The 260,046-nt window shown below is 44.5% G+C and overlaps 2 protein-coding genes across 10 annotated transcripts; one reads left to right on the forward strand and one right to left on the reverse strand.

Annotated features, from left to right (window-relative positions):
* Positions 1-86,413: 86,413 nt before the first annotated feature.
* Positions 86,414-132,762, reverse strand: SETDB2 (SET domain bifurcated histone lysine methyltransferase 2). Of its 5 annotated transcripts, XM_073662698.1 has the most exons (16): positions 132,547-132,585; positions 126,970-127,058; positions 126,370-126,431; positions 120,250-120,308; positions 110,688-110,813; positions 109,774-109,842; positions 105,707-105,797; positions 103,073-103,630; positions 99,173-99,292; positions 98,890-99,059; positions 96,089-96,278; positions 94,002-94,110; positions 91,644-91,719; positions 89,134-89,348; positions 87,460-87,548; positions 86,414-86,742 (listed from the first exon to the last, which is right to left on the reverse strand). In XM_073662698.1, exons 3-16 carry the CDS (start codon positions 126,408-126,410, stop codon positions 86,625-86,627), a joined length of 2,031 nt encoding a protein of 676 aa, XP_073518799.1. In that variant the 5' UTR covers positions 126,411-126,431; positions 126,970-127,058; positions 132,547-132,585; the 3' UTR covers positions 86,414-86,624. The 5 variants fall into 5 exon arrangements, with proteins under 5 accessions (XP_073518799.1, XP_073518798.1, XP_073518797.1 ...); XM_073662697.1 differs by lacking the exons at positions 120,250-120,308; positions 126,370-126,431 and having other exon boundaries at positions 126,970-127,055; positions 132,547-132,762; XM_073662696.1 differs by lacking the exons at positions 120,250-120,308; positions 126,370-126,431 and having other exon boundaries at positions 132,547-132,760.
* A 4-nt stretch (positions 132,763-132,766) lies between these two features.
* On the forward strand, positions 132,767-238,633 carry CAB39L (calcium binding protein 39 like). Of its 5 annotated transcripts, none has more exons than XM_073662702.1 (10): positions 132,811-132,911; positions 193,052-193,118; positions 194,200-194,341; positions 195,789-195,953; positions 197,194-197,312; positions 209,664-209,832; positions 219,525-219,584; positions 227,174-227,239; positions 229,939-230,082; positions 232,918-238,633. In XM_073662702.1, exons 3-10 carry the CDS (start codon positions 194,231-194,233, stop codon positions 233,095-233,097), a joined length of 1,014 nt encoding a protein of 337 aa, XP_073518803.1. In that variant the 5' UTR covers positions 132,811-132,911; positions 193,052-193,118; positions 194,200-194,230; the 3' UTR covers positions 233,098-238,633. The 5 variants fall into 5 exon arrangements, with proteins under 5 accessions (XP_073518802.1, XP_073518803.1, XP_073518807.1 ...); XM_073662705.1 differs by lacking the exon at positions 132,811-132,911 and adding an exon at positions 166,052-166,345; XM_073662701.1 differs by lacking the exon at positions 193,052-193,118 and having other exon boundaries at positions 132,767-132,911.
* Positions 238,634-260,046: the final 21,413 nt, after the last annotated feature.

Consider the following 260,046-nt stretch of genomic DNA (forward strand, 5'->3'; position numbering starts at 1 on the left):
TTTTTTCAACCGTATTTACACAAGAAAATCGCATGACAGAAAACATGATTAGTGATAACAAAAATTCTCCATTGAATGTCACTTGCTTAACCCAGCAGGAAGTATGGCGGCGTCTAAAAATTACTAAAGTTGACAAATCCCCGGGCCCGGATGGGATACACCCGCGAGTACTGCAGGAATTAAGTAACGTCATAGATAGACCATTATTTTTAATCTTTAAAGATTCCATAATAACAGGGTCTGTACCACACGACTGGCGTATAGCAAATGTGGTGCCAATATTCAAAAAGGGGACAAAAACTGAACTTGGAAAGTATAGGCCGGTAAGCTTAACCTCTACTGTGGGCAAAATCCTGGAGGGTTTCCTAAGAGATGCTATACTAGAGTATCTGAAGAATAACCTCATGACCCAATATCAACATCGGTTTACGAGGGACCGTTCCTGTCAAACTAATCTGATCAGTTTTTATGAGGAGGCAAGTTCTGGACTGGACCAAGGAAATGCAGTGGGTGTTGTGTATATGGACTTTTCAAAAGCTTTTGATACAGTTCCACACAAAAGGTTGATACATAAATATGTATGTGGGTTAAGAATTGGCTCAGTGATAGGAAACAAAGGGTGGTTATTAATGTAAAACACTCAGACTGGGTCTCAGTTAACAGTGGGGTACCACAGGGGTCAGTATTGGGCCCCCTTCTTTTTAACATATTTATTAATGACCTTGTAGAGGGCATACAGAGTAATATTTCAATATTTGCAGATGACACTAAACTCTGCAGGGTAATCAATACAGAGGAGGACAATTTTATATTACAGGAGGATCTATGTAAACTAGAAGCTTGGGCTGATAAATGGCAAATGAGCTTTAATGGGGATAAATGTAAAATGATGCACTTGGGCAGAGGAAATAAAATGTATAATTATATGCTTAATTGTAAAACACTGGGCAAAACTGTAACTGAAAAAGACCTGGGTGTATTGGTGGACGACAAGCTCCTGTTTAGTGGCCAGTGTCAGGCAGCTGCTGCAAAGGCAAATAAAATAATGGGATGCATTAAAAGAGGCATAGATGCTCATGAGGAGAACATAATTTTACCTCTATACAAGTCATTAGTGCGACCACACTTAGAATACTGTGTACAGTTCTGGTCTCCGGTGTATAAGAAAGACATAGCTGAACTAGAGAGGGTGCAGAGAAGAGCGACCAAGGTTATTAGAGGACTGGAGGGTCTGCAATACCAAGACAGGTTATTACACTTGGGGTTATTTACTGTGGAAAAAAGAAGGCTTAGGGGTGATCTTATTACTATGTACAAGTATATGAGTGGACAGTAAAAAGACCTGTCTACTGATCTTTTTACTCTGAGGCCAGAGACGGGGACAAGTGGGCATCTTCTACGTCTGGAGGAAAGAAGGTTTAATCATAATCACAGACGGGGATTCTTTACTGTAACAGCAGTGAGACTATGGAACTCTCTGCCGCATGATGTTGTAATGAGTGATTCACTATTAAAATTTAAGAAGGGCATGGATGCCTTTCTTGAAAAGTATAATATTACAGGTTATACGAGATTATATATCATATATACTAGATTCCTTGATAGGGCGTTGATCCAGGGAACTAGTCTGATTGTCGTATGCAGTCGGGAAGGAATTTTTTTCCCCAATGTGGAGCTTAGTGTTGCCACATGTTTTTTTTTTGCCTTCCTCTGGATCAACATGTTAGGCTATGTGTTGAAATAGATGGACTTAGTATTCCTTCAACCTTAAAAACTATGTTACTATGTTACTATGGTTGAAACAGGAAGTCACCATCCCAAGGGCCTCCAATCACAAATAGTAGTTTGGCTGGAGTAGGAATACTGTCCTGGTTTGTCCACTGCACAATGTGCATAGGGTTTGTAAAAATTAGCCCTATGGGCTGAGTCATGGTTGATGAAGGAAGGAAAAGGGTTTTTATGGAAAGGGGGTGACGTTAACAGCAGTAGCATGAATCTGCATTTTTGGTGAATTTAGGTTGGATTGCTGTCTGTGAGTAAGTCTGTCTGCATTTTCCGTGGAGAGGTGTGTGCGCCTATCAGTGATGATAGCCCCAGCGGAACTGAAAACACGTTCAGACATCACACTAGCAGCCAAGTAGACCAACACCTCCAAGGCATTTAAGGAGAGGTCGGGCCTAATGTTCCGCTTAGACACCCAATAATTAAAGGAAACAGAAGCTTCAGAAAGGACACACGTATGGTCACTTAAATACTCCTTGACCATGTTCTGCAACTTATCCCTCCTTGGCATTGTTACAGGCACAGATAGCCCTTGCTGTGGTGCTGGTTTGAATTGAAAATTGCCCAATTTGTGCACATTTTCCCCCCACCTCTGTTGGAGCTGGTGTTCATGTCTCTCCTCATTATCTCTTGGTGTTGAAAAGAGCCAGTACCTCTGCCACCAGCATTGTCTGAGGGTGATGTTTTCAGCAATTGATCTACAACAGCCCTCTTGAACGATTCCATTGTAAAACTCTTTAGTGACTCCAAAAGGAGAGAAGGAAATTTCTCCTTGTACTGTGGATCCAGAAAGGTGGCCAACCAGTATAGGTTGTTGGATAAAATGTGTATCACGCGAGGGTCTTGCCACAAACACTTACACATGAACTATGCCATGTGGGCCAAGCTGTAAAAAGGCAAATGTTCTGTGTCCCCAACAGTAGAAAAAGTACCCATCCTCTCCTCACGCTGACTAGCCTCCTCCTCCTCCACCTCCTCTCCAGCCCATCCAGCCTGGACAGACATGAAGCTTGGGTTGGGAGTCCCCTCTGTAGCATTACAAGTCCCCTCGGTAGCACAGAAAAACAAGTCCTCTCCCTCCTCATCTTCCTCCTCATCACCCATTGTTGCCTCAGAATATTGGCTGGGCTGGTTAGTAACACCCATTGTGAATTCTGGCTCCATACCAACATGCTGGGCACTCAAAGCTTCATCTTTGAGATTATGCAGTGATTGTTTCAAGAGACACAGCAGCGGGATAGTTACACTGATAATAGCCTGATCACCGCTCACAAGTAGTGTTGAGCCACCCCCGTAGTGTTCGAGTTCGGTTCGGTTCATCGAACACCCGTGTGTTCGCCGAACTGTTCGTCGAACTGTTCGTCGAACACCTTCGAACACCGTTAAAACCAATGGCAGGCAAGCAAAAACACATAGAAACACATAGAAAACACCTTCAAAGGTGTCCAAAAGCCGACAAACTGCTCAGAAGACACAACTAACACATGGAAAAGTGACAAGTACATATAGTCATGCGAAAAGAAAAAAGGTGGAGGAGTAAAAGGAGGGGGAGACACAAATATAGGCATGTCATGCCCTTCTAAAATCCAAAAAGTGAGAAGCCGACACGTTCAGTCCGCTCCTGCCCGTGCCACCTCCGTGTCGCCGGGTTTGTGCCAGAGCCGCGGTGAACCCTGACGGCCAGCCCCCCTCTCCCAATACTGGTGCCTGCCCGCTGGTGGGTCGAGCGAGCCCCCCTGTGGTGGAGGCAGCTCTAAGCTTTTTAATTTAAATTGTCTCTCTAATTTGAATGAATACACTTTAAATCCATTTACAAGGATCTATTGGAGGGCAAGTCTCATGCCAGCAGCCGCGTAATTCCAGCTCCAGTAGCGTCCACTAAAGCTGCTGCAGTTAAAAAGCTTTTATAAGGATCGAGCTCGGCTGTCCACCGCAAGGCATCCTACTGCCAGTCCCAGCCCCTATGCCTTGGGGTGCCTCCTGATGCTCTTCACTGAGTATCCCGTGGTCCCGAAGCATTTCCTTTAAAAAAATTAAGTGTCCAAACTACAGGTGGTGTAGCTTGCTTAACAGCCGGGATAATCCGCTGACTAGCAGACACTGCTACTAGGCACAAAGTATTTCCTGGGCTAGATGCAGTTAAAAATTTGTAATTAGATACTCTCGTTGGATGCTGAGAAAGCATTCCATAGAGTCTCCTGGCACGCCATATATGATTCTCTTAAAAAGCTTGGGGTAGGGGTCTAGGGGACCCTTTTATAGCCAAAATCACGGCCCTGTATCACAATACGTCACCTAGGCTGAAGATAAATAGAACTGTAGCACCCTGAGGGCTCGGTTGCTACAGAGGTATTGCACCTCACCCAGAGGTGTGATATCTCACTCTCAGGTAAGGATGGAGTGTGGATCAGGACCCGACACCTGCATGCATTACACCACATTGCCGTGGGGCAGGGCGACCAATATGCCTCTGAGATGGGCACGACAGTCCCTGTCCCTGACTGGAGTGGGGGGAGGGAACACTGAGGAAGGGGAACCCTGTAGTGCAGGAGCAGGGAGTAAGCAGTTCCTGGGTGCATTGAGAAGGGAGTATAAAAGGTGGGCACCATCTTAGTTCAGTGCAGAGAAGTCTGAGCAGAAGTGGCAGGGAGCAGGGGCTCTGCATGAGCTCTGCTCCGGAGGCGGGCCTAGTAACAGAGGCCCAGGCCTGGAAGAGGGAGAAGGAAGGAAGAGGAGCGGAGAAGGCTCCAGGAACGAGGAATGAAGGGATCCCAGGGGTGCGGACGGGCGAGTCGCCACCGCACGCCCGAATCCACCTGCGTGGAGGGGTCAGGCCAAAGGGGGAGACCGGTCCCCGAAACTAGTGGAGGCAGGAAACGACCCTCAGCTAGAAACCGGAGGCTCTGACATTTTATGTGGCGCAGCCCCTTGCTACACCCGCTAGGAAGGCACCACATAGGGTCAGGGAAACTGGCGCCAAGTTTACCAAGAGGAGGCCCGAGGCAGCCGGACAGAAGGGTTGGTAAGAAAGGCCAGACAAAGGACACACAAAGGGGGTCCTGTGAAGTGCTCCAAAGTTATCTGGGAGTTGTCTGAGCCCCTCACCTGGTGAGCACAGTACGACGTGGGCAGCCGTTACCTGCAGACGTGGTCTGGATAATAAGAACTGTGAGTAAAGGCCCTGGACTGCATCACTGACTCCGTGTCGTTACTGCTGCTGCCCTGCACCATCACCCCCATCCTCCGCATACACTGCCCTGAGGCTATACTCCTCCCGTGGGGAGTTATGCTACGCTCTGCTGCACCCACAACACCAGCCTCAGCGGTCTGCCCTGCAGCGGCGGTTCACTCTGACCGCAATCCACGAGTGGCGTAGTCGGACATTTAAACATCAAAACCACATAAATAGTTCCGCCACTGGTTTGACCACCCTGAGCCACGGAACCGGGTCGCCGCCACGAAGACTACAACCACCAGCATCCACCAAAAAGGGTCCGGCTCCGGGTGTCCCAAGGCCCAGGGGGTGCATCAGAACATTTTCATCACCTTTCACAATCACCAATGGGACAAGGCAGGGATGTCCTCTGTCCCCTCTCTTATACATCCTAGTGACGGAGCACCTGCTCTCATCAATTCGCCATAACCCCAATATTAGGTGGATTGAGGTGGGAGGCACCGAGTACAAGTGCTCTCTATTTGCTGATGATGTCCTAGTATATATCACTCAATCACATATATCCATCCATGCTGTTATGGCTGAAATAGATCACTTTGTTACATGGTCAAATTTTAAAATCAATGCAGCGAAGTCTGAGGCCCTCGATGTCTCCCTCCCCAAATCCATATAGGATTCCATCCAGTCCAACTTTCCCTTTGCCTGGCCCTCACAGGGTATCAAATACTTAGGAATTCCTATTCATAGAGACCTCTCCCATCTATGTTATCTTAATTTTGGGCCCTTTATTGAACAACTCCATACAGACCACGGTTGGCAAGTTAGAACTGTAAGATTCACTACGTGAACCACTGGTGTTTTGTGGAAAAGCACATGTACACTGTGTTCCAAATTATTATGCAAAAAGTGTTTAGGAGTGATAAGGGAAGAATTTGTTTGTTTGTCAGTTAAACTCATTGATGGTGATGTGTGTCAGGGCTCTTTATATCACTGTAAGCAATTGCAGACACCTGTGCTAATTAGTTTGGCAGGTGTGTCCAATGAAAGGCAAGACTACTTAAGAAGGCTGTCTCACATTATTAAGCAGCCTACATTTTCTGCCAAAATGGGAAAGAAAAAGGATGTGTCGGCTGCTGAGAAGCAACAAATTGTGGAGTGTTTAGGTCAAGGCATGACTACAATCAACATTGTGCGATGATCAGGATGAAGTGTCTTGGCAATCAAGAAGTATGTAGCTGATTCACAGTACACACGTGTGCGTGCTGATAAGGGCAAATTGAGGACTCTTTCCTACAGGCAATTACGTCAGGTTAAAAGAGCAGCGGCAAAAAAGCCTTGTCATAGCAGCAGACAAGTTTTTGAAGCTGCTGGTGCCTCCAACGTCCCCCGAACAACAAGATGCAGGGTCCTTCAGAGGTTTGCAGCTGTGCATACGCCATCCTGTCGACCTCCTCTATCCACTTCACACAAGCAGAAACGGCTCCAGTGGGCTAAACATTACATGAAGACTGATTTCAAAACTGTTTTGTTCACGGATGAGTGCCGTGCAGCGCTCGATGGTCCAGATGGATGGAGTGGAGGATGGCTGGTTGATGGACACCCCACGCAAACACGGCTACAGCGCCAACAAGGAGGAGGTGGAGTAATATTTTGGGCTGGAATCATGGGGAGAGAGATTGTCGGCCCCTTTAGGATCCCTGAAGGCGCTAAAGATGAACTCCATAATGTATGTGGATTTTCTCAAACAGCACTTCCTGCCATGGTTCAAGAAGAAGAACAGTGTATTTCACAGCAAGATCATTTTTTTGCATGATAATGCACCATCTCATGCTGCACATAAAACATCTGCATCTCTGGCTGATATGGGCATAAAAGGGGACAAACTTATGGTGTGACCCCCATGCTTCCCTGACCTCTACCCCATTCAGAACCTCTGGAGCATCATCAAAAGGAGTGTCTATGATGGCGGGAGGCAGTTCACATCTAAGCAACACCTCTGGGAGGGTATTCTGTCCTCATGCAAAACAATTGAAGCAGAAACCATCCAAAACCTGACAAATTCAATGGACGAGAGAGTTCAGAAGCTCCTTTCGAACAAGGGGTCCTATGTGAAAATGTAACATCACCTAGAATAAAGTTTTGAGTTGAAAACTGTTTGATTTCAGTTTCTAATAACCTGCTAATGCTTATAATTTCAAAAATGACCATTTTTTTGGTCTTTGTTAAAATGAAAAGGTTGATCGAAAAGTTTGGGGGATCTAAGAGTGTGGCAACCCAGTAGTCATGATTACTTCGAATTCTGACAATATGAGGGTCGTGTTGCAGGTAGTGCAGCAAGAAGGCACTTATGTGTCTTGCGCATCTCGGAGCCCCAAAATTATTTTCCGGGCTAGATGCAGCTAAAAATTATTATTAATTTTAAATCTGGTGGAGCTTAGTATAGATGGCCTAATAGGATCAGTGCTGCACACTGCTACAAAGCCCAAATTATTTTCCAGCCAAGATACAGATAAACATGATTAGTAATTTTAAATCTGGTGGAGCTTATTATAGATGGCCTAATAGAATCAGTGCTGCACACTGCTACAAAGCCCAAATTATTTTCCAGCCAAGATACAGATAAACATGATTAGTAATTTGAAAGCTTAAAACGGTTGGTAGGGTGATTTTAACCAATCATCAAGCTTTTACTCTCCCCAGGATGACACAGGGGTAGAAAAGTCGTTTCGGATCCATGATTTGTTCATCTTTATGAACGTGAGTCTGTCTACATTATCAGTGGAGAGCCGCGTGCGCTTATCTGTCAGCACACCACCAGCAGCGCTGAACACACGTTCAGACAGAACGCTGGCTGCGGGGCATGACAAGATCTCCAAGGCGTAAGTGGCTAGCTCCGGCCATTTATCCAGATTGGAAGCCCAAAAAGAGCAAGGGTCCAGTGACACAGTCATGGCTTCAATGTTTACTTGGAGATACTCCTGTACCATCGTCTCTAGGCGTTGACTATGTGTCAGACTTCTTGTCTCCTGTGGCCTTGCAAAGGATGGGCTAAAAAAGTGGTGAAATGATTCCGCAAAATTGATGTTACCAGCAGATACTGTGGTTCTGTTACGGTTTGAGTGCTGAACACTTGACGGTCCCACGGTTGGCAAGTTGGAACTGTGAGATTCACTACGTGCACCACTGGTGTTTTGTGGAAAAGCACATGTAAGATTCTGCAACAGTCTCTGCTGATACTCCTGCATGCGTGCATCCCTTTCTATGGCAGGAATAATTTCGGCAAATTTACTTTTGTACCGGGGATCTAACAGTGTGGCAACCCAGTAGTCAGGATTATTTCTAATTCTCACAATTCGAGGGTCATGTTGCAGGTAGTGCAGCAAGAAGGCACTCATGTGTGTTGCGCATCCAGGAGCACCAAGTCCCTGTTGTGTTGGTGGCGAGGTAACAATCATGCTTCCTTCCTCTGTCCTCTCCCCCCAACCTCGCACAACAGAAATGTGATCAAGGTCTCCCTCATCTGATGAGTCTTCCATCAGTTCGTCCTCCACTTCTTCCTGGGCTCCTGCACCTTCCTCACTAGTTTGGCTGCTACCATGCGCCCTGGTAAAACCATCTCCCCCACCCTCACATGCCTGCCGCCTTGGTGCTGCCGACCGTCTGGACCTTGCAGATGTTAGCCCTTCCGCATACAACTCCTCCTCCTCTACTTCCTCCACCTCCTCTTGTGCCACCACCTGACTCCGAATTCTGTTTAACATGTGCTCCAGCATGTAAATCACCGGAATAGTCATGCTGATAATGGCATCGTCAGCACTAAACATCTTCGTCGCCATTTCAAAACTGTGCAGAAGGGTGCATAGGTCCCTGATCTGAGACCACTCCTCCAGCGTGATTTGCCCCACCTCTGGATCTCGTTGGCCCAGGCTATACGTCAGAACGTATTGCACCAGGGCTTGTCGGTGCTGCCACAGTCGCTGCAACATGTGCAGAGTTGAATTCCACCGGGTAGGCACATCGCATTTTAGCCGGTGAAGTGGCAGGCCCAACGACTTCTGTAGAGATGTAAGTCGCTGAGCTGCGGGATGCGAACGGCGGAAGTGAGCACACAGCGACCGTGCCCTCTGCAGAAGGCCATCTAGTCTGGGATAGTGGGCTAAAAATTGCTGGACAACCAGGTTCAACACGTGAGCCATACAAGGCACGTGTGTGACATTGCCCCGGCGAAGGGCCGCACCCAGGTTTGCAGCATTGTCGCACACGGCCTTCCCTGGTTTCAGGTCCAGTGGAGACAACCATTCATGAAATTGGTTCTCCAGAGCTGACCACAACTCCTCAGCTGTGTGACTCACATTTCCCAGACATTTCAAAGTAAAAACCGCCTGATGACGTTGAGCCCTACTGCCAGCATAGTAAGGAGGTGTGCAGGATCCCTTCTGCGCAGTTAGAAAGCTTGTGGCATGACCAGACAGGCTTTGGGTGCAGGTGGAAGACCGAGAGGAGGTTGAGGAGGCAGAAGTAGTGGAGGAACTTTGACATAAAGAGGATTGACGCACAACTCGTGGGGACGGCAAGACTTGGACAGCAGCCCCTTGTCCTGCTGTCACCATAGTTACCCAGTGCCCAGTCAGCGACATGTAACGCCCCTGTCCATGCCTACTCGTCCAAGTGTCTGTGGTGAAATGCACCCTGTCACACACAGAGTTTCTCAAAGAAGCGGTGATGTTGTGTGCGACATGCTGGTGGAGCGCAGGCACACCTTTCTTTGAGAAGTAGTGCCGACTGGGCATCTGGTACTGGGGCACTGCGACGGACATAAGGTCTCGAAAATCCTCTGTGTCCACCAGGCGGAAAGGCAGCATTTCTGTAGCCAAGAGCTTGCAGATGGTGAAATTCAACCTCTTAGCTTTCTCATGGCTAGGAGGAAATGGTCTTTTACTTGTCCACATCTGAGGGACCGAGGGCTGGCTATTGTGCTTAGACGGGGTTGATAAGGGTGTCCCCGGCAAACTGCCGGTCTGTGAGGAAGACGCAGGCAGACATGTTAGGTTGCCTTGATCCAAAGGTGGTGCTATCGATGTCGGACAGCGCTCAACACCAGCTGGTGTTACCACCTCCAAAGAAAATGATGACCTGCCAATCACGCTGGCTGTTGCGGGTAAAGAGGTGGCAGGTCTGCGCCCCAAAACAGGTGTGACTGCTGTCCCCCCAGTCACAGAGGATGAAGAGGCCGCGGATGCACAAGATATGGCAGACGGTGGTTGGCCCGGCCGGCTAGGCCGCATTGTAGCACACTGAGCTTCCCACTGCAACTTATGCTTCATGTCCATGTGCCGGTTCATGCATGAAGTACTCAAACTATGTATTTTTTGGCCTCTACTTAGCTTTTGCTGACAAATGTTACAGATAACACGAGTTGGGTCATCTTTATCGATCTGAAAAAATGCCCAGGCTATGCAAGGCTTAGCACCCATGCGACCTGAAGAGCCACCACGACTTGTGGTGAGAGGCAGAGTTGTGTTTGAGGATGCAGTTGTTGACGTGCTTCCAGTACTACGTCTCTGTCCAGGAAGGCGCAACCTGACCTCGTCGTCACTAGCATCTTCCTCCACCTCCTCTGCTGACCTCATCTCTTGGCTGACTGTGGGTTGACAGTAAGTGGGATCTCCAACCTCATCATCATCACCCTGTGCGTTATCACACCCGTCGTCCTCAGAGCCAACCTGTTCCAGCCCTGACAAAAAACTAAAGTTGTCGCTCCAATCAGGTATTTGAGTCTCATCATCGTCTTCCTCATTGTCTCCACCAACAGGAGTTACTGTTTGGGAATGAGGGTCTACATTATGGTCAGAACCTTCTGCGTCTGGTCCTGGATCCGACTCATAAAGATTCTGGGCATCAGTGCAGATCATTTCCTCGTCTGGATTCACAGAAGCGCTGGAGTCGACCTCTGATTCCCAGGCTATAGTATGAGTAAACAGCTCTGCAGACTCAACCATCTGTTCTACCTCATACTCAGACGGGCAGCTGGAGATTTGGGAGCTGTGAGGAAGCAAGTGCGATTGGGGTGACACCTTTGAGGACTGGAGTATTTGTGATGTTGAAGTTGATGTGGAGGAGAGCCCACTTAAAGGAGCACTTGATATCCGTTGAAGCACCTGCTGTTTTTGTGCCTCATCTGGAATTTATAGCGATTGGCGTGGCCGTAAGATAGGGATCTTATCACATTGTCCGCTAAAAGAAGTAGACATTTTAGTTTGGCTGGAAGATGGTCTTTCTTCTGCAGATGTTACTGTTGCTTTAACACCTACCCCACGGACACAACCTTTTTTCCCCTTCCCAACACGCCTATTCCCCTTTCCACCAGCAGCAGGCCTTTTTCCACTCATTTTGGTGGTTAACTAATTCACAACTCTGGAGTTGTTTTCACAAAAAAAACAATGGATGGGAACCGAGCAGAGCTGAGTGGCCAAACTGTGGTATTAGGCCAAAACTATTGGCTGGGTTAGATGGAGAAAAAAATTATATTCAGTTTGCAACCTGATGGAGGTCAGTATAGATGGACTAATAGAGAAAGTCCCACACACTGCTAGAAGGCCAAATATTTTTTCAGAGCTAGATGCAGACAAAAAATTATTTTGAATTTGCAACCTGATGGAGGTCAGTATAGGTGGACTAATAGAACAAGTCCCACACACTGCTAGAAGGCCAAATATTTTTTCAGAGCTAGATGCAGAAAACAATTATATTCAGTTTGCAACCTGATGGAGGTCAGTATAGATGGACTAATAGAACAAGTCCCACACACAGCTAGAAGCCCAAATATTTTTTCAGAGGTAGATGCAGAAAAAAATTATATTCAGTTTGCAACCTGATGGAGGTCTGTATAGATGGATTAATAGAACAAGTCCCACACACAGCTAGAAGCCCAATATTTTTTCAGAGGTAGATGCAGATAAAAATTATTTTTAATTTGCAACCTGATGGAGGTCAGTATAGATGGACTAATAGAGAAAGTCCCACACACTGCTAGAAGGCCAAATATTTTTTGAGAGCTAGATGCAGATAAAAATTATTTTTAATTTGCAACCTGATGGAGGTCAGTATAGATGGACTAATAGAGAAAGTCCCACACACTGCTAGAAGGCCAAATATTTTTTCAGAGCTAGATGCAGATAAAAATTATTTTTAATTTGCAACCTGATGGAGGTCAGTATAGATGGACTAATAGAGAAAGTCCCACACACTGCTAGAAGGCCAAATATTTTTTCAGAGCTAGATGCAGAAAAAAATTATATTCAGTTTGCAACCTGATGGAGGTCAGTATAGATGGACTAATAGAACAAGTCCCACACACAGCTAGAAGCCCAAATATTTTTTCAGAGGTAGATGCAGATAAAAATTATTTTTAATTTGCAACCTGATGGAGGTCAGTATAGATGGACTAATAGAGAAAGTCCCACATACTGCTAGAAGGCCAAATATTTTTTCAGAGCTAGATGCAGATAAAAATTATTTTTAATTTGCAACCTGATGGAGGTCAGTATAGATGGACTAATAGAGAAAGTCCCACACACTACTAGAAGGCCAAATATTTTTTCAGAGCTAGATGCAGAAAAAAATTATATTCAGTTTGCAACCTGATGGAGGTCAGTATAGATGGACTAATAGAACAAGTCCCACACACAGCTAGAAGCCAAAATATTTTTTCAGAGGTAGATGCAGATAAAAATTATTTTTAATTTGCAACCTGATGGAGGTCAGTATAGATGGACTAATAGAGAAAGTCCTACACACTGCTAGAAGGCCAAATATTTTTTCAGAGCTAGATGCAGATAAAAATTATTTTTAATTTGCAACCTGATGGAGGTCAGTATAGATGGACTAATAGAGAAAGTCCCATACACTACTAGAAGGCCAAATATTTTTTCAGAGCTAGATGCAGAAAAAAATTATATTCAGTTTGCAACCTGATGGAGGTCAGTATAGATGGACTAATAGAACAAGTCCCACACACAGCTAGAAGCCCAAATATTTTTTCAGAGGTAGATGCAGATAAAAATTATTTTTAATTTGCAACCTGATGGAGGTCAGTATAGATGGACTAATAGAGAAAGTCCCACACACTGCTAGAAGGCCAAATATTTTTTCAGAGCTAGATGCAGATAAAAATTATTTTTAATTTGCAACCTGATGGAGGTCAGTATAGATGGACTAATGGAGAAAGTCCCACACACTGCTAGAAGGCCAACTATTTTTTCAGAGCTAGATGCATAAAAAAATTATATTCAGTTTGCAACCTGATGGAGGTCTGTATAGATGGATTAATAGAACAAGTCCCACACACAGCTAGAAGCCCAATATTTTTTCAGAGGTAGATGCAGAAAAAAATATATTCAGTTTGCAACCTGATGGAGGTCTGTATAGATGGATTAATAGAACAAGTCCCACACACAGCTAGAAGCCCAATATTTTTTCAGAGGTAGATGCAGAAAAAAAATATATTCAGTTTGCAACCTGATGGAGGTCAGTATAGATGGACTAATAGAGAAAGTCCCACACACTGCTAGAAGGCCAAATATTTTTTTCAGAGCTAGATGCAGAAAAAAATTATATTCAGTTTGCAACCTGATGGAGGTCAGTATAGATGGACTAATAGAACAAGTCCCACACATAGCTAGAAGCCCAAATATTTTTTCAGAGGTAGATGCAGATAAAAATTATTTTTAATTTGCAACCTGATGGAGGTCAGTATAGATGGACTAATAGAGAAAGTCCCACACACTGCTAGAAGGCCAAATATTTTTTCAGAGCTAGATGTAGAAAAAAATTATATTCAGTTTGCAACCTGATGGAGGTCAGTATAGATGGACTAATAGAACAAGTCCCACACACTGCTAGAAGCCCAAATATTTTTTCAGAGCTAGATGCAGAAAAAATTATATTCAATTTGTAACCTGATGGAGGTCAGTATAGATGGACTAATAGAATGATGCTATGCCCAAAAGATTTTACTTCACTAGGTGCAGTAAAAAAATTGGTATTCTATACACAGGTCAGGGGCGGAACTACCGCCCGTGCAGCCGGTTCATTGAACGGGGGCCCCGAGGGAGAGGGGGCCCCTCCAGCCTCCAGCAGGGCCGCCATCAGGGCAGTCCTGACTCCAGTATGGGGCCCGGCCGGTAGGGGCCCCCTCGGGGGCCCCCCTCTTGTGCGTCTCTCTCCTCATGGGGCCCCCGGCCGCATGCTATGCGCCGGGTCCGGGACTTTTCAGCGCTGAGCTGCGCTGTTGCAGCAGCGCCTTCATGATTCCCCTGACTTCCGGTCATGTGACGGCCGTCACATGGCCGGAAGTCAGGAGAACCTGCTGTCAGCGATTTGGACGAGCGCCAGGATTCTGCAGGGATCGCATGGGGGTAAGTATAACAAGTTTTATTTTTTTTAAAATACAATTAACTAGGAGTGGAGAGATGGGAGATGCACATGTGTGTGTGTGTGGGGGGGAGATGGGAGATGCACATGTGTGTGTGTGTGTGGGGGGGAGATGGGAGATGCACATGTGTGTGTGTGTGGGGGGGAGATGGGAGATGCACATGTGTGTGGGGGGGTGAGATGGGAGATGCACATGTGTGTGGGGGGGGAGATGGGAGATGCACATGTGTGTGGGGGGGATGGGAGATGCACATGTGTGTGTGGGGGGGGATGGGAGATGCACATGTGTGTGTGGGGGGGGGATGGGAGATGCACATGTGTGTGTGGGGGGGAGATGGGAGATGCACATGTGTGTGTGGGGGGGAGATGGGAGATGCACATGTGTGGGGGGGGAGATGGGAGATGCACATGTGTGGGGGGGGAGATGGGAGATGCACATGTGTGTGTGGGGGGGAGATGGGAGATGCACATGTGTGTGTGGGGGGGGGATGGGAGATGCACATGTGTGTGTGGGGGGGAGATGGGAGATGCACATGTGTGGGGGGGGAGATGGGAGATGCACATGTGTGGGGGGGGAGATGGGAGATGCACATGTGTGGGGGGGGGATGGGAGATGCACATGTGGTGGGGGGGAGATGGGAGATGCACATGTGTGGGGGGGGAGATGGGAGATGCACATGTGTGGGGGGGGATGGGAGATGCACATGTGTGGGGGGGAGATGGGAGATGCACATGTGGGGGGGTGAGAGAGGTGCACATGTGGTGGAGGGGGATGAGAGAGGGGCACATGTGGGGGAGGGGGATGAGAGAGGGGCACATGTGGGGGAGGGGGTGAGAGATGTGCACATGGGGGGGGATGAGAGCTGCACATGGGGGGGTTTGAGAGCTGCACATGGGGGAATTGGGAGTAGGGGGATAATGAGCTGCACATAACGAATGTGGGGTGGGGGAGAGTAAATGATAGATGATGATGGGGTGGGGAGAGCACGGACATGATATAATGAATTGGGGCAGGGGGTGCATGTAAATATTGAATGCGGGGAGCAGGAAGTATAGAGTAGGGGGCGTTGCGGATGCAGGAGTGTGACTGGTAACAAATTGGCGGAAAGAGTAGAGGTTCTAATTAAATTATATATTAAGTGCCTATTTACAGTTAATGGGGGCACAGTGGTGGATTACAATTTATATTTGGAATGGTAGGTTGCATAATAACTAACCATATATTGATGGTGGATGCACGTCTGTATTCAGCTGCGTAATGTAGAAGTTGGGGAATGTGCTCTAGATAACTGTGTTATTTTATGCAGAGACGAGTCCTGGCTGGAAGACGTGATGGCGGTCTGTGCTGGATGAAGGAGAAAAGCGAAGATGAAGGACTTCACCTAGAGACGTCACCGGTGAGTCAGTCTATTACATGTACACTGTGTATAATGTCACTGGTGATCACTGTATTACCTGTACACTGACACTATATACAGAGCTCCTGTGTATAATGTCACTGATGATCACTGTATTACCTGTACACTGACACTATATACAGAGCTCCTGTGTATAATTTCACTGGTGATCACTTCATTACCTGTACACTGACACTATATACAGAGCTCCTGTGTATAATGTCACTGGTGATCCCTGTATTACCTGTACACTGACACTATATACAGAGCTCCTGTGTATAATGTCACTGATGATCACTGTATTACCTGTACACTATATACAGAGCTCCTGTGTATAATGTCACTGGTGATCACTGTATTACCTGTACACTGACACTATATACAGAGCTCCTGTGTATAATTTCACTGGTGATCACTAGATTACCTGGACACTTACGTTATACATACCATGTATAGAGCTCCCGTGTATAATGACACTTATGGTAATATTAGTAATGTGGTGGTAATATTAGTAATGTAGTGGTAATATGTGGTCTGGTCATGGTGTGGCAGTTTTTCTCCCTTCTGTGTGGTATTATTCGGTCACTATGTTGTGGTAATATGTGGTCTGGTCATGGTGTGGCGGTATTCCCTGTATGTGGTATTATTGGTCATTTAAAAAAAAAATGTATATGACACATTCCCTTAAAGAAAACTAAATAAAAATATATCTAAAAAGAGTATTGGATATTTTAAGAAAATTATAATAGGTTAGAGTAGGGCCCGCCCAGAAGAGTCTACCTTATCATGGTGGCGGCTTTAAAAATCTTTTGGCCAAAACAAAAGCTGATGGCTATGTATGTGGCGCCGTCACATGGCCGAACGTCAGGAGAACCTGGTGGCAGCGACGTGGACGAGCGCCAGGATTCTGCAGGGATTGCATGGGGGTAAGTATAACAAGTTTTATTTTTTTTAAATACAATTAATTAACTATGAGTGGGGGGAATCAGAGATGCACATGGGGGGGTGAGAGATGCACATGGGGGGGTGAGAGATGCACATGGGGGGGGTGAGAGATGCACATGGGGGGGGTGAGAGATGCACATGGGGGGGTGAGAGATGCACATGGGGGGGGTGAGAGATGCACATGGGGGGGTGAGAGATGCACATGGGGGGGTGAGAGATGCACATGGGGGGGTGAGAGATGCACATGGGGGGGTGAGAGATGCACATGGGGGGGTGAGAGATGCACATGGGGGGTGAGAGATGCACATGGGGGGGTGAGAGATGCACATGGGGGGGATGAGAGATGCACATGGGGGGATGAGAGATGCACATGGGGGGGATGAGAGATGCACATGGGGGGGATGAGAGATGCACATGGGGGGGATGAGAGATGCACATGGGGGGATGAGAGATGCACATGGGGGGGTGAGAGATGCACATGGGGGGGTGAGAGATGCACATGGGGGGGTGAGAGATGCACATGGGGGGGTGAGAGATGCACATGGGGGGGATGAGAGATGCACATGGGGGGGATGAGAGCTGCACATGGGTGGGATGAGAGCTGCACATGGGGGGGTGAGAGATGCACATAGGGGGTTATGTTTACATAACTTTGTTGCCTTATGAAGGGCAGGGGGGGCCCCCCAAAATTTCTTGCACAGGGGCCCACTACAGTCTGTGTCCGCCCCTGACACAGGTGGTATATCTTGCAACACAGATAGGCTACTCCACTGACTAACACACTCTGCAATAGGCCAAAAAGGATTAGCTTTGCTAGATTCAGCCAAATGCTGTGAAAAAAACTTGCACAGCACTGGCACAGACCTGCCTGGCAAAAACTGATAGGAACTGATGTAACCTAGTCCTGAAAAGGACTGCAATTACAATTAGTCTTTACTCCCACAATCTATCTATTTAAGAGCACAGACCTGCCTGATAAAAGTCGTAGGAAATGCTGTAACCTAGTCCTTAAAAGGACTGCAATCACAACTATTCCCTACTCCCAAGCTATCTGTAGATTTGTGCGAAAATTGGCTTGAAATTAACAAGGTATAGCGCACACAGCAACAGCGGTGCCGTCTAACACGCAGCTGCAGCAGTGAGAAAATGGTGGCGACGGGGAAAATGGCTTGGTCTTATAGGGCAAGGACATGTGACATACACTGCCAATGACACATGCCCTTGCTTGTGTGAAAAACAGCAGTTCGCTCCGTGTGTGCGCTGCTGATAGGCTGACAGACTGCACCTCCGCACTGCAAATGCGGGAAAGAGAAAAAAAAATGGAAATCTTCATTATTCCTGCAGAGATCCATCCCCTGCCCCTCCCCCCACCCCGCTGTACACTCAAACTGCGTATTAACATTAATTTTCATCATTACTGAGAAAAAATCCAGTTATGATTTTGGTGCACGAACAGTTATCGAACATAACCTCGAACAGCTGAATTTTTCTCAAATCATTCGGGTTCGCCGAACGGCTCGAACACCGCCCAAAACAGCTCGAATTTGAGATTGGCGAACAGTTCGAGTAGAACAACGCTCATCTCTACTCACAAGGTTGGTGCAGTACTCAAAGTTCTCAAGAACCTCACAAATGTCAGCGATCCACACTCACTCGACAGTTGTTGTGTGGAGGCTGTCTCTCAGTGTGACGGGCATGCTGAAGCTGGTAGTCAGCTACTGCCTTCTGCTGTTCACTAATCCTTGCCAACATACGATAGGTGGAGTTCCACAGCGTGGATAGGTCGCAAATGAGTCGGTGACTTGGCAAATTCAAGCGCTTTTGTAGCGCTGTAACAGCAGCAAAAGCAGTAAAGGAATTGCGGAATTGGGCGCTAATATGGCACCTTCTCAAGTAGGTACAGCAAGTCACGGTAAGTTTTCAGAAACTTGCCGACCTTTAAAGCTGCCACCAGGTTACGTCATTATCGCAGACGACCAGACCGGGTTGGAGGTGCAGCAGGGAGAGCCACTGATCGGTCTGTTGTTTTAAAGCTTGCCACAGCTCTGCTGCAGTGTGTGCTCTCTGACCTAAACAGATCAGCTTCAGCAGAGGGTGTTGCCGCTTTGCTGATGTGCTGCTGCACAGGTCCCATCTTGGCAGTGGTGGGGAGGGTAATTCAGCAGAGGATGAGGAGCAGGAGGAGGGGAGAGAGGAAGTGGAATATGAAGAGGCGGAAACCCTGACAGAAGTTGGGCCCGCTATTCTTGGCGTGGGTAGGATGTGTGATGTTCCAGTTTGCGCCTTTGTCCCACCCTCCACCAGGTTCACCCAGTGTGCGTGACAGAAATGTATCGTCCCTGTCCACAACAACTTGTCCAGGTGTCTGTTGTTAGGTGGACCTTCCTGGTTACCGCATTGGTGAGAGCACAGTTCAGATTGTTTAATACGTGCTTGTGAGATCACGGAAAGACTGTGTTCCCACAAGCCTTAACGGCAACATCTCCACAGTTAGCAATTTGGCAATCTGCGAGTTTAGTATTTGTGCCTGTGGATGCGTGGCTGGGTATTTACGCTTTCTTTCCAAGCTCTCAGGCACGGACAATTGGACACTTTGCTGGGACAAGGAAGTGGATGTGGTTGATGTTTGTTGTGTGTGAGAAACTGCAGCTTGTGGGCAGAAGGTATGAGCGCCTGCTTCCTGAACAGCAGATTCTGAAAGACATAGCCCAGGCGACATGGCATTGGTTTGACCAGCAGACGCAGATTTATTACCCTGGTGTTCTGCCCAGCTACTGGGGTGCTTGGCTGCCATGTGATTTTGCATACTGGTGGTGCTTAACTTGCCTTTTCCCTGGCCTCTGTTCAACTTGGTATGGCAGATGCTACAGACTACAATGTTTTTCTCTGAAGGACTTTCAGAAAAAAATTCCACACAGCAGCTGAACGCCCCCTTGCCCTGACTTGGCACACAGCGGGGGTGCTCTTGGGAACAGTTGACCCAGTTCTCACTCTGGGCAAATCACGACCCCTTGGTGCCTGTGTTGGTGCTATATATCCATCTTCCTCTGTGTTGCTGTCATGGCTATGCGTGCCAACGGTCCAGGTCAGATCAATGGACTCATCATCGACTACCTCGTCTTCCATCTCATCCTCCTTCCCAGTTGACATTGTAGGCTGACCTGATGGCAACTGTGTCTCATCATCATCAGCCTCCACCTCTGAAGACAGTAAATGACGTTCCGCCAAGTGGCTTTCTTTTGGCCGTAGGTCCTCAAATACTTGAGCATCAACGCACGCCACCTCCTCTTGTCCCTCTTCAATGCTGCATGATGATAGGCCAGAGCCAACCAAAGGATACGTACCAGACAGATCCTCACAGTGGCCAAGCTTGGGGTCATATGTCTCCTGTGACTGATAATGGCTGGAGGAAGGAGAACCAGCTTCAGGATTGGATGGGCCAGCCTTCTGTGTATCCACAGTAGACTGTGTGGTCATGGAAGATTTGTTGCTGCGTAGAAGCCTTGTCTGCTATCCAAGATAGAATCTGCTCTCGCTCTTCTGGCTTCCACACACGTTTACGTTCCAGACCAGGAAATTTTTCCAGGAATATAGTGGATGCATCAAGCGTCTTCTGACCTGACACAGACTGAGTGCCTTCTCGCGCACCACTGACAACACCACGTCCACGTTCACGTCCCTTAACAACAGGCTTTTTTGGCATTTTGGGTTTTGTTGACAGATTTTCAGATGTTGATGGCACAAGCCAAGCTAGCTGTCACAGCCAAAATTGTGGGTAAAATGGGCTGATGCGTGCTATGTAGCAAACAGTAGGAAATGTTTGGACTATTGCTTTGTGTAGGGCACTCAATGATTTTTTAAGTGGACTAATGTAATGCACACGCCCGGGCTGAGCGGCGTGTGCGTGTGATTCCACTGGACCGTGCCGGAGAGTGAATGCCTGGAGGGGCGTAACTAGGTATTCACCCGATCCGACCAGGGTCGCACGATGGCATACGACGCCAGTGTAGCATGCATTGCTCCACAAATGCACGACTCTGTCTTGGATCCCCATAGTAACGTGGCGGATCCGCAGGAACGAGTGCAGAAAGATCCATCTGGACGGGTGCGTAATTCACCTGGAACTCAGCTAAGGAAAAAAAATTTTTTATTTATTTATTTTTAATGCACGTATTCGCTGGAAAACGTCTCAGAGAGCGAAGGCCGTGGGGATCAACGGGAACCATGGCCTGAGCATGCTGTAATGCACACGCCCGGGCTGAGCGGCGTGTGCGTGTGATTCCACTGGACCGTGCCGGAGAGTGAATGCCTGGAGGGGCGTAACTAGGTATTCACCCGATCCGACCAGGGTCGCACGACGGCATACGACGCCAGTGTAGCATGCATTGCTCCACAAATGCACGACTCTGTCTTGGATCCCCATAGTAACGTGGCGGATCCGCAGGAACGAGTGCAGAAAGATCCATCTGGACGGGTGCGTAATTCACCTGGAACTCAGCTAAGGAAAAAAAAATTTTTTATTTATTTATTTTTAATGCACGTATTCGCTGGAAAACATCTCAGAGAGCGGAGGCCGTGGGGATCAATGGGAACCATGGCCTGAGCATGCTGTAATGCACACGCCCGGGCTGAGCGGCGTGTGCGTGTGATTCCACTGGACCGTGCCGGAGAGTGAATGCCTGGAGGGGCGTAACTAGGTATTCACCCGATCCGACCAGGGTCGCACGACGGCATACGACGCCAGTGCACCAAGGAGGAACCGAGCAGAGGGACCAGGTGCTACTCCAGGACAGACCCCGGACACGGCTGTTGACCCACACAGGGGAATACAGGAACAGACTGGTAGGCTGGCACACAGACTGGTGGGAATAGGCAGGCACGACTGGTATGCAGGCAGGCGGGTATGCAGGCAGGGGGGTACAGGCAAGCACGGCTAGAGTGCAGACAGGGAGGCACTAGCAGGTAGGAACACAGGGGGGATAGGACCCAGTACACACTGGGACTCAGGAACAGAACCACAGATGTGGCGGACAAACACAGCAGAGTGAGGCCGCCCAGAGAGGTGAGCGAGAGCAGGGCAGGACAAGGCCACCTGGAGCGGTGAGCAAAGGGTCAGAGCTGAGCGAGACTGCCGGAGCAGTGAGCAAGGAGTCAGAGCAGGACGAGGCCGCCTGGAGCGGTGAGCAAGAGTAGAGCAGGACGAGGCCGCCTGGAGCGGTGAGCAAGAGTAGAGCAGGACGAGGCCGCCTGGAGCGGTGAGCAAAGGGTCAGAGCTGAGCGAGACTGCCGGAGCAGTGAGCAAGGAGTCAGAGCAGGACGAGGCCGCCTGGAGCGGTGAGCAAGAGTAGAGCAGGATGAGGCTGCCTGGAGCGGTGAGCAAGAGTAGAGCAGGACGAGGCCGCCTGGAGCGGTGAGCAAAGGGTCAGAGCTGAGCGAGACTGCCGGAGCAGTGAGCAAGGAGTCAGAGCAGGACGAGGCCGCCTGGAGCGGTGAGCAAGAGTAGAGCAGGACGAGGCCGCCTGGAGCGGTGAGCAAAGGGGTCAGAGCGGGCTTGAACCGCCAGAGCGGTGAGCAAAGGAGTCAGAGCAGGCTAGAACCGCCGGAGCGGTGAGCAAAGGAGTCAGAGCAGGCTAGAACCGCCGGAGCGGTGAGCAAGGCAGAGCAGGGGGGACAGGGCTCTGTTCACACAGAACAGACAGGAAGGGAAAGGCAGAGCCAGATACCCACAGGGTACTTGCAGTGAAGTAGCGAGTGGACCACAAACTCACAAACGGGAGTACAGAGACAACAAGCAGGAGTTAGGTACGAGTTCAGACTCTGCAGAAAAAGGAAGGGAACGGACATAGAGGCAAAACAGGTAAAGGATAGGAGAGAGTTCAGACTGGAACTGAGTGTACGGAGGAGACCGACACTGCAGCGGAATACAGGAGCGGGTCTGGGAATACGGCCCCCAGAGAGGCGGGACGAACAGGCAAGGAGCGTGTTCAGACAGGACAGACAAGATACAGGAGCGGGTCTAGGTAATCGGCCCCTAGAAGGCGGGAGGAACAGGCTAGGAGCGTGTTCAAACAGGACAGACAAGATACAGGAGCGGGTCTAGGTAATCGGCCCCTAGAAGGCAGGAGGAACAGGCTAGGAGCGTGTTCAGACAGGCCTGGAAATACAGCCTCCAGGATAGGCAGACAAGAGAACACAGAACGGGACCTGGCACCTTCAGAGTGCAAGCACACACTGAATGAAACAATGCTCAGGCAGGGATTGATTGGAGCAGCTGGGTTATATACCAGGTGACAGACAGCAATAGGCTGAGGACGCACAAGGGGTGTGACCCACAGCAGGTACAAAAAGCAGGAAGTGATCGGGCGCCGCCCTTAAGCAGCAGAAACAGACACAAACAGACAGCAGGGAGGGAAGCCAGAGAGACATTCTGGACTGGAGATCAAGTGCGCGCTCTTGCACAGTGGGAGATGGACCACTATGCAAGGACGCCGCCAGGTATGTTACAGTACCCCCCCCCCTTACGCCCCCTCTTCTTCAGGCCTGCCAGAATCTTCCGCAGGGAATTCGAGGGCCAATCCTTCACTTCAAGGAGATCACTTCCACTGTCCACAGGAAAAACTGATCTCATCTGGTTAGCTAGGATGCTACCTCCTATCCAGCCATCCTCAGCAACAGACGAAACGGGTGGAGTACCAGGAACAGCACACAAGGAAGTCTCTCTCCACATATTTTCAGGTGGCACCCCAGAGGGTACAGGAGACAACTGGAAGTCCTCCACCGGGTTGGAGGGGAGCAGAGACTTGGGGGTAATCTCTGCTTCAAGGTACATCTTGTCAAACTCACAGGAAGAAATAGACGGGTTATCAGGTACAGGATGAGGAAAAGTCACTGTCTCTTTGTTATCTGGTGGTACCCCGGAGGATTCAGGAAACAACTGGAGGTCCTCCGCCGGGTCAGAAGAGTGCAGAGGCTCAGAGAAAACATCTGCTTCAGAGTACACTAGGTCGGACTCACTGGACGAAGCAGGCGAGGTATCGGGTACCGAGTATTGGAAAGTCTCTGTCCATTCACCACCAGGTGGCACCCCGAAGGGTTCTGGAGACAACTGGAGGTCCTCCGCCTGGTCAGAGGGGTGTAGAGACTCATGGGTAACCTCTGCTTCAGAGTACACTAGGTCGGACTCACTGGACGAAGCAAGCGAGGTATCAGATCCAGGATATAGGAAAGTCTCTGTCCATTCACCACCAGGTGGCACCCCGAAGGGTTCTGGAGACAACTGGAGGTCCTCCGCCTGGTCGGAGGGGTGTAGAGACTCGGAAGTAACCTCTGCTTCGGAGTACACTAGGTTGGACTCACTGGACGAAGCGAGCGAGGTATCAGGTACAGAGTATAGGACAGTCTCTGTCCTTTCGCTACCAGGTAGCACCCCGAAGGGTTCTGGAGACAACTGGAGGTCCTCCGCCTGGTCAGAGGGGTGTAGAGACTCGGGGGTAACTAATACTTTGGGGTACCCATTGTCAGGCTCACAGGACGGAGCGGACAAAGTATCGAGTACCGGGTGTAGAGAAGTCTCTCTCCATTTGTCATCGAGTGGTATCCCGGAGGATTCAGGAGGCAACAGGGGGTCCTCCGCCAGGTAGTAGAGGTGCACAGACTCTGAGGTTATCACAGCTTCGGAGCATCCTTGGACATGCACACCGGTTAAAGTGGGTGAAGCATCTGATACTGGGTGCAGGAAGTTCTCCTGTGTGGAGTCTGGATGGGCAGTAGTCTCTTCGGGCAGGAGAACTGGTGCACTACCCACGCACATTACCCGTTGGGGCTTCTCCGGGATACAGGGAGATGAAGCTTCAGTAGGGACTTCAAGGTTGGGGTCAGGAGGTCTCAGGGAGGACAGACCCTGGCGTGATGGCTTGCCTCTACGTCTAGCACGTCTGGACTGCCTCTTGAGGTTGGGAGAAGTATTCCGGAGAGCGTAGTCACCTTGTGAGGATTCTGGGTGGGCAGTAGTCTCATTGGGCTGGAGGACTATTGCGCTACCCACACACATTACCCATCGGGGCTGCTCCAGGATATTGGGAAGTGAAGCTTCAGCAGGAGCCTCCGGGTTAGGATCATCGAAGACCATTAGAAAGGCCACCAGGAAGGCCATTATGTCCAGGACGATAGGATCCTGTGTGTCCCATAGGGGGGTGATCCAATTCAAGGCATCACCCGCTAGGTAAGACATCATGAATCCCACCTTAGCCCGATCTGTGGGAAAACATAGAGGGTAGAACTTGAAGTGTAGCATGCATTGCTCCACAAATGCACGACTCTGTCTTGGATCCCCATAGTAACGTGGCGGATCCGCAGGAACGAGTGCAGAAAGATCCATCTGGACGGGTGCGTAATTCACCTGGAACTCAGCTAAGGAAAAAAATTTTTTTTATTTATTTACCGTATATTCCGGCGTATAAGACGACTTTTGAAGACTGAAAAATCTTCTGTCTAGTCTGGGGTCGTCTTATACGCCGGTAATGCTTTTAAACTTTCAGAAATTGACATGCGGGGATACTCTGGGGGTGTTAATAAGCTGCCGTGGCCGTATCCCTGCCATGTCGGAGTTAATATAAGGTGGAGGGAGTTAAAATACGGCGGCGGTAGGTCCAGACAGTCAGCGCTTCTGTGCTGAAACTGACACATCGCTGCGTATTCCCAGCTCCGGACACAGCGCAGGGCTTCTGTGACAATATATGAAAAGCCGGCAATTCAGCAGCGGCATAAGCCGGCACCCGACAATTTAGAATAGAAAAAATAGAGCTTCACACATAGATTAGATAGATAGAAACATGTCAGTCACATATATATGAAGTACAGTGACAGTATTGCTTACTGTACTTGTCATTTAGTGTAAAGGATTTATTAAAACAAATATTAGTGTTTTCATGCACCGTCTCTTTAAAAAAGCCGGCCTGCAATTCAGCAGCGGTACCCGACAATTTATAACAGACAGAATAGAGCTTCACACATAGATTAGATAGATAGAAACATGTCAGTCACATATATATGAAGTACAGTGACAGTGTTGCTTACTGTACTTGTCATTTAGTATTAAAATAAAGGATTTATTATTAAAAAAATTGGCGTGGGGTTCCCCTTAATTTTAGGCTCTAGCGGAGGTTAAGCAGACGGCTGGGGCAGATGTTTGAAGCCTGGGAAGGGGGTAATACCCACGGAGCTTCCCAGGCTACTAATATCAGCCCCCAGCTGAATACCTAGCCTTTACTAGCTATTAGAATGGGGGACCCCCCCAAAAAATGACGTGGGGTCCCCCCTATTTTAATATGTTTATGAGTGAGTTTTCCTGCTATATACCTGCATGTCATAAGAATTTAAATTAAAAAAGGACCATGTTAAATTCAAATCTGTTTTTTTTTAATTTTTACCGGTGTTTGGTATGCGTTGGAAAAGGGGTAGTCTTATACGGTGAATATATCCTAAACTCTATATTTTAACAGGAAAGTAGGGGGGTCGTCTTATACACCAGGTCGTCTTATACGCCGGAATATACGGTATTTTTAATGCACGTATTCGCTGGAAAACGTCTCAGAGAGCGAAGGCCATGGGGATCAACGGGAACCATGGCCTGAGCATGCTGTAATGCACACGCCCGGGCTGAGCGGCGTGTGCGTGTGATTCCACTGGACCGTGCCGGAGAGTGAATGCCTGGAGGGGCGTAACTAGGTATTCACCCGATCCGACCAGGGTCGCACGACGGCATACGACGCCAGTGCACCAAGGAGGAACCGAGCAGAGGGACCAGGTGCTACTCCAGGACAGACCCCGGACACGGCTGTTGACCCACACAGGGGAATACAGGAACAGACTGGTAGGCTGGCACACAGACTGGTGGGAATAGGCAGGCACGACTGGTATGCAGGCAGGCGGGTATGCAGGCAGGGGGGTATGCAGGCAGGGGGGTACAGGCAAGCACGGCTAGAGTGCAGACAGGGAGGCACTAGCAGGTAGGAACACAGGGGGGATAGGACCCAGTACACACTGGGACTCAGGAACAGAACCACAGATGTGGCGGACAAACACAGCAGAGTGAGGCCGCCCAGAGAGGTGAGCGAGAGCAGGGCAGGACAAGGCCACCTGGAGCGGTGAGCAAAGGGTCAGAGCTGAGCGAGACTGCCAGAGCAGTGAGCAAGGAGTCAGAGCAGGACGAGGCCGCCTGGAGCGGTGAGCAAGAGTAGAGCAGGACGAGGCCGCCTGGAGCGGTGAGCAAAGGGTCAGAGCTGAGCGAGACTGCCGGAGCAGTGAGCAAGGAGTCAGAGCAGGACGAGGCCGCCTGGAGCGGTGAGCAAGAGTAGAGCAGGACGAGGCTGCCTGGAGTGGTGAGCAAGAGTAGAGCAGGACGAGGCCGCCTGGAGCGGTGAGCAAAGGGTCAGAGCTGAGCGAGACTGCCGGAGCAGTGAGCAAAGGAGTCAGAGCAGGACGAGGCCGCCTGAAGCGGTGAGCAAGAGTAGAGCAGGACGAGGCCGCCTGGAGCGGTGAGCAAGAGTAGAGCAGGACGAGGCCGCCTGGAGCGGTGAGCAAGAGTAGAGCAGGACGAGGCCGCCTGGAGCGGTGAGCAAAGGGGTCAGAGTGGGCTAGAACCGCCAGAGCGGTGAGCAAAGGAGTCAGAGCAGGCTAGAACCGCCGGAGCGGTGAGCAAAGGAGTCAGAGCAGGCTAGAACCGCCGGAGCGGTGAGCAAAGGAGTCAGAGCAGGCTAGAACCGCCGGAGCGGTGAGCAAGGCAGAGCAGGGGGGACAGGGCTCTGTTCACACAGAACAGACAGGAAGAGAAAGGCAGAGCCAGATACCCACAGGGTACTTGCAGTGAAGCAGTGAGTGGACCACAAACTCACAAACGGGAGTACAGAGACAACAAGCAGGAGTTAGGTACGAGTTCAGACTCTGCAGAAAAAGGAAGGGAACGGACATAGAGGCAAAACAGGTAAAGGATAGGAGAGAGTTCAGACTGGAACTGAGTGTACGGAGGAGACCGACACTGCAGCGGAATACAGGAGCGGGTCTGGGAATACGGCCCCCAGAGAGGCGGGACGAACAGGCAAGGAGCGTGTTCAGACAGGACAGACAAGATACAGGAGCGGGTCTAGGTAATCGGCCCCTAGAAGGCGGGAGGAACAGGCTAGGAGCGTGTTCAGACAGGACAGACAAGATACAGGAGCGGGTCTAGGTAATCGGCCCCTAGAAGGCAGGAGGAACAGGCTAGGAGCGTGTTCAGACAGGCCTGGAAATACAGCCTCCAGGATAGGCAGACAAGAGAACACAGAACGGGACCTGGCACCTACAGAGTGCAAGCACACACTGAATGAAACACAATACTCAGGCAGGGATTGATTGGAGCAGCTGGGTTATATACCAGGTGACAGACAGCAATAGGCTGAGGACGCACAAGGGTTGTGACCCACAGCAGGTACAAAAAGCAGGAAGTGATCGGGCGCCGCCCTTAAGCAGCAGAAACAGACACAAGCAGACAGCATGGAGGGAAGCCAGAGAGACATTCTGGACTGGAGATCAAGTGCGCGCTCTTGCACAGTGGGAGATGGACCACTATGCAAGGACGCCGCCAGGTATGTTACAACTAATATGGACAGAAGGCAGGCTGACACCCCAAAATAGTGGTTAAAATGGCCTGGTGCGTGCTTGGTAGCAGGCAGTAGGAAATGTTTGGACTACTGCTTTGTGTAGGGCACTCAATGATTTTTTATGTGGACAAATATGGACAGAAGGCAGGCTGACACCCCAAAATAGTGGTTAAAATGGCCTGGTGCATGCTTTGTAACAGGCAGTAAGAAATGTTTGGACTACTGCTTTGTGTAGGGCACTCAATGATTTTGTGGACTAATATGGACAGAAGGCAGGCTCTGACCCCTAAAACACCAGGGAAAATAGACTGGTGCTAAAAAAAAAAATGGCAGCACAAAATGCTACTTCTGTGTGTGTTGGAAAAATATTGCTGTTTTAAGATGGACACTGGAAGAACACTACCTAATATACTTCCTACCTAATACACAATCTCTCCCTCCCTTTACTCTGACTTTGTTGTGGGTCTTCAGCTCTGAAAAGTGCTGTTTTTTTGGTGGTTTTATGGAGCTAGTGAGCGGCTCCTTTAAACACAGAACTAGTATACACTGCAGGTAGCCCTTAAAAGGGCTTTTGTTTTACCAAGAGGCCTAAACACTCTTCCTAGCAGGTCAGCGATTTCTCTCTAGGCTATTACAACGCAGGCTCCGGATGCAATGTGCACAGAATGGCGGCGGCAGGGCTTAAATAAACTCTATGATGCTGAGCAGCCAGCCAGTCACAGTAATGCCACAACCAAGATGTCTGCAGCATTACTGTGATTGGTTAAGAAGCCCAGCATGTTTAGTGGCTGCAAAGGAGTCACCAAAACTGCAGGGCGGGGCATCCAAATATAGCGAGGCTACATACTCGCAGTATAACGAGTAACCCAAATACCGTACTATCCGAGTGAACAGCGAATAGTAACGAATACACTCGCTCATCACTAATTACCATATTTTTTGGACTATAAGTCGCACCGAACCATAAGACGCACCCCAAATTTTGGGGTGGAAAATAGGGAAAAAAATATTTTTATAAGATGGGGGTCCATCTTATAGTTTGAATAGGTATCTTACCTGGGGGCGGTGGAGCAGGGGTCACAGAAGGCAGGGTCCTTCAGGAAGCCAGGCCTGGTGCTGGTGGCCTGGGGCTGGGGGTCTGGTGGAATGGTGGCTGGCGCTGGTGGCCTGGGGCTGGGGGCCTGGTGGTTGGGGGCAAGGGTGCCTGGCTCTGGTGGCCTGGGGCTGGGGGCATGGTGGCTGGCGCTTGGGGCTTGGGTGCCTGGCACTGGTGGCCTGGGGCTGGGGGCCTGGTGGCTGGCACTGGGGGCCTGGCACTGGTGGCTGGTGGTTGGCCTGGTGGCTGGCGCTGGGGGCCTGTGTGCCTGGCACTGGTGGCTGTCGGTGGGGGCCTGGCACTGGTGGGCTGGGGGCCTGGTGGCTGGTGCTGGGGCCTGGTACCGAGGCTGGTGTCTTGCTGGCGTGGAAGAGCAGTGTGAGCATTTTTCAGTGTGCGCGGCCATCTTTTTGAAGCTGTGATCTACAGGAAAATGGCCGTCGGCATGGCAGAGCGCATGTGCCGGCTCCAGTGGCCATTTTCCTGTAGATCACAGCTTTAGAAAGATGGCCGGGCGCACCGGAAGCCGCTCACTCTACTCACAGCAAGACACTGGCCCCGGTACCCGGCAGGGCCCCAGACCCCAGGCAGATTCCGGCCCGCCTCACCTCCTCCTCTTCTGCTGCTGCCTTCTGCTGCCGGCGCCACCACCTTCCTGATGGCCCTGTGATCCCACTCCACCACCAACGGTAAGTTACTTTCAAACCATAGGACGCAGCACCCCCCATTTTGCTCCCAAATTTGGGGGAAAAAAAAAGTGCTTCTTTTTGTCTGAAAAATACGGTGCTTTCAAAGATACATATGCTAGACAGATGTCTGAAGTAGACATTGCAGAGTTGTGTATAACAATCTTCTTTCCTAAATTACAAGCAAATCACTTTGGGTTTTTTTCTGCCAAAATGGTGAAAAACACACCTATATTGGCGATGGAAAGGAGGCTTTGAGGGGATATGGAGGAGGCCTATGTTTTTTAATTTTATTTTTAGGTGTGCAATAATCTGCTGACAATTTTGGAAGAGTAGTTACAAATCAATGAAACTATCATAATTGTTAATTTTAAAGATGTGAAATATGTGAAAATATGTTTGTTTTTTTCTGTAATGTGCTTTATAATAAAGGTTACCATACACAACAGAAGAAAATCAGCCAATTTTGTAAATTTTGCTAAGATCCGACTACCTTGTGATTTGCATTATGAATTTCTCCGACCTTTTACGTCTCAGTGATCTAAAAGATTACTTTCAAAGATACATATGCTAGACAGATGTCTGAAGTAGACATTGTAGAGCTATGTACAACATTCTTGTACTTTTCCTAAATTACGGTTAAATCACTTTTGTTTTCTTTTCTACCAAAATGGTAGAAAACACACCTACAGTGCCTACAAGTAGTATTCAACCCCCTGCAGATTTAGCTGGTTTGATAAGATGCAAATAAGTTAGAGCCTTCAAACTGCAAACGAGAGTAGGTTTTATGAACAGAAGTATAAATCTTACAAACCAAAAAGTTATGTTGCTCAGTTGAATTTTATTACATTTTAAACATAAAAGTGTGGGTCAATTATTATACAACCCCTATGTTTAATATTTTGTGGAATAACCCTTGTTTGCAATTACAGCTAATAATCGTCTTTTATAAGACCTGATCAGGCCGGCACAGGTCTGGGGAGTTATCTTGGCCCACTCCTCCATGCAGATCTTCTCCAAGTTATCTAGGTTCTTTGGGTGTCTCATGTGGACTTTATTCTTGAGCTCCTTCCACAAGTTTTCAATTGGGTTAAGGTCAGGAGACTGACTAGGCCACTCCAACACCTTGACTTTTTCCCTCTTGAACCAGGCCTTGGTTTTCTTGGCTGTGTGCTTTGGGTCGTTGTCTTGTTGGAAGATAAAATTACGACCCATCTTAAGATCCTTGATGGAGGAGCGGAGGTTCTTGGCCAAAGTCTCCAGGTAGGCCGTGCTTTCCATCTTCCCATGGATGCGGACCAGATGGCCAGGCCCCTTGGCTGAGAAACAGCCCCACAGCATGATGCTGCCACCACCATGCTTGACTGTAGGGATGGTATTCTTGGGGTCGTATGCAGTCAGTGCCATTCAGTCTCCAAACGTCACGTGTGTGGTTGGCACCAAAGATCTCGATCTTGGTCTCATCAGACCATAGAACCTTGAACCAGTCTGTCTCAGAGTCCTCCAAGTGATCATGAGCAAACTGTAGACGAGCCTTGACATGACGCTTTGAAAGTAAAGGTACCATACAGGCTCGTCTGGAACGGAGACCATTGCGGTGGAGTACGTTACTTATGGTATTGACTGAAACCAATGTCCCCACTGCCATGAGATCTTCCCGGAGCTCCTTCCTTGTTGTCCTTGGGTTAGCCTTGACTCTTCGGACAAGCCTGGCCTCGGCACGGGAGGACACTTTCAAAGGCTGTCCTGGCCGTGGAAGGCTAACAGTAGTTCCATAAGCCTTCCACTTACGGATGATGCTCCCAACAGTGGAGACAGGTAGGCCCAACTCCTTGGAAAGGGTTTTGTACCCCTTGCCAGCCTTGTGACCCTCCACGATCTTGTCTCTGATGGCCTTGGAATGCTCCTTTGTCTTTCCCATGTTGACCATGTCTGAGTGCTGTTCACAAGTTTGGGGAGGGTCTTAAATAGTCAGAAAAGGCTGGCAAAAGAGATCTTTAATCCACACATGTGAAGCTCATTATTCTTGGTGCCTGAACTACTTCTTAATACTTTAGGGGGACCAAACAGAATTCTTGTGGTTTGAGGGGTTGAATAATAAATGCACTCTGAATTAACTTTTAACGTTTTAAAAAAAAAAATAAAAAAAAAACAAAAACAAAATTTGCTGCAGTGCATTTCCCACTTCCAGGCTGATCTACAGTACAAATGTCACAATGCCAAGTTAATTCCGCATGTGTCAACCATCTAAATCTGCAGGGGGTTGAATACTACTTGTAGGCACTGTATATTGGTGATAGGAAGGAGGCTTTGAGGGGATATGGAGGAGGCCCTTGTTTTTTAACTTTATTTTTAGGTGTGCAATAATCTGTTTGCTGACAATTTTGGAAAAGTAGTTACAAATCATTGAAACTATCATAATTGTTATTTTTAAAGGTGTGGAATGTGTGAAAATATGTTTGTTTTTGTCTATAATATGCTTTATAGTAAAAGTTACCATACACATTTGAAGAAATTCTGCGATTCTGTAAATGTGGATCAGATCCAACTACCTCGTAATTTGCATTATGTGTTTCTCCGACCTTTTACATCTAAGTGATTTAAAAGATTACTTTCAAAGACACATATGCTAGACAGATGCCTGAAGTAGACATTGCAGAGTTCTATACAAAAATTCTTCTACTTTTCCGAAATTATGAGCAAAATCACTTGTATTTTATTTTCTACGAAAATGGTAAAAAACACACCTATTTTGGTGATGGAAAGGAGGCTTTGAGGGGATATGGTGGAGATCTGTGTTTTTTAATTTTATTTTTACGTTTGCAATAATCTGCTGACAATTTTGGAAAAGTAGCTACAAATCAATGAAACTATCATAATTGTTAATTTTAAAGATGTGGAATGTGTGAAAATATGCATTTTTTCTGTAATATGCTTTATAGTAAATGTTACCATACACAATAGAATAAAATCAGCCGATTCTGTAAATATGTGTAAGATCCGACTACCTAATTTGCATTATGTGTTTCTCCGGCCTTTTAGGTCTAAGTGAGCTAAAAGATTACTTTCAAAGATACATATGCTAGACAGATGTCTGAAGTAGACATTGCAGAGCTGTGTACAACTGTCACAGGTGTGTCAGAGGTGTCAGACAGTCGCCCTGCAGTGGGTTGCCGGAGATCTCCATGTTTGGCATTGCAGACAGCTGCTTAGATAGGAGGCTGTCTTTAGGACCGAGTGACTACCTCTCTCTTACTAATTGGCTCTCTGGCCTGCGTGTATATATACCTGATGTGTCTGAGAGGGCGTCGCCGGTTATATTCATTTCTACTTGTGAAGCTTAGCAGGAGCAGTACCTTGTCCTCTCTGGAGCTTGAGCCCAAGTGCACATTTGGAGTTCATCTAAAGCTAAGTAATTTTCCCCTGCTTTGTCTACCCTTGTTGCCTTTAGAGTTTTACTGGAGGTTGACTACTGCTCATGTCCTTCCACTCCTAGCCGTAGCCATATGCCACAGAAAGTAGGGCGTGGCACGCGATTGGCGATAGCTGAGGAGGTTATGTAGGGACATTAGTTGAGACAGGGTGACGCTAGACCAGACTAGGAGGTCTCCACTTCCCCCTTTCCCTAGTGTCTGGGCTCCCTCTCCCTTTTCCCTCTGTGTTGCACTTACACCTGGAATAACATGATAACCAGTCGAGCACATTTAGGGAAAAAAAAAACTGACTTTTTTTTTCCTTTGTGTGTTTTTGGGCATGCACCTTTTTTTTTTCCTTTCTTCCTTGGTATGTGATCAGTTGCAGAGCTCGCAGAGCAGTTCCGCTGTCTGTCACTGGAGGTGAATGACCTCCTCTGTGAGGTTCAGCAGCAGCATCAGCGGTTACAGGCCGCCAATGTAGGGGTCTCTGCAGTTAGGCCTGTCCAGCCTGAACCCAAGGTATCCCTCCCGGACAGGTTTTCGGTAGGTAGGGACTAGTGTTGAGCCACTCCCGTAGTGTTCGAGTTCGGTTCGGTTCGTCGAACACCCGTGTGTTCGCCGAACTGTTCGTCGAACACCTTCGAACACCGTTAAAACCAATGGCAGGCAAACAAAAACACATAGAAACACATAGAAAACACCTTCAAAGGTGTCCAAAAGCTGACAAACTGCTCAGAAGACATAACTAACACATGGAAAAGTGACAAGTACATATAGTCATGCGAAAATAAAAGAGGTGGAGGAGTAAAAGGAGGGGGAGACACAGATATAGGCATGTCATGCCCTTCTAAAATCCAAAAAGTGAGAAGCCGACACGGCCAGTCCGCTCCTGCCCGTGCCACCTCCGTGTCGCCGGGTTTGTGCCAGAGCCGCGGTGAACCCTGACGGCCAGCCCCCCTCTCCCAATACTGGTGCCTGTCCGCTGGTGGGTCGAGCGAGCCCCCCTGTGGTGGAGGCAGCTCTAAGCTTTTTAATTTAAATTGTCTCTCTAATTTGAATGAATACACTTTAAATCCATTTACAAGGATCTATTGGAGGGCAAGTCTCATGCCAGCAGCCGCGGTAATTCCAGCTCCAGTAGCGTCCACTAAAGCTGCTGCAGTTAAAAAGCTTTTATAAGGATCGAGCTCGGCTGTCCACCGCAAGGCATCCTACTGCCAGTCCCAGCCCCTATGCCTTGGGGTGCCTCCTGATGCTCTTCACTAAGTATCCCATGGTCCCGAAGCATTTCCTTTGAAAAAATTAAGTGTCTAAACTACAGGTGGTGCAGCTTGCTTAACAGCCGGGATAATCCGCTGACTAGCAGACACTGCTACTAGGCACAAAGTATTTCCTGGGCTAGATGCAGTTAAAAATTTGTAATTAGATACTCTCGTTGGATGCTGAGAAAGCATTCCATAGAGTCTCCTGGCACGCCATATATGATTCTCTTAAAAAGCTTGGGGTAGGGGTCTAGGGGACCCTTTTATAGCCAAAATCACGGCCCTGTATCACAATACGTCACCTAGGCTGAAGATAAATGGAACTGTAGCACCCTGAGGGCTCGGTTGCTACAGAGGTATTGCACCTCACCCAGAGGTGTGATATCTCACTCTCAGGTAAGGATGGAGTGTGGATCAGGACCCGACACCTGCATGCATTACACCACATTGCCGTGGGGCAGGGCGACCAATATGCCTCTGAGATGGGCACGACAGTCCCTGTCCCTGGCTGGAGTGGGGGGAGGGAACACTGAGGAAGGGGAACCCTGTAGTGCAGGAGCAGGGAGGAAGCAGTTCCTGGGTGCATTGAGAAGGGAGTATAAAAGGTGGGCACCATCTTAGTTCAGTGCAGAGAAGTCTGAGCAGAAGTGGCAGGGAGCAGGGGCTCTGCATGAGCTCTGCTCCGGAGGCGGGCCTAGTAACAGAGGCCCAGGCCTGGAAGAGGGAGAAGGAAGGAAGAGGAGCGGAGAAGGCTCCAGGAACGAGGAATGAAGGGATCCCAGGGGTGCGGACGGGCGAGTCGCCACCGCACGCCCGAATCCACCTGCGTGGAGGGGTCAGGCCAAAGGGGGAGACCGGTCCCCGAACTAGTGGAGGCAGGAAACGACTCTCAGCTAGAAACCGGAGGCTCTGACATTTTATGTGGCGCAGCCCCTCGCTACACCCGCTAGGAAGGCACCACATAGGGTCAGGGAAACTGGCGCCAAGTTTACCAAGAGGAGGCCCGAGGCAGCCAGACAGAAGTGTTGGTAAGAAAGGCCAGACAAAGGACACACAAAGGGGGTCCTGTGAAGTGCTCCAAAGTTATCTGGGAGTTGTCTGAGCCCCTCACCTGGTGAGCACAGTACGACGTGGGCAGCCGTTACCTGCAGACGTGGTCTGGATAATAAGAACTGTGAGTAAAGGCCCTGAACTGCATCACTGACTCCGTGTCGTTACTGCTGCTGCCCTGCACCATCACCCCCATCCTCCGCATACACTGCCCTGAGGCTATACTCCTCCCGTGGGGAGTTATGCTACGCTCTGCTGCACCCACAACACCAGCCTCAGCGGTCTGCTCTGTAGCGGCGGTTCACTCTGACCGCAATCCACGGGTGGCGTAGTCGGACATTTAAACATCAAAACCACATAAATAGTTCCGCCACTGGTTTGACCGCCCTGAGCCACGGAACCGGGTCGCCGCCACGAAGACTACAACCACCAGCATCCACCAAAAAGGGTCCGGCTCCGGGTGTCCCAAGGCCCAGGGGGTGCGTCAGAACATTTTCATCACCTTTCACAATCACCAATGGGACAAGGCAGTGATGTCCTCTGTCCCCTCTCTTATACATCCTAGTGACGGAGCACCTGCTCTCATCAATTCGCCATAACCCCAATATTAGGTGGATTGAGGTGGGAGGCACCGAGTACAAGTGCTCTCTATTTGCTGATGATGTCCTAGTATATATCACTCAATCACATATATCCATCCATGCTGTTATGGCTGAAATAGATCACTTTGTTACATGGTAAAATTTTAAAATCAATGCAGCGAAGTCTGAGGCCCTCGATGTCTCCCTCCCCAAATCCATATAGGATTCCATCCAGTCCAACTTTCCCTTTGCCTGGCCCTCACAGGGTATCAAATACTTAGGAATTCCTATTCATAGAGACCTCTCCCATCTATGTTATCTTAATTTTGGGCCCTTTATTGAACAACTCCATACAGACCACGGTTGGCAAGTTAGAACTGTAAGATTCACTACGTGAACCACTGGTGTTTTGTGGAAAAGCACATGTACACTGTGTTCCAAATTATTATGCAAAAAGTGTTTAGGAGTGATAAGGGAAGAATTTGTTTGTTTGTCAGTTAAACTCATTGATGGTGATGTGTGTCAGGGCTCTTTATATCACTGTAAGCAATTGCAGACACCTGTGCTAATTAGTTTGGCAGGTGTGTCCAATGAAAGGCAAGACTACTTAAGAAGGCTCTCTCACATTATTAAGCAGCCTACATTTTCTGCCAAAATGGGAAAGAAAAAGGATGTGTCGGCTGCTGAGAAGCAACAAATTGTGGAGTGTTTAGGTCAAGGCATGACTACAATCAACATTGTGCGATGATCAGGATGAAGTGTCTTGGCAATCAAGAAGTATGTAGCTGATTCACAGTACACACGTGTGCGTGCTGATAAGGGCAAATTGAGGACTCTTTCCTACAGGCAATTACGTCAGGTTGAAAGAGCAGCGGCAAAATAGCCTTGTCATAGCAGCAGACAAGTTTTTGAAGCTGCTTGTGCCTCCAACGTCCCCCGAACAACAAGATGCAGGGTCCTTCAGAGGTTTGCAGCTGTGCATGCGCCATCCTGTCGACCTCCTCTATCCACTTCACACAAGCAGAAACGGCTCCAGTGGGCCAAACATTACATGAAGACTGATTTCAAAACTGTTTTGTTCACGGATGAGTGCCGTGCAGCGCTCGATGGTCCAGATGGATGGAGTGGAGGATGGCTGGTTGATGGACACCCCACGCAAACACGGCTACAGCGCCAACAAGGAGGAGGTGGAGTAATGTTTTGGGCTGGAATCATGGGGAGAGAGATTGTCGGCCCCTTTAGGATCCCTGAAGGCGCTAAAGATGAACTCCATAATGTATGTGGATTTTCTCAAACAGCACTTCCTGCCATGGTTCAAGAAGAAGAACCGTGTATTTCACAGCAAGATCATTTTTCTGCATGATAATGCACCATCTCATGCTGCACATAAAACATCTGCATCTCTGGCTGATATGGGCATAAAAGGGGACAAACTTATGGTGTGACCCCCATGCTCCCCTGACCTCTACCCCATTCAGAACCTTTGGAGCATCATTAAAAGGAGTGTCTATGATGGCGGGAGGCAGTTCACATCTAAGCAACAGCTCTGGGAGGGTATTCTGTCCTCATGCAAAACAATTGAAGCAGAAACCATCCAAAACCTGACAAATTCAATGGACGAGAGAGTTCAGAAGCTCCTTTCGAACAAGGGGTCCTATGTGAAAATGTAACATCACCTAGAATAAAGTTTTGAGTTGAAAACTGTTTGATTTCAGTTTCTAACAACCTGCTAATGCTTATAATTTCAAAAATGACCATTTTTTTGGTCTTTATTAAAATGAAAAGGTTGATCGAAAAGTTTGGGGGATCTAAGAGTGTGGCAACCCAGTAGTCATGATTACTTCGAATTCTGACAATATGAGGGTCATGCTGCAGGTAGTGCAGCAAGAAGGCACTTATGTGCCTTGCGCATCTCGGAGCCCCAAAATTATTTTCCGGGCTAGATGCAGCTAAAAATTATTTTTAATTTTAAATCTGGTGAAGCTTTAGTATAGATGGCCTAATAGGATCAGTGCTGCACACTCCTACAAAGCCCAAATTATTTTCCAGTCAAGATACAGATAAACATGATTAGTAATTTGAAAGCTTAAAACGGTTGGTAGGGTGATTTTAACCAATCATCAAGCTTTTACTCTCCCCAGGATGACACAGGGGTAGAAAAGTAATTTCGGATCCATGATTTGTTCATCTTTATGAACGTGAGTCTGTCTACATTATCAGTGGAGAGCCGCGTGCGCTTATCTGTCAGCACACCACCAGCAGCGCTGAACACACGTTCAGACAGAACGCTGGCTGCGGGGCATGACAAGATCTCCAAGGCGTAAGTGGCTAGCTCCGGCCATTTATCCAGATTGGAAGCCCAAAAAGAGCAAGGGTCCAGTGACACAGTCGTGGCTTCAATGTTTACTTGGAGATACTCCTGTACCATCGTCTCTAGGCGTTGACTATGTGTCAGACTTCTTGTCTCCTGTGGCCTTGCAAAGGATGGGCTAAAAAAGTGGTGAAATGATTCCGCAAAATTGATGTTACCAGCAGATACTGTGGTTCTGTTACGGTTTGAGTGCTGAACACTTGACGGTCCCACGGTTGGCAAGTTGGAACTGTGAGATTCACTACGTGCACCACTGGTATTTTGTGGAAAAGCACATGTAAGATTCTGCAACAGTCTCTGCTGATACTCCTGCATGCGTGCATCCCTTTCTATGGCAGGAATAATTTCTGCAAATTTACTTTTGTACCGGGGATCTAACAGTGTGGCAACCCAGTAGTCAGGATTATTTCTAATTCTCACAATTCGAGGGTCATGTTGCAGGTAGTGCAGCAAGAAGGCACTCATGTGTGTTGCGCATCCAGGAGCACCAAGTCCCTGTTGTGTTGGTGGCGAGGTAACAATCATGCTTCCTTCCTCTGTCCTCTCCCCCCAACCTCGCACAACAGAAATGTGATCAAGGTCTCCCTCATCTGATGAGTCTTCCATCAGTTCGTCCTCCACTTCTTCCTGGGCTCCTGCACCTTCCTCACTAGTTTGGCTGCTACCATGCGCCCTGGTAAAACCATCTCCCCCACCCTCACATGCCTGCCGCCTTGGTGCTGCCGACCGTCTGGACCTTGCAGATGTTAGCCCTTCCGCATACAACTCCTCCTCCTCTACTTCCTCCACCTCCTCTTGTGCCACCACCTGACTCCGAATTCTGTTTAACATGTGCTCCAGCATGTAAATCACCGGAATAGTCATGCTGATAATGGCATCGTCAGCACTAAACATCTTCGTCGCCATTTCAAAACTGTGCAGAAGGGTGCATAGGTCCCTGATCTGAGACCACTCCTCCAGCGTGATTTGCCCCACCTCTGAATCTCGTTGGCCCAGGCTATATGTCAGAACGTATTGCACCAGGGCTTGTCGGTGCTGCCACAGTCGCTGCAACATGTGCAGAGTTGAATTCCACCGGGTAGGCACATTGCATTTTAGCCGGTGAAGTGGCAGGCCCAACGACTTCTGTAGAGATGTAAGTCGCTGAGCTGCGGGATGCGAACGGCGGAAGTGAGCACACAGCGACCGTGCCCTCTGCAGAAGGCCATCTAGTCTGGGATAGTGGGCTAAAAATTGCTGGACAACCAGGTTCAACACGTGAGCCATACAAGGCACGTGTGTGACATTGCCCCGGCGAAGGGCCGCACCCAGGTTTGCAGCATTGTCGCACACGGCCTTCCCTGGTTTCAGGTCCAGTGGAGACAACCATTCATGACATTGGTTCTCCAGAGCTGACGACAACTCCTCAGCTGTGTGACTCACATTTCCCAGACATTTCAATGTAAAAACCGCCTGATGACGTTGAGCCCTACTGCCAGCATAGTAAGGAGGTGTGCAGGATCCCTTCTGTGCAGTTAGAAAGCTTGTGGCATGACCAGACAGGCTTTGGGTGCAGGTGGAAGACCGAGAGGAGGTTGAGGAGGCAGAAGCAGTGGAGGAACTTTGACATAAAGAGGATTGACGCACAACTCGTGGGGACGGCAAGACTTGGACAGCAGCCCCTTGTCCTGCTGTCACCATAGTTACCCAGTGCCCAGTCAGCGACATGTAACGCCCCTGTCCATGCCTACTCGTCCAAGTGTCTGTGGTGAAATGCACCCTGTCACACACAGAGTTTCTCAAAGAAGCGGTGATGTTATGTGCGACATGCTGGTGGAGCGCAGGCACACCTTTCTTTGAGAAGTAGTGCCGACTGGGCATCTGGTACTGGGGCACTGCGACGGACATAAGGTCTCGAAAATCCTCTGTGTCCACCAGGCGGAAAGGCAGCATTTCTGTAGCCAAGAGCTTGCAGATGGTGAAATTCAACCTCTTAGCTTTCTCATGGCTAGGAGGAAATGGTCTTTTACTTGTCCACATCTGAGGGACCGAGGGCTGGCTATTGTGCTTAGACGGGGTTGATAAGGGTGTCCCCGGCAAACTGCCGGTCTGTGAGGAAGATGCAGGCGGACATGTTAGGTTGCCTTGATCCAAAGGTGGTGCTATCGATGTCGGACAGCGCTCAACACCAGCTGGTGTTACCACCTCCAAAGAAAATGATGACCTGCCAATCACGCTGGCTGTTGCGGGTAAAGAGGTGGCAGGTCTGCGCCCCAAAACAGGTGTGACTGCTGTCCCCCCAGTCACAGAGGATGAAGAGGCCGCGGATGCACAAGATATGGCAGACGGTGGTTGGCCCGGCCGGCTAGGCCGCATTGTAGCACACTGAGCTTCCCACTGCAACTTATGCTTCATGTCCATGTGCCGGTTCATGCATGAAGTACTCAAACTATGTATTTTTTGGCCTCTACTTAGCTTTTGCTGACAAATGTTACAGATAACACGAGTTGGGTCATCTTTATCGATCTGAAAAAATGCCCAGGCTATGCAAGGCTTAGCACCCATGCGACCTGAAGAGCCACCACGACTTGTGGTGAGAGGCAGAGTTGTGTTTGAGGATGCAGTTGTTGACGTGCTTCCAGTACTACGTCTCTGTCCAGGAAGGCGCAACCTGACCTCGTCGTCACTAGCATCTTCCTCCACCTCCTCTGCTGACCTCATCTCTTGGCTGACTGTGGGTTGACAGTAAGTGGGATCTCCGACCTCATCATCATCACCCTGTGCGTTATCACACCCGTCGTCCTCAGAGCCAACCTGTTCCTGCCCTGACAAAAAACTAAAGTTGTCGCTCCAATCAGGTATTTGAGTCTCATCATCGTCTTCCTCATTGTCTCCACCAACAGGAGTTACAGTTTGGGAATGAGGGTCTACATTATGGTCAGAACCTTCTGCGTCTGGTCCTGGATCCGACTCATAAAGATTCTGGGCATCAGTGCAGATCATTTCCTCGTCTGGATTCACAGAAGCGCTGGAGTCGACCTCTGATTCCCAGGCTATAGTATGAGTAAACAGCTCTGCAGACTCAACCATCTGTTCTACCTCATACTCAGACGGGCAGCTGGAGATTTGGGAGCTGTGAGGAAGCAAGTGCGATTTGGGTGACACCTTTGAGGACTGGAGTATTTGTGATGTTGAAGTTGATGTGGAGGAGAGCCCACTTAAAGGAGCACTTGATATCCGTTGAAGCACCTGCTGTTTTTGTGCCTCATCTGGAATTTGTAGCGATTGGCGTGGCCGTAAGAAAGGGATCTTATCACATTGTCCGCTAAAAGAAGTAGACATTTTAGTTTGGCTGGAAGATGGTCTTTCTTCTGCAGATGTTACTGTTGCTTTAACACCTACCCCACGGACACAACCTTTTTTCCCCTTCCCAACACGCCTATTCCCCTTTCCACCAGCAGCAGGCCTTTTTCCACTCATTTTGGTGGTTAACTAATTCACAACTCTGGAGTTGTTTGCACAAAAAAACAATGGATGGTAACCGAGCAGAGCTGAGTGGCCAAACTGTGGTATTAGGCCAAAACTATTGGCTGGGTTAGATGCAGAAAAAAAATATTTTGAATTTGCAACCTGATGGAGGTCAGTATAGATGGATTAATAGAACAAGACCCACACACAGCTAGAAGCCCAATATTTTTTCAGAGGTAGATGCAGGAAAAAAATATATTCAGTTTGCAACCTGATGGAGATCAGTATAGATGGACTAATACAACAAGTCCCACACACAGCTAGAAGCCCAAATATTTTTTCAGAGGTACTGTAGATGCAGATAAAAATTAGTTTTAATTTGCAACCTGATGGAGGTCAGTATAGATGGACTAATAGAGAAAGTCAGACACACTACTAGAAGGCCAAATATTTTTTCAGAGGTAGATGCAGAAAAAAATTATATTCAGTTTGCAACCTGATGGAGGTCAGTATAGATGGACTAATAGAGAAAGTCCGACACACTACTAGAAGGCCAAATATTTTTTCAGAGCTAGATGCAGAAAAAAATTATATTCAGTTTGCAACCTGATGGAGGTCAGTATAGATGGATTAATAGAACAAGACCCACACACAGCTAGAAGCCCAATATTTTTTCAGAGGTAGATGCAGAAAAAAATATATTCAGTTTGCAACCTGATGGAGGTCAGTATAGATGGACTAATACAACAAGTCTCACACACAGCTAGAAGCCCAAATATTTTTTCAGAGGTACTGTAGATGCAGATAAAAATTAGTTTTAATTTGCAACCTGATGGAGGTCAGTATAGATGGACTAATAGAGAAAGTCCGACACACTACTAGAAGGCCAAATATTTTTTCAGAGCTAGATGCAGAAAAAAATTATATTCAGTTTGCAACCTGATGGAGGTCAGTATAGATGGATTAATAGAACAAGACCCACACACAGCTAGAAGCCCAATATTTTTTCAGAGGTAGATGCAGAAAAAAATATATTCAGTTTGCAACCTGATGGAGGTCAGTATAGATGGACTAATACAACAAGTCCCACACACAGCTAGAAGCCCAATATTTTTTCAGAGGTAGATGCAGAAAAAAATATATTCAGTTTGCAACCTGATGGAGGTCAGTATAGATGGACTAATACAACAAGTCCCACACACAGCTAGAAGCCCAAATATTTTTTCAGAGGTACTGTAGATGCAGATAAAAATTAGTTTTAATTTGCAACCTGATGGAGGTCAGTATAGATGGACTAATAGAGAAAGTCCGACACACTACTAGAAGGCCAAATATTTTTTCAGAGCTAGATGCAGAAAAAAATTATATTCAGTTTGCAACCTGATGGAGGTCAGTATAGATGGACTAATAGAGAAAGTCCGACACACTACTAGAAGGCCAAATATTTTTTCAGAGCTAGATGCAGAAAAAAATTATATTCAGTTTGCAACCTGATGGAGGTCAGTATAGATGGACTAATAGAGAAAGTCCGACACACTACTAGAAGGCCAAATATTTTTTCAGAGCTAGATGCAGAAAAAAATTATATTCAGTTTGCAACCTGATGGAGGTCAGTATAGATGGATTAATAGAACAAGACCCACATACAGCTAGAAGCCCAATATTTTTTCAGAGGTAGATGCAGGAAAAAAATATATTCAGTTTGCAACCTGATGGAGGTCAGTATAGATGGACTAATACAACAAGTCCCACACACAGGTAGAAGCCCAAATATTTTTTCAGAGGTACTGTAGATGTAGATAAAAATTAGTTTTAATTTGCAACCTGATGGAGGTCAGTATAGATGGACTAATAGAATGATGCTATGCCCAAAAGATTTTACTTCACTAGGTGCAGTAAAAAAATTGGTATTCTATACACAGGTGGTATATCTTGCAACACAGATAGGCTACTCCACTGACTAACACACTCTTCAATAGGCCAAAAAGGATTAGCTTTGCTAGATTCAGCCAAATGCTGTGAAAAAAACTTGCACAGCACTGGCACAGACCTGCCTGGCAAAAACTGATAGGAACTGATGTAACCTAGTCCTGAAAAGGACTCCAATTACAATTAGTCTTTACTCCCACAACCTATCTATTTAAGAGCACAGACCTCCCTGATAAAAGTCGTAGGAAATGCTGTAACCTAGTCCTTAAAAGGACTGCAATCACAACTATTCCCTACTCCCAAGCTATCTGTATATTTGTGCGAAAATTGGCTTGAAATTAACAAGGTATAGCGCACACAGCAACAGCGGTGCCGTCTAACACGCAGCTGCAGCAGTGAGAAAATGGTGGCGACGGGGAAAATGGCTTGGTCTTATAGGGCAAGGACATGTGACATACACTGCCAATGACACATGCCCTTGCTTGTGTGAAAAAAAGCACTTCGCTCCGTGTGTGCGCTGCTGATAGGCTGACAGATTGCACCTCCCCACTGCAAATGCGGGAAAGAGAAAAAAAATGGAGATCTTCATTGTTCCTGCAGAGATCCATCCCCTGCCCCTCCCCCCACCCCGCTGTACACTCAAACTGCGTATTAACATTAATTTTCATCATTACTGAGAAAAAATCCAGTTATGATTTTGGTGCACGAACAGTTATCGAACATAACCTCGAACAGCCGAATTTTTCTCAAATTGTTTGTGTTCGCCGAACGGCTCGAACACCGCCCAAAACAGCTCGAATTTGAGATTGGCGAACAGTTCGAGTAGAACAACGCTCATCTCTAGTAGGGACAGTTTTTTTGTATTTAAGAAGGCATGCAAATTGTATTTCAAACTTCGTCCCTACTCCTCCGGTAATGAGAAGCAATGGATTGGTATTGTGATCTCTCTATTGCAGGGCGATCCTCAGTCATGGGTGTTTTCGTAACCGCAGGACTCTGTTTGTCTCCAATTTGTGGAGAGGTTTTTTTGAGCTCTGGCCCTCATCTATGATGACCCTGACCGAGTCACCTTCGCTGAGTCTAGGCTACGTCGCCTTCAGCGGGGGATTGGGTCAGTGGAAACATACAGTTCGGAATTCTGTAGATGGGCAATGGATTCCAAATGGAATGACTCAGCCCTTAGAAGTCAATTTTGTGCGGGGCTTACTGAAAGGTTGAAAGATGCCTTGGCTGTATATGAAATCCCTCAGTCCTTGGAGGCTGCCATGTCTTTGTCCATACGTCTGAATAGGTACCTTCGGGATAGATGGGTGCGACCACCTTCTCCGGGACCTTCTGGTCGGGGTTTTGCTGCTGCCTCTACGGAAATATTACCTGCTTTTCTGTCTGGTTTTGAGGACGTTTTTTCTGAGAAGGGGTGTCAGGATTTGCCTCCTCATTGTGCTTATTACTGTCCTATTAACCTGACCCCTGAAGCTAAACTACCGAAGTCCAGACTGTATAATCTTTCTGGCCCTGAGGGACAAGCCATGAAGGATTTCATTGCGGCAAGTCTGGAGAAGGGACATATCAGACTCTCATCTTCGCCTGTGGCGGCAGGGTTCTTCTTTGTGAAGAAAAAAGATGGCGATATACGTCCCTGTTTAGATTTCCGGGAATTAAATAAAATTACCATCCGTGACCCATACCCTCTTCCTCTGATTCCTCATTTGTTCAGCCAGGTTGTGGGAGCTAAGGTATTCTCCAAGTTGGATTTAAGGGGAGCCAACAATCTGGTTAGAATCAGAGAAGGGAATGAATGGAAGACAGCGTTCAATACCCCGGAAGGACATTTCTAGAGTCTGGTTATGCCTTTTGGTTTGACCAATGCACCTGTGGTATTCCAGCATTTCATAAATGATATTTTCCATTATTTGGTGGGGAGGTTTGTGGTGGTCTATCTGGATGATATTTTGGTTTATTCACCTGATTTTGAGACTTATCGGGGGCATGTTAAGCAGGTGCTTAAGATATTAAGGGATAACAAAATTTATGCCAAACTAGAAAAATGTGTTTTTGCTGTTCAGGAGGTGCAGTTTTTGGGGTACTTGTTGTCATCTTCAGGTTTTCGGATGGATCCGGAGAAGATCCATGCAGTCCTTGACTGGGAACGTCCCGAGAACCTGAAGGCCCTACAACGTTTCCTGGGCTTTACTAATGTATACAGGAAATTAATCCAAAATGACTCAGTTCTTCTGAAACACCTTACTGACATGACTAAGAAGGAGTCTGATTTTTCCAAATGGTTCCCCCCAGGCTTTTTCTTCCTTAAAGAATTATTTTGCCACTGCACCTATACTCAGTCAACCCGATGTTTCTCAACCCTTTATTGTGGAGGTCGATGCTTCGGATGTCAGGGTTGGGGCTGTGTTGTCTCAGGGATCATCCCCTGGTAAATGGCGTCCTTTTCTAAAAAATTGTATTCGGCTGAGAGAAATTATGACGTGGGTAATAGGGAACTTTTGGCGATCAAATTGGCATTCGAGGAATGGCTGGAGGGGGCTGTCCATCCTATTACTGTTATTATTGACTATAAGAATCTCATATCTCCAGTCAGCTAAACGTCTAAAACCTAGGCAAGCCAGATGGTCCCAGTTTTTTACTAAGTTCAATTTTGTTGTCACTTTTCCTCCAACGGTCAAAAATATCAAGGCTGATGCTTTGTCCCGGATCTTGCCTGGTGGTGGTGACCATGAGAACTCTGCCCCGATATTACAGAAAGTGGTAGTCATTTCGGCTCTTTAGCTAAAAGATTACTTTCAAAGATACATATGCTAGACAGATATCTGAAGTAGAAATGGCAGAGCTGTGTACAACATTCTTCTACTTTTCCTAAACTACGAGCAAATCACTTTTGTTTTCTTTTCTACCAAAATGGTAGAAAACACACCTATATCGGCGATGGAAAGGAGGCTTTGAGGGAATATGGAGTAGGCTCATGTTTTTTAATTTTATTTTTAGGTGTGCAATAATCTGCTGCCAATTTCGAAAAAGTGGCTACAAATCAATGAAACTATCATAATTGTTAATTTTAAAGATGTGGAATGTGTGAAAATATGTTTGTTTTTGTCTGTAATGTGCTTTATAATAAAGGCTTCCATACATTATAGAAGAAAATCAACCGAATTTGTAAATTTTGGTAAGACCCGACTTCCTTGTAATTTGCATTAAGTGTTTCTCCGACCTTTTGGGTCTAAGTGAGCTAAAAGATTACTTTCAAAGATACATATGCTAGATAGATGTCTGAAGTAGACATTGCAGAGCTGTGTACAACATTCTTCTACTTTTCCTAAATTACTACCAAATCGCTGTTTTTTTACTACCAAAATGGTAGAAAACACACCTATATTGGCGATGGAAAGGAGGCTTTGAGGGGATATAGAGGAGGCCTATGTTTTTTAACTTTATTTTTAGGTGTGCAATAATCTGTTTGCTGACAATTTTGGAAAAGTGGCTACAAATCAATGAAACTATCATAATTGTTAATTTTAAAGATGTGGAATGTGTGAAAATATGTTTTTTTTGTCTGTAATATGTTTTATAGTAAAGGTTACCATGCACAATAGAAGAAATTATGTGGAAAACATTCTTCTACTTTTCCTAAAGTACTAGAAAATCACTTTTGTTTTCTTTTCTGCCGAAATGGTAGAAAACACCTACAGTGGGTACGGAATGTATTCAGACCCTTTTTAAATTTTTCACTCTTTGTTTCATTGCAGCCATTTGGTAAATTCTAAAAAGTTTATTTTTTTTCTCATTAAAGTACACCCTGCACCCCATGTTAACTGAAAAAAAAAACAGAAATGTAGAAATTTTTGCAAACTTATTAAAAAAGAAAAACTGAAATATCACATGGTTATAAGTATTCAGACCCTTTGCTCAGACACTCATATTTAAGTCACATGCTGTCTATTTCCTTGTGATCCTCCTTGAGATGGTTCTATTCCTTCTTTGGAGTCCAGCTGTGTTTAATTAAACTGATAGGACTTGATTTGGAAAGGCACACACCTGTCTATATAAGACCTCACAGCTCACAGTGCATGTCAGACCAAATGAGAATCATGAGCTCAAATGAACTGCCGAAGGAGCTCAGAGGCAGAATTGTGGCAAGGCACAGATCTGGCCAGGGTTAAAAAAGAATTTCTGCATTACTCAAGGTTTCTAATAGCACAGTGGCCTCCATAATCCTTAAATGGAAGAAGTTTGGGATCACCAGAAGTCTTCCTAGACCTGGCCATCCAGCCAAACTTAGCAATTGTGGGAGAAGAGCCTTGGTGAGAGAGGTAAAGAAGAACCCCAAGATCACTGTGGCTGAGCTCCAGAGATGCAGTAGGGAGATGGGAGAAAGTTCCACAAAGTCAACTATCATTGCAGCCCTCCACCAGTCAGGCCTTTATGGCAGAGTGGCCCGACAGAAGCCTCTCCTCAGTGCAAGACATATGAAAGCCCGCATAGAGTTAGCTCAAAAACACATGAAGGACTCCCAGACTATGAGAGATAAGATTCTCTGGTCTGATGAGATGAAGATAGAACTTTTTGGTGATAATTCTAAGCGATATGTGTGGAGAAAACCAAGCACTGCTCATCACCTGCCCAATACAATCCCAACAGTAAAACATGGTGGTGGCAGCATCATGCTATGGGGGTGTTTTTCAGCTGCATGGACAGGCTTACTGGTTGCAATTGAAGGAAACATGAATGCGGCCAAGTACAGAGATATCCTGGATGAAAACTTCTTCCAGAGTGCTCTGGACCTCAGACTTGGCCGAAGGTTCACCTTCCAACAAGACAATGACGCTAAGCACACAGCTAAAATAACAAAGGAGTGGCTTCAGAATAACTCTGTGACCATTCTTAACTGGCCCAGCCAGAGCCCTGACCTAAACTCAATTGAGCATCTCTGGAGAGACCTGAAAATGGCTGTCCACCAACGATCACCATTCAAACTGACGGAACTGGAGAGGATCTGCAAGGAAGAATGGCAGAGGATGCCCAAATCCAGGTGTGAAAAACTTGTTGCATCATTCCTAAGAAAACTCGTGGCTGTACTACCTCAAAAGGGTGCTTTACTCAATACTGAGCAAAGGGTCTGAATACTTATGACCATGTGATATTTCAGTTTTTACTTTTTAATAAATTTGCAAAAATTTCTACATTTGTTTTTTTCCATTCACAGCATCGCCCTCTACTGTCTACCTCAACGCGTTTCACAGTGTTTATGTGTGTGGGCACATCAGGAGTAGTGTTGAGCGAGCACTAAAATGCTCAGGTGCTCGAAGCTCGGGCCGAGCTCACCGTGATACTCGGGTGCTCGACCCGAGCAATGAGCCCAATGTTAGTCTATGGGAGACCCGAGCATTTTTGTGGCGGCACCCCTGGCAGTCTGTAGAAAGCCTAAAAAGTACCCAAAACGATAGTGACAGTGCTCAAATGACATGGGGATATGAGGATCGCCCCAGGAAGCATTTCTGACCCCCAGGTCACTGCTGTCAACAAGGTGGTCAGAGGTATTGAGCAACTTTTATGGGCTCACAATAAAACGTTCAAAAATGAAACTGAAACTGTTTTCCTGTGAAATATGTTAAGGAACATCCTTTCCAGGGTAAAGACTTGTGTATAAGGTAAAATAAATAACCAAAAACAAAAATACTCCTCCACACCTTGGGCTATGTTCACAAGTAGCATTTTTATGCATTTTTGCACTTTTGTATTGCTTTCAACCGTGACAAATGAATTCACCGGGAAATGTCATTTTAACATTTTCCAACCTTATCTGGCCATGTGCTGTGTGACACATGCATACAGTGCTGAAAGGACATGGGAACAGCATGGGGTAGACCCCTGGAAGCATCTCTGACACCCAGGTCACTGCCTAAAAGTGTGCCCATCAGAAGTGATCCTTGCCGCATCAGAAGATGCAGACTTGCTACTATCCCCGTGCAAGTCCTTGTCCCAGGGCAGTGTTCAATTGTACCTCCCCCATTCCTTGCAATGCAAGCGCAAGTATGAAGCCTGCCACCCACCCCCAGGCTGCAATACCATACTGCTTGCTTGCACTTGAAATTGGGCCTTTTAGGCATGTGGAGGCGGAATCTGGCCACCACGTCATGGCTGCGTCGGTGGCCTGGTATCCATACTCAGTCCCCAGCCGCCCGGCGGCCAGGTGTCCACGCTCGGTCCCCAGCCGCCAGGGGGCGGCCGGGTGTCCATACTCGGTCCCCAGCCGCCTCTATTTGTCCTGGTAACCTTCCCCACACTTTTCTTAGCCTGGCCTGCTTTAGGGCAGCATTGGCCGAGCCCACCAGACAACCAGACTCCTCCGGTGGGCCCTGGCTTCTCCATCAGGGGAGTTGAGAGTGCCAAGGTGAGGAGCATGATGATGATGATAGAAGTTAGCATCTGCTTTGTTTTCTTGGATTGCAAGCGTAAGTGTGCAGCCTGCCACCCACCCACCCCCAGGCTGCAATACCATACTGCTAGCTTGCTTGCACTTGAAATGAGGCCTTTTAGGCTTGTGGAGGCAGACGCCAGCCACCATGTCATGGCTGCGTCGGCGGACTGGTATCCATACTCAGTCCCCAGCCGCCCGGCGGCCGGGTGTTCACACTCGGTCCCCAGCCGCCAGGGGGCGGCCGGGTGTCCATAAACGGTCCCCAGCCGCCCCTATTTGTCCCAGTGCGCCTTATACACAAGCGCGCATACCAAAACATTACCTGTGCCCTCCCCAGTGCATTTAGTGGGAAGGACAGCCTAACCACAAACACGTGGACAAGTGAATGTGGCCAGAAATGGTCCATCTCACTGACGCCTTCACATTGGGTTAATATTGTGGAAGCCGGGACACAGTTGCACACTGGGATGCAACACGTCCTCCAGACATAGAGGATTGCGGGTCCTGGGTCAATCATGCTTCAACACAAAGTTCAGAAGGTAGACAGCAGCAGTGGTCGGCCTCCTACGCAACGAGTAAATTATTCATGATCATAAGGCCATCCATCTCCTTACCTTTATGTTCCCTGGAATGCAAGCGCATGTATGTAGTAGCGGCTAGGACTGAGGTGGTCAGCGTTTTGGCGCATATCCTACCTCCTCCGAGGATTGCTGGATGTTTTCCTGCTACTATCCCAGTTCTATGACTCCCGTTAAAACAAAGCTTCAGGTGATGAATGATGGATGAGGTGGTGGCAAAGGAGAAAGAGCAGGAGGAACAGGGACCATTCACATCAATATCAGGCCAGTCAACCACACGTCTTGTAGGATATGTTTCTGTACCAAAAGGAGTGGTTCGGCTACACAGTTATAGGGCATACAGTGAGTGCAATGCCTACCAAAAATTTCAAAGCATTCCAATGCCCCTTGGAAGTGACATGGAGGTCAGAGGGCCTTAACTAAACAGTTTTTTCCATTTATAGCAACTGGGTCTCCTGTACACTATTGGCATAAGCAGTGAATGGAAGGCTTTCCAAAAATTATGAGGAACTGCAATGCCCCTTGAAACAGACGTGGATTACAGCGTACTAAAAACCTTCTACCCATTATTGGGGAGTGGGTCTCCCTTAGTGTTCGCCTATGCATTGAAAAGAAAAAGCTGACTAAAATTAGGAGGAAATGCAATGCCCGTAGGAAGAGTCATGGAAGTTAGAGGTAATTAAAAACAACATTTCAATGCCCCTTGGAAGAGCTGTGGAGCTCAGAGTGGTTTAACAAGACGGTTTTAATGCCCCTTGGAAGAGACGTGGAGGTCACAGTAGATTAACAAGACAGTTTTAATGCCCCTTGGAAGAGACGTGGAGGTCCCAGTGGAATAAAAAGATAATATCAATGTCCCTTGGAAGAGTGGTGGAGGTCCCAGTGAAATAAAAAGACAATATCAATGCCCCTTGGAAGAGTGGTGGAGGTCGCAGTGGAATAAAAAGGCAATATCAATGCCCTTGGAAGAGTGGTGGAGGTCGCAGTGGAATAAAAAGACAATATCAATGCCCGGTGGAAGAGACGTGGAGGTCACAGTAGCTTAACAAGACGGTTTTAATGCCCCGTGGAAGAGACATGGAGGTCACAGTAGCTTAGCAAGACGGTTTTAATGCCCCTTGGAAGAGTGGTGGAGGTCGCAGTGGAATAAAAAGACAATATCAATGCCCCTTGGAAGAGATGTGGAGGTCACACTAGCTTAACAAGACGGTTTTAATGCCCCTTGGAAGAGAAGCGGAGTTCAGAGTGGTTTAACAAGACGGTTTTAATGCATCTTGGAAGAGACGTGGAGTTCAAAGTGGTTTAACAAAATGGTTTTAATGCCCCTTGGAAGAGACGTGGAGGTCACAGTAGCTTAACAAGATGGTTTTAATGCCCCTTGGAAGAGATGTGGAGTTTAGAGTGGTTTAACAAGACGGTTTTAATGCCCCTTGGAAGAGACGTGGAGGTCCCAGTGGAATAAAAAGATAATATCAATGCCCCTTGGAAGAGTAGTGGAGGTCCCAGTGGAATAAAAAGACAATATCAATGCCCCTTGGAAGAGTGGTGTGTAGCATCGGCGTCTCTGCCCCGTACTAGGCAGAGACGCCGTCCCACTCACCTCCCCGCTCCTGGCGCGGCGTCCTCCTGCGCTTCTCTCCCCGCTGCTTCCGGCACGCGCTCCTTCCCCGGCAGTGTGCTTAGGGCGCGCGCGTGCTCCCCCTCTCTTAAAGGGACCGCGCGCGCCGTCCTAAGGAGTCCCCGGCCAATTGCCGGAGGACCTCCCATATTTAAGGCACCTCCTCCAAAATGGAGGTGCCCGAGCAATGTTGTTGCAAAGCCTTCACTCTGCTTCAGCCCTCAGGTCCCGTTACCAGTTACCAGCCAGTCACCTGCCAGATTCCTGCTTGTTACCTGCCAGTCACCTGCCGTATTCCTGCCTGTTACCTGCCAGTTACCTGCCAGATTCCTGCTTGATACCTGCCTGATATCCGTTTACCTGCTTGCAAGCCTGCGGTCCGACGGTCTGCTTTCCGACACCTGTCAGTCTGTCTATGGACCAGCCTGCCCGCTCACCTGGGAGCGCTCACCTGCTACCTGCCTGCTAGCCTACCTGGAGGCTCCGCCGTCACTTGCCGTGACGACCTGCCTGTCCAGAGACTCTTGCCTGCTCACCTGGGAGCGCTCACCTGCTTCCTGCCCGCTAGCCTACCTGGAGGCTCTGCCGTCACTTGCCGTGACCACCTGCCCGTCCAGAGACTCTCGCCCGCTCACCTGGGAGCGCTCACCAGCCACCTGCCTGCTGTCCTTCTACCCAGAGACTGTCCCTGTCACTTGCCGTGAGTACCCGTCCTTTTACCCAGAGACTGTCCCTGTCACTTGCCGTGACTACCTGCCCCTCTACCCAGAGACTGTCCCTGTCACTTGCCGTGACTACCTGCCCCTCTACCCAGAGACTGTCCTGTCACTTGCCGTGACTACCTGCCCATCTTCCCTGGGAGCCACCCGCTTCCTTACAAGGACTGCCCCCTTGTATAGTTGCACAGAGGTTCCACCTCCCAGACCCGTTACATGGTGGAGGTCGCAGTGGAATAAAAAGACAATATCAATGCCCCTTGGAAGAGTGGTGGAGGTCGCAGTGGAATAAAAAGACAATATCAATGCCCCGTGGAAGAGACGTGGAGGTCACAGTAGCTTAACAAGACGATTTTAATGCCCCTTACAAGAGCCATGCAGTACAGCATATTAAAAACATTATTTCCATTATTGGGGAGTGGGTCTCCCATAGTCTTTGCCTATGCCTTCCAAGCAAAAACTGCCAAAAATTAGGACGGAGGAACTTGCAATGCTGGCAACACGGACCATGGTCGCCCAGGTGCTTTAGTGGTGGTGGAGGCTGAGGATAAGGATAAGAGCAAAAAACAGCCAAAATGAGGAAGCGTATACCCATGTGTGGGTGTGAAGCGGTGCATGGGAATACACCTCCCGAAACAACACAGTGGATTTGACTTTATGTTACTCTGCTGTCATTTGGTGGTGATGAGAAGTCTGGCCCAATCCAGCCCTTGTTCATTTTGATAAGGGTCAGCTTGTCAGCATTGTCAGTTGACAGGCGAGTGCGCTTATCAGTTATAATTCCCCCAGCGGCACTAAAAACACGCTCCGATAACACGCTAGTGGCAGGGCAGGCCAGGACCTCCAAGGTGTACAGAGCGAGTTCATTCCAAGTGCCCAGCTTGGATACCCAATAATTAAAAGGCACAGAGGAATCACGGAGGACGCTGGTACGGTCGGCAAGGTACTCCCTCACCATCTTTTGAAACTTTCCACTATTTGTGAGAGTACCCCGCGCCTCAGGGCCTGTAAGCTGGGCAGGTCTCAGAAAACTGTCCTAGAACGTTGACAGTGTTCCCCTGCCTCTGCTGGATTGGAGTTGCGTCTCTCTCGCCTGTACGCCTTGGTTGGTCAATGAACTGTGACCTCTGCCACTAGCGTGTTCAGATGGGAATTTTTTTAACAGTTCTGCAGCAAGGGCCTTCTGGTACTGCCCCATTTTTGTAGACCTCTCCACCTCAGGAATAAGAGAGTGAAAGTTCTCCGTGTAGCGGGGGTTTAAAAGTGTCACCAACCAGTAATGACTGTCACCCAACATTTTGACAATGCGAGGGTCACGGTTAAGGCAGCGTAACATAAAGTCAGCCATGCATGCCAGACTGGTAACAGGCAAGACTTCCGTGTCCTCACCAAGATGACGACTGACCATGCTCTCCTCCTCCTCCTCCCCCCTGTCCTCAGGCCACCCACGCTGAACGACAGTGTGACAGTTGTACAGGTACTACCGTCTACAGCGCATGATACCAGCTCCTGTTCTTCCTCCTCCTCCTCTCCCTCATTGTCTCCCAATGCACGTTGGGATGAGATGAGGCTGGGCTGGGCTACGGCTTCTTGATCCATCTCATCATCATACTCTGGCTGCAATTCCTCTTTAATTCTCTGCAGAGAGCGTTGCAAAAGACAGACAAGTGGGATGCTGACGCTAATGACGGCATCATCGCCACTCACCATATTGGTATACTCCTCAAAGTTTGTCAGGATGGTACATATGTCAGACATCCAGATCCACTCCTGAGGTCTTATGTGTGGAGTCTGACCTGAATATCGACGGCCTTGTTGCAGCAGGTACTCCACAACTGCTCTCTTCTGCTCACAAATCCTTTGCAACATGTGGAGGGTAGAGTTCCAATGTGTGGGGACATCACACACCAGTCGGTGTGCCGGATGATGCAAACGCTGCTGCAACACAGCAAGGGCGGCGGAAGCTGTAGCCGACTTCCGAAAATGAGCTGACAGGCGGCGTACTTTGACGAGCAGATCTGGCAACTCGGGGTACGATTTAAGAAACCGCAGAACCACGAGGTTAAGCACATAAGCCAGGCATGGTACGTGTGTGATCTCGTCTCACCTCAGAGCCGCCACCAGGTTACGGCCATTGTCACACACGACCATGCCTGGATGTAGGTTCAGTGGTCTCAGCCACAGATCTGCCTGCTCTTTCACAGCTGTCCACAACTCACAAGCAGTGTGAGGTTTATCACCTAAGCTTATGAGTTTCAGCACAGCCTGTTGAAGCTTGGCTGAGGCAGTACTGCAGTGCTTCCAGCTTGTAACTGATGTGGTGATATCTGAGATGGAGGCTGAACATGAGGAGGAGGAGGATGCGCAGGAGCTGTACACTGTGAGGGCAACTCTGACTTACATAGGGCCCGCAATCCTCGGCGTGGGGAGGATGTGTTCCGTCCCAAGGTCCGACTGGGTCCCGACTTCCATTATGTTTACCCAGTGTGCCGTCAGGGAGATGTGCCGTCAGGGAGATGTACCGTCCCTGGCCACAAGCACTTGTCCACGTGTCCGTTGTCAAGTGGACTCTCCTAGTAACTGCGTTGTTGAGGGCATGACAGATGTTTTGGGACACGTGCATGTGTAGTGCGGGGATGGCACACCGGGCAAAATAGTGTCGGCTGGGGACCGAGTATCGAGGGACGGCCACCGCCATAAGGTTGCGGAAGGATTCCGTCTCCACCAGCCTAAAAGGCAGCATTTCCAATGCAAGCAGTCGTGAAATGTGCAAATTTAGGACTGTGGCCTCTGGGGCGTAGGTTGCAAATTTGCGCTTTTGTTCAAAGGTCTGGGATATGGACAATTGAACGCTGCGGTGGGACGTGGACGTTGATGCTGTTTTTGAGAAACTGCCATAACAAGTGAAGACTGAGAGGAGGGGGCATCTTTGCATGCAGTATGGACAGGGGATTGCCTTGCACGCACAACAGGGGGTTCTCTTACATGCACAATAGCGGAAGAAGCAGTGGTGACACCCGCTGACACTGGTCGTGGACCCTGGGGTTCGTCCCACAAATTCGGGTGCTTTGCTGACATGAGCCTGATTATGCTGGTGGTGGTCAGGCTGGTAGCTTTGTCACCCCTGCTGATGCTGGCCTGGCAGGTGGTACAAATGGCCCTGCTCTATAACATGATGCCTGCAGATTGGAGAGCATTTTATGGAAACAAGTTCCCTTTAAATTTTAAGTCAGCAGTACAGTGCAGCGATCTTAATACCAGACCAGCAAATCCACAACCCTTTGTCAAAGACTTGAAATATCAGAGAGTTAATATGTAATTTCAAAGGTTTTTTAAAATGGGCAACCATCCAACAACTATAGTGTGGGCCAACTCCTGGATCAGAACTGATAGTGAACTGCTGACCATCCGCATAGAGGTGGGCCTCTTTGTGTTTTTTTTTTGCGAAGCAAAACTTCTTTTCTTCTCTATGTTGAACTCAGACCACTGACTGATCCAAACAGGGTGGAGAAAGCCTTTGTTTTAGGTGGAGGAAGGCTTCATGCAGGTACACAAGAGACAATGCACAAACTATTCAAAGAATTATGCTCTAAAATGCCTAGTGCCCCTCAGCGTTCAAAACCTGAGAATTCAGAACATGACAGGTTCTATGCAAACTTTTCCACTTCCAAAATGATGACATGGAGACATTAGTGTACATTAAACAGCCTGTACAGTCTTATGAATATTCAATCTTCTGATGGTGATAGGCCGGTTTCGCAAGTCCGACATTCACGCAGTGTACAAACTGCGATATCTGGACCAGCAGCAGGTCGTTGGATCAGAACTCACCAGCCCCATAGATATATGAGGCTGATGAGATCAGGTGACCCACGGCTGGTCCAGATTCAGGCCATTAATGTTGGACATGTGAAATTAGCCATCAGTCCCTCTTGAAAAAAAGTAGCCCTCCTTCCCCCTGTTTCAACAGTGAGCATATGTCCAGATAGACCCAACTAATAAACCACGGGAACAGCGCACCATTTGCTTACACATAGAACAGTATAGTAATACTGTTAACCTTGTTTTTCCATATTTCTTTTCAGAAGTAGCCATTATGCCATGCATGAGTAAGATCTAAACAGATTAAGGGGATTTCTCGAATTTAAGGAAAACCTATTTTTTTTCTCCCTGCTGCTTGTGGTTTATGATGAAGCTATGTAGTGCATAGCACTTACAGTAATAATGGCAGAACAACTGCAGTGGGGGAAATGGTAAGGTAATTGTTTGGTAAAAAAAACATATACAGTACAGACCAAAAGTTTGGACACACCTTCTCATTTACAGATTTTTCTGACATTTTTCATGACTTTGAAAATTGTACATTCACTCTGAAGGCATTAAAACTATGAATTAACACATGTGGAATTATATACTTAACAAAAAAGTGTGAAACAACTGAAAATATGCCTTATATTCTAGATTCTTCAAAGTAGCCACCTTTTGCTTTGATGACTGCTTTGCACACTCTTGGCATTCTCTTGATGAGCTTCAAGAGGTAGTCACCGGAAATGGTTTTCACTTCACAGGTGTGCCCTGTCAGGTTTAATAAGTGGGATTTCTTGCCTTATAAGTGGGGTTGGGACCATCAGTTGTGTTGTGCAGAAGTCTTGTGGATACCCAGCTGATAGTCCTACTGAATAGACTGTTAGAATTTGTATTATGACAAGAGAAAAGCAGCTAAGTAAAGAAAAACGAGTGGCCATCATTACTTTAAGAAATGAAGGTCAGTCAGTCCAAAAAATTGGGCAAACTTTGAAAGTGTCCCCAAGTGCAGTTGCAAAAACCATCAAGCGCTACTAAGAAACTGGCTCACATGAGGACCGCCATAGGAAAGGAAGACCAAGAGTCATCTCTGCTTCTGAGGATAGGTTTATGCCACACAGAGTTCTAGCAGCAGACACATCTCTACAACAACTGTTAAGAGGAGACTCTGTGCAGCAGGCCTTCATGGTAAAATAGCTGCTAGGAAACCACTGCTAAGGACAGGCAACAAGCAGAAGAGACTTGTTTGGGCTAAAGAACACAAGGAATGGACATTAGACCAGTGGAAATCTGTGCTTTGGTCTGATGAGTCCAAATTTGAGATCTTTGGTTCCAACCACAGTGTCTTTGTGCCATGCAGAAAAGGCGAACGGATGGACTCTACATGCCTGGTTCCCACCGTGAAGCATGGAAGAGGAGGTGTGATGGTGTGGGGGTGCTTGGCTGGTGACACTGTTGGGGATTTATTCAAAATTGAAGGCATACTGAACCAGCATGGCTACCACAACATCTTGCAGCGGCATGCTATTTCATCTGGTTTGCGTTTAGTTGGACCATCATTTATTTTTCAACAGGACAATGACCCCAAACACACCTCTAGGCTGTGTAAGGGCTATTTGACCAAGAGGGAGAGTGATGGGGTGCTACGCCAGATGACCTGGCCTCCACAGTCACCAGACCTGAACCCAATCGAGATGGTTTGGGGTGAGCTGGACCTCAGAGTGAAGGCAAAAGGGCCAACAAGTGCTAAGCATCTCTGGGAACTCCTTCAAGATTGTTGGAAGACCATTTCCGGTGACTACCTCTCGAAGCTCATCAAGAGAATGCCAAGAGTGTGCAAAGCAGTCATCAAAGCAAAAGGTGGCTACTTTGAAGAACCTAGAATATAAGACATATTTCCAGTTGTTTCACACTTTTTTTGTTAAGCATATAATTCCACATGTGTTAATTCATAGTTTTGATGCCTTCAGTGTGAATGTATAATTTTCATAGTCATGAAAATACAGAAAAATCTTTAAATGAGAAGGTGTGTCCAAACTTTTGGTCTGTACTGTATGTGTCTCCCCTTCACTGCGCCCCTGAATACAGATATGTACCCCACCATTAATATACTATTAGCCACACACCAATCAAAATATATCCATCATTGTCATCTCCCCCACCTCCATCAATGTTCTCCCTCATCCCCATCATTGTCCTCTCTTCCACCTTCATAATTGCTCTCCCCCACCTTCATCATTGTTCTCCCCAACCACCATCATTATTCTCCCCATCATTGCTCTCCACCATCCCCATTATTGCTCTCCCCCCACCTCCGTCATTGCTCTCCCCCACCTCCGTCATTGCTCTCCCTCATCCCCATCATTGTCCTCTCCCCCACCTTCATCATTGCTCTCCCGCACCTCCATCTTTGCTCTCCCCCACCTCCATCTTTTCTCTCCCCCCACCTCCATCATTGCTCTCCCCCACCTTAATCATTGCTCTCATAACCTCCATCATTGCTCTCCCCCACCTCACTCATTGCTCTCTCCCACCTCTCTCATTGCTCTCCCCACCTCAATCATTGTCCTTTCTCTCACATCCATCATTGTCATCTCCCCGACCTCCATCATTGTCATCTCCCCCACCTCCATCATTGTTCTCCCTCACCTCCATCATTGTTCTCCCCCACCTCCATCATTGTTCTCCCCATCATCGTTATCCCTATCATTGTTCTCCCCACCTCCATCATTATTCTCCCCATCCCCATCATTGCTCTCCCCACCTCCATCATTGTTTTCCTTGTCTTCATCTTTGTTCTCCCTCATCCCCATCATTGTCATCTCCCCCACCTCCATCATCATTGTTCTCCCTGATCCCCATCATTATCTCCATCATTGTTCTCCCTCATCCCCATCATTGTCATCTGCCCCATCCCCATCAGTCTCCCCCACTTCCATCATTGTTCTCCCTCACTTCCATCATTATCTCCCCCATCATTGTTCTCCCTCATCCCCATCATTGTCATCTCCTCCATCCCCATCAGTCTCCCCACCTCCATCATTGTCTCCCCCACCTCCATCATCATTGTTCTCCCTTATCACCATCATTATCTCCCCCATCCCCATCATTGTCTCCCCCTCCTCCATCTTTGTCTAACCCACCACCCCTCATTGTCCTGGACCTCTCCCCAGTGCAGTAGTAAAAAACAAACAAAAAAACCCAAGACTTATTTCTCTGCCCATTCCCCCACAGCATCGACGTTGCCGGCAACTTTCTCTCTGACACAGGCCCGCGCTGCATGATGACGTCATCAAGCCATGCGAGCCTGTGTCAGGGAGAAAGCGCCGGGCAGGAATCAGAGGACAGATTCCCTCAGCTCCGCTGCCATTTTCCTCCTGTCAGCAGCGGAGCTGGAGGGATCGCTCCCTGCCTGCCGCGTATGATGAGGGCAATCTGGCCATGGGTCCCCTGGAACCTCGGGCTCCAAGATGCAGGCCAGATCGCCCTCATTATTAGCCGCACTGCAAGGGCCCCCCTCCACCTTCTGGTGCAGCTGCACTAGCGGTATGTCCGCCTCTGGTTCATTGTATGGTAGCCGAAAAAGTAATTACAAAAAAAGCCATTTGTAAAGTGCTAACTAGAATGATGGGTAAGAGGCAGGACGAACAAAAGAATATATACTTACAGTACCAGACAGAAGTTTGGACACGCCTGCTTATGCAATAGTTTTCCTTGTTCTTATTGGAATGTGCAAATTTTTGATTGAGGCTGAAGGCAGCAATACCACAAAAGGATACACACAGGAAATAAATAAATGTGCGAAATAAACCAGAATATGCATTTAGCCTTAGATCCCTCAAAGTACCCCCCCCCACCTTGTACTCTGATGGCAGCTTTACACCCCCTTGACATTCTCTCAAGTAGCTTCATCAGGTCGTTACCTGGAATGACTTTCCAACAGTCCTGAAGGAGTTTCCAGAGGCGCTGAACACTTTTTTGCTCCTTTGCCTTCACTCTGCATCCAGCTCATCCTAAACTATCACAATTGGGCTGAGGTAGGATGATTGTGGAGGCCAGGTCATCTGACGCAGCACTCCATCCTTCTCCTTGGTCATGTAGCCTGGGGATGTGTTTTGGGTCATTGTCCTCTTCCAACACAAATTATGGTTTCACTGGGCACAAACCAAATAGGAAATGCTATGGTAGCCATGCTGAATAAGTGCATCTTGAATTTGGAACAGTGCCACCTGCAAAGCACCATTACACCTCGCCCACCATGCTTCATGGTGGGCATCACACATAGAAACCATCTGCTCTCGTTTTCTGTGTTTTGCAAAGACCTGGTGGTTGGTACCAAAAAAAAATCTTTAATTTTGACTCATCAGACAACACTACAAATTTTTACTGCCTACTGACCAATCTTTGTGTTGCTTGGCCCCAACAAGTCTCTTTTTCTTGTTTGCTGTCCTCAGTATTTTCATCTTTGCAGCAATTTGACCATAAAGGCCCCGTTCTCGCAGTCTTCTCTAAACAGTTGATCTGTCTGCTACCTGATGTATGTGCATCACTTAGCAAAGCCAGGTAGGACTGTGTTAAAATCTAGCACTGCAAGTCTTAATTAAATGTACCTCGCTAGCTTTAACTAAGAACCAGGGCCTGAGTCTAATGCCTACCTGAGAGCGCAAAACCCTACAATGGGTGGGTGAAATGCGGGCCAGAAGTCCCAGAGAGCACAGGCGATTACAGTGTAAAGACTGAAGGTCCTGGGTAAAGGCAGTTACAGCATAGCAAACACAGTTGGAAATCATGGAGGAGCTGTCAGGGTGTCGCTGGTGCGGCCTGGAGCCGTCTTTTTAAGTGGAGTTGTGCAGAGAAGAACCGGGGTCCACAATACTGACAGCGAGGTTCACATAGCTTTTCAATACAAAGAGATGATGGAACTGACAAAGTCCCACAACCAGTGGACTGCAGCATTGGCCATTGCAATGCTTACTTCACCTCATGTTCCTCATGCTGGCGAGCGGCCTCAGGAATGCGAGGTGACTGAAAGGTGTACTAGTGATGGGACTTTCGGGACTCAGGAAGTTTGGTGACCCTGGTAAGGGACACACTTCTGCATGTGCTAGTCCATGGGAAGGAGGTGGGAGTAAGATGTATCCTTGGAGATGCCAAGAAGCTAGTGTCAATGCATTTGTTGCAGAGCTGTGTGTGAGGCTGTGTATCTGCAGAGCAGTATGGTGCTGGTACAAGAGTTGTATGTCAGTCTGCTCAGTGCACCATACAAGTGCTACATAGAAGTGTACAGCTCTGAATTATACTAGAATTGAACCAAAAGGGAACTGAAGGTAACTGGATACTTAGTCACAGTAAACAATGTTTTTGTTTGTTTTCAAAATCACCTCTATAGTTCTTCACTTCCTACTAACACCCCTTAATCCCAACACCTAGTAAGGAACTGGTCTTCTCTCCTTCTATCCTCCCCATCCATCTCACCAACTCCTCAAAACTGTTCCTTAACATACAATCCTTTGTCTCCAAACACAGACAGCCCCCTCATGCTCCCACCTGCTAACATTTTCTCTGCTCCTCCTCACTGCCAGCGATGTCTCTCCAAATCCTGGTCCTCCTCACCACATCCCCACAGTCACTTCTACTACAACTTTACACAACCTATCTAACCTTATACCCATTCACCCAGCCCCAGCTTCCCCAGTCCCTCTAATAGGAGCCCTATGGAACACTCGCCCCGTCTGCCACAATCTTTCCTACATCCATGATCTTATCATCAATAACAAACTTTCCTTCCTCGCCATCTTTGAAACCTGGCTCACCCCCTCTGACACAGCCTCTCCAGCTACAATTTCGTATGGCGGATTCCACCTTTCCCACACTCCAGCGGTAAGCATGTTGAAGGAGTTGGCTTTCTCCTGTGAGATAACTGCTCCTTCTCCCACTGCCGCCCTCCATTACTCTTCCCTCTTTTTGAGGTGCACTGTGCGCGCATCTACTTCCCCTCGAACTGGCTGTCATTTACCACCACCTCCCCCCCCCCAGGGCCAGCCACCACCTTCTTCGACCATTTCACCACCTGGCTACTTCATTTCCTTTCCGCTGACATCCCCACTATCATCATGGGTGACTTCAACAACCCCATCGACACTTCCCACTCAGCTGTCTCTAAGCTTCTATCCCTCACGTCCTCCTTTGGCCTTGCTAAATGGTCTTCCGCAGCCACTCACAAAGATGGCCACACACTGCATCTAATCTTCAACTGCCTCTCTTCCCTATCTAACCTCTCTAACTCACCTCTCCCTCTTCCTTCTCCTTTCCAGGTCCACAATCCCCAGTCCACAAACTTGCACACCCTCTCAGAAATCTCAAACACCCCTACCTACACTCACTTTTTGAATCCCTTCTCCCTCTTATAGACATTAGTTTCTTACATGATGCAGATGCTGCTGCTTTATATAACAACACAACAGCAGCAGCTCTTGAATCGGTCGCCCCCCTCACACATTCCAAAGCTCGCACAATCAACAGGCAACCCTGGCAAACCAGCCTGACTAAAGAACTGAGACTGGCTTCCAGGGTTGCTGAGTGGAGATGGAAAAGGTCCTGCTCCAATGAGCACCTCATCGCTTTCAAAAAGTCCCTCACTACTTTCAAGTCCACATTCACTGCAGCAAAACAAACATACGTCTCATCTCATTCCTATCTCACAACCCTAAACAGCTATTCAGTACTGTCAATTCTCTCCTCCGTCCCCCCAGCTCCCTCTCCTCTTATCTCAGGTGAAGACTTAGCCTCATTCTTCAAGCAGAAAATTGACTACATAAGGCAAACCTTTGGCTTAAAGTCCCCACAGCACCTCCTCATAACTACTCAACTCTCCTCCTCCAAAACCAGCTTCTCCACCATCACAGAGGATCAATTTTCCTCTTTACTCTCCAAATCACATCTCACCACCTGTGAACTTGACCCAATCCTGTCCCACCTCATTCCAAACCTAACCCACCTCTTCAACCTGTCACTAACAACTGGTGTCTTCCCCTCAGGCGTCAAACATGCCTCGATCACACCCGTCCTCAAAAAGCCCTCCCTTGACCCATCCTCTTTGTCTAGCTATCGCCCCATATCACTTCTCCCCTATGCCTCAAAACTACTGGAACAGCACGTCCATCTTGAACTGTCCTCCCACCTCTCCTGCTCCCTCTTTGACCCCCTACAATCTGGTTTCCGACCGCACCATTCCACTGAAACTAAAGTCACCAACGACCTACTAACCGCCAAATCCAAGCGACACTACTCTGTCTACTGCTCCTGGACCTGTCATCTGCCTTCAACACAGTGGACCATTCCATCTTACTACAGTCTCTCATCTCTTGGCATCACAGACTTGGCCTCGTCTTAGAACTCCTTATAACCAACAGACAGGTTATTCAGTGTCTCCCACTCACACACCATCTCCTCATCTCGCCCCCTATCTGTCAGTGTCCCCTAAGGCTCAGTTCTAGCAACCCTGCTCTTCTCCATCTACACCTTCGGCCTCAGACAGCTCCTAGAGTCTGATGACTTCCAGTATCACCTCTATGCTGATGACACACAGATCTACCTCTCTGGACCTGATATCACCTCCTTACTCACTAGAATCCTACAATGTCTGTCCGCTATTTCATTTTTGTTCTGTGCTACATTTCTAAAACTTAACATGGATAAAACCAAATTCATCATCTTTCCACCATCTCATTCACCCCCCAAACTGACCTATCCATCAAAGTTAATGGTTGCCCACTCTCACCAGTCCCGCAAGCTTGCTGCCTTGGGGTAACCCTTGACTCTGATCTCTCCTTCAAACCTCATGTGATGACACAGCTTTTCTCCTTAATTATGCCAGACATACACCTTTATTTTTATTTAAAAACAAAAACGCCAATATGGTGAAAATAATTACATTTATTGGTGCAAAAAATTACACACTCAATCAACAAAACAAGGAAGTAACCAGAGCAATGCTGTTGCATCAGAGACAGCAGAGGGGGATGGAGTTTACATTAATTAAATGGATCAATATAATACACAATGGGGTATAGTAATGTTGTGACACAGGTACTTTAGATGCAGTGACACAGAAAACACAGAGCAGCCAGTACAGGGTTAATAAACAGGGGGGATTTATTGTAACAGGGTCAATCTCCACACAGGGAGTAACGGGAAATATGGGAAAATATGGGGACAAGGGGAGTAGCAGGTAACAGACTATAAACGACAATTCACAGTTTGGCTTGATGTAGCAGAGTCGACACGGTTGTAATCGGCAGTTTTACACTTGTTACAATAACTCTTGTTCCCACAAGGCAGTTGCCGGCTGATGCCGGTGTTGTTTTCTTCTGGCTTCTCCGCCTAAACAATGCTCCATCTTCTGGCGGCAGTGGGCGGTCTCCAGTTTGACCCGCTGAGCCCCTAGTCCATAACACTGCACCTCACTTGCTCGGCTCCACGTCTTCTGGCGGTAGCGGGCGGTCTCCGGTTTGACCCGCTGAGACACTAGTCCATAACACTGCACCTCACTTACTCAGCTCCACGGACCCTGCGTCTCTTCTCCCTCTAGCGGGGCTTGACCCCAACTGTCAACTCCCTGCTTTCCCGCGCAAAACTCCTTTTTCTCCCTCTTCCTAGACACACTTCCAGCTCCCCGGTCACGTGACCCCTGCGCTCTGGACACGCCCCCAGCTTCCCGGTCACCTGACTCCTGTGCTCTGGACACGTCCACAGCTTCCCGGTCACCTGACTCCTGTGCTCGCAGTCTGTCTTCCCCCTGCAACCAGAGGCATGGCCCCGGCAGCTCCGGATCCCTGGTTCTGAAAGTACTTACACCCCTGTCTTCCCCCTTACACTCCCACTCTCCTTTAACTTGCCATTCCACGGGCGAGAGTTCCTTCACCAAACGTTCACATTCTTGGACTTCCTGGACGATACATTGCCATATAAACTGATCTTGTTCGTAATGGAGGAGGCACTCCTGGTGTTGTCTGTTCTGACCGGCGTAACTCAGTTTGACCGATGGGGGGTGCAGGGACACTTGGATTCCCAATCTCCGCCTGCCCGGTGGCTTCAACCGATGGTGTTCCCTCGCCACCTGCACTGGGGACTGCAGGTAATCGAGTGCTGGGGCTTAGAGGCAGAATCAACAATTCTTCATCCACATCGTGGCTTGGGGCAACTGTGAAAGGACCCTCTCTAGAAGCAGGTGATCCTTCTTCATCTTCGTCATCTTTAGACAGACAGGGCCGCAGCATACTACGATGAACCACTCTGGTAGGGGCTCCTTCAGCCCCCTCGGGTTGAACTTCATATACAGGTCCTTCAGTGCCAACCCTGCGCTTCACTTGGTGCGGGGTTCGTTCCCACCGCCTACTCAATTTGCCTTGGGGCCGCCTGTCTCGAACCAACATCCGCTCCCCAGGCCTCAGAGCTGTCCCTTGAAGAGGCAATGTCTCATGATGTTTGAGCTCCCGAAACTTTTGTTGTACCAACCGTCGGAGGGTCTGCAGTTGATGCCGGTGTTCCCAGACCCAGGAAGACATCCCTGTCCGTGGGTAGTCCTCCTCGGTGTCCAGCTCTAACTTGGTAATCTCTCGCCCCTTTCGCCCAAACAGTCAGGTATAAGGAGTGAACCCCGTGATACTATTCACTCGGTTGTTGTAGACCCACACGAGCTCAGCCACAAACTCAGGCCATCGTACCTTCCGATCTTCCTCCAAAGTGCGGAGCATTTGGATCAGTGTCCGATTAAAGCGTTCACAGGCCCCATTTCCTTGAGGGTGGTAAGGAGTAGTCCGTGACTTCTCAATCCTGTACAACCGGTGCAGCTCTTCCATCACCCGGCCCTGGAAGCAGGCGCCTTGATCGGAGTGGATCCTCTTTGGGCAGCCGTACACCCGAATGAAGTCTCGGCAGATGGCCTGTGCAGCAGATTCTCTGGTTGGAGTCACCACTGCATACTTTGTGAACTGGTCTGTCATCACCAGGCAATGTTCATACCCGAGATGCGCCGGTCCAACAGTTAAATAGTCGATCATCAACACCTCCAAGGGGGCAGAAGTCACAATGGTTTGCATGGGGACCCACTGCTCCAGGGGCTTAACCAGCTCACAGCTCCGACATCTTCGACAAGTGTCTTCTATTGTTGCTCGCAGTCGGGGGTTATACACCAGCCTCTGCAACCACTGAAATGTCTTCTCTGATCCGAAGTGAGCTCTCGTTCATGAGCCTCCTTAGCCACTACTCTGACCAACTTCTCTGAGATCACTACTTGCCAAGTGATCCCGAACTCTCGCAGTAGCTGTACCCGTCGGTACAGCAGCCGGTCTCGCAAACAAAGTCTCTCCCATTGTCCCAGCATTTTCAGGGCCCCCGAGGACAGGGTGCTCCTCTCCTTTCGACTGGGGACCTGTCTCAAAGCCACCCATTGACGTAATTGGGCGTCTTCTTTGTCAGTCTGTTGAAGTTGGACCCTGTCGTCTCTTGGCTGCCCTAGCACTTGCTCTTCCGACGTCTCTCCGATCTGTCCCTGCGCCGCGACCATCGCGGTCATGATCAGGCCGTTCATATGTCACTCTGGAGAGGGCGTCGGCGTGAGTATTCTCTGCCTTAGACAGGTAGGCGATCTAATACTGGTACCTGGCCATACGGGCCACCCATCGTTGCTGCAGGGCCCCCAATTTCGCATTCTCCAGGTGAGCCAGCGGGTTGTTATCTGTTCTCACCAGTACTTCGGACCCGGACAAATACTCTGCGAACTTTTCGCTCATTGCCCAAACCATAGCTAGTAACTCTAATTTGAAAGAGCTATAATTATCTGGTTTCCTCTCAGAGTCGTGAAGGGAGCGACTGGCGTATGCAATCACGCGCTCTTTCTCCTCCTGTACTTCGGATAACATGGCTCCCAGACCATGTAGGCTCCCATCAGTGTGGAGTAGGAATGGTTGGGAGAAATCCGCATAGGCAAGTATTGGGGCCTCGGTCAGGGCCATTTTTAGGGCACGAAAGGCCTCTTCCTGGCTGCTTCCCCACCGAATCACCTAATTCTTGGAGCCTGCCGGCACTCCCTTAAGTAGCTCCACCAATGGGTTGGCTATGCGGGTGAAGTTCTTCATGAATCTTCGGTAGTACCTGGCAAGTCCAAGGAAGGCCCGAATGTCCTTCACTGTCTTCGGGGTAGGCCACTCCTGTATGGCGGCCACCTTTTCCTGGGTGGGCCTGACTCCTTCACTGGACACAGTATGACTGAGATATACGACCTGTTTGCGGAACAGGTGGCACTTCTGGGGCTTCACCTTTAAGCCATGACTCTGTAGGCAACTCAGTACTTGCTCCAGTTGCTGGAGGTGCTCCTCGAAGGTGGCGGCATAGACAATTATGTCGTCAAGATAAATCAGAGTCGCCTCGAAGTTCAAATCGCCCAGACACCTCTCCATCAGACGCTGGAACGTCCCGGGGGCGTTAGTCAGGCCGAAGGGCATCCGATTGAACTCGAACAGTCCCATGGGTAATATGAACGCCGTCTTCGCACGGTCATGTTCGGCCACGGGCACTTGCCAATACCCACTGGCCAGATCCAAGGAGGAGAAGTATCTTATCCCTAAGGCCGACAGGGACTCTTCGATTTGGGGTAGTGGGTAAGAGTCTCGTACTGTACAGGCATTCAGTCGTCTATAGTCCACACAGAACCGCAGGGTCCCATCTTTCTTCCTGACCAGGACAATCGGGCTGCCCACGGACTCTGACTCTCCCGTATCACACCATTCTGTAACATATGGGCTAGCATTTCCTTAACCTCTTTATACATCTGGGGAGGTATCGGCCGGTATCTCTCCCGCACTGGGGCAGCGCTCCCCGTGGGAATCTCGTGGGTAATGGCTTCGGTGCAACCAAAATCATCCTCATGGTGAGCAAAGACTTCCTGGTACTGCTCCAGTACCTCTTCAACCTGCTGCACCTGTCGAGGTGAAAGTACCGTCAATTCAGCCCGCATTTGTTCTAGGATTCTTCGTCCCCCCTTCACACTAGCACGGTGGGATTCCGGTGGCATGGTGACCGCCAGAGTCCAGGGGTCTCCTCATACAGCAGACAGCTGTACCACATCAGGTCGCACCAACTACTCTGGCATTCCCAGAATCTGGACTATTTCCGTCCTGGGAGGGAGTGTGAGATCACCTTCGCCCAGATTAACACACCGCACTATAACATTGCCACCCTGGATGGTGGCCAGTGTCCGAGCCACCAGGAGTCCGGGGGGTACTTTGTCCATCGATGTTGGTTCTATCTGAACTTCGACCCCCTCAAGAGGTGTGCAGGCCCATGCGGGTAACGTGAGTACAGTTTGTCCTGGCGGTAAGGTGAGCCCCGTAGCTGCTGGTACTATTATTTTCCCCACGACCTTCCCTTCTCTTGATGTCTCCTGAGCCTGGGTGGCTCGGATTAATTATTGAAAAACCCTCCTTTGGGGGGTTCGTGGGTCCCACCGGTCTAGAGGAATCTCCTTCGGCTCACTAATCAGGATTTGCCCGATCTCTTTCAGCACATTCATTCCGAGGGTCACCGGGGGTCCACTTCTGGTTTCCCCTGCGACCAAGACGACCTCTTTTTTCCCCACATCTTTTCCATACACTCGGATCTTCACCCATACCACCCCTGTGACCGGGATGGGTAATTGATTAGCTGCCGTGAGTCTAATTACTGGTCCCCATTCAGGCCGCGCTATCTCTGGAAATCGCTGTTGAAAGTAGGCTTCTGTCATCGTAGTCACCTGGGATCCCATGTCAATCAGGCAGTGAAGAGCCTGACCGCTTATTTCGGCCCAGACAGTCGGGATGGTGGAAACTAGGTCCTTGGTACTTCCTCTTTTTCTTTCCCCTTCCTTAGGCTCCGGGCTGTGTCCCCCAAACACGGAGCCCATTAGTTTAGCGGCTGCCGCGACAGGGGCCGCCCTCGGCTTGCACAGCCCCTGGCGTAATGTCCTGCGCCTCCGCACTTCCAGCAGTTCGTATCTCTGTCTATGTAGGGCTGCCTCACTTCTCTACGGAACTCTCCTGCAGGGCGGGGTCTGAATTAAATTCTTTCCCTAACTGGGGCAATCAATCCGGGTATCTCTGGTGTCGATGCAGAGGTCTTCTTGAGACTGGACCATTCACCCCGCATCTCCTGTATCTCCTTTAACATCTCTCGAGCCCATTCTGGTTCAGCTGCAGGCGGGGTGGGTACCTCATTACTCCGGACCATCCCTGCCAGGGCCGTCACCCCCATCTCCTGCTCTCTCACACGTGCCTCAGCCCCCACTTCTAGAAAAGTCATACATGGGTTAGTGCGCAGGCGCTCCCCCAAGGCCTGCTTCAGCTGCACATCCCTGAGGCCGGCCACAAATTTGTCCCTTAAGATCATGCCAGGGGGGCCCATTCCCAAATTCCCCATGTCGTCTTTTCTAGTGATATAGGCATGCACCCTCTGTAATGCATTAACATACCTCGTCACAGTCTCCCCCTCCTGCTGCACTTGGTGAAACAGCCGTATCCTCAGCTCTCCTACATTGGTGGGATCCCCATGCATCTCCTCCAATATGCGCACCACTTTTTCTACAGTATCCCGGTCATGAGGGGGGCAGTACATCACGGAGTGCCGGGCCTCGCCGTCCAGGGCCAGTAGGGCTATTTCGGCTTGCATAGCTGGGGTCATCGGATTCATACGTAACATACTCCTAACTCTCTCAACCCAGTCCCACAGCATCATATTGTCCCCGGTGAACTTTGGGAGATTGCTGAGCGGGGCCCCCAGCGGCAAGCTAGATCCAGGGGCTCCCAGGATGGACTGATCTGCAGTGTCTGTGTATAAAGACTGCATCCTGCCGACTACGCCAAATGTGACACAGGTACTTTAGATGCAGTGACACAGAAACACAGAGCAGCCAGTACAGGGTTAATAAACAGGGGGGGATTTATTGTAACAGGGTCAATCTCCACTCAGGGAGTAACGGGAAATATGGGAAAATATGGGGACAACAAGGGGAGTAGCAGGTAACAGACTATAAACGGCAATTCACAGTTTGGCTAGATGTAGCAGTCGACACAGTTGTAATCGGCAGTTTTACACTTAGCTGACTCTTGTTCCCCACAAGGCAGTTGCCAGCTGATGCCGGTGTTGTTTTCTTCTGGCTTCTACGCCTAAACAATGCTCCGTCTTCTGGCGGCAGCGGGCGGTCTCCGGTTTGACCCGCTGAGCCCCTAGTCCATAACACTGCACCTCACTTGCTCGGCTCCATGTCGTCTGGCGGTAGAGGGCGGTCTCCGGTTTGACCCGCTGAGCCCCTAGTCCATAACACTGCACCTCACTTGCTCGGCTCCATGTCGTCTGGCGGTAGAGGACGGTCTCCGGTTTGACCCCCTGAGCCCCTAGTCCATAACACTGCACCTCACTTGCTCGGCTCCACGTCTTCTGGCGGCAGCGGGCAGTCTCCTGTTTGACCCGCTGAGCCCCTAGTCCATAACACTGCACCTCACTTGCTCGGCTCCATGTCGTCTGGCGGTAGAGGGCGGTCTCCGGTTTGACCCCCTGAGCCCCTAGTCCATAACACTGCACCTCACTTGCTCGGCTCCACGTCTTCTGGCGGCAGCGGGCAGTCTCCGGTTTGACCCGCTGAGCCCCTAGTCCATAACACTGCACCTCACTTGCTCGGCTCCACGGACCCTGCGTCTCTTCTCCCTCTAGCGGGGCTTGACCCCAACTGTCAACTCACCGCTTTCCCGCGCAAAACTCCATTTTCTCCCTCTTCCTAGACAATCTTCCAGCTCCCCGGTCACCTGACCCCTGAGCTCTGGACACGCCCCCAGCTTCCCAGTCGCCTGACTCCTTTGCTCTGGCCACGCCCCCAGGTTCCCCCGTCACCTGACTCCTGTGCTCGCAGTCTGTCTTCCCCCTGCAACCAGAGGCATGGCCCCAGCAGTTCCGGATCCCTGGTTCTGAAAGTACTTCCAGCCCGGTCTTCCCCCTTACAATGTCATTAATAGTGCTATATACAGAGTGGTTTGTGCACTAATATCCTAATAAATCCCCAGTTAGAATTAACCAGCCAGATTGAGAAAAAGCAACATACCTGTAGCCATCCCCTCCTGCTGCACCAACGCCAAGTCCCTACACGTGTTTTGGCAACACGGCATTCATCAGGGGGTGTGGCGTTCGATCAGCAGGAGGCGCTTTATATATTAGCCCCATCGAATCAAGTGCCACCACGTCAGGGAAGGAACGCCTTTAATCGGCGCAGATAATGTCACGGAGTCCACAAGACCCCGCCCTCTGCCGGCGTCATCTGACGGAACAGGCTGGGTGACGTGAGCAAGGGCCGACCATGTGACCAGTCACATGATCGCAGCTCGGTCACGTGACACGGTCCTGAATCAGATAAAGACGCAGTGAGCTACAGGACCTGCGGGTCCGGACTACGTCTGTGCACAGGCACGGTAATCGATTCCCTAGAGGGCAGGGGCATAAAACAGAAAACCTCTCACTAAATCACAAAGCAAATGAAAACAGCAGGGATAGATAAATAAATAAATTGGATAATTATGCACAACAATGTAAGGACAATATCTAATTGTACACTCAAAAGCTGTATAAATATAACTATAAATTCAGATATACAATCATATAAATATACACAAAACAATTTCAATATCATACAATGTTAAATATTTATTAAAGTGACCGCAGCAGTATACACTGGAGAATATATAATATATACTATAAATAAATATGTATATTTTCCATATAAGGGACTATAATGAATTAAATACATATATATTATTGCAATTTAATTATAAAATAAAGTGCCAAGTGCATTCCTCCCCACACCATGTAGGGTATAAGGTCTATGTATTCGGTCCAGACATCAGTGCCAGAACTGCTCATGAAGTGCATGGATGCATAATTCTTTCCAGGATTCATGAACCCCTTTAAACTGGAACAAACAAAGATTAAGTGAATAAAAAACAATAAAACAAGACAAGAAAAAAGTGCCAAAAACTAATCTAAGAATAAAAATTAATATCAAAAATGTCGAGGGCCAGGGATTTAAAACAGAAATATATTAACATAAATGTTTTAAAAAACCAATTGCTGAACAAGACCATATTAAATTAACTAGAATTATATTACAGAAATGGCGCAAAGCTGCAGATCTCATTCAAGCCCACAGGGTGGACAGTATTAAGTGTCCAAACCCATTTGAATTCTAATTGCGATAAGCGTTTTGCAACATTGCCTCCACGTACATTGGAGAGAATGCAATCAATTCCTCTTACATTAAGCTTCTTAGCGTCACAATTATGGTGGATTTTAAAATGTTTCGGCAGTGTCTTCAATTGGTCAATACAGACCTCATCTTTAGCCGTCAAGATGTCACGAACATGTTCGCAGACACGAACCTTTAGTTCGCAAGTTGTTAACCCTACGTAAATCTTAGGGCATGGGCATCTAGCATAGTAAACGACGGCTTTCGTAGAGCAAGTTATACTGTGGGTAATGGTATAGGTGTTTGTCCCTTCTGAATTTGAAAAACTCGATGCCATCTCTATATTGGGGCACGCAATGAAATTACCACATGCTCTACATCCCCATTTGGATCGTGGAATAGATGACATGAGACAGTTAACTGAAGGCTGATAGTGACTAGACACTAAAATATCTTTGAGGTTTTTCCCTCGTCTAGCTGTAACGCTAACATTGGATGAGACGTATTGTTTAACAATAGAATCCGTGTGAAGAATTGGCCAGAATTTTTCCAGAATTCTTTTCATAGCGGGCCAATGAGAATGGTATCGTGTGATGAATCTCACCTGACTAACCACAGTCCGTGTTCTGCTGAACATATTTATTAATGACCTTGTAGGGGGCATACAGAGTAATATTTCAATATTTGCAGATGACACTAAACTCTGCAGGGTAATCAATACAGAGGAGGGCAATTTTATATTACAGGAGGATCTATGTAAACTAGAAGCTTGGGCTGATAAATGGCAAATGAGCTTTAATGGGGATAAATGTAAGGTAATGCACTTGGGCAGAGGAAATAAAATGTATAATTATATGCTTAATTGTAAAACACTGGGCAAAACTGTAACTGAAAAAGACCTGGGTGTATTGGTGGACGACAAGCTCACGTTTAGTGGCCAGTGTCAGGCTGCTGCTGCAAAGGCAAATAAAATAATGGGATGCATTAAAAGAGGCATAGATGCTCATGAGGAGAACATAATTTTACCTCTATACAAGTCACTAGTGCGACCACACTTAGAATACTGTGTACAGTTCTGGTCTCCGGTGTATAAGAAAGACATAGCTGAACTAGAGCGGGTGCAGAGAAGAGCGACCAAGGTTATTAGAGGACTGGGGGGTCTGCAATACCAAGACAGGTTATTACACTTGGGGCTATTTACTGTGGAAAAAAGAAGGCTTAGGGGTGATCTTATTACTATGTACAAGTATATGAGGGGACAGTACAAAGACTTGTCTACTGATCTTTTTACTCTGAGGCCTGAGACGGGGACAAGGGGGCATCTTCTACGTCTGGAGGAAAGAAGGTTTAATCATAATCACAGACGGGGATTCTTTACTGTAAGAGCAGTGAGACTATGGAACTCTCTGCCGCATGATGTTGTAATGAGTGATTCACTATTCAAATTTAAGAAGGGCATGGATGTCTTTCTTGAAAAGTATAATATTACAGGTTATATATACTAGATTCCTTGATAGGGCGTTGATCCAGGGAACGAGTCTGATTGTCTTATGGAGTCGGGAAGGAATTTTTTTCCCCAATGTGGAGCTTAGTGTTGCCGCATGGTTTTTTTTTGCCTTCCTCTGGATCAACATGTTAGGCTATGGGTTGAACTAGATGGAATTAGTCTTCCTTCAACCTTAAAAACTATGTTACTATGTAACTGTTGTGGATTCGACTGTTTTGCCCACAAATATGCTTGATCTATTTTCTTCTGACTGTATCCACGTGTAGAAAACCTTTTCTTTGATTGTGATGCCTGATTCTCAAAGCTGACGTCTTCAGAGCAAATTCTTCTAGCACAAAGGAATTGCCCGGTCGGTATGCCACTAAACATCTGTAAAGAAGATTTAGCGTGCAAAAACGCATTAAGTGCCGTATTTTTTCTGAATATGTCAGTCTGAAGAGCATTGTTTATATCTCTTTTGACCAACACATCCAAAAAATCTATTTGATGGTGGTCGTATCTATATGTAAGTCGAAGATTCAATTGATTTTTGTTTAATTCCTCAAAAAAATTTTTTAGTACACGCACCGTTCCCTTCCAGATTAAAAAAACATCATCAATGTAGCTTGTCCAAAAAATGAATAGCTCCCTCTCCCACAGCCCGAGGAACAAGTTTACATATGAGGGGGAACAAGCTGCCCCCATTGCTGTCCCCTGGAGCTGTAGGTAGAAGGAGTCATTGAATGTAAAAAGTTCTGAAATAAAACAAATTCAAGTAAATCCATGATGAAATTATTATGATCCCTTGCATAGTCACTCATCTGGAGGAAAAAGGCAGTGGCACGCAAAAAGTCACTGTGCCGAGTGCTTGTAAAAAGCAATTCAATATCGCATGTAACTAGAATCATGTCATCGTCAATATACAGCCCATCAATTTTACGAAGTAGATCAAGAGGTATCTTGTAGAAAAGATGGTAAATTTTCCACCAATTTTTTCAAGGAATCATCGACATACTTACAGACATTCTCAACAAGTCCCCCAACCCCTGAAACTATAGGCCTACCTGGGGGATTGACTGCGTTCTTGTGTACTTTTGGCAGAAAGTCTAGGATAGGAACCACAGAGTCAAGAATAGTGAGTGCCTGAAGAAGATTTTTAGAAATCCGACCATCCGTCAGGGCCTTCTGTAGAATCTTATTAAGGGCAGCCTTAAATGATAAAAGAGGGTTATAGGTCAATTTGTTATAACACGAAGTATCTCTAAGATGACAAAGGGCTTCTGCCTCATACATTTTTTAGGTCATACCACGATATTCCCTACCTTGTCGGCCTGTTTAACCCCTTCATTACCGGAGCAATTTCCGATTTTGCAATTTCGTTTTTTGCTCCCCTTCTTCCCAGAGCCAGAATTTTTTTATTTTTCATTCAATATGGCCATGTGAGGGCTTATTTTTTGCGGGACGAGTTGTACTTTTAAATGCCATCACTGGTTTTACCATATCGTGCACTGGAAAATGGTAAAAAAATTCCGAGTGCGGTGAAATTGCAAAAAAAAAATGCAATTCCACAGGTTTTTTTTTTACTTTGTTCACTGAATGCTAAAACTGACCGGCCAATATTATTCTGCGGGTCATTACGAGTTTGTAGACACCAAACATGTATAGGTTCTTTTTTTATTTAAGTAGTGAAAAAAAAATCCAAAGTTTGCTAAAGAAAAAAAAATGGCGGCATATTCCGAGACCTTTAGCGTCTCCATTTTTCATGGTCTGGGGCCGGGTGAAGGCTTATTTTTTGCACGCCGGGCTGACGTTTTTATTGATACCATCATGGGATAAATCCGATGTTTTGATCGCCCATTATTGCATTTTACTGCAATGTTGCGGCGACCAAAAAAACTTAATTTTGGTGTTTAGAATTTTTTTATCGCTACGGCGTTTACCGATCGGGTTAATTCTTTTTTATTTTGATAGTCGGGCGATTCTGAAGGCAGTGATACCAAATATGTGTATGTGGGCTTTTTTTTATAATTTTATTTTGAATGGGGCAAAAGGGGGGTGATTTAAACTTTTATATTTTTTTTATATTTTTAAAAACATTTTTTTTTTACGCTTCCTGCATGCTTCAATAGTCTCCATAGGAGACTAGAAGCAGCACTTGTCTGATTGCTTCTACTGCATTCAGGTGATGAGCAGATTGCATTTCGTGCCCCAATATAGAGATGGCAACATGTTCGTGACATCTTGACGGCTAAAGATGAGGTCCGTATTGACCAACTGAAGACACTGCCGAAACATTTTAAAATCCACCATAATTGTGACGCTAAGAAGCTTAATGTAAGAGGAATTGATTGCATTCTCTCCAATGTACGTGGAGGCAATGTTGCAAAACGCTTATCGCAATTAGAATTCAAATGGATTTGGACACTTAATACTGTCCACCCTGTGGGCTTGAATGAGATATGCAGCTTTGCACTATTTCTGTAATATAATTCTAGTTAATTTAATATGGTCTTGCTCAGCAATTGTTTTTTTAAAACATTTATGTTAATATATTTCTGTTTTAAATCCCTGGCCCTCGACGTTTTTAATATTAATTTATATTCTTAGATTAGTTTTTGCAACTTTTTTCTTGTCTTGTTTTATTATTTTTTTTTATTCACTTAATCTTTGTTTGTTCCAGTTTAAAGGGGTTCATGAATCCTGGAAAGAATTATGCATCCATGCACTTCATGAGCAGTTCTGGCACTGATGTCTGGACCGAATACATAGACCTTATACCCTACACGGTGTGGGGAGGAATGCACTTGGCACTTTATTTTATAATTAAATTATAATAATATATATGTATTTAATTCATTATAGTCCCTTATATGGAAAATATATATTTTTTATAGTATATTATTATTATTATTATTATTTATTATTATAGCGCCATTTATTCCATGGCGCTTTACATGTGATAGGGATATACATAACAAAAGCATTTACATAATCTTAACAAAACGAGTCAGCGACTGGTACAGGAGGAGCGAGGACCCTGCCCGCGAGGGCTCACAGTCTACGAGGGATGGGTGAGGATACAGTAGGTGAGGGTAGAGCTGGTCGTGCAGTGGTGTTTACTGCAGGTTGTAGGCTTGTCGGAAGAGGTGGGTCTTCAGGTTCCTTTTGAAGGTTTCCACGGTCGGCGAGAGTCTGATATGTTGGGGTAGAGAGTTCCAGAGTAGGGGGGAAGCACGGGAGAAATCTTGTATACGAGTGTGGGAGGAGGAGATAAGAGGGGAGTAGAGCAGGAGATCTTGTGAGGATCGGAGGTTGCGTGCAGGTAAGTACCGGGAGACTAGGTCACAGATGTATGGGGGAGACAGGTTGTGGATGGCTTTGTATGCCATGGTTAGAGTTTTGAACTGAATTCTCTGGGCAATAGGGAGCCAGTGAAGGGATTGACAGAGAGGAGAGGCCGGGGAATAGCGGGGGGACAGGTGGATTAGTCGAGCAGCAGAGTTTAGGATAGATTGGAGAGGTGCAAGAGTGTTGGAAGGGATGCCACGGAGCAGGAGGTTGCAGTAGTCGAGGCGGGATATGATGAGGGCATGCACTAGTGTTTTTGCAGAGTCTTTGCTGAGGAATGCACGGATCCGGGAGATGTTTTTGAGTTGGAGTCGGCAGGAGGTGGAAAGGGCTTGAATATGTGGTTTGAAGGAGAGATCAGAGTCCAGGGTTACCCCAAGGCAGCGAGCTTGTGGGACTGGGGAGAGTGAACAGCCATTGACGTTGATGGATAGGTCGGATGGGGGATGTGAATGAGAGGGTGGAAAGATGATGAACTCTGTTTTATCCATGTTGAGTTTTAGAAACCTGTCGGAGAAGAAGGATGAGATGGCGGACAGACATTGTGGGATTCTGGTTAGTAGGGAGGAGATATCGGGTCCAGAGAGGTAGATCTGTGTGTCGTCAGCATAGAGGTGATACTGAAAGCCGTGAGACTCTATGAGCTGTCCCAGGCCGAAGGTGTAGATGGAGAAGAGCAGGGGTCCTAGAACTGAACCTTGGGGGACACCGACAGATAGGGGGCGAGATGAGGAGGTGGTGCGTGAGTGGGAGACGCTGAATGTCCTGTCTGTTAAGTATGAGGAGATCCAAGATAGAGCCAAGTCCGTGATGCCGAGAGATGAGAGAATCTGGAGTAAGAGGGAATGGTCCACTGTGTCAAAGGCAGATGACAGGTCCAGAAGGAGGAGGATGGAGTAGTGTCGCTTGGATTTGGCATTTAGTAGGTCGTTTGTGACTTTGGTCAGGGCAGTTTCAGTCGAGTGATGCGGTCGGAAGCCAGATTGTAGACGGTCGAAGAGGGAGCAGGAGGAGAGGTGGGAGGACAGTTCAAGGTGGACATGTTGTTCTAGAAGTTTTGAGGCAAAGGGGAGAAGTGATATGGGGCGGTAGCTGGTCAGAGAGGAAGGGTCAAGGGAGGGATTTTTGAGGATGGGTGTGATTGCGGCATGTTTGAAACATGAGGGGAAGACTCCGGTTGTTAGTGATAGATTGAAGAGGTGGGTTAGGGTTGGGATGAAGACTGAGGTGAGGTTAGTGATGAGGTGGGATGGGATTGGGTCAAGTTCGCAGGTGGTGAGGTGTGATTTGGAGAGTAAAGAGGAGACTTGACCTTCTGTAATGGTGGAGAAGTGGGGTTTGGAGGAGGATGGTTGAGTAGATATGAGGAGGGGTTGTGTGGACTTTAGGCCAAAGTTTTGTCTGATGGTGTCAATCTTCTGTTTGAAGAATGAGGCAAAGTCGTCGGCTGAGATGAGAGAAGAGGGAGGAGGTGCTGGGGGACGAAGGAGAGAGTTGAAAGTGTTAAATAGCTGTTTAGGGTTGTGAGATAGGGAGGATATGAGAGATGAGAAGTAGGTTTGTTTTGCTGTAGTGAGTGCGGACTTGAAATTAGTGAGGGATTGCTTGAATGCGATGAAGTGCTCGATGGAGTGAGACCTTTTCCATCTCCGCTCCGCAACCCTGGAGGCCCGGCGCAGTTCTTTGGTAAGTTTAGTGTGCCAGGGTTGCCTGTTGAATGTGCGAGGTGTGGTGTATGTGAGAGGGGCGATCGAGTCTAGAGCTGCAGCTATTGTGGTGTTATATGAAGCAGCAGCAACGTCTGCATCGTGCAAGGAATTTATGTCTGTGAGAGGAAGGAGGGATTCAGAGAGAGAGTGTAGGTCAAGGTGTTTGAGATTTCTGCGAGGGTGTGTGTTTGTGGAGTGGGGATTGTGCACCCGGAGAGGAGAGGGTAGAGAATGTGAGGAGGTTATGGTCAGAGAGAGGGAGTGGTGAGTTAGAGAGGTTAGATAGGGAACAGAGGCGGGTGAAGATGAGGTCCAGTGTGTGGCCATCTTTGTGGGTGGGTGTGGAAGACCATTGAGTGAGTCCAAAGGAGGAGGTGAGGGATAGGAGCTTAGAGACAGACGAGTGGGGAGTGTCAATGGGGATGTTGAAGTCACCCATTATGATAGTGGGGATGTCAGTGGAAAGGAAGTGAAGCAGCCAGGTAGTGAAATGGTCTAAGAAGGTGGTGGCTTGCCCTGGGGGTCGGTAAACGACGGCCAGTTGGAGGTTGGAGGGGGAATAGATGCGCACACAGTGCACCTCAAAAGAGGGGAGTGTAACGGAGGGTGGCAGTGGGATTTTGGTGAAAGCGCAGAGTTCCGATAGGAGGAAACCTACGCCTCCACCATGTTTGCCATTGGGGCGGGGGGTGTGGGAAAGGTGGAATCCGCCATATGAAAGGGCAGCTGGGGAGGCTGTGTCAGAGGGGGTGAGCCAGGTTTCGGTGATGGCGAGGAAGGAGAGTTTGTTTGTAATGAAAAGATCGTGGATGAAGGAAAGTTTGTTGCAGACAGAGCGAGCGTTCCATAGAGCTCCTGTTAGTATAGCTGAGGAGGTGGGTATTAGTTGGATGGGTATGAGGTTAGAAGGGTTGCGACAGTTTGAGGAAGGTATATATTATATATTTTCCAGTGTATACTGCTGCGGTCACTTTAATAAATATTTAACATTATATGATATTGAAATTGTTTTGTGTATATTTATATGATTGTATATCTCAATTTATGGTTATATTTAATATGCAAATTGCCTCTTCAGAGAAAAAGAGGACTTGTACTCTATAGCGCCACCTATTGCCAGAGCTGGTGTGTCACTCTCCATAAGGAGAAACGCTACGCCTTAGACCTCAGTCCAGAGCCTCTCACCTAGCCAAATCAGTTCTCATACTTTGCACTGACGAGGGCCAACAGCCCGAAACACCGTGTCTGCAAATTGAGATTCTGATTGGGCTTTTATACTAAGCCATATTGCACGACTCGTTAAAGGGTTGATTGTGACTTGTAGGATTGCTACTTCCAATAGGTGGCGCTATAGAGTACAAGTCCACTTTTTCTCTGAAGAGGCAATTTGCATATTAAATTTCCCAGAGGAGCATTGCACAGCGAATAAGCGTCCTTACCTTGACGTGCCAGAGCTGGTGTGTCACTCTCCATAAGGAGAAATGCTATGCCTTAGACCTTAGTTATATTTATACAGCTTTTGAGTGTACAATTAGATATTGTCCTTACATTGTTGTGCATAATTATCCAATTTATTTATTTCTCTATCCCTGCTGTTTTTATTTGCTTTGTGATGTAGTGAGAGGTTTTATTCTGTTTTACGCCCCTGCCCTCTAGGGAAGCAATTATCGTGCCTGTGTGCAGACGTAGTCCGGACCCGCAGATCCTGTAGCTCACTGTGTCTTTATCTGATTCAGGACCGTGTCATGTGACCGAGCTGCGATCATGTGACTGGTCACGTGGTCGGCCCTTGCTCACGTCACCCGGCCTGATCCGTCAGATGACGCCGGCAGAGGGCGGGATCTTGTGGACTCCGTGACACGACCTGCGCCGATTAAAGGCGTTCCTTCCCTGACGTGGTGGCACTTGATTCAATGGGGCTAATATATAAAGCGCCTCCTGCTGATCGAACGCCACTCCCCCTGATGAATGCCGTGTTGCCAAAACACGTGTAGGGACTTGGCGTTGGTGCAGCAGGAGGGGATGGCTACAGGTATGTTGCTTTTTCTCAATCTGGCTGGTTAATTATAACTGGGGATTTATTAGTATATTAGTGCACAAACCACTCTGTGTATAGCACTATTAATGACATTACTATACCCCATTGTGTATTATATTTGAGACTAGCCATGATCCATTTAATTAATGTAAACTCCATCCCCCTCTGCTGTCTCTGACGCAACAGCATTGCTCTGGTTACTTCCTTGTTTGGTTGATTGTGTAATTTTTTTTGCACCAATAAATTTAATTATTTTCACCAAATTGGCGTTTTTGTCTTTGGTTTAAATTCTATATATTTCAGCCATGGTTAAAAAATATTTTGCTAGCCTGCCTACTTAAAAATTTCTTATACATCGCCTTTGGCATATATGTTAGGCATAAATTGGTATTACCTTTATCTTTACTTTTAAGTTTGTGTTCTTCTTGGTAGATCAACACAACCTATTCGCATAAATCTGAAAGTTGATCACTTGAGTTGGTGTTTGGTAATTGATGAATGGCTGCTATTTACATATTATATCAGCTCCTACAATGTATCGTCTGCCAGTTTCACAATGCAGGGACTCTAAACAATGGATGTTTGCTAGATACGTTAAATGCCATTGCAGGGTGTTTGCCAATCAACATTGGGGGATGAGCTGTGGATACTAGAGCACTGTGAATTAATATCATGATCCTGACCCTTGACCTGTGAATGATGGCTTGAAAGGACAAATGTGAACTATAAAAAGGGGGTCTCTGGGTCTGTTCTGAGAGACTTTACAGGATGTCAGCCTAAGAGACCACTGCCCTGGCTGGAAAAATAAAGATCTGCTCCATTGACAATTGCTGAACTCTCAGAAACTATTTGAAGAAACCAGGTTGGGATAATCAGGGCACCTGGCCACATATCTCACTGCCCTAATCCCAGCGAGCCAGCGGAAGGGTGAGACTCTTTAATTTGCACCATCTTGTGTATGTGCTGGGACTGTTCTATATGTTATCGATTGCTGGTGGTTCAATAAATTATTGCCACACTGTTTACCATCACCCTGTGTTGTCTGAGTAGTGTTCTGCCCACGGTAAAAGAGAGCGAGCATTCAGTTGTATAATCCTTGGTCCATGTGGTCCTTCTAAAGACAGCATACAAGATCACCCACTGACCCCCGTATGTTCACACCTCTTATCTAAGCTCTTACCACTTCCTGCCATCTCCCAACTCAAAAATATCTCCCGAATCCACACATGCCTCGACTACTGCAACCTCCTGCTCTGTGGCCTCCCTTGCTTATAGTATAGTATTAGAATAATTGCATGTTGTAGGCAGAGCCCGTGTGTGGGACGCGCACGCATTGCAGTACTTTGCACAACCTTCAAAAGGGGAGAACGAAGTACGCCTGCAGAGGATTGGGGGATACTGTGTGGATGAAGTAGGACATGTCATCCATATGAAGCAAGCAGGAGAACAGCAATGGTGATGAAGAGGAGGAGCCGAACAAGGCCAGTGACGCCCATCGGCTTGGACAGCACCGTGGAGGGGGGGGGGGGGGGGGGGGGAGGGGAATGCAATAAAAGGTCTTTTTTGTTCTATGCCGAAGGGATTGGGAACTTGCATGCAGCTTCCTAGAATACCGTAAAAAAAAAGCCTTAAAAGTGGGGGCTGTATTTTATATTGGGAAAACGTAGGCAAAAGTTCTCTTTAAACTGGATAAGGCTATGTGCGCACATTGAGTATTTAATTGCAGAAATTTCTGCAAAGGTTTCTGCATGTCTCAGCAGCAAAATGCTACATCAAAACACACGTTTTTTTACAGCAATAAATGCTTTTTCTAGCTAAATAAAGATATTTGAAAAAAGAAATGTGGGGCATCACTTTAAACCTCTGATTACCATCGGACCTGGGATGAGTATATTGGGTTAATTTAAATGATTAAAGAATGTGTCTGTTTTATTTCAAAAAAAGTGTTTTATTCTAGGAGTGTGTGTTTATTTAACTACTTACAGGTTTAATAATGAAGGTGTCTGGCTGACACCTCTTCATTACTAAAGCAAGGGCTTGGTGTCAGCAATACCTAATCCCATTACTCTGCTCCACCGCTACAGAAATTGACATGCTGTGGGTGAGTTTATGAAATAAAATGAATTAAATAAAAACAATAGCGTTAGCTCCCGCAACATTTTCATAACCAGCAGAGGGAAAGCAAAACACTGGGGGCTGATATTACTAGCCGGGAAAGGGGCCATTAGCCAGAAATGTTCCCTGGCTATTAATAACAGCCCACAGCTGTTTGCTTAGCGTTTACTGGCTAGATTACAGAAGGACCCCTGAAAAAGATTGGTGTAGGGTCCCCCTATAAAATCTAACCAGCAAAGGCTAAACAGACAGCTGTGAGCTTATATTAATAGCCAGGGAAGGGGCCCCCTCCTAGGCTAATAATGTCAGCCCTCAGTAGCCCCAAAAATGACACATCCATAAGCTGCACCAAATGTGGCACTTAGCCTCACTCTTCCCACTTGTCCTGGTGCATTGGCAAGTGGGGTAATAAGGTTGGGGTTCACATGAAGCCCAGGTTAGTAATGGAAGGGAGTCTATAAGACGCCCCTGTTACAAACCCCATAGTAAAGGTTTTTAAACAAACACACAGATTGAAAAACATCCTTTATTTGAAATAAAAGTTCACATGGTTTTAATCATTTATGTAACAATAAAAAAAAAAAAAAAACACTGTATACTCACCTAATGCCTAATCCGCTGAAGTCATTTTCACCAGTAAAAAAAACAAAAACAACAACCATATCCCTCACCTGTTTGACGTGATGACATAATCCACAGTGTCCCATGAAGATCTGGGTCAGTTCTAGAGCAGTCACATCAGCAATCACTGATGTGACTGTTCTAGAGGACAGCAGGCTATACACTGACAGGAGTGTAATCATTCCTGTGTTAGTGTATAGCGCTGAGCTGCTGGGACAGAGGTCACATGAGTTCATCAGTTGATGAGCTCCGATGACCTCACTTACTACACCACAGCGTGAGAATATTCTCACTCATCAGTGGTGCAGTAAGTGAGGTCACCAGAGCTCATCAGCTGATGAACTCATGTGACCTCTGTCCCAGCAGCTCAGTGCTATACACTGCCAGGAGCGATCATTCTCCTGTCAGTGTATAGCCTGCTGCTGGGTGATCAGATTGACGTGGGACACTCGGGAATGCGGCAGATAGATATTAAAATAAACACATTATACTATTTATTTTAACTTTTTTTTTTTTTTTTTAACATTGTGAGCACAGGTGGCGGCTGATGAGACTGCTTCTCCCATCAGCGCCGCCTGCTCTCGCTGTTATCAGCGGCAGCAGCAATTAGCTGATGGGAGAAGTAGTCTCATCAGCCGACACCTGTGACCCGCGGTCAATTCTTTGCAGCAAATACGCAAATATTTTTATACCTGCGTTTTTTTCTGCGTATTTGACTGACTCAATTGAAGTCAATGGGTGAAAAACGCAGCAAAAACACACAAAGAATTGACATGCTGCAGATTTAAACGCAATGACAATCCAGACAGGAAAATTCCTGATCATTTGCACAGCACTTCAGGATTGCATTAGCTGACAGAAGAATTCACTAGCATTTTTGGTCCATTTCAGCGCGAAGAAAAAACTCATCAAAAAAAGCACAGTGTGAACACAGCCTAAGCGTTTTGCTTTTTATCCCCAAAACTGATCCATTGTCAGCGTTACCGGAGTATGGCCTCACCTATGGTCACACAAGCCCTAAATGAACATGGCGAGCAATTAGCTGATCTTATTTTTTTATGCTTTTAATGCCTTGCAGCCCAAACCCAACCATTCTCAGTCCACTCGTGCCATCTGACATATTAGGATTAATTTTTATTTCCCCATAGGTGTCCACTGCCTCAGTCTTTGTTGAAAGGCTGCAGTAGTGACTTCAGTAATACAGTACACATGACTGCTGCTGCCAATCACTGGGCTCAGCGGTGATATCGATGTAAACAGCAAGAGCAGCTGTGCCCAGTGACTGGCTGCAGCAGTCATGCGCACTATAGCTGTGCAGTCACCACTGCAGCTTGCCAATAAAAATGGACACTGCAAGAAGGCAGCGCTGGACCTGGGGAGGAGGAGTGTAGCTGTGTTTGTTGTTTTCTAAGTCTGCAAGCCAATGGGGAAATGAAAATTAATCCAGGAAATACCCTTTAAAAAAGTCCTGCAAAAAGTTGATATACAATAAGAATCAGAATTTTATGAAAGTAATAAATGTACATGAAACTTAAAAAAAGTACAGTCTTCACTACAATAAATTAGCCAAATTATTTCATATCCCCCTTAAAAAAGAAACAGCATAGTTCATACGGTCCACAAAAACATAAGGAAAAAAAAAAAAAGAGAATTACATTTCCAATTCTTGCTACTTTGAGATATGTAGAATATATACTATATTATTTTATTTTTGCACTTTTTATGTCCACATAAACAAGAAATCTCCATCTCTGGAACAGTTCCGATATCATAGTTGTATTCCCAAGTCAATTCTGTCCCGGCTTTTATGAAACTGAAAAAAATAAAATAAGAATGATTATTCCGAGTAGAATACGGATTGTGTAATTATTTGCATTTCAAGACATGATTCTCTTACTACGTTTAGTTCACCTTCTTTTCTGCAAATGGACTTGGCAGTGTATTTTATCCAAAGAATGAAATCAGCACAAAAATCAGTGAGCAGGTTCCAATTTGTATGCAGATTTTTTTTTGTTTTAACATCATCCATGTTTATTATACTGTAAAGTTTCAAAGTTTATCAATGCAGATTCCAAACAGTGAAGAAATTCTTCCATAGCCAAACAACACTATGGTCCTAAGGGTATGTGCACACGGTGGCCCGGATTAATCATTTGCAAGGGGGATTATTAAGTCATTTTTCCTTTTTTGTCTTGTGATATTAGTTGCCGTTTTTAGCAACAAATTTATGCAAAAAAAAAAAAAAAAAAAAAAATATGGGCTCTGTTACTGTCTTGAACTATTTTTATTTTTATTTTTTTTACAACTTTTGCATTTTTTACAATCAGGACCAGAATCATTTTGGAGAGGAAACGCCAAGATTTTGAGAAGGATATGGAGAGTTTTTTGGAGAGCTCCAAAAACTCAGTGTGCACATGCTCTAATAGTTTCACTCTCACTTCCAGGCTTGCATTCGCCAGAATATTTCACTGTTCTCTCAATGGCCACATGTCTCTTACATGAACAAGTACTTGGTAGTATAATTACTTACCTTTTTGTGAAAAAGGCCACCCATGGAAAATTTTTGGAATGCGTTTCTACAAAAACGTGCTGCACAAAAAGGTTTGGAGAACAACTGTGCTGTAAAATAAGAAGAGAAAGGTAAGGAAAATGGTTTGGTAATGGGATATAACTAACAGGTAAAGTTTATTTGAGTGATGGTAACTGTAGGTCAGTTTAAAGCACCCCGACCAGAGAAGAGATTTTTGGCCAGAAGAAGCACAGAATAGTGCGAAACGGTCGGTCTATACTGCTTTCTATGCCTCCACTGTCTGTATTGCACTTTATGAAGAAAATAAAAGCTACTGTTTTATTTGGTGAGAGCCATCCAATTTCCTCTACATTTGGATTTAACATTGATCCTTGATGGAGGTGATTGGAGCACCATCCCTTCGGCTTTATTATTATGCTCCTACATTGAGGTTACCCAGCTGATATACAATCACAAAAAGTCTAGTCGCACTGGTGCTCGCCCACTTTTTCCAATTTTGTACTGATAACGCAAGTATATTCAAGATATACAGTACAAAAATAGAGGAAAAGCTTAAAAAAAAGTTTTACCCGGAGTGGTGCTTTAACCTCTTACTGCCAAAGCCAGTTTTAACCTTCCCGACAGACCAATTTTTCAACTCGAATTATGTGGTAATAACTCTGGGATCCTTCTACCGATCCCAGTGATTCTCAGATTGTTTTTCGTGACACATTCTACTTTGTTACTGGTAAATTTAATGATAAATGAACACAACACTTATGAAAATTTCAAAATATTCCCAAATTTCACACTTTGACTATCTGTTTTAAAAAAATAAAAATTCAAAAGCACACAATCACCACTATATATTATTAAACATATGCTTACATTACATTGGCATTTTTGTTAAGATGTTAGAGGGATTAAGAATTCAGCCACTTTTTTTAAGGAAATTCACAAATCCTATTTTTCTATAGGAAACACTTCACTTTTTAAGTGACCTATATGTAAAAAAAATAAATAAAAAAAATAAGTGAACCCCTCAAACTATTGAAAATTGCATTTAGGAAATTTGTTAACCTTTTAGTTGCTTCACAGAAATTAATGAAAAACGAAATTTAATCTAAAAAAAAAAAAGTTACTGTAACTGCAAAGTTTTTTCTTTTACACTAGGGAAACAGGAGAAACACCATGTCTCATTTGAAGAGCACCTGAGGTGCCAGAACAGCAGAAACTTTCCGCCAATGACCCCATTTTGAAAAGTATACCCCTCAAAGATGTAATTTAAGTGTCTTGTGAGCGTTTGGAACGCAGAGGTTCTTCACTGTTTTGTAACAGGACTGTGAAAATGAAAAAAAAAAAATGTGTTTTTTTTTCACTAAAACATTGATTTAGCTCCCAAGTTTTCAGTTTCACAATGCTGTTTCGTTTCAAGGGGGCACAGTGTATGATTTTCCTTTATATTCAGGGGGCACACTGTGTATTAATTTTTATATTCTGGAGGCACAGTAAAGGGTGCTAATTGTGATTTAGAGCTATAGCATTGTGTTTTTTGACGCAATTTTTGCTTATTTGTAAATTATTATTTAGTAGTGGTGCCCAAGAGTAAATAGGGGACAGAATGAGGAGCACCTCTATGTCCTAGGTTTAAACCTAATTATTTTATTCTTACATTTTAGGAAATTCACTACTTACATTCAAAAATCGTCCAACATTTCCTTCAGTGGAAGCATCCAAGAAGAAGACATTTTCTCCAGTCTTTGAATCTGGCAGATCGGACTTCTCTTCAGCACCGCCCTGGACAGATGAGCTGCTCTCATCGGATACATAGCCGGCCTCATTGTTCAGTACAGAATTACCCATAGGTGCACATCGCACCTTGACGGTCTCATCGTCATTCTCACAGGGACCTAAATCGTAGGATGGTTTCTGTCATCATAAATAACATACCAGTATAGCTATTGCATAATGGATCAGACTTTCATGTGACAGATCATATTAGGCGAATTTGGTCTCCTAGATATAATCAGAGTCCGCTGCAACCAGTAAAGAAAAAATGGCTGGCAGCACTCACTGTGAGAGACGCACATCCAAAATCCCCAAGGGACCCACTTGAAGGTGTAATGGCATATAGAAAAAGAAGGCGGCGTCCATTCCAGGGTGTTCAATTGCAAAAGTAGTGTTTATTCTGCCATCTCAAACAATGCTTCGACCCAGTGTCGAAACATTGTTGTTTATGGGATGGCGGAATAAACACTACTTCTGCAATTGAACACTCTAGAAAAAGAAGACCGCATCCGTTCCATATTCCAACACAAGCAGTGACATTCAGAGATCACCCAAACACTGTGTTATGTACTTAACTTGTTTTCACCAGACAGCCCCTTTATCTCCAATCCACAACATAGGTGAGAACTTGTTGGTCAGTGGAGGTCTGACCAATCGGCAGAATGGGGCACTTTTATAGCCCTTCGAATTGAGCGGCAGTGTGCATGCTCGACCCCACCACATCCAACCCCTATGGGGCTGCCAAGCTTTTCCAGCAGCCACATAAAGAATGAATGTCCCAGCAGTTGCGAGTCCGACCTGCTGCACCGTTTCGTAATGGGTCTAAAAGTTCTACTGATCGGTGCACCGACAATCACCCACCAATCACCTTTCCATTGGATAGGTGATAACTCATTTTTCACTGGCCTTAACTTCTTGCATTTCAGGCAATTCCCATGCTCATTAGTTTTACAAACAATACCAGGTATCTGCAATATTCCTTTAGAACAATATTATTGATGTCTATGGTGAATTAATAGCTGATACGGACAAAACATAATAATCTACTAGTCCTTGCAAATGAGGGGACATGAGAAGATTGTATTCTTACATGGAAGAACACAATGGTTGTATCCATGTGGCCATGTTCCTAAGGCTTGAGCTACATTTAATTGTCTGCTACATTTTAGGAACAAACAAATGGAATTCTTGTACAAAGGTAAAGCACAGCTTCAGTTATGTATATGGGGCAGGAGGGTCCCACTCATGATGGGGCCCGTATGGGTTTCCGGTTTGGTGTCCGTTGTTTAGATGGGAAGAAAGTTCTGCATACAGGACTTTTTCCTTTTCTAAAAAAACACACCAATCGTAAACCCAGACAGACCCCATAATAATGAGTGGGGTCCCCCTGCTGCTATTTCCATCACGGATGCCAGGGATCACTTTTACGCAGGAGTTCCTCAGCTTTGTTGCTTAAATGGAGCAGACAAACAATGTCTGATCGGACATGGAAACAGACCCCAAGTTTGCAAACCTGGTTGTAAAGTAGACAGATTTTTAGAATCGGGGTATATCATCCATACGTGTTTTCTGCTATACAACTACCAAATCAGAGAAAAGTGTGAAGCCGTTCTAGGAAGTGTTCACAGAACTGATATTACAGCAGCTAACAGTGCGGGATTAATCTGTGAACAATCTGCTAAAATGAAGCAAAAGTAAGTCATAAACCACTACATTAAAGGGTAACTCCCCCCAAAAATCAAGTTACACCCTTTCCATTGGATCCTGAGATATGGAACCCTGCCCCGTCCTGAAGTGGAGGTGTGTATGCTCGACCTCTGCTCCATTCACTCTCTACAGGACACGGCAGTCCTATAGACAATGAATGGAGAACAGACCGAGCATGCACATCACCACTCCTTACAGGATGGGGCTGGAGAGCCCCCTTCTTGGAGATCCTAGCAAGCGGACACCTAGCGATCAGCTATCACTAATCTACTTCTATACTTATTGATTTCTGGGGAACAACTCTTTAAAAGGCCACAATGCAAATTATTTTTTTTTAATTTTTTTCATTCCACTATACCTTCCTCCTTACCCATACCTCTGTTCATTGATGTGGCCCCTAATGTGTCTAGCACCCATATAACCGCTGCCACTGTTCACAGTGCCCATTTATGTGTGTGTCATGTTCACAGGATGAAACGTCACAAGTACAAAACATTTGAAGTTTTTCATCCCATTACCATTTTACATACCAAAGTAATCATATGGAAATCTGCAGAAAGCCTTTCCTATAGTAATCAACCTCAAGTTATTGTCTTCCTAACAAAAATTTCTACTATTCCGTGTGTATCTGGACATTTTTATCAACTGGTATAAAGCCATGGATGGAAACCATGCATTGTTCATGTTCCCATTACTGTGTTCTCACTTACCAGGGAGCAGCTTCTTAGGAGAAGCAGGAGGAGTGAAAAGCTCTTCATCTGAACTGTGCTGTACGGTCATGGTCCCCTGGGGTTAATTAGAGGATATAATATACAGTGATTGATGAGGTTACTGAACAGCTTCGTAGCAAGGAAATAAAGCATATTGGTCCATGACTTCAGTCTTCAAGGGGCTTGGTCTGTAGTGCCCCCATGTTAACTGAACACAATGCTCCGGATATCACTGCAAGAAAGGCGCAGGAAAGCCACACATTCCATCTTTTGCTTTGCATGTGCTGCAATTCTCCAACATGCAGCTCGTAAATTCACTTTGCGGATATTTTTTGCAGCATGTGATATCTAAAAATCTCACTCTATGCTGGCACACAGAAATCGGATACATTTTTTCGCTGAGTGAGGACATAGCCTAATCCAAAAACTAAATAAAAGGGCCTATAAATCTGTGCAGCTATGGACTACAACATTTCAAAAATGTCATATAATGCGCCAAGGAAAGCTGGCTGCCCCCCAGAAAGCCACAATGAACATGTGTGAAAAACGCAGTGAAAGCCACTCTCCTCCTCAGTTATATGTGTGCTGCTTAAAGGGGTTGTCTATTTATCTAACAATCCCTTCTTAAATGTTGTGGTCCTCTGCATAAAATTTAAAAAAAAACAAACAAAAAAAAAACCACCATACTCCCCTTCCTCACTGATACATTTCCCCTGCTGGATCTCCTGGTGCTCGTGTGACCTTGTTATGCTTGGTGAACGCTGCAGCCCATCATAGACCACAGATGGACTTCTTAGGTTACACTAGAAGTCCAAATTTCGCCCGAGGAACCATAGTTCTGAAGTGACATAAGGTCATACGCGCCAGGAGATCCGGCTCCATTATCACTGGAACGGCACCAGTGAGCGTGAAGAGGGGAGTATCTGTTATTTTTATTTTACATGGGGGACTACAGAATTTAAGAAGGGGTTGTCTAAGAAGTAGACAGCCCATTTAATACATAAGGCTGATATGAGTATTTCACCGATATTTGCATTCATATTTTACATCACTAGATGGCGCTGTAGTCCTACACATTTACATTCTCACTATTCAGGTGAGAAGTGATGATGTCATATTTATAGGACATGTCCTGGGGTCGCATTCTAGGGTCCCGCTTGTGGCAGGGTCACTTATGTGATCATTTTGTAACTGGTCTTTTTGCGTCAGTACATCTTCGATTGTTTTTTTTTTTTGTTTTTTTTACACTTTTCTAATAATTAGCTACATACAGTATATTTTTAGAAAACTTATTTAATGTCTAAAGAGCAAATGAAAATGTGTTGACACTTCACAGACCTGCCAGAAAACATTTGGGGACCACATTTTTTAAAAGTAGAAAGTCCCTTTAAAAGGCTTTCCTGCTAATATCTTGCTAACAAATGCCACAGGACACCTTCGGGGTCTTATAAAGTCCATAACTCGGTGAACCCCTGCAGTAATGGGGGCACGAGTGGAACAGAAATGTTGGACAGGTGGTTTGATTAGTGTAAATTTTACTTCTGTTCAGCTCTTCACATAAATCCTTCAGATACTGACAGATCTCAAATTCGGGTTCTTTTCACATGCTTAAAGGGTTTTCCCACGAACAAAGTAGATTTTAATCAATAGATCTTAAAATAATACATTTTCACAATTGGATGTGTTTAAATAAAATGTTCCTGTGCTGAGATAATCTTATAAATGTGCCCCTGCTGTGTACTGTGTAATGGCTGTGTCTGACCGTACAGGAACATGGTCTGATCATACCACATCTCCTGGGCAGGGGAGGAAGCAAAAGAGTATACAGACATTACAGCACGGGATCACAGCTGATTCTTTCTGTGAGGTAAAACATTTCCCTGCCTGTTTTAAAAACAAATGTTTTACTTCACAGAAAGAATCAGCTGTGATCTCGTGCTGTAATGTCCGTATAATTTTTTTTCTCCCCCCTGCCCTGCAGATGTGGTATGATTATTTTGTACATCAAGTGGATCTGTCACCAGAACTTATGATTAGATAGGCGTCTTAGACCTGATGAAACTGGTCTACTTACTTAGATAATCCATGGCTGTATAATCCTTTATGAAAGTTTACAATAAATCTCCACCCACAGATTGGTTGTGCTTCTGTGTCCCGCCTCCCAGCTGCTGCTGGGATTTCACAGGGATTAGAAAATACTGCCATTTAAAAAGGATTTTTTTAAAAAGTACAACAATGTCACCAGGTTCAAGATCCAGCTAATAATGTATGCAGCTTGTATTGTGAAATCTGGCGGCAGATCGCCTTTATAAACAGGCCCATTTGGTGCAATTCTACACATAGTAGGTTCCATCCTACCTGTTCTATGAGCTGCCGTCTGCGTTTTTGAAGAATAGAAGTCTTGGTCTTTGGTCTTTTCAAACCTGTGTAATTTAATTTTCCTTCGTTGGCTCGGCAAAAACCTTTTCTGTAGAAGAAATTGTGATCTTTCAAATAAAATTATGAAAATCATGACCACAGTATAAAATTCTTCTGAAACGATGGTCCTAACAAGATGCAATTTGGTGATAAATGTTATTGGGCAGATACAGTAGAGAAGATCTGTCAGTCTATTTCAGTAAATACTTCTATTTCCCATAAAATTACAATACTGGACCACAGTTTTTAATTTTACATTGTGCCATTCTTCTGTTGTTCCTACTGGAAATGTTGACAAGTGCATGTTACAATTACCCTCATCAATGAAGTATGACACAATTAGATCTGACTGCACAGTATAATAGCATGTAAAGACAGCACACATGGGGAATGGAAACACCCAGTTGTCAGTTTATTCAAGCATTTCTGGTAGGAATAACAGAGCAACAGGAAATTATTTACAGTACTAGTCAAAAGTTTGGACTCCAGTTCATGCAATGATTTTCCTTGTTCTTATTAGAATGTGCACATTGCAGATTCAGGCTGAAGGCAGCAAACCCATGAAGGAGCACATGTGGAGACAAGGAGTAAAGAAAAATGTGTAAAACAAACCAGAGTGTTTAATGTTTGAGGAATCTAAAGGCCTCCATTTTACTCTGAGAACAGCTTTACGTCCCCCACTGCAGCTTAATCAGGTCATCACCTTGAATGGCTTCAAAGAGTCTTGAAGGAGCTATTAGAGGTGCTGAATATTTGTTGGCTGCTTTGCCTTCACTCTGAGATCCAACTTGTCCCAAACCATCTCAATTGGGCGATTATGGAAGCCATGATATCTGACACCGCTCTCCATCGACCTCCTCCCTTGGGTAACAAAGCCCTTCCCTAGCCTAGAGAACTTTGGGTCATTGTCCTGTTGCAACACAAATGATGGTTCCGCTTGGTACACACCAGATAGGATGGCATGGCATAATGCTGTGATAACCATGCTGGGTAAATGTGCCTTGAATTTGGAAAATGACCAACAGTAACATCAGAAAAGTACCCCCACACCAACACATCACCCTTCCATGCTTCACGGTGGGCACCACACATGAAGAAACCATCCACTCACCCTTTCTGCATCTCAAAGCATGGTGGTTGCTACCAAAAGTCTAAAATGTTGACTAAGACCACAGCACTGATCTAATGCCCGGTCCTACTGCTGTTTGGCCCAAATTAGTCTCTTCTTGTTGTCCTCAGTCGTGGCTTTTTTGAAGCAATTTGACCCTAAAGACCTGCTTCTTGCAGTCTCCTCAGTTGAGGGCTGTTATCTGAGGTGCTGTCAATTTGCGTTTTATGAGGCTTGTAACTGTAAACTTCTCTTCTGCAGCAAAGGTAATTTTTGGTCTTCCTTTCATGAGACGATCCTCAGAAGAACCAGTCTTCTCATAGAAATTGATGGTTTTCACCACTTCACCAAGGTTCTAGCAATTTTGTGCATTGACTGGCTTTCATAAGTAATTGATGGATTGTGGTTTCTCTTTACTTAGTTAAGTTGTTCTTGCCATAATCTGACTTTAAGCACTTGTGGAATAAGGGTCAGCACTGTATGGACCTGTGTAACAACACTACCTCCACAAAAAAAATTTGATGGACGCAAACACTTTCTGAAGACCGATGATTCCACAAATGAACACTTGAGGAGACGTACCTGTTCCCTGGAAGCCATTCCAGGTGGCTATATGTTTCAGCTGCTTGAGAGAATGCATATGGTGTGTAAAGTTGTCATCAGGATACTTTGAGGAACCTAAGGTTTAACATATATTCAGGTTTGTGTCACAAGCGTTTCTTTACTCCTCATTCCCATGTGTTTCTTCATTGTTTTGCTGCCTTCAGTCTTAATCTACAATGTCAACATTCCAACAAGAACAAGGAAAACCATTGTATGAACATGTGTCAAAACTTTTGACTGGTACTGTATACATGGTAAAATATTTCACTAAAGAACAGAGGCACCTGCACCCCCATAAAATAGATTACACAAGTACCTTACGTGTAGTGGAGTAAGCCGAAACTTCTGGGTGATGCTTGAAATTGAAGGAGAAGTAGTAATCTCTGAGTCTGAATGAGAAACACCTCTCTTCTTTCCAGCACAAATGGTTGTGGTCTTCTTTGCATGAGTTTGCTTCGTAGTATCCTGGCCTGTGTTCATACCAACTGTTTTCATTAATATCCGTCCTAGGAGAGAAAAAGCAAAACAAAAACCACAGTTGAATATATTAAAACTTAAAATGGTTCAAAAACAAAAAAGGAGGTTGATCACCAGTGTCAATTAGTACAACCCCTGGCAAAAATTATGCCATTACCGGGCTCGGAGGATGTTCATTCAGTTGTTTAATGTTGAAAAAAAGCAGATCACAGACATCGTACAAAACTAAAGTCATTTCAAATGCCAACTTTATGCTTTTAATAAACAATAAAAGAAATCAAGAAAAAAAAAAAAAAAAAGGGGTACTCAGTAAAGGTAATTTTTTTCAGACCAAGCAGAGGGAAAAAAAAAAAAAAAAACTATGGAGTCACTCAGTTCTGAGGAAAAAATTATGGAATCACCCTGTAAATTTTCATTTCCAAAACTAACACCTGCATCAAATTAGATCTGCTCGTTAGTCTGCATCTAAAAAGGAGTGATCACACCTTGGAGAGCTGTTGCACCAAGTGGACTGACATGAATCATGGCTCCAACAGGAGAGATGTCAATTGAAACAAAGGAGAGGATTATCAAACTCTTAAAAGAAGGTAAATCATCACACAATGTTGCAAAAGATGTTGGTTGTTCACAGTCAGCTGTGTCTAAAATCTGGACCAAATACAAACATGGGAAGGTTGTGAAAGGCAAACATACTGGTAGACCAAGGAAGACATCAAAGCGTCAAGACCGGAAACAAAGCAATGTCTCCAAAACAGGAAATGCACAACAAAACAAATGAGGAACGAATGGGAGGAAACTGGAGTCAATGTCTGTGACCGAACTGTAAGAAACCACCTAAAGGAAATGAGATTTACATACAGAAAAGCTAAACAAAAGCCATCATTAACACCTAAACAGAAAAAAACAAGGTTACAAGGGGCTAAGGAAAAGCAATCGTTGACTGTGGATGACTGGATGAAAGTCATAGTCCGTGATGAATCGCGAATCTGCATTGGGCAAGGTGATGTTGGATATTTTGATTGGTGCCGTTCCAATGAGATTTATAAAGATGACTGCATGAAGAGAACATGCAAATTTCCACAGTCATTGATGATATGGGGCTGCATGTCAGGTGAAGGCACTGGGGAGATGGCTGTCATTACATCTTCAATAAATGCCCAAGTTTACATTGATATTTTGGACAGTTTTCTTATCCCATCAATTGAAAGGATGTTTGGGGATGATGACATCATTTTTCAAGATGATAATGCATCCTGCCATAGAGCAAAAACTGAAAACATTGCTTGAAAGAAGACACATAAGGTCAACCTCATGGCCTGCAAATAGTCCGGATCTCAATCCAATTGAAAATTTTTGGTGGAAGTTGAAGAAAATGGTCCATGACAAGGCTCCAACCTCCAAAGCTGATCTGGCAACAGCAATCAGAGAAAGTTGGAGCCAGATTGATGAAGAGTACTGTTTGTCACTCACTAAGTCCATGCCTCAGAGACTGCAAGCTGTTATTAAAGCCAGAGGTGGTGCAACAAAATACTAGTGATGTATTGGAGTGTTCTTTTGTGTGTTTGTTTTTCATGATTCCATAATTTTTTCCTCCGAATTGAGTGATTCCATAATTTTTTCCCTCTGCTTGGTCTGAAAAAAAATTACCTTTACTGAGTACCACATTTTTTACCTTGATTTCTTTTAGTGTTTCTTAAAGCCATAAAGTTGCCATTTGAAATGACTTTAGTTTTGTGCCATGTCTGATCTGTTTTTTTCCAACAACATTAAACAACTGAATGAACATCCTCCGAGCCCTGTGATTCCATAATTTTTGCTAGGGGTTGTATATATCAGAATGAATGTATTCTGCTCTTAGAGTGATGGTACATCCTAGCAATCACTCTCCATGGTCAGTCCTGGTCTGACCTCTGCGATGCTGACTGATGCCAACAAGGAACACTGAGCCCCCTTCAAAGTTTTCCTGACAAGGTAGCGCTCCCAACCAACCGGCTTGTAGAAAACTAACTGGTTTAAAATGCTACAAGGCAAGGAAAAAAAAGGACGCAGCACTAAAACAGCCCAGTGACCCCTGCATTCTTAGAGTTGGTGTAAAGATCGGCCCCCAGATGGGCATACCCTAGCAACATGCCATCACTTTGAGAAATTAAAACATCCTTTTAATCTCTAGAAAATACTCTCTATGGAAATTAAACGTACTGAAAGTGGTTGATCACCCCTGAATTACTGTGTGCCATAAGTTTTCGATGACAACGTAACCTTATGGCACGTCTGGAAGCCTGGTCTATTGTGAAGAGGGCTGAGATGTGACAGCAGAAAGAATAGGACGGAAAGGCGATCAGAGAGGTGAGTATATTAGGGTTTTGTTTTGTTTTTTTTAAATAGCAGACGTTCCTAACTAGGGATCGTACGCAAGTTGGGCGTTTGTAAGTCAGGGATTCTCTGTACTTACCTTATCAAACCCCTGCCAATTCTCTTTCAGTGCTTCACAGGTTCTCTGCTGAACTCCGCACGCTCTCCAATAATTAGGAAAAGCGGCAATGGGTCGGTAAGGTGAGTACATATATAATTTTTTTTTTTATTTTACACCATGGTGGGTGATTTAGATAAAAAACCAGGGTGGACAGCCCCTTCAATTACCTGCATAGATGCACACGAACGTTCCTTTGTCGAGATCGTCCATGCAGCGCACTCCCCAGCCCTTTCCTTTGGTCTTGAACACTTGGAGTCGCACCTGGAGGCCGTGCTGCACAACCCGGTTCTGGCACATCTTGCGGTCGCATTTACATGATACATTACATTCATACAGTCTGCATCAAAAAGCAAACACTCACATTACTGCAATGTTATATTAGAAGCAATCCATAAAAACACAAGGAAATGCTGTTTGGAGACTTTACGTAGTCATGGGTCTAATACTCACCCAGTTGGCACAGGAGTCTGCAATTGCTTGTACTTATAACCTGCCGCTATTCCTCTTTCTGGTAATGTAACATCTGTACCAAGGTCTTTGGTAGTAAGTTGCAGACAAACACATTTAGACCTACAGAGAGGATTATATGGCACAATATAAAACCCCCCCCAAAACAAATACTAATATACAGTGTGTACACAATCCAGTCATGGTGCATGAAGGTTTTGTTGCATTTGCAATAAAAAAAAATTACAACACTTTTCAATAAAACATACATAAAGTGAAGCTCTGCCGGTTTTTGAAATTTTATACACACACACGGTATTGATAAAAATGTGTTTTTGCAGCCTTTCACTATATTTCTGGTGAAGAACCTGTGAAAGTTTTTGCGTTGCGAACGGTTTTTTATTGGTACAATTTTTGAGGCATTTTCGACAATTTTTTTTTTTTTTGAGGGAGTTGTCGTTACAAAAAATAAAAATGGCAATTCGGGCATTTCAATATTTTTTTTCTTTACGCCATTTTATATTTTTAGAAATCTGACTTTTACAGACACGGCAAGACAAAATATATTTTTAGATTGGTTAAATGGTTCTAGTTTTAAAGTTATTAGATTTTTTTTTTTAACTTTTTACTTATTTTGTTGCCTCTTTGGGGACTTGACCTTACAATCATTTCTATGCTTGTACTATATGCTGAAGTATTGCAGTATAAAGTACAAGGTACATCATTAGGCTAGGCTTCATGGAAGTACAAAGATGGTGGTGACGGGAACCTTCAGTAGGTACAGACACCCCTCTGGTGCCACACCACTCAAATGCCACTGTCAGATTAACAGATGTATTTATGTGGTTAAACAGAAGCAATCAGAGCCAGCTGTAAGGAAACACAGGGAGTCTGTCCTGTACGAAGCAGGCGCAGCTCCTGAGCCTGCACCACACACCCACACTGGAAATAGGATGTACATGTAAGTATTTTGTTAGGAGGGAGGGAGATAAATCGGTATTTCAAATAAAAATTATTTATTGTATAATGAAAAGTGATAAAACGTAACAATTCGGCTTGTTTTTACTATCCCTACTATGTGAGATTCAGCAGGAATTACTTATGTCTATTGGATGAAAAGCTCTGCAGACTAATCTATGTATGATCGGTCAGGATGAGGACAGAATTTCACATCCTCTTTCTCTCTACCGTCCATACGGTGCTCCTGTCCATGGGATGGCGGATGCTGAGGCATATGGACAGACGTGTCATTCAGTCTCCTCCGCTGCACCTACTGATTTAATGTGCACAGTGTTACTACGGAAGATGCTGGATGACTTGCCGAGTTACATGCCCCTAAAACAGTAGCCATTTTATGGATGGGAGTACCATCTGGAAAGCAACATAAGGTAGGCCAAGCAAAGGGTTATGAAAACAGTCATAGAAGCATTGATCAGTAAGCAGGGAAGTTCCATAAAACTCCTACATTATGATCACTTGGGGTGGCAATGGATTGCATTGTTAAAAGGGTTAAACATCTATGATCCGAGTTTCCTCCAAATCCAGGCATTAGTTTTGGAGGGTGTCCATGAATCAGGTTCTCAGGGTACGCTCACAAATTTACGTGCAGAAATTCCCAAGGATAGCAGAATACCGGCATAAAGGATATTTCATCTACACGTTGTTAAGTTTTGCTGAGAAAATTGACATTGAATGTGGATTTTAAGGGGAATCTGTCAGACGAATTTCATTAATCAAAATGTTTGAACTGATATGCAAATAAGGCTGAAGGGCTATGGTAGATCTGAAGCCTCTGTCACTCCAGTTCTATTCCCCACCCAGAGAAGCCTCTTACTGCTTGCCGTGTGACTTCAAGAAGTTGTCCACTACTTGGACAACTCCTTGTCATCCCAAACGCTTGGCCTCGATAAAATAAAAAAGCTTATACTCCCCTCCCGTGTCAGCGCCGTTCACGCGGTGTTGGCATTCTCTCCCCAGGACTCCTGTGCGGTTGTTGTGACACGTGACGCCGGCCCCCAATCAGCCCTGGTGTCACTGTCCCTGCCTCCTGTCGAATTGAACTTGAAGAGGAAATCAGATCAGCTGATACCGGACTTCCTCTTCATGTTCAATTTGTCCAAAGGCGGGGACAGTGACTCCAGCGCTGATTGGGTGCCGACATCACGTGTCACAACAACCGCAAGGCAGCCCCGGGACCACGAGTGCTGACACCGCTGGAACCGCACCAGCACGGAAGGGGAGTATAGGCTTTTTTATGTCATTGGGGCCAAACATTTAGTTCAAGAAAGGGTTGTCCAAGTAGTGGACACCTTTCAGGCCAAAGAGCAGACAAACAAGCAGGAGGCGGTGACACTGGACAGGGAATAGAGCTGGAGTGACAGGAGCTTCAGATCTACCATAGCTCTTTAGTCTCATTTGCATATCAAATCAAATGTTGATTTCTCAGTAAACAGAGGAGGTGACTGACCAGGTAAAGTTATTGCTGGATTGGTCTTTGAAAGAGCTACATGCACATATAAATACACTTTAAAGGGGGATCAGAAGGATTTTACAGCCTTTACAGTGTCAATACTTTGTGTGGAATTCACTGCGGATTCCACCTTGCAATGCAAAAAGGGAAATCAGCAAAAATCCCAACACATGCAACACATGGAGATTTTGCTGCAGATATTTCTGCAGCGTATTTGCTATATGTGAACATTTTCTTATTATGTATATATACTTACAAGCTTTTTTCAAAACACATTCAGGAGTATCAAAAAAAGAAAGAAAACTAGTTCACTAGATTGAAAGAAAAAATAATAATTCTGCTTCCCAGAAATCGTGCCAATCTTGTCCAAAGATAGTCAGGGGTGTTTTGTACAGTGATTAGGAGAGCCCATCATCATTTTGACGGTGCTGCAAACGATGTAGATACCGTTGAATAAAATGGTAAGGAATATGTAGACTTCAGCACCGAAGAATGAATGAGATCAAAACGATTGTTTCAAATGTATTTACGAAATCCAACCATAGATTTAGTACCCAGCGTTTCAACCTTTTGTGGTCTTTGTCAAGGCTACACGTAGTAGGGGAATATCATTGAGGTCAGTGTAAATGTTGAACGGGTCGAGCCGTGGAACAGCTGACTCCCTGCTGCACCATTCTGCCTGTGCGAATGAGGCTCAGCGCAGCAGTTGCAATGACGTCACTAAATTGTGCCTGCTGCACGGAGACTCCGTCCACACGCAGAGCGAATGCAGCTAGGTGAGTGGTATTCATTTTAATTTTTTTTTTAAAGGTCAGTACTTGTGTGGCGCTGTGGTGGCCATTATACTGTGTGAGAAAATCATACTACATTGGGGGCACTGTGGCAGCATATTAGTGTGTGTGTGGGGGGGGGCACTGAGGGGGGGCTTTATACTTTTGCTGGAGGAGCTGTGGGATCATCATGCTTTGCGTGTGGGGGAGGCAACTGAGGGTGTATCATACTGTGGGGGGGGGAATTTTGGGGGGCAACATACTCTACAAGAGCCAGTAATAAGGTATCGTAGTGGGTGAAAAAAAGGGCTTCAGAATGGGCATAGTTACTGTGTACATGCCACAATACATATCCCTCCCTGTTTTATACATTTTAGGAGGTTGAGGTGCCTGCTCTGATTTTTTTTGTGGGTTTGGGTACAATTAAGAGTTTTGACATGAGGCCCCTTGATTTCTATGTGCGCCTCTTCAGGTAGTGTCTGGTATTGCATTCCAGTTCTCTTCACTTGAACAGGGTTGAGTTGTAAAACCACACACATGCATGCCATGGACACGAGTGGCCCTGTTTCTCACCCTTTAAATGTCAGGCAGAGAAAGAGTACTTTATCAGCTGAATTACATTTGTAATTTTTATCATTTTGGCCTTTAGTTCTAAATACCTACACATCCAAGCAGCCATCAGTACAGTCACAGCATCCTCTGAACAGGTCAGTGAAGTTATTGATGGAGTATCCACGTGGCCAAGGGGACTTTCTGTACGTAAAAGGAGCCGGTCTGGTTTTATCGATTTCATTGCAGAGTGGAACTGGCACCAACTCTGTATCTTTGCTGATATCAGCTTCCTGAAAAACTACCTGGTTCTTGACAAGGTTTCTATCTAGCTGGAGATAGGTATTGAACGAGAAATGATCTACAGATAAAAAGCGGCATTTAGTATGATTGAGGTAAGAACGCACGTCATCGAAGTTCTGAAGACCCTTTCCACATGGGGTTTTGTAAATCACATCCAGCTGTCTTGAGATGAGACTTGACTTTGCATGTCGCCTTTGGAAATGACACAGAACTGGAAATTTGAGTGGATTTTCTCTTTTGCTGAAGTACGGACTCACACTGGAGAGACATATTGGCCCACAGCGGTGCTTCTGATAAAGGACATGTTTTGTGGTCAAAGATGGCGCGGCTTCACTGGACTCAGATTCAGAAGACGGTAAATTCTTCTCTCTGTTAAGAAAAGAACAGAAGTAAGACAAATCTTAGTCACATTTAAAAGACAGACGCTTCTGGCTTCAAAACTCGCAAGCAGTGGCAGCAGCTGCAGAATGAGGCAGGGAAGTCTGGGTTCTGCAGAGGTGGCCTTGGCCATTCACAAATATGGTTCTCTCTGCAACTGTATAGCCCTGTCTAAGGCCTCTTTCACACGGCCAGATATTTCCGGTACTGGAAAACACAGTACCAGAGATATCGGTGTCCATATGTACCTGTGTGGCGCATCAGTATCACATGGACGCCTGGGAATCAGCGGTACACTTTGCGCTGCTCCCAACCGCCGGGTGCTGAAGAAATATCTCATCATTGTCCCCTGCTTGCGCTGTGTTCAAAGCCAGCAGGGGACAATGTTGAGAGTAGTATTCTGCTCCCGCCGTCTCCTAGTGTAAAAATATGAATAAAATAAAAAAAATTATACTCTCTTGGCTGGAGGCGACCATATACGCTGAGGAGAATGACTCGTAGCAGCGAGCGGGCCCCTGAAGAGCGCTGTGGTCCTCAGCGTGTGCTGTCACCTCAAACCTGGTGAGTATAATGATTTTTTTATTTTATTCTTATTTTTACACTAGGAGACATCGGGAGCAGAATACAACTCTCAACATTGTCCCCTGCTGGCGCTGATCGCAGCACAAGCAGGAGACAATGATGAGAGATTCCTTCAGCGTCAGGTGCATGGGAACAGAGCGAACTGTACCGCTGATTCCCAGGCACTGGTACATGTCACACTGATGATACACGGATGTCATCCATTTGTCATCAGTGTGCACGTGTGCTGTCCTATTTTTGCACGGGCCACAAAACGTCCATGTCGGCGTGTTTTGCCCACGGACACACGGTCCATGGAAAAACACTGACATGTGCACAGACCCTTTCATTTCAATGGGTCTGTGTGTGTTTGTGTCTCCGGTACATGTGGAAACTGTCACCACACCTAATGGAAACACTAACGTGTGAAAGAGCCCTAATACTGCATCTTCCGCCATCACTTCCAAATTTTAGATACGGATTGTTGTTTATTATAGCAACTGTAGAATTAATATCACTGAAATTGCTTCTTTTCATTTACAGCTACAATTCCAAAAAAGTTGGGACGCCATGTAAAGAAAACAAGAAAACAGTGATTTGGAAACCTCTTATAGACATATTTTATTCAGAACATAAAACACAGATTAGAAGGTGAAAGTTATATATTTCAAATGAAATGGAAAAATGTCTTAACGTTCACCTTCTGATCAGTGTTCAGTTCTGAATAAAATATAGCTATAAGATTGCCAAATCATCGCATTCTTGTTTTCTTTATATTAAAACAGAGTCCTAAATTTTTTTGGAATTAAGGTTGTATGAAGCCGCCAGTTTTCATTTTTTGTACAATATATCAAAAAAAATATTATATAGATAGATATAGTTTGTTTTTTTTTCAAAGAGCATTGAACTGTTTAAGTATTGCCAAATATTTGGCTTCTTTGTAACTACAAATTAATCTCTGTTGTTGTTGCATGGGACCACTTGTGGGGTCTAAGCAAATGATGATGTGGGACTTTGATCAAAGATCTTTTGGGTGTACAAATTTGTCGGGGTTATTTTATTGCATCACTGCTTTCTGAGAGCAATAACAATTTAATTTTTCCATTAACAAGTCTGTATGAAGGTGTATTGTGGAGTAAGTTGGAGTTTTTTTCAATGGCACTAGTTCGGAGTACATATAATGTATGAAAAGGATTTTCTGACTTTTGATAACCCCTATCCCCAGTCTGTTTAAAAAGCAAAAATACCCTGTGCCTTATTCACCCTTACAGGGTCCAGTGCCAAGTATCCATCCCTGCACCTGGACACTAGAATTGACTGCAGTGATGACATCATATCGACAGCGCTGCAATCAATAACGGAGCTCAGTAGATCTGCCCGAGTTGATGGCACAAGCTGCTGAGCTCAGTTAATGGCTACAGCTCTGTTGTAGTGGATTTCCAACATTATGTATATGGCACAGCTTTTTTCTTGAAAAAAAGAAAAAGATGATATAGCTATACGTACAAATTACTGTTGATGGGAGATGGTAAAGGCTCTTCTGCCCTTACTGGTAGACAATCCTCATCTTCCGGCAGCTCTTCTGCAGAATTTTGATCTGTAGCAAGAAAAAGATGCATTGACGTAATCAGATAATATTTAAAGAAAATGGCTATCAGCTTGTCCTGCAACAATGATAACTGACCATACCTTCAAGACCTTGTTGCAGACATATGCCACACTGTACGACCAATGCCTTCACTCTGTTCTGTCCTGAGTGTGACTCAAAATGCAGTTACCCTACTCATATACACACACTTAACATAAAAAGAATGTCTTATAGACGGTTTGAGAAATATTCAAAAAGTTTGCGGTACAGAGTTCCGACCTGTGCTCTGGGTCTTTACCGGACTTCACTTCTGTGACCGTCACGGCATCCGGAGTGCAACTGTCGCTTCCTCGGCCCCACAACATAGTGGCGTGAAGTCTAGTGACTCGGCCTCACACCACGTCATAACTTTGCGAGGCCTTGGAAGAGACAGAGGTGCCCAGGAAAACCAGCGTTGAAGATGCCAACCACAGAACTGAAGTCCAGCTGCAACATAGAACAGAACCAGAGGTCGGAACTGGGTACCACAAATGTTTTTGCTCATCTCTTGGTCATTGTATTTACCACAACTTTTTTTTTTTTTTTTTAAATGGTTCCTTAAACAAATGTGAAGAATATTAAAGCAAAGCTCCATATTAGTCTGCAAGCTGCTCTAATGAGCATTTTGGTAGAAATATGCCAATATTCCAAAGAAATTATAATTATTTACTACCTCGCTCTGCAGAAGCAAGCCTTAAAGAGTACTCATCACCAGTCTGGGGCTTCCCTTTATATTTAATAAAAGAGTGGGCAGCCTCAGAAGAGTGATTATACTGAACATAAGGTATTGTCAGAAGTACTCAGGAGTAACCCTATTAACCTGACTTTCTAGCAAATCTCGGGACTGAACTTCTGGGTGGTGGGATCCCAGCATGCAGGGCTGGATCCCACAACCCTCCATGACTGCTCATGAAAGAGCAAGTTATCCCTCACTTTTTCACACAGAGCCCTGTAGGTTTGGACTTCTTTTTCCCTAAATAAAGATCCTTAATTTAAAAACTGCATTTTGTGTTTACTTGTGATCTGACACATTTAAGTATGACAAACATGCAAAAGAATAAGAAATCAGGAAGGGGGAAACACTTTCACACCACTGTATACACACAAACACACACACACACACACACACACACACACACACACACACACACACACACACACACACACACACACACACACACACATATGAGAGCTCACCGATAAAAACCTAAGGCTGGGGTCACACAAGCATATCAAGAAATTGGTCTGAATTTTCATGCAGAAAAGTGGGACAATTTTTTCCCTCACTTGTTATCCATGTACAATCCGTTTTTTTTTAATCATTAGTTATTAAATCACTTATAAGACCATTTACAGTTTCTCATGCTACAGAACTGCAACGTATAAGTAAAAATCGGATGTCATACTGATGGTCCATACTTCATGCAATTTTGTTCTTGCACCAATTTTATTTCGGAGTGAAATCGCAGCATGCTGTGATTTTTTTTCTCATGCAGAATACAGCTGAGAAAAATACGCAGATCTGCACTGCCTCCTGGAATAACGTGTCCAAGTGCTGATTTTTTATCGGATTGCACTCGTCTGAATTATACGCTGGTGTGAGCGAGCCCTAAGACAGATGCAAGTTACCAGTAGATAATACCCAACTCTTAAGAGGTCAATGCAACAATTGAGGCACATGGCATAAAGCATGCTCAATATTCCAGCTATCATTCCCTTTTCAAAGGATTAGGGAGTGCTACCAGCAGACAAAACAAAAAAAACGTCGCTTCAGTGTGTGAACACAGCCTTAGGCTGCGTTCACACAATGCGTATTTTCGTGCGCTTTTTTGCGTGCGCTTTTTGAAAATACGCAATGTGCTTTGTGTCTGTCAGCAAAGTGAATGGGAAATTCACTTTGCCGTTCAGACACTGTAATTTTACGCAGCGGGAAAGGGCAGCTGCGTAAAGAATTGGCATGTCAATTCTTTAAGCAGCTGCGTCCTGCGCTTTCTCTCTATTTTGCCCATTATAAGCGATGGAATTACGCAGCGGTGTTCACACACTGCGTAATTACATCGCTTTTTTACGGAGGCGCAGGATGGATACTCACCTACCCAATGTCAGGGGAGAGACGTCCGGTCCGCTCCAATCCCGCGCTTCCAGCATCTGCCGGTGAGCCGATCAGCTGTTAGCTAACCGGCTTGTAACCGGCCGGTCAGCTGATTACAAGCCGGTCAGCTGACAGTCTGCTGATCGCTTCACGGCAGATGCCGCAAGCGCGGGACGGAGCAGACGCGTCTCTCATCCATCGGGTAGGTGAGTATCCATAGTCTGTACATACACTGCTAGGGACACACACACGACACACAGACAGTACACATGTCACCCTTCATTTCACACTGCGTTTTTTGCTGCGTTTTTTCACGCAGTGTGTGAATGGAGGTGCTTTTTTACCTGCGTAAAAAAACGCAGGTAAAAAAAAGCAGGAAAATACGCAATGTGTGAACGCAGCCTTAGAGTGTGCACATGGGTCAGATTTGAAACAGATATTTCAGCAGATTATAATAAATTCCATGACTGATTCAGTTGTTTCCGGCGAATGTAGCGGACACAGACATTTCTGCTTCAACTGATCACATTATTCAGTGAGGATGTACAGAATTGGAAAAATGCAGGTTTCTTCTATGTGTTGTGTCTGGTAAGGCAGCAGCTCCGTTCCACTGAAGTGAAGGATGTGGAGCTGCAATACCAGACACAACCTGTGGACAAGCGGGTCTCTATTTTGGGAAAAAAAGCAGCCATGGCTCTTTTACAGGTGCATCTCACTAAATTAGAATATCATCAAAAAGTTAATTTATACGAGTTCTTCAATGCAAAAAGTGAAACTCATTATATAGAGTCATTACAAACAGAGGGATCTATTTCAAGTGTTTATTTCTGCTAATGTTGATGATTATGGTTTACAGCCAATGAAAACACAAAAGTCATTATCTCAGTAAATTAGAATACTTTATAACAGCTTGAAAAATGTTTTTAAAATCTGAAATGCATGTTCAGTAAATGCACTCAATACTGGGTCGGGGCTCCTTTTGCATCAATTACAGCCTGTGGCACTGCTGAGGTGTTATGGAAGCCCACATTACTTTGATAGCAGCCTTCAGCTCGTCTGCATTGTTGGGTCTCTCATCTTCCTCTTGACAATACCCCATAGATTCTCTATGGGGTTAAGGTCAGGTGAGTTTGCTGGCCAATCAGGCACAGTGATACTGTTGTGTTTAAACCAGGTATTGGTACTTTTGGCAGTGTGGACAGGGGCCAAGTCCTGCTGGAGAATGAAATTTCCATCTCCAAAAAGCTTGTCGGCAGAGGGAAGCATGAAGTGCTCTAAAATGTCCTGATAGAAGGCTGTGCTGACTTGATAAAACACAGTGGACCTACACCAGCAGATGACATGGCTCCCCAGACCATCACTGATTGTGGAAACTTCACACTAGACCTCAAGCAGCTTGGATTGTGGCTTCTCCACTCTTCCTCCAGACTCTGGGACCTTGATTTCCAAATCAAAATTGGAACTCTGGGACCTTGTGGAGTGTGTCAATGACTGCCTTCTGGACATCTGTTAATTCAGCAGTCTTCCCCATGATTGTGGAGCCTACTGAAACAGACTAAGGAACCTTTTTAAACGCTTACGAAGCCTTTTCAGGTGTTTTTGTTAATTATTGTAACTTACTGAGATAATGACTTTTGTGTTTTCATTGGCTGTAAGCCATAATCATCAACATTACCAGAAATAAACACATGAAATAGATCACTCTGTTTGTAATGACTCTAGATAATATAGGAGTTTCACTTTTTGTATTGAAGAACTGAAATAAATTAGCTTTTTGATGATATTCTAATTCAGTGAGATGAACAAGTAGATTCTGTGAGACAAGCCAGTACCCCAGCTTAGTACAGCACTTACCGGAGTGGGAGGTTTCAGAGTCCTCTAGATCGGACACATTATTCACCAACATCAGAGCTCTCATGTAATCTAAAAGAGAACATACAGTCATGGTAAAGTAAAGAAAATGCAAAAGAAAAAAACATTTCTAAAGAAATATTTTCGGAGATTTCTCACACCTAACTTTCGCAATTAATCCTGAATTTACAACCTAGGAGCCGATAGGCACAGGCAGACACTTTAAAGGGGTTGGCCCGTGTTAGTTCCTGAAGAGTTAACTACTCCCCAATCCTCCCGGCATCCTGCTTTCTGGGGGTGGTGGTGTGCTCCTGCTGGACAGGCAGTTCAGATCTGCGGTACCATCTCACCGCTGGCCCAAGCAATGGGCAATAAACTATAGAATTAAAAATCCCTCCGTTCTAAAGAATGCAGAGGATTTTTAATAAAAAATGAATTTGCCAAGTTCCTTGTTTTTGCAAGCACCTTGAAATTTGATTCATTAAAGAATGTGGGATTAACCATTTAAAGGGGTTGTTGAAAGTTTAAAAGTTATCTCCTATCCACGGCATAGGGAATAACTTCCTGATCGCTTGGGGTCCAACCTTGCGGGTGGAGAGGTGGTCAATCATGTGAACTTCCGCTCCATTCATTCTCTAGGTGACCACCAGAGTTCGGCTAGTCATTAGCACTCCCGTAAAGAATGAAAGGAGCGGATATGCACATGACTGACCACCGGGTTTTCAGAGCCCCAATTCTCGGGATCGGTGCGAGCACTAACAGTTGGACCCCCAGTGATCGGGAAGTTATACCCTATCCTATGGATAGCAATATTGAAAATTGAAATTATTTTTGAAAAAAAATACTTTAAACAATAGGTCACTTTCCCTTTAAGCCATAGTAAAGTAACACTGCAGAAGAGTATTCATCATGCCAACCTTGGTTTGTGGCAGCCCCAGCTTTGATTTTCTGACATAGAAGTTGCAGCTTGCTCTGAACCTTCTTGAACATGACATCTACGGTTCCTTCTTTGCGCTGATTTTGCCAAAATGTTTTTGCTTCATCTGAAAAAGCAAAAGTCCCCATTACTGTGAATCGATAAGTGCAGCTCGTTAGTATTTTCGACTAGGTCTCACTGAAGGAGCTCCTGTAGGGAATGCACTTGTGCCTTTGTTATAAATTGCAATTTGGTGCTAAAATAACAAAGATCAGTCAACTAAACCGAGCACAAGAAATACCTAGATTATCTGACAGCATGTGTCCTCAGCCTGTAATTTTCTCTACGGATCCATGGTATGGCCAGGACACAGCAGATCACAAAGATCATAGATTGTATGCGCTTATATTATTGGAAAAGCGCACGGATTCCTTTTTTCCGACATGTCACTAAAAAGAAGATAGGAGATGATATTTGTATAAAGGTCTAAGTACCAAAACCAGAAGAAGCCGCAGAGCCCAGAGCTGTGGCATTCTTTAGAGCCCTTTATCTCTCATCGGCAGATACTGGGAATTAATCAAATTTTCCAGGGTAGTGCATTCCAGAAAACTGGTGCAGCATGCGAGAAGTCTTGGAGACGAGAGTGAGAGGTTTGGATTATTGAGGATGTTAGTCATTGTCGCTCTTATTCATTCTCGTCTGGACTACTGCAACTCTCTACTTATCAGGCTCCCTCTTACTAAACTCTCCCCTCTCCAATCCGTCCTTAACGCAGCAGTCAGGATCATATTCCTCGCCAACCGCTACACCGATGCCTCTTCCCTGTGCCAGTCATTGCATTGGTTACCCATCCAATATAGAGTTCAATTTAAACTTATTATGCTTGCCCACAAAGCGCTCCATGCTTCAATACCCCCCTACATCTCCTCCCTTGTCTCAGTCTACCACCCTACACGTGCCCTCCCTTTGCCAGCGACTTAAAACTTAAATCCTCCATAATCCAAACTTCCCACTCCCGTCTCCAAGATATCTCGCATGCTGCGCCAATTCTTTGGAATGCATTACCCAGGACAGTTCGATAAATTCCCAATACCCACAGTTTCAAGCGGACCCTAAAAACCCATTTCTTTAGACTGGAATATCGCCTCCACACACTATCTGTCCATCCCAGTTTTCCCCTCATATTAAAATCTTCTTCAATTTCAGGTTCATACCAACCATGCACATAATAGCCTCGGTCTGGACTGTACACATACTGGCAGGCGACCAGTCCATGTATTATTTATCCTATATAGTATATCAAGGCTGCATTATACAATATATGTACATTCTACCTTTTGTGTCTCCCCCATTTCCTCATAGACTGTAAGCTTGCGAGCAGGGCCCTCACTCCTTTCGATATGAGTTAAGTTTATTCTGTATTGTTGTATAAGTCCCCCCTAATATTTGTAAAGTGCTGCGGAATATGTTGGTGCTATAAAAATAAAAATTATTATTATCAGAACTGAGGGCATGGCCAGGGTGATAGACAGTGATGAGGGAGATGTCTGGTGGCGCAGAACTGGAGAGCTGTGTGTGTGTAAGATAAGTTTATATTGAACCCTATAGCAGATGGGCAACCAGTGCAATGACTGGCACAGGACAGAGGCATCGGTGTAGCGGTTGGAGAGGAATGTAATCCTGGCAGCAGCATTTAGGACGGATTGGAGAGGAAAGAGTTTGGTAAGAGGGAGACCGATTAGTAGAGAGTTGCAGTAGTCCAGACGAGAATGAATAACAGCGACAGTAAGAATTTTTGCAGAGTTAAAAGGTAACAAAAGGTCAAATTCTAGAGATGTTTTTGATGTGTAGGTGACATGAGCAGATGAGTGATCGGATGTTGAGAGTGAAGGAAAGATCTGAATGAAAGAAGACTTCATGACAGCGGGCTTGTTGCTGGGGAGTAATGGCGGAGCCACACACGGAAATTGGCAATATCGGGCATGGGTAGATTAGTAGAGGGAGGAAAAGCAAAGAGTTCAGTTTTTGAAGGGTTCAGTTTTAGATAGAGGGAGGACATGATGTTACAGACAGCGGAAAGAATCGTTGGTATTTTGTAGTAACGCAGGGTTAATGTCAGGAGACGATGTGTATAATTGGGTGTCATCAGCATAGAGATGGTACTGAAAACTGAATCTACTGATGGTTTTTCCAATAGGGGGCCTAGGACTGAGCCTTGGGGAACCCCGACTGTAAGGGGAAGATGAGCCAGCAAATTATATAATGAAAGAGCAGTTAGAAAAAAGGAGATTTTTGTGTACTCACCGTAAAATCTCTTTCTCTTAGCCTCTAATTGGGGGACACAGCACCATGGGAGACAGGACCATGGGTGTTATGCTGCTGTCCACTAGGAGGCGACACTATGCATAATCTGAAAAAGATTAACATTGGCTCCTCCTCTGCAGTATACACCCCTGGACGACATCAGCCATCTTCAGTTTTGTGCAAAAGCATTAGGAGGAACGTAACATGGGTAACATACCATGCCTATAAGAAGGCAACTATGTACGAGCTCAAGAAAAAAAATCAATATGAGAACTCAAAAACAACGGCCCGGAACAGGCAACAGGGTGTGAGCTGTGTCCCCCAATTAGAGGCTAAGAGAAAGAGATTTTACGGTGAGTACACAAAAATCTCCTTTACTCTGTCGCCTCATTGGGGGACATAGGACCATGGGACGTCCCAAAGCAGTCCCTAGGTGGGAAGCAATGGACGAATATTGTATAGACAGGCCCCTATAATTGGGGCACTGCTGCCTGCAGGATACGTCTACCTAGGCTCGCATCTGCTGAGGATTGGGTATGAACCCTGTAGTGTTTGGTAAAAATGTGTAGGCTAGTCCAAGTGGCTGCCTTACACACTAGTTGCACCGAGGCCTGGAACCGAATGGCCCAGGAGGCCCCTACCGCACGTGTAGAGTGTGCCGTAATACCTGCTGGAAGAGGAGAATTTTTGAGGTGGTAGGCCTCTTGTATGGTGGATTTGATCCACCTGGCAAGGGTAGCTTTGGAAGCTGGTAGACCCTTGCGGCCACCTTCCAGAAGAAGGAAAAGAGAATCAGACTTCCGGAAGGGCGCAGTCCTAGACACATAGATACGTAATGCCCTGACAAGGTCAAGCGTATGCAGAGCCTTCTCTACTCTATGAACTGGGACCGGACAGAGGGATGGCAGTGAAATTTCCTCATTGAGGTGGAAGTTGGACACAACCTTAGTAAGGAAGGATGGAACCGTACGGAGAACTACCTTGTCCTGGTAAAAAGGAGGGTTGTCTGCAGGAGAGTGCTGCGAGTTCAGACACCCTGCGTAGCGAGGTGATTGCCACTAGGAAAACCACTTTCTGGGATAGAAGGCGAAGTGAGACTTCCCTAAGAGGTTCAAAAGTAGTTTCCTGCAATGCTGTCAGCACCAAGTTGAGATCCCACGTTTCTAGTGGTCGCCTGTAGGGTGGAGCCAAATCGGGAAACCCCCTGAAGAAATGTCCTTACTTGCGGCTTGTTAGCAATGCGCGTCTGAAAAAGCACAGAGAGCTGACACCTGGCTCTTAAGAGAGCCCAGAGACAGTTTGGCCTCCAGACCCGATTGGAGAAACCCAAGTACCCTGGGGAGAGAATAAGGGAATGGGGTCTGTTCACGAGAATCGCACCAGGAAAAGAAAGCTTTCCAGGTACGGTAATAAATCTTTGCAGAGTTTGGCTTTTGTGCTCTGATCATGGGTGCGATGACGTCAGGCGAGAACCCCGACTGGGTTAAAACCCAGGTCTCAATGGCCATGCCGTCAAATTGAGGGCCCCTGAGTTCTGGTGGTAGAACGGGCCTTGTGACACAAGATCTGGGCGGTCGGGGAGACGCCAGGGGACGTCTGCTGTAAGAGGCACGATGTCGGCATAACACGTACGTCTGGGCCAGTCTGGTGCGATGAGGATGGTTGGAACTCCCTCACCACTCTGGGTATCAGGGGGAAGAGGTGGAAAGATGTACAGGACCTGGAACTGAGTCCAGTCTTGAACCAGGGCTCCGCTCCCAGCGACCGCGGGTCGTGAGTTCTGGCCATGAAGTTGGAGACCTTGGCATTGAAGTGGGATGCCATTAGGTCCACGTCCGGAGTCCCCCAGCGATGGCAGATCTGGTGAAAAACTTCGGGATGGAGAGACCACTCTCCAGAGTCCATTCCTTGCCGGCTGAGGAAGTCTGCTTCCCAGTTGTCCACACCCGGAATGTGGACCGCAGAGAGAACTGAACCTGTGTCTTCCGCCCAGTGGAGAATGTGTGTCACTTCTCGCGTTGCCTGGGCACTGCGGGTCCCCCCTTGGTGATTTACATATGCCACAGCCGTGGCATTGTCCGACTGTACTCTGATGTGAGAGGCTGCCAGTAAGTGATGGAAGGCTCTCAACGCCAGGAGAATGGCACGAATTTCCAAGATGTTGATGGGCATGGTCGCTTCTTTTGGGGACCACTTGCCCTGTGCTCTGTGGTGTAGGTATACCACACCCCAACCAGTCAGGCTCGCGTTGGTGGTCAGAACTTTCCATTGACCCGTGAGAAAGGATTTCCCCTTTGTTAGAGAGGTTAGCTTGAGCCACCAGTGCAGGGACCTCCTGGTTGACGACGTCAACTGAAACTCCCTGTCGAGAGAAAAAGGATTACTGTCCCATGACTTGAGGATGGCTAGTTGGAGAGGCCTGAGGTGAAGCTGGGCAAAAGGGACCGCTTCTATTGCCGCCACCATCCTGCCAAGGACTCATGGCAAACCGGAGAGACCGAGGGGGGTTTGCGAAGTAGGGTGCAGACTCCTATATGGAGAGGCAGTGCTTTGCCCTTGGGGAGGAGTACTAGACCCTTGAGGGTGTTGAATAACATTCCCAAGAAGGTCAGAGACTGACTCGAAGTTGGTGATGACCTTTTTAAGTTGACTAACCAGCCCAGGCAACTCAGAATGTCGATTGTAATTGAGACGCTGATTTTGCAGTCCTTGAAGGTGGGAGCCTTGATGAGGAGATCGTCCAGATATGGACTATTATGCCTCTGGAGTGCAGGATGTCCATGACTTTGGTAAACACTCTGGGAACCGTGGCGAGTCCGAACGGGAGAGCCACGAACTGGTAGTGTTCCTGGTCGATTGCGAACCTGAGAAATCTCTGATGAGCAGGCACAATTGGTATATGTAGGTATGCGTCTTGAATGTCTATGGAGGTGAGAAATTCTCTCTTCTCCATGGACGCAATGATGGACCGAAGGGACTCCATGCGAAAATAACGTACCCGTACATATTTGTTGAGCTGTTTTAGGTCCAATATGGGCCGCACGCTGCCTCCTTTTTTTGGGACTACGAATAAATTCGAGTAGAACCCTTGGAAGCGCTCGGCCGTGGGGACTGATACTATGACTCCTGCTTGAAGAAGCGAGGAGACCGCGTGGTGGAAGGCAAGAGCCTTGGCTGGCGGTTTTGGGGGAACAGACAGAAAGAATCTGTTTGGCGGGTTGGAAATGAACTCTATCCTGTATCCTGAAGACACTAGTTCCTTGACCCACCTGTCCTCTGTAATAGGCAGCCAGACTTGGTGAAAGAGCGAAAGACGGCCGCCTGCAGGTGGGGTGTCTTCCGGAGTTCGCGAGTCATGATGAGGAGGTGGAAATGTGATATTTTCCTCCTTTAAATTTTGACTGGCCTGCCCTTGATTGCCAGGTCTTGTCCGACTTTTGCGTCGACCTCGAATTGTCCCTGCGTGGAGCACGGTTGTTATTCTGTGCTGGTCGCGAGACGGACCAGCCGGAAGAGTTTCGAAAGGATCGGAATCGTGCTTGATTGCGCTTTTTGTAAGTGTGTTTGGGCTTCAGTTGGGGGGAGAGAGGTACTCTTACCCCCAGTGGCGTTGGATATCATTGTGTCCAACTGTTCACCGAAAAGCCGACCACTGAGGTACCGGAGGTGTGTGAGGGACTTCTTTGCATCTGCTTTCCATTCCCGCAGCCAGAGGATACGCCGAATCATGACGGTGTTTGATGCTATCCCCGCTGCACCCCTTGCAGAATCCAGAGCTGCATGGAGCATGTAATCTGCCACAACTGCTATTTGGGCCGCTTGGTCCGACAGTTCAGGGGTAGATGCTTGTAGGCCAGTTTGTAAATTTTGGGCCCCGGCCAAAATTGCCTTGGCAGCCCAAACTGAGGCGAATGCGGGAGCCAGGGAGGCCCCTGCGGCCTCGAAAACTGAAGGAGCCATGCGTTCCACCTGCCGGTCTGCTGCGTCTCTGAGGGTTGAGCTATCTGGCAGTGAAAGCAGTGTCTGTGCTGCTAGTCTGGAGACTGGGGGATCCACTTCAGGTGGATCGGTCCACTGTTTGGTGACCTCCTGTGGAAAGGGGTACCGCACCTCCAGACATTTGCGATTAGCAAACTTTTTCTCAGATTGTGAGAACTGCTTTTTAAGGATCGCATTAAACTGTGGGTGGTCAAAGAAGACCTTAGGCGGTTTCAGGACTCCTTCAAAGGAAATCTTATGTCCTGGTGTCTCCAGGGGTGGATCGGAGATGTCCAGCACCCGATGGATGGATGAGATTAAATCATCAACTAGCACTGTATTGCCACGGGGGATAGGGATTAGGGACCCTTCGGTTTCCTTGTCTGAGTCGGAATCACAGATGTCTTCCGAATCCTGTGTATCACTAAGGCGTCTCCTGCTGGGAGAACAGGAGCGGAGGCCTTCTCTGGTCAGGGATGGCTGTGGGGATCTACATTGTCTGTCCCTGTCAGGGGACGGTCTAGATGAGCTGGGAGTATGGTGTCTCTCACTAGAAGGGGATGACCGTGTGGTATGGGATGACACAGATGAACGTGACCTGTGGGTCCGCTTGCGTCCTGACCTAGACGTGGATGTGCCCGTGCCATCATGTCCCCAAGTGGAACTCTCCCTTTGCTGAGTAGTGTTCATAGCCGAGGCATGACTCTGCAGAGCCTGAAGCAATGTGGATGTGAGGTTATCTATAGACTGCGTCATAGATTGCGACATCTGAGTGACCCATTCCGGTGTGGTATTAGGCACCGAAGTATTGGCAAGTGCTTCATGGGGCTCTGGCACAGCCGTCTGCATGCAGTCCTGGCAATGTGAATACGTGCTGCCACTAGGGAGAGTATTACTGCAGGCTGTACAGAGTGCATAATAGCAGTCATGCCTGGTTCTCTTGGACCTTGAGCCCGGCATAGTATACAGGGGAGGCTATGCAGAGGGGGCCAGCAATGCAGAGAAGCTTATAGAATTCACAGCTGAGTGAGAGACTCCAGCTGTGATCTTACCCCACCAATGTGCCTCTTAAGTCCAGCGCCGTAGATCCAAGGTCCTGTGCCCCCCAGAGACTGGCTGCCGACCGGTATCTGAAGGGTTAACGATCCTTCAGCAGATAATGGCCGCAGGAGTGCGGAGAAGGTGGGCAGAGAGCTGAAAAGGGCGGCAGTATGCTGGAAAGCGTGCCCTTTCAGTTAGTCTCCGCCCCTTCTAGGACACTGTATAGTGTCATATTTGTCATCCGGGGGGCGGGCCGGTGGCGGAGAATGGGCGGCAGCTTCGGCTAGGCTGGAGCCGCGGTGTAAATTTATGGCCTATGCCCAAAAGGGCTCCAGGCCGGCGCGGTAGTCCGGGGGGGGGGGGGGTGCCGGATCTGAAGCGGACCTCCCCGGTTTTAACGGCAGGGAAGGCGGTGGGGATATCAGCGTAAGGGGGGGCCCTTAAAGGGTCCCCCTGAGGCACCATAGCGCTGGTGCCAGCAGAGAGACAGAGCTGGGAAGGCCTGTGTCTCTGTATGTCTTGTCTGCCTGCACTGTCCCCCGGCCCCAACAGGAGTCTGCAGCAGGGCTGGGATTCCTGGAAGTTGGTTCAGAGTGCCAGCTACTAGGAGCTGCAGATTGTTGTCTGCACAGGCCCTACCTGAGGAGTCTCAACCTAATACCCCCAGAGGGGGATTCAGGAGGGTGCTGCTGTCACCATCAGGGGGCTGTAATCCTCGCCTCGACCTCAACCCAGAGACCAAAAGGAATTGAGAAAGGAAGGGGGGGGGGGGGGTCTCGACTTCGGATCAACACCCGAGGGGGCAGAGGAAGGAGAGCCATGCCGGGAGTCTCGCCGGAGCCCCCTTATCTTCATCCATAATTCCGTCGGAAAAAATAAAAGAAAATAATCTGAAAAAATGGGAGTAAAAATCTTTAGGTGTGCCTCCTTGCGACACTAAGCAAAAACTGAAGATGGCTGACGCCGTCCAGGGATGTATACTGCAGAGGAGGAGCCAATGTTAATCTTTTTCAGATTATGCATAGTGTCGCCTCCTAGTGGACAGCAGCATAACACCCATGGTCCTGTGTCCCCCAATGAGGCGACAGAGTAATAGGAGAACCAAGAGAGAACAATGTCCTTGAGCCCCATAGAGCAGAGCATAGTGAGGAGGAGCTGGTGATCCAGTTTCGAATGCTACAGAGAGATCCAGGAGAATCAGCAGGGAGCAGTGACCATTAGATTTAGCTGTTAGTAGATCATTAGAGACTTTAGTGAGGGCAGTTTCAGTTGAGTGTAAGGAGCGGAAACCGAATTGTAAAGGGTCAAGAAGAGAGTTATCTGAGAGAAAGCGGATTAGACCAAGTATTCTAGGAGTTTACAGATGAAAGGAAGATTACAGCCAAGTCTGTAGTTAGCAGTGCACTTCTAGTCGAGGGATGTTTTTGAAAAGTAATGAATGTATGCTGGCGTATTTAAAACAGGAAGGAAAGATACCAGATGATAGAGATTAAATATTTTAGTTAGGCGAGTGGTGATAGCCATGGAAAGGGACTGAAGGAGATGTGAGGGAATATTGTCACTGGTGCAGATAGTAGGGCGTGAAGATGCGAAGAGCCTGGACACTTTTGTGACCGGTTCAAAGATAGAAAGTGAGCTAGATGCAGCGAGGGAAGGAAGAGAATGCATGATATCAGGGAACTGGGATAAAATTTCCTGTCGGATATGATCAATTTTTTCTTTGAAATAATTGGCCAGAAATAATTGGCCAGAACATCAGCGTTTAGGTCGGTGGTGGGGGCCTGTACTCTTGGACTGAGGAGCGAATGAAAAGTGTCAAAGAGTCGTTTAGGATTGGTGGAAAGTGCGGTGATAAGAGGGGTGAAGTCGGTTTCTTTGGAGAGATGAAGAGCAGAGTTGTACATTTTAAGCCTACATTTATAATGGATGAAATCTTCGGCCACACTGGATTTTCTCCACAGACGTTCGGAGCACTACTGTAGGAGACGTGTTTGCATCGTGTTAGCATATCATACAATTTTGTGGGCTTTTGAGCTTTTAGAGTGCCAAGTTCCACGGCTAGGTTGGGCTCAGAGCAGAGGGTAAATGGGTTGATATCCTTTGTTAACCCTTTCGCCGAGTATGCTTGGGCGAGCACCGAGTAGTTACAGCTGCTCGGTGTTATGTTTGAATCACTCCCGTGTGCATGATTTGCAACTGTTTGACAGCTTTAACACATGTGAGGAATGAGTAAGTCTTACTGGTAATGATGTTTCCAGGAGTCCACATGACAGCACCATAGGAGGAGTAATTCCATATCCTGTGTAGGGACAGGAAGCACAAGAGGTTAAAAGCCCTCCCACCCCCAACCTCCTCAGTGATTTTCCAAGAACCACATTGGCTGGGTACAACAAAATTTTATTTTACACTGCTTAGACATATGTTAGAGTCACATATAGTAGTAATATAGGGAGGGAAATAAGGGTGCTGTCATGTGGACTCCTGGAAACATCATTACCGGTAAGACTAATTCCGGTTTTCCAGTAAGTCCCCGTGAGAGCACCGTAGGAGTATACCCAAGAACTCATAGCTTAGAGTGGGATAACTACCTGAAGTACCTTCCTACCAAAAGCAGATCTCTGCTGTGAGAGAACATCTAGCTTGTAGTCTTTGCAGGAAGTAGTATGTCCTGACCATGTGGCTGCGGTACATATCTGTTCAATGGTAGCCCCTGCTCTAGTTGCCCATGAGGTGGAAATTGCTCTGAAGGAATGGGCTTTGATAATTTCAGGGGGAGGCGGTCCTTCTGAAAGATATGCTAGATTAATCATGGATGTGACCCATCTAGCTAAGGATGGTTTTGAAGCCTTCCTGCCTCTATTTTTCCCCCCAAATTGTATAAAAAGGTTAGAGTCTAATCTCCAGTTCCGAGTGGCTTCCAAATAGGCCAACACTGCTCTGCGGACATCAAGATGGTGGAACTCTTCCTCCCTCTGATTCCTAGGGTTTTCGCAGAATGATGGAAGAACCACTTCTTGGTTTAAGGTCATCGGTGACACCACCTTCGGGGAGAAACTTGGATCCAGTTTCAGTATGATGCAATCATCCCGAATCTGCATACAAGGCTCGACGACAGGTAGAGCCTGGATTTCACCCAACCGTTTAGCTGTGGTGATTGTTTTCAGTCAAGTTCTTTATTCCCAAATCATTAACTGGGCCAAAGGCAGGTTTGCAAAGGACTCTCAGGACAAGATTCAGATCCCACGGAGGGGAAGAAATGCTCTGTGTAGGCCTAAGTCTCTGCATTGCCTTGACAAACCTGATTATCCAGGGATGCGAGGACAATGATGTGTCAAAGAAAGCACCTAGTGCCGCAATCTGCACCTTCAAGGTACTTGGTCTAAAACCTGCATCAAATCCTGCCTCGCAGGGATGTCTGGCTGGGAGGTGTCTACCGTCCTGTGGAAATGACAAAAGGTCCTCCAGACCCAATCATTTTACCTTTTCAGGAAGATCTTCTGACGCAAGGTCCACCGTTTCATCAGAATCTTCAACAGCTCCAGCTTGGCTTCTGAAGGGGATATCCTGAAGAACAAGGGCTTATCTGCCAGAGTGATATATATATATATACACACACACACTGATGAAACGGTGGACCTTGCGTCAGAAGATCTTCCTGAAAAGGTAAAATGATTGGGTCTTCCAATGCTAGATGACGTAGAAGGGAGAACCAACTTCTCCTTGGCCAGAACGGGACAATTGCTATGACTGTCGCCCGATCTTCCTGAATTTTCCGCAGCATTCTTGGAATTAGAGGAGCAGGTGGGAAGGCATATGTTAGTCCCTCTCCCCAATATTGTGAGTGCGTCCACAGCCAGAGGATGATCTTCTGGGTTCTAGAGAGAAGAAAGAGGTCTTCTTCGTATTTGTTCTGGATGCAAAAAGGTCTAGGTGCGGCTGACCCCATCTGCGGGTTAATTGCTGGAACACCTATTCCTTCAGTTCCCATTCTGAAGCCTTCATCTGAAGCCTGCTGAGGTAATCTGCCTCCTTATTGTCGGATCCCCGAAGGTGAACTGCTGAAGTGGAGCTCACTATCTTCTCTATACCTAAGAATATCCTGTTGGCAAGGGACTGGAGAAGTGGATGTCTTGATCCACCCTGATGTCTGATGAAAGAGACTGCCGTGATCTTGTCCGACAAAATTTTTACATGTCTGTCTTTTAGGACCGCCCGGCTTCTCTGGCGGGCTTTCCAGATTGCCTGCAGTTCCCGAAAATTCGATGATCGGGTCTGAATCTCTGTGGACCATGTTCCTTGGAGATAAGAATCTCCCACTCGAGCTCCCCATCCTGAGAGACTTGCGTCCGTGGTCACTAAAAGACAAGGTTCCAGAATCCACTGCACTCCCTTCTGTAGATTCTTCTGGTCGAGCCACCAGTGTAGAGAGTCCTGGGCGTCTCTGGACAAAGACATCTTCCTGTCTAGGTAATTCTGATGTCCGTCTGTTACTTCCAGGATGCATTTCGGTAGAGGCCTGGAATGGAACTGGCTCCATCTGACGCAGGTGATACATGACGTCATGATTCCCAAAATACTCATTGCCTTACGGATTGAAGGTTTTTTCTCTCTTGCAAAAGAACGAATCCTTTGTGGAATTGAGAGCATCTTGTCTTCCGGGAGACAAGACATTCGTATTTGGGAGTCGAGATGGACTCCCAGGAAGATGTGTGATGTACTTGGGACAAGATTGGATTTTTCTTTGTTCACAATCAAACCAAGGCTGGTTAATGTCCGTAGGACAAATTCCAGATGTTGCGTCATATCTAAAGGAGATCCTGCTACCAACAGGAAGTCGTCCAAGTACGGAATGATGGTAATATCCCCGAGTCGGATATAGGCCACCACCTCTGCCATTATCTTTGTAAAGATTCTGGGAGCAGATGACAGGCCAAAGGGAAAACATCGGAACTGGTAGTGTAGAATCTGACTGCCTGATGGTCGTGCAAACCTCAGATATTGCTGACTTGAGGAATGTATTAGCAGGTGGTAGTATGCATCCCTGAGGTCCAGGGTGCACATTACCGCATCCATGTCTATTAGAGGGATGGCTGATCTTACAGATTCCATGCGGAATTTCTTGTAGCGGACCCATCGGTTTAGGGGTTTCAAGTTGATTATTGTACGGAACTCCCCTGACGGTTTCTTTATTGAAAACAGAGAGGAGTAATGGCCCTGATGTTGTTCATGTTCTGGAACTGGCACAATAACCCTCTGATGTAGCAGCTTCTCTATGTCTGCCTGCAGACGGAGAGAGGTAGGGGAACCTCTCACCAGGTGGAATTTTTGAGGGGGGGGGGGGGTGTTTGAGAAAATTCTATCCTGTAACCCTGCGCTATAGTTGTTAGTATCCAGGGATTTTGAGTTATCCGATGCCAACTGTTTCTGAAAAACTTTAAATCGCCCCCCTACTCTGACATAGTCATTGTCGTTTTGGACGGGAACTAGTACTGGGCTGGTATCTTATCTTTGTTCCCCTAATTAAAACTCCAGCTTGTGGACCCCCCTTTTTTCTGCGTGTTATATTTACGGGAGGGGAACGGTTTACGAAAGGGCTGCTCCTTCTTTTTCTCCTCAGGGAAGCCCTTCTTTTTATCGGACGCTTTTTCTAGAATGTCATCTAGTACAGGTCCGAATACTCTGAGCCCTGAAAATGGAATGGAGCACAGTTCGTTCTTTGAAGCTGTATCTCCAGACCATGTTTTTAACCGAACAGCTCTACGGGCTGAGTTGGAAAGCGCGTTATTTCTCGCCGCAAATCTGACCGATTCCGCTGAAGAGTCGGCCATAAAATTTGTTGCCATTTTTAATAGGGGCAATGATTGAAGGAGAGATTCCCTCGGGGTGCCATCTCGTAGGTGACTCTCTAGCTCTTCTAGCCAGCTTCTCATGGATCTAGCAATAGATGTAGCAGCGACATTAGATTTAATAATCGCCACTGAAGCTTCCCAGGCTTTTTTCAAAAGTCCATCCGCCTTCCTATCCATAGGATCTTTAAGTCCTGACGAGTCTTCAAAGGGGATAGAGGTTTTCTTGACAACCTTAGCCACCGGGACGTCAATTTTAGGAATAGTGTCCCACACATTGGTGTCTTCTGGGTTAAAAGATAGTCGGGCACGGAAGTCTTGTGGTATAGAGAGTCTCTTTTCCGCATCCTCCCATTCCTCTAGTATCATGTCCTTCACATGGGGATTAACAGGAAAAACCATGGATCTCTGGGTTTTAAGACCACCAAACATCTCATCCTGAATGTTACTGCTCTTCTCCGTTTCTTCTACCTGCATCGTGTTTCGGACTGCTCGTAGAAGAATGTCCATAAAATCTGAGTGGAACATGTATCTTTTCCGCTCCCCGCCCTGAGGTGGACTAATTGTCTCACTGTCAGAGTCGCCAGATGGGTCGATTTCACCCTCAGAAGATGGCGCTATATCTTCTCTGGGTCTTTTGGGACCCGGGACATCCTGAACTCCTAAACCTGGGGGCTGCAGAGACGTGATAGAAGCCTGAACTTCTTCTTTAATTATACTGCGCATCTCATTGAATAAAGCCCCGTGCTCCTCCTTCAGCATGGAGGCTCTACATTCAGCACATAGACGTTTTGTATACGAGTCAGGAAGTCTGATGTTACAATCCAGGCACCTCTTGGATTTTACTGTGGCCTTTTTCCCTCGTATACTTCTTTTTTTCAGAAGGAGGTGGTAATTGCCCAGAGACATCCTATAAAAAATATGGAGGGCCTGGTAAGCGTAAGCCCCATTAGCCATATAAAAAGGGGTAATGGTACACTTACCCTCCCTGGATCACCCCACAGTCATGTATCAGGGTGTGACATATCTGCCATTATACTGCCAGGGGTGCCAAAGCTGTAAGCCTGCCTTTGCTGCTCCCCAGCCCCCCTTCTTATACCTTACCTGGTCGTCCTGTCATTTTCTCCTGCTCCCTGGCGTCTGGTCTAACCGCGGTTTGAATTTCCCGCGCGACCGCCACCGTAAGTCGTCATCTCCGGACTTCCGGTTTCGACGCCGGGCAGTCCTGGAGCCAGGAGAAGCCGGACCCGCCCAGAGCAGGACGCCGAGAGCCCCGCGATGGGGAAGCGGCACCTGGAGGCTCGAGCGACTCCCGACAGGGAGTGTCGGCCCAGGACCCGCTTGGCGGCGGGAAGGAGAGAGCCGTGGCCCCCCCGATCACCCCGGGGTCCCCTGAGGCATCTTTTCCTTCACACCAGTGCTCCGGCACCAGCGCTCCTCCTGTACTCCCTGTCCTGTGTAGGGACAGGAAAAACACTGAGGCAGCTGGGAGTGGGAGGGCTTTTAACCTCTTGTGCTTCCTGTCCCTACACAGGATATGGGATTACTCCTCCTATGGTGCTGTCATGGGGACGTACTGGAAATAGACATTCCTCACATGTATTAAAGCTGTCAAACAGTCGCAAGTCATGCACAAGAAGTGACTCAAACATAACACCGAGCAGCTGTAACTACTCGGTGCTCGCCAGAGCATACTCGGCGAAAGGGTTAACAAAACATACTCGCTCATCACTACTTGTAATCAGTGTGTGTGCATAAAAGCTGAGCGAGTTTCTGGGATCCAGACAGACCCTTGCATCTTTCATCCAGCCACTGACGTTTCTGGATTGTGAGTCATGCTGAAAGCAAAAGACTTGTCAATGGATCTACGGGAAAGGGTAGTTGAACTGTATAACACAGGAAAGGGATACAAAAAAAATATCCAAGGAATTGATAATGCCAGTCAGCAGCGATCAAACTGATTAACAAATGGAAAATCAGGGGGTAGTGATGGGAGGTAGGTCATAGAATAGCAATGAAACTGGAGGGTGAGGGAGAAGCAGGATATGTAATAGTACACAGGGAACTTGTACTGAATTGGGGGGGGGGGCACAGAAGCTAAATAATTTATATTTTTTATTGTCAGGGGAAAAGTGGCTAATTATAGCTAATGGGGGGCACAGTGTTGGTTTATCAGTTTATATTTTGAATGGCGAATTGCACCGTACATTAATGGTGTGGTGCATATCTGTGTTCAGGAGCGCGGTGTGGAGGACTTTGTCTGTGTTGCTACCAGTCATCGTGTAGCCCCAGCCTAAGGCCTCATTCAGACATCAGGTTTTTTGACACATGAGAAAAAGGCACCAATTTTCATCAGTGTTTGGTCAAATTTTCATTAGTTTTTTTTTTTTTTTTTTTAAAACTGATAGATAAGAGAAGGTGGAGGAACTTATTTTTCAAGTCAGTAAAGAACAAACAGCACACAGATGGCATCAGAATGCTGTCAGAATTTTTTTCACTGCTCCATAGACTTACATTGCTGATTTTGATCCGACACTTGGATCAACATCGGACATATCTCTGTGATTCAGTATGTGCTAAATGTGAAAAAAAGAGGAAAGTATTCATACGTGAAAAACTGATGTGTGACTGAGGCCTAAATTTAACAACACAGCCTATTTATTTTACTCACTTATATAGCGCCATTAATTCAACGGCGCTTTACACAGACATTTTCAGCACTGTCCCCATTGGGGCTCACAATCTAAATTCCCTATCAGTATGTCTTTGGAGTCTAAGAGCTATGACCTAATGTGATTTTTCTAAGTGGCCCCAGACCACCTCTTAGTTTGAGACCCCTGGTCTATTTACACCCCCCCCCCCCAAAAAAAAAAAAGTCTTTTGAGGGGCACAATTAGTAAAATAAAAATAGATAAAAAAGCCACCTCTATTCCCAGCTGCAGTTTTTTAGCTGTGCTCAAACAAACTAACAAAAAAAACCACTATACAGGGTTTCTAAAAACTTCACGTACAGAGAATACCCAAATGTGCCCGGTCATGAATCGGAACAAATGGCCTGGTCTACAGATGATTAACAATAAAATACTGAATAAAAAAAATGAACACCCCACTTACGAACAGAAATATTTCTGGGAATTCGTACTGAAGAGATGGTAGATGGATTGGTTACTCCTGCAGTCGTCTCTCTCCGCTTCATTTTTCTGCTAAAAACACAACATAAACCCAACGTAAAACAAAGAATGAAGCATCGGAAGATTCCTACTACCAAGGCCCTATTAGGACATATGAGGAGGGGGACAATACTTTTAAAGGGAATGTGTCATCAGAAAGTTACCTATTGTTTTAATCAGGTTTTTGAGTTGTGTATTTTTTTTTTTTTTTTTTATTATTTTTTTTTTAAATTAGTGATTTTTTTATCTTCATATCATGATCTTTATAAAAAAAAAAAAAAAAAAAAAAAAAAATTGTCTTGCAATTTTCACATTGACCAAATTAGTCAATATATTAATTCATTAATTTATAAAGTAGACACTGTGCATTTAAAAAAAAAAACGCCAGAATTGCAGGTTTGCAATAATTGCATGCGACTTTATGATCACTTTTTTTTTCACCCGAAAATGATACCACTAAAAACTTTTCCCCTAAAAATCAAGCTCTCGCACAGCTCCATCCTTGGGCAAATTAAGAAGTTATGAGTCTGAAAATGCATTGGATTCAACATAACGTTCCCGCACACCTCGGATTACGTTGTCTGCAGACACACGGCTCGTTTACCCCACGTGTCGTCGGCAACCAATCAATCAATGGGCTCAGGGGTAAATGTCCCGACACATCTGCGGATTAGCTGTAGATGTCAGGTGGGTTATAGAAGCTGTGACATCTCCAGCAAAAAATGACGACGAGAGAACAATATTTTGGATCCAATGAATACAAAATATTAAAAAAAAAAAAAAAAAGTCAAAATTTTTCTCCCCTCTCTATAAAAAAAAAAAAAAAAAAAAAAAAAAAAAAATGTATTAAGAAATTATGTGTTCCTCAGAAGACAAAAAATCTACAACTCATGCACCAAGAAACAAGCTTTCATGCAGCTTTATTGAATGGAAAAAAAAAAAAAAAAATTTATAGCTCTTGGAAGAAAAAAATAATTGCTCAGCACTGAAGGCCCATATAGGGCGAGGTGATTCTCATGAGTACACCCTACCGTCTCCCAGCTTCCTACTTACTGGGGGCAGTGGTGCATTCCTGAGTGATTGACAGTTTGTACCAGAGACAATGTTGTGCTGCCGGCCGACCGGTGCACTCGCCGATGCGGATATACAGTGGAGAAAATAAGTATTTGATACAATGCCGATTATGCAAGTTTCCCCACCTACAAGGAATGGAGAGGTCTGTAATTTTTATCGTAGGTACACTTCACCTGTGGGAGACAGAATCTAAAAATAAAAACCAGAAAATCACATTGTATGATTTTAAAATAATTAAATTGTATTTTATTGCATAAAATAAGTATTTGATCACCTACCAACCAGCAAGAATTCTGTCTCTCACAGACCTGTTAGTTTTTGTTTAAGAAGCCCTCCTACTCTGCACTCATTATCTGTATTAATTGTACCTGTTTGAACTCATTACCTATCCACACAATCAATCACACTCCAACCTCTCCATCATGGCCAAGACCAAAGAGCTGTCCAAGAACACCGGGGACAAAATTGTAGACCTGCACAAGGCTGGGATGGGCTACAAGACAATAGGCAAGCAGCGGGTTAGAAATAAGATAAAGAGATGGAGAGAGGGTAGAGACACCATTTTGTTTAGAACGGTACAGGCTTTAACTTGTTATGTCACAAGATTATGTTTGTTGATATTTTGTTTTTGTAGAGTCAAATTCAAAATTTTGATGCACAATTTTGAAAAAACAATATGTTATAAAATTTCCCAAAAAGGCATGTGTTACTTGAGTTTTTGGTTACATTTGTACAAGGATCTCCTTGGGGTCATATTTTTAAGTGTGATTTTCTAAATACAGTCTTAGGCTATGTGCCCACGATGCAGAAATGAAGCAGAAAATTTCTGCAGCATTTCTGCATCTCCCTGGCAGAAAAAAACGCATGCAGATTCTGCAGGAAAAACGCATGCACAATACATGCGGATCCACATGCGTTTCCGCATGCAGATTGACAAGCGCTTTCCAGGCGATAGCATCACTTGGAAAGTGCTTGACAACTAGGTCACACTGTATAAATCCATGCAAACAGCATGGATTTATACAGTGTGAACCGTAAAAATGAAAACAAATAAAGCTATACTCACCCCCGATGCCCCGGCGTGGCTGCAGCGCTCGTTCCTGTCTGGTTCCCGGCTGCCGGCATATCGCGAGACAGAGCGGTGAAGGGCCTGCGGTCACATGACTGTGACGTCACCGAAGGTCCTTCAGCGCTGCTGGCATTCAGAGAGAAGACGCCGGACAGGTGAGTATAAACTTTATTTGTTATTTTATTCTTTTTTACAGGTACAATGGTACCCAGGTCTGGATGAGAGTCTTCTCTCCTCCAGAACTGGGTACCATCCGCACATAGAGACGCATAGAAGCCGCTTGTAAAAATGTACAGTCGCGGTTTCTATGCGTCTCAATGCAAGTCAATGGCGGGAGTTCCGCTGCACTTCCGCAAAATTAAATGACATGCTGCGGATTTTTGTACGTAGCATAAACGCTGCGGAAAAATCCGCAGCATGTGCATAGAACATGCGGAATCCCCTTGGGGACCATCGGGTGCGGATTACCTAGCGTTTCACAAGCGTTTCCGCTGCGGAAATTCCGCAGCATAAACGCTTGAAAAACGCTACGTGGGCACCCAGCCTTATCCTATCCTGTTTAATACTAAAATAAAAGAAGCAATATTAAATATACATGTATCAAATGTTTTTATTACAACACTAGACGTGTCCTTTTTCAAGTTTTTAAACAGAGTATGGTAGTTAACTCATCAAGCTTTAAAATAAAACAAAATGAGCAAGTCTGAACAATTATTAGTAAGTGTACTGGGCGAGATTTAATCTTGTCCACAATCTCTTACTAACAATGGCCGTTTCCTTTTGTGTCTCAGTATGTCCGGCTGTTATGGTGTTTGGGTCCACCTGAATTAGATCTGATTTTTGTTTACTTTTTGTGACTGGATTGGTGGAGAGCAGTCTGAGAGGGAGGATTTGAGTGTTTTAAAGCTCATCTCATGGTCCGGTCAGCTGTTCGTTGTGTGAAGATGCAGCTGAAGCATCCCCCTCACCCACCCAAAGTCTAAAAAAAAAAAAAAGTTTTTTTTATTTGGAAAACAGACCCTACACTTTTAGACCACAAGCTGAACAAATCGGAATTCAAGATTTTTAAATTGACACTGTTTATATAGGGTTTTTTTTGTTTGTTTTTTTTAGGTATAATCCCATTGAGAGCCCAACTTGAATTTTGGAACAGATGTGGCTAGGAGCATAGGAGGCACATGTGATTTTTTTGCAAACTTAATATCATATTGATTTTCTGCGTTTGATTCCGCATGGGTACAATATAGTGACATATCTGTTGAAAGCCTGTACTGTTCTGAGTTGAATGATGTTTTTTTTTCCATTTCTCTATCTTGTTTCTTGCCTGAGTTATGAGGAGAAACGTAAAGGCGTGCAACACAGAAATTCACGTTTTTCCACACCTTTGAAAATTAATTAACCCCAAAGGTGGTTTGCACGTTAATGACCAGGCCAATTTTTACAATTCTGACCACTGTCACTTTAGGAAGTAATTACTCTGGAACGCTTCAACGGATCCCCCTGATTCTGAGATTGTTTTTTTGTGACATATTGTACTTTATGACAGTGATAAAATTGTCGATATGACTTGCGTTACTTTGTGAAAAAAAAATAGTAAGTTTGCCAAAAATTTCGCAATTTTCAAAATTTTAATTTTCATGCCCTTAAATCAGAGAGATGTGTCACATAAAATAGTTAATAAATAACATTTCCCACATGTCTACTTTACAGCAGCACAATTTTGGAACCAAAATGTTTTTTTGCTAGGGAGCTATAAGGGTTAAAAATTGACCAGTGATTTTCCATTTTTCCAACAAAATTTTACAAAACCATTTTTTTTTTTTTTGGGACCACATCACATTTGAAGTGACTTTGAGGGGCCTTTATGACAGAAAACACCGAAAAGTGACACCATTCTAAAAACTGCACCCCTCAAGGTGCTCAAAAACACATTCAAGAAGGTTATTAACCCTTCAGGTGCTTGACAGGAATTTTTGGAATGTGGAAGAAAACAATGAACATTTAACTTTTTTTTTCACAAAAATGTTGTTACTTTAGATCCCAATTTTTTTTATTTTCGCAGGGGTAACAGGAAAAAAATGGACTCCAAAATTTGTTGTGCAATTTCTCCTGAGCACGCTGATACCCCTTATGTGGGGGAAAACCACTGTTTGGGCGCATGGCAGGGTTCGGAAGGGAAGGAGTGCCATTTGACTTTTTGAATTTAAAATTTGCTTGAATAATTAGCGGACGCTATGTTGCGTTTGGAGAGCCCCTGATGTGCCTAAACAGTGGAAACCCCCACAAGTGACCCCATTTTGGAAGCTAGACCCTTCAAGGATTTTATCAAGGGGTATAAGTGAACATTTTGAACCCAGAGGTACAGCACAGAATTTGATAACATTAGGTCATCATCTTGAATAAATTGTCATTAGTCTTGAGCACAAGTGCTGACTACTCGAGTTTGCATCGGGTACTCGGGTATGCACCAAGTATCGCGGGTGCTCAAGTGACATGCTCGAGGCCCCGCCCTGCATGTTTCACGGTTATTAGACACCCAAACAAAAAACATGTGGCGATCGCTCGTGCATTGCAGGCAATCCCTGCGAGGTTTTATTGACTGATTTTTTTTTTTAGATTCTGTCTCTCACAGTTGAAGTGTACCTATGATAAAAATTACAGACCTCTCCATTCTTTGTTGGTGGGAAAACTTGCAAAATCGGCAGTGTATCAAATACTTATTTTCCCCACTGTATGTGAATCTACAGCATGGGAGGAGCACAGGGACACTGAAGCTTATCTATAGCAAAGAGCTTGTAAGTGCGGTGCACGTTCAGCCACTAGACTGCAGTGGTGGTTGGTAACCCAGGCAACCAGCAATAAACAATACATTTAAAAACCCTCGTTTCTCAAGAAAAGTTTTAAGAATAAGTAAATTGCAACATTGCCCGTTTTCACAAGAACTTTACAATTTATCTTGTATAAGAACATGGGAATAATCCATTAATCAGGGACTGTAGATCAGTCATGTGACCACTGCTGCCAGTTACAGGCCGCAGGGGCGATGTCAGCATACAAGGCACATTATCGCTGAGGCCAGTGATTAGCTGCAGACGTCACAGGGATAATGTATGGCACATAATCACTAAAACCAGTGATTGGCTGCAGCACGCACATGATCGCTGAGGCCAGTGATTGGCTGCACAGGTAAACAGGAATGATATACAACACGATTTCTGCAACAAGCCAGCAGAAACTAGGACATTGCAATATTATTCCCAGACTGAACATTGCTGCCATCCATTGGGTAAGTGCTATACCTGTGAAAAACACTAACAGAACACATAAATGAAACAGGGAAATGTGAACAAAGCCCACAAGAGCGAAACTTCAACTTACAGTGCCGCATATGGCGAAGGCCGCACCATAAGCCGTTCACACACTCACTGCCCAGACACCACACGTAGAAGCGCTCCCCGCCATTTTAAGTGAGGCAGATAACACCGCTGTGACTATCATATCCGGAAGAGCCGCTGAGAGGTCACGTGACCTGGCCATTCGCCTTCTGTATGAGCTCACGTGTGTCAATAAAGTTTTCGGTGTTCTGTGTTTACAAACGCCATGGCCCCGCCCCTTCCCTCCTGTCACTCATTGCTGTTGCTATGGTAGCGGCGCAGTGTCATTCTCTGGGCAGCCCAGTACGGAAGCGCCGGCTCTTCCTGACACAAGAGGTGGGATCTCGGAGTCTGCAGCGCCGCGGAGAGGTCTGTCGCCCTTATGTATGTGCTTGGCTGCCATGTGTCTTGTCCGTCCCTGCGCCGCCCGGGACTCCCTGAGCAGGTGGCGGCCTGGCTGCTGCTGGCCTCGGGCCTCCCGGACACGGCTTATGGAGCGGAATGCAGAACCGCGCAGCTGTGAAAGACTTCCGTGGAACTACAACTCCCAGGGGGGTGGGTGGTTTATTTCCTCTGTGCATTCAGGGAGCTGTAGTTCCACAGCAGCTGGGGGCCGTCCTAGTCACCTGTGCAGTGTACAGGGTGTCCGGCAGGGGGCGCGCCCCCAGACTGCTGCCCTCACTTCTGGGGCGTGTCACAGGTCAGGGGCCACGGGGGCACCTGGCAGAAAGTGTGGGGGCCACGGGGGCACCTGGCAGAAAGTGTGGGGGCCACGGGGGGAGCCTGTGTAAGCAGACTATTGCACATCCGCCAATCTGCACCGTTTACTGGTCGACGGCCTTTTAGTGCCGTCAGTCTGTCTGTGGGGACGGATTCTTAGTGCACTAGAGCATAGAAATAAGTCATTTTTAGCCAGCAAAAAATAACAAGTTTTCCCCCATATGCAGTCTGTACACGATCTATAGGTCCATTATTTACTTTTACTCATCAGCTGTAAATAACATTTAAACGACCAAATCTAGTTTTCTATGTACAGAATTACAATGTGTATTTATAATCGGATGCTGTACAGATGATCTGTATGGAATCTGACTTTTCTTGTATGTTTTTGCACACCCATAGACTTGAATTGGTGACTCTTATGCAAATTGCAAAGTATTGAAGAGGCCAGTGCATGCTGCACTTTTTGTATTTTTTCACTTAGGCACTTGATCCTTGATTAAAAAAAACATACAAACAAAAACAAATGTTTATCTGATCAGCCTTATTGAATAAGGTTGGTCCTTGTGTTGTCCATATGAGGACAGCACTCGAACCAAAAATATGGTAATCAGTCATTGCTCAGTACACAGTGAGCAACGGCTACAAGCACACCCGGCAGTTTGATTGATAGCTGGCTCTACAGTGCATCTGTGAAGAGCGAGCTGTCAATCAAAGTCTCGGAGTGCGCTTACAGCCTCAGCTCACTGAGTGATGACTGAAGTCGTTCCTTACCTCCATGACTGAAAGCCAGCAGCTCCCGGGAGGAATAAAGTTCATTTTCTCCTGGTAGTCGCACTTTCAGTAATGCGTCCAGGCACCATTGTAACATTATTAACTTGCAGACTAAAGGGACTCTGTCAGCACAGGGTGACTATTCAATCCAAGTAAAGGCGCATGGAGCATCATGGCGTGGCCACTCATTTCAATACTCCTTCCCATCTGCTTGTTTTCCATCTGTCTCTACCTCTCTCTTTCTCTATGAAGCCAGAGCTGTCAATCAAAGATGGAGATAGAGGGACAACAGGCAGAAGGGAAGGTGTATATAAATATTTGGCCCCTCCATCATGCGCTGAGTGCCTGTACTTGGCTTGAACAGTCATTCTGTGCTGACAGTCCCTTTAACCAGGGCTGTGGAGTCGGTAAGCCAAACCTCCGACTCCTCAATTTCCATGACACAGACTCCGGCTCCCTCACACACGGCTCATGTTTAAGTGATAAATTTACTGTAGCACAGATTAATCTCGCCTAAAATTCTAGACCCTTAGATCAGGAATAGGACAGACATTTATAGGACATTTCATAACTTTCCCAAATTATTATAAAAATATTCCCCACAAACTGCATTGAACTACTCTACCCAATTTATCATATATTTTAGGAGTCGTAGTTGGTCCATTTTATACTGACTCCTCCAAAATGGACTCTGACTCCACAGCCCTGCCTTTAACCCTATATCTGCAGGTTAATAGCTTTGGGGGGCATGACAGATTCCCTTCAAAGGGGTTGTCTGACACTGGGGAAAAAAAGCATATTTTAAGGCATGGATGTTTTTAAAACATTTGAGAGCAGCGCCCTCACCTTCCAGCCGGCAGCTTCAGAATTGGTGTCTGTTCTATTTGGAAGTCAACAGGAACCCTATAGCATGCGATTGGCTGCAGCAGTCAAGTGACTGGAAGATTGCGTCATTGGATGTTTCTTTGATGATGCGCTTTTAGCCATCTGACCACTGCAGCCAATCCAAGCTTCAGCAGTCCTGTTGTCTTCCATGTGGCACGCACATCGTTTCCAGAGCTGGCGCAGACCTAAATCCACATGGGTTAAGGAGAGTAAGTGTGTTCCCTTTATTGTTTTAAAAACATCCATGCCTAAAAGAAAATGACTTTACTTCATTACTGATAGAGATGTTCCCACTCCAGGACCTCAGCAATCACCTGCTCACTGTGACTGGACTTAGGAGCAAGTGTTTAATCTGTATCTATACTGCACAGATGTGCTGCGTCCTCCGGAGACAATCTGGATAATAAATGAGGGGCAGGACCCTTCCTGCAATAACTCAGGATTCACTTAAATTAGTTTCCAAAATCAGCCAATGGGTTTTCTAAATAATTAAAAAATGAAACAAAGTTGGGTGAATTTGCCCTGCAGGTCTTTCCAGCTATAGTGATGTCCTCTACTAGTGGGGTACAACACGGTGCAGTAATGACATCCCCGGTACATCGCTGAGGCCGGTGATTGGCTGCTGGGTAGAGCGGTGGTACGGTAATGGTGGCTGGTTTATCAGGTAGCTAGTGAGTCTGTTATTTTATCCATCCCCCCCACCACCACCTTTGGTCTAATTATTGAATAAGCCAGAAACCCTCTTGTAAAGGCCATACGTCACGTCCATACTGTGTGGATTCGAGACATGTGAATACAACATTTTCTGCTCCAATTTTACAACCCAGTGTTGAGTATGTGTATTTACATAGAGCGGCATGTGATGTTTCTAATGATAGGGTTACTAAGCTTTGGTCTTTCCTGTGCTCTACACAATGTTATCTGGGCATCCGGCCAAGTGACACCATTGTGTTATGCAGCAAGGCTTACACACACTGCATGTTGTGTGGAGTGCAGATTGCACAATATGCCGGCCGTGCTCTCGTCACATACGTGTCCATCATCCCAACGCTCAGCATACCTAATATTTTATGTAACCTGAGTGCATGGAAACTTCATAGACTAATGTTGTACAAGGGCTTCTGTCGCTTGGACATGACTTGGAGTTTCCTCTCTATAGTAAAGTGGATATGTCACCAGATTTTACATTACAAAATGCATACTTTATTAAAGGGTTATTCCAATCCAAAGGTTAGAGGACAACATAATGATCACTGGACTCCCCGCAATCCCCAAATCAGGGCTCAGGATCCTGGAGAAAGCCAAGTACAGCTGTATGTATGGGGATAATGGATCTCATGAAACTAGTGTACTGACTCTTAAAATGCATGACTATGTAATCCTTTGTGAAAGTCCCCCCCTTAACTACTGTATATCAAAGGAGAATTTTATGAGTTCTGCTCTAGCTTGATGAAAACTAAATTTCTTTTAGGGGGCTTTCACGCTGCGTTCTGGCACCCGTTTGTTGCCAGACGGGGCTTGGTTCCGAACCCACTTAAAAACCGGATTCAGGCATATGCACCGACAGAGCGAACGTGCTCTCTGATGTGCATCATTTTCGGGCGTGTATGGCTACTGGAGGCGGACACTCAGACGTCGTATATGGGTGCCAGAACGCAGTGTGAAAGAACCTTTATACAGCCATTTTAACCTGGATTTTCAAAGGAAATACACCGGCCTCCTCAAGTTTAAGATCTAATTAATAATGCATGCAGTCTGTTCACTGTATTTAATAATGTATGCAGACCCTCAGTGACAGTATATGATGCCCATGTGTAGTAGGTGGTGTGCCAGCTATATGTCGGCATGTGCCCATGATGACACGCAGCAGTGCTTTCTCATGGTGTGGTACCTGTACATTGCACTGTCCCTATGACACACCAGTGTATTGGGTTCATGACACCTCTCTGAGTTATTTCAGCTTTATTGTCCTCGCAGCGTTCGCTTTGGCTTTCTCCACACCCGGTGACTCACATCAGGCTTTGAATTGCATTTGATTGAGGAAACTTTTGTCCAGCCGCCCGTTCACACAATAGTGGACTAAACTGCTGTACTATTAATCAGTATTGTCACATTTATCCATACACATGCGTTTAGCTATTGATCAGTCCGGCCCATGTGTGCTGTAGACCTATATCTGTATATGGATTATCCCATCCGCAGTGTATACCAACTCTCCAGCTGATATACAGCTTTCAAGAATAGAGTGTCATTATTTTTTACACAAAGTATACATTGATAATACCGCCGTGTTTTTATGCAGTAGGGTCCATTGATTGACGTCCCTGACCGCTGTATTCAGGATCCATGTGCGACTGATAATAGGATTGTGTGCTTGAAGCCTTTCAATGCTTGTTCCCGACCGGAGAGTCTTGTTCCAGTATAGCTCCCACCTTCAGGGCGCATGCACACGACCGATTATATCAGATGAGTGTTATCCGTAGTTTTCACACATAGCACTCATACCCATGATATTGTATGGGGCTGTGCACATGTCCGATTCTTTTTTTTTTTTTCCTGGACCGGGGACATTTCTGATTTTGATCCCAGTGTCCATGCAAGTTTATGGGTCAGTGAAAAAGCATCGGACAGCACTCAGATGACATGCAAGTGCGGTCCGATTTTCACAGACTGCCTTAATGGAAAAGGTGGAGAAACATTTTTATTTTTTTCTCTGTCCACCTCTGAGAAAAACTGATCCCTTTCTAATTAAACTCTGATCAGTAAGAAACGGATCATTTTTCTTGGATCAAGAGGAAACGGTCATGTGACCGTACCCATGGGGTGAATATGCAGTTAGACAGGACTTTTCTAATGAAGCAGGGTGCTGAGTGCCTGATTGATGATTTTTTTCCTCTTATTTTATAGCAGCACGCCACCTTATACCCGGTCCTGCTGCAAGAAATACATTTTCAGCAATAATTTGCAAATAGAAGAGAGAAATTTGCAGAACTGATAACCATGGACCTTCCCAGCCTATTAATATCTGGCCTTCCCTGCCTGATAATATCAGCCCACGGCTGTCTGTTTTCCCTTAGCTGGTTAATAAAAATAGGGGCGACCCCACATTATATTTTTTTAATTATTTAATAGGTTTAATAAGGCTAAACACCTTTTGGTGCAAGTTTATTATATGTAGGGTACTTGTGTCATTAAATTTCTTCATGACATCTATCTATTCTTTATCTCTATTCTATGTATTCTACATATCCATCTATCTATCTTTTCTATTCTGACGGTTCTGGCTGTGAATTTACTGTACTTGGCTGATGAAATGTCAGGTTTCCTTTTGAGATTTGTGCGTAAAAGTCAGTCGGCACACGCATGGTCCATGCGCCATGCTATTTTCTTCTCGCCCCCCATTGACTTGCATTGGCGAGTGCAACCCAATTCTTGCATCCACCCGCAGCACGCTGCGATTCTTTTTCCTCAGTCCGGTCCGAGCTGAGAAAAAACTGGCAGCTGAGTACTGACTCAGTCACCAACATTTGGTCAGAGTGCAATGAGATGTTTCCTCGCATTGCACTCATCTGATTTAGTGTGAGCGAGCCCTAAGTCTAAGTAAAAGTTGCCAATTGATTAATACATTTCCAGGAGGAGTAACAGAGGACCACATAGGGCCCAGACCAGGTCAGACAGAAGATATGTTCCCTGATAACTCTAGGCAGGTCTGCGTACACAGGCTTTTTTCACATCTGTTAGAAAAATGGCTGCGGTAACAATAAAAGTAATATGCTGTTATCCAGATGATCGTGTTAAGCATAAGGCTATGTTCACACATCATGTTTTTTGGGCGTCAATTTTCTGCAGCAAAACCTGATCCTCAAGGGCATTTTGTTCAGGATTTTTCTTGCAGTTTTGGTGCGTTTGTTCAGTGTATTTTTTCACTATCCTTCTGTCTCTTTTTATGCATGTACATAAAGTTCTGTGAAAAATAACAACCCCATTCTATTTTGGCATCAAAAACGCTGATACAAATTTTGATGCATTTTTTTATGCGTCTTTTTTCACCACGCATTACTTCCTATGGGTGAAAAAAAAACGCTGAAAGAAGTGACATGCTGTATTTTCCAAAAAAAACATGCAAAGCACAAAGTCTTGAATGAAAAAAAACCATGATGTGTGAACAGAGAATTCTGGTTTCTCATAGACTTTGCTGGTACTTCAAAAGTCAGCTGAAAATTTGCATAAAAAACTGCATCAAAAAGGCTTAAAAAAACATGATGTGTGAACATAGCCTAAGGTGGTCCCGCTCGCCTCATGCGGTTGTGTGAGACACAATGCTGAAGGAGCGTTGTACGGGATTCCCAGCTGCCGCAGCCCCACAGGTTGGCAGATGAAGCGTAGTATTTAGGCAGCTTGGAGGTAGCGAGTAATCTGCGCTGCGCGTAACCAATAAAGGAGTCCAATTCAAGAGAGGGTCTCATTGCAGTTTATTCTCGATAAAAAAGAAATTAATCTCTGTGGTCTCCTAAAGAAATGTGAATACTTCAAAATGCATCAAGAATAACCCACAATGATCCCCTCTCTTGAATTGGACTCCTTTATTGGGTACAGTACCAGCAGCACAGGGCACCCGCTACCTCCAAAATGCCCCTTTACATCCATAGCAGAACGAGGCCTACCTGACAAGTAGCTGTCACTGTCTAGCCCAGAGTCTCTACAAGCAGGATGGCAAACACCAGTGTCCTCGCTCCTGATGGGGAGCCGACAGATGAGGCGCTGTCAGCACCTTCTGCGGTGGCATTAAGGTGGGTGAGGAAGGACGCAACGAATACCGGTGGAGGTGGTTAGCATCAGCCTTTAAATTGGGATCTGGAGACGCGAGACGCGAGGCGCAAATGTGCGCAGTCTCCCCAGACAAATGGCACATCTCCACGGTGTGGCACCGCATGCTTCATTGTGCATCTGCCGGGAACAGTCCCATTTCGGGAGTAAGGTCTTGAGCTGGATTCACACATTTGTGTATCACGGTCCGAGTACGGACCACTATTGATGAACTGCTCTTGGGTTGTGACAGCTTCATATATGCACGACGTGCCTGGTAAATCACGGATGAGTGAATGCAGCGTGATTCACAGAGCCCTGAGGTGGTGGGGCCACATCCCTACTCACCATCATCTAGTAACCCCATGAGATCCGGAAGCCATATAAAGGCTTGATGAGAGTGGCGCAGCCATGTCTTACCATTTTCTGCGACCCGTTTGCAAGAACTATATGACTTTTGGCAACTACAATGACTTCCAAGTTGTATCGCTCTGTTCTCTTATTATATCTGCCTGGGCATTTTAGCAGGAACGCCAGACCTGCTTCCTTAAGCACCTGCCATGCCAGCATTGTAAGGCTGGATAGAGTGCCAAGAATTGGAGCTGGGCTTGGTAATAAGTCACAAGCATTGACCAGTTAACGCAGCAATTATAATAACTGAGCACTTTATTCTGACACCACCATAACCTGCGGTAGGCTCTACAGGCTCCCACAGAAGTCGTCCTGTTGACCTACGTTTTCACTGAGGGCATCCCGCTGGCGTACATTTGCACTGAGGGGCGTCCCGCTGGCATGCGTTTGCACTGAGGGGCGTCCCGCAGGCGCACGTTTGCACTGAGGGGCGTCCCGCAGGCGCACGTTTGCACTGAGGGGCGTCCCGCAGGCGCACGTTTGCACTGAGGGGCGTCCCGCAGGCGCACGTTTGCACTGAGGGGCGTCCCGCAGGCGCACGTTTGCACTGAGGGGCGTCCCGCAGGCGCACGTTTGCACTGAGGGGCGTCCCGCAGGCGCACGTTTGCACTGAGGGGCGTCCCGCAGGCGCACGTTTGCACTGAGGGGCGTCCCGCAGGCGCACGTCTGCACTGAGGGGCGTCCCGCAGGCGCACGTCTGCACTGAGGGGCGTCCCGCAGGCGCACGTCTGCACTGAGGGGCGTCCCGCAGGCGCACGTCTGCACTGAGGGGCGTCCCGCAGGCGCACGTCTGCACTGAGGGGCGTCCCGCAGGCGCACGTCTGCACTGAGGGGCGTCCCGCAGGCGCACGTCTGCACTGAGGGGCGTCCCGCAGGCGCACGTCTGCACTGAGGGGCGTCCCGCAGGCGCACGTCTGCACTGAGGGGCGTCCCGCTGGCGCACGTCTGCACTGAGGGGCGTCCCGCTGGCGCACGTTTGCACTGACGTTCACCATTGATGCAGTTTGTCTGGGTGACAGGTTCACTGTATTTAGGAGTATAAAGCTCTTCATTATTTATCCTTCTAAATTTATTGCTGGGACCAGTCTACAATAATATGACATTGTGTTTCCTGCCCCGTTTAATGACGGAGATGAGGATTTCCAGACAAAGACACAGTGTTTTCATATTTTACTTCAAAAGGTAGAGAGAATATTAATGTACCTGATGAAGATTAGGAAGTTGTGAATAGATTGTGCTCAGCGAGGGAATAAGGAGGGAGATCTGTCTCAGAAAGACTTAGTTTAATGGGCGTCCGTTCTGCTTTATTATATAAGACACATCATATCTGGATGTATGATATTAGGAAGCCTTTTTGGCTTCGGTTTATTATTGCTGCACCACTTACGTTCCTCCCACTGCACCTTCATGTAATTGCCACTAAGATCTTCCCATGATCATTAAAGAGAGTCGATTCAGAGTCCTGGTTTATGTCTACTGACCCATCTACTGTGCTGAGTAGAGTAAGGCCTGTTCAGACTCATCTGTGTGGTCACTGATCTATTGAAGAATGTAAATAAAATAAACATTCATTATATAAATGACCTGGCAAGTGACCCAAATTCCATCCCAGGCCTTCCAGTTCTCTGATTCTCCTTTAAAGGGGTTGTCCCATTTCAGTCATTATTTCCCCATAGGCCCAACAACCAATAAACTGAGCGCTTATTCACTTTCTATTTCTCACCACTGCTCCGTTCTTTGTTCATCAGCTGTAGTCGTGACATCATTTTGACAGCACTGTAACCAATCATTGAGCTCAGCAGCTCGTACCGTCTGCATTAGCAGAACTTCTGAGCTCAGTGATTGGCTGCAGCACTATCAATGTGGTGTAACACGTGCTGCCTAATATCAAAGACCAAATCATTGGTGGGAAACAGCACTGGATCTTGGGAGGGTGAGTAAAAGCTCAGTTTGTTTGTTTTTTTTTGTATCCCTGAGCCTGCGGAGGAGTGATCTTTGAAATAGGGCAACACCTTTAAACCCCTCCTAATGCCACTCCCTTGGTCTGCACCGTTGTGACATGTACATCAGTGAGCCCGTTGTCCATAGCAAGGAAAGTACCTACAATAGGCTGGGAACACATGGCGCAAGCACAAGATCTCTGTACAAAACATGGCAGATCTGAGCACATGCTATTTTTTTCTACATTAATCAACCCATGGCCACAGAGATATGTTATATGCTACTTGGTGCTATAGATGGCTTATTAATCATAAATCAGCTGACAAACTCTTTCCAAGAGCAGAGAAATGCCACTCACATTACTGTGTATTACAACAGCGTGTTGCACATTAGTTGGATTTAACCTCCTGAGCCGCTCCTTAAGAACATATCAGCCTCTGCATGAAAGTGGGAAGGGGCATAATTAGAATAAAAGTCATCTGAGCTCGCCCATATCAGCAGGATTAGCCAAGAGTCTATGTGTATGGGGGCCTCCGAATCCTCACCGACAGTGATGTCAGGGGAGAGGAGGCTCAGGCAGCCCAACCCTTTTGTTAGGCATGACGGTAGTGGCCTTCTCCGCTCTCCTTTTCTCCCTTTTGTTAGGCATGACGGTAGTGGTCTCTGCTCTCCCTTTTGTTAGGTATGACGGTAGTGGTCTCTGCTCTCCCTTTTGTTAGTCATGACTGTAGTGGCCTTCTCCTCTCTCCCTTTTCTTAGGTATGACGGTAGTGGCCTCTGCTCTCCCTTTTGTTAAGGAATGACGGTAGTGGCCTTCTCTGCTCTCCCTTTTGTTAAGGAATGACGGTAGTGGCCTTCTCTGCTCTCCCTTTTGTTAGGCATGACGGTAGTGGCCTTCTCTGCTCTCCCTTTTGTTAGGCATGACGGTAGTGGCCTTCTCTGCTCTCCCTTTTGTTAGGCATGACGGTAGTGGCCTTCTCTGCTCTCCCTTTTGTTAGGCATGACGGTAGTGGCCTTCTCTGCTCTCCCTTTTGTTAGGCATGACGGTAGTGGCCTTCTCTGCTCTCCCTTTTGTTAGGCATGACGGTAGTGGCCTTCTCTGCTCTCCCTTTTGTTAGGCAAGACGGTAGTGGCCTTCTCTGCTCTCCCTTTTGTTAGGCATGACTGTAGTGGCCTTCTCCGCTCTCCCTTTTGTTAGGCATGACTGTAGTGGCGCTCTCCCTTTCGTCCTTTTGTTAGGCATGACGGTAGTGGTCTTCTCTGCTCTTCTTTTTGTTAGGCATGACTGTAGTGGCCTTCTCAGCTCTCCTTTTTGTTAGGCATGACGGTAGTGGCGCTCTCCCTTTTTCCCTTTTGTTAGGTATGACGGTAGTGGTCTTCTCCGCTCTCCCTTTTGTTAGGCATGACGGTAGTGGTCTTCTCCGTTCTCCCTTTTGTTAGGTATGACGGTAGTGGTCTTCTCCGCTCTCCCTTTTGTTAGGTATGACGGTAGTGGTCTTCTCCGCTCTCCGTTTTGTTAGGCATGACGGTAGTGGCGCTCTCCCTTTCTCCCTTTTGTTAGGTATGACAGTAGTAACCTTCTCAGCTCTCCCTTTTATTAGGGGTGGCGGTAGTGGTCTTCTCCACTCTCCCTTTTGTTAGGCATGACGGTAGTGGCGCTCTCCCTTTCTCCCTTTTGTTAGGTATGACAGTAGTAACCTTCTCTGCTCTCCCTTTTGTTAGGCATGACTGTAGTGGCCTTCTCCGCTCTCCCTTTGGTTAGGCATGATGATAGTTGCGCTCTCCCTTTCGTCCTTTTGTTAGGCATGACGGTAGTGGTCTTCTCTGCTCTCCTTTTTATTAGGCATGACTGTAGTGGCCTTCTCAGCTCTCCTTTTTGTTAGGCATGACGGTAGTGGCGCTCTCCCTTTTTCCCTTTTGTTAGGCACGACGGTAGTGGTCTTCTCCGCTCTCCCTTTTGTTAGGCATGACGGTAGTGGTCTTCTCCGTTCTCCCTTTTGTTAGGTATAACAGTAGTGGTCTTCTCCGCTCTCCCTTTTGTTAGGCATGATGGTAGTGGCGCTCTCCCTTTCTCCCTTTTGTTAGGTATGACAGTAGTAACCTTCTCAGCTCTCCCTTTTGTTAGGCGTGGCGGTAGTGGTCTTCTCCACTCTCCCTTTTGTTAGCCATGACGGTAGTGGCGCTCTCCCTTTCTCCCTTTTGTTAGGTATGACAGTAGTAACCTCAGCTCTCCCTTTTGTTAGGCATGACGGTAGTGGTCTTCTCCTCTCTCCCTTTTGTTAGGTATGACTGTAGTGGTCTTCTCCGCTTTCCCTTTTGTTAGGTATGACGGTAGCGGTCTTCTCCGCTCTCCCTTTTGTTAGGCATGATGGTAGTGGCGCTTTCCCTTTCTCCCTTTTGTTAGGTATGACGGTAGTAACCTTCTCAGCTCTTCCTTTTGTTAGGAATGACGGTAGTGGTCTTCTCCTCTCTCCCTTTTGTTAGGTATGACGGTAGTGGTCTTCTCCGCTCTCCCTTTTGTTAGGCATGACGGTAGTGGTCTTCTCCGCTCTCCCTTTTGTTAGGTATAACGGTAGTGTTCTTCTCCGCTCTCCCTTTTGTTAGGCATGACGGTAGTGGCGCTCTCCCTTTCTCCCTTTTGTTAGGTATGACAGTAGTAACCTTCTTAGCTCTCCCTTTTGTTAGGCATGACAGTAGTGGTCTTCTCCGCTCTCCCTTTTTGTTAGGTATGACGGTAGTGGTCTTCTCCGCTCTCCCTTTTGTTAGGTATAACAGTAGTAACCTTCTCAGCTCTCCCTTTTGTTAGGCATGGCGGTAGTGGTATTCTCCGCTCTCGCTTTTGAAAACACATGGATGTTCGTCTTTTGGGGGCTTTTGGTCTTCTATACTAGTAACTGTATTATTCACATAAATCCACTGACTTGTTTATGTGTAATGTATATTAGTAAAAATTCAAGAGGTTTCCTGACCTTCTCAGAAATAGAGAAAAATACAGGCAGCACAGTGGCTCAGTGGTTAGCACTGTTGCTTTCCAGCGCTGGGGTCCTAGGTTTAAATACCACCAAAAACAACATCTGCAAGAAGTTTGTTCTCCCTGTGTTGCGTGGGTTTCCTCCTACAACAAAGATTGATAGGGAATTTTGATTGTGAGCCCCTATGGGGACAGTGATGATCATGTCGGTAAAGTGCTGTGGAATTAATGACAATATAAGTAAAATAAATACCTAATATTTGTCTGCTTACCAGATGATGCCAGCATAGTTGAGCAGTGGTAGCCTAGGCATGCGCCAACACTCAGGAGGTAAGCGGCACACAGTGGTGGCCACAGTCAGGATGGATGCCAAGACATCCGTTCACATTTCTTTGAAGTGCCCTCTGTATAGAAAACCACAGGATGCTGCACTTTCCTATATATTACATTAAACGGTATGCAGCCTCCTACTTACCAGACAGAGGCCGAAAGAACACGCTCTTGGTCTCCACCTAGTGAATGGGGGAATATGGAGACGTTACAGTAGACATCAGGAGAAGAGCTTGACGCAAAGTGCACAAGCGCAGTGTGTATTTGGCCTTATTCATTGTCAGTATCTTGTCCAGCTCGATGCTGCTCTTTAGCTTTGATACTGCTAGGCTGTGTGCCCACTATGCGTTTGTTAAGCGTTTCTGCAGCTGCAATTCTGCTGCAGAAACGCTTAAAAAACGCTTGGTAGAAGGTCCGCCATGTTCCCCAATGATAATCCGTATGTGCTGTGCACATGCTGCGGAAATTTCCGCTGCAGATTATCATTGTGGAAAAATCCGCAGCACTAGCAATTATTTTGCGTAAACGCGGCATTTTCGCCGACATTGACTTGCATTGGAACGCATGGAATCCGCATCCCTGCATCTGTACATGCGGAATCCATGCGTTTCAATGTGCGGATGGTACCCGGGTTTGAAGAAGAGGAGACTCTCCTCCGGACCCGGGTACCATAGAACCTGTAAAAAAAAGAATAAAATAAAAAATATACATTATACTTACCTTCTGATGGCCCCCGGTCTCCTTAGCGATGCGTGTCCGCTTGCCGGCAACTCACGATGGTCTGAAAAGGACCTGCCATGATGTCATTTAGTCATGTGACGGGTCATGTGACCGCTGACGTCTTCAGGTCCTTTATTCCACCGTGAGCTGCCGGCAAGCTGAGACGCATCGGATAAAGACACCGGGGGCCATCAGAAGGTAAGTATATATTTATTTTTTTACCATTCTTTACGGTCACACTATATAAATCCATGCCGGTTTCATGGATTTATATAGTGTGACCAAGTTGTCAAGCACTTTCCAAGAGATGCTAAAATCGCTTGGAAAGCGCTTGTCAACCCGCATGCGGAAATGCATGTGAAGAACGCTTCACATCCGCATGTCCCTGGCAGGAAAACGCATGTACAATCTGCATGCGTTTTTTCTGCCAGGGAGATGCAGAAATGCTCAGGAAAAATCCGGAGCATTTCTGCATCGTGGGCACATATCCTTACTATAAACCCTCTAGTTTCTGTGACGTCCAGCACTACAGGAAGGGGACTGGGAAAATAAGATCAAGCCGGAGATTTGGTTATGTAGCTGTATGTGAGACTGGTTTACAGCAGCATTTTGGGTACAGACAGTGTATTAGCAAGTGATGCACTATAACATTTACACGTAAAACCTATTTTAGGTAATTTCTTAGGGCAGAAAATGTGCTAAAAATAACCTGTTAAATCTCATGACACTTCAGCAGCATTCCTGCAAGGCTGTGTTCACACATCATAGTTTTTTTGGCATCACAAATCTGCAGCAAACCTTGATCTCTGGCAGGAAAGAAGCTGTCTCAAAAACGCAGGTTTTGCTGTGTTTTTTTTGGTGCGTTTTTTCAGCAAATTTATTTTTTTTTTTTCTTCTTTCACTGTCCTTTTGTGTCTGTTCTGCATGTACATAAAGTTCAGTGAAAAAAAAAAATCTCATTCTCGTTAAGGCACAAAAAACGCTGAAAGAAGTGACCTGCTCTATTTTCCCAAAAAAAAAGACTGCAAGGCACAGAATACGCAACAATAAAAAAAAAAACATGATGTGTGAACAGAAAATTCTGGTTTCTCATAGACCTTGCTGGTACTGCAAAAGGCAGCTGAAAATCTGCATAAAAATCTGCAGCAAAAAAACACTGAAAAAAACATGTGTGAACATAGCCTTAAGCTCATTCAGACATCCCTGCAAATTGATCCGAGCACAGACTGGCCTCAGTTCTCCCAACCGGAGCATGAAAACTTAATTTATTTCTATTAAGGAAAGAATTTGGCACTCTTGATATTCCAAGAAAATGTGATTTTTTTTTTTTTTTTTTTTTTTTTTTTTTTTTGCGAATCGCAATCCAAAAAGACAAAATGATGTCTCCGTCAACATGACCTTCTTCAGACGGATTGCACTATGGATACTGTGTTATAAAGGTGAAATAGCGCTGTGCACTTTTTCATAGGCTAGTTTAAAATATCTGCTTGGGCCACATAACTATCTTCATGCTGATGACTAATCAGCAGCTGCAGGATGTGAACATGTCCTTATTAATCTACTTTACTAATGGAGCCCTAATGACGTTTATAGCAATGGCTCCAGCTTGACAAGCCAGTCATGCAGAGCTGCTCTTTGTTCTGATGCTTCTTACACAACTCCATTGACGGAAACGTTAAAAAGTTCTTCTTCTCATAACATAGCGACTCCAACGACATAATGTATACTGCCCTCAGAGTGAGCAGCGAAAACCTGGTGACAGATTCCCAATCCTCATATGTTAGTAACTAAAGTGTGACACTGACAGCAACATTGTCACTTCTCAGCAGCCGATGGTAAAACTGTTATGTTGTGATCACTTGTTAATACTGTTGAGCGATACCTTCCGATATCAGGAAATATCGTATCGGATTGGATCGGACCGATACTCAAAAAGTATCGGATATCGCCGATTCCGATACCGGAAACCAATGCAAGTCAATGGGACACTAATATCGGAATGAAAATAAACCCTTTCTTTCCTTGTAGGTTAATTCTACATGAAGTAAAACAACTAAGAATAATGTAGAATGTATTATGCGAAAAGCCGGCAATTCATCAGCGGCATACACCGGTACCCGACAATTTACAACAGAAAGAATAGAGCACCACACATAGATTAGATAGATAGAAACATGTCAGTCACATATATATGAAGTACAGTGACAGTGTTGCTTACTGTACTTGTCATTTAGTGTAAAGGATTTATTTAAAAATATAATAGTGTTTTCATGCACCGTCTCTTTAAAAAAGCCGGCCGGCAATTCAGCATCTGTACCCGACAATTTAGAATAGAAGGAATAGAGAATCATACATATATTAGATAGATAGAAACATGTCAGTCACATATATATGAAGTACAGTGACAGTGTTGATTACTGTACTTGTCATTTAATGTTAAAATAAAGGATTTATTTAAAAAAAATTGGCGTGGGGTTCCCCTTAATTTTAGTCTCTAGCGGAGGTTAAGCAGACAGCTGGGGCAGATGTTTGAAGCCTGGGAAGGGGGTAATACCCACGGAGCTCCCCAGGCTACTAATATGAGCCCCCAGCTGAATACATAGCCTTTACTAGCTATTAAAATGGGGGACCCCCCCCAAAAAAATGACGTGGGGTCCCCCCTAATTTAATAGCTAGCACAGGCTAGGCAGACAGCTGGGGGCTGATATTAATAGCCCAGGAAGGGAGCCATGAATATTGGCCCCCTCCCAGGCTAGAAACACCAGCCGTCAGCCGCCCCAGAAATGGCGCATCCATAGGATGCGCCAATTCTGGCACTTAGCCTCGCTCTTCCCACTGCCCTGTAGCGGTGGCAGTGGGGTAATAGGGCTGGGGTTGATGTCAGCTTATAATGCCAGATGACATCAAGCCCAGGTTAGTAATGGAGAGGCGTCTATAAGACACCCCCATTACTAACCCCATAGTCAAAGTTAAAAAAAAACACAAACACCTAGAATAAAGTCCTTTAATTGAAATAAACACACAATTCTTTATTGTTCTAAATTAAACCATACTTACCATCACGCCCATTCCAGCTGAAGCCAACGATCTCCTGCAATAAAAGTAAAATAATAAAGCAACCTCATCCTTACCTTTCCATGGTTCCCACGATGGCTCCAGCTCTGCTACATCGAGATGACAGGCTGGACCGCAGCAGAACGCTGCCATCCAGCCTGTCATCCCGCGGACACTGAGAAGCGCAGGCATGCTTGCGCTCCTCAGTGTCTCTCTGTGACGGCATCCAGATGAGCCGACAATGAACTCGGCTCACCTCATGCACGTCACTGACAGCGTGGGAGAATTCTCCTGCACTCAGCGCTTCAGCGTGAGAATTTTCCCACGCTGTCAGTGACGTGCATGAGGTGAGCCGAGTTCATTGGACATGACCTCGGCTCATCTGGATGCCGTCACAGAGAGACACTGAGGAGCGCAAGCATGCCTGCGCTTCTCAGTGTTTGCGGGATGACAGGCTGGATGGTAGCGTTCTGCTGTGGTCCAGCCTGTCATCTCGATGTAGCAGAGCTGAAGCTGTCGTGACAACCATGGAAAGGTAAGGATGAGGTTGGTTTATTATTTTTCTTTTATTGCAGGAGATCGTTGGCTTCAGCTGGAATGGGCGTGATGGTAAGTATAGTTTAATTTAGAACAATAAAGAATTGTGGCTTTATTTCAATTAAAGGACTTTTTTCTGGGTGTTTGTGTTTTTTTTAAATACTTTACTAGAAATTCATGGTGGTCATGTCTAATATTGGCGTGACCCCATGAATTTCGAGCTTAGGGCCAGCTGATAATGCCAAGCTGGCCTTAACCCCTTTATTACCCAGTGAGCCACCGCACCAGGGCCCTGGATGAGTTGGGTACAGCGCCAGAAGATGGCGCTTCTATGAACGCGCCATTTTCCGGGGCGGCTGCGGACTGCAATTTGCAGCGGGTGGGGCCCAGAAAGCTTGGGTCTCCCTGCGCTGCAGATTCCAGCCCCCAGCTGCCTAGTTGTACCTGGCTGGACACAAAAATAGGGCGAAGCTCCACATCAATTTTTTTTAAATTATTTCATGAAATAATTTTTTTAAAAAAGGGCTTCCCTATATTGTTGTGTCCGGCCAGGTACAAATAGGCAGCTGGTGGTTGGGGGCAGCCCGTTCCTGCCTGCTGTACCTGGCTGGACACAAATATAGGGCGAAGCCCCACATCAATTTTTTTTTAATTATTTCATGAATTTCCTGAAATAATTTAAAAAAAATTGACGTGGGGCTTCGCACTATATTTGGGTCCAGCCAGGTACAGCAGGCAGGAACGGGCTGCCCCCAACCACCAGCTGCCTATTTGTACCTGGCTGGACACAACAATATAGGGAAGCCCTTTTTTTCTTTATTATTTCATGAATTTCATGAAATAATTAAAAAAAAAAATACGTGGGGCTTCTCCCTATTTTTGTGTCCAGCCAGGTACAACTAGGCAGCTGGGGGCTGGAATCTGCAGCACAGGGAGGCCCAAGCTTTCTGCCCCCCCCCGCTGCAAATTGCAGTCCGCAGCCACCCCGGAAAATGGCGCGTTCATAGAAGCTGGATGCTGTACCTGGCTGGCATACAAAAATATAGCAAAGCCCACGTCAAAATTTTTGGGAAAAATTAATTCAAAAATAAATAATAATTTAGGGACTGCATCTTTATTAACTCCTCAAATGTTATTTAGTGTTAAAATAAAGGATTTATTTAAAAAAAAAATTTGCGTGGGATCCCCCATAATTTTAGTCTCTAGCGGAGGTTAAGCAGACAGCTGGGGCAGATGTTTGAAGCCTGGGAAGGGGGTAATACCCACGGAGCTTCCCAGACTACTAATATCAGCCCCCAGCTGAATACCTAGCCTTTACTAGCTATTAAAATGGGGGACCCCCCCAAAAAAATGACGTGGGGTCCCCCCTATTTTAATAGCTAGCAAAGGCTAGGCAGACAGCTGGGGGCTGATATTAATAGCCCAGGAAGGGTGCCATGAATATTGGCCCCCTCCCAGGCTAGAAACACCAGCCGTCAGCCGCCCCAGAAATGGCGCATCCATAGGATGCGCCAACTCTGGCACTTAGCCTCGCTCTTCCACGCTGCCCTGGTGCGGTGGCAGAGGGTAATAGGGCTGGGGTTCATGTCAGCGCCAGCTGCCATGAAGCCCAGGTTAGTAATGATGGGCGTCTATAAGACACCCCCATTACTAACCTACAAAGTGTTAAAAAGAAAAAACACACACTACACCCAGAAAAAAATAATTTATTTGAAATAAAACACACCATTTTATTTAATTCTTAGTTTACTTAAAAAAAAAAATAGTTACCTGTCCACGTTCCTGCGCTGATCTCCCATGCACAGCTGTCACATCTGGAGCTGGTGACAGCTGTGCATGGCTGCTGTAAGCTCACGCTGCCGGGAACACGTCCTCTCCCGGCATCGGGAGCCACTGACTGAGGTCACCGGAGTGCATTCAGTCAGCGCAGCTCCGGAGACCTCCTTTACGGCACTGCTGTACCGTGGGAATTTCTCACGATACAGCAGGGCCGTAAAGGAGCTGACCGGAGCAGCGCTGCCTGAACTCCGGTGAACCCGCTTATGCAATGACGGGGCTGCTTTACGGCCCCGTCATTCTAGCGGCGGCAGCAGTTCAGAGCGGTCACATTCTATGTGGCTGCTCTGAACTGGAGATCTTCGTGGGACACTCGTGGACTACTACGGAGGGGTAAGGATAAGGTTGTGGTTTATTATTTTATATTTTATTACAGGAGATCGATGGCTTCGGGGAATTAGGTGTCTAGGTGAGTATAGGTGTAGTTTCTTATTTTTTACTTTATTTTAGGTGGCGATCGGCGGGGACAGGTAATGTATAAACTAATTTATTGTAGGCAACCACTGGCCACCAATGACATGTATTTAAAATTTATTGGGGACACAGTAGGACAATTTAAATAGCAGGATCAGGCTGATGGGAACTACTGCTCCCATCGAGCTGATCCTGCTGGCACGAGTGGACGGGGGACAGACATAGGCCGATGGGAGTAGTAGTGTCACATCGGCCTATGTCTGCCTGGACGCACACACCCGCACACATCGCACAGACACAGCGCACACCCGCACACACTCGCAGACATCGCACAGACACCCCGCACACATCGCACAGACATCGCGCACACACCAATCATGACGGGCTGATGGTCTGGGAGGTGAGGCTGACCTGTGTGGCCGTGGGAAAGTTCATGTGAGTTCATGCAATGCAGTCAAGCATGAACTCACATGAACCCTCTGAGGGCACCACGGCTACTTCAAATGAACAGCTGATCGGCATCACTTGATACCTCAGCTGTTCATTTGAAATAACCGGCGGGAAAGCGCAGCACAGAACGGGAAAGCCGGCGGTGAAGTCTTTTCACTGCTGGCTTCCCCGCCCGGGTCCTTCGCTCCCCGCTCCTTGGTGCTGTGCTCCCCGCCCGGTCCTAACTTACGATTGGGATGGGAGGTGGCGAGGGGAGCGGAGGATCGGAGTGGGAGGCTGCGGGGAAGCAGTATGGGGCCGTGTGATTGTTTAAAAGCCGGCGGCTTTTTACCGCCCGCCGGCTTTTAAACAATCAGGAGAATTCTCCCACGCTGGGATGGCATTCTGATGACAGGCTGGATCTCAGCTGAGCGCTGCCACCCAGCTTGTCATCCTTCAGAGACACTGCAGAGCGCAGGCATTATGGGAACTTCCGATTCCGGTATTCGATATTGTAAAAGTATCGGAATTAAGTATCGGAATTCCGATACCGCGAATATCGGCCGATACCTGATATTTCAGTATCGGAATGCTCAACACTACTTGTTAATGAACATGCTGGCGAAATTACATTGTATCAACAGTTAGCGTTAGCAATGGTGTTAATTGAGACTACTATGTCTTTATTTCCCCCAAAAAATGGTACAAAATTGTTTAATTTTTTAATGTCTTAGCTGGATCCTTCTCCCAAAACTGCAGAAACCATATATATGTGCAGTGTGCACATGTCACACAAGGCAACGCTTTATTATTTTCATATGACTCATTCTATGTATGAGATCATGCAGCAAAAAGCGTATCATGGAAATCATAATTGGCATTTATGACCTTGAGTCATTGTGGAAGATAATCAGATATACATTACATACCCGTTCTCCACTTTTTAGCTTCAATCCGTTCTATCCACCAGTGTTCATCTTCTATTTTTTTTTTTTTTCTTAACCCTCGGATTCCCAAGTGCGGTATTTTTAGTATCAGTTGGTACTAAAAATACCCCACTTGGGAGTCTGAGGGTTAGCTAAGGTATTTACCAGTATTCTTGGTGAATTATTCATTAGAACTGATATACCCTCACTCTTTTATAGCTATTTAAAGGGCCAATAAGCCATCAGCCTGTGTTCTCTCTATTTAATCTGCAGCTGATTATGATCTATAGCCCCATCTATTTGGGGCTCAGGAGACCCTGACTTTAGTGTATACTTTCTGGGATTAATGATAGGAAGTTGTCTGTCCTATTGGTCACTACTATACTTAGCGCATGTCCAGTTCTTAGAGTTTCCAGAAGCAGTCATATATATTTGGTTCCTTGGTGCTTACGGACGATCATTTTGCTGATAGGTCTGTTTTAGTTAGTCTTTATATTCCCCATAAAATATCAACCCTTTGTAAGAACTGTGTTGTTCTTCTTCTTTTACTCCTTTTATAAACCCATGAGGAAATTGACCATTAAAGTGTTAGCTTTCTCCTTGTCACAGCACATGACTACAATGTGTAGGACTTTTTATGCTGTCTGAACCGCGGGCAGCATGAACTCCAGAGGCTTTGTCATTACAGGAAACAATATTTTAATTTCAAACACTGGTGTTAATGAGAAAATGTGTTTTGAAAGCCAAGTTGGGCATGGAGCGAGGAGTCTGCTCCCTCTGTCTTCTCCCTGCTGCAGTCATTTTACAGCATTTTATGCTGCTCATGCTTCAGACAGTATGAAATGACAGGTTCCTTGTAATGGAAGTAGTCCAGTTCATTAATTCTGTTTTTATATGGAATTGCATGAGTTTTAGTTTAAATTAAACTTACCATGGTTATAATTTGTCTTCAAGGGCAAAACAATTGTTGTTCTGAATTAACAAGGACCTGTTACTGGGTTAAAACTGGCCAGTTTTTGATCTTCTCTTCTTTTATTCCTTCTGCTCCCCTGAGTATTATTTTTTTAAATCCACCATACGGTTCCAGAGATTTTTTTAATTGGTGCTGATTTTTATGGTCTTTACAAGGGGATGTTGCTCACATGGCAATATGCAACCTTAAAGAGAACCTGTCAGGACAATTTTGTAATGTACAGTAAAGACATGGCTGTAATGGCGCTGTAATAATTATCACATTGATACTTTTGGTGAGGAAATCCGCTTTGTGTCTTTTTTCTTTAATCACCATTTGAAGTTTCCTGGTAATTAGATTTGGGTGCACAGGGGCCGGACTGTACAGGGGGTCTCCTCATCCCTGTCTGTGATCCCGGCCCCTCTGCTTCCTCCTGACTGTGAATGACTGGAGGCAGCGGAGGGGCCATGATCACAGACCAGGAGGAGAAGACCCAATGTACAATTTTTTGATACAGCACACTGATGAAAATTGCGTACGAGAAAAATATGGACGTCTGAATGAGGCTTTGGAAAACAAATGATTATGGCCAGGCGGTTGTGCAGCACGTTTACCACTTCCAATGAAGCTGCTTCTTTTTTGCAGTCACTTTGAAAATCACATCCATGTCAATGTCATTACAGATTTGGTGGCACTGCAAGCACACCTCTGCCACTGCGATCCCATGCTGTCCTGTCTGTATACTCTTTTGCTTCTTTCCCTGCCCAGGAGATGTTGTATGATCACACCATGTTTTTGCACGGTCAGACACAGCCATTACACAGTACACAGCAGGGGCACATTTATAAGATTATCTAGATTTTAAAGAGGTTGTGCACTACTTTTACATTGATGACCTATCCTTAGGATAGGTCATTAATGTCTGATCACCCGGTGTCCAACACCCGGCAACCCTGCCGACTCCCTTTGCCCGAGCTGCTCTGTCTACTTGTAGTGGCCGAGGCTTGGTACTACACATCTGCCTCCTATTCAAATCAATAGGAGGTGGATGTGCAGTACCCGGTTTCTACCACTACCAGAAGACGGCCACCTCAGCAAGTGAGTACTTCTGGCGTGTCGGACCCCGGCCGATCAGACATTGATGACCTATCCTAAGCATGGGGCATCAATGTATAAGTAGTGGATAACCTCTTTAAATAAATCCAATTGTGGAACTTATTTTTATTCCATTATCTATTAATTAAAATGAATTTTATTCGTGGGAAAACCCCTTTTAAAGCTCTGAGCAAGTCTGAGCTTTATAAACCAATTCGATTTTATGACTTGTTACTCTGTGTAATGAAATTTCTGATTAGGGCCACACCTGTTGTAAAGCTGTCATCTAGTATATATGACGACTACCTGACCCCGAGGCTCGGTGTTTCAGGGTGATTTGCATGGGAAATATTACTCATTATGGCTGATATCTCTGGCACTTTAACAAGTTGTCAAAAGGGATGTGTAATCTGATAATAGCTTACTTTAAATCAAGTTGTTCTAGAGATTATGCATTTAAATATGAAAATACCTATGCTTGCCTGGTAAGTGCCCACCCTCCCCGCACACACTTTTGTGGTCCCAGGGTTCTATGTGAGCTCCTGCACTGATAATGGGCGGTGAAGGCCATACTCCCATCACAGCAGGACAGTAATTATCTGCAGGGGTCACCTGCCCTTCACATCATCACTGCATGGAAATTCACACAGGACCCCTGGGGTGGTGGGTTGAGTCCTTTATTATTTGACTGCATTCCCTATTTGAAGTGTGGTGACTTCTTTTTAGATGTATTTTTTTCAACAATTTTGGGTAATTTTATTTTTATTTTTACTTGTGTCACTATCAATAATAATGGGGGAATTTTTTTTTGAAATGATGCAGTTGCAACACAAGCCACTAACTAAACCCCGTCATGAACGGACAATTCTTGTTCTGTAGAGATCACTTCTTGGCCGTCACCTCGGCACATACGTGCCAACATTTACATTGCAAAAATCCAGACATTTTAGCCCTGTCGCCAAGTACCCAGTTTTTTGTAAACTACTCCCGTTTTTAGGTGTAGATCGCAAAAAAAGCTGGAGTGTTGACAAGTATGTTTTCATGATACAAGAAGTAACCAGCGCTGGAGAGGGGCGAGTGTTCAACCTCTACATTCACACATGGAGCAGATCCTGACAATCCGATTTGTCTTTATATCTTAGCAGCAGAAAAAGAAATAGCGAGACCTGCTCCTCGTAGTGTAGTACTCATGCAACTGGGAAGTAGTAAAAAACTGCATGTAAAAATACCATAAATCTCATCGCATTATCACCACAGGCAGGATTACAATAAAACATGTCACCTATGTGTAGATAACACAGGATCGCATTCACAAGATGTGATGGTCACAACTCACCTCCTCCCCCTCTCTGCGCAATGACCTCTCCACAGGTCACAGGGCATACCAGGAAACTCTTTTCATAGAAATCAATGAGATTCTCCAGCCATTTGATGTCTACGTGACTGCTATAAAGCATATCTATAAATGCTGGTAATAGCTCAGGCTATAAGAATGCCCCTCATAATCATGGACATAAAATCAAATAAATAAATCTACTGTCAGAAAATAGAAAAAAAAGATTAGAAAAAAAGAATACAAATCATTACCTCATTTCATTAGTGAAAACCCTGATATTAAGAACTTGTCTGCTCTTCTAGCCGGGTCTTTTCTTAGTCCCTAATCACACCTTGTCTGAGCCTTCCATCACACCTATACATCAGGAGTAGGATCATACAGCCCGATGGCCCAACAAGCTCTCTAGGCTTTGTCCGCTAAATGGATCATAGGCCTAGAAGTCTACAGAGCCCTGTTGGTTTTCTGTGACTCCCAAGATGTATGAATAAATTATCGACTGGATGTTATCATTCCCCTTATTAATGGGGAGCGTCTGTACACCGTGTGATATTGTCCATAAAGTGTTTCTTTGTGGAGACACAACCCCACACCCTTTGCACTTGGGGAGTGGAACGCACAGTTGTACAATTATTAATACATCTCCAGTTACTGTAACAGAAACAGCCCAATGCTGAGTTGTAAGAAATGATCCAGAATTGTTATTTCATGGGGAATTTGAAATATGAACTAAAACAGACATGTCAGGAGAGCAGGAGGTCATCGTTAATGCTCGATCTACTAAATTTTCCGAGTATACAGGGCTCAATCATGAGTTATCCCAAAAGCAAACTTACAAAAATGTGTGTGTGTACGTACACATATATATATATATATATATATATATATATCACATCACAATACTATACACAGATATATATATATATAATGTTTGTGCAAGTATGGCGGGTGCAACAATTTGTTACTTTTCCTAGTTACATATAGGTATGGAAAAAAAAAAAAAAAAAGGCCCATCAAATTCAGCCTTTCTCCACCAGATATACATTCTCTGTTGCTAGATTATTTCTTAGATTATTTCTTGTGAAAAGCATCCAACGTTCCACAGTCTGACTGCTCTAACTGTAAAGAACCCTTTCCTATTTAGCTGCCAGAATCACCTTTCTCCCACACGTGAGTGCCCCCTGGTCCTTTATAAGGTCTTTATAAGGAATAAGTCATGTGCCAGTCATTTGTATGTCCACACATTTCTACATATAAATGAGATCCCCTCTGAGGCTTTTTTTTCCACGCTAAGCAAGCCCAACTTTTCCAACCTCTTACCATATGAGGCCTTCCATCCCTTGTAATAATCTAGTTGCCGCCTTTGAACTGACTCTGACTTCTGAATATCCTCTAAAATAAGGAGCCCAAATCTGGATCCCATGTCCTAGATGTGGCCTCACCAGTGTTTTATAGAGGATTAATAATACATTTGTATTCCAGGAATTTATCTCTGTGCCCGAGTTATGCCGTCGATGTTTCCACCGCAGCTGAGGTGACACATGGTGCTCGGCAGTAGAGTAGCTCGCGTCTGAGGGACGTCTGCTGAGAAGCCGATGTCTAAACTTTGCAACTGTTGTCTTACCATGCGAGCAGTAAGAGTTGGCAAGTAGTTTTCAATTGCAGTCATTTCTAATGATGCAGCGAAAAGCCGCTGCAACATTAACGGGACAAGTTCTTAGCCGATGCCACTCCGGCTCATGCTGCCCATGTACCAAGCATCATTTGTTGCCGCAGCCGGAGGATCAGATGCCGCTACTTATTTTGTTAGGCTCTGATTCATAAAGAACAACTCCACGTTTGAAATTCATGTAGAAAAAAAAAAACAAAACTTTGTGCTGAACTTGAAATAGACCAGCATTCCTAGAAAATAATGTATAAAGAATCATGTGTGGAATGTGTCGGGTGAAAGGTCCACGCTGTGATATGTTGGTTATTAATTGATCATACAACTTAAAGGAACTCACACCCAGGCCGGTCATAGGGGAACTTAATCAGTCCTGTAGAAGGAAAACCATTTGGACTTTGGGAGCACACAAAAAAAAACTTCAATTTGAGCTCGGCTTATCTGAGTTTTTACGGTTTTTTTTTCTTTTCTTTTTTTGCGAAAACTAAGCCACTTGAGGACTTTTTTTTTTCCAGGACAAGTTGTACTTTTTCTCTGTACTATATTGGGGTGTGTTTCATTAGCTCTTTCTTTCTCTTTATTAAATGTTCTAGCACATTTTGTTGCTGTTTAGAAGGAATGTAGTTCTGTCCGTTTTACGTCGTGTGATTTACACTTTCTTACACACGTGTGTAGAAAATTGGGCGCAAGCACCTGTCGGGGACGCCACCTTTGTCTCCACGGTGCTGCCAGCCACTAGTAGAAGGGGTTGTCCACAATCCAGTGCTATCTAGGTCCTAGCGACAGTGCATGTCTTACACACTGGCACCTTTTACGTTTATGTGCTAGTTTCTAAAATATGGTTGTAAATTGTGCACTATTTTCACCAACGGTAAATGCAATAGATTGACTTTTTTTCTCCTGGATCTTACACATGCTTGAACTCTATAAAGAGCCCATCTGGAAGGACAATACGTGCTCCCTGAAATTTCCCTGTAGTCACATGCCTTTTGTAGACCACCCCTCTTCCATATCTCCTCCAAGGAAAAAACATTCTGAATTCTGAAAAAGTGGATTTTCAGTAGGATTTGGCACTTCCCAGTAGTTTTACTAATTATTCAAGGTGTTTAGAAGGTCTCCACTTTTATTTCAGCCTTTTGGAAGGCCCAGAAGAGTTGGCAAATATGATCTTTCTAGACTTCTTTCAGGTACTGCATTTCTTCCCAAAAGACTTTTCCGTAGGTCAGATTGATTCCTAAATATGTAATAGGCTGCTTTCGCCCATGTGTGTTGCACGGACCAGCCGCGGGTCTCCCAATCTGAACTCGGCAGTCTTCATAGGCGTATATGTGGCTGACAAGTGCGTGCCATGAGACCTGCGGCCAGTTTGTACATCGAGGTCCGTACTCGTACACACGGATGTGTGAGTTCAGCCTTAAGGTATGTGTGGCCATTTCAGATTGAGAACTAATAGGGATTGTTTGAGCATTATACCTTGAAGTATGTATGTAAAGTAGTTCATCACCTACTATATAATGTATTCGTATTCTTAGCATATATGTATAAAAGTGGCCTCTCCGACACATTCCTCGCTGTGTAGCAAGTCTCTGGAGAAGCCCAATGAATGGTCCTCGTGTGCTGTACAGAACACTTGTTACATTATACCATGGAAACACTGAATCATGTTACACACATTTCCAGATAGACTGGTATCATTGTAGAAGGTCTGGTCGTTCTTAGCAGTAAAGGCAATATTGGTAGTCTACGGGCAACATGTATGTCATCGGTGATGTCAACTGTATGACTGTGGTCTCTCGTGTGGCAACTATCAGGGCATTCTGATAGTTGTAGTTCAACAGCTGGAAAGTAACAGGTGGGACACTACTTCTGATGGGCTGTGTCCAAAAATCAGCACCTGTTCCCCGGATAGGTGATAATTATTAGATCGGTATTGGCCCTACTACTGTGATCTCCATAACGGAGGACTCAAGTCCTTGTTGGAGTTTTTTTTTTTTTTTTTTATAATTCTGATGATAAAATCACAATTTTATCTGCTGGTTGCAGATCTACCCCCACCCATCCCAATGATTGGCAGCTTTCTGTGTACATTGTGCATAGGCAGAAAGGTGTCAATCATTGGAGGTGGGGCTTATATAGAGCTCATGACTAGTGTTGAGCGATACCTTCCGATATCAGGAAATATCGTATCGGATTGGATCGGACCGATACCCAAAAAGTATCGGATATCGCCGATTCCGATACCGGAAAAAAAAATGCAAGTCAATGGGACACAAATATCGGAATGAAAATAAACCTTTTCTTTCCTTGTAGGTTAATTCTACATGAAGTAAAACAACTAAGAATAATGTAGAATGTATTACGCGAAAAGCCGGCAATTCATCAGCGGCATACACCGGTACCCCACAATTTACAACAGAAAGAATAGAGCTTCACACATAGATTAGATAGATAGAAACATGTCAGTCACATATATATGAAGTACAGTGATAGTGTTGGTTACTGTACTTGTCATTTAGTGTAAAGGATTTATAAAAAAAAAAATAATAGTGTTTTCATGCACCGTCTCTTTAAAAAAGCCGGCCGGCAATTCAGCAGCGGTACCCAACAATTTAAAACAGAAAGACTAGAGCTTCACACATAGATTAGATACAGTTATATGAAAAAGTTTGGGCACCCCTATTAATCTTAAGCTTAATGTTTTATAAAAATTGGTGTTTTTGCAACAGCTATTTCAGTTTGATATATGTAATAACTGTTGGACACAGTAATGTTTCTGCCTTGAAATAAGGTTTATTGTACTAACAGAAAATGTGCAATCTGCATTCAAACAAAATTTGACAGGTGCATAAGTATGGGCACCCCACCAGAAAAGTGACATTAATATTTAGTAGATCCTCCTTTTGCAAAAATAACAGCCTCTAGTCGCTTCCTGTAGCTTTTAGTGAGTTCCTGGATGAAGGTATTTTTGACCATTCCTCTTTACAAAACAATTCCAGTTCAGTTAAGTTTGATGGTCGCCGAGCATGGACACCCCTCTTCAAATGATCCCACAGATGTTCAATGATTTTCAGGTCTGGGGACTGGGATGGCCATTCCAGAACATTGTAATTGTTCCTCTGCATGAATGCCTGAGTAGATTTGGAGCGGTGTTTTGGATCATTGTCTTGCTGAAAGATCCATCCCCTGTGTAACTTCAACTTTATTACTGATTCTTGAACATTATTGTCAAGAATCTGCTGATACTGAGTGGAATCCATGCGTCCCTCAACTTTAACAAGATTCCCGGTGCCGGCATTGGCCACACAGCCCCAAAGCATGATGGAACCTCCACCAAATTTTACGGTGGGTAGCAAGTGTTTTTCTTGGAATGCTGTGTTTTTTTGCCGCCATGCATAACGCCTTTTTGTATGACCAAACAACTCAATCTTGGTTTCATCAGTCCACAGGACCTTCTTCCAAAAAGAAATTGGCTTCTCAAAATGTGCTTTTGCATACCTCAGACGACTCTGTTTGTGGCATGCTTGCAGAAACGGCTTCTTTCGCATCACTCTCCCATACAGCTTCTCCTTGTGCAAAGTGCGTTGTATAGTTGACCGATGCACAGTGACACCATCTGCAGCAAGTTGATGCTGCAGCTCTCTGGAGGTGGTCTGAGGATTGTCCTTGACTGATCTCACCATTCTTATTCTCTGCCTTTTTGATGTTTTTCTTGGCCTGCCACTTCTGGCCTTAACAAGAACTGTTCCTATGTTCTTCCATTTCCTTACTATGTTCCTCACAGTGGAAACTGACAGGTTAAATCTCTGAGACAGCTTTTTGTATTCTTCCCCTGAACAACTATGTTGAATAATCTTTGTTTTCAGATCATTTGACAGTTGTTTTGAGGAGCCCATGATGCCACTCTTCAGAGGAGATTCAAACAGGAGAACAACTTGCAAGTGGCCACTTTAAGTAGCTTTTCTCATGATTGCATACACCTGGCTATGAAGTTCAAAGCTCAATGAGATTACAAAACCAAAAAAAGTGCTTTAGTAAGTCAGTAAAAAGTAGGTAGGAGTATTTAAAACAAGAAAATGATAAGGGTGCCCATACTTATGCAACTGTCAAATTTTGTTTGAATGCAGATTGCACATTTTCTGTTAGTACAATAAACCTCATTTCAAGGCAGAAACATTACTGTGTCCAACAGTTATTACATATATCAAACTGAAATAGCTGTTGCAAAAACACCAATTTTTATAAAACATTAAGCTTAAGATTAATAGGGGTGCCCAAACTTTTTCATATAACTGTAGCTAGAAACATGTCAGTCACATATATATGAAGTACAGTGACAGTGTTGATTACTGTACTTGTCATTTAGTGTAAAGGATTTATAAAAAAAACTAATAGTGTTTTCATGCACCGTCTCTTTAAAAAAGCCGGCCGGCAATTCAGCAGCGGTACCCGACAATTTAGAATAGAAGGAATAGAGAATCACACAAAGATTAGATAGATAGAAACATGTCAGTCACATATATATGAAGTACAGTGACAGTGTTGATTACTGTACTTGTCATTTAGTGTTAAAATAAAGGATTTATTTAAAAAAAAATTGGCGTGGGATCCCCCATAATTTTAGTCTCTAGCGGAGGTTAAGCAGATGGCTGGGGCAGATGTTTGAAGCCTGGGAAGGGGGTAATACCCACGGAGCTTCCCAGGCTACTAATATCAGCCCCCAGCTGAATACCTAGCCTTTACTAGCTATTAAAATGGGGGACCCCCCCCAAAAAAAAAAAATGACGTGGGGTCCCCCCTAATTTAATAGCTAGCAAAGGCTAGGCAGACAGCTGGGGGCTGATATTAATAGCCCAGGAAGGGTGCCATGAATATTGGCCCCCTCCCAGGCTAGAAACACCAGCTGTCAGCCGCCCCAGAAATGGCGCATCCATAGGATGCGCCAATTCTGGCACTTAGCCTCGCTCTTCCACACTGCCCTGGTGCGGTGGCAGGGGGTAATAGTGGTGGGGTTCATGTCAGCGCCAGCTGCCATGAAGCCCAGGTTAGTAATGATGGGCGTCTATAAGACACCCCCATTACTAACCTACAAAATGTTAAAAATAAAAAACACACACTACACCCAGAAAAAAATAATTTATTTGAAATAAAACACACCATTTTATTTAATTCTTAGTTTACTAAAAAAAAATAGTTACCTGTCCACGTTCCTGCGCTGATCTCCCATGCACAGCTGTCACATCTGGAGATGGTGACAGCTGTGCATGGCTGCTGTAAGCTCAAGCTGCCGGGAGCCACTGACTGAGGTCACCGGAGTGCATTCAGGCAGCGCAGCTCCGGAGACCTCCTTTACGGCACTCCTGTACCGTGGGAATTTCTCACGGTACAGCGGGGCCGTAAAGCAGCTAACCGGAGCAGCGCTGCCTGAACTCCGGCGAACCCACTTATGCAATGACGGGGCTGCTTTACGGCCCCATCATTCTAGCGGCGGCAGCGGTTCAGAGCGGTCACATTCTATGTGGCAGCTCTAAACTGGAGATCATCGTGGGACACTCGTGGACTACTACGGAGGGGTAAGGATAAGGTTGTGGTTTATTATTTTATATTTTATTACAGGAGATCAATGGCTTCAGGGAATTAGGTGTCTAGGTGAGTATAGGTGTAGTTTTTTGTTTTTTACTTTATTTTAGGTGCCGATCGGCGGGGACAGGTAATGTATAAACTAATTTATTGTAGGTAACCACTGGCCACCAATGACATGTATTTAAAATTTATTGGGGACCATGGGGCAGTTTAAATAACAGGATCAGGCTGATGGGAACTACTGCTCCCATCAAGCTGATCCTGCTGGCACGAGTGGACGGGTTACAGACATAGGCCGATGGGAGTAGTAGTGTCACATCGGCCTATGTTTGCCTGCACGCAGACATCGCACAGACACCGCGCACACCCGCTGACATCACACAGACACCGCGCACACATCGCACAGACACCCACACACACTAATCATGACGGGTCTGGGAGGTGAGGCTGACCTGTGCGGCCGTGGGAAAGTTCATGTGAGTTTATGCAATGCAGTCAAGCATGAACTCACATGAACCCTCTGAGGGCACCGCGGCTACTTCAAATGAACAGCTGATCGGCATCACCTGATACCTCAGCTGTTCATTTGAAATAACCGGCGGGAAAGCGCAGCACAGAACGGGAAAGCCGGCGGTGAAGTCTTTTCACTGCTGGCTTCCCCGCCCGGGTCCTTCGCTCCCCGCTCCTTGGTGCTGCGCTCCCCGCCCGGTCCTAACTTACGATCGGGATGGGAGGTGGTGAGGGGAGCGGAGGATCGGGGTGGGAGGCTGCGGGGAAGCAGTATGGGGCTGTGTGATTGTTTAAAAGCCGGCAGCTTTTAAACAATCAGGAGAATTCTCCCACGCTGGGATGGCATTCTGATGACAGGCTGGATCGCAGCTGAGCGCTGCCATCCAGCTTGTCCTCCTTCAGAGACACTGCAGAGCGCAGGCATTATGGGAACTTCCGATTCCGGTATTCGATATTCTAAAAGTATCGGAATTAAGTATCGGAATTCCGATACCGCGAATATCGGCCAATACCCGATATTTCAGTATCGGAATGCTCAACACTACTCATGACTATAGAGGATGACATAGCGGCAGCTTTACTAGTCCTCTAGTGATAATTTGCTGATTAAAGCAGTCCTTTTATGAAAACTACAGCAAGCAGCCGAGTAAGTGACGCCTCACTGGAATCGGTGTCTCTGTCTCTGCATAAAGCTGTTCTCAGGTGGCAGAAACCTAGAGACATATTCTCTTTAAAATAGTTTTCTCTAGTCTAGACTTTTCTTTTTAAAGTGGGCTGAGTTTAGTGGGAGGAGGCATGGTCTAGAGCAGCCCGACGAATTCATTATTATTTATGCAAATTAAGTGGCATAAATTATACCAGGAGTGTATCCAGCCCACGACTCGAGTACATTTCTGTCAATGGCTCTCGGCAGCTGAAACATGCAACAAATGAATCTTGTTAATGAATTTGGTGCATCTTACTCCAGCGCATCCTTAATCAATAATGGCACACGAAATACCAGGGCAGCACGGTGGCTCAGTAATTAGTACTGCAGCCTTGCAGCACTGGGGTCCTGGGTTCTAATCCCACCAAGAACAACATCTGCAAGCAGTTTGTATGTTCTCCCCATGTTTGTGTGGGTTTCCTCCGGGTTCTCCGGTTTCCTCCCACACTCCAAAGACATACTGATAGGGAATGTAGATTGTGAGCCCCAATGGGCACAGTGATGATAATGTCTGCAAAGCACTGCGTAATAAGATGACTCTATACAAGAAAAGCATAATAAATAAATAAGTCTTGATGAATGCATCCCTTTGTGTGAATGAAAAATCGGCATCAATATTTCACATGTGGAGGCACCATAACTGCTCACTTCTAAAATAGGAGTGTGCACGCCATGAAAAGTAGTCAGACATGTAACTATACATCTTTTTTCTTGCAACTTTATAACCAAGTTCACAGCAAGAGAGAAGTAGAAATGCTGCAAATAAGTGGGGCGGTGGTGTTCAGGTATTGCTCATCCTCCCTTATATAATGGCTTCAGTATGTTAGGTATTCATTCCCAGGAGAGGTGATCTGTAGCCAGTAAGGCGGACACTTCTGGAGCGCTCTGCGTGCTGACGGGGACTTTAACCTCATAGGATTCTTTTGGCAGAAGCCTTATTTTGTCTTTTGTCTTGCACACATTCCTGTGATGAGCTGCTAAGTTCAGCAGAGAGCTGGTTCAACCAGAAGCAGCACCGCCTATATCCGATGCAACAAGAGAGACTCTGAGCACTGGGAGCCTGGAGTGGAAATTTACTGCTGCAAGCCATCGATTAGGTGCAGGGGATGCCTGCTGCTCTTACATTACCAGGATAGAGACTATGTAATCTGTCTGATCGCTGCTCTATAAAGTGTCCCTCTGACTGCACTGTCCTGGAGGTTTCTCAGTAAGTACTGCTTATGTATAAGCCATGTGTTGTGCTAGAATATAGCATGTGTGAAGTGCTGCGAATATATCTTAGTAAATATTTCCTGACATTTACAGGTACTGTGTGCTATGCAACCAGATATTTAAAGTATTTTCGCAGTGATAGAACGTGAACAGCAGCGTGACAAGGACTAGTCATGGCTGCTTCTTGTGCTCTCCATACCCTCTATGATCAGGGGCTATATAGCTGAATCTACTCCGTGATGATGGCTTATTTGTATCATAGTGATATTATATAAGTTATACGATTGAATGCCTCATGTTATTAATGAAGCTCCAATTTAGTCCACAGCGCAGTACAGAGGTTCTCGTCACTCACAGCATTATTGTGTTCGACACACACATTTGAACCAAGTTCTTAGGAAGCCATTAAAGTGATTCTGTCAGTGAGATCAACCTACATAAGCCATGTGTATTGGCACATGGGTGGTAGGAAGCTGAATAAAATGTTACCTTAATATCTGTGATCCAGTGTTTTATTCCTGGGAAATCCAAGTTTTTACTTAATATTCAAATGAGCAGTTAAGATCTATGGTCCAGACACTGATCTCACTGAGAATCTGCCTACAGAGATTATTTTAGATGAAAGGGGGAGTTACCATTGTGAGACATGTAATAGCTGCTCTCCGGAACTACATGTCTCACACTGGTAACTCCCTCTTTCATATAAAATAATCTCTGTAGACAGCTTCTCGGGGAGATCAGTGTCCGGCCCATTGATCTTATCAGCTCATGTACATGTAAGAAAAACGTGGATTTCTCTGGAAAAGACATCAGATCGCAGATATCAAGGTATCATTTTATTCAGCTTCCTATGACCTACATGCCCATATAGACTGTTTAGAAGGGTTGATCCTACTGACAGATTCCCTTTTAATCTTTGTATGCATTAGAATTTGCTCTTACCTTATACATGAACAAGTAGATTGTTATAACATGTTTAGGATGTTTAGAACCCACTGACTTCACCATTCTGACATCTTAGAAATGTTTGCTAGTTTTAGTTTTTGTTAAATGGTTTTTCACACTAACAAAAATCACTTCTCCATAAGATAAGTGCTAAATGTTTTATGGCCACTTCTGAGCACACTCGGTTGATCCCCACTTTTGCCAACGTTTTTTTGGGAAATTTAAGTCCCGGCCCTGTTCCTCCTTGGAACCCCCCATGCCACCCATCATTTACAGATACCACACCCTTTTTCGGCCCTCGAGGCTCTGGAAATCCAGGACACTGGGCAACTATTCAGTTTGGAGCCGATATGGTAATATTTTTTCCATTTCATGTTCATGTATCCTCAATATGAACAACTTGATGTTGAATCAAGATGGTATCATAATAGTGGTCCACAGAGGGTGGTGCACAAAAAGAGAGAATGACTGTCACAAATGTTGCGTGACTAATTGAAGGCGCTTATTGCCTTTATTAGTTATACCCACAGTGCTCAAATCCCATAGAAATCATTCTTTGCAGGGTGCAGGACCTCATTCTCCATATACAGCTCTGGCAAAAATTAAGAGACCACTGAACAGTTTTCTATTGAAAAGCATGGAAAAACTGGTGGAAAGCAGCCAAGACGCATGAAAGCTGTGATTAAAAATCATGGTTAGTCCACCAAATATTGCCAAATATTGATTTCGCAGTTAAAACATGAGTAATTTGAGGTCTGAAAGCACTGTTTCTTTTTTAGTATTTTTACAAAATTTTTAGCTTTGAATTTCGGAGACATGTTGCCAGTAGTTTATAGACTAAAACAACAATGTACAGTACAGACCAAAAGTTTGGACACACCTTCTCATTTAAAGATTTTTCTGTATTTTCATGACTATGAAAATTGTACATTCACACTGAAGGCATCAAAACTATGAATTAACACATGTGGAATTATATACTTAACAAAAAAGTGGGAAACAACTGAAAATATGTCTTATATTCTAGGTTCTTCAGAGTAGCCACCTTTTGCTTTGATGACTGCTTTGCACACTCTTGGCATTCTCTTGATGAGCTTCTTGAGGTAGTCACCGGAAATGGTTTTCACTTCACAGGTGTGCCCTGTCAGGTTTAATAAGTGGTATTTCTTGCCTTATAAATGGGGTTGTGTTGTGCAGAAGTCTGGTGGATACACAGCTGATAGTCCTACTGAATAGACTGTTAGAATTTGTATTATGGCAAGAAAAACGAGTGGCCATCATTACTTTAAGAAATGAAGGTCAGTCAGTGCAAAAACTTGGGAAAACTTTGAAAGTGTCCCCAAGTGCAGTTGCAAAAACCATCAAGCGCTACAAAGAAACTGGCTCACATGAGGACCGCCCCAGGAAAGGAAGACCAAGAGTCACCTCTGCTTCTGAGGATAAGTTTTTTTCAAGTCACCAGCCTCAGAAATCGCAGCTCAGATTAGAGACCAGGTCAATGCCACACAGAGTTCTAGCAGCAGACACATCTCTTCAACAACTGTTAAGAGGAGACTTTGTGCAGCAGGCCTTCATGGTAAAATAGCTGCTAGGAAACCACTGCTAAGGACAGGCAACAAGCAGAAGAGACTTGTTTGGGCTAAAGAACACAAGGAATGGACATTAGACCAGTGGAAATCTGTGCTTTGGTCTGATGAGTCCAAATCTGAGATCTTTGGTTCCAACCACTGTGTCTTTGTGCGACGCAGAAAAGGTGAACGGATGGACTCTACATGCCTGGTTCCCACCGTGAAGCATGGAGGAGGAGGTGCAATGGTGTGGGGGTGCTTTGCTGGTGACACTGTTGGGGATTTATTCAAAATTGAAGGCATACTGAACCATCATGGCTACCACAGCATCTTGCAGCGGCATGCTATTCCATCCGGTTTGCATTTAGTTGGACCATCATTTATTTTTCAACAGGACAATGACCCCCAAACACACCTCCAGGCTGTGTAAGGGCTATTTGACCAAGAAAGAGAGTGATGGGGTGCTACGCCAGATGACCTGGCCTCCACAGTCACCAGACCTGAACCCAATCGAGATGGTTTGGGGTGAGCTGGACCGCAGAGTGAAGGCAAAAGGGCCAACAAGTGCTAAGCATCTCTGGGAACTCCTTCAAGATTGTTGGAAGACCATTTCCGGTGACTACCTCTTGAAGCTCATCAAGAGAATGCCAAGAGTGTGCAAAGCAGTCATCAAAGCAAAAGGTGGCTACTTTGAAGAACCTAGAATATAAGATATATTTTCAGTTGTTTCACACTTTTTTGTTAAGTATATAATTCCACATGTGTTAATTCATAGTTTTGATGCCTTTAGTGTGAATGTACAATTTTCATAGTCATGAAAACACAGAAAAATCTTTTTAAATGAGAAGGTGTGTCCAAACTTTTGGTCTGTACTGTACATTTTACTCAAAAATATACCTATAAAGAGAAAAATCAGAGAAACTGAAAATTTTGCAGTGGTCTCTTAATTTTTGCCAGAGCTGTAGGTGCAGGTCCTAGAGGTGGGACTCTCATCTTTTAGACATTTATGCAAAATAAATACTTTAGCTATAAAGTTGCAATATTTGTAAAATAATTTCACCATGTCTGGCCTCTATGTAAAGTATTTTATTATAACAGAAACATATCAAAGTTGTTCCCATAAATTTCAATAGTTTTTCCTTCTGTCATATGTTTGGCATCAGTATGACTTTATTATAATTGTAGTAGCGTTCATTTTTCCATTACAGGGGCACCTGCCAAGAAAAAAAAATGTAGGATTTGTTTTTATATTTGTACAGTAAGAATCAGTCCTTTGGATATGTGCAGGTTTTTCTGCACCAAAAAACAGTGTTTGCAGGAAAACCGCTATGTAAAAGCTGTGTGTTTTTGATTGAGTTTTGACTTGCACTTTTTTCCCATTCATTAGAATGTGTGAAAAACGCTGAAGAATTGGCATGCTGCAGACTTGGAAAAAAAACGCTTTGATGGCTCAAATCTGCAAGGAATAAATAAGCAGAAAGTGCATGAGATCTCAGAAATCTCATTCCCTTTGCTGATATGATAAAGTCCGGCATTTTTTACCCTTGAAAAATCTGCTGCAAAAACGTAGCATGAAAACGAGAGTGAATGGCTTCAGTGTCAGTGTGGCCTTATTCTATGCCCAGGTTTTCCCTTGGCCTGCTGCGCTCCTGGCCAGCCGGCAGTTCAGTGAACTATAGCCAGTCCTGCCGCTCAGCTTTAAGCCTATGGCACCCAGAAAGCCACTCTATACAACTGGGTACATTGGGACACCACACCTATCTAACAATTCTCCCCAGCGCAGTTGTTGTAATGTTAAAGTTGACCGGTCATATGTAATTTTTAACACCTGGTGTAAATGGCGCTGCTTTCTTGAACCTGCCATTGTTCTTCTTTTGTTTCTGTGCCTCTCCATCCATGAGATATGACCCACTCTTTTCTGTATATAGATTGCCTTTTTGGCCAAATGGGCGTAGTTCTCAAGAAGACATACATAGAGAAGAGTTGAGAACTGCACCCACTTGGATAATAAGACTTGATTTGCATACAAGGAAGAGGAGGTAATATCTCAGGAATGGAGAGGAACAGGAACAAAGGAAGAACTACGCCAGGTTCAGGAGAACAGCGCTATTTACACCAGGTAAAAAAATCATATTTATGGCAAGCGACACGTCCTTTTTAATATCTGTGAATATTTCTGTCATTTTTTCTATTTTGGACAAGTGATTCTATTTTTTGGTATGTTGTCTGCTATAGCGGAGCTCCATATCTGTTAGACACATGTGAATAGTTTGATGTTCTTGTGGTGCTCACACCGTACTATGAAGAGCAATTACCATTTCACACACGATCTCCTGTGCCCCTTCCCACTCCTTTTCACACCAGCAGAGAAGTACGTCTTGTTACTTCTTGCTTCAAAGCGAGGAAATTGGAGGAAGCATATTAGATTATATGGGTCAAAAGAAAAATCTGTGTTGATTTAAACCCTTTCACTCAGGTCAATTTTTACACTTTTAACCTCCACAAATAAAACCCGTAGTTGTAAAATAAAAATCCCATTTAAGTCCCATATAGCATATTTTGAAAATGCCGTCCATGCATTCAAGTGTTGGGCATCTTTATGCAGTTTTGCATGAAAGTATAACACCTCCAAAAAAGATTACTCGACAGTAGCAGGTTGTGTTAGGCTACGTTCACACAATGAGTTTCTGCGTATTTTTGAAAAAATGCAAGTAACCTATTTTCCTTAATGGGTGCAGAGATGGTCAAAAACTCACCAAAAGCTTATCAGGGGAACAAAGCCTTCTATCTTCCTGATGTCACTTGCTGCTTCCCCTTCCTACCACTCACTGACATCACAGTATCATGCCTAGACTATTGAGTTTAAAGTACTATAGGGGATAACTTCCTGATCGCTGGGGGTCCTGGTCTCTGTGACCCCACTGAGGGGCTGTAAAGAATCCCTTCTGTGTGGAGTGGAGGTTGAGCATGTGCACCTCCACTACTTTCATCTTCTTTGGGATTGCCGAGGATATCCGAGCACTTCGCTCTGCTATATCTGGGAGTCCCATTGACAATGAATGGAGCAGATGTGTGTATGCTCAACCTCCGCTCCATTCAGGCAGGCTGCTCGTGATCAATCAGACTCCAGTGATCAGGAAGTTATTCCTTATCCATAGAGGGAACTTCTTGATCACTGGAGTCCACCCAATCACAAGAGTCTGAATAGGACAGAGGTTGAGCAAGCACACATCCGCTCCATTCATTATCAATGGTGCTGCCAGAGATGGTTGAGCACTTCACCCAGCTATCCCTGGTAATCCCATGGGCCATGAATGTAGCAGATGTGTGCATGCTCAACATTCACTCCATCCAACTAGGCCCGTCGTGATCGGTTGGACCCCCAGCTATCAGGAAGTTATCCTGTGTACTCTAGGCTAGAATTCAAATCTTGGGACCAGCACTTTAGCTGAATTATTAAAGGAAGTTTTAAAGGTTTTACAAATGTTAGGAATGATGGAAAAAAAAAAATCTATAAAGAAAAAACACTAATAACCCTCTGTTTAAAATTGCGTTCCCCCAGAAGTCCCCACTGGTCCATAAAGTGGTTGTTCAAAATTATAAGCACATGGTTGGTTTCTTTAAGAAACTGTGCTGTCCCTGACTATTGGTTGTGTTTGGTAATGCAAAACGGCCTCCTTGAAGTGAATGAAGCTGAGCTGCAATGCCACACACAACCCATGGTAAGGGTGGCGCTGTTTCTGAAAGCAAGCAGAAATGTTTTTATAATCCTTGACAACCCTTTTAAGTGATAACATAACATACATTATTTACATGACCAGTGCATTGTGTGATTGATGGCTGCAATGGTCACATGAATAATGGTCGGGATGATATCATAGTAGTATGAGTTGAGTCGGAAAGCCAAACCACCGACTTGGACTCCACGACTCCGACACTTCCATGACTCCGACTCCACAGCCCTGACTCACTACTGAGCAAGTACATAAAGTGCAGCACAGATTCATCTCAACTAAAAGCTGAGATCCTTAGACCAGAAACAGGACAGACATTTATAGGACATTTCATAACTTTCCCAAATTCTTATGAAAACATTTACAGCACATCCTGCATTGTACTTCTGTACCCAATTTATTATATATTTGAGGAGTCAAACGGTCCATTTTATTCTGACTCCACCAAAAGGGACTCAGACTCCACAGCCCTGATTCAAAGGGGTCTTCAATGAGTAAGTAAGGGCTAGTTCTTTATTTTAGAACATTACCTACTTTTAGGCACGTTTTTGTAAAATCTCTGAAACCCCATTTAAAATTCTGACTATCCACTGCCACCACTAAGGGGAGCTTACTGATATCAAGATTATAAAGCTGTATTAGGGTCATAACTCTGCATTCATTGATGATCTATGTTCGTCTGTTCCTAGACATAGAGATGCTGTAGTTATGAGCCACATGATAGCCGTCCTAGCTCTAATGAATGGAGTTCATGTAATGCTATATGTTGTGGAGTTTTCCCAGGTGCATTACATTTAGAACAAGAAACCACTCACTTGGAACCACTCAGTGTTTCCCCTAAAAATGTCCCTCTTGTCCGAACTAGTAAATGAACACATGTCCCTTCAGATTCCCTGTCCCTGAAGTTCTTCGGTAATGTAACCCTCATCATGCTCACAAGTCATACTTGTTCTACATAGTCTCTGGGGTTCTCATATGTGAGCAAAATAAAAGTCTTGTGCCCTTTTCTGGGGTAGGATGACTACTTAACCACCGTGACGGAGAGGTGAGGGATGGATTTTCAAAAGAGAAATGTTATAGTAAGGTTTGTGAAGAAACATGTATATAATATATATATGGACTAAATGTTTCCACTGCACTAGCACATAGTTGTGAAGAACATAATTGCCTTAAATTGGGGTGCTAGGTGAATCCTTGGTGCGGCCAAGAAGCTCAGTGCACTTTCTCCCATGTTTTTGCATGGCCCTTCCCCATTGATGATTGACACTGCTGATCTGCCTGAGCCTTCGCAGCAGACAGTGCTCGCTCCAGGCAAGCCGCTGCTGTCAATCACGTGCGTGTGTGTGTGTGGGGGGGGGGGGAGGGTTAATGTGGAACTGAAACTCTTTGCCACCCCACAGGCGCACCAAGCACCTTAAATAGTTTTTTTTATTTTTATTAAACTTTAGGTTTTGCAGAACGGTGTAGCAATTAGGACCACCGGTGCCTCTTTTATAGGGCATATATATACCCTACAAGACTATGTGCTTAGTATATACTTTTAGTTTGGGCCTTTTAAAACAGGATCAATTAGTAATTCAAAAACATCTGACCAAGGAAAACTGAATACTCCTCAGATCAGAAAGGGTGAATGTTCTATCTTTACCTTACGGGTCTTTATAATGTTGTGCTGAGCTTATGTATAGGCAAATCAGGTAAATTGTGATATTTATTGCTTAGAAGCTTGAATGTAGAGCTGCTTAGTGCTCCCAGATTCCCATGTTGGGTTATATCAGCATGATTACTAATCTGCCAACTACATATTGAGCCAAAAGAGCCAAAGGCAATGAAACTATTCAGCAGAAGAGAGGCAGATACGGATATTTGTGGATGTTCAGATTAACAGATGTATTAAGTCGTGGTTCCTTATGAGCACTTACGTTTACAGAGAAATGGACAAAAAATTCCTGGAAATTTTTTTCTGACACCCAGAGGTGCCTGTGTGCATTTAGAAGCTAAGTACTTCCAGGGAATCAAATTACAGACAGCATTAAGATCCATCTACCTCTGACAAAAGCGCGGACCGCTCCTCATGGGCGGAGAAAGCACAACACATCTGTTACATTACTACTATGTTTGCTCCTCCTGCTTTGATCTCTTTTTTAGTAACATCTCTTTTGACCTGTCTAAGGTTTGGGAGGGCATGGTTATGCTTGTGAGCCGAGAGGTCGCACCAGAGCAGAGCTCCTATAATCCTGGCTAAAATCTGCCAGAAATCCTGCTTTAATTGGACTCCTCATTGGTGGAAAATCGCCTCAGGGTCAGGAGATCCTGTGGTACAGAGAATTGCTGGAGGTGAAGAAAGATCCAACATCTCCTGGGGGCTTTCTGCCTGCCGCACGGCTGCTGGGAGGACAACTGCCATCTTAGAGATGTGACTTGGCGCAGCATGAGGTGAAGAGGGGCCGTTGTGCGGGCACTTCGCAATACTCACCTGATCCACCGAGAATAAAGCTGTTCCGAACCTTCCGGGCTCTGCGGCTTGGCTGCGAAGTCTGGAAATTTGTCACGAGACCGGAGAATCTGCCGGTTAGGGGAGACACCACTGGGTCCTAGCTCCGTCATATTCTTGCTACTGCAACCAATGAAGTGTCGGTCTGGTGAAGAGGTCTGCCTATGGGAGCAGGAGATTACAGATTGCTGCTGAGGAAATGATTCTCGTCTATCTCGGCTGTGGAAGGCAACGTTGAGTGTGTGGTGGTCACTCTCCACTTTTCCCCCTGGGATGAAGTTTTGGTGCCATTTTAGCACAGCTGCTTACCCCCGTAATACACTGCTCAAAAAAATAAAGGGACCACTCAAATAACACATCCTAGATCTGAATGAATGAAATATTCTCATTGAATACTTTGTTCTGTACAAAGCTGAATGTGCTGACATCAAAATCATACAAAAATCATCAATGGAAATCAAATTTATTAACCAATGGAGGCCTGGATTTGGAGTTACCCCCAAAATTAAAGTGGAAAAACACACTACAGGCTGATCCAACTTTGATGTAATGTCCTTAAAACAAGTCAAAATGAGGCTCAGTATTGTGTGTGGCCTCAACGTGCCTGTATGACCTCCCTACAACGCCTGGGCATGCTCCTGATGAGGTTGCGGATGGTCTCAGTCTTTCTTTGCTAGTTAGAAATTTCTGTACTAGATATGCGGTTCAATTTCTGTGCAGTTTTTGTACTCTTCTCTGTAATAATGTGCGAGCTCTATTTTGGAAACACCAGTACTTGGGAAATGTGCACTACCTTACAGTAAGGCTGTGTGCCCACGATGCGTTTTTTAAGCGTTTTTGCAGCGGCAATTCCGCTGCAGAAACGCTTAAAAAAACTCTTGGTAGAAGGCCTGCCATGTTCCCCAATGATAATCCGTATGTGCTGTGCACATGCTGCGGAAATTTTCGCTGCGGATGATCATTGCGGAAAAAAACGCAGCACTACCAATTATTTTGCGGAAGTGCTGCGTTTTCGCCGCCATTGACTTGCATTGGAACGCTTGGATTCCGCATCACTGCATATGTAGATGCGCATACCATGCGTTTCAATGTGCGGATGGTACCCGGGTCTGGAGGAGAGGAGACTCTCCTCCGGACACGGGTACCATAGAACCTGTGAAAAAAAAAAAAAAAGAATAAAATAAAAAATAAATATTATATTTACCTTCTGATGGCCCGCGGTGTGCTTGTCTTCGCTTGCTGGCAGATCGGGGTGGACTGAAGGACCTGCGCTGATGTCATTTAGTCATGTGACGGTAGGTCCTTCAGTGCAACGCAAGCTGCCAGCAAGCCGAGACGCATCGAATCAAGACTCCAGGGGCCATCAGAAGGTAAGTATAGATTTTTTTATTATTATTTTTTACCATTCTTTACGGTCACACTATATAAATCCATGTCGTTTGCATGGATTTATATAGTGTGACCAAGTTGTCAAGCACTTTCCAAGTGATGCTAAAATCGCCTGGAAAGCGCTTGTCAATCCGCATGCGGAAATGCATGTGAAGAACGCTTGACATCCGCATGTCCCTGGCAGGAAAACACATGTACAATCCGCATGTACAATCCGCATGTGTTTTTTCTGCCAGGGAGATGCAGAAACGCTCAGGAAAAAATCCAGAGCATTTCCGCGTCATGGGCACATAGACTAAGAGAGCATAACAGATGGTACTATATGTTCTGGTACCCCATCCCTTATGAGTAAGTTCAGGTTTACGTCAGTTTGGGAAGGGAGAGTGTTGTTCTTGGGGTGGGAATAGGGGAGGGGTTCTCTTGGTGTACACAGGTAGTAGTTTTAGGTTTATTGTAAAGGAACTTACCCTGCTATTTGCAGTATTGTCTAGAATTCTGATAATGATCTCTAATATGAGAAAATGGATCTAACAGTAAAATTCTTGTCATGTAATATCGATAGCTTAAAAGATAGTTCCAAAAGATATTTTAATATCTTCAGAAACGTAACCCTGCAATTATAGGGCTGTAGGAAATGCATATCACCAGAGAATCCTTCAATTTACTACACAGGTCTTGGATGGGATATAGTGTACATTCTGTGTATTCTAATTATGCCTCATGACTTAGTCTTTTCTTGCATAAAAATATTCCCTTTAAATGCACAGACTCTTCTAGAGATGGCGATTGCAGGTTTGTGGGGGTTAAGTGTACATGTATATTCTTCCCCTTATTCAAATATCCCGCTAAAACAAATCCTTGTAAAACTTGCAAATTGGCCAGATACAGTGGGTACGGAAAGTATTCAGGCCCCTTTAAATTTTTCACTTTGTTTCATTGCAGTCATTTGGTAAATTCTAAAAAGTTCATTTTTTATTTCTAATTAAAGTACACTCTGCACCCCATCTTGACTGAAAAAAAAACAGAAATGTAAAATTTTTTGCAAATTTATTAAAATATAAAAACTGAAATATCACATGGTCATAAGTATTCAGACCCTTTCCTCAGACACTCATATTTAAGTCACATGCTGTCCATTTCCTTGTGATCCTCCTTGAGATGGTTCTACTCCTTCATTGGAGTCCAGCTGTGTTTAATTAAACTGATAGGACTTGATTTGGAAAGGCACACACCTGTCTATATAAGACCTCACCGCTCACAGTGCATGTCAGACCAAATGAGAATCATGAGCTCAAAGGAACTGCCGAAGGAGCTCAGAGACAGAATTGTGACAGGGCACAGATCTGGCCAAGGTTACAAAACAACTTCTGCAGTACTCAAGGTTCCTAAGAGCACAATGGCCTCCATAATCCTTAAATGGGAGAAGTTTGGGACCACCAGAAGTCTTCCTAGACCTGCCTGTCCAGCCAAACTGAGCAATTTTGGGAGAAGAGTCTTGGTGAGAGAGGTAAAGAAGAACCCAAAGATCACTGCGGCTGAGCTCCAGAGATGCAGTAGAGAGGTGGGAGAAAGTTCCACAAAGTCAACTATCACTGCAGCCCTCCACCAGTCGGGCCTTTATGGCAGAGTGGCCCGACAGAAGCCTCTCCTCAGTGCAAGACATATGAAAGCCCGCATAGAGTTTGCTCATAAACACATGAAGGACTCCCAGAATATGAGAAATAAGATTCCCTGGTCTCATGAGACAAAGATAAAACTTTTTGGAGCTAATTCTAAGCGGTATGTGTGGAGAAAACCAGGCACTGCTCATCACCTGCCCAATACAATCCCAACAGTGAAACGTGGTGACAGCATCATGTTATGGGTTGTTTTTTTTCAGCTCCAGGGATAGGACAACTGGTTGCAATTGAAGGAACATGAATGCTACCAAGTACAGAGATATCCTGGATGAAAACCTCTTCCAGAGTGCTGGACCTCAGACTTGGCCGAAGGTTCACCTTCCAACAAGACAATGACCCTAAACACACAGCTAAAATAACAAAGGAGTGGCTTCAGAACAACTCTGTGACCATTCTTGACTGGCCCAGCCAGAGCCCTGACCTAAACCTAATTGAACATCTCTGGAGAGACCTGAAAATGGCTGTCCACCAACATTCACCATCCAACCTGACGGAACTGGAGAGGATCTGCAAGGAAGAATGGCAGAGGATCCCCAAATCCAGGTGTGAAAAACTTGTTACATCATTCCCAACAAGACTCATGGATGTACTAGCTCAAAAGGGTGCTTCTGCTCAATACTGAGCAAAGGGTCTGAATACTTATGACCATGTGATATTTCAGTTTTTCTTTTTAATAAATTTGCAAAAATTTCTACATCTGTTTTTTCAGTCAACATGGGGTGCAGAGTGTACATTAATGAGAAAAAAATGAACTTTTTAGAATTTACCAAATGACTGCAATGAAAGAAAGAGTGAAAAATCTAAAGGGGTCTGAATACTTAACGCACCCACTGTATACCACTCATACTTATGGGTGACTATGACAATGTCTGCAACCCTTTCAAGGATAAGTACCCGGCGGGAGATAACAATTTATCTTCTTTTGGCCGCCTTATGAATGAGCTGGGCTGGATAGATATCTGGAGGAAAAGAGCCCCTGACCTAAGGGCTTTCTCCTGTGCCTCCTCAATATATTAATCTCTGTCACAAATTGATTTGATCCTTTGTAATTCCCTTATGGCCCCATTTTTAACAAATATTGAATATGCCCCATCGGATCACTCTCCTTTTTTGTTTCCAGTACCAGTGGAACCAATGAGGTCTAAGTATCCTTTAGGCTGGAAACGAAACACCTTCTGGCTCAAACTTATTAAAACTGCGTTGTCTGAATAATACCGTGCTTTGGCCTTGTTTTGTATTTTCTTGATTCAGGATTTTATCCACGGCTTTTCACTATGATTTATTGTGATTGTTTTCTCCTATTCATGAGGAAGTTGTAAATTGCATCTTTTCGCATTCAAGGACTATGGACTAAAACTACAGTTGTGTTATCAGTGCATACACTCCCTACTTGGCACTCGTAGAAGTGAAAGGAGAGATGAACTGGGAAATAATCGTGTTATTCAATGTTATCCGGCGACAATATCCAGTATCTCATATAAATATTCCAAGCACAGTTGGCTGGGAAAATAATTATATTAATTTAGGCATTTGTGGAGCCTTCAGGCTTTGTTGCAGGATTTCTCGCACTGTGCTGGGGGTTACTTCTCCTACACTGCTTAATCCTGGAGATGACAACAGAACTTTATAATGTCTTCATAGTGCAACTAGTAATATCAGTGAGACATTACTAATGAACTGTTTACAGACCACAGAGCAGCAAAACTCTCCTGCACATGGTAGGTGCAACATCGGCACGGCATTGTTACTACTTAATAGTCACTAAGTGAACTATTTGTATGGGCAACGTATGTTGTTATCTGGACAAATATTTGGGCATTTATCCAGGTACTGTATGTGACTATAAGCATATACAACCCCTGGCAAAAATTATGAAATCTCCGGGCTCGGGAGGATGTTCATTCAGTTGTTTAGTTTTGTGCCATGTCTGTAATCTGCTTTTTTTCAACAACATTAAAGTCATTTAAAATGGCAACTTTAGGGCTTTAAGAAACACTAAAAGAAATCAAGATTAAAAATGTGGTACTCAGTAAGGGTAATTTTTTTCAGACCAAGCAGAGAGAAAAAATTATGGAATCACTCAATTCTGAGGAAAAAATTATGGAATCATGAAAAACAAACACACAAAAGAACACTCCAATACATCACTAGTATTTTGTTGCACCACCTCTGGCTTTAATAACAGCTTGCAGTCTCTGATGCATGGACTTAATGAGTGACAAACAGTAGTCTTCATCAACCTGGCTCCAACTTTCTCTGATTGCTGTTGCCAGATCAGCTTTGCAGGTTGGAGCCTTGTCATGGACCATTTTCTTCAACTTCCACCAAAGATTTTCAATTGGATTGAGATCCGGACTATTTGCAGGCCATGACATTGACCTTATGTGTCTTCTTTCAAGGAATGTTTTCACAGTTTTTGCTCTATGGCAGGATGCATTATCATCTTAAAAAATGTCATCATCCCCAAACATACTTTCAATTGATGATTGATGGGATAAGAAAACTGTCCAAAATATCAATGTAAACTTGGGCATTTATTGAAGATGTAATGACATCCATCTCCCCAGTGCCTTTACCTGACATGCGGCCCCATATTATCAATGTCTGTGGAAATTTGCATGTTCTCTTCATGCAGTCATCTTTATAAATCTCATTGGAACGGCACCAAACAAAAGTTCTAGCATCATCACCTTGCCCAATGCAGATTCGCGATTCATCACTGAATATGACTTTCATCCAGTCATCCACAGTCCACGATTGCTTTTCCTTAGCCCATTGTAACCTTGTTTTTTTCTGTGTAGGTGTTAATGATGGCTTATGTTTAGCTTTTCTGTATGTAAATCCCATTTCCTTTAGGCGGTTTCTTACAGTTTGGTCACAGACATTGACTCCAGTTTCCTCCCATTCGTTCATTTGTTTTGTTGTGCATTTCCTGTTTTGGAGACATATTGCTTTAAGTTTCCGGTCTTGACTCTTTGATGTCTTCCTTGGTCTACCAGTATGTTTGCCTTTAACAACCTTCCCATGTTGTTTGTATTTGGTCCAGATTTTAGACACAGCTGACTGTTAACAACCAACATCTTTTGCAACATTGTGTGATGATTTACCTTCTTTTAAGAGTTTGATAATCCTCTCCTTTGTTTCAATTGACATCTCTCCTGTTGGAGCCATGATTCATGTCAGTCCACTTGGTGCAACAGCTCTCCAAGGTGTGATCACTCCTTTTTAGATGCAGACTAACGAGCAGATCTAATTTGATGCAGGTGTTAGTTTTGGAAATGAAAATTTACAGGGTGATTCCATAATTTTTTTCCTCAGAATTGAGTGATTCCATAATTTTTTCCCTCTGCTTGGTCTGAAAAAAATTATTGTTACTGAGTACCACATTTTTAATCTTAATTTCTTTTAGTGTGTCTTAAAGCCCTAAAGTTGCCATTTGAAATGACTTTAGTTTTGTGCCATGTCTGTGATCTGCTTTTTTTTCAACAATATTAAACAACTGAATGAACATCCTTCGAGCTCGGTGATTCCATAATTTTTGCCAGGGGTTGTACATCTATAAATATGACCATAAATAGAATTTTTTAAACTTTTGCAGCAGTGCAGTAAAGTGGTATTCCCATCCTAAGCTGTTTTATAATGATACATATACTGTCTGCAGTGCCCAGTCTGGCAGTGGGTCTTCCAAATCAGTGGAATGTTCTTTAAATGTTTGTATTTTTTTGCATTTCCATCTTTAGGTTATATTACTGCCTTGTATGTGTCTGAGGCTGTAAGTTTGGGTCACGAGACACGCGGTCAGTACGGGCATTGCTTTCCTTATATGGGCCATGAAATATACACTGGTGTGAACCTGGCCTTACAGTGTTGCCCTGCATGTTTGTAGGATTTACCATTCCCTATTGAACGGTGGCATCCGACCTCTGGGATCCCCAATGGTCTTGACAATGAATTGAAAACTCCATCAGCTGAGCATGCATTGTGAATGAATGAGCATTTGTCTGGTAGCTATATAATATGTATGGCCAAAATTGTGCTAATCCCTCAAGGATGCCCTATGTACTTGCTTTCTGCATACGTATTTGTTAATCAGGCCGGGCGGACATACACTGGAAGCCTTTGTGGGCAGCAAGAATAGCATAGTTTGCAGATCATGCTATTGGTATGCTGAGAGCTTTGTTTTCCAGTCTATGAGAACATTTGGCATAGACTGGACATGAATAATGCCTAGGGCACGATATTTAAAGGGAACCGGAATAGACCCCAAAGTCTGAATGTGTGAAATGTCCCTCAAGATCTAGACAGGTGAGCACATTTCAGGCTACGTTGCTGCCAATTTATATGACTGTCATACACCCCGCACTCGCCCTCGCTCACTGAGTGCAGCTTTCGGTAACACTCAGACATTCTAGGTAATTTCTTATAATGTGCCTTATAGAAATTCGTGACAGTGGCATTTTAATTTTAACATTGCCTTTAAGAGAACAACTATTATTAGTAAAACATTAGAATATAATATCTCTGTTTCCTGTAGTATCTGAGCATACTGATCCAGTCCACCGCAGCTGAAAAATGTCGACTTGTCATAACAAGATGTCAGTGATTTCCTGTGGCTGCAATGGATGCTATGTTTATGCACCTAAGTGAACAGTAAAGCATAAAAAGCACGCAAAAAAGGAAACTAAATATCTCAGAGATTCCTCCTCATCTTTGATCCTATTTTTCTTTTTGTTTGTTTCATGAAATCATCTCTGCTTGTCTCAGAAGTTCAGCCTTGTCCTCCTGCTCCTCATTGTACAGTGTATAGCTGTAAGACAACTGGCTACAGCAGAAACCTCCCTGCTGTGCGATGTATGGCAGGACAAGCGATTGTTTAGTGCCGGGAGTCAGGGCTTCATCCTGTCACTGCCCAAAGATGGGACTGATTAGCAGGATATTAAAGTGGTTGGCCTCCACTTTCACTCTTCTGCAGCCCGTTTGCCCCACCAATACCAGTCAAGGGATCACACCTTTCTGGTTTCTTCTGGCTTTCTGTGATGTTGCATCTCAGGGTTTCCATTGAAGTGGAGCAATGGTTGTCAGGGGCAAATGCAGGACTGTTAAAAGGAAGTTTCAATGAGGTACCACATCGGAGGCTTCACAATTGCAGTGATTGTACTGACATGGCCAGCTTTTGTCCATGACTGAAATGACACATTTTTACATAAGGTGGTCTACCTTCTGGGGCTCTAAAGTTTTTTAGCGGTTACTGTCTTATATGTTGATATGCAGTACTGTAAAAATTTTAAGCAGGTGTAGAAAAAATGCTGCAAAGTAAAAATGCTTTAAAAATGTGTTTTTTTAATTTTATAGTGTACAGCTCATTGCCTAGCTTACCAGCCACCCTGCGCTCTCAGAGTGGCCAGCTACTTCTGTAAGAAGGAAAGCTAATTGTTAGCAAGTTCTATGTTTTGGAGCTTGCTGGCGCCGCTCTGAAGTTGGCGTCATCACTGGATCTGTCCGGCTTCAGTCCACCTACACCTCACTGCTGCGGAGGTAAAGCTGCCTCTACAACCGCCTGGGAGAGCGCTCGGTTCAGACCAGCAGGTGTGACAATGCTTCTGGCCTAAACTGTCAATGTTCAAGAGTGCATCACCCCCTGCAAATTGGAAGTTGAGAAGCAGAGGAGTGGTGCGCGCCTGAAGATCAGCTGTTATAACCTCCTACAGTAGCCAGATGTAAACGGAGTGGCGGTGTAGTGCACTGAGCGGCGATGTGCCTATTAAAATAATAGGAGCAGATCTGCAGTTTTCGGCAGCAGTCAATAAGACCGTGTGATGGAGTGGTGGTGTTCCATTCCATATGTTTACATCCAGTCTCTACTGATGCTGCAAACATCTGTTCAGTCAGGGTGCCATGACTCGGACCCCCAATCGATCTGATATTGATGAACTATGGACAGGTCATCTATGTTAATGTGGATGTGCAAAACTGAAAAAAAAAATGACTTGTTATTAAGGCCTTTCCAGATTTGGTCATTAAAGGGAATCTGTCAGCAGATTTTTGCTACCTCATCTGAGAGCACTGTAATGTAGAAAAGAGATGCTGATTCTAGCGATGTGTCACTTAGTTTACTGTGTGCAGTAGCTGTGACACAATCCGAATTCTTAGATGTAGCATGTAGGAGAGCCCAGAAAGCTAATTCTGCCCATACCACAGCTCTGTATGTACGTTGTCTATTGACAACAATCTGCTTATCACAGAAGTGGACGTGATCGAACAACTGCTCACGGGGGCAACGATTAATCTCCTGGTTATAAAACCTTCATTCTATAGAAACAGCACACAGCCTAATAAATGACACATTGCTGAAATCTGTGTCTCAGCTGCCACATTAAGCTGTCCTCGGATTACATAGCAAAAACCTGCTGACGGATTCCCTTTAAGGGGCTAAACATGTAAAGCAGATAGACCCATGTGTTTTGTGGTCTGGCCTCTAAAGACTACTTTTGCATTTTTATGACTGTGCTTATCATTCGACAAACGTTTGGGTAATGAAACACCATATATAAACACAGATGTGAAAAGCTCTGTGCACCCAGGCATCTGATGATGGTGTCTCGATGCCAGGGTGAGAGCTGGGCAGACATATTGTTTTGGGCTGTGTTTGCCAACTCAAGCTGTGATTATCACATCCTCTGTTTGCATTTAATGTGTCGTGTATTTTCTCTGTTGCCATGTCGCCATTTAGCTGGGCATTATTTATTAAGCATACAGATGATTTCATTAGAGAAGAATTTGCTCTTCAGATGAATAATTGCGCTCCACTGTGTGGCTGACTGTATTATAGGCACAATGCTCATGTGAAGGCTTTGCCGTCTCTGCTCTCCATATGTAACTGTATGTTTATCTATTGCATATCACATGGATGAGAAGAGGGCAGAAATGATCAGAAACCGCGATGGATATTTCCCTAATATTTACCCCCTTGTCGGTACTTAGACTTGGCTCACATGTAGAATATAAGGAATATGAGCTGCATCTTTTAGGCAGCTGCCTATGATATAGGTATAATGCTAATAATAAACATAAAAGAGCTGTGGGTTCCCATACCCAAACTTTGTAGATACAATTCTAATGTCTATGTCCAATTTACATGGTCCCAAATTATCACTGCCTGGACTCCACGCTCTTCTTTACACTGAAGATGGTTCTTCATTACATTGGCTGTATGTTTGGGGTCATTGACCAACTGCAGAATATATTTAGAGCCAATCAGACGCCTCATTGATTGTTCATTGCATAATGGATAAGTATCTGCCTGCATTTCTCATCATTGAGCACAGCAAAAATTGGGCAGCGTTGAGGACCATACTCGCAGTGGTCTACCAAGCAAACATTGCAGCAGATGAAATGCACATTGGGTTTAATTCTCTTTGAAATCTGAAGATGTCCAGCAATGTCATCAGCTTAGAACTGGCAGCAACATCCAGCTACATCCATCTACTATTCGGAGAAGTCTGGCCAGAAGTGGTCTTCATCAAAAAATTGAGGTCAACAGCATAGAAACAACCAAGTGACTCCACTATCCACATAAAAAATAGGGTTTGGGGTGCAGAAAAATTGCCGCAGCTGTTCTGGACTAATGAGTGAAAATGAAAAATATTTGGCTTTAACATAAGGCATTTTGTTTGCCAAAGTTCTGGTGAGCGGTACAATGAGTGTCTGCAGGCAAGAGGAAAGCATGGTGGAGGCTCCTTGCAAGTTTGGAGCTGCATTTCAGCAAGTGGAGTAGGGGATTTGGTAAAGAAATAATGGTATCCTCAATGCTGAGTAATGCAGGCAGGTGCAATAAACCATCAGAGAGGCATGTGATTGTCTCCAAATTTATTCTGCAGCAGGCCAAATCCCCAGACGTACAGCCAATGTTATTAAGAATTATCTTCAGTGTAAAGAAGAGCAAGGAGTCCTGGAAATGATTATATGGCACCTACAGAGCCCTGATCTCTTCATCATCAAATCTGTTTGGGGAGAGACAGTAAGATTTGCATAAGCCCACAACAGGAGAGCTGTGGTTAGTTTTCCAAGATGTTTTTAACAACCTCCCTGTCGAGTTCCTTTAAAAACTGTGCGCAAGTGTACTTAGAAGAATTAATGCTTTGCTGCTGTTTTGAAGACAAAGGGTGGTCTTGCCAAATATTTATTTAGAGTTCTCACTTTGCATTTTGTTAATTGATAAAAAGAAACTTCTATTTTTAATAAAATATGTGACATTTCAAAGTGCTTGTTTTGCAAGGAACTTTGCAATTTGAACTTGGGACAACCCTTTTAAGCATGATCACAGAAAACAGACTGACATTTCTTACAGCTGACATTAGCTTTGCCATGCAGACCAGGACATGGTTAGCAGAGACACATGGTCTCTTAAAGGGAACCTGTGAGCTGATACATGCACCCCAAACTGTAGGCAGCATAGGTCAGCCACTGGTTGTGTGATCACAGCCATATATGTTTGTCTCAGAAACACTGCAGCGTTTCAAAGAAAAACATGCTTTTAATAGCCGCCGGGGACCAAGCCGCACAATTGACTAGCCGTACAAGCGGGTCCCCGGCTGCTTCTTCCCCCTGACTGTGAGTGGCAAGCCTCTGCCTACATGCGCGTATAGGCAGAGGCTTGCCAGTCATTGTCAGTGCGGGGGGGGGGGGGAGAATCTGCCTGGGACCTGACTGTACTACTAGAGCAAAGTGCAGCTCGGTCTCTGGCTGCTATTGAAAGCCTATTTTTCTCTGAAACGACACTGCATTTCAGAGACATACATATATGGTTGTGATCACACAACCAGTGGCTGATACTGTAGGCAGCATTATCAGCTGACAAGTTCCCTTCAAGGCCCAATTAGAAAAGCCGATAATCGTGAACAAGTGTTACTGAGAGCAAAACACACATTTGTCTGGTGAGATGATTTTTAAGTTTAAAAACCATCATTCTTAGAGCATCTTGCTCAGGACATGTGCTGCCGCTAACATGATGTTCTTCACGCACAGAACGATCTGAATTGAAATCGAATGTTACTTTTATATGTGCTATATACCGTATTTTTCGGACTATAAGACGCACCGGACCATAAGACGCACCTCAAATTTTGGGGTGGAATATAGGAAAAAAATATTTTTTATAAGATTGGGGTCCGTCTTATAGTCTGAATAGGTACGGTATCTTACCCGGGGGGCGGTGGAGCGAGGGTCACAGGAGGTAGGGTCCTTCAGGAAACCGGTGCTCCAGCAGCGGGGAGTTGCTTTTGTGGTGGAGCAGGATCACAGAGCCCCCCGTTCCCTCCCTCAGGAACCTGGTAGCTGCAGCAGAAGTGGTGAGATGGCTGAGGCCCAGTTTCTGGCTGTGGGGGCCTTGGGCCTGGCGGAGGCCCAGTGTCTGGCTGTAGGGGCCTTAGGCCTGGCTGAGGCCCTGGGCCTGGCTGGGGGGCCTGGCTGGGGCCCCTGGGCCCAGTGTCGGGGGCTGGTGTCTGGATGGAGGCCGATGTCTGGCTTCGTGCCAGGGCCTGACTGAGGGCCGGTGTCTGGATGGGGGCCGGCGTCTGTCTGCGTGCCGAGGCCTGGCTGGGGTCCGAGGCCAGTGTCTGGCTGCGGACCAGTGACCGGCGTGGCAGAACTGCGTGTGTGGCTTTCCGGTGTGCGCTGCAATCTTCCTGAAGCTGTGATCTACAGAAAATGGCCGCCCAAGCTACAAGTCTGCGCATGATCCAGCTCGGTCGGCCATTTTCTTGTAGATCACAGCTTCAGGAAGATCGCCACGCACACCGGCCCCCAGCCAGACACCAGCCCACAGCATCTCACCTCTTCTGCTGCCGCCACTGCCGAGTTCCTGAAGGAGGGAGGGAACAGAGGGACCTGCGATCCCGCTCCACCACCACCGCAACTATCAGGTAGACAACTATCTACATTTGGACCTAAGATGCACCCCCATTTTCCTCCCAAATTTGGGGGGGGGGGGGGGAGTGCGTCTTATAGGCCGATAAATACAGTACATAATTTTTTTCCCCCATCAGTCATTGGACAAAACCACAAAAAATCTTCATGAAGACGACAAAACACATTCCAATCACTCATTGAGTGGTTTGAAAAAATGCAGCATAACCTGACAACTGAAGAGCAGTACAGGAAAAGGCATAGTAGAGGGTGTACAACGTGACCTGTACAACAGCATTTGTGTCCATAGCGGTGTGGAAACCAGGGCTGTAGAATCGGTATGCCAAACCTGTGACTCCGACTCCTCAATTTCCCTTACACCGACTCAGACTCCACGACTCCGACTCCCACATATATTGCTTATATTTAAGTGAAAAATGTATTGTAGTACAATGTGAACATCAGACATTTAATCATTTTTATGATACAATAATCAAGATATTTAGATAGAACATATTTATTGGCATACAATTTTAGAACACAAAAAACTATAATAAAATGTAAATATGTAATACACTATGTAATATCGATTACATATATATTGTGTGTAGCCGTAACCACATGGGCAACATCTCTAACAATATCCGGGTATAAAGGAATTGCCTCATGCACAGTCAATTTTGATGAACGGTTGAATTTTTCTATTTCTTTGAGAGCAAGTGAAACATTTTGCTGAAATATGGTCAATCTGCTTGCTATAGAAGACGGAGTGAAATCTTTTTCCTTGCGGCAACGCTTTGCCTGCTCCATGTCATCCAAATACTTGTCAAAGTCAAACTCCTCATCTGATGAGGATGAAGATATGGCAGCAGTAGCACTGTCAAGACCCAAGTCCTCTTGCTCCTGGCAGTCCTCCTGTAGGCCACTCATCCTAACTGCTACCTCAGTCAGAGCTTCATTCTTTTTGGTACAGATAAGATATTGATAGACAGATATGGATAAATGGATGGATAGATAGTCATGGAGAGACGGATAGATAGATAGTGGGATAGATGGAGGAATAAATAGATTAATAGAGGGATGGATAGGTAAATAGAGGGATGGAGAGAGAGATAGATACAGGGATGGATGGATGGATGGATAAATATATGGATAGATAAATGATAGATAGCCATATGGATGGATAGATGAAGGGATCAATGAAAGGATGGATAGATAGATGGATAGATGGAGGAATAGATAGATTAATAGAGCGATGGAGAGATAGATAGATAGATACAGGGATGGATGGATGGATAAATATATGGATAGATAGATGATAGATAGCCATATAGATGGATAGCTGGAGGGATAGATGAAAGGATGGATAGATAGAGGGATGGATGGATAGATAGAGGGATAAATGAAAGGATAGATGGATGGATAGATAGAGGGATGGATAGATAGATGAATACATGGAGGGATAGATAGTGTGATAGACAGATGACAGCTACAGACAGCAAATAGCACATTGCACATATTGCTCATATAGTTCACACATTGTACAGAGAGCACATAATAATCACCTACAATATTAGCATTAGTTACCTTCCTGTGACGGAGATGAGCAGTAGTACTTTCACTTTCTCCAGCTCGGGGCCCAGGAATCAGATCCTGTGCAGGGCAGGCACCCCTCCCCCTCCTCTCTCTGGTGAAGACAGCAGAAGACAGTACAGAGAAGGGGAGATTGCCCCCTGCAGTCTGGAGCCGGTGCAGGACGGAAGCACTGCAGCATACAAGTGAGTTTTTATAGGTGCGTGCCCCTGCCTCTAGGGGGGGCAGCTGCCCCCCCTGCCCCTCGCTGGCTACGGCAATGATTCACACACAGTGTTTTTGCGGATCCGTTTTTTGCAGTAAAATGCAGTGACTCTGGGCATCCCAGCAAAGTCAATGGGTTTCAAGTTATGACATTCAGACACATCGTTTTGTGAGGATCCGTTTTTGGGCTCAAAAACTGATCCTCACAAAGAATGAGCATGTCAGTTTGTGCGGCGTTTTTCTAATCTGCTTTTGCTATTGAAAACATTTTCTATGATTTCAAAAACCTTTCAGGTGATGCGGTTTTTTGAAAAGCTGATCTGCTTTTGCAGCTGAAAAACGTATCCTCAAAAAACGCAGCAAAAACGCTGTGTGTGAATGTAGCCTTAGATCAGGAATAGAACAGCCATTTATAGGACATTTCAAACTTTCCCAAATTCCTATGAAAAAATATTCAGCACATTCTGCATTGAACTACTGTACCCAATTTACTATATATTTTAGGAGTCGGAGTCGGTCCATTTTATACAGACTCTGACTCCACCAAAATGAGCACCGACTCCACGACTCCGACTCCACAGCCCTGGTGGAAACCTAAGCTAGAAGATGTAAATGTTACTCATTGGAAATATCTTATGGTGCTCATAAATTATTAATTTAAATTATCTGAATTTGCCACTTTAATTGGGACCAGGCACCTATGTATGTGTACAGGGATGTGCCAACTCAACAGCAGATGTCTGACAAAAGAGCGATCAGGCATGTTTAATTTGGACATGGCTAATTCTTTGTACCAGAGAATCAGACTGATAACTGCCTGTTAACAGCTATCTAAATAATATGGTTACCTTCATCTCCAGGAAAGATGCAGTACACTGGAGCAGTCAGTGATCACATGAAAACATTGCAGGCATCAATAATACATGGGAAGCTATAGTGAATATATAAATTGTAGCAAACCTGGTAGGACATGGTTAAATTTTAGCACTGCAGGTCTTGATTAGATGCAACTTCCCAATTTTGACTATGAACCAGGGCCTGTGGTCACTAGGTGTGTCAGTCTGCTGAATGTTGAGAAGAGTCGAGTGTGCTGCTTGTGAGTGACCTGCCAAAATGTGAGCTGTAGCTGTGAGAGAGACGTGCAGAGTCTCTCTGAATGGAGACTGCATGGGTCAGCTAGGAAAGCAGAGCAGTCTGTGTGTTGGAACTGCAGAGAACTGGGAGGAAGTTACAGCCTTTTCAGTGTGAACTGTGTACGGAGTTGAATACTTCCTTTTAGCTCTTGGAGCAGTTGGAGCTCAGGCTGAAGGGGATACCGCAACTGGTGGGATCATGCCTCTTCTGTGTATGAAGTTTTCTCCAGGAGAAATGACTGTAATCTGTTCGGGATCACCCGAACAAAGATGTGCCTGCTAAATGAACCGTTTATTTGCTGTGATACCTTTGTGCCTAGAAGGGGCTGTTTTTGGTTTTTGAATTCCTTGGAGTTTTATGAAAGCAATAAAACTGCACCTGTTTGGACCAAAACCGCATTGTCTGTGTGAATGTTACCTAATGCCTACGAGTGAGTGAATCCCTACAACATGTATAGTTGTCAAATTACTGCATGATTGAAAAGTTATGTTGTGATCAACCCCTTTAAGGTTTGTAGTATGGGATATAGACATCTGAGTATCTTAGAGATTTTTTATTTATTAATTTTAGCTGATTGTGGCCTTTTTTCTTATATTAGCAATAGGGTTAAGCAAAAAGAAAATAACTGTGCTACCCTGGTTTGGCGTCCTGTCCTCAGTGGCTGCCGAAGCAGGGCAATCTGTGGCTGGCATCCTGGGAGCCTCTGGTGCTTACTAGGCCCTGTGCCATCACGGTATTGTGTGAGTCCCAGCCACTAGGTCTCATGCAACTTTATGATGTGTGTCGCAACGCAGCATCATGATATTGTCTAGTAAGTGCAAGCGCCTTTGACGATGCCGTTATCAAAAGTGATGACTACTCTGTCTGCTTCGGAGGACCAGACTAGACGACGCTGGACTAGAGAAGCACAAATCTTTTTGTTCGACTACAATAATTATCAAAAAGAAGTATTCTTCCGGAGCAGCTCCGATGTTTCCAAGCGTTCCCACTCTTTGTAAAATATGAGACTGCCAGGTTCGGAGAGATAAGACTTGCCTTTGAGTGGGTACAAATGGAAAGTAGAAGTGTTATTGCAAATGCTCATTTTCCATGCACAGCGTGGTACGTCTGGTCATTGCACTACAACAGAAGTGATGCTTATTGCGGGGGCACGTTCTCAGTCTCGTGCCGGGACAGTCACTGTGGCTATACGCCCTGAAAGGGTGATCTGTCGTCAGCCGGAGTGACATGTGTTTGTGGCTTTGGTTTTTGTCATCCATCCCATGTGACTGACTGGGCAGGGTATCAGTTTCTATTGACACTGCATTCATTGTTTTTCCTGGCTTATTTTTATGACTATTCTGTGTATTGATTTTTGTTTTCAGCTGACTGGTAATAAAGCTGACGTTACTTTATAGTCCAGTGCAGCAAAGCCTGAAAACCGCCAGCTGTTTTTTTTTATTTTTTATTTTTATTTTACTTTTAGTTGCATTGTCCGAACAGGATTTTTTTGTACTATATGCTGATAGCTGTCACTTTTTGCTCTTGCTGGAGTATCAGTCCAATTTTTACCTCTTTTCTGTATAGGTAGACATACACAAAGGAAAAGCAGCAGCCTCGGGGCACAAAGATTTATACAAACATGGAATATTTTGATTCTTTTAAATTGCATTGCTACTATACTTGCTATACCTTTTTGGATGTTCTTAGTGCAAATTTAATGTCAATTGTTTGAGCCCATCTGTCACCACAAGGTGACCTCGCTCAGATGGGTCCCTAGACTTCACAATGTACCTGCACAGCAGGAAATGTACTTCTCTCTTCCACCCCAAAAACCACTTCAAATAGTTTTTGACCTCATTTCAATGGGAAAACTCGCTTCTTCTACTGCACACGATGCTGTTTTTTTTTTTTTTAACCACGTGAAAAAAAAGAACCAGCGTGTCAATTCTTCTTAGGTAAAAATACTCCAAATTTGACTACTGAATTAATAGCAGCAGAAAAAAATTACGCCTGATATACAAAGAAAAAAATAAATGTAAAAAAGACCCCAGATTTTTTTTTTTTTTTTTTTTTTTACAGGGATTTTTCAGCCAGAAAAATATATGCCAAATCATACCATTCAAAATCCACATCAAAAAGCCCACAGGTATGTTCACACTGATTTTTTTTTTTTTTTTTTTTTACATTGACTTTGTAGCAGATTCTGCCTCAAATGAAAAAACCTCTTCAAATATTCTCTGAATAAGCTTCCTGTTAGTTTCAACGAAAACACCTATAGTGCACATCGTACTGCTTAATTTTTCCACATGAAGAAAGAAGCAACTTGTTAATTTTTCAGATATTTCTACTTTGGGGGGGGGGGTAAAGGCCAAATTTTGACTTCTGAATTATCTGCAGCAGAAAAAAATGCCACAATATATTAAAAAAAAGTGTCAAAAATTAGTTTGTACAGCGATTTGGTATTTTTTTACATGGATTTTTCAGCAAGAAAAATCTACATAAAAAACTGTGTGACCGTACCCTTACTTAGCTGGAACCTGTGGTACATGACTGTACAACGCAGGCACTTGCTTCATTTTGCCTATTAAGGTTCAATGAGATCAACCCTCCTTTTTTTATCATGGATTGTAAATGTACTGACGGTCATTCCTAATAGTCAGTTTCCCATTGTAAATTAGTCTTTCATAAAAATTGAACCTAATATAAATCCATTAACTGGTTCTGCTGAATAGAGGCAATATTTGGCTATAGAGCTTTTGCAATGGTTCTATAATTGCACCCATGTGACTGTAATCTGCTTCCATTTGGCGTAATGTCATTTATATATTCATGTTACGGAGTACATGGAGCACTTTCCACTTCTTTGCTTCAGTTTTCTTACCATTTACATATTATCAAAATGTCATATGTTATCAGTCCCGAGTGCAGCAAAACTCAGTTATTTTGTTTAATAGTTAGAATATTTGTAATATTCCTGTATTTTTTTCAATGTGTCAGTGTCTATTCTTGGCTGCTTTTCATGCATCTTGTGGTACAGATATAAAAATGTACTTGCCAATATATATTGGTGTAATAGCATTACATTTTACATGTACTTTTTTGACCCCTCTAATGTGGTATATATTTATTGCTACATACAGATATGGGCATATATATTAGTTATTGTATGTAAAACTAGCATTTTTTCCACAGTGTGGCTTAATAATATGTTTTGTCTTCCTTTTAAGGATACTATTACGTTGATACAAAGCACGAAAAATGAAGAAAATGCCATTGTTCAGCAAATCACACAAGAATCCTGCAGAAATTGTGAAAACTCTGAAGGAGAATATGGCCTTATTAGAGAAGCAGGACAAGAAGACAGAGAAAGTAAGATCTAATATGTCATGAGATTTACATTTGTATTTAAAGGGTTATTCCCAAAATAACAAGTTCTTCCCTATCCATGGACATGGGCCCATAGTATAGGGCATAACTTGCTGGTCATTAGAGTTCCTCCGACCACTGGGACACTTACGATCCTAAGATCGGTGGGGTCTTGAACTCCGACAAGTTATCAGCATGTTGTCCCCAATCCTGGGGATATTGAATAACTTTTTCCTTTGGAAGGTTGGTGGGGAATATTGGCACATTGGTTACAAATGTTGGACACTAACAATTCCGGACTGCCCATATGATGATGTCATGTGTTTGGAAGCTTCTGATAGTTTTTTTGGCAACATCTGAGTTAATTAGAGACACACCTGTGGATGTATTTTATTGCACACCTGAAACACACTGCTTCTTTGTGTAGCATCATGGGACATTCTAAAGAAATCAGCCAAGATATCAGGAAGAGAATTGTGGACACAAGTCTGGCTCATCCTTGGGTACAATTTCAAGATACCTGAAGGTGCCTCATTCATCTGTACAAACAATTATACACAAGTACAAACAAGATGGGAATGTCCAGCCATCATACCGCTCAGGAAGGAGACTGGTTCCGTGTCCCAGAGATGAACGTGCTTTGGTCCAACATGTGCATATCAACCCAAGGACAAAAGCTAAAGACCTTGAGAAAAGAAGATTATGTGCAATACTGAAGCAACATCTCAAGACATCAGCCAGGAAGTTAAAGCTTGGGCAGAAATGGGTCTTCCAAATGGACAATGACCCGAAGCATACTGCCAAAATGGTAACAAAGTGGCTTAAGGATAACAAAGTCAATGTTTTGAAGTGGCCATCACAAAGCCCTGATCTCAATCCTATTGAAAATATATGGACAAAGCTGGAAAGACAGGTGCGAGCAAGGCAACCTACAAACCTGGATCAGTTACACCAGTTTTGTCAGGAGGAATGGGCCCAAACTCCAACCAACTATTGTGAGAAGCTTGTGGAAGGATATCCCAAATGTTTGACCCAAGTCATTCAGTTTAAGGGTAATGGTACCAAATACTAATGAAATGTATGTAAACTTTTGACTTTGAAGTAAGTAATAACAATGCCTTAAAACATTTTCTCTCATTATTCTGGCATTTTGCAAATATTAAAAATGATGGTAATCCTAATTGACCTAAGGTGGGAAAGGTTTATTCTGATTTCATGTCCGATATTGAGAAAAACATGCAATCACTGATGGTAAGAACTGGCACATTGACCAAGCACTGATGAAAATCCTATCCAAAACACTGATGTACAAAGGTCCATGTACATTGCGGAAATCCTGGATGTCTGAATGAGGCCTTAGCAACAGTCCAGTTTTTTTATATTTGCCTTGAAATTTTATTTAGTGTTTTTGCTAAATTTGTTTTGTGTTTTTTTTTTTTGTTTCTAACAGGCTTCTGAAGAGGTTTCCAAGTCACTTCAAGCCACAAAAGAAATTTTATGTGGTACGGGAGACAAAGAGCCCCAGACAGAAACCGTGGCTCAGCTAGCACAAGAACTGTACAACAGTGGCCTATTAGTGACATTGATAGCTGATCTGCACCTCATAGACTTTGAGGTAGGTATCATTTATACAACTAATTATTACTTCTTCATACCCAGAGCTCATTGAAAGCTTTTTACTTTACTGTTCACACAGTTTTTGATGGGTTTTTAGAGCCGCTCCACTCCTAAATCCTCCTCCAAAACTTTCTTCAAAACCACGTGAAAAAGTCTTCCTATTCATCTCTTTGGAAATTCCACTTTACTGTTTATATGAGGGGTTATTTGTCCTTTTTGGGTTTTTTTGCTTTTTCTTAAGATGTTTTTGAAAAACGCCTGGTGGGGGAAAAAAAAGTGCCCTTCACTTCCCTGAAATGGATTTTGTTGGAATCCAGTCCAGATTAGGCACTATCAAATCAAAAGGCTGCAAAAAAATGCTTCTCGAAAAAGAAAACCTTCAAGACCACTTTATGAAAAAAAAACCCCCGCAAAAAAAAAGAGGCGTTTCCCAGAGGTTTCTGTTTGAAAATCTCATCATTTTTGGACACCTTTAAAAAAAACTGTGTGAACATAATCTATAAAGGCACAAAAGAACGGAAAAGGGGCAACTTTTAATTTGTGCCAAATTCATCAAATATTGTGCATCATTTTGACAAATTTGGCGCAAAGTCCACAAAAGTTGCTGAACTTTTGTGCAAATTCAGCTAGGGTCAATATTATGCCTTTTATATGTCAGACAATTTGAATAAAGGGAGTAATAAGAATCCGAGACTTTTGTTGAGGGGGCTATGAAGTGCCTCCAGTATGTCCGTTTTTAGTAAGACAGCAAAAGTGCCAACAGCCTGATTTTATTGATTATTTACATAGGACTTCTCCGTTTTATTTCAGCAAAAGTTCTCCAAAAGACCATGTTTGAGAAGAACTGATTTTCTTTTTTTATTTTGTAAATTTACCTTTTCTTTGAGAGGACCCTTTGAAGACCATTTGTGACCCCAGTTTTGAGTGGTGGAGGTTTCACTGTAATTTTCCATAAAATGACAGCGCAAGAGCATCTTTTCTTCAATCTGCTTTGCATCATCCCTCTGGTATTACTCTTGAGTAATTGTCTTGGTGTGACAGCAGGTTGCAGTTACTATGAGCCATTATTATCTCACGTTGTGCAGATTACTATTTAGACCTAGCCTACAGAAAAACGAACAAATCACATTGATGTTTGTGCTTTTGCTATGGTCTTTTTTTCAATGTAAACTTTTCTTCTGCATTTTATATCCCTCCACCTGTCGGTGACATCTAATAATTAATAATACACGTTGCAGGGCAAGAAGGATGTCTCCCAGATATTCAACAATATTTTGAGAAGACAGATTGGCACGCGCTCTCCCACAGTGGAATATATTAGCTCCCATCAACATATCCTCTTTATGCTACTCAAAGGGTGAGTTATAAATCACAGAACCATAACGGTAATGGAGGTGTCACATAACAACCTCCTCTGTAAAAATTACAGCGATATATGAGCAATTAATTTGTCACTGCTTAAAGGGGTTGCTACAAAAAAAAATCTGACCAGCATGACCTAACAGAATGAAGCAAATGTGAACAGGAGCCAGTTGCCATGTGTGTGTATTTTGATGTGCATATATATGAACTGCTCAAAAAAATAAAGGGAACACTTAAACAACAGAATATAACTCCAAGTAAATCAAACTTCTGAGAAATCAAACTGTCCACTTAGGAAGCAACACTGATTGACAATCAATTTCACATGCTGTTGTGCAAATGGAATAGACAATAGATGGAAATTATTGGCAATTATCAAGACACCCTCAATAAAGGAGTGGTTCTGCAGGTGGGGACCACAGACCACATCTCAGTACCAATGCTTTCTGGCTGATGTTTTGGTCACTTTTGAATGTTGGTTGTGCTTTCACACTCGTGGTAGCATGAGACGGACTCAACAAACCCACAGAAGTTGCTCAGATAGTGCAGCTCATCCAGGATGGCACATCAATGCGAGCTGTGGGAAGAAGGTTTGCTGTGTCTGTTAGCGTATTGTCCAGAGGCTGGAGGCGCTACCAGGAGACAGGCCAGTACACCAGGAGACGTGGAGGGGGCCATAGGAGGCCAACAACCCAGCAGCAGGACCGCTACTTACGCCTTTGTGCAAGGAGGAACAGGAGGAGCACTGCTAGAGCCCTGCAAAATGACCTCCAGCAGGCCACAAATGTGCATGTGTGTGCACAAACGGTTAGAAACCGACTCCATGAGGGTGGTATGAGGGCCCGACGTCCACAGATGGGGGTTGTGCTCACAGCCCAACACCATGCAGGACTCTTGGCATTTGCCACAGAACACCAGAATTTGCAAAGTTGCCACTGGCGCCCTGTGCTCTTCACAGATAAAAGCAGGTTCACACTGAGCACATGTGACAGACGTGACAGAGTCTGGAGACGCTGTGGAGAGCAATCTGCTGCCTGCAATATCCTTCAGCATGACCGGTTTGGCAGTGGTTCAGTAATGGTGTGGGGTGGCATTTCTTTGGAGGGCTGCACAGCCCTCCATGTGCTCACCAGAGGTAGCCTGACTGCCATTAGGTACCGAGATGAGAACCTCAGATCCCTTGTGAGACCATATGCTGGTGCGGTTGGCTCTTGGTTCCTCCTAATGCAGGACAATGCCAGACCTCATATGGCTGGAGTGTGTTAGCAGTTCCTGCAAGATGAAGGCATTGAAGCTATGGACTGACCCGCCCGTTCCCCAGACCTGAATCCGATTGAGCACATCTGGGACATCATGTCTCGCTCCATCCACCAACGTCACGTTGCACCACAGACTGTCCAGGAGTTGGCGGATGCTTTAGTCCAGGTCTGGGAGGAGATCCCACAGGAGACCATCTGCAACCTCATCAGGAGCATGCCCAGGCGTTGTAGGGAGGTCATACAGGCACGTGGAGGCCACACACAATACTGAGCCTCATTTTGACTTGTTTTAAGGACATTACATCAAAGTTGGATCAGCCTGTAGTGTGTTTTTCCTCTTTAATTTTGCGGTGACTCCAAATCCAGGCCTCCATTTGTTAATAAATTTCATTTCCATTGATGATTTTTGAGTGATTTTGTTGTCAGCACATTCAACTTTGTACAGAACAAAGTATTCAATGAGAATATTTCATTCATTCAGATCTAGGATGTGTTATTCAGTGTTCCCTTTATTTTTCTGAGCAGTGTATATTATACATATCTCAAAAGGTACAAGTGCAAGCATTGAATACATGAAGTGTAAACTGCTTAATTGCAATGTACAATATACTTGTAAAAAGGTACTTCGCTCACAAGTTGATCAATTTGTGTGTGCCCACTTGCTGCAACAAAGTTTGCTTTTTTGATTTTTTTGATGGACCCTAACCAGCGCAAATTGGCCAAGATGTGCGCTAAGTATCTCAAGTTTTATGAGTATATTCTGTATGGCAGTAACACAGTTTGCATTTCATGTATTCCATGTTTGCAAATATCTTGGTGTACTGTGTGCTACTCCATTTTTTGATATGCTTAAAGGGGGGTGTCCCAAGTTGTCAATCAGGAGCACATTACTCCCCAGCCTCCTGGCTTCCTGCTTGCCTGAGGGCAATGTGCTCCTGATAGTTTGGACCAATGGCATGGATGTGCTGGAGGCCCAAATATCTCTGAAGCATCGAAGGAGCACAGAAGTACTGAAGCTGGCCAGATCCAGAGTTCCAGCCTGCTTCAGGGTAGCGCTTACAATCTCTATTGGAAAGAGCTTGTACACATTGTGCTCCTGGCCCAGGGGACCGACCACTTCTGATAGTATCAGTGGTGACTGTTAACCGAGGCAGCTAGCAGCGAACAATAAAATGTAAAAAATCATTACGATATTTTGAATAATGTAAATTGCAAAGTTGATTGTTTTCACAAGCAGATTGTGATTTTAACCATTTATCATCAGAAGACAAACCCTTTTAATCTTTGAAAGCCGGTTGACACCAACAAAAAAATCTGCATTGGGGACCATATTTTTCTGCAGTTTTCCTAAAAATATTAGCAGCTGAATAGAAGTCAAAACATATTGAAAGAAGAGAACAATTCTAGTAATCGTTTTTATTTTCTACTTCTGATTTTTAATTTTATTTTTTAAAGGGGAAATGTTTATTTCAGAAAACGTTAGGGCTCTAGTTAGACTGTCTGAAATCTAGGTATATTGCTAGTTTAACATGCAACAGCCGTCGGAAGGAAAATTGTAATCCGGTATATGTTTCAGTGCTCTTGTGAGCCAGGGCTATTTAATTGCTAAAGGTAAGTCAAATGCATCCAGTAATTTAATCAAGTAACAGCAGATCAGGGCTGCTGCCCGTGGACGGCTTCCTGAAATAGCCGAGCTGTCACATCTCCGCTGGAGGAAGTCAGAGTGCTGCAGAATACTGAGCCACTTCTCTGTGTCACTTACTTGATGGAAGTAGCTTTGTTAATATTTCATTGGCTTGTTAATCATTCATTATCCCAGTTTCCACTCGGCTTGTGTTGGAATTCCACAGTTTAGGTGTTTTGACCATATGGTCATATACACCGATCAATGGATTAACAAGTGACCTGCAGAGCTTCCAATTAAAGGTCAGACATTGTCATTGCATGCACTCCGACAATAGCAATGTAAATCTAAGGTCACACGTCAGAAGTTGTCATATCCTAACTAATGGAGCTCCTAACACATCATCCTTGTCATCATTTTCTTTTCCATATAACTATCTACATTGTCATTGACAGCTATTTCATATTCTATTTCTTTTTCAAAGCCATATCTTTAATATACATGGTGGTTTCACTCACTGTTTTAATAGCAGGGCTTTTTTGTATGTGTATTTGGCCTTTTTTTTAGGTTTTGAGGTCCCTGCTGTTTTTGTTTTTTTTTCTAAATACAGAATCCTCTAGGCCTGGTAGTGTTCCCATGTATTTTGATATAGGTGTTGTTTATAGAGAAAGATGCACTAAAAATCCATGTACCATATCTATTAAAAAAAGAGCAATTCATAATGGGGTTTTTTTCAAGACCGTAAAATGCTGAAGTTTGTAGCGGCTTTTCAAGAAGCATTGCCATCAAAGTTTTTATTCTCTTAATATACTGCAATTCTCATATTATATAGCCCTGTGTACTTACACTCCCTGACAGAAGTTATGTTTCTTATCCATGTTATGTAAATAAAAGCTTATAACCTGACGTTAAATTCATCCATTGGTTTTATAAATTACTCTTTTGAAAGCTGAAACCCTCCCAAATTTGGTTTAGGTTAAGAAAATAAATTGGCATCAATGCTGAAATATTGATCATTTAATGAACACAGAATGGTCAGATTTTGCCCAGACAAAAGTTTTGTTGCCTGGTCATATAATGCACCCAATCCTAGTTTACATCCTCACCAGTGCTCAGTAAATCATTGGTTAATTAGTGGGTGTGTATAAAAAGAAACCCAGCACCCCAGACCTTCACTTTAACTGCAACTTGAGCTCTGACAACATGCCAAAAATCCACCCTGCGACCAAAGCCTTGATTATCAAGAGGCTGAAGACCAGATCCACTGCAGAGGTGGCTGGCACCTTTAATGTATCTCAGCGTCAAGTACAAAGAATTAAAAAAAAGATTTGAAGAGACTGGAGATGTGTTTGACAAGCCCAGGTCCGGCAGACCCAGCAAGACAACTGCTCAGGAGGAACGTTTGTTGGTTAGAAAATCCAAAACAAGCCCCTCTTCCACTGCATCAGAGCTCTAACAGGCCTGGTCACCTCAAGTCCCTGTGTCAACTAGGACAGTTTGTAGGATTATGTCTCAAAATGGCCTCCATGGTCGAATCAGCGCCCAGAAGCCAGCACTAAACAAAAGGCAAATAAAAAAACGTGCGGCATTTGCAAAGTCCCACAGCCTGCTAAACAGATGGACGCTGGAAAAGTGGCAGAAGGTGGATTTCTCTGATGAATCTTCAGTAGAATTACACCACAGCCGCCGCAAATACTGCAGGAGACCTACTGGAGCCCGTATGGATCCAAAATACACCCAGAAAACAGTTACATTTGGTGGTGGAAAGATCATGGTCTGGGGTTACATTCAGTATGGGGGTGTGCGAAACATTTGCAAGGTGGAAGGCAATATCAATAGCCTAAAATATCAAGTAGTATTAGCTACCTCTTACATTCCAAATCATAAAAGGGGTCAAATACTGCTGCAGGATGGTGCTCCATCTCATACATCCATCTCTACAACAAAGTTCCTCCAGGCAAAAAAGATCAAGGTGCTCAAGGACTGGCCAGCCCAGTCACCAGACATGAACATCATTCAGCATGTTTGGGGTAGGATGAAAGAGGAAGCTTGGAAGACAAAGCCAAAGAATCTAGATGAACTCTGGGAGGCATGTAAGACGGCATTCTCTGCTATTCCTGATGACTTCATTAATAAATTGTATGAATCATTGTTGAACCGCATGGATGCAGTCCTTCAAGCTCATGGAAGTCACACAAAATATTAAATATGACTCTAATAACACCACATCATTCACAAATGTTATGCAACATATATTTGTATTTTAAGATAATTATTTGTTTGAATATCACATTACTTTCTGTGGGCGACAAAACTTTTGTCTTGCCAAAATCTGACCATTCTGTGTTCATTAAATGATCAGTATTTCAGTATTGATGCCAATTTATTTTCTTAACCAAAACCAAATTTGGGAGGGTTTCAGCTTTCAAAAGAATAATTTATAAAACCAATGGATGAATTTAATTTAACGCCCGGTTATAAGCTTTTATTTACATAAAATGGATAAGCGACATAACTTCTGTCAGGTAGTGTACAATTGCTCATTTTGCCTTTCTACCAGCTAATTCTTCTCTTTTCTCTGTAGAAACAGAAAGTCTCTTCTCACTGCATGAGTCATCCCCCTCTTCACCTCCTGACCAGCTGCTCCCCTCCCCCCTGCCAGGGACTTTTGCAGTGACTGATGAGTCATGCAGGGAAAATTGATCTCCTGTTTTTACATAGAAACATAAACTAGTCAGTTTTTAATCACGTGATGTCATAGACCTAATGGAAAAGAGAAGAATTAGTGGGTAGAAAGGCAAAATGAGCAATTGTAAGTGCACAGTGCTATATAATATGATAATTGCAATATATTAAGATGTTAATATTTTTGATGGAAGTGCTTCTTTAAGCAAAAGCCATAAGCTTATTCAAAAGGAATGGGAAATATTTGGAAGGACTTCTACTTTTTCCTCTTGCTGGATCTAATTCTGGCTTTGGCTCCAAAAATAGCATTAAAAACTGCAATGACCTTTTTAAAAAGTGTCCTAAAATTCCCTAAAGGGGTATTCCAAGAAGTCCTTAGATCCTCCACCTTCCTAGTCTTTTCTTTAATTTTTTTGTACAAATTGTAATTGTACAAACTTTCTTTGTTTTTGTTTTTTTTTACTTTTGCGTTTTTTATGCCATTTTAGTTAGGACTAGGCAGATTCAGTAACCGGTTCACCAAATTTATAATAGTGGGCAAATCTTCATGGAAAATGGGGCATGACTGTGCGAGGCTGACCAGTTCATCATAGTTTATGCCAAACAAGTGGCGTAATTACAACAGAAGTACGGTATAATTGAGGCTCCGACCAGAGCACATTTCTTGTGATGGTGCACGGCAGCTGAAAAGATGTGCCAAATTCATCAAGAGGAGCAAGGACCTTTAAGAATTTGGCATATCTTACGCCAATGTACACATTATCAAGAATGGCGTGCAAAATGTAAATCTTGATGAATTGGGGCCATTGAGTTTCTACTTAAATCTTACACCAGTCTCCAAATAGAGCAGCAGTCGGCTCAGCTCACCTGCCTTTCCCTTTAACAACCTGTGGGGATCTCAGTATTCGGACTTTTAAAGATCAGAACGTCTGACTGGTCTCTATGATGTCAGATATTTAGTGAGGACGCAGTTTCTTTTGCACTTGAACTGGTACAGTGATTTGTGTTATTTTTGAGCCCCAGTTCTCACGTTCTCGCTCACCTCTGGGTAACACTGGCCCCTATTTGAATTCTCTTTGCTTCCAGGTGCTGTATAGTCAGGTTACCGGCACAGAACCCAGAACAGGGCATGTTGCTAACGAGCAGCAGCTTAACTGTCTTTTATAATTTGCATAAAGTTTTGTGTTACTGATGTACTTTTCTTGGCGTTAAACGGCGCAGAGCTGCGCTCAATGTTTACATCCAGCCGGAGCTAATAACAGCTGATCGATAGTGGTGTCGGACCCCCACTGTTTGATATCGATGATCAATCCTGAGACTAGGTCATCAGAATAGATATACAGTGCCTACAAGTAGTATTCAACCCCCTGCAGATTTAGCTGGTTTGATAAGATGCAAATAAGTTAGAGCCTTCAAACTGCAAACGAGAGTAGGTTTTATGAACAGAAGCATAAATCTTACAAACCAAAAAGTTATGTTGCTCAGTTGAATTTTATTAAATTTTAAACATAAAAGTGTGGGTCAATTATTATACAACCCCTATGTTTAATATTTTGTGGAATAACCCTTGTTTGCAATTACAGCTAATAATCGTCTTTTATAAGACCTGATCAGGCCGGCACAGGTCTGTGGAGTTATCTTGGCCCACTCCTCCATGCAGATCTTCTCCAAGTTATCTAGGTTCTTTGGGTGTCTCATGTGGACTTTATTCTTGAGCTCCTTCCACAAGTTTTCAATTGGGTTAAGGTCAGGAGACTGACTAGGCCACTCCAACACCTTGACTTTTTCCCTCTTGAACCAGGCCTTGATTTTCTTGGCTGTGTGCTTTGGGTCGCTGTCTTGTTGGAAGATGAAATTACGACCCATCTTAAGATCCTTGATGGAGGAGCAGAGGTTCTTGGCCAAAATCTCCAGGTAGGCCGTGCTATCCATCTTTCCATGTATGCGGATCAGATGGCCAGGCCCCTTGGCTGAGAAACAGCCCCACAGCATGATGCTGCCACCACCATGCTTGACTGTAGGGATGGTATTCTTGAGGTCGTATGCAGTGCCATCCAGTCTCCAAACGTCACGTGTGTGGTTGGCACCAAAGATCTCGATCTTGGTCTCATCAGACCATAGAACCTTGAACCAGTCTGTCTCAGAGTCCTCCAAGTGATCATGAGCAAACTGTAGACGAGCCTTGACATGACGCTTTGAAAGTAAAGGTACCATACAGGCTCGTCTGGAACGGAGACCATTGCGGTGGAGTACGTTACTTATGGTATTGACTGAAACCAATGTCCCCACTGCCATGAGATCTTCCCGGAGCTCCTTCCTTGTTGTCCTTGAGTTAGCCTTGACTCTTCGGACAAGCCTGGCCTCGGCACGGGAGGACACTTTCAAAGGCTGTCCAGGCCGTGGAAGGCTAACAGTAGTTCCATAAGCCTTCCACTTACGGATGATGCTCCCAACAGTGGAGACAGGTAGGCCCAACTCCTTGGAAAGGGTTTTGTACCCCTTGCCAGCCTTGTGACCCTCCACGATCTTGTCTCTGATGGCCTTGGAATGCTCCTTTGTCTTTCCCATGTTGACCATGTCTGAGTGCTATTCACAAGTTTGGGAGGGTCTTAAATAGTCAGAAAAGGCTGGCAAAAGATCTTTAATCCACACATGTGAAGCTCATTATTCTTGGTGCCTGAACTACTTCTTAATACTTTAGGGGGACCAAACAGAATTCTTGTGGTTTGAGGGGTTGAATAATAAATGACACTCTGAATTAACTTTTAACGTTTTAAAAAAAAAAAAAAAATTTACTGCAGTGCATTTCCCACTTCCAGGCTGATCTACAGTACAAATGTCACAATGCCAAGTTAATTCCGCATGTGTCAACCAGCTAAATCTGCAGGGGGTTGAATACTACTTGTAGGCACTGTATGTATTTTTTTATTTTATTTATTTTACTCACTTGTATAGCGCCATTAATTCCACAGCGCTTTACAGATATTATCATCATTGTCCCCATTGGGGCTCACAATCTACATTCCCTATCAGTATGTTTTTGGAGTGTAGGGGAGACCGGAGAACCCGGAGGAAACCCACACAAACACGGGGAGAACATACAAACTCCCTGCAGATGTTGCCCTTGGTGAGATTAAAACCCTGGACCCCAGCACTGCAAAGCAACAGTGCTAACCACTGAGCCACTGTGCTGCCATATCAAGCTCTTTCTGTTAGCTATTATTCCCTTTGACTCCCCATATACATGCACTCTTCGCTTAGCTGAGCGTGCATATGTTTTCAATGAGGAAAGGAAATTAAGCTGTGCCAGGACTCCTGTACCTCTGGATTATCTCCCACAGTAAAAAGGCTCAGCCTTTTTAAACCCATTTATGCCAAATCCTTCTTTTTGCTAACATCTTCCATTGGGGAAGAGTCACCATCATCTGTTTTAGCAGATTCACATCTTTATGCTTTGGACAAAGCTTCCATTGTGGTTGGTGAATGAGATTGAGGCATTAATATAATGACAGCTAACAAATCATCTTGGCCCAAATGCTGTAAGCTCATCATGGACCAGGGAGATACTCACCACTGAACCGGGAACAGTAAGGATTCTCTGGGCAGATTTCGTGTCATCTAGTTTTGGTCTTGCTCCCACAGACATCCCCAGTCGTCAAGCTTACTGATACTTTACCAATGCACCACATACATTACATTTCATCAGTCAGCACGTTGGAATTGCAGCATTATATTTTATATTTGCTGTAGTTTTTCTGTTGCTAAGATTTATTTGGTGTCTGCTTGCCTACATTCCCATAACCTTATTTTTTGAACCTGACCAAAATACCACTTTTAGAAACCTGTAATTCATCAGCAGACTATTAGACCCTGCTGGCCCATCCTGGCCTGCTTCACAATCTGCTTTGTAGTATGATTTATTCACTTTTTTTTGCTTTTATATGAATATATAGGCCAAATACAAGAAAATGGCATCCTTTACTTTACAATCAATTATCTGTCAATCGGTATGTCAGATAAGTTAGATCAATGGCAGTCCTAGAACTAGGGCCACTGTCCGTTTCAGCAAAGTTCTGATGCCTGTGTAATAGTACTTTAAAGGGTTTTTCCTACAATGTCAATCATAGCTCGGGGGTTAAAAATCCTAAAATAAGTTGTCAAATGCAATCAATTTACAAAAGTGCTCGCTGGTCCCCATATCACCCCCTGAACATCTACATGTAGTGTGCTTATTTTGCCAATAAATGTTATTTACTTTTTTGTACTCCCTTATTTAGCACTATTAATTCCACAGCGTTTTACAGACATCATCACTGTCCCCATTGGGGCTCACAGTTTAAATTCCCTATCAGTATGTCTCTGGAGTGTGGGAGGAAATTAGAGAACCTGGAGGAAACCCACACAAACACGGGGAGAACATGCAAACATCTTGCAGATGTTGTCTTTGGTGGGATTTAAGCCCAGGACCCCAGCGCTGCAAGACTACAGTATTAATCACTGAGCCACCGTGCATCTTGTATTTTTTTCATGGCACATGCTCAGTAGATACCTGCTATTCTTTATGATGGGTATCCTCTTGTTACTTTAAATGGATGCTTGAGGCACAGTCTCCTATATGGACAAGCTGCTGTGCTTGTGTAAACAATGACGGGGATACTGCTCTCCAGCGACCATTGCAGCCCCTTCATTCTGTGAAGCAAAGAGGGTTGGACCCTTAGCAATGAGTGTATTACTGAACCCCTTTAAAGGGGTTGTCCAGTCTATATTGATAAGTCTGCAGTCACTTTTTGCGACTGCAGACTTATGCATCCTCCCAGCCCATGCCCTGTGCGCTGCGAGGATTCGTCCGTTTCTGAGCCAGGAAAGGCAGTGATGCATGTGATATACATATTCCCGGGCAAAAGTTGTCTAGTGGGCGTGGCCTCGCTGTCACGGGTGTGTCAGAAGTGACAGACAGTCACCCTTCAGTTGGTTGCAGGAGATCTCTTCCTTTGGCATTACAGAATTCTTAGAAGCTGTATCTCTAGGACCCAGTGGCTACCTTCCTCTGGCTAATTAACATCCTGGCCTGGGTGTATAAATACCTGCTGTGTGCCAGAGGGAGGTGCCGGCGATATTCATTACTCCTTGTGAAGGCTTGAGCAAGAGCAGTACTCCTTCCTCTCTGGTGCTAGAAGACGTGTGCGCATTTGTCTGGAGTTGACTAAAGCTAAGCAATTTTCCCTTGTTTGTTCCCCCTTGTTGTCTTTAGTTAACAGTGGTGATTGACTAGTGCTCATCCCCTCCCTTTCCTAGCCTGAGCCTTACGCCAGGGAAAGACCGGGCGAGGTACACGTGCGGCAATTGGTGAGGAACCAATACAGGGACGTTAGTGGAGACAGGGTGACACTAGATCAGCCTAGGAGCACTTCCCCCCCCGGGCTCCCTTTCCCTCTTCCCTTTGTGTTGTACTTAGTCTTTCCCACACCTTGTGTGACACTCGATCCATACACTTGTATTGAGCGAGGCCGCGGCCTGTCTAGTGACTTGGCTGTCTAGTGGACACGACCTGGCTCAATACAGTGCGTGCACTGGGGGGGGGGGGGGTACAAAAAGTCTGCAGTCACACAGACTACCGAACAACCCCTTTAAGCCTCATTCAAACATCCATGTATCACGGTCCAATCCCAGACTTTATGGACTTGTCTCTGGATTCCAACCTGAACTCAACAGCCTCCTAGTCATATGTAAGGTTGTCAGTTTTGCGTCAGGAGACCCGCAGCCATCCCGTGCATCGCAGTCTGTACTCGGACCATGATGCATGGACGTCTGAATGAGGCTTTAAGTTGTATTTTACACTGTGGCTTTCATACAGTAGAGTGTGACTAATGGCATTGTCTGTCTGTCTGGTCTTGCTGCTCATCAGACCTGGGTTTCTAAGCGATCCATGTCTATTGGTAGACCATGTATATATGTGGTCTTACCTCTAGTGGGAGCTATTGTAGATGCTCCAGTGAAAATCCCAGGACACCGCTATTATTCCCTGGTGGTCATATGATTAAACCCAGATGATCACCTCCTTTTCCTTTTATGAAATTGAAATATCTGTAAAGGAGAGAACATATTCTACTTTTAACGATTTATCACAACATTTTTTTTTAGCCCTGTAATTGTCTTGGAGTAGCACATGCCCAGGGTTTTGGCTTTCGTCTCTGCCAGGGACCCCTCCAGCCATTATATATGTCTGCTGGCACATCCTCTCCTATAATAGGGGACAAGCTTTAGCATTGTTTAGGTGCCTGGTATTCTCATATCTCTCTAGCGCTGCAATAACCTGTATATGATAATATCAGAGCGCACAAACGAGAGAATCAGACGTGAGTCATCTGTGGCCGGGAGGTTGGAGATCTGACCCATGATGTACCTCTGCTTAAGCAATCGTCACACTACATTTTCTCATGTATAAATTACCTTTTCTTCTGCTAATGAAAAAAAAATGTTTGGAAAGTTTCTTAGAAAAATCTACATGGAGGATTAGTATCATTTCAAGCTGGAAAGTAGCGAACAAAACCTCCAACTGTGAGTAGGTCATGTGGAAGAGAGGGGTCTATGTATAGCCAGTGAGACGCGCACTCCGGCTATTATTATAGGTTGCCAGGCAACAATGTCACAATCATGAGCGAGGGAAACATTTGGTTAGTATTTGCATAATATTGGACATTTTATTGTGAGTAAGTGGTGCTAGAGCTAAAAAAAAGGTAAAAATCGAAAAAAAATAAAATGTATACATTTCTTCCAGGTATGAATCTCCTCAAGTGGCTTTACATTGTGGGATAATGTTGCGTGAATGTGTCCGCCATGAGCCGCTTGCCAAAACCATCCTGTACTCGGAGCAATTTGAGGACTTCTTTAAATACGTGGAAATGTCAACATTCGACATAGCTTCCGATGCCTTTGCTACATTTAAGGTAAATTGTTCAATGCTCTGCTCAGTGTTTATGTCGCCTATAATAGATCTCCATACCAAAAGTATTTTCCTTGCTGTGTTATTAGAAGACAGTAATGAAATGCGGCAAACTACACGAAGACAGAGTTTATAGTGACCTGATGCATTATAAAGTAATGCGAATAAAACATTTGCTTCTATTAATTACAGTATATAACTGTTCCTCCTAGCATTTGTTCCATATGCGTTGGGATAAGAGTGTACTATTGTATTTTAAAGGGAATCTGTCCGTAGGATCAACCCTCCTGAGCCGTCTATATGGGTATGCAGGTCATATTCAGGAAGCTGAACAAAATTATACCTTGATATCTGTGATACGATGTCTTATTCCAGAGAAATCCATGTTTTTCTTAAATGAGCCGTTAAGATCTATGGGCTGGACACTGATCTCGCAGAGAATCTGCCTCCAGAGACTATTGTATATGAAAGGGGGAGTTAGCAGTGTGAGACATGTAGATCAGGAAAGCAGACTGTCAGTCATTACATGTCTCACACTGGAAACGCCTGCTTTGATTTAACATAATCTCTGGAGGCAGATTCTTGTGGAGATCTATGTCCGGCCCATAGATCCTAATGGCTCATTTACATATTAAGAAAAACGTGGATTTCTCGGGAATAAAACATCGGCTCCCAGATATGAAGGTATCATTTTATTCAACTTTTCATGTCCTACATGCCCATATAGAAGGCTTAGGAGGGGTGATCCTGCTGACAGATTTCCTTTAAAAGGACACTTTTCATCAAATCTAATATATATAATCGTCTTATCCCATCTGTCTGTCCGTCTGTCCAGGAAATCCCGCATCGCTGATTGGTCCAGCCGCGGCCAATCAGCGACGTGGGATTTCAGAAAAAGATGGCGGCCGTTAGCGGCTCATCTGCCGGACAGAAGTCAGCGGCGATGCAGCCGGGAGATGAGCGGCGCTAGCCTCTCATCTACCGGCTGCTGTCAGCACAAGTACCCCGACGGGCGGCGCCGCTGACCTCCATGCGGCTACCGTCGGGAGATCAGCGGCTTGGCCCGCTGATCTCCCGACGGCAAGTGTGAAGGGAGGATCGGTGAGCGGCGCCGCCAGTCGGGATACTTGAGCTGCGAGCAGCCGACCATCTCCCGGCTCTTCGCAGCGGAAATACCCGCACAGGCAACGCCGCTGCCCGGTCCTCAGAAATACGATTCGCTGATTGGTCGCAGCCGCCGGCCGTGACCAATCAGCGAGATTGGCGCCAAGTTTAAACAGCGCTCTGCACAGAGGTCAGCGGCGACTTCTATCAGCATAAATACCCTGACCTGCAGCGCCGCTGACCCCCATGCGGCTACCATCGGGAGATCAGCGGCTTGGGCCGCTGATCTCCCGACGGCAAGTGTGAAGGGAGGGAAGGCGCCGCTGCCCGGTCTTCAGTAACACTGTTCGCTGATATTGGCGCCTAATTTAAACAACGCTCTGCTGATTGGCCGCGGCCGCTGGCCGCGAACGATCAGCGATTTTGGCGCCAAATTTAAACACGCTCTCCGGTCCTCACTAACACGGTTCGCTGATTGGTTGCGGCCGCGACCAATCCAATATTGGCGCCAAATTTAAACACCGCTTTGCTGATTGCGCCTGGTCGGCCGCATACATGTTCTAGAATACCCGATGCGTTAGAATCGGGCCACCATCTAGTGGTTCATATTGAACTGGAAACAGGATGTGGCTGCAGAACAGAATAAAACGTTTTTGTTTCTGTTGTTTTTTTTTTAATTCTGCCCCTCCGTTGTGGCGATATTAGCAGAGTATTGGCACATGATGAGTTAACTTTAGTTTAGACTAAATGGGTGTCATTAGGAACTTTTCACCAGCAGTCTGTACTTCTTCTCCCTGTATGAGTTACTAAGGAAGGAAGGAGGCTGACATTTTATAAATATATATTACCAAGTTCTGCTGTGAGTATAAAACTTCCTTATGCTATTTGCTAACACTTCTCTATCATTGCTATCAGGGGCTGTCCGGTGCGATGACTATTTACTGATCCATCTTGCCTGCACTTTTAGTGTACTAGTATATCTTCATTACACCCACTTGTCTGAATCGGCCACAAGTCACGTGCCTGCATTATTTGGATCCTGAGCCCTCCGCCGACATCATATTCGGATGGCCCATGAGCCTCTGTGACACCTGACCCTGCGGCATCAGCAATCCTGGTGAAGTTTTCACCCAAAAAAACTGTCATTCATTCATGAATTTTTGACACTTTTTGTGCCTTATCCAATGGGGTGGCGTAGCTTCAATAAAAAGGTCTGAGGTTTAGCAAAATCAGGTGTAGACTAATGTATGACACCTTGTGCCAAGAAATGCGCTAAAATTCTGATGTAAATTGTTGGCATTAAGTAAGTCAACTAATAAGTGGTGTAAACTTAGATTAGACAGTCTAAAAATACAGCTGCTATATCAAACTGCATGGACCATTATGACACATTGGGCCCATTTTAAGACTGTCTAGTCTGAATTTATCTAAGAAGTAGTCAGTACTGATAAATATCACCCCAAATGTTTCATGAAATTGGCATCTTCAGGGGTAATGCCACATTTGACACATTTATAACATTCGCATGTACCAATTAAGATGCATTTTTGATTTGGGAATCTAACTACAATCACTACATGTTATATTTCTTTAACATATTGCTCATCTAGCGCCAACAAGTTCCGCAGCGCTGTACAGATATTGTCCTCGTACATAAATCTGTCTCAGTTACCAATGAAGCTCACATTGGATGTCTCCTATTTCAAACCCAAACGTATAAACTAGGGCAAGTTTCATATGAATTCAATTAATCTTCCATTATGTTTAAAGGGGTTGTCTGACCTTAGGCTACAAGTGTGCAGTCATTCTATGTGACTGCAGACTTGTGAATCCTTACATTGTGCGTGCTGTGAGGATTCTCCGGTGCTGGGATCGGCGGGAGCATGACCGCAAGTATGAGATTTGCAAATATGCGGTCACCTGCCGACTAGATGGACATGGCCTGGCTCAATATAAATATATTGAGTGCGGCCAGACACATCTAGTTGGAATGTGGCCGGGAGTATGCAAATCATGTACCTGAGGTCTCATGACCTCCACCAGCACCAGAGAATCTGCACAGTGCACGTGATGTGAGGATTCACAAGTCTGCAGTCATATAGAGTGACTGCAGGATTGTAGCATAAGGCTATGTGCCCACGATGCAGAAATGCTCCAGATTTTTCCTGAGCGTATATACATCTCCCTGGCAGAAAAACGCATGCGGATTGTACATGCGGATTGTACATGCGTTTTACCTGCCAGAGACAAGCGTAATTGAAGCGTTCTTCACATGCATTTCCGCATGCGGGTTGTCAAGCGCTTTCCAAGCGATTTTAGCATCACTTGGAAAGTGCTTGACAACTTGGTGACACTGTATAAATCCATGCGACCAGCATGGATTTATATAGTGTGACCTTGAAGAATGGAAAAAAATAAATATTATACTTGCCTTCTGGTGGCTCCCGGTGTCTTTAAGGTACGTATAAATGTATTTTTTTGTATTTTAATTCTTTTTTTTTTTTTTTTTTTTTTTTTTCACAGTTTCTATGGTACCCGGGTCTGGAGGAGAGTCTCCTCTTCTCCAAACCCGGGTACCATCCACACATTGAATCGCTTAATATCCGCATGTGCACATGTAGTGATGCGGATATTACGCGATTCAATGCAAGTCAATGGCGGAGAAAACGCCGCGATTCTGCAAAATAATTGGTAGTGCTGCTGACTTTTCCGCAATGATAATCCGCAGCGGATATTTCCGCAGCATGTACACAGCACATGCGGATTATCATTGGGGAACATGGCAGACCTTTTACCAAGCGTTTTTTAAGCGTTTCTGCTACGGAATTGCCGCTGCGGAAACGCTTAAAAAACGCATAGTGGGCACACAGCCTAAGGCTGGACAACCCCTTTAAGGCAGGTTTCGCACATCTGTGAAACACGGACAGTGCTCGGATGGGAAAACCCGGCCCTACCACCGGATCTGCTGATTTGAGCTAACTGCTTAATGTCTGACCATATTTCATTGAATGAAGTCATTTTTTACCGCTTGCTGGTGCATTCTCCCATCAAAAAGCCCTTTAGAAGCAGTGCCTAAAACTGATGAAAAACATTGCCACAGAAAGCTGCAAATCTGTGACTCAACTGCGCGTATCGAAATTGTAGTGTGGTTACATGCAGGACGCTTCCGTGGTGCGGCTTCCTGCTAACACCCGCACAGCTTTTTTAAAGGTGATCCTTATTTGCAACAGCGTATTGTCATGCTATACTGTTTATAGAGAATGTAAAGCGAAGGTGGCATAGCAGTATTCCTGCCTTCCTACTTGCGCTATACACAGCATTTAATGAACACTGTGTATCCAGGTGATGAAGCGGCAATGCCTTGTAGTACTGCGTTCCTGGTGACTCTATGATTTCCAGGTGTCGGGAAGCTGCAGCAGCTCCCGAGTCTTCGCAGTCCCAGATCAGCTCTACACTGCATATTTGGAGCCTCTTTTCCCATCTATCGGCCCCAGATTCAGGGGCTATCGGCAGTAAAAGAAAATTAATATAATGTTAATAGCAAAAAAAAGTGACATGTAACACACACTACAGCCTTGCCTTTGCATCCCCTCATATAAAAAATCACTGTATCAAAAAGTGGGACTCAACTGAAATGTGTATTTTGGTGGCTAATTAAATAAGAAAGGGAAAATATCAAAAACCAAACCGGACGCTCAATAGTGAAATCAAACCGTGTGCCCATTGGCACGTCACTGGTGGGTGGCGCATCAGCTGCGCGGCCAGCCACAACATTTGGGCGCCCAGTAAGGCTGGATGCACACATCCATGTTCCATCATCCAAGTACAGACTGCAGTGCATGGACCGGACCGAGGTCTCCTGAACCGGATTCGACAGCCTCATATATGTCTACGACGCTGTAGAGGTTGGGTCAGGAGGCCTGCAGGCAGTCCGTGCATTGTGGTTGACCATACTCGGACCGCAAAACTTGGATGTGTGAATTCATCCTAAGGCTGCATTTACATGTCTGTGTGTGGACCGTGATCTGTGCTTCTTCTGACCCGAACTCAACAGTGCCTCATGCATATATGAGGCTGTTGGGTTTGGTTCAGATTTACTGCCTGTCTGGAAATTGCGATCCGAACGTGGTTCATAAAACACGGACATGTGAATTTAGCCTAAGGGTGGACATATAATTTAGGTGCTAAATGCTTATGTGACTGACAGCTATTTTTGAGCATGTGTTCTCAATGGGGAGAGCTGCTATTAGTGACTAATATCTTCTGCAAAAGGATCGGGCACATTGAAACTCAATATGTGTGATCCTTTTTTTTACCCCTTACAAAGGCCAAACAAACATTAACTGTACAGTCCATATACACTAGATGGCCATTCAAACCCTGTAGGTCTAGCAGACTTCGGTCTCATGTGTATGGCCATCTTAAGTATCTGAAGGTGTGCGATATGTATATGTGTAATGAAATCTCACAAAGGACAAACATTGTAGATAATTGGTCTTTAAAAGCCTTAAATGGATTTCTGGGCACATATTATGCCATCGTTCAAACGCACAAAATATAGGGTGATCTATAAGATTTGTACACTATGTGGATCTTGTCACTAGCACATCACATCTGTCTACGGGTGCGGTCAGCCGGCCGGCCCTGTCCGCTGCTGTGTAAGAACTGTGCCGTGTGCCAGGAATAGTGAGGCAGATGCTTTTAATTGATTGCATTTGTTTTGCACATCATCTATAATAAAAAAAAGAATATTATGAATCACTCCTATACAACCATCCACTCATCCGTGTAAACATGAGAAGATATATCAGTCGCTAAGAGCGGAGTTTCCATTAAATATGTGTGAATTAATGAGGTGTGAATTACATTGGGACCTTATACAAGGCAGGCCTGACACAGCCCTTTCATTATACTTTTGCATAGCTGCCTCCAAATTACGAAATAAATCTACTTTCTTCCTTTATCTGAAACTGCCAGCTTGTATGTATATATTGGGGACATTGTGTATTTGTTGGGTCAGTAACACTCGCAGAAATGGATGCTGTTATCAGAATCTCTCAACAGTGAAATCCGCAGGGATGGTTGGAAATTTATCTTAACGCTGTCCAAATCATATAAAAAGAGATACCATTGAGAATTGACACTATACACACCGCTTCATTCTGGTGCAGGCCAGTCTGGTGGTCTCCACCTGGACCCGAACTGAGGATGTCCTGTTATGCCGGCCCCTGACCCCTGAGGTTAGTAAGCGGCTGTAGCAGTCCGGTGACAGGTGGATGTTGGCCTCATTGGGTGATCGACTTATGCTGCAGTTTTTTATTTTGGCCATCAGTTGGATTACACCTTAGGTTATGTGCACATTGCATCTTTTTTAGGCAGATTCTGCCAGGAACGTGGAAAAAGCGCTAACCAGAGTGAACATCTGCACAGCAATGTAAAAACAACTTGTTGTGTACATGTTCTAGCATTTGAAGTTTCTTTTAACAGCTTCAGGAATCCAAAGTCGCAAAGTGTGTAAAAGAAGTGACCGGTCTATTCCTCTGACATCACAGAAGATTCTTGAGGAAAAACACCGCTAGGATTTTTCTGAAGCATCTTTTGAAGGAAAAACTCAGCGGTTGTGTCAGTGTCTAAAAGATGACGTGTGCACATACCATTATTGAGTTTTTCTGATGTCAGTAAACATGTCCCCAGGAGCAATATTTTTTTTTCCCTTTCAAAACTGCTTTATTTACCCTCGCCTGTTCCAGGGCTGAATCTCTGCCACTGCTCCTGGTGTCTGCTATTGTCTGCAGCGCTTACACCAGGTTCACAGCACTGCGGCCAATGAGTGAGCTCAGCGGCCATGAGAGGTTTGTGCCGTCAGCAGTTTATCTCCCATGGAAAGAAATGATTGAGCATGTCTACATTCAGCATGCTTCATCCCTCTTTCCACTGACCTGGCCTTGAGGGAGATTTGGGACACCCCTTAGAATTGTCAGATGGGACCAATTTCTTTTTTCTTCTCAAAATCTCATGTATTATGCTGGTGAAAAATCTGCTGCATTTATTGCTAGGTGGGTATGTGGCCTAGAAGATATGTACCTGCTGGACCAGCTAGGCATTCACCTGGGTAAAGGGGTCACATACTGGAACATTTTACCACTGCATCACCAGCTGTTACAGTCAGGCAGACCATTCATTCTTTCAGACTGACTGATGAAGGACATTTATAGGGATTGACTCCAGAGAGCTACAGCACATGGGTGACATTCATGTGAAGCGCTGGCACTACCCCTCTTGGCGTCCCATGCAGAGATGATACTATGCCCACTCTACTGACCACAAGGTTATTTTCTCATTACATGACTCTTTCCACTATAAATTTATCATTTGGGCAAGAAACCGAACACTAGTGAATTGTATGTGTATAGATAGATAGATTGTGTGCGTGTGCGTGTGTGCGTGCGTGCCCACCCACGTGTGCAGAGGTTGTATTTTTCATCTTCAGTTGATTTTTGGCATTTCATAAAACATTTATACTTTTTCAATAGCCCCTTGTTGTCCACTGGTTTGTACATTGAGGTCCACATTATCATATATGTACATTCTCATTACTGCAATACCTAGAATCCACAAAGCTGCTTCTATTTCATACCATTAAAGTTGCATTATGCTAATAACTTAATTACTTCGTGGAATGCATGCTGATTTTGGCCCGGACTGTGTACACGTAGGTGTTAACAGACAAGTCTATAACCTTTGCAGTGGGTTACTGTGCGCCTGCTTCGCAAAGAAGCACAGGGATTTTTGTTTTCTTTAGTGCTGGGATAGTTGATGCTGCTTTATACAATTTGTTACTTTTATACAATTTTACTTTACCTTTGTATTTAGGAGATATTTCCTTTAAAGTACTTATAGAGAGATGAGTACTGTAGCCACTTCTCCTAGATCCTTTCAAATACGACAAAGTGATGATGATTCAAGGATTGTCTCTAACTAATGGAATAACTCTTATATCCTTAAAGAAAACCTGTCAGCAAGTTTTTGCTATGTAATCTGAGGACAGCATGAGGTAGGGGATAAAGCACGGAGTTCAATGATGTGTCACATGTCCGGCTGTGTGCTGTTGTTTACTTAGACTGAAGCTCTAATCACCTGCTGATTATGATTTCCCAGACTACAGCAGTGCGTCCATGCTAGTCTGACTCCGCCCCCTCCTGTGATGAGCAGCTCACTGTCTATAGACAATGTATATACAGAGTCTAGTGTGGGCGGGGTTAGCTTCCTCAGCTCTGCTTCATGCAAAATTGTGTCAGAACTGCTGCACCCAGTAAACTAAGTGATACATTGTTGGATTCAGAGTCTCTTTGCCTACACCACGCTGCTGTCAGATGAAGTTGCAAAAACCTGCTGACAGATTCTCTTTAATAAGCCATTGCCCGCAAATTGCTAAACTGATTCCGCCATGGTTGTCTGTATTTCATACTCTAGTTGGTGAAATTTGGCTTCCTATTCTGTATTGGAAAGAACATCTGGTCCGGCAAGAGATCAAAAAATGTTACAATAAAATTATACAGTATGTGTATCCATAAATACCAGGATACCAGGTTGTGTTTTTTTTTTTTTTTTTTTACTTCATAGGCTATGTTCACACATGTTGGGTTTTTCAGCATTTTATGCAAATTTTCAGCTGCGTATTGCAGTACCAGCAAAGTCTATGAGGAACCAGAATTCTCTGTTCACACATCTTGTTTTGTTTTTTTTGCTTCGTATTTTGCGCCTTGTTGGGTTTTTGGAAAATAGAGCATGTCACTTTTTTCACCCATAGGAAGTAATGGGTGGTGAAAAAAACACATCAAAAACGCACCAAAATTTGCTTCAGCGTTTTTTTCAGTGTTTTTGATGGTGGTTCTTTTTTCACAGAACTTTATGTACATGCATAGAGACAGAAGGACAGTGAAAAAAAAAACGCATCAAAAACACAGCAAAACCTGCGCTTTTGATGCAACTGATTTCCTGCCAGAGATTAGGTTTGCTGCAGATTTTTGACGCTGAGAAACCCAACATGTGTGAACATAGCCATAGACTCCAAAAGGGTGAAAATAACAAACTAAGCATGACTTACCCTCCCGTTGCTCCAGAGCCAGATTTGCACCGCTGTCTCTGGTGATTGTGTACAGATGCATGGGCGACTTCAACAATGCAGCTTGTCCAGAAAGTCCAGAGTCAGCGGCGAGGATCTGGCACTGAAGTAGGGGGAGGGTAATAACCTGCTGCAAAAGGGAGTAATGGCAGATACTGTAACAGAATTTAAAAAAAGGGCTGGGTGCTTTTCTCACAACAGATGGAATTGTGGGTTATAAATTATTTAGCGATAGAAAATGTTTAACTGGTGGAGAAAGGTTCAGCTTGAAGGACCTGTGTCTTCTTATTTTTTCAACCTATACAACTGTAAGTAAAGCCTCGTTTCTTATTTTCACCTAGTTGGGAATATTATATGAAGTTAAAAAAAAAAAAGCATCATTCCTGGAAAACCATATATATATAATTATGCTGCTGTGCTACAATTGGTTACTTATATCTCTATTTGTTGTCGCATTCATTTTTTAGGACTTGCTAACAAGGCACAAGTTGACTGTCGCTGAATTTCTAGAACAGAACTATGATAGAGTAAGTATGGAATTTTTTTTAGATATGTGTGGGTGTATAAAAACTATAAATTAAAACTTGCATATAGACCTCCATTGTGTGCAGAGTTGTTATCATTCATTGCGGATTTATGGTGTTTGCGCATACTCACGGGAAAGTGAAAAGTTTTGAAACTTTCTGTTCATTGAATGAGAACATTAAGATACTGATATCTGCCCCCGTTCTTATACTCGCCCTCTGGCAGCTTCACCTCTTACTTACTCCGGTCCCGCGGCGACATCTTGTGAGTGCAGCTTCTGATTGGCTGGAAGTCAGAAGTTACGTTACAGGAGCTCAATGCAAGTCTATAGGAGCCAGAACGAGGATCTCATAGACGTGTATTGAAAAATGACCTCCGGTGCGCTGCATGAAACACTATAGCTGCCGGCAGGTCACTTTTGGCCGGAGACCAACGAGAGCAGCGCTGGAAAGGATGAAGGCGGCGGCCGGTGAGTATCAGACACAGGGCAGAGAATTACATTTAAAGCACCACTCCAGCCGTGCAATAAAAAAACAACCGCTGGAGTGGTGTTTAGGGCAGGCTTACACTGAGCAATCCAAGGCATTAAATGACTGTCTATAAGCGACATATTTGGCAATCTGTGGTCTTTAGCAGTCTGGTCAGACAGCCCGACCTCATCTCTCATCAGTAAAAGATCATTCTGTGTGCATAGGCTGTCATTGTTCTCAGCAGCAAAATGGCCGATGTTTTTTTAAGCAAAAAGATTATTTTACGTGACAAATGAGCGTTTTGCTCATTTGTCGGGTGACTGCTATCCTGCTTACCTTGTACAATAATTTGGAAACGTGCCTTCTTTGGAACGCTCAACCCTGATAATCATGCAGTGTAAATGCAACCATATGCAATGATACATTGTAGCAAACGATCAGGACAGAATAGAGATTAGTGCTGCTGAAATATCAGATCACAAAGGATTGTCTAGATTCACTGTATTTTTAGAAAACCCTCGGGATCATCTCGGTATAGACATTTGTGGCATATCCCTACTATATATCAGCAATGTGTGACCTCTGCGGACCACTATAAGGATGGTTGCGTCTGTACCCTAGAAGCTAAGCAGAGAGACTAAGGGATGAAAAAGTACATTGCATTTCTTGTAGTACTACCACATTATTCTAGCAGTTGGGCCTCTGACATTGTTGGTTTATCCTAGCTATTTTCAGGTAAGGAAATAAAATACATAGGCTCCGATTCATTATTAGCGGGCTTTTTTAAGTCACTTTCCCTTTTTGTCTTCTGGTATTAGTTGCCATTTTTGAGGCCAAACTCGTCAAAATGCCGCATGCAATTCATGAATTTGGTACAAAGTCAAAAATTGACTTTCTTTTTGTCTTGAACTGTTGTGACAGAAGTTGCAAAAATTGTGCCAAATTTCATCATACTCAAAAATACACCTGGGGGGACTGGAGTGAAGTTGTGCCAAATGCTTTTTAAGAAGTTGCAAATGATGAATCGAGCTAAATTATCTGGCATTGCTAGTCAAAGCGGAAAACCAAAAAAAAAAAACAGGCAAGCACATAAATAACAGATTTCAAATAGTATAGTGAATTGGGTGCAAGCAAAAAAAAAAAAAGCCCAAAACTAGATAAACCGGACAGGCGCAGAGGCAAATGATGAATCTGGGCCCAAGTATCTCATAAATTGCAGTATATTTTCATTATATAGTAATTAATGGAGTTTTCCTAACTGAGTCATATAGTCTTGATCTGCTGGGGTGAGATAGTTGTGATCAGTGCATAAGGTATGTACCTGCACAGTACCGATGTTATTACATTGATCCCACAAGCATTATTTATTACAAATTTCATTACCAGTGTGTAAATATATATTTCCCACATTGTCTAATAATACCATACATAACCTTTCAGAAAACCCCCAGACACACAGAAAAACCCTTGACCTCTGTCTTTCAATATGACAGTTGTCAGGTGGAAAGGAATTCAGTTGCCGCTCATCCTACCTCTTACCTTATTGGTCCTAATGTTCTTAGTTAAAATTATAATTTGACTTATTTCTCATTTCCTTCCTATGGTAGGGTCCATAAACTCCTCCCTCAACTTCATCCCCCAACTTTTTTTTTTTTAATCCTTAAAGGGGTTATTCCCATCTCAAAGATTCTATCCCAATATGTAGTAGGTGTAGTAATAATAATAATAATATTAGCAAATACCTCCAATTAGAAATGCAGCATAGTTTTCCTGATTAGCAATGTCTCTTTTCTCATTGTCAGGCATTGCAGGACCTTAGATATCCATGGTTATGACCACTAGCAACTAACTGTCACTATATCAGTGGTCATAACCATGGATACCTAAGGTCCTGCAATGCACATGAGGAAAGAGACATTGCTAATTAGAAACCCTATACTACATTTCTAATTGAAGGTATTTGCTAATATTATTATAATTACAACTACTACGTAGTGGGATAGGATCTTGGCGATGGGAATACCCCTTCTTAAATCCCTCTGCATAATGGCACTTTAGACAACTACCTACTCTCATGGGAAAGTATGTCATTTCACATACTTCTCATTTTTTCCATCACTATCCCATCCATAAATATGAAGGACTAGTAGGCCACTCTAACTAATATCATTAGTAGGTCCCCAAGCTCCAATCCTGACTTCATCCCTCAATTCCTTTTTGTTAGGTCATTAAATTGGTGGTGCGGTTAAACATAGGATAGGTGATCACTTGTTGATCAGTGGCGGTCCGACTTCTGGAACCTATACCGGTTGTCAGAATGGGGAACGTTTATCCTCATCTATAATATAACGCTACAAGCGTCCCTCTGTCTGAAGCCTCTATAGACTGCGCAAGCGCGACACGCCTGCGCAGTCTGGCTCCAGACAGAAGAACGCATGGAGCAGTTACAGGTAAGAGGAGTGTATGGCACCGGAGATCGCGGTATACGAAGACACTGAACGCATACCGCGATCTCCGGCGCCATACTTACATACTTACCTGACTGAGAGGAGCGTTGCCGCGGCGCCTCTCTTCTCGGCGGAGACTGGGGCAGGAGTGAAGGCATTGGAGTCGGCGCATAGCGCTATCCGGCGCCATTTTACTGAAGACACATTTTCAGTGTGTCTTCAGCAAAATGGCGCCGGACAGCAGGGTATGGGCACGCGCGTACTCGGGTGCCACACTCCTCCCCCGGCCTCCGGCAGAACAGGACACCGCAGCGCTGGAGCACAGTGAAGAAAGGTAAGTGTTTTTTTTTTTTTTTTTGTATGTGTGCAGCGTGAAAGGGATGAGGGGGTCACGCATACCAGGATTGGGGGTTGAGGGGCCCACGAATACCAGGATTGGGGGGGTGAGGGATGCCACGCATACCAGGATTGGGGGGGTGAGGGATGCCACGCATACCAGGATTGGGGGGGTGAGGGATGCCACGCATACCAGGATTGGGGGGGTGAGGGGTGCCACGCATACCAGGATTGGGGGGTGAGGGGTGCCATGCATACCAGGATAGGGATCTGGGGGGGTCATGCATACCAGGATTCGGATGAGGGGCCATGTATACCAGGGTAGGGATGAGGGGTACCATATATCAGGATGAGGGATGGGGTGCCACGCATACCAGGATGAGGGGTACATACATACCAGGATAGGGATGAGGGATGGGGTACCATGCATACCAGGATTGGGTATGAGGGAGCCATGCATACCAGGATGAGGGGTGCCATGCATGCCAGGATTGGGGGTGAGGGGTGCCATGCATGCCATGATTGGGGGTGAGGGGTGCCATGCATACCAGGATTGGGGGTGAGGGGTGCCATGCATTCCAGGATTGGGGGTGAAGGGTGCCATGCATACCAGGATTAGTGGTGAGGAGTGCCATGCATACCAGGATTAGTGGTGAGGGGTACCATGCATACCAGGATTAGTGGTGAGGGGTGCCATGCATACCAGGATAGGGATGAGGGCAGCTCATACCAGGATGGGGGCAGCACAAATACGAGGATGGGAGACCATATACCAATAAAAATGCTCGCCACCCGGGCGTAGAATGGGCTCAGTAGCTAGTTAGAATGTAACGGCAGTACGCATGTTCGACCTGTGCTGCATTCAATCCCTATGGGGCTGTCAAGCACTGCTCTAGGCATTTTTTGGTAGCGGTTGATATAACAATCCTCTGATCGGTGTAGGTCCAGGTGGTGAGACATTCACTAATTAGCATGTCATCACCTATCCTGTGGATTGGTGCTGACTTGCTTTAACTGAACAGCCACTTTAAAGGGAGTCTGCCAACGCCATAATCTGATCTGTATCAAGGTAAGCACAGGTCCTTGTGGGAGACATTGTGCCTTTTAAGAGTAGTAGTTAAAGGAAAGGCAGCAGCACTGGAAATCTGAAAGAGGGTGTGCACGCCTCTAAGGACTTGATCCAACAGTCACCAATAGGCCACGGCCCCACTATCAGTATTCGGTCAGTATTTATTCCCAGGAGTGGGTGATAAATGCAGAATTGGTGACTTGTTTCTATTATACCTTTTCTCTGATTGTTCCTCACCTGGTTTTGGATCCCACTCCTGAGAAAAAATACTGACCGAATACGGATAGTGGGGCCGTGGCCATAGTCAAAAAATCTGGAAAGTGATACATCCAGTGACATGAACCTTTTATTCACCCATGCGACATTTTAGCTCCAATGCTCAAGAAAAGCTCATTGGGGCTGAATCGTTGCATTGATGAATCACAGGATGCGCTGCCTCACTCTCCATGCTAAAAAAGAGCCATTCTTTTAGTTAAAAAGTCTGCTGGAAAGTTTTTGGAGAGCATGCAGTGATTGGAGTGTGTTGTCCTCTGCAGCCTTCCTCCCAGTTCTGCAGCCTAGCTCTGTAATTTATTGCAGCAGACCTGTAGGATGAAGGGTGCTCTGGATGACGCGCCCACCCATGATGCTACCACCACTGCATTTGCCTATGAATAATTTAAAAAAAAAATGCAATAGAGGTTTAATTTGAAGTATGGCTCCTCTGTGCAAAGGTCCTTTACAGGGAACTACTTTAGATCAATTTCAGAGCTAATAAACTCCCATTTCATACCACCTTCTCTGCCTACCCTTCATCCAGGTCTAACCCAGTCCCGTCTCCTTATCTGATTATCTCGCAGTATTGACCTTAGTAAAGGTCTCAAACTAATTAAGTTAAATCAAATTGTGGTGACAAATTGGAAACCGAAATCCTGCTTTGACCTTGCTTTTTTCCACTGCGGTGTCGTGTGCTCCTCTATAGAGGAGGCTGGGTACATGATGGCATCTCCCCTCTGGAAATAGATGGCTACAGTGATACTTGGAGAACATGTTCCTTCAGGGCAGAATCTGGCAGCGGTGAAGCATGTATTTTGTGGTGACGGGATCAGTGATCAGTGGGTTCTTGAGGTCCCAGGTTTAGTAGCTGCTTCTTAGTGGAGTCTAATTCCTGTCCTGACCTTACAGTAGGATCATTAATCATCGCAGTATTTTTTGTTTTTAGCAATTTTTTTTGCTTAATGCTCATGGATGTGATCTGATCTCCACTACGCAGAATATATGGGATCCCTCTTTATAGTGAGGATTGTGGTGAATTGTTAATCTACACTTGTATATTAGGAAATGGTATATAGAGCAATCCCAGTGACGGGGTAAAACCAGTGACCCAGTAGCTCTACAGCGAGCAGAGGTGGTTGTGCTGTGACAGCGAATGTCTGCTGTACCACAGTCCAGTATACAGGCCGGCATCGGCTGCTCCTGTGTGCCAGCTTCCTAAGCCTGTCCTGCTCCGTTATCAGACCAAGTCGTCCTCATAAAGGGAAAATACCGATATTATGGAATTGTATTGCAGAATATACATCTATATACAGTATACATAGGTGCTGTGTGGCCAGGCTCTCAACAGCCTACACCTATCGCACCAACTTGCGGGAGCCATCTGTAACAAAACATTGCAGCATCAGGACCGTCCGATTCATCGTTGCTGCTTTGCTCGTCCATTGACTCAAGTTTATAGCCAATTAAATTATGCTGAAAGGAGAGGAGTAAACGATGTCTGTCCCAAAGCTGCGGACATCTGCTAATGGGAACATGTCTACTGCTGCCCAGTTTGAAAAATGTTTATAGGTAAAAGGTGTATTATAAAATGTCTGTGTATCCAAGCCCTGATATAGAATGGTGATCCTACCCTGAGAAATGCGCCTTCAGCATATAGCGGGGGATTAGTGCATTGGAGCTCTACCGGCGGTATGAAGGAGACTGGGGCTCCAAATCCTAATGTATATTGTATGTACTGATTGAACCAAGAGGGGTTTTTTAGTATTTAAAAATAATCTTTCACTGAGTTTTTGCCCTCTAATCTGAGAACCGCACAATGTAGAGAGATTTCAGTGATCTGTCACTTACTGGGCTGCTTGCTGTAGTTTTGATAAAAGCACTGTTTTATCAGCAGGAGATTATCAGTAGAGGACTAGTAAACCTGCTGCTATGTAGCTCTCCATATTCATAACCTCTGTATAACCCCACGCCATCCACTGATTGGCAGCTTTCTGTGTACACGGTCCATAGTCAGGAAGCTGCCAATCAGTGGTGTGGGTGGGGTTATACAGAGCTCAGCATTCAGAGAACTGCCACAGATGAAACAGGGATTTTACCAAAATGACACCAAGCAGCTCAGTAAGTGACATATCGCTGGAATCAGGATCTCTACCCTTGCATTATGCTGCTTTGAGATAGGGTAGTAAAAACTTGCTGACAGATTCCCTTTAAATAAAGTATTTTTTTATTATATGAGGGTTTTGGGGTTGCCTTTTGTATGAGAAAAATAAAACTTGGCAGCTTTCTGCCAGAAACGGCACCACTTTTGTGTCTAGTGTTTACTCAAAGGGGATGGACTGGTAATACCAGACGAATCCCAAGAATAAAAGTGGCGCTGTTTCTGGAAATAAGCTGTCACCTTTGTAAATGATAAGTGTGATCAGTGTGTAAAAGCACGAGAGGAGGACTACATGGCCCATCATGCTGTTTGCTTCCCATCTGTCCATAGAGAACACGTAGGAGTTCTATATACACAGGGCCTGATACATCAAGACCGGCGTTGTTCATGCTGGAGTCATGCGGCCCTGATTCATGAAAAGGCGTGCGTCTCTTCAAGAATCATGAGCGCTGGAGGAGTGGCGTACACCTCGTCACAAATCCTGCTGGAGTAAGACTTGTGCAGCGAACGCCGCCACGTGTGATTAATGTAATGGCCGGCCATCACCCACGCTCCTGTCCTGCCTCAGCTACACCCACTTTGTCGGAGCTGGATGTAAGTGGTATATGCCAAAAGTCGCATGACGTTAGGGCAGCCGCCAGTTTCACCAAAATTGTGACTTTTCAAAGCTTTTTAAGCCGGAATACTGTGTTGAAAGCTTTCATGAATCGGGTCCACAGTCTTCATACTTGGGCACTTTGGTTGTAAACGGAAGGAAACGCTCTTATTTTTTTTCTCCTATGTGTTATATGTGATTTATTATTTGTCGTAAGTTAATTCTTATTAATAATTTTTTCTTTCATGTTTTGTTTTCTAGATATTTAATGACTATGAAAAGCTTCTACACTCTGAGAACTATGTGACTAAAAGACAGTCATTGAAGGTGAGTGGATGAGACACGCTGGTCTCGGGGGCACAACACCTTGTCATTTGCCTTATTGCTCACTCTACAATACAAGTATTTGTGGTTCTATAAGTAACTATAAAGCAGAGAAGGCTACAGGCTTGTAACGCTTTATGGTGCTGGCCCTGAAATCAGCTCTCTAAGGCAGGAATAGCTGAATATCTCATGTGCCAGGGATGGCACTAATTTTCCCCTACAGTATATTTTCGGAGAAGTAATATCAGGCTGTTAGATTTCAACATGCCCAAACCTTTTGTTCTCATATAAACTGTTGTTTGTGTTCAGCATCATCTCACACTGCACCGCTCCCAAATAAGAACACGTGATCACTTATCCGAGCTGAGCGGATGTGCATGAGCTATATGTCAGCTGAACCAGTCTTCATCTGACCGCTGGCTAAAGTGTGTGGCCACTTAATACACACATAATGATTTCCGTAATAATGTGTTTTGTTTGCAGGGAAACTTTATACCAATTGTTCTTGCCCTTAAAAACTGCACTCATCCCCTGTTGACATTTTTTAATTAGGAGGTCCAAACAATCCTTAAAATTAAATTTTGGAGCTTAATTCTAGTGTTAGCAATAGGTGTGAATACCATTCAACCATCTTGGGGTATACACTATCTCAATTCCTTTTCATGCTGACTACATTTCATAGCGAAACTTACAGTAATTTATAATTTACCATACTTTTTGGCCTATAAAACGCACCCCAAATTTAGATATCAGAAAATAGAAACAATTTCTAACTAATTAAAATTTCTATGATGGAGGGGACAATATCACTAATAATACAATAAGTGGAGGGGACAGTGTCACTCATTTTAATACACTAGGGTAGAATAAGGCCATAATACATCTAAGGTTTCTGTTTCTCTGCAGCATGTGTATTATATACATACAGCTTTACAGCACGCACCATTGTGTACACTCTCTTCAGCGCACACATATACACAACACTGCTTCATGCACACTTAGTTCTGCTGTATATGCACAACAGCTTTGCTACATGTGCACACATAGCCCTGCTACAAGCGTAAGGACACATACAGCTGTCCTACACACACAGCTCTACTACATAAACACACAGCCCTGCTACAAGCGCACACACACACAGTTGTCCTACGCACACAGCTTTGCTACATGTGCACACACAGCCCTGCTACAAGCGCACACACACAGTTGTCCTACGCACACAGCTTTGCTACATGTGCACACACAGCCCTGCTACAAGCGCACACACACAGTTGTCCTACGCACACAGCTTTGCTACATGTGCACACAGCCCTGGTACATGCGCACGGACACATACAGCTGTCCTACACACACAGCTCTGCAACATAAACACACACACACTTTAAATGAAGTGTAAATATTACCACATTTGAAGTTTCTTCCAAACATGTGACTAAACACGTGACCAGAAAAATCCTTCAGGAGTTGATGATTACATTTAACTTTTTCTTTTTCTCTATAGTAAAGAGCAAAAAAAAAAACAGCTGCAAAAGTCATTGTCGAAATTTTAATTTTCTTTCCATTTTGCCTCTGGACAATAAGGCTATGTGACCACGATGCAGAAATGTTCCGGATTTTTCCTGAGCGTTTCTGCATCTCCCTGGCAGAAAAAACGCATGCGCATTTTACATGCGTTTTTTCTACGAGGGATAAGCGTTTTTAGCATGCGATTTCGCATTCTTTTGTCAAGCACTTTTCCAAGCGATTTTAGCATCACTTGGAAAAGTGCTTGAAAGTTGGTCACACAATATAAATCCATGCAACCGGAATGGATTTATATTGTGTGACCAAGTTAATGTTAAAAAAAAAGAATTAGAATGTAAAAAATAACCTTATACTCACCTTTCTGGCGGCCTCGGTCTGCTTCCGGCATCGCTGCCGGCTCTGTGGCGGGTACCGGTAATGTAAAAGGACCTTCCATGACGTCAGCGGTCATGTGACAGGTCACGCAACTGCCAACGTCAGCGGTCGTGTGATCTGTCACATGACCGCTGACGTCATGGAAGGTCCTTTTACATTACCGGTTACCGCCACAGAGCCAGCAGCGACACCGGGAGCAGAGCGGGGGCCATCGGAAGGTCAGTATAAGGTTATTTTTTATTCTAATTCTTTTTTTTTACTTACAAGTACTATGGTACCCGGGTCTCGCGGAGAGTCTCCTCTTCTCCAGACCCGGGTACCATCCGCGCATTAATCGCATAAGATGCGCATGACTACATGTAGTCATGCGGATCTTATGCGGTCCAATGCAAGTCAATGGCGGCGATTTTGCAGCGAAATCGCACTAGAATTGGTCTTGCTGCGGGTTTTACCGCAATGCGAATTCGCAGCGGAAATTTCCACATGATGTGCACAGCACATGCGGATTTGCATTGCAGTAAATGGCAGACCTATTACAAGCGATTTTAATGCAGCAAAAATACGCTGCAAAAACACATTAAAATCGCTTTGTGTGCACATAGCCTAAGACACACACACACTTTTTTAAGCAATATTTTTGTAAGAATATAAACATGCAGGTTAACTTATTTTAGCACTGTATGGCCATAAAAAGACATTGTAATTGTTGCACTTCTTTGGTTACTGAAAAGAGGTATAATTTAGTATTGCTGTCATCAATGTCTTACTTTCAGGAGGTTTAACTCTTCCAATTCCTTCTGTAGCTGCTGGGGGAGCTAATCCTGGATCGGCATAACTTTTCCATCATGACAAAGTACATCAGCAAACCAGAAAATCTGAAGCTGATGATGAATCTGCTGAGAGATAAGAGCCCCAACATCCAGTTTGAAGCGTTTCATGTGTTTAAGGTAAGGTATTCAGCCCCCAATGAGGATCAGGGGGGTCTGTGTTTTGTCAGGCAGCAGAGAAGACATGTGAACAACATTTTATAAGAGCGCTCCAGACAATGTACTTGAGGCGAGTGTCCAAAATCCCATGTACGTCACAGGTAATGGAAACGCGCAACTAGGATCTATTTCTGTGCGGTTCTGTGAGTGTGATAGATGAGAGGATGCTTACGGTGATGGCTGCCACCGAAGAAAATAATGTCTGAGATACGAGTACTGAGTCACATACAAGGGTTTGCTTCAGGTGGGTTACATTTTGTCTAACTACTTGCAATAAATAACCCGTAAGGTCCCTAAAAACCACCAATTTAATATTAAAAAATACATTTTAATGAGACATCATTAAAATATGTTACAGTATACATTTAGTGTAGCAGCACTTGTTTATAGTGGACCCTTTCTTGGTTGTCAGACTTTAAATACTGCTCCGATCATAGTCAGAATGGACGTTTAGATTCTCCTCTTTACATGTGCTTTGTCCTCACACCTTCCCATTACAGGTTTATGGCCCATTGCATAAAGAAAAGTTATTATTTGCAGCAAATGATGTGAAAAAATTGCTGTCTTGCTGCATTACCTCTTTGAAAGCTCATTATTAGTATTAATTTATTAATCTCTTTATTTATATGGCACCAACATATTCCGCAGTGCTTTACAATTCAGACAATTTACAACATTATGGGCACTGTCCCCACTGGGGCTCACAATCTACATTCCCTATCAGTATGTCTTTGGAGTGTGGGAGGAAACCCACACAAACATTGGGAGAACATGCAAACTCCTTGCAGATGTTGTCCTTGGTGGGATTTGAACCCAGGACCCCAGCGCTGCAAGGCTGCAATGCTAACCACTGAGCCATCGTGCTGTCTCTAATAAATTAGATGCACCCCAGAATTACTAGGCCTGCGGAAAACACACACCCCCAGGCTTTATCGATGGTAAAATAAGCCATTACTCACAGAATACAGCATGCAAAGGTCCTAAAACTTACTAAATATGCAGGTTTCTTTATCAGCTTATTCGTACCAAACTGTGCAGCATAGCTAAAGGGAACCTTGCTGGATTTGGGCAGCATGGATCTGACACTGGCTGTTTTGGCACCTGTATATGTTTTACTCTGAAATGCTCCCATATTTTAGAGAAAATATACTTTGAAAAGCCGTCCAGGGACCATACGTGGCGGATGACTAATCCAAGATATATGTCCTTAGATATTTGTCTCTGCCCCCACTCACCTAGATTGGCAGGTCTTTTCCAGAGAATCTTATTTCTCATATTCTGGGAGTCCTTCATGTGTTTTTGAGCAAACTTTATGCGGACTTTCATATGTCTTGCACTGAGGAGAGGCTTCCATCGGGCCACTCTGCCATAAAGGCCTGACTGGTGGAGGGCTGCAGTGATAGTTGACTTTGTGGAACTTTCTCCCATCTCCCTACTGCATCTCTGGAGCTCAGCCACAGTGATCTTGGGGTTCTTCTTTACCTCTCTCACCAAGACTCTTCTCCCACGATTGCTCAGTTTGGCTGGATGGCCAGGTCTAGGAAGACTTCTGGTGGTCCCAAACTTCTTCCATTTAAGGATTATGGAGGCCATTGTGCTCTTAGGAACTTTGAGTAATGCAGAAATTCTTTTGTAACCTTGGCCAGATCTGTGCTTTGCCACAGTTCTGTCTCTGAGCTCCTTGGGCAGTTCCTTTGAGCTCATGATTCTCATTTGGTCTGACATGCACTGTGAGCTGTGAGGTCTTATATAGACAGGTGTGTGCCTTTCCAAATCAAGTCCTATCAGTTTAATTAAACACAGCTGGACTCCAATGAAGGAGTAGAACGATCACAAGGAAATGGACAGCATGTGACTTAAATATGAGTGTCTGAGCAAAGGGTCTCAATACTTATGACCATGTGATATTTCAGTTTTTCTTTTTTAATAAATTTGCAAAAATTTCTACATTTCTGTTTTTTTCAGTCAAGATGGGGTGCAGCGTGTACTTTAATGAGAAAAAAATGAACTTTTTAGAATTTACCAAATGGCTGCAATGAAACAAAGAGTGAAAAATTTAATGGGGTCTGAATACTTTCCACACCCACTCTACACCTGAATATAAGCAACTTTGTAATAAATGTTAAAGAAATTTCTTTACTCCTCCTGGACTGATCATTCCCTCTCAATACATGAGTAAAATCTGGATTCAGTGAAGACAAAATTTCCTGTTTATGGAGATAACCGTTGGTGCTCATCAGACTCTATGGAGGGAGAAGCTGGAGGCAGATATTCTGATACAAGTTTTCCTGTAAGGACAGTTACATTTCTCCATAGAACTCTACGAGCACCAACTGTCATCTCCTATGTCAGTAATGGGAAAATCTGTATTCACTGAAAAATTGAGAATGATCAGTATGGAGGAGAAACAAGCGGTTTTCTCTGATAAGACATATTACTAAGTTTGTGATCTTCATGTGTACTATTGATTTATATAGAACAAATTAAACATTGTTTTCTCTTTAAGTAAAACAAGCATCCTTACCAAACATTGGCCATTAGCCAGAACTTCTCATACACTAATATATGGCACTTTTTATGTTTTGAGTGGTTAATACCATGTAGGAAATTGAATAAGGAAATGCTTCATGTTACAATTCATAGGGCACATGCCGGGGAGCTGGAAGGGGGCTTTTCCATTGTGTGTAATTTCTATCTACAGTAAATGACATTCATTTCTTGTTTGTCAGCTGACACAGTCCATTTGGTATTACAGCCTGAACATCATGTCTTCACTCATCTCCTCTTACATTTTAGGTGTTCGTAGCAAATCCAAACAAGACGCAGCCAATTGTGGACATCCTGTTAAAAAACCAGACCAAGTTAATTGAGTTCCTGAGCAGCTTCCAAAAGGAGAGGACGGATGACGAACAATTCTCAGATGAAAAGAACTACTTGATCAAACAGATCCGAGACTTGAAAAAACCCAGCCCATGATGATCTCCCGCGCTGCACCCACCACCGATCATCTGAATAAGTGTTTTCCGGAATTGTCATGGCATCGTCAGTGCCTACGTTTTTTTTTTGTTTCTATTTAGTTTATTAGCTGCCAAGAGTATAAAGGTTTTATATTAAAACGTAAAAAAAAAATATGTTCTTTATAATCAGTGGGTAAGTGAAATTTGCAGTTGGGTGCGAGAGGAGTCTCATTGTCCTCACAATCACTAGGGAAGGTCACTATGATGATGTGAATCCGACTGATGTAATTATTATTATTTTTAATGTCATTTTCCAAATGTGCAGTACTAGAGCTAAATGTGGCATCCATGCGGAGTGTCTTACAGGTAACAGTGTGGTATGATTGAGGTTACTGCCCGGTCCTCTCTGGCAGCAGTAGTTAGGACCACAGGCTTCTACACCCATTTATCTGTAGGACTTTTCTTCTCTGAATGTCCCCAAAAATCCACTCTCATCATGGTTTCTAGAAATTGGTCATCTGTCCCCTTCTACTTTTTTTTTTTTTTTTTTTTTTAAGGGATCTGTTTCTCCTTGGTGGCCACCTTATAGCAATCCTCCACCCTGCCACTAAAAAGTGTATAGTCATTTTCCACACTATTCTTCACCTGCTGTCGCCTCCTCTGCCTCTGGTCCTCTTCAATCCAACATGGACATATGGTGAGTGTAGTGGCATGGGTAAGGGATAGCTAAATCTAATCCTTGCCTCCCCTGTCTTTCGTGTGCAGAGAGATGGACACAATGCCAATGTCAACAGTGGATGTCCATCCCTCAGCACATGAGACAGAGCAGGCATGGCTTAGACTTGGCTTTGCCCTCTCAAGTTGGATTGAAGAGGACCAGAGGCATAGTAGACTGCAACAGGTGAACAACAGAGGTCAGCAGGGAAAGTGACTTTACATGCAAAATGCATAGTCACCTTTTAGGGTTAGGGGGCAGGTTCACTTTCATTTAATTATCCTCAACCATTCTGAGCTAATTAGTTTCAAACTATACCTATATATAGCCATTTTTCCTGATAACAGCACTTCCAATGTCCTGCATAGTTATAGATTTAAATGATGATATTCTGGCTGCTTTCAGCTGCCACTAGATGGCACCTAGGAGCTTACTATTACTGTACTGCATACACCATATGTAGTACGCTCCTATGCTCCCGCTGGTGGCGGCTGCGGGCAGCAGAATGTTACTTTAAAAACCTATGTCTATAAGGCTATGTGCCCATGATGCAGAAATGCTCCGGATTTTTTCCTGAGCGTTTCTGCATCTTCCTGGCAGAAAAAACGCATGCGTATTGTACATGCGTTTTTCCTGCCAGGGACATGCGGATGTGAAGCGTTCTTCACATACATTTCCGCATGCGGGTTGTCAAGCGCTTTCCAAGCGATTTTACCATCACTTGGAAAGTGCTTGACAACTTGGTCACACTATATAAACCCATGCAACCGGCATGTAAAGTGTGACCGAAAGAATGGTAAAAAATAAATATATACTTACCTTCTGATGGCCCCCGGTGTCTTTATCTGATGCTTCTCAGCTTGCCGGCAGCTCGCGGTACACTGAAGGACCTGCCGACGTCAGCTGTCGCGTGACCCGTCATATGACTAAATGACGTCACCGCAGGTCCTTGAGTCCACCGCGATCTGCTGGCAAGCCGAGACAGACACCGGGGGCCATCAGAAGGTAAGTATAATGTTTATTTTTTATTTTATTTTATTCTTTTTTTTTACATGTTCTATGGTACCCGGGTCCGGAGGAGAGTCTCCTCTTCTTCAAACGCGGGTACCATCCGCACATTGAAAGGCATGGAATCCGCATGTACAGCTGCAGTGATGCGTAATCCATGCGTTCCAATGCAAGTCAATGGCAGCGAAAATGCCGCGCTTCCGCAAAATAATTTGTAGTGCTGCATTTTTTTCCGCAATGATAATCCACAGCGGAAATTTCCACAGTATGTGCACAGCACATGTGGATTATCATTGGGGGACATGGCAGGCCTTCTACCAAGCGTTTTTTAAGCGTTTCTGCAGCGGAATAGTGGGCACACAGCCTAAAGGTAATTTCAAGCTCTATGATGCAGCCTCGACCATGATAAAGGTAGATTATGAGATTAATCTGTAACCCATGTGGCATAAAGAATTGTTTAAGGTAAGAAATTCTCTTTTAACAGCCTATTAGGTGTATTAGACACTTGCAATCTGCAGCACAGGTGACAGCATCAGACCTGCATTTCTAGAATCCATGGTCTTCTATATACATGCATGAATGTCTTGCATTGTCATTGTAAAAGGATTGTAATACATGACAATGGCAGATTATATATACACTAGTAGACAGGGTAGTGGATGTGTTACAGCAGTCGTGTTCTGTACAGCGCTCATTGCACCCATGTATAAATATGTTCCAGTGTAAATGCTCTATTAGAGTGTTGCCCGTCAGTCACTTGTCCGCGAGTAGCGACGTCATTGTGGATGTTAATTTGATCATGCGATGATGGTGCCTGTGCACGTTGCCCAGCTGTGCCTGGGCCATTTTTATCTCGTCTGTCTTCATGTGTTGTCTATTCTGAGACTGCTCGGCATACACCCTGGAGGTGGCCGCCCGCACGCTCTAAGATGCAACATGTTTCTGTGGCGTTCAAGGCATAAGGCTTAAAACAGGTTTTTATATTTTATATCTATGTAGGCAATGGAGTTGGCTTTGTAAAGGAATTCATCTTTATTAATATAATTTTAATATATTATTGGTTTAACCTGATTAAGAATTTTGTCCTTTTTTATTTTAAGAGCTTGCCTTTCAGCAGCGGAGATCCTGCAGCTTTATAGTGCATTGTCCATTCTTGAATTCCATCTTATTCTTGCAATTTAAAATAACTTAAAATTATGTACTGATTTAATTTCTTCAGCAGTTGTAGGTTCTGACACAAAGCTCCAAATCCCCTGCATAGAACTAGATTTAAAATATAGAATTCTGCTGACTGCAGCCACCACTAGGGGGAGCTTACTGCATACTGAACAGAAATTGACCTCAATAATAACAGAGTATGCAGTAAGCTCCCTCTAGTGGCTTCTGCAGGCACAGATGATGCAATAATCTGTGCAATAATATGCACAGTATGTTGGATCTAAAAATTGAAGGGGGTGGCATTCACTTTAAGGCGATCAGCACTTCTGTTCTTTTCTTTTATGACTTATGTTTAATATGGAGTTGGGTGCTGCATGATACATGAATGTCACAAGATTATATGCAAAAGTGTTTTATGTTTTAATGACCTATATTGTGTCACTAATATGAAAGTTTGGGATCATGGAAGCAAATGCCTTAAGTTTCACTCAAAATGAACCATTCTTGGGTATATAAGCTGTGGATAAAGTAATTTCAACGTGGGCCGCACATACTTACCAATATTCATAACCCAAAAATTCAGGACAAAGTAATTAAGAAAAGCCCCCAAGGCTTCTTTTGGTTATGTTATTTTTCTCTTTGCTCAACTGCCCCTTGAATTTTGGACTGTTAGCAAGTATGGCGGTATATCTCGTGTGCGGTAACACAATACCGCTACTATTATGCCCATATATTTCCATACTGGATAAAGTACAGGCAGTCGTAGAGGTTGCTGAGCCTTAGTTCAGTCCGAGTCAGGCTCTAGACGATAGAAGGAAGACGATAAGCTGTCGCACAGAAGAAGAAAGAGCTGAAGTTAAGGCCATGTTCACACAGTTTATGTGGATTTTGGAGCAGATCTACTTCAAAATCCTCCTCCAAAACCTCTGAACCTGCTTAATATCATATTTATTCTCAGTAATAAGCTTTACACATAAAGGCCCTCATTCATTAACCATTGTGGTGTAAACTGAGCCCCGAAATGTTCATATTAACTTTCTGCATTAAAATGCAGCACATTTATTAAGAGCTGTGCGCTTTATTAATACATTTTATGCAAATCACTCCTCTGTTTTGTTCTTTTTAAGACTGACGTGTAAAATGCATGACTTGTATGTGGGCCAAAGAGTTTAGTTTGTCCAAGGCACACTTTTATGACATGACATGGCAGTCAGAACAGAGAGTACTGTAAAAAGTGGAGGCAACCCATTCCAGAAAGTGCTGGCTCCTGTAGCAGTCTTCAGGCCCGGTGAAGGTGATACGTAGCTTACATTGGCTCCATAGCCCACAACATCTGTAAGGTTGTTATGCTGGGAGAAGGCTAGACATTAAATCAATGCATGGATCCTCTTTAATAATTGTGGGGGGTCCTGTCTGCCAGTCTGCACTGGTAAAAAGAACCTGACAGCAGATTCATGCTGCTTGAAGCACAGGCAGTGTGAATCGGAGACCAGGTGCGTTATTGCAGCATTGTGGGGTTTCAGAAAAAAAAAACATCATTTTAAAAGCCGACCAGGGACCATGTGTGACTAGTCCAAGAGGCAGGTCCTCAGTGGCTTTTACCTGCCCTTCTTTCCTGGACGGACAGCTTTATCCCTATGTGAGTGTACAGGGAGAGAACTGTCAGTCTACTGGAGCAGTAAGAAGTAGCCGTATCCTGCATCGTGCTAGTCACCTGAGACACATGGTTGCCAGCTGGCTTTTAAAAGGATGTTTTCTCTAATTTAAACAGTTTGTAGTTTGGGCAGCATGAACCTGCTGTCAGGTTCCTCTTAACCCTCATCATCTGTCGTGTGTTATAGATGGCAATACCCTTTCACATAGGAACTCTGCCTGCTGTATGTCAGGATGCATAGGTAACGGGTAAATTAAATGTTTTTGTACAAGCAAATAGCCTCCTCACAGAGGAAGAGAACAGGGACTCAATCTAGTGCCACCTGTTGGAAGTAATCCTCAAAATTCAATATGGACTTCTCTTGCTTTGCACTGATGAGGGGCAAAAACCCTGAAACATCTATCCATCAAATTGAGGTTCAAGTTTGGATGTATAGCCTAGGTAATGTGGCAAGGTTTTTTAAAGAGACGAGATTAACTGTAAGGATTGCTACTTCTAGGTGGCGCTACAGATCATGTTCTCTTCTGTGCAGTACATATTTAATTTCCCAGGGGAGCATTGCACAACCTATAAGTCTCCCTTCTCCAACTTGGTGCTTTCTACAAGGAGAGACTTTAGCCGCATGATATTGTACAGTCATACTATATATCATGATCTGTGCTACTGACTGATACCATTGAAACGGCAATGGATTTGTAATGGCTGTGCTAAATAAAATGCCACATTCACGTTCTTTCTAGCTGAATGCTGCACCGTAACCCATCGCAAGGTAAATCATGCAGAATGATTGCGCTCATGTAAAACCTCGGCACTTTGGTTTGCAAAGAAAAAGTCCTTTCTACAAATGTGAGATGTCTGTACTGCAACCGGATTTCCAATCTGTGCTTTAGAAAAGGGAGTAAACCTAACAAGTAACTAATTGCTTATTTAAACTATTGTGTGTATAAAATAAATGTATATCATCATCAGTTTGTACTTATAAGATTATATTTACAGAGCATTAAAGGCACGGTTACTGATCGCTGGTGTGCGGCTTCTTTCACAGTCTTCTCAGTTTCTTACTTACATAGTAGTTATTCCTCTTTTAGTGAACGGTTTTCTTTCATACAAGTCATTCCGGCACTGAAAACATGGGTACTGCATGGCATTAGAGGAAACATGAGGGTGTACGTAGTGAAGTAGGTAAACTCACCTTTTTTGGTTTGCATAAATAAGCAATAGCATGGGATACTAACTGTAGTTCTGCTATAGGGTCCCCACTGCTTTGAGGACACCTGGAGGATCCTTACATAATTAGGAATTGGAATAACAGTGAATCAAAGTCTTGTGCTGTGCAAAGGTAAGGAAACTAATGTGGATCGCATCACATAAGCTGTAGGGTTTTTTGACATTTGTTTGCACTGATACTAAAAAAGGAAGATTCTTGATTGTAGATAATCTATTGACCACTAGATGTCAGTACAGCCCACATTGATATGAGCAAGAGTAGAGTACGTTTTCAGATGTTTAACCCCTTCACCAAGGGGTAATGTTTCTCCTTGCAGAAAGTGACATGTTAAGCATGTCAAGGTGAGGAGACTTTTTAAGCCGCAATGCTCCTCTGGGAAATATGCAAATTGTCTCTTCAGAGAGGAAGAGAACTAGAACTCTAGTGCCACCTACAGGAAGTAGCAATCCTAAAAGTCAATATTGACCCTTTAACAAGCCTTGTCACATGACTTAGGATAAAAGCCAAATTGTCTGAAGAGAAAATGTGCATATTTCCCAGAGGAGCATTGTGGCTTAAAAAGCCTCCTCACCTTGACATGCTTAACATGTCACTCTCCGCAAGGAGACATGTTACCCCTTGGATACCGGTCTAACGCCTCTCACCCGTCCAAACCAGAACACGCACTTTGCACTGATGAGGGGCAGTACCCCGAAACATAGTGTCTGCAAATTGAGGTTCTTGCATGTATCCTAAGTCATGTGACAAGGCTCGTTAAAGGGTCAATATTAACCTCTTCATAACAACCTCCGTACATGTACGGCGCTGCTAGTTCAGGTCACTGCTCTGGATCGCACGGTGACCGAGGTAAGATGGCTGCTGTAGCTGACAGACCATACCTGCACATCCCACACCCCATGTGTTGGTGATCACTGTGATTGACTGGTCAGAATGGACTGGCCAATCACCGATTTGATAAAAGTAAAAAAAAAAAAAAAAAAATGTGACATGTTGTGATTGGTGCTGTCTGAGACGGCAATCAATCACAGCAGTCACAATGGATGGAGTGATCGCGACAATTCTGGCAATTAACCCTTTTGATTCCAATTGGCTGAACAATAGTCACTGACCAAAGGGTTGATTTAAAATAATGATCACCACTCTGCACACCATCTTTCTCTCAGATCTTGGGTGCAGAGCGGTTGTGTAAGACAAATCATTGGTGGCCAGTGCGATCCTCCTATTTCTGCTGTTTTGTCTGCTGTGTGACTGATCTGTGATCACAGTAGCAGCAATTCCTAAATCCCTGTTCCAGTTCCCCAACCCACAGACTTGGGGTCTATGAAGGGAGGGACGCTCTGATTGACCCCCATGCCCAGGGGGTGAGCAGGAATTGCTGCACCCACTGCTAGATGAGGATTATCACCTCTATATAGATAACTTTTATACTAGCAGCCCACTCGTCAAGACTCTGTCAGAGGTTCAGTTGAATGCAGCAACGTGTGAAAAAATCACAGAGGCCTCCCTAAGCCGCTAATTGGGAGACTGTTCAGAAAGGGGGACAGCATAGCTCAATGCATAGACAACATGCTGGTGGTCAAGTATAAGGACGAGGGATATCCTTATCTTGACCACCATACACTATGACAACAGCTCCCCTGACACTGTCCGAGGTACCACAACACAAGTCCTAAAGCCAGATTGTATCCTGGATTATAATAAGTACATGGGGGGTGTAGCTCTCTCAGATCAGGTCCTCAAACCATACATACGAAAAGCTAAAGTATGGTACAAATAGTTGGCCATGCTCATTGTACAGATGGCACTGTACAATGCTTTGTGGCTGTTTCGATCTGCAGGCAATACAGGACCTTCCTTCAGTTTCAGGAGGCAGTCATCAAGGCCCTAATGTTTGGCACTCAGGAATTTAAGGGTCCCAGACCCACTACTTCTGAAACTGATAGTGTCCGTATCGTCCCACGTCAACATTTTCCCAGTGAAGTTCCCCAAACTGCGAGGAAGGGAAGAAGACAAAACAGGTGCAGAGTATTCTCCAAGAGGGGAATACGAAAGGACACATTTTACCATTGTGAAACCTGCCCCGAGAAACCTGGCCTTTGCATTAAGGATTGTTTCAAAGCGTATCACACGTCCATAAATTAATAACATTTGGTTTTACCATTAACACAACACACTTTTATAATCTGAAGTACTCCGCACAATTTACTTATACCACATTATAAATTCATACACCAGTAAAACCAAAAGTATTATTCCTATAACTATGCCTCTAGATAATTCCTTGAGGGGTGGGGTGTAGTTTCCAAAATGGGGTCTCTTGTGGGGGGTTTTCACTGTTTAGGCGCATCAGGGGCACTTCAAATGCGACATGGCGTCCGCAGACCATTCCATCAAAGACTGCGTTCCAAAACGTCACTCCTTCCGTTTGGAGCTTGGCAGTGTGTCCAAATAGTAGTTTGCCACCACATATGGGGTATCGACATACTTGGAAGAAATTGCACAACAAATTTTAACCCCTTTAAAGCCCATGACGTACTAATACGCGTCTGTGCCCTGGGACTTAAGAGTCTGACCCGTATTAGCATGTCATCGCAATCGCCGCCGGGTGTCAGCTGATAGTACCGGGTGTCAGCTGTGACCATGTGCAGGGAGCAGTCCCGCACCGCTCCCGGCACATTAACCCCCGCAATGCTGCGATCGAAGTCAATCGCAGCATTGCGGTGGATAAGGGGAGGTGATCGCAATACTCGCCTCCTCTTCCGGCCTCCAGCGCTGTCTGCCGCGGCTTCCCGGGTTTGCCATGACGACCCCATGTCGTCATGACAACATCCGGGTCACCAGACAGCAGGAAGATTGTTTGGTCATGCGCAGTGCATGACCAGTCTTCTCACTGTGCAGCGCTGACTGCCTGCATGGCACAGGGATGGTGCTCTATCCCTATGCTATGCAGGCGATCAGAATAAAAAAAGTGAACGTCCCATAGTGGGACAAAGTAAAAAAGTAAAAAAACTGTCATAAAGTGAAAAAAAAAATTGTAAAAATATAAAAAATAAATAATCCACCAAAAATAAAAATATAATGTACCCATCAATAAATATTATGAAAAAAAACAAACCATAAAAGTACACATATTTGGTATCGCCGCGTCCGTAACGACCTGACCTATAAAACTGTCCCACTAGTTAACCCCTTCAGTGAACACGGTAAAATAAAAAATAAAAAAACTAAGCAAAAAACAATGCTTTATCATCATACCGCCAAACAAAAAATGGAATAACACGCGATCAAAAAGACGAATATAAATAAAAATGGTACCGCTGAAGACGTCATCTTGTCCCGCAAAAAAACAAGCTGCCATACAGCTCCATCATCCGAAAAATCTAAAAGTTATAGCTCTCAGAATAAAGCGATGCAAAAAAATATTTTTTTCTATAAAATAGCTTTTATTGTGTAAAAGCGCCAAAACATAGAAAAACTATATAAATGTGGTACCGTTGTAAACGTACTGACCCGAAGAATATTGCTGCCTTATCAATTTTACCACACGCGGAGTAGAATAAAAAAATTAAATAAAAAAACAATTCCTGAATTGTTGGTTTTTGTTTATTCTGCCTCCCAAAAGCTGTAATAGAAAGCGATCAAAAAATGTCACGTGCCTGAAAATGGCACCAATAAAAACGTCAACTCATCCCGCAAATAACCAGCTGTCACATTACTCTGTCGGCCAAAATATGGAAAAATTATAGCTCTCAAAATATGGCGATGCAAAAACTAGATTTTACAAAATATGTGTCTCTTAGTGTGTGACAGCTGTCAATCATAAAAACCCCATACGATTCTGGTATCTCTGTAGTCGCACCGACCCAAAGAATAAGGTCGTCTAATCTCTTATACCGCACTAGGAACGGCGTAAAAAATAAACGCTAGGGCTGGGGCTGGGGTTGGGTTGTGCTAATGTTAGGGTTGGGGTCAGGGTTGTTTTTTTTTTTTCAAAAGTAAAAAAAGAAAAAAAAAAAAAGATGACGATATGGCTACTTGAGTTGGCATCGGGTGCTCGGGTATGCATTGAGTATCGCGGGTGCTCGAGTCTCCGCCCCATATGCTTCGTGGCCAAAAAAACCTTGCGGGGATTGCCTGCCATGCACGAGCGATCCCCGCATGTTTTTTTGGGGGTGTCTAATAACCGTCAAACATGCGGGCGGGGACTCGAACATTTCACTTGAGCACCCGTCATACATGGTGCATACCTGAGTACCTGATGCAAACTCAATTAGCGAGCACTTGCGCTCAAGACTAATGACAACTTATTCAATATGATGACCTAATGTTATCAAATTCTGTGTTGTACCTCTGGGTTCAAAATGTTCACTATACGCCTTGAAAAAATCCTTGAGGGGTGTAGTTTCCAAAATGGGGTCACTTGTGGGGGGTTTCAACTATTTAGGCACATCAGGGGCTCTCCAAACGCGACATGGCGTCCGCTCTCGATTCCAGCCGATTTTGCGTTCAAAAAGTCACACAGTGCTCCTTCCCTTCTGAACCCTGATGTGCGCCCAAACACTGTATTTTCCCCACATATGGGGTATTGGCGTACTCAGGAGAAATTGCACAAAAGTTTTTGGGGTCCATATTCTCCTCTTACCCTTGTGAAAATAAAAAAATTGGTGCTAAAACATAATTTTTGTGGAAAAAGTTTGATTTTTTTATTTTCACGGCTCCATGTTACAAACTTCTGTAAAGGACTTGGGGGTTCAAGGTGCTCACCACACATCTAGATAAGTTCCCTGAGGGGTCTAGTTTCCAAAGTAGTGTCACTTGTGGGGGGTTTCCACTGTTTAAGCACATCAGGGGGACAGCCGCTAATTATTCAAGCAAATTTTACATTCAAAAAGTCAAATGGCGCTCCTTCCCTTCCGAACCCTGCCGTGCGCCCAAACAGTGGTTTTCCCCCACATATGGGGTATCTGCTTACTCAGGAGAAATTGCACAACAAATTTTGGGGTCCATTTTTTCCTGTTACCCCTGCGAAAATAAAAAAATTGGGTCTAAAGTAACATTTTCTTCCACATTCCAAAAATTCCTGTGAAGCATCTGAAGGGTTAATAGAGTTCTTGAATGTGGTTTTGAGCACCTTGAGGGGTGCAGTTTTTAGAATGGTGTCACTCTTGGGTATTTTCTGTCATAAAGACCCCTCAAAGTGACTTTAAGTGATGTGGTCCCTAAAAAAATGTTTTTGTAAATTTTGTTGGAAAAATGAGAAATTGCTGGTCAACTTTTAACCCTTATAGCTCCCCAATAAAAAAAAATTTTGGTTCCAAAATTGTGCTGATGTAAAGTAGACATGTGGGAAATGTTATTTATTAACTCTTTTGTGTGACATATCTCTCTGATTTAAGGGCATAAAAATTCAAATTTTGAAAATTGCAAAATTTTCACAATTTTCGCCAAATTTCCGTTTTTTTCACAAATAAACGCAAGCGATATCGAAGAAATTTTACCACTATCATGAAGTACAATATGTCACGAAAAAACATTCTCAGAATCAGGGGGATCCAGAGTAATTACCTCATAAAGTGACAGTGGTCAGAATTGTAAAAATTGGCCTGGTCATTAACGTGCAAACCACCTTGGGTTGTAAAGGGGTTAAGGTCCATTTTCTCTTGCTACTCTTGTGAAAAAGAAAAAATATGGGGCTAAAGCAACACTGAAAAATCTAATTTTTTCATTTTCATGGTTTAAGGTTATAAAATTCTGTGAAGCACCTGGGGGTCTATGTGCTCCCCACACATCTAGATACATTCCTTGAAGGGTCTAGTTTCCAAAACGGGGTCACTTGTGGGGGGTTTCCACTGTTTAGACATATCAGGGGCTCTCCAAACGAAACAGTGTCTGCTCTTGATTCCAGACAATTTTGAATTCCAAAAGTCAAATGGCGCTCCTTCCCTTCCGAGCCTTGCCGTGCACCTAAACAGTAGTTTCCAACCACATATGGGGTATCTGCGTACCCAGGAGAAATTACACAATAAAGTTTGGGGTCCATTTTTTCCTGTTACCCTTGTGAAAATAAAAGATTTGGAGCTAAAGCAACTTTTTTGTGGGAAAAAGGTATAGTTTATTTTTTTTTCCCTTCCACATTGCTTTAATTCCTGTGAAGCACCTGAAGGATTAATAAGAATCTTGAATGTGGTTTTGAGCACCTTGAGGGGTGAAGTTTTTAGAATGGTTTCCCTTTTGAGTATTTTCTATCACATAGGCCCCTCAAAGTCACTTCAAATGTGATGTGGTCCCAAAAAAAATGGTTTTGTAAATTTTGTTAGAAAAATAAAACTTTTAACTTCCTAACAAAAAAATTCTATGTTTCAAAATTGCTGCAGATGTTTTGTGTGACATAACTCTGGTTTAAGGGCATGCAATTTAAAAGTTTGAAAATTGCAATATTTTCATAAATAAATGCAAAAATATTGACCTAAATTTACCATTATCATGAAGTACAATATGTCATGAAAAAACAATCTCAGAATCACTGGGATCCATTAAAGCGTTCCAGAGTTATTACCTCCTAAAGTGACACTAGTCATAATTGTAAAATTTGGCCTGGTCATGAAGGTGAAAAGAGGCTGTGGGGTGAAGGGGTTAAAGGGAATTTGTCAGCAGGATTTCTCCTCTCAAACTATTTATAAGACCTGGCTAGCAATACCTTACATGGCCAGTTCTTTATTCCATTACTGAGAAATCAGTCTCATTTGCATATCAATTCAAACACTGAAGAGCCATTTGTAGATCCGAAGTCTCTGTCACTACAGCTCTATTCCCTGCCCAGCACTGCCTCCTCCTGCTTAATAGAGAACTCAGAAGTCACACAGCACAGAGGCTGTCAGTCAGGCAAGAGGAAGCAGCACCTAGAATAGAGCTGGAGTGATCGAGGCTTCAGACCTTCTTAGCCTCATTTCCACCAGTCTTTAAATTAGCTACATGCATATTATTTATTTTTTATTTGCATATTATTCATTATATATATATATATATATATATATATATATATATATATATATAATATAATATTACATACACAGGGTGGTCCAAAAGTAGGTGGACACAAAGTGTAATAAGGTTATGAAGGGGGAGATTTATCAAACATGGTGTAAAGTGAAACTGGCTCAATTGCCCTTAGCAACCAATCAGATTCCACTTTTCATTCCTCACAGACTCTTTGGAAAATGAAAGGTGGAATCTAATTGGTTGCTAAGGGCAACTGAGCCAGTTTCACAGATAGATCTCCCCCAAATGTTTTCTTTTCAGATAACACATAATGGCAAATAATTTAAATACAGATCAAAGAAAATGGATTTTAACAGAGTATTGGAAATCTCAAAATGCTGAAACCATTAGAGCAAATTGGGTTGAAACATTTGGTACTCAAGCCCCAAAGAGACAAACCATTTACCGCATTCATAACAAATACAATGCCACTGGCTCAATCCTTAATGCTCCAAAAACTGGTCGACCCAAAACAGTCTGTACAGAAGATAATGAACAACTTGTTGCTAAAATATTTGTTCAGAGTCCAAAGAAGTCCTCCAGAAGAGCCTCTTTGGAATTGGGAATTTCACGAGCTTCTATCATGCGAATCCTAAAATCTATTGGGTGGAAAGCTTATCATCCACGTCTAATTCATGGTTTATTGGAGGATGATCCAGACAGGCGGCTGCAATTTAGTGAGATTATGCTTAACGAAACTGAAGAAAATCCAGTAATTTTAGATAACATCATGTGGAGTGAAGAAGCTTCTTTCAAATTATCCGGCCATATTAACAGACATAATTGTATTTACTGGTATGATGAGAACATGCATTTAACATTAGAGCAACAACTAAATGAGCCTGGTGTCAATGTTTGGGGTGGTATTTCAAGTTTTGGTGTTTTAGGACCAATATTTTTTGATGGAACAGTCACAGGAGATAAGTGTCTCGAAATTCTAATGAATCAAGTTGTTCCCCAGTTACAGCAACTGCCTAATTCAAATGACCTTTATTTCCAACAAGATGGGGCCCCTCCACATTATTCAAGAGTGGTCCGCGAGTATCTGGATGAAACATTTCCTAATAAATGGATTGGCCGAAGAGGCCCACTTGATTGGCCGGCGCGTTCACCAGACTTGATCCCAGTGGATTTTTTCTTTTGGGGAGTACTCCAGGACAAAGTTTATAGTCGAAAACCAAAAAGTGTCAGTGATTTGAAAAATTACATAAGAGATGTATTTCAAGAAATTAATACCCAAAGAGACTTGTGCAAAAAAGTTTGTCGAAGCGTAAGAGGCGACTTCAAAGCTGTGCAAACTGTAATGGAAAACAGTGTGATCGCCTGCGTTGATTAAATTTAAGGGCTTTTGTATTATTGTTCAGAATAAAATGTAATTGTCAATGTTATGCTTGTGTTAGTAAATATAATTTTATATATAAATCAAAATGAATGTAGTTATTTTCTGGCCACCTACTTTTGGACCACCATGTGTGTGTGTGTGTGTGTGTGTGTGTGTGTGTGTGTATATATATATATATATATATATATATATATATATATATATATATATATATGTATATGTATATGTATATATATATGTATATGTATATATATATGAGTGCTGGCCAAAAGTATTGGCACCCTTGCAATTCTGTCAGATAATACTCAGTTTCTTCCTGAAAATGATTGCAATCACAAATTCTTTGGTATTATTCTCTTCATTTAATTTGTCTTCAATGAAAAAAACACAAAAAGAATTGTCCTAAAGCCAAATTGGATATAATTCCACACCAAACCTAAAAAAGGGGGTGGACAAAAGTATTGGCATCCTTTGAAAAATCATGTGATGCTTCTCTAATTTGTGTAATTAACAGCACCTGTAACTTACCTGTGGCATCTAACAGGTGTTGGCAATAACTAAATCACACTTGCAGCCAGTTAACATGGATTAAAGTTGACTCTACCTCTGTCCTGTGTCCTTGTGTGTACCACATTGAGCATGGAGAAAAGAAAGAAGACCAAAGAACTGTCTGAGGACTTGAGAAACCAAATTGTGAGGAAGCATGAGCAATCTCAAGGCTACAAGTCCATCTCCAAAGACCTGAATGTTCCTGTGTCTTCCGTGCGCATTGTCATCTAGAAGTTTAAAGCCCATGGCACTGTGGCTAACCTCTCTAGATGTGGACAGAAAAGAAAAATTGACGAGAGATTTCAACGCAAGATTGTGCGGATGGTGGCTAAAGAACCTCGACTAATATCCAAACAAGTTCAAGCTGCCCTGCAGTCCGAGGGTACAACAGTGTCAACCCGTACTATCCGTCAGCGTCTGAATGAAAAGGGACTGTATGGTAGGATACCCAGGAAGACCCCACTTCTTACCCCGAGACATAAAAAAGCCAGGCTGGAGTTTGCCAAAACTTACCTGAGAAAGCCTAAAACGTTTTGGAAGAATGTTCTCTGGTCAGATGAGACAAAAGTAGAGCTTTTTGGGAAAAAGCATCAACATAGAGTGTACAGAAAAAAAAGAGGCATTCAAAGAAAAGAACACGGTCCCTACAGTCAAACATGGCGGAGGTTCCCTGATGTTTTGGGGTAGCTTTGCTGCCTCTGGCACTGGACTGCTTGACCGTGTGCATGACATTATGAAGTCTGAAGACTACCAACAAATTTTGCAGCATAATGTAGGGCCCAGTGTGAGAAAGCTGGGTCTCCCTCAGAGGTCATGGGTCTTCCAGCAGGACAATGACCCAAAACACACTTCCAAAAGCACTATAAAATGGTTTGAGAGAAAGCACTGGAGACTTCTAAGGTGGCCAGCAATGAGTCCAGACCTGAATCCCATAGAACATCTGTGGAGAGATCTCAAAATGGCAGTTTGGAGAAGGCACCCTTCAAATATCAGGGACCTGGAGCAGTTTGCCAAAGAAGAATGGTCCACAATTCCAGCAGAGCATTGTAAGAAACTCATTGATGGTTACCGGAAGCGGTTGTTCGCAGATATTTTGGCTAAAGGTTGTGCAACCAAGTATTAGGCTAAGGGTGCCAATACTTTTGTCCGGCCCTTTTTTGGAGTTTTGTGTGAAATGATCAATGATTTGATTTTTGCTTCACTCTCTTTTGTGTTTTTTCCTTGCAAGCAAATTAAATGAAGATAATAATACCAAAGAATTTGTGATTGCAATCATTTTCAGGAAGAAACTGAGTATTATCTGACAGAATTGCAGGGGTGCCAAAACTTTTGGCCAGCACTGTATATATATATATATATATATATATATATATATATATATATATATATATATATATATATTATAGTACAGACCAAAAGTTTGGACACACCTTCTCATTTAAAGATTTTTCTATATTTTCATGACTATGAAAATTGTACATTCACACTGAAGGCATCAAAACTATGAATTAACACATGTGGAATTATATACTTAACAAAAAAGTGTGAAACAACTGAAAATATGTCTTATATTCTAGGTTCTTCAAAGTAGCCACCTTTTTGCTTTGATGACTGCTTTGCACACTCTTGGCATTCTCTTGATGAGCTTCAAGAGGTAGTTACCGGAAATGGTCTTCCAACAATCTTGAAGGAGTTCCCAGAGATGCTTAGCACTTGTTGGCCCTTTTGCCTTCACTCTACGGTCCAGCTCACCCCAAACCATCTCGATTGGGTTCAGGTCTGGTGACTGTGGTGGCCAGGTAATCTGGCGTAGCACCCCATCACTCTCTTTCTTGGTCAAATAGCCCTTACACAGCCTGGAGGTGTGTTTGGGGTCATTGTCCTGTTGAAAAATAAATGATGGTCCAACTAAACGCAAACCGGATGGACTAGCATGCCGCTGCAAGATGCTGTGGTAGCCATGCTGGCTTAGTATGCCTTCAATTTTGATAAATCCCCAACAGTGTCACCAGCACACCTCCTCCTTCATGCTTCACGGTCGGAACCAGGCATGTAGAGTCCATCCGTTCACCTTTTCTGCGTCGCACAAAGACACGGTGGTTGGAACCAAAGATCTCAAATTTGGACTCATCAGACCAAAGCACAGATTTCCACTGGTCTAATGTCCATTCCTTGTGTTCTTTAGCCCAAACAAGTCTCTTCTGCTTGTTGCCTGTCCTTAGCAGTGGTTAACTAGCAGCTATTTTACCATGAAGGCCTGCTGCACAAAGTCTCCTCTTAACAGTTGTTGAAGAGATGTGTCTGCTGATAGAACTCTGTGTGGCATTGACCTGGTCTCTAATCTGAGCTGCTGTTAACCTGCGATTTCTGAGGCTGGTGACTCGGATAAACTTATCCTCAGAAGCAGAGGTGACTCTGTATTTTCATGACTTTGAAAATTGTACATTCATACTGAAGGCATCAAAACTATGAATTAACACATGTGGAATTATATACTTAACAAAAAAGTGTGAAACAACTGAAAATATGTCTTACAGTTATATGAAAAAGTTTGGGCACCCCTATTAATCTTAAGCTTAATGTTTTCTTAAAATTGGTGTTTTTGCAACAGCTATTTCAGTTTGATATATGTAATAACTGTTGGACACAGTAATGTTTCTGCCTTGAAATGAGGTTTATTGTACTAACAGAAAATGTGCAATCTTCATTCAAACAAAATTTGACAGGTGCATAAGTATGGGCACCTCACCAGAAAAGTGACATTAATATTTAGTAGATCCTCCTTTTGCAAAAATAACAGCCTCTAGTTGCTTCCTGTAGCTTTTAATGAGTTCCTGGATCCTGGATGAAGGTATTTTTGACCATTACTCTTTACAAAACAATTCCAGTTCAGTTAAGTTTGATGGTCGCCGAGCATGGACACCCCTCTTCAAATGATCCCACAGATGTTCAATGATATTCAGGTCTGGGGACTGGGATGGCCATTCCAGAACATTGTAATTGTTCCTCTGCATGAATGCCTGAGTAGATTTGGAGCGGTGTTTTGGATCATTGTCTTGCTGAAAGATCCATCCCCTGCGTAACTTCAACTTTATCACTGATTCTTGAACATTATTGTCAAGAATCTGCTGATACTGAGTGGAATCCATGCGTCCCTCAACTTTAACAAGATTCCCGGTGCCGGCATTGGCCACACAGCCACAAAGCATGATGGAACCTCCACTAAATTTTACTGTGGGTAGCAAGTGTTTTTCTTGGAATGCTGTGTTTTTTTGCCGCCATGTATAACGCCTTTTTGTATGACCAAACAACTCAATCTTGGTTTCATCAGTCCACAGGACCTTCTTCCAAAAAGAAATTGGCTTCTCCAAATGTGCTTTTGCATACCTCAGCCGACTCTGTTTGTGGCGTGCTTGCAGAAATGGCTTCATTCGCATCACTCTCCCATACAGCTTCTCCTTGTGCAAAGTGCGTTCTATAGTTGACCGATGCACAGTGACACCATCTGCAGCAAGTTGATGCTGCAGCTCTCTGGAGGTGGTCTGAGGATTGTCCTTGACTGATCTCACCATTCTTCTTCTCTGCCTTTCTGATGTTTTTCTTGGCCTGCCACTTCTGGCCTTAACAAGAACTGTCCCTGTGTTCTTCCATTTCCTTACTATGTTCCTCACAGTGGAAACTGACAGGTTAAATCTCTGAGACAGCTTTTTGTATCCTTTCCCTGAACAACTATGTTGAATAATCTTTGTTTTCAGATCATTTGACAGTTGTTTTGAGGAGCCCATGATGCCACTCTTCAGAGGAGATTCAAACAGGAGAACAACTTGCAAGTGGCCACTTTAAGTAGCTTTTCTCATGATTGCATACACCTGGCTATGAAGTTCAAAGCTCAATGAGGTTACAAAACCAAAAAAAGTGCTTTAGTAAGTCAGTAAAAAGTAGGTAGGAGTATTTAAAACAAGAAAATGATAAGGGTGCCCATACTTATGCACCTGTCAAATTTTGTTTGAATGCAGATTGCACATTTTCTGTTAGTACAATAAACCTCATTTCAAAGCAGAAACATTACTGTGTCCAACAGTTATTACATATATCAAACTGAAATAGCTGTTGCAAAAACACCAATTTTAAGAAAACATTAAGCTTAAGATTAATAGGGGTGCCCAAACTTTTTCATATAACTGTATATTTTAGGTTCTTCAAAGTAGCCACCTTTTGCTTTGATGACTGCTTTGCACACTCTTGGCATTCTCTTCATGAGCTTCAAGAGGTAGTCACCAGAAATGGTTTTCACTTCACAGGTGTGTCCTGTCAGGTTTAATAAGTGGGATTTCTTGCCTTATAAATGGGGTTGGGACCATCAGTTGTGTTGTGCAGAAGTCTGGTGGATACACAGCTGATAGTCCTACTGAATACACTGTTAGCGGCTTTTTTCTTGCCATAATACAAATTCTAAGTAAAGAAAAACGAGTGGCCATCATTACTTTAAGAAATGAAGGTCAGTCAGTCCGAAAAAATTTGGCAAACTTTGAATGTGTCCCCAAGTGCAGTTGCAAAAACCATCAAGCGCTACAACGAAACTGGCTCACATGAGGACCGCCCCAGGAAAGGAAGACCAAGAGTCACCTCTGCTTCTGAGGATAAGTTTATCCAAGTCACCAGCCTCAGAAATCGCAGGTTAACAGCAGCTCAGATTAGAGAACAGGTCAATGCCACACAGAGTTCTAGCAGCAGACACATCTCTACAACAACTGTTAAGAGGAGACTTTGTGCAGCAGGCCTTCATGGTAAAATAGCTGCTAGGAAACCACTGTTAAGGACAGGCAACAAGCAGAAGAGACAAGTTTGGGCTAAAGAACACAAGGAATGGACATTAGACCAGTGGAAATCTGTGCTTTGGTCTGATGAGTCCAAATTTGAGATCTTTGGTTCCAACCACCGTGTCTTTGTGCGACGCAGAAAAGGTGAACAGATGGACTCTACATGTCTGGTTCCGTGAAGCATGGAGGAGGAGGTGTGATGGTGTGGGGGTGCTTTGCTGGTGACACTGTTGGGGATTTATTCAAAATTGAAGGCATACTGAACCAGCACGGCTACCACAGCATCTTGCAGCGGCATGCTATTCCATTCGGTTTGCGTTTAGTTGGACCATCATTTATTTTTCAACAGGACAATGACCCCAAACACACCTCCAGGCTGTGTAAGGGCAATTTTACCAAGAAGGAGAGTGATGGGGTGCTACGCCAGATGACCTGGCCTCCACAGTCACCAGACCTGAACCCAATCAAGATGGTTTGGGGTGAGCTGGACCGCAGAGTGAAGGTAAAAGGGCCAACAAGTGCTAAGCATCTCTGGGAACTCCTTCAAGGTTGTTGGAAGACCATTTCCGGTGACTACCTCTTGAAGCTCATCAAGAGAATGCCAAGAGTGTGCAAAGGAGTCATCAAAGCAAAAAGTGGCTACTTTGAAGAACCTGGAATATAAGACATATTTTCAATTGTTTCACACTTTTTTTTAAGTATATAATTCCACATGTGTTAATTCATAGTTTTGATGCCTTCAGTGTGAATGTACAATTTTCATAGTCATGAAAATACAGAAAAATCTTTATATGAGGTGTGTCCAAACTTTTGGTCTGTATTGTACATTCTGCATCAGTCATTAAACAATTAATGAAACCCGCATAAAGTAAAACATTGAGTGTACACTAATTTATAAAATTACCATCAGGGGTGAAAAAACAAGATTATCCAATTTTTGCATATTTATATTTATTGTTTCAGAATTATATTTTATATCATAACTTTTAACATTCCTATTGTTCATTAGAGCCATCATTGGAGCAGGCAGTTAAAGGGGTTGTCCACTACTCAATAACCTCAGCATAAATGCTAAAGTGCCCAAAAGAAAACAAAAATACTGTATATGTAATTTATGTACGGGCACTGTACCAGGGATGGCGGCGTTCTGTCTTCGGTCCCATAACATTGTCATACGACCACTGATTGGCTGCAGCGGTCATGTTGCATAATGTCACTTGATCACTCGGAGAACCAATGCCAAAATCACTGCAGCAATGCCAGTCCAGGGGGAAAGTTTATGGTTTTATTTTTTTTTTTTTATCTTACTTACTATGTCAACTTTAGCACTTTGTCCAGTTGAGGACAACCCTCTTAAATGCAGGTACAATATTGTGGTGTCAGCAATAAAGGGTAATGTCACATTGTAGTGATTAGGATTGATACACAATATGGAAGAAGACTAAGTCGTTCCAGGGGAAGCTTTTTTTTTTTTTTTAAATGTAGTTGGTCAATGTCACAAATTATGAATAAACTGAACCGATTGCTTGAATAACATGTAAAGAATTAGATGTAAGTTGTCCCAAACTTTGTTGTGTGTTTCTCATTACTTTGTGCTGTTCTTTGAGTGGGCAGCGAAAAGGATCCAATAAGTTATTTTAAAAAAAAAAGGATTGGTCATGTCAAAATTCAACATGCCTGACTGTTCCCACCTGAGATCTCCATCAATGCAGAGTTGGGACAATATTTTGCATCATTATTTGTAAGCCAAGGCCAGAAAAGGAACCCATACACAGACGTAATGTAAATCTTCCTAGATTTTTCTGGGGATGTTACATTTCTTGTTTTGACTTACAGGACATTTTTCATTACTATTTGTAATGACCAGATCTATTTAAACTATGTGCAGATGGAGATTTGAGAAGTTTGTTCGGAAAGGATCCACTGCAAAAAACGCCTCAAAAATTGTCTTAAACATTAAAATGAATAAAAAGAGGGGTTTTTTTTTTACCTACTCTGCTGTTCAAATAATGATTTTTTTGAGCTTTTTTGTTCACCTGAGCTTATGAAAAGCTGCTTTGAGAGTGCATGTCATTTATTTGCTCCAAACTAAAAGAATTTAAAGAAAAATTTTCTGAAAAACTCTTGAAAATGACTTCAAGAAAAGAAAAAAAAACTACATAAAGGAAACACTTAATGAAGCAGTTTCTGCTTGAAAAATTTTGTATTACACTCCTATATGCACACTGTGTATTTTAGGTGCCGACGCAGCCGCCAAGTATTTTTAGGCGATCGTTTTCCTGAAGTGTCTTCGCTGGCAGTATTGCCATCGTTGTTGCAGAGTTTGTGGCAGTATGAATCTACTGACAAAGTCCCTTTTAAAATGTAGGACCCCTTTGATCAATCTTCACTATTATCCTAGGGGATCATCTAAATATGATTTCTGGATTTTAAAGTTCCCCACCATTGTTCTTAAATTATCTGCATGATTGCTCCTATGGACATACAGGGAGTTTGAGTCCCCCGAAGAGTCTTTGCTTTATATCAAGGACTCCTTGTACATGGAGGAATTTCAGAAAAAGAAGTGAAATAAAAGAAAGTCACAAGCAACACTGCAGCTAGTGTAGTGTTTGCTATACATAGATTTCTATGAGAGTTTTGTAGGACTTTTAGTTGCCATGTATACCCTTACTTCTCATACTAAAATGGAATGTCTGACCTTTTAATGGAATCTACATTGTCCAATAATTTGTGGTGGAAGAAATACATTAGGTTATGCGAAAAGAATGATGTAGAAAATTTAAGAGTCAATTATAAAGTGCATCTGAATACAATAATTGACACGATGCACCGCGGACATCCTCCAAATATGACATGTCCAACTAAAACATGCTTCATAGGCTCTCCAAATCTAGAATACAGTTTCCTATATAAAAGTGATAAAAGTGCAGGATAATCCACTAAATATGCATTTATGACAAATTATAATTGCAGTAAAATTCCTTAAATATAAACACTAACAGTTTTCCACTTAAAAACATTTGTTAGGATGAGCTTTTGATGTAGATAAATGTAACTTTCTTATATACTTATGATAGCTAAGCTCCTGCACTGTCCTGGTTTCAGTTTGTCCTTGAAGCTCCACTTCTAAGGGTTTGTCTGTCACGGGTGTATCAGAGGTGACAGACAGTCGCCCTGCAGTTGGTTGCAGGAGATCGCTACGTTTGGCATTACAGACATCTTCTTAGAGGCTGGCTGTCTCTAGGACCCAGCGGCTACCTCCCTCTGGCTAATTATCTCGCAGGCCTGAGTGTATAAATACCTTGTGTGTCTGAGAGGGAGGTGCCGGCGATATTTATTACTACTTGTGAGGCTTTAGCAAGAGCAGTACTTCATCCTCTGTGGAGCTTGAGGCCGTGTGCGCATTTGTCTGGAGTCGTCTAAAGCGAAGCAATTCCCCCATTTGTCTACCTTTGTTATCTACGGAGTCTAGTGGAGATCGACTAGTGCTCATCTCCTCCCTTCCCTAGCCTTAGCCATTCGCCAGGAAATGTCAGGGCGAGGCACGCGTGCGGCGATTGGTGAAGAGCCAATATAGGAACGGTAGTTGAGGCAGGGTGATACTAGACCAGACTAGGAGGTATCCACTTCCCCCTTTCCCTTTTCCCTCTGTGTTGCACTAAGTCTTTCCCACACCCTGCGTGACATTGTCACAGGAGAGTGTGCACGGTGCACCTTCAGTGGCAAAGGGGCTGGATGACTGGCTTATTTCAATAGCTAAGCCAGCTTCCTTCTCCATCTTTGTATCGGTGGTGACAGAGAAACAGATAAGCTTAGCTATTGAAATAAAGCAGCCAGTCCCCTTCATTTAGAGCATTAATAACATGTGTAAAAGGGAACGCTCTCCTATGAAAAATCAAGCCAGAAGTAGAGCCTCATAGTATATACAGTAAAATACACTGCTAAACATTGAAATTGCAACAGCAAGAAGGAAAAGTTTGGGAATTTTGAAAATCCCTGGATGGATAGACATGTTAGTCATATGAAACTGGTGAAAAAATGGAAACATGTTTAAAACATTTCGATTTATTTAGTATTGAGTATGAGTACCATGTGCAAAAATACATGCATCCACACGCGTTGGCTGCTCTCAATGTGGTTATTAATTGCTGTCTGAGAAATGTTCTCCCACACTGAATGTGCTTGGGCAAATCATCAAAATCAGATGCTGGCAGCTCCCTTTGCTAGTCTGGAGACACTGGAGGCCATGGTAGTACAATTAGGGCACGCAGGCTGCTCACAGTAGCACGATCAACATGCGGCCTGGTGTTGTCATGTTGAAAAAGGGCTCCTGGAACACTTTGGATAAATGGCCAAACCAATAGTGCTACAACTGATCCATTCTGTACTGCAAGTAAAAGTGGTTGCATGGCGTTAACCTATATAATTAATAGGTTTTGAAATTCCTTTTCCATTTTTCATCATATGCATATCATTAACACGTCTATCCAACCTGTAGTGTCCATAATTCCACAACCAAGAAGTGTCTAGCAGGACATCAGTGTTTATATTAGTGGGGAGAAAATAAAAATATACACATTACATACTCTTTATATACAAAAGCATTGGGACACACATTGGTATCAGTGAGATCTTTAGAACGTGCCATTCTTTCACAAATGTTAGCATAGGAAGAGACAGATGGCAATATAACTCAGACGGGGATCGCAGCGTAATGATCGGACTGCCGGCGGCTCTCTCAACCCGAGCACAAGGCTATGTGAACACGGTGCGTTTATGTGTTTTTGATGCAGCAATTCCGCACGGAATTAGCTTCAAACGCATTGCCATCCTTATCCCATAATTTCCTATGAGATTTAGGCAAATCTATGCACATGATCAGATTTTTTCCTGACTGAATTTCATGTACGTAAAAAGAAGCAGCATGTCCATTCTTTTTGCATTTTTGCCTGAGTTTTTCCTATATAATGCATTGGAAAAAATGCATGGCAAATCCACAGGCGAAAACGCATCAAAAACGCTCGGTATTTCCCCAGTGTTTTTGCTGCCAAGAGGTGCAGAACCTTGCAGAAACGCTGCAGAAATTTCTGCGAGCAATTCCTGATCGTCCGTGCATAACCTAACAGCTACATAGAAATACATGCTGTCATGTATTTCTCGGACTGGCCGACGGGAGAGCCGTCAGTCAGTCTGAGCATTACGTTGCGATCCCCGTCCGAGTGATACAGCCATCTGACTCTTTCATAAGGCAGACTGCATGGTGAGGGGCTTTGTGTTATACACCTATGTAATGCACACGCCCGGGCTGAGCGGCGTGTGCGTGTGATTGTAGTAATTCCACTGGACCGTGCCGGAGAGTGAATGCCTGGAGGGGCGTAACTAGGTATTCACCCGATCCGACCAGGGTCGCACGACGGCATACGACGCCAGAGCACCAAGGAGGAACCGAGCAGAGGGACCAGGTGCTACTCCAGGACAGACCCCGGACACGGCTGTTGACCCACACAGGGGAATACAGGAACAGACTGGTAGGCTGGCACACAGACTGGTGGGTACAGGCTGGCTCGACTGGGATGCAGGCAGGCGGGTATGCAGGCAGGGGGGTAAAGGCAAGCACAGCTAGAGTGCAGACAGGGAGGCACTAGCAGGTAGGGACACTGGCGGGATAGGACCCAGTACACATTGGGACTCAGGAACAGAACCACAGATGTGGCGGACAAACACAGCAGAGTGAGGCCGCCCAGAGAGGTGAGCAAGAGCAGGGCAGGACGAGGCCGCCTGGAGCGGTGAGCAAGAGTAGAGCAGGACAAGGCCGTCTGGAGCGGTGAGCAAAGGGTCAGAGCTGAGCGAGACTGCCGGAGCAGTGAGCAAGAGTAAAGCAGGACGAGACCGCCTGGAGCGATGAGCAAGAGAGGAGCAAGACTGCCGGAGCAGTGAGCAAAAGGGTAAGAGCGGAGCGAGACTGCCGGAGCAGTGAGTAAAAGGGTAAGAGCGGAGCAAGGCTGCCGGAGCGGCGAGCAAAGGAGTCAGAGCAGGCTAGAACCGCCGGAGCGGCGAGCAAAGGAGTCAGAGCAGGCTAGAACCGCCGGAGCGGCGAGCAAAGGAGTCAGAGCAGGCTAGAACCGCCGGAGCGGCGAGCAAAGGAGTCAGAGCAGGCTAGAACCGCCGGAGCGGCGAGCAAAGGAGTCAGAGCAGGCTAGAACCGCCGGAGCGGCGAGCAAAGGAGTCAGAGCAGGCTAGAACCGCCGGAGCGGCGAGCAAAGGAGTCAGAGCAGGCTAGAGCCGCCGGAGCGGCGAGCAAAGGAGTCAGAGCAGGCTAGAACCGCCGGAGCGGCGAGCAAAGGAGTCAGAGCAGGCTAGAACCGCCGGAGCGGTGAGCAAAGGAGTCAGAGCAGGCTAGGCTGAGCAGGGGGGACAGGGCTCTGTTCACACGGAACAGACAGGAAGGGAAAGGCAGAGCCAGATACCCACAGGGTACTTGCAGTGAAGTAGCGAGTGGACCACAAACTCACAAACAGGAGTACAGAGACAACAAGCAGGAGTTAGGTACGAGTTCAGACTCTGCAGAAAAAGGAAGGGAACAGACATAGAGGCAAAACAGGTAAAGGATAGGAGAGAGTTCAGACTGGAACTGAGTGTACGGAGGAGACCGACACTGAAGCGGAATACAGGAGCGGGTCTGGGAATACGGCCCCCAGAGAGGCAGGACGAACAGGCAAGGAGCGTGTTCAGACAGGACAGACAAGATACAGGAGCGGGTCTAGGTAATCGGCCCCTAGAAGGCGGGAGGAACAGGCTAGGAGCGAGTTCAGACAGGTCAGACAAGATACAGGAGCGGGTCTAGGTAATCGGCCCCTAGAAGGCAGGAGGAACAGGCTAGGAGCGTGTTCAGACAGGCCTGGAAATACAGCCTCCAGGATAGGCAGACAAGAGAACACAGAACGGGACCTGGCACCTACAGAGTGCAAGCACACACTGAATGAAACACTATGCTCAGGCAGGGATTGATTGGAACAGCTGAGCTATATACCAGGTGACAGACAGCAATAGGCTGAGGACGCACAAGGGGGTGTGACCCACAGCAGGAACAAAAAGCAGGAAGTGATCGGGCGCCGCCCTTAAGCAGCAGAAACAGACACAGACAGCATGGAGGGAAGCCAGAGAGACATTCTGGACTGGAGATCAAGTGCGCGCTCTTGCACGGTGGGAGATGGACCACTATGCAAGGACGCCGCCAGGTATGTTACAACCTATGGCAATGGGACTGAATTAAAAGCCTGAATTTATTAAAAAGTGTGTCCCAATACTTTTAGCCATGTAGTGTGTGCATGTACAATACCAAAAAATTATTCCATGACATAAAAGTAGAGACCAAAAGTTTTGCATTTTTCTTTTAAAGTGTCTGGTTGTTGTGATGCCATTTTCCTGGTGATTTTAGTAAACCGGAAGCAAATTG

This window comes from Phyllobates terribilis, unplaced genomic scaffold, assembly GCF_046119375.1.
Source record: "Phyllobates terribilis strain yellow unplaced genomic scaffold, ASM4611937v1 Scaffold_2__4_contigs__length_985480577, whole genome shotgun sequence".
Classification (NCBI taxonomy): Eukaryota; Metazoa; Chordata; class Amphibia; order Anura; family Dendrobatidae; genus Phyllobates; species Phyllobates terribilis.

Excerpts from the sequence above, each read along its gene's own strand:
- SETDB2 (XM_073662696.1), bottom strand. The coding sequence starts at position 132,575 with ATGGTGCGGCCTTCGCCATATGCGGCACT. Across the intron at positions 110,814-126,969 it reads TCCCAGAAATATTTCTGTTC|ATGAAGCAAAAACATTTTGG; the intron begins GTAAGTGGGGTG and ends TTGCTTTTTCAG. Across the intron at positions 109,843-110,687 it reads TGGGGCTGCCACAAACCAAG|ATTACATGAGAGCTCTGATG; the intron begins GTTGGCATGATG and ends GTTCTCTTTTAG.
- CAB39L (XM_073662701.1), top strand. The coding sequence starts at position 194,231 with ATGAAGAAAATGCCATTGTTCAGCAAATCACACAAGAATCCTGCAGAA. Across the intron at positions 194,342-195,788 it reads AGGACAAGAAGACAGAGAAA|GCTTCTGAAGAGGTTTCCAA; the intron begins GTAAGATCTAAT and ends TGTTTCTAACAG. Across the intron at positions 197,313-209,663 it reads CTCTTTATGCTACTCAAAGG|GTATGAATCTCCTCAAGTGG; the intron begins GTGAGTTATAAA and ends CATTTCTTCCAG.